Raw genomic sequence first — 287,156 nt, 5'->3', positions numbered from 1 at the left:
TAAGAGTAATATAGAAAAAAAATCAATTAATGCTTTCTTGATTTAGTAAGGCGGACAATTAATACATGACAATTATTTTTAGTATAATGATCAACTAATATGAGACGAAGGGATTATAAATTTAAAAAAACCTATGCTATGATTCAATTTTTGCACATTTGACTCTCAATTCTCTAACATGTGCAATTTATATGTTTATCACATAATGTTTCATGATTGCTTAACATATCATGCCTTCTCTCTAAAGTTTTTGTCGACACAATGCAACACGCTTTTAAGCTTTTATTATTTCTACTGTCTTTTTCTTTTCTTTTTTTCATTATTATGGTACATCGTTTCAATTCCACAGTCTAAATAGTCAAAACTCCACATTGAAGTGTCTTTTTATTTTGCATTTTGTGTAAATTTTAACTTCTATGTCCAACTATACACGATCTACAATAATAGGAAATATCTATATAATATAAATCGAATCAAATTCTGAATAAGAAGCAAAAGAGAACTCGTGAATCAAAAATCATCAATTTCTCTATCAGTCTAAGCTGACATTTAAGTATTTATATGCTACTCCCAAGTATTCAAGGATCCAGAACAAAACATCTCAAGGTCTAAAGCGCTTTCAAGTGGAAGATTAATTATTTGTACTGTGAAATTTAAATTTATAATTCATGGCACCATCCAAGTATTCATGGCGAAAAAGTTAAATTCAAATTCAAGACAAAACTATCCAAGCCCTTGGATAATTAATTTTCAACATTAATGTATATGATTATTGGAAAGAAATATCATAAAGATTGTAACACATGTTATTCTTGAAATTAAATACTACATCTTGAAGTAAATTACCCATTTTAATAAGTAAATTTACTCTGAAATTAGAACAAAAGTCAAAAGAACACACACACCAAAAAAAGGAAGAAGGAAAGAAGTTGCATTTAGCAGAAATCATCCATGTATTCACGGCGAATAATTCAAATTCAAATTCAAGACTAAATTATTCAGGTCCTTATATCAAAATCAACATATTATTGGAAAAAATCAAAGGAATATCATAAAGATTGTAACACTCATTATTCTTGTAATCAATTACTACATTATGTTATTAAAAAAGTGGTTAACCTAGAAGATGAAGTAATGACCCATCCTAACAAGTAAAAGTACACTGAAAATGTAAAAATAAAATAAAAAAATCCCAACTCGAATGTAGAAAAATTAGAACCAAGTGCAAAGGAATAGAAGGAAAAAAGAAAAGAAAAGGAAAGAAGTTGAATTTAGCAGAACAGATACAACAAATTAATTGTCAGCATTTAATCTATTTCCCCTGGCCTAAGAAATTTCAATTGTATCAATACATAAAACTTCAAAAGATTTTCATCTTACAAAAAGAATAATAATCCACAAAAATCTAAAAATAATTATATTTTTTTAAGTATTATGAGGACTATAATCATGTTCAATAGTTGGAACAGTCCTAGTACCTGCTGCAGTTGGAGCTCTAACATGTCCAACCATAGAAACTTGTAAAGCTTCTTCTTCATATGCCCTTCTTACCAATTCCTCCATCCTTGCTTTCTTCTTCACTTTGGCGAATAACGCGATAAGTAATAAACCTAAAAGGAATGCGCCCAATGCAGCTCCAATCGAGCTCCCTATAGCTAATTTCCACTTACTTTCACGTTTATTTTTCAAAGGTATCAAAGGCGATTCAATAACTAAACCAAAATGCCCCTGCTTTTTAGCAGAACAAACATTTTGTGATACTTGTTTTGTTAGTGTCACCTTTCCTTCGCGCTCAAAGCTAGCACATAATGGTATGATCCCGGGGGTAATAATAGTCGAATTTACTAGCCTTGTTGTATTGCTAAAATCTATTTTGATTGGAATTTTATCGGATTGGAATCCGAGTTCCAATGGGATGGATGAAGTGACAATGTCATCACCAGCATTGAATGCTAATAAGCCTAAAACAGGGGAAATAAGTTGATAACCTGATAATTCATAGTTGTCATAGTAAATAGAAGACCAATTGGATCCAAGATTTTGTCTAATAATTAGTACTCTTTCAGCACAATGTTGAATACTTACCCCAATTGGCAATTCGAATTCTTTTATTTTGGCACCATATCTTGCTAGACTACCACATCGATACCTTATTGAATCGACTTTGATCCCCGAGAGATTAGATGGTAAATGTATGGGGTACAGTTTCGCCGTTCTGAATTTCCTTGTGTTGTAGTATCGGAACGTGTTGTCTCGTAGGACTAGATCAAGAAGTCGCGCTGATTTTATGCCTTGTGCTTCACTTGAAAGAATCGCGGTGAATGCCAATGAAAGTAATGTCAAAGTAAGATAAAGAAGTGAGCCCATTTGAAGGAGGAGTTGCCTAATTGACTGTAGATTCTTGAATTCTTTCCAGCATTGATCATCAAAAGGCAAAATAAAGAGGCTATTGGAAATTGATAGGCTTAGGGATAGAAACGAAATTGGAGAAAAGAAGAAAGTACTACTTGAAATTTGCGTCATGTAACATGTTCTTTAGGCAATATAAGTCTATTGTAGTGTGTTTCTTTTTCCTTTCCCCCTTTCTTAGGGGTAGGCTACAGGGGGCCATAATCTTGAAATAAAGTTTCAATTTTTCAAAATGTATACTTTGTGGTGAAGTCTTGACCAACTTTAGTGAATCTCAAACTTTTTGAGGGAAAATGAGCTGTTACTTTAACATCTAAATTTGAAAGTAATGCAACTTTTAAATGGGGTCAAAATAAATTATGTTGCTTGGATCATGCAACAATCTACTCACACCTAATGAATTATTTAAGGATCCGGTAGAATTTGAGGTTTATGGGTTTGAGATTTTAAATTTTTAAAGTTATTGGTTCAAAACTAATCATATTCAATGAATTTCTTAATATACAAAAATAAGGTTTGAATTAAAGTTACCGAGATCAACAAAACCCGCAACCAATGAGCTAGCTCCGTCCCTCGATGAGCATAATAATATTTTTTGAAAAATTCAAGCAACATGGGATGAAGCTAAAATGTCATGTATTTATTTAAGGATCTGACATGAGTGCTACAATATTTTAGAAATCTAAGCAACATGGACAAAACTACAATATTAGATACAGTTTCGGGCAAGTTCAATAGTTTTTGCTTAGTCCCGTATTTGTATTAGGATTTTCATTAAATATGTATAAGTAAATTCGCAAATTGAATAATTATAAACTTCAAATCCTAACTCGGCGAACAATATAGAAAATAAATATAAGTGAGAAGTGTGTGGGGTGAGGGAGTAGAGTCGGTGACAAAGGCTGGAAGAATGATTGTGGAGGGGGTGGATATGATGATGGCAATTCATGTCAAAAAAGAAATAGGCGTGCTTAAGGCAAAAAAGGCTCTTTCTGTTACCTTATGCACTTAAAATATTCTAACTTTTGGTTTTCATTACATTTACATGTCTCCCACTCCAATAATAGATAATTCTTGATGGCAAGGAGCCATTCAACAAATTGAATATTTCCATTCTTAATTAAAAAAACAAAAAAAACTCACCGATTCGTTAAGACATGATAATTAAGTAAATAAAAATATGTCAACTTTATTTCTAATAACTTAAACTTTTAATTAGATGAGACGATCAACCCACAATTCAAACACTATCATTGTTTAACCTTCTCTTGTATCAATCACAAAGCTTTTGACTTAGTTATTTAGGGCCCGTTTGGACATATAATTGTTTTGCCTTTTTTCAACTTGTTTTTCCCAATATCTGTTTGTTCACTTCAACTTGAACTGAAAAAATATTTCCTCACGAATTTTTTCAAGTGAAATGCAAGTCCAAATACAAATTTTAATTTCTGAATATTCCATTTCAACGTAAATTCAAATGCTATTTTTTTTTTTTTTGCAAATATCACCAAATTCATGTCTAAATGCCTACTTTATCTCCAGTAAGTAATTTCGAGTTTAAAATAAAATATGATGCAATTATATTTTTCGCGACTAGTGCAAGTTTATGGTTTGATATTATATCGAGTTACTTTGTATGTAAGTACCTGTGTTACATAATATGATTAGATTCTCAAGTTAGTTTTGATGAATTAGATAATTAAGCTTAATTTTGTTTCTCAATTGTCATACATCTCGAGTATATTTAATAATTTTCTCTTGATAAGTTCTTATTGATTTCTTGATAAAAGAGTAGCCCCATGCTTATTATGATTAGAGGAGGGAAAAAAAATAATTCATTTTTTTTTGGTTCCATTATTAGTTGTTACATCATATTCCTTTTTGTACCTACTTATATATCTTCCAGTGATAATCAGAATATAATATTGATCCATTATTGCTCTAATTTGTTTGGTACAATTTTCGTTAATTAATTCGCTTAATCAATGTCTCCGTTGTCACTAATTGGAATTATGCATATGTAAGACTTGAGAAAAGAGATTATAGTGCGTAGTAACTATATATGATAAAATTATTGTTGATCTGTTCCTTTCAATAGTGAAAGACTAGGTACAAGATCACAAAATAAAATTATTTTTTTTTTTAAAAAATAAGAACAAGACATTTGGAGGGAAAAAAAAAGAAGAGATGGTAACACCACTCCTTGAAGGGCGCCCAGAAAAAAAAAAGTGAAGGCAAAAAATATTGCCTTTAGTTGAGGCTCGGAATTTCTAGTAGGCTCAGAAGAAAATATTCAAAATCTACTGATGATCCAAGTAATCCCTATGTTTTCGGCATTTGCATGACTAATGGAAGTTGACTTTGGCTTGGTAATTCATGCCTACACGCCAATTAGATGGTGCAACATTATAAGCTATAATTGTCTCATGAGATGTGTAGGAAGTGAGCTTGAATGAAAGAGTTTGGCCTGAAAGAGTTGCAAATGCTTGGTATGATGCTCCCCAATTGTGGCTCATGCTCATCCATCCTGTTTTACTTCCCTTCACCCACATGCTCGCCACGTCACCTCCTCCGGCGACGTTCATCACGTATACCAATAACCAGTAACCGTTTCCTTGGAGCGCGAATTGAATCCCACCTTTTTTAACGCAAGGTACCCTACAACCACACACATTATTTTAAAGGTAAGAAATGATGCAAAATTAACTCGAACTTTAAATTTTGTGACTCCAACTTCCAACATACTAGTCGATGGTAAAGCTACTTTACTATCAGAGCAAGTTCAATCGTCCTAAAAAATTATTCTATAATTAAATTCAAAAAAAAAATGAATAATTCATGCTTGTAAAAGAAGGCTTTAATTTTACATCATAAAACTAATAAAAGTTAATTATAATTAATTGAATTTCGAGATAGTTTCACAACATATATAAAATGTTAGATTTAACTTATATAATATATACTGACAATACATGCATGCATGCTGCTTAGTTTTTTAAATCACTTTTTCAGGTGATTTGATAGTGTAAAAATTTATGTTAAGTACCTGCGATATGAAACGGGAACAATGCCAGCCTTCCATTGAGCAATTTTCATGAAAGCAGGTTTAGACATGTCAAAATGTTGGCGTGGTGGGTTGCACCATCCACCATGGTTTGAATCTTGGGACCAATTGGGTGGGCAAAGGTTTGTGGCTGTAATTGTGGTGAACCCTTTGTAGCAAAATTTTGATTTCACACACATTATTTGGAAACATTGACCACATGAATATCCATTGCCAAATAACACTGTGCTCAATGCTGCTGTTGCTGTTCCATAACCTGAATTAAACAAGTTTCCATATCCACAAGCTCCACCTATAAAATCAACCAAAAAAAAAATTATTTATTATTTCGTTCTATTTTCAATTAAATTGGTACACTACCAGATCACCTAAAAGATTATTATTGTATGAAACGAGTGAGATCGATCAACTACTTGAAAAATGAGACAAATATATTACCTACTGCAACATGTTAAAATGCAATAATAATGTATAGATTCTTTAGATTATAAGCGTATAATCAACGAGTTCAATTGAATCCAATATTTTTTTTTGGAGAGTAGAGATATTTGTGTCATAAATTACTCAAATTCCGAAAAAAATATTTTATGATTTTTCAAAGACATAATTAAGTAATGTTTTGTGTAAATTCGTTCATTAGCATGCATAATGGATCAATCCCAAATCCTGATATAAGAAAAAAATTAAGTTGTGGTATAAGTTGATGCCTTGATGGCCACCCGTAAAAGTGTGACCAAACTATGAAATAAGGATTTATAGGGTCGATATCAACTAATTTTGAAATAAAGATATAATTATTGACTAACTAGTGTACGTAACGCACCCATTGTTTCAGAAGCAGACTCGTCTCCGTAAAATGTAGCAAAAGCTTGCTTCCAAGGCATGGCTTTAAACGTAGTGGGTCTAATGGTGGGGGTGGAATAGTAGGCTGCAGCCATAATTTGATGAAAAAATGCCATTGATCCAAGGATCAAGAAAATCAAACTCCATTTACAATTGAAAGATGCCATAGTTTTTTTTTTAGTTTTTTAGCTCTTTTCTTAAGGAATGAAAATGTTACACTTAAAAGACAATTTTGCTCTGATGAAATTGACATATAAATTTGGTCCTTTTATAGTTTGTGTCTAAGGAATTATAAGAGAAATATTAAATATTGTAACCTTCGTGCCCCCACGAACATGTTAAGGCTCTTAAGTCAATTGTTTTATAAAAATAAATAAATCATAAGTCAAATGTTTTGTTCTAAAAATTTATTTTATCTTAGTAACACGTAATCAAAACTACAAGGTTGGTTACATTTTTTTTTGGACAACGTGCAAGCAAGTTTTGTGGTGCTTGGTTCTTAGCCCGCCTTACTGTTTTCAAGATTGATTTTTTCTCAAGAATATACTCAATCGATCCGTTTTAATTTGTTTATTTGATATTGATTAGCACGTATTAAATTTTGTGATCTTAAATTAAAAAATTGTAAAATGTATCAAAATATTTTTTAATCTTATGGTCTTAAATATATTACGTGGAAAACTAAATTTTAAAATGAAGATTTTTTTTTTGAAAATTGACTAAAAAGGAAAATAAAATAAATAAAGAGAGAGTAATAGAAACTAGGCTAAAACATTGAACTTAGATTTGATTCTAAATTCTAAGAATTTTGTTATTGATTAGTTGCATGTCTTGCGTCTGCCTTTTGACAAATTAAATAAATTTTGAAGTCATTGAAGGAATAGTTGATTAAAAATAATAATTAAAGGAGGGTAGAGTTTGGTAATGCATGGATACGTATCAAGCAGAAGGGGAGGAAAATCAGTACAATTCCGTAGTTTAGTGCAACTGAATTGATTTTTAACAACCAAAGAAACAGGAAAAAAATGATGGAAAGTTCCTTTCTAATTGTGTGGAAAAAATAATAGAGACAAATCGATGGATATGAATTATATTACTATTTTTTCATTGCACCAAAAAATATCTGATGGCAATTTCCGCAGATATTTTGATTGAATCTAATGAGAAAAGAAAAAATATTTAGTTATTATTCCCAATATTTTATTGGAAGTTTGCTTCCATGCACTTTCCCAATGAGCTGGTTTGGTGGGAATTAGGTGGAAAAAAATCATTTTTATAGAATAAATTTCCTATTAATTCGTGGTGAAAAAACCCTCCGTTTCTAATAGTAAATTTTGATTTAGTTTGATTTTAACTAATCATTTAAAAATCGACTAAATTGATTTGATTTTGATTTTATCTCAAAATCGATCCAAACCAAGCCACGAACACCCCTAGCTGAGGCAAAAGAGATTCAAAAATTTCTTCAAGTCACTCAGTCAAATTCCCGTTATGACATTATTGTATTTTCACGAATCCTCTTATTTAAATTCCTAACCCCATCACTGAGGCATTCCACAAAACTTCGAGGAAAGCTGAAGATAGGATCCAACTGTTGGGGGGAGGAAGCACCACAACTAAAGTTTGATATGATGAAAATTATGAAAATAAATTGGACACGAGAATTTTACGTGGAAACCTCTCTAACTGATAGAAGGAAAAAACCACGGGGTAGAAGGATCTCACTATAAAAATATGGAGTACACAACTCTCAAATACAAGGAGAAAACAACAATTAACACTTCTCTCTTGTAAAAGGAACAACTACTAAAGAGGACACTCAAGACTAAAATATTTATCTTGGTGTATAACTCTCTTTGTATTCTTACTCTCTCTTTCTGGGATGGGATAAATGAGGGCAAGAGGTCTTCTATTTATAGGAAACTAGAAACGCGTAAAATCCGCGTATTGAACCTCCCTTTTTGACTACGCGTTCAAAACGCGTTTTGTTCCTTTTTTGACTACGCGTTCAAAACGCGTTTTGACTATCTTGCATTCTCCCACTTGAAGATTTAATTGAGAATCAATTAAGTCTTCACACCATCCTTTCTACCCAATTACTGCAATGTTACGTTTCTGCTAGGCCAATAGAAGATCGACACCATATGAACTTGTTACTGTTGATCGGCTTCATAAACATATCTGTCAGGTTGTCATTACTGTGAATTTTCTGAATATCCACACTACCTTCTTTCACCTTCTCACGAACAAAGTGATACTGAACTCGTATGTGCTTTGTTCTTGAATGAAATGCCGGATTCTTTGCAAGATGCAAAGCGCTCTGACTGTCACAAAACAGAGCAATCTTTTCTTGTTTGTGCTCGAGCTCCTCCAGTAACATCTGCATCCATATTGCCTCTTTGCTAGCTTGTGTAGCTGCTACATATTCTGCTTCCGTCGTAGATGTAGCCACGATAGATTGCAGTTTTGAAACCCAACTTACAGCTCCTCCAGCAAGAGTAAACACATAACCTGTGGTGGACTTACTTTTATCAAGATCACCTGCATAATCTGAATCAACATAACCTTTAACAGTAAAGTCTGATCCTCCATAACACATTGTAACATCTGAGGTACCCTTGATGTATCTTAGGATCCTCTTAACAGTATTCCAATGCTCTCTACCAGGATTAGCCATGTATCGACTAACCACTCCCACTGCTTGTGCAATGTCAAGTCTTGTACATACCATGGCGAACATTAAACTTCCCACTGCTGATGCATACGGTACTCGAGACATCTCCATCCTCTCTGCTTCATTGCTAGGACTCATACTTGAGGATAACTTGAAATTAATAGGAAGTGGGGTAGAAATTGACTTACAGTCTTGCATCTTGAAGCGTCTCAAGATTTTCTTCAAGTAGTTCTTTTGAGAAAGCCAAATCTTCCTATTATTTCTGTCTCGGTGAATTTGCATCCCTAGAATCTTGTTTGCTGGTCCCAAGTCCTTCATTTCAAACTCCCTAGCCAATTGTGCCTTTAAATTTGTGAGACGATCTTTGTTGGGGCCTTTTACCAACATATCGTCAACATACAACAACAAAATAACAAAATCTTCATCACCAAATCTCTTGTAATAAACACAAGGATCTGAACTATGTCTGTTGTATCCAAGGCTTATAATGAAGGAATCAAATCTCTTATACCAACATCTCGGCGCCTGTTTGAGACCGTATAGAGATTTTTTCAACCTGCAAACCAAGTTCTCTTTTCCTTGTTCTTCAAAACCTTCTGGTTGGAGCATATAAATTTCTTCTTCAAGTTCTCCATGAAGAAATGCAGTTTTGACATCTAACTGCTCCAAGTACAACTCAAATGTAGCACACATCGCCAGGACCACTCGAATTGTTGTGAGTCGAACCACTGGAGAAAATATCTCATTGAAGTCTATACCTTCTTTCTGAGCGAATCCTTTCACCACCAATCTTGCACGATACTTCTCCACTTGATCATTACCATTACGTTTGATCTTATAGATCCATTTATTTCCAATGGCCTTCCTTCCTTGTGGTAATTGAACAAGATCCCATGTTTTATTTTTATGGAGAGCTTCAATTTCTTCTTACATTGCTGTCACCCACAGAGATGATTCTTGGCCTTTCATAGCCTCGTGAAAAGTTGAAGGCTCTCCATCTTCTGTTAGTAGACAATATGTAATATTACTCTCCATAGAATAATCTGAGTGCCAAGCTGGTTCTCTTCTCTCCCTAGTTGACCATCGAACTTCTGGAATTTCGATCTCAGCTTGCTCTTGTTCTTCGTGCTGTGGTGCTGCTTCAGAAGAAACTGGAACTTCTTCTATTTCTTCAACTTCAACTGTAGTAGTCTCTGATTTTTCTTTTGAAGTGCTACCTTCTTTTGCTTGTATCTTGTTTTCAACAAATACAACATCCCTGCTTATTACCACCTTACGGGCTGTGGGATCCCACAAGCGATACCCCTTGACTCCATCAGCATACCCTAAGAAAATGCATTCCTTGGATTTTGGATCCAACTTCGATTTTTCTTGGGTGTTGTACATAACATAAGCAGGACTTCCGAATATATGTAAGCGAGAATAATCAGCTGGTTTTCCTGACCACATCTCCATTGGCGTTTTCAGATCAATTGCGGTTGATGGTGACCGATTGATCACATAACAGGCGGTTTTGACTGCTTCTGCCCAGAATGGTTTTTCCAACCCTGCAGTTGCCAACATAGCTCTTGTCCGTTCCAATAAGGTTCTGTTCATCCGCTCTTCTACTCCATTTTATTGTGGAGTATATGCCACCGTGAACTGTCGTTTAATACCTTCTTGTTTACAGAAGTTATTAAATTCATCACCAGTGTATTCTCCTCCATTATCTGTCCTTATACACTTGATCTTTTTCTCAAATTCAAGTTCCACCCGTGCTTTGAATTCTTTGAAAACTGAAAAAACATCTGCCTTCCTCTTGATTGGATACACCCAACTTCTCCTGGAGTAATTGTCGATAAATGACACGAAATATTTCGCTCCTCCTAGAGACTCCATCGGTGCTTGCCAAACATCAGAGTGAACCAGATCTAGTATTTCCTTGCTTTGAGCAGAGGAACTGCTAAACTTCAGTCTATTTTGCTTACTGGTAACACAATGCTCACAAAAGGGTAGTGAAACCTTTTTGAGCCCTGGAAGAAGTTTTTGCTCAGCAAGAATCTTCAAACCTCGTTCCGACATATGGCCAAGTTTACGATGCCACATCATCGTTGATTCTTCAAATGAACTTGCTGACGCGGTTGATGCTTCTCCTTCTTGGTGTGTTTCACCTTTAAGCACATATAGGTTTGCAGCAAGTTTTTCCGCTTTCATCACTACAAGCGCTCCTTTGGATATTCTCATGACTCCACCATGAGTCTTATACGAACATCCATTATCATCTAGTTGTCCTAAAGACAATAGATTCTTCTTCAAGTCTTTTACATGTCGTACCTCCTGGATAGTGCGAACCGTGCCATCATACATCTTTATTTTGATGGACCCAATACCAATAACATCCAAAGCATGATCGTTTCCCATGAACACAGACCCTCCTGAGATAGGATTATATTGATGGAACCATTCTCTCCTGGAAGTCATGTGCCATGTTGCTCCTGTGTCCATGATCCAGACATCAGCGAAATGTTTTCTGCCTTCATTATTTGATATTCCCTCACTACATAAAATATCGCCATCATCCGAGGTACATGCAACATTCCCTTGAGCATTTGATGGCTCAGGGTTTTCACTCTTCTTCTTGAACCGACAATCTTTCTTGAAGTGCCCTTTCTTGCCACAGTTGTAGCACTTGATATTCTTCTTACTTCTTAATTGAGATCTGCCATGATTGTGACTCCCACTAGGGCCACGTTCCGTTGGTCTTCCTCTCACCATCATCAAAGCTTCAGCTTGCTGCGAACTTGTTTGTCTGTCTTCCTTATTTTTGCGCCTATTTTCTTCTTCCAAGACAGCGGCTGCAATTTCATCGAAAACTAGACTGTCTGTATTGTTCGTCAGGTTGATGATGAGTTGATCATACGAGTCAGGCAGACTTTGAAGTAGAAGCTTCGCACGTTCAGTCCCCTCTATTTTGCAACCCATTGTTGTAAGTTGCGAAAACAGAGTATTCAAAGTATTGATGTGTTCAGTAACTGACATGGACTCTGCCATTCGAAGAGTATACAATCTTCTTTTTAAGAAGATTTTATTATGTAAAGACTTGGCCTCATACAACCCTGTAAGAGTATCCCATATTTCCTTCGCCGTCCGCTTTTCCGCTACATTAGATAACACTTGATCAGCTAGTTCCAAGTGTAGATCAGCAACTGCATTGCTGTCTATGTCATTCCACTTGCTGTCATCAACAAAGTCTGTGGGTCTGCCTTCAATTGCAGCTAAGCAATTGTCTTTTCTCAATATCGCTTTTATTTTCATTTTCCACAATGAGAAATTAGTCCCATTGAATTTTTCAACATCAAACTTTGTTGTACTCGACATTGTTATTTGCTTCACACCCTTCTAGATCGTTTCTGAATATTTTTGCGAACAATCGTGACAAACTGTACCGTCACCGAAATTTACTATTCACGTGAATAGTACTGTTCACCAAATTTACTATTCACAAATAGTACCTTTGCATAAAACAGACAGAATAACCGAGGGCTCTGATACCACTGTTGGGGGAAGGAAGCACCACAACTAAAATTTGATATGATGAAAATTATGAAAATAAATTGGACACGAGAATTTTACGTGGAAACCTCTCCAACTGATAGAAGGGAAAAACCACGGGGTAGAAGGATCTCACTATAAAAATATGGAGTACACAGCTCTCAAATACAAGGAGAAAACAACAATTAACACTTCTCTCTTGTAAAAGGAACAACTACTAAAGAGGACACTCAAGACTAAAATATTTATCTTGGTGTATAACTCTCTTTGTATTCTTACTCTCTCTTTCTGGGATGGGATAAATGAGGACAAGAGGTCTTCTATTTATAGGAAACTAGAAACGCGTAAAATCCGCGTATTGAACCTCCCTTTTTGACTACGCGTTTTGTTCCTTTTTTGACTACGCGTTCAAAACGCGTTTTGACTATCTTGCATCAACTCTATTCAGGATATTTGATTATCTGAATCAAAACATTCATGATCTCCCGCTCCATAAAATTTGTTAAATTTTTAGCCTATGGTATATACATACATTATTTTAACTACATATTGACACACTGCAAATTACAAAGTATCCACCATTTTAACATAAGAAATGGTTTTTAATTTTTACATATTGCTCTCATCATGTACATATTGATATGATCTCCCTCCCATGCAAATTGGTGTTAGTGCAATCTCTTTGCAGATGTCTCACACACATATCACCCTGCATTTACAAGTAAAGTTGTTAGTTACACAACAACAACAACTACCTTTATTGGGTTAGAGAGGCTATTCCTATAGGCCCTAGGATCAAAAGAAAGTCTCCACAAAAAAGCATCATTCTATACATGTAATAAAAGCCAATTTAGGCAAATGTTCCTTTTCAAGGCCACCATTTACATCTTTTTTCCTGTTTTTTTTTTTTTTTTTTAAAAAGTTGTGCAAATATAGTCCTTGAAAAACTACTCTTCCGGACAATGTTAGACTCACGTCTAATGCTTGCAATTGCTCCCCTTACAGATGAAACATTACACTTTCATAAACGTTTGCAATATTACAAGATGTAATGTTTTCTCATAAGATTTTCAGTTCTATAAGTTGCAAGAGAGATAAAAAGAGAGTCATTTACTAAAAATTGTCCGGAAAAGGGACAATGGGCGAAAATTTCACTAAAATAAGCATCTCTTCTTTATGTTGAGTTAGGTCCAAAGTTCATTTTCTTTACGTAAGTGTCTTTTGTTTCTTCCTTAAGCAACAATAAAATCGCATAGGTACCTAGATTTCATGCGCTACTTCCTTCCGGCAATGTGATTAAGCGTGTGGCTGAATCATAGACCATCTCCGTACCACAACTGAGAAAATTATATCAATGGTTAGCCTATGGAGAAAATCAACTAGAGAATGATGATAAAATAACCTTAGAAGACGTCGACATTTTTGGACTTACTTTGTGCATTTCACTTGGTTGGATTTACCTCCACTAGATATAGATAATATGGTACCAAAGAAAGAAGTGTTTTCTGTTCCACAATTCGGACAGGGGCCCTGAAATTTAAGTTTATCGAGCATCAATTTCAAATAGACAACCTTTACATCATCATACAGAAAGCTTATGAACTTTTATACCTTTAAGATAAGAAAATCTTTAATGATAACGTTTGTAATTGTAAAGGATAACCACAGTATGGAGGGCAAAGCGGCAAACCACACGAAAATGAAACTGAATGGCTCCGGAAGCTGCAAAAGAAACGATCATAGTGTATCTTTTAGTTTTTGAGAGAAAGGAAAATGATCACAGTTAGTTTTCCCAAAGAATCATTGAGCAGAAACATGTATAGACAGTGCATCAAGACGAGCAGAAACACAGATAAGGAACTAGTTGAGTTCTAATTTCCAAAATGTGCATATGAGTTTCTTGTCATAAAATAGGCTTGCCATGATATGATCTTATGGTTCACAAACACGTGATATCGAAACTGGCACCCTGTGTCACAAAGACAGGTATAAATTACATCGTTTTCCTTAGCATGCATATGCAACGGTGACTAAATTACGAAAATTGGTTAATGCAGAACAATGAAGATCACTTGTAGTCATATGGAAGAACCTAAGGTTAATCAACATTGACGCATTTGCAGATTTTGCATGGAAGTTTAGTAATTATTAACGCCTCTCATAAAGATTAGGTGTAATTACAAAAACCACTTGTACTTCAAATTCTTTTGAGAAACTAGTTTGAACTCCTAACATACCATATATTGCCTCGATTAAACTATTCAGAGACATTCTTCTATGTTATTTCAAATCCATCTGGAATCACCTCGCATGTTAGTATTGTTTCATGCATTGAGATCTTCAAACTTCTTGTCACTTTGCTAAAGCTAATGAACATTCCCAACTTTTTAACCAAGTTATTGCAGAATATTCTGCAATTAATCACTTTGACTAGGAACAAAAAGTGAAGAACCAGGAAAGAGAATAAGATATATTTACCTCCAAAAGATAGGTAATCTCAAATCCTGTCAAATCATCAAGGAAGAAAAACCTGTAATACAGCAGCCAAATAAACCGCATTAAAGAAAATTGGGGTTGTTGCTTTATGATCTAAGAACACAAAACAAATGGTGCTATTTTGTTGCCTTTCCATTTTTTACATGAAGCGTAAAGATGTCTGTGTTTCTTCTTTTCTTTCACTGTCTCAAGTTGTTATCCCGTTTCCAAAAATTAAAATTTCTATTTGATATTATAAACACAAAAGCAAGAAAGAACCGACCTTTACACTCTCTAATGTTGCTATAATTTTTAGAAATGGACCAAAATTTTGTGTTGTTTGAAATTATGCAAACAACGTGATTGTGAAGTCGAAGTATTGAGAGAAAAAGAAATGCTACTCACAATCCAAGCGCAACAACAGCGGCAGGAACATTTAGCAAAAACATCTTCAGGTAATCAACATAAAGGTCACTGTAAACCTGCAGCAAGTAACTTCTATCAAAGGCATATTAAGAAGATACACAATGGCAAAAATGTAGCATGTACTTATAGTGCAAATGGAAAAAGTGATGGGACAAACCTTTCTACTACGGAGACTGCATCGTGGACCCTCAACCACAATATCACTGCCATCCATCTAGAAATTAAGGGATACAAAAAAAAAAATTGAAAACAGCATAAGAATGAGATATTTTTAAAAAGAAAATGAATAAGAGAACAAAAAAGAATAGTGGCAACGAATATTTTGTATGTCCATTTTCACCAGGATGATAAATAGAAGAATAGCCTTTATTGTGACAATGGAAAAATCTCATATTAGTTGCTGGCCAAACTTAAAAACAACCCGATACCTAAAGAAAGTACCAGATAATTCTTGATATTCCGAAACCTGAGCTTATACAGTGTAATCAGTCACTTTAATTCATAATAAAAACTACTTTGCACTTGTTTTTCTGGTGTATTTGTTTTTGCAAGTAAAGTAAAGGGATATTTTATAATAACATTCAGTACCAAGCTAATACTTTTCTGTTGTATTATATATTAAAAACTACTATAAGAATATGATTGACCAATGGGCAAGCACCTTCAGCTTCAACTTCAGCTTGTCGAACTCTTGATCTGTCAAAATTGGATTCCCAGATACATAAGCCATAGAAGCTTCCAAAAATCTCTGTTCATCGCCACCTACATTGAGAGAAATTGACGTCAAGGGCCCATATTGAAGGCATACAAAGACTATATTGTAAGAGTTTATATGATTAAATGAAATTGTTCTATACTTAGCATGACAACGCTGCTCCCTTCCCACATTAGTTCTTCCTTGAGGTTATCAAATTCCTCATTCGACATTATGGCCTTTCCTTCATAGTAGAATGACTGTGGTACACAACCAAGACAAAGCCATTAGGTTCATTAGAAAGGGGAACCAAAATAAGCAATGAAGAAAAACAATCAAAAGTGGTAAGATAAACCCCATGCACAAGCCTCAATCATCATGAAAATAAAAAAAATCCAGGGAATGAATAGATAATATTTGCTTCATTACTTGTAGTGCTTGAAGAAACTCTTGTTCCATTTCCCCCATGGATTTCTTTTCTTTCCTGTCAAGACTACAATACTGCAAAATTTTGGTGTCCTCAGCCTCATCTTCTTTGACCTGACCTGAAAGCAAAAAAAATAAATGAAATATGAACATGATATGGTATGGGCAACCATGAAATGGGGAATTTGGATAAGATCCAAAAAATAATGAAAAAGGAAAAGAAACGTAGATAGAAGAATATTTCAGTTTCTATGATCAACCCTTCGTTAATAGTTGACATTGACCTCCTCTTTGTTAATCCCTTTCGTTGTCTCACCACTGTTCTGTTGTTTCTTTGTATTTAAAATGACATACTGAACCCAAGAAAAAGAGGAAGTGGTTGAAGACCCTGATGAATCTACAGTTGAAGGTGCAATAAAGGATTTTAGTTTTTGTGGCTATGAATATAGAAGAGATACTATGGCAAGATAAGTAGCAACACCTTCTTGAACATGTTTAGGTACTATCATAGAGTTCTTTTACTCCTGTTAGTAAGGTAGTTGACAGTGAATCACTTTTCTTTGCAGCAGCCTTGCCTCAACTCAGAAAAAGGTTACTTTTCTGAGGTGCAGCAGAAGCTTGTTAAATCTATTTGAGTAGTCTGGAAGACTAAACGGCATTAACTTTTGCAAGCTCCCTTACATTCTCTCAATTGACATAATCTTGCTACTAAAAAGTCTGGCTTTAATGCAATTGACCAGACTTACTCAACAGGGAGTTGAATCTGTTATTCTGCCTAATAACTGCCGTCTTTCTTGGCCTACATCATTTCATAAACGCTGGAATACCTAGACACCTTTCTAAAGTTATTAAGATTGGTGACTACAACAACTACTACTTCTCAGTCCAAAAAGAAGTTGGCATCAACTATATGAATCCTCACTGACCATTTCACTCAACTTAAACTCCTCACATCTAAGTGGCGATGTGATGGAACCCCTAGTCTGTTTTTAATATTCTATATTATCAAAATTCATCATAAATTGACTAGTTTTACACTGACTGGCTGCCTGTTGTAACCCTCTTCCTTTATTTGGTCTTAGGACCGGCAACGTAAGCAAGTTCACATGGTAGGTCATAGCTGTATATGCTTATTTGGTGACTCATTAATCCTGTTAGCATATATACTTTCCGTGTTAGCTATCTCAATAACCTAGAAACTGGTGATCAGGCATCCACTTCGAACCTGGTTAATGTTACTTGCATAGTGTTTCTGTTAGTAAACTGTATTGTAAATATTAAAACCAGTAACAACAAGTAAAGGTAATAAAATACAGAATCTGGAAAATTAATGCAGAAACAGAATCGAGCCCACTGAATGCACAGTGTGTCCTTAAGGAAATTATTCCCCTCAAAGTACCCGAGGTTTTGGAATGTTTCCTCCCAGGATAGAACGATTTACTCACTAAAGTAGAGGTACTGCAAATCTTTGATGACTGCGAACCACTTGAAGGATATATATCACACGATTTTAGGAAGTGCAGAAAGAAGAAGAAGAAAATGGTATGTTCAGAATTTCGTATAGAACATTCTGAGGATTAACAGATATATATAGACTGTTTATACCTTTTAAGAAAAGGCACCTGTTGGGAAAAGGTTTGCCTGTTGAGAAGGTTTGCAACTTTTCGGACAAGGTTGCAACCTTTCAAAAATCCGTTGGAAAAAACGGAGATTAATTAAAAATTTAAAGAAAATTTGGTCCAAAAAGATTATCAATTGACCAAATCCAAAGCCGAAGCCGAAGCCGAGCGAGCGAGCGACGACGACGATGGCGCGAGGGGAGACCCTCTTCTTGATCCTTTAGCAACATGAAGGAGTGCTTCTATTTTTAAATAGGAGACTTTTCATTTCCACCACCTATGTGGGACCAAAGCTTATTTAATAAAATAAGAGAGAACATATCATTAATTTTCTCCACTTCTTTTTCCCTCAATTTCCCATTCAACCTATCATCAATTAAACCCAACAGTTTCACTATGAAAGAGAGAACCAGAATTTCTCATCTTCGCCAATACTCCCTTGTACTGAAACAAAAATTGGCATGGAAGTAGATGTGTTGAAATTCTTCACTCTGAGAGAACATGTTAGAGTTAGTCTATTGAAATGCTCTTTTTCTGACGGCAAGTAAATAAAAGTAATTCTTGAGAAAAGTCTACTTTTAGTTATAATTACATCATCCCTTTTCTTTGCAATGCGATACATTTACTTCACATGCTAGGCTAATCCACACCTTACTGTGATTCTACGATAATAACAACGACTAAGCCTCAGTCCCAAATAAGTTGGGAATGTCTATATGAATCCCCTCTTCTTCCTTTAAGCTCATATCATATCATCATCATACAGGTGATTACAAGACTACCATCTATAAAAGCTAAAGTATTTTAACTTGTTTTGAATCCAAGATTCCCTAAACAATTCGAAACATCTACCAACTGAACAATCCTTCAAGACAATCATCAACTCAGAAGAAATAAAAGAAAGGGAGAAGGTCCAAACTTCCCCCATACTACATGAAATATCCTACTTTACCCTTCGTTATACTTGCGCGAACCATATCCTTGCTGTTAGAAAATAATCTTGTATTTGCACTTAGACTTAAACAAAGCTCCAAGATGAACTGAATGAATTTCACATTTCAAGATATTTCAGTAAAAAGGTCCAAAATTACCCCTTCACCTTTCACTATGGCTTAAAATTAATTTCTATTACACTTTAAGTTAGAGTTGAAGCTCCATTGAGATCAATGACAAATACAACCATTTACTAACAATTACCAAATTCTCAAAGGGTATGACTGAACCCCAAAGTATAATGGTGGATAAAAATCAAATCTTTTACCACCTTCCCTACAATAAACTAAAGAAACCCATCAAAATCATCCATAATTCACAATAAATAAAACCAAAGATGAAAACTTTAAATCCCTAACCTGGCTGGTCAGCAGTGGCCTTAGGGGAAAGAATCAACAACTTTCTTCTAATAGACAACTTTCTACTGGCACCAAAAGGGATCAATGGGAGCCTTGGTGAAGAACCAGCAGGTAAAGAAGCAGAAAAGATTGGTCTTTTAAAAGGGGCATGAAAAAGTCTAGAACTTGTTATACTGAAGCCAAGTTTGGAGGCCATTCGTAATAGAGGTGGCAGGAAATGTGAAGAAAATTAAAGGAAGTAAAAAGAAGAAAAATTGGATGCATTGTGGGAAAAATCTTGAATGTTAAGGTTATGGTGGAGAGGTGAGGGGAAAGAGTGGCAACAAATGAGAGGAATTCAAGATAAGGTTAATGTGTGGAGGGAAATAATTTTTTTCCGTACTTTAGTTAAACTTCGTCAATAATTTTTTTTTTTTCGGTCCATGTCCGATACCTTTATTAGAATTTGATTAATATTGATTTGCATTGCAAATGGCTCCATTTGTGTGGAAGCACTTTTTTAGTCTGATGTCCGATACCTTTATTAGAATTTGATTAATATTGATTCGCATTACAAATGACCCCATTCATGTGGAAGAGCTCGCTATTCAAAAAAAATCAATACTCGTGATTCGAACTTAAAAGCTATTAAAAAGGAAACAATCTTATTCATTCCACCTGATCCTATACGATAATAAAATCTTTTCTTTTCTCAGTGTAATTTGAGTTATTGATGTTATCTGCCACGTTAGTTTTCCTGTGGTTTAACACCAGAATTTTAGGATCCTACAGTTGCTTGACACATGGAGGTTTGGTCTGCTCATGTGTTTGTCACGTGCTATATCTTATTCTTTTTCTTATTTTTCTCGATCGATGGATTTATGATTTTGATCCCCCGCTCCTCGAGCTTATTCTCGTCTTTCGAATTAAGCGGTCAGGTTTCTTAGCTAAAGAATTGAGAATTAACGGGTTGATTCATTACAATTTTAAATTTTCCTAAGAGATTTAGCTTGACAATTTAATTTATTTTGCTTTAAATACAGGAATTGTTAATTTGAAAAAAAGAGCTAATTGTAGGGAAAACCTTTCAAGAAATTATATAGAAACATCTTGTTGGACATCTAATTTATATTTGTACTGATTTTTTATATGGAACCATGAAAGAACAAGAATTTCAATAAACATTTGGAACAATTCATTTCAAAACAGATTTGAGCTCCAATCATTTGTCACTTTTTGAGAGGATAAAAATAACAAAAAGCTTGGTTAAATTATTATCTTTCTTTAATTTGAGTTCTAGAATTTTATTAAATTTAAAGTTATTTTTATCGGGAGTGTTATCCTTCAATGTGTATTTTTCGATACTGAATGTAAAATTACTTTTATTATACGACTCTATCACTTTACAACATATCGTTTCCAAATATACTACATATTGTTTTCAAATAAAATTGTTATTTTCTTAAGAAAAGAGCGATAAACAAAATTCAAAATGGAAAAAGAGAAAGAGTAATAAACAAAATGGAACAAAGGATCTTATAAGATAAAATTACAAATTACCAGGATAAAATTTCACATTTCTTGTTGCTTATAGGATATATAGCTTAAACAAGAAGATGGCAATTAATGTTCCATTTAACTAGCAATCATTTTCAAATAAAGATATATATATATATTGACTCATCCTTCTAACGACGTTTATTATCCAACTATTGGTATTTCGTTAACAAGGCCTTTTTCATCGGGGCAAAGCCATACACGATTACAACATACGTCGAATATACGAATACAACCAGTATCCGCTAGCGGCACTGCAGTAACATTAGGATTGGTATTTTCTATTATGACTTTAGCTTTAGTGATCTCAACTCCTAGTAATTCTGGCCACTCATATGAGATTGTTTCTCCTGGTTTTCTGCAACGATTACCAGTGCAATCGCAATTTAGGCAAGGAGGATATTTCATTCTAACGGCCATAGATTGACAAAGAAAAAGAAAACCAAAAACAAAAAGAATTACTATTTTCTCCATTTTTGGTGATGACTCAAATGGTGACGGAGCTTCAGCCTTTATAGGGAGGCTACAATCTACTAACCACATATAGAATCCATACTTATTAAATATATGTTTACATCTCTTATTAATTTTATTTCCTTTGTTGAATTTTCAGATTTTGTGAATATATATGTTCACATTAGTCAAACTCTTATATTAATTTTACTATTATTCCTCCTTTTAAAAAAAATGTATTTTCAGATATATGTTCACATTGTCATACCTGTCACTTTAATTCATGCCTTTTCATTTTATGGAGTGTATTTTCAGATTTTGTGCATACTAAATTGTATTATAAAACGTCATTAATTTATATATTCTACTAAATTTTTTTTGTTTTTTTTGGTCTTGAATTTATTGTATTATTATTAATAAAATTATATTTTAATTTTGCTCATTGATTTCATCATAGAACGTCATTAGCTTATATACTCAATTATATTTCTCACTTTTTTTCATCTCAAAAAATGATATTTATTTTTCTATAGAAAATATGTTACATCAATTAAAAAAAGAAAGAAATGCCACTATTTTTTTTAAAAGGAAATATTTTCAGATTTTGTGCATATCAACTTGCATTATAATACATCATCATTAACTTGTATATACTCTACTAGTGTTTCTCACCTTTTTTACATCTCAAATTGGAGTTTTGATTATTATTAATATTTTATTATTATTTTGCTCATTTATTTTATTATAAAATATCATTAATTTATATACTTAACTAGTTTATGTCTCACTTTTTTTTAATCTCGAAAGTAATATTTATTTTTCTATAGAAAAGTTGTTACATCGGTTTAAAGAAACAAAAAATATCATAATTTAAAAGAAGAAAAAAGATGAAGGTTAGTAATATAAGGATAAAATTTGCATTTATAAAAGTAAATTTGAATAAAGAGGGGAGAGTTTATTACTCAAAGTTGAGGGAAGAATTTGATTTTTAAAACAAAATTAGAAAGTGTAAATGATTTTCATTTAGTAAAAAATAGTGACAATTATTAATTTAGATAATTGAGTCATAAAGCTATTTTTAACGATCTTCATAAAGTATCCTACCATTAGTTTCAAAGATGAGATGTTCTTTAAGTGCATCCAAAACAAAAATCCAAAGTTTCATTTATTTTTTAAAAAAATATTATCTTCTTTTAATATTTTTACTGAATCCAAATGGGGGTATTTTTTTATATTCATCTTTTAAATTTAATGAATGTTAGCTTTTAAAAGAAAAAACAAAATGGAACAATTTGATATTAATATAACATAATGTTTTTTAAAAAAATCTATCAAAGAAGTTGAATGCTATAATCTTCTCTACTAATCAACTTAGCTAACATTTTTATAATGTCACCCAAATTATACAAAGTCACATCTATTTTTTTGGATAATAGTTAATACTCCAACATAATTTTCCAAAAATAATAATAATAATCTAGTAACCATTATGCATTATATAATAGAAATGTTAGCTTTGATAGTTGGAATAAAGGTGGTTCTAAATTTCTAGCTACCAGTACAGGTACTAAAATAATAAATCTCAGTTATTTATTGAAGAATAAGTTATAGTTTTTAACTACTTTTATACAATCTAATCAAATGTTAAACCACTATTTTAGTCTTTCAAAAGTTTGGGTTTTAAGTTGTCAAAGACTTCCTCGTTAAAAAGGGAAACTTACGAAAATCTCACTAGTTTAGGAGCTAATTATTTAGATACACTCTAATTTGTAATATTATGAATCTTATCAGATTTTGGTACGTTTAGATACGTCCATATACATATATCTCGGGGTAAATGGGGTCAAAATTAGGTGTAATTTATTCTAGATACACTGTATCCAAGTGGATTCGCATGTATCTGGAATATATAAACAAATCTCGCTCCCCTCCCTCGCCCCCCCCTTCCCATCTCGCTCGCCACTCTCCTATGTATATAGTGTGATTCGCATGTATATGGGATACATGACTATTTCGCTCGCCTCTCTCCCTATTTTAGTGTATCTGGTAGCAAAATTACATGTATCTAGGTGTATCTTCCTCAATATATGGTAGAAAACTCTTAATTAGAAAATTTTAGATATATGTATACGGTAGAAAACTCTTAATTTGTATCTTCAAAATTACTAAAGATACGGAGGCAAGTTTAAATCAAGAAATAACTGCTGAGTTCCCATAAACTCAAAAACCATCTAGTTATCAACCCAAAATATGCGGAAGTAAACACATCCTAGGAACTGAAAGTCGTCCATACCAAAATTCTAACCAAAATCAATATAAGAAAGGGGAACACTCCCAAAATGAATTCATTAATGAAAATAACAGTGTCTAAACATCTGAGTCCTGGATGAAGGACTAAGACAAATAAGAAAGTTCACGGCAGCACGATAGAATAGCTCACCCTTGAACTTGAACAAGATTTCTACTCCTCTAGGCGAGGTCTCTCCGTAGTCGGCTGAATATGCCCCGTACTCAACAAAAAATAGAGCAAGTGTAGTATCAATATACAAGAACAACAGTGTAATGGTAGGATCACGCAGTTAGCCAGTAAGCGGATCATAAACAAGTAAAATTCAACATATACATATACAAAATAAGTCAACCAATCTCGTGTTCAACCATATTCAGCAAGACCACAACTCAGTATCTTCAACATTCTATAACTTCACACAAGGGTCCTCGTAATGGACCTACAAACAATCAACTTTGTGTTAGAATGTGACACCCGATCCAAATATATGTCGGAACGTGATACCCGATCAGTTTATGTGTCAAAATATGACACCCAATCCAAACATACGACAATCACAAATACATTTAGTATTTACAGCATCATAGCACCAAGAACAGGTTCATCATAAAACCAGGTTAGCAAGTGATGATTTCACACATAATCTAGCATGTCTCCCTATTCATATATGCATATGCATATCATAAAACAATTTAACAAGTATATGAAACACATACGGGAAACAAAACCATCACCTACCGCAAATCAAGCTTCAACAACCTTATAATGTAAGCGCTTTTCCTTTCTGAGTTCGTTCCCTCCGTTCTTGGTCTAGAAACAGTAAATACATACAAAGGATCAACACAATGGCCTAATTATCATGAAAAATAACATATAATCTAGCATGTCTCCCTATTCATATACACATATGCATATCCTGAAGCAATTTAATAAGTATATGAAACACATACTGGAAACAAGACCATCACCTACCTCAAATTCAAGCTTCAACAACCTTACAATACAAGAACTTTCCCTTTCTGGTTCGTTCTATTCGTTCTTAGTCTAGAAACAGTAAATACATACAAATGATAAACACAATGGTCTAATTATCATGAAAAATAACACAATTCTCACCCTAGGCCAAACCCATGATTCTAACCCCACCCTAGGGCTATTTTCCACCATTAGTTTTCAGTTCAAACCCCCCTCCAATGATTACCGATCATAGTTTTTAGGTTCTAGAATTTTTTTTAATTTTTTTCATCCGATATCTGATACCTTTATTAGAATTTGATTAATATTGATTCGCATTGCAAATGGCTCCATTCGTGTGGAAGCGCTTTTTTCGTCTGATGTCCGATACCTTTATTAGAATTTGATTAATATTGATTCGCATTACAAATGACCTCATTCATGTGGAAGAGCTCGCTATTCAAAAAAAATCGATACTCGTGATTCGAACCTGAAAGCTATTAAAAAGAAAATAATATTATAATTATTATAAATGTGAATCTCATGAATTAAGGTCTTTTGAAACTAAAAAATGGAAGAAGAACGGAATAATTTAAGAAAAACAGAAGGAATGAAAACAAAAAAGAGAAGAACTGCAACACTGTGCTTCGTCGCTGTCATGACAATAAGGAAGAAATTTGGATTACAGTGTAATTAGAATTCAAATTACTTTTAATGTTTTTCGACTTATAATTATAATTGTCTTTAAAAGGTGAAAATATTACTTGAAAAAATTATGATAATTATCTTTTAAGTTACCTGATGGTGTAGAAAATCTTGTACACTTACAGTGCACCAAAGTTAAAACTCTTCCCTAGAAACTAACACAGAGGCCTATAATTTTGGTGAACATCATTTATTGAAGAGCATTTAGATCCTAATTTTTTGCTCAATATGTTTATTTGTCTTTCAAAGTGCCTTTCCCGTGATGTATAACAAGTATTCCTCTTTTGAACATGAAACTTACACACACAAAAAATGTGGGAAATTTCTGTGAGATACATGCTGCCTCTACTATTACAAATATTGAATAATTTTAAAAACTTGAAATCGATAAATTATTTAGTGTTTTTGTCTGTACTGAAGTTTAAATCTAAATTCTCGTGATTTCTAACTTACTTCATTGATCACTCATCCACACGCTCCGAGGACCCAAATTCACCTTTACAATTCCACAATTAGTGGATTGTCTATTAAATGAGATGTCTAAGAACAGACAAAAGACAGTTTAGACAAAAACTCTTATGATTAAGATGGTTAATTAATTATCTTTTTTAAGGAATATAACCAAACTAAAACAAGTGGGTAGGTAAATGGAAAACAGCATAGGGGAGAAATTAAAATATGGAGCTCCAGTTCCCAGCCACCAGTCATTTGTTCCCACATATAACATCATAAAATTGTGTGCCAACCACCATTCCTATTTTTAGGTAAAACTAAAAACTGAAAACCGTAACATAATATAACCAAAAAAAGGTTAGCTATGAGTCACGTGCATGCATGGTTGTTGAAAGTTTAAGCTTTATCTTCCATTCAAAATAAGAGAACCTACCTATTTTGGCATCCACAATATAAACCTCAACTAGATCATCAATAAAGGGGAAGAAAGAAAAAAAAGCAAGTGAGGGAATTAATTTTTATTCTTATTGCTTGTACTTCTCTTTATTTTTCGAGATTGGATTGGTATTCAGTCTACCTCTAAATAAGTACTTTGCCTTACGGAGATGGTGAGTGAAGTGGTTTCAACTCCTTCAAGAGTTGAAACCTTGGCTAAAAGTGGAATTCAGGCCATTCCTAAAGAGTATGTGAGGCCACAAGAAGAGTTAAATGGAATAGGGAATATCTTTGAGGAAGAGAAGAAAGATGAAGGACCTCAAGTACCGACGATTAATCTGAAAGAAATCGATTCAGAGGACAAGGAAATTCGTGAAAAATGCCATCAAGAGCTGAAAAAAGCAGCCATGGAATGGGGTGTCATGCACCTCGTTAACCATGGCATATCGGATGAGCTAATTGATCGTGTCAAGGTTGCTGGAGGTACCTTCTTTGATCTACCTGTTGAAGAGAAGGAGAAGTATGCCAATGATCAAGCTTCTGGCAATGTCCAAGGCTATGGAAGCAAGCTAGCAAATAGTGCTTGTGGTCAACTTGAGTGGGAGGATTACTTCTTCCATTGTGTTTTCCCCGAGGACAAGCGCAACTTGGTCATCTGGCCTAAAACCCCTGCTGACTACATGTAAGCTTCTTGACATAATTTCATGATTGCAGAGTTTTCAATCTTCTCTTTTATGACAAGGGTGGTGTCCGGGCTTGCTTGCACGTTGCCTCGACTAATCCACCGATAGCCTACTAACTCCAGAAGCATAGGTACCAAATAACTTTTTCCACCTGGAATTTCAACTCATGGCCCTCCAAGGTGGGGAATCGAACCCTCACCAACAAGGTGAAGGTGAAGGTAGCCAACCAACTGAGCTACTAAGACTCCCCAACTTTTACCACTTCACTAACCGCTAAACATTTCTGATTTGCAGTCCAGCAACAAGTGAATATGCCAAGCAGATAAGAAACCTAGCAACAAAGATTTTTGCAGTGCTTTCGATTGGGTTGGGATTGGGAGAAGGAAGACTAGAGAAGGAAGTCGGAGGCATGGAAGACTTGCTGCTTCAAATGAAGATTAACTACTACCCCAAATGCCCCCAACCAGAACTAGCACTTGGTGTCGAAGCTCATACTGATGTGAGTGCACTGACTTTCATCCTCCACAATATGGTGCCTGGCTTGCAACTCTTCTATGAAGGAAAGTGGGTAACTGCAAAGTGTGTGCCCAATTCCATAATCATGCACATTGGGGATACCATTGAAATCCTAAGCAACGGAAAGTACAAGAGCATTCTTCACAGAGGGGTTGTGAACAAGGAAAAAGTAAGGATTTCATGGGCAATTTTCTGTGAGCCTCCAAAGGAGAAGATCATCCTTAAGCCCCTATCTGAGACTGTCACCGAGGCTGAGCCACCTCGATTCCCACCTCGCACCTTCGCACAGCATATGGCACAAAAACTCTTCAAGAAGGATCATCACGATGCTGCTGCTGAACACAAAGTACTCAAGAAGGATTATTGGGATATTGTTGCTGAGCACAAAGTCCTCAAGGAGGACGATCAGGATTCTGCTGCTGAACAGAAAGCCTCCAAAAAGGATGATCGGGATATTGTTGCTGAGCACAAAGTCCTCAAGGAGGATGAAAAGGATGTTGTTGCTGAGCACAAAGTCTTCAAGAAAGATGATCAGGATGTTGTTGCTGAGCATAAAGTCCTCAAGGATGTTCCTGCTGAAGAGTCTAAATAGTTTCTCTAGTTGTCATGTTCTGATGGTTTATTTTTGTTGATTTTGTGTCCTCTGCTATATCTTTCTTTAATAAGCATATCCACAAAATTTCAAGCAATCAAGCAATATTATGTTCTTTGTATAAGAGCAACACAACATCCCGTGGATGCTTTCATCAATAAAACAAAACACACATCATATCTTGTCATGTTCAATATTCTTCATTGGAGAGTAAAATGGTGCTCGACTTGGTGCAGAAACTTAATGAAGTTGATCACAGCAGCAAAAGCAAATGTATAGTTACATGTTGAGAAAAAAAATTCATCCTTCATATTCAATTTGTGCCCGCAAGGGTTTATTTAAAAAGAAAGCTTCTAAGTTGTAAGTGAATAGTTCTTCAAGTGCTTCAAAAGACTCTGGAGTTATAACAGCAACATGTGGAGACAGCACCACGTTATCCAACCCAAACAATTCTTGTGGCACATGAGGTTCATTTTCATAAACATCAAGACCAGCACCGCCAATCTCACCTCTCTTCAGAAGCTGAACCAATTCCTTCTCATCAATTAGTGCCCCTCGTCCAACATTTATGACAATACCTTCCTTCCCAAGGGCAGTCAGCACTTCTTTGCCAACTATGTGGTGTGTTTCTTTTGTTAAAGCACAACAAAGAATCAGAACATCACTGTTGATTGCAAGATCATGAATATTAGAATGGAAACGAAACGAAACATTAGGCTTCATCCTCTTTGAGGTGTATGCAATGCTGCAGCCAAAGGCCTCAAGTCTCTTACCGACCCTTGAACCAATGCTACCTAAACCTACAATGCCCACTCGTTTTCCACTAACCTGTGTAAAAAAAACATGTTAAGTACAATGTCATCGTGACAGTTCCCACAACTCCTTTACTAGCTTAAGCAGCACTTTGGTAAAATGACACAGAAACCATATACAAGAATGTCTTTTTTCTACTTAAAAGTTTACAATATCTTATTGAACTCAATTGTTTTAAAGTTGAACTAAACTTCTTATATATGTACTCCTCATTCTGCAGCTACTTGAGATTGGCCATTGGGGCGGGCTAAGGCAAGCCTTGACCCGCTAAGATTTCAATCCGCCCTGCCCCATTGTGCATTGTCCCAAAATGTTGCCCTGTCCCGCTAACCCCCCACCCTTCCTCATTTATGTTTGACATTTTTTTTGAATAAAGCTAATCTGAATTAAGACATTATGAAAATCAGAATGCAAATAATTATATTTGTATTTGGGCTATCGAAATAAATTCTAACAAAAAAGTGCTCAATTTTTTTTGGTTTTCCACCAGGTGTCCAGAGACCATGGAGCCCCAATTAAATCCGGATTGCGCACTGCAGGGCCCATTCAGGGGTGACGCTCGCAACAAGATTTTTTCCATACCCAAGGGTCGAACCCGAGACCTCTCGTTAAGGGTGAAGCAGTCCCACCACTACACCACAACCCATGATATAAATAGTGCTCATTACTACAGTGCATTACCAGAAATAATTTTTGTCCCCTCTGTATTTACTCTTTGTATGGACTCTTCCTAAACCACTTTTAACTATAATTGGTGGAGAAAAAATTTAAGATTGGTGCCAACAATTCACTGAGGAAAAAACAACTTGCTAAATTAAGAAGTGGGCAAAGTGAAGCAAAACATACCCAGTGAAATCCTAGAGGTAGAGTTTGGGGAAAGTAGAGTATACAAAGACCTTACTCTTACCCCGTGGAGGTAGATAGTTTGTTTTCGAAAAACCCTCAGCTCAATAGCAAAGTAGATTTAAAAGAAGAAAACATAAATAATGAAAACATTGCAAATGATAGGGGAAACATTTTAAAGCATACATAGAATAATTGACATTTTGCAAATATATTCTTTCTTTAGCTATTCAATGTGCCTAATCTTTTTATAAGAGAATGACACACAGTTCAATTGTTCCAAGTTTCTTCTTTTGGAAAGTTCCAATCTTCATCATTACAAATCAAGAAACTATTTATGATACATACTCCATCCATTTACTTTTACTTGTCACATTTCACTTCTTCAGAGTCAAATTGCATAGACTTTTAACCAACATATTAAGAATTATAATTTATAAAAAAACTAAATTAGTTTAAATCCAAAGATCAGTCAAATTGAATTGACTCTACTGAACGGTGAAGTGAAACCAGACAAGTAAAAGTGAACGTAACGAGGTGCATAAAAAATAAACTGAATCTAGTGATGATGAGCATGTTTTAGAACAAAATTGACCTTAGAACCGAGGGGGAATTCTCCTTTAACAGGCCAAGAGCCAGCACGAACAAACCGGTCAGCAGCAGAGACACGACGGAGGACGTCAATCAATAGGCCGATGGCAAAGTCAGCGACATTATCCGAGAACGAATCTCCGGCGCCGGTGACGCGGATGCCACGGCGGCGACACTCATCGAGGTCAAAATGGTCAAAGCCGGCGCTAGTACCCACGATGCACTCCAAGTTAGGGTACTTATCCAGGGTCTCCGAGCTGACCGGAGTAGGACCCATACAGAACATGACCTGAACCAAGCCAGAAAGAGGTAGAAATGATAGGTCGGATTCGTCAAGCGGGTCGAGAACCCGGTACCGGGTTTGGAGTTTGGACAAGAAGGAGTTTGCAAATCTCGGATAGCGATGGATGAGAAGTAGTCGGAGATTGGTGGTTTCCGGCGATTGATGCTGATCGGAAGAAGCCATGTTCTTCCAGTTCCAATTTAACGGATTTTCTTGGAGTGCGTATGCTGAGCATCCTACTTTTTGTTGTTGAAGTACTACACATATTTTTAGAGTAATTTTTTTTTTTGTTAAAATTATAATTGTGCCATGTAAATTAAAATAGAAAATAAATAATACTTATTTTCTTATCTTAATTTATGTAGCAGAATTTTAATTTTAAAAGTCAAATAATTTAATTTGGATATAATTTTTTTGAAAATTATATAAACAATACTAGAAATCACTTCTATCTATAATTTTTATTCTACCACCAAATATACTGACAGAGGTTGATAAGAAGTGTAGATCGATATGTACACTAAAATATGAATGGAGGACTTAATGTCAAGAGTTGTAAAATGTAGAACATGACAGTTGTGGGGAAGCTGGTTTGGCAACTTGCTTGCAAAGATGATATTCTTTGGATTAAATGGGTACATGGTATTTATATGATATATGGACTCATGTCCCTCCAGCAGATTGTAGCTGGTACTGGAGGAAATTGAACTCAATCAAACGAAGCATAATTGATTGGTATAGAGATGAAACGTACTGTTTAATTGAGAATGACACATATTCAGTAAGTAGAAGCTATCTCAACCCCTTGGAGTGAGTAAAGGAAGCTGATCTGGTATGGAGCTCTACTCTACTACCTAGACACAAATTCATACTCCGCTGGTAAATTAAGATATATTGACAAAGGAGAGAATGAACAAACTTCTTATCCCAGTAAATGATAGTACAAGAAGAGCTGGGGAGATGGTCAGAATGCAGAGCTCAGAGGAAGCAGGTGATGCCATGTTTAAGAAAGACATTGGCGACAATTTAGAAAAGAACTGGCAACAACAATTTTGGGGGCAAAGATCTACCACACATGAAAAACAAGAAATTCAAGGAAATAAATGTTGTTACACAGATTAAGAAGGAGATTATACAAAGAATAGAACGAAGTGTAGTAGTATAATTCATAAAATTTGTAACTAGCTGTTTTAACTGTTCCTGAGGCTCGGGGATGACTAACACTTTGGTTATGATTCCTATGAGTGCTCTTTACTTGTAAATATTGGTTGCCTATAGTAATCCAAAACAAATAAATATTACCATTCACAATAATTAATAATTTAATATATTCAAAAGATATATGAAAAATTACAATAAAATTTAAATTTCAAAATTTGAAAAATGTCACACAAATTGAGACGAATGAAATATTAAAGGCATAATACATAAATAAGACTTTAAACTTGACTTCAAATTTTAAGTTGGACCTTGAACTTTCATAGTGCACAAGTAGACACTTTAACTATCCCATGCTTAAACAAAAAAACATTCGACACCTGCAGCCTAAACGCGTGTAAGGCAAACGCTTTGACGTGAATTTATTAGTCATTCAGTGGCTGCCAACTAATTTACACATAGATTTTAAAATTTAAAAATAAAATAGAATTATATACAAGGGTAAGGTTAGGGTGAAAGACTTAGAAATATTTTCACATTTTCACTCACTATTTTCTCAAAATTGCAAACCCTAACTATAATTTCTTCGCAAATCAAAGAAAACAGTTCAAGATTTGTGCTTTCAATTGATATTTTTGGATGTTTGCCTTTTCTTCTTCATCAATTTAGTCCGGTTATAATTAATTTTTTCCTTTTGAAAGTTTATTATTGATAGATTGCAGAATCTTTTTGAGACCACGACTGTAAATTCGTTCCTTTTTATAGCTTTGGTCATATGGGTCATCTTCATTATAACTCTTTTTCCACAATGAGAAGAAAAATTAGAAGCTATTTCCATTTAAAATGATCGGAAATGGTGGGAAAAAAAGAGCAAAAAAAACTTGAGTATAAAATTAGAAAGAAGAGGAAGAAATGGGATTTTGATTTGAATAAATAAAGGATATATATAAAAGGGATTCATTAAGGGCAAAAGTGTCAATTCAACATTTTTTTTTACTGTTGTTGGCTTCGAATTTTACTTCGGATGCGTGCCTCCGAATTGAGTGCCTTACACACGTTTTGCCAGGTAGGACTTGAGTTTTTTTTTTTTGTTTAAGCGTGTGATAGTTAAAGTGTCTACTTGTGCACTATGAAAGTTCAAGGTCCAACTTAAACTTTGAACCCAAATTTAAAGTCTTATGTATTATGTCAATATTAAAGAAGGAAGCAAACAAAATATAGTATGAAAGATCATACGGATTTAGCACTCTCATTTGTTCTCTTTCTTCTAAAAGAAAAAAAAGACGAAGTAAAGCACTTTGGCAAAGAAACAGCTACACTAGTGGGACTGGCTCCTGGGGGAAAGGAAGAATCCGGAAAGCTTTATGGCTTTAAAGGATAGGGGAGACACTTTAGCTACTTACTTTATACATTGGATCGATTTTCATGAAAGGCATGCTCGCGTGCCTTGTATATTAACCCTTTGGCCGGCCTATCACCTTCTCTGAGCTCCCATGGTAGCTCTTTGCCAATTTCTGAAAGAATGAAAATCACAAGAAGCTTGGTGGAAGTATTATTCTTCTTTAATTCGAGGTCTTAAATTTTATTAAATGTAAAATTATTTTTACTAAAGCACTATCCCTCAATATGGTATCTTCTGGTACTAGATGTGAAGTTACTTTTATTAGAGAAGGTTTACCCCTTGATATAAGACTTTATGATACGAAATTTGATTTAGTTGATCCCAAATAGAGTCATTAAATGGAAAAGTAAAAAGGAAAGAGTGAACAAGAATTGAAAAAATATATTTCGAATAAAAAAGCCTACTAGTAAAGATGGATTGTAGAATTAATTACTTCTACTACTTTTTCGCAATATCAATCTAATTTTTAACTCTTAAGGTTAATTTTAATAATTAGGTGTAAACGTTTGATGCAATGAATAAGTATTTACCAAATATAAATGAGGAATAGTTCACAAACTAGAACATGAAGCCCCCCAATTCCACATAATAATTAGCGTGTACATTTTTATTTTATTTTTTGAAAAAAAATGTATATCAAGATTAATAATAATATGAGTGAATTCGAGAGTGCTTTGATTAAACTATGAATTACTAAAGATTAATAATGTGAAGAGACGGAGAAGGATACATTATTTTTGTTTTCCTAGAACTTTTTGCCCCTTGAGTTCCCTTATTTTTTACCTAATTAATTACCCAAGGAAAAAAAAAGTTATTTGAAGAATTACTTGCAACTCATTTATATTTCAACTTGTTGGATTTCAATATTTGCAAATATTACTCTTATTAAATACTGGATTTTAGTATCTGAATTTTAAAATGAAATGGAGGGAGTAGCTAAGAAAAATAAAAGTTTTTAATGTGTTCTTCAATATTGTTTCTGTAAATAATTATTGATAGAGTTTTCTTTCTTTTCAAAATGAGTTATACAAAATAGGGATCAGAAATGTGAACAATATCACGAAAAATAAAGAGTTGCCGTTTATATCCAAATAAAATTTGATGTTTTCATAAGGAGTTTCGATTGTTTTCAAATAATAACTAATTATTGTTTCTTAAAGATAGAACGATAAATAATATTAGAAGATCCTTATCCTTTTTTTTTCCGGAAAAAGGGTAGGATTCGAACAAAATTGACGAAACAAAAGAGGGACAAAGGGTGAGATAAAATTATCACATGACAAGAGTAAAATGTCACATTTATTCAAACAAAAATGATTGACTCATCCCTTCAACGTAATGAGATTTATTATCCAACTACTGGCTTTTCTCTAATAAGGCCCTTTTCATCTGGGCAAAGCCACACACGGTTACAACATAGGTTATGAATACGAATACAATTACTATCTAGAGGGACACCAGTAACATTAGGGTTGGTGTTTTCTACTATGGCCTTAGCTTGCTTGATCTCAACTCCGATCAACTCCGGCCATTCATATGGAGTTGGATCTCCTGGTTGTTTGCAACCATTGCCAGTACAATCGCAACCCTGATCACAAGGAGGGTATTTTAGAGCGGCCATAGATTGAGAAAGTAATAGAAAACCAAAAGAAAAAAGAATTATTATTTTCTCCATTTTTTGTTATGTTACTCGAATGGTGAAGGGAAATTCAGCTTTATAGGGATGCTATGATGTACCTACCTTAAATGGTCAAATCTTTTATTAATTTTATTTCATTTGTTGAATGTATTTTCAGATTTTGGAATATATATGTTCATTTCTATCACACTGTCACATTAATTTCATTACTAATTCTATATTGTTTGTTGAATATATTTTCAGATTTGCAATATATATGTTCATTATTTGTCACATATATCTCCATTGATTTTTTTTCCTTTGTTGTACATATTTTCAGATATTGTGCATTGTCTATCCCAAATTGCCCTTATGACTTTTGAAATGAAGAATAGGTAATTTCTATATATATATTTTTGCAAAGAAGTACTAAGTCTATTTCATATTAATTACTAAACCTTGTTGACCTGGCATATCCATTTAATTTTTTTTTAATTAAAGGTATATTTTATTAAATCAACTTTATTACTAATACTTTGAAATTTTAAATTTGATTATTATTACTTTATTTAATTATTTAATATTAAGGGTAGAAAGGAAAAAAAATAGAATAAAATTCTCTTGATTTCATAAGGTGGATAACTAAATTGAAATAACTATTTTTAGTATAGGGCCCGAGTAATATGAAATGGAGAGAGTACATATAATAAAATAAAAGATGAATGGTCTGTGAATCAACTGCTTAAGGTTTTTATGTTCATATATTTTGCTAGCAGTAATTTCAAATAATTTGCCAAAGCCGAGCTGAGCTAGCGACTATAACGAAGATGCGAGTGGAGATGCTCTTCTCAATTCTTTAAGAGCTACAAGGAGTGTTTCTATATAAGCACAAAAAATCTCCTATTCATTATCAATGAGGGAGAAGTGAGCTTTCTTCAACTTTTATTTTCCCTCCATCTTATTCCACTCTATTTCTCAATTCACATTACACTCCATCTTTTAAGGCTTACCCTTTGAAGAAATCCAACAATCCCAAAATGAATAGGGAATGACTATATTGTGAGAATATGCATGTAAAAACTACGTGATATACAAATAAGGACTATTCACATCTGAAAAAGTAGGCTTGTCTTTGAACTCTCCTGAACATACATCGAGTATACTTGATTAATCAACAGATTTGATATATTTAAATCGTCGAGCTTTGATATGTACTTAGAAAACAGATATTCCACGTTAAGTACTTAAGTATAAAATTGACTTGAGTACTCATCATGCATGTGCGGCAATTAAGTACTCAGCATGTATGCGTAGCACACAGATGAACATGCATCACAGAAGTTGCACGTATTGCGCATGAGAAGAACATTAGGCATACATGTTGAACACGAGATGCACATTAGGCGCATGAGATGCACGTTAGGTGCACTAAATGCACGTATTGTGCGCGAGATGCACATGTGATGCACGTAGTGTTAGAAGGATGATAGTCATGAAGTAGTAGGTGTCAGTATTAGTTCAAACAGAGCTATCAAAGTTTAATAACACTGATAAAGAGCTGTTTTAAACTTATTATGTAGGCTTTCCAAGACAATTCAAAATACAATGAAATAAAACATGTAGTGTGCGAGAAAAATATAAAGCCAAAGTGAACTTTTAATGACTCTTCTTGGAAAATTATTGTTCTCGGTCTTAAAGAAGATTAATTTGATAGATATTGGACTCCTAACAACATAATTTTTGAAATCCATGATCGAGATCATTCAACAAATATTCTAAAAATTTCACCCTTCGGGTGAAGGATATCATATATCTGGTTGATTCACCTTGGTGAAGACAAGCTCCATAGGCTGAACCACCATATGATCTTGTAATATTTCAGGGACACTAATAACACAAGTGGAATTTTCATCACCAACATTTGTAACTATCCTTGTATATTTTTTACTCTGCGCTCCAAATATAATACAAAAAGAAGGATAGTTCTACTCTGCCTCAGATATACTTGATATTTAAGAGCAGTCTTTGATGCACAATGAGCCCAAGTATTGAATGTAGTTCATGTGGTGGATATCATATGTTAGCTCCGGATTACTTGCTTTTGATGGATTCACGTGACCAACACCAATAGAAAACACATAGGCAGGAAGTTTTCTTTCATCAATAATGGGTTGACCCTCATGATTGGATCGATCTAGTAGTCATAATTGTAGATTGGATATATCTAGTAGTCATAATTGTAGATTTAGTTGCAACTAGAGACCAATTCGGGTGTGCAGTTTTGAGCAAAACCGCTTAGGTTGGAGCAAGATATTAAGGTGCCAAAGATGATGTTGAATGCAAAATTTTTGTCCTCTAATGAAAAAGCCCATACAACAAGAATATTCAATCCAGGGCTGATAATGTCAAACATTTGGGCCTCTGGACGAAAAAGCTGCTACAAAATGGTGCATCCTTAAAGCCCATCTTTATTCCTTAAAAATCAATACCCGTCTTGGCAGTGGAGGATGAGTTAATATAGGTCTTAATATTTTCCCCATTAGAAAAACCAAAAATAGTTGTTGGAAGGACGTGAACAATTTCAATAATGTTATCGTCAAAGACCTTTACCGCTTGGCCGTGATAATTTGGAGGTCTTTTAATTAGCAGTCTCTTGATTGTATACCAGTGGAAATAAGGTACGAGGGAAATCTTCAGGTTGGAATAGTGATTGGCCATCTCATGTTTACCCATTTCCTAGCACGGTTGTTGCTACTATCTTACTCTCATACGAACTAGCACCAACCGAGAGTCCAAGGTGTCTCATTAAACAACGTACCACTGCATGAACATTTGTTACTAGCATAGATGATCACAATAATACCCTTTCGCGTTGCAGCAAAAAACCAGTGGTGAATAAATCATCATAATTTTTTTGAGAAAGTACACCAAGGGAGATTGAGATAACGTTTACACCGTCATCAATCGCAACATCAATTGCAGCCAATATGGCATCTTTTGCACAACCAAACAGTAATATACACACCTTGTACATGGCAATATGGGCATGAAGGGACATGCTGACTGATGTGTCATTGTGCATTACCGAACACATTTGCATCATCAACAAAGTTTCTAACAACAGTGCTTCAAATATGTGTGCCATGGCCCGACTCATCAAATGGTAGATCAGTAGACCCACCCAAAATAAAGTACCTTGCACCGATGAGCTTCTTGTTACAAGTTACATTTCTAGTAAACTCACATTTTCCTTTTCATTTTGCCAACGGAGGAGGCATGTTGTTGTCGTGGAAAGAGGGATGGCCTGGTCTAATCCCAGAATCTAGAATCCTAATAATCACACCCATCCCATAATTAGGTTCTTCCCGAACACCAAAGTTTTGTTGCCACCCTAAGAAATTCGGAGTATGTATGGTGTGCAAGGCCAACATCTTTTGTGGCGTCGCTGAGATAAACCCATCATTTTTCTCCATTTCTTTAACTTCATCAGATGATAATCTGGCCGCAAAGACATAAACCACATGGTGATAGGAGTGAATAATTTGTGGTGACAGTTGATCATCCTCTCCCGGTAGGAAAGACCGGTAGTAGCTCTCGAGACGGATATCTTTGGCAACCAACAAACTTACATAAATGATGTAAGTTTGCAAATACTTTTGCTCCGCAACAGTATAAGGTGAAAACTAAACCAAACGAAAGTTGAATGTATTAAAAGGCAGCAGCCATTGTTGTTTGGTAAAGTGAAATTGAGAACTCTCAGAAATATAGTAGAAGAATCAGGTTCCTGGAAGTGCATATGTTGCAATAAGCAAAGAGAAGAAGTGGTGTGTGCATGTGTTGCGCATGAGACGCACGTTAGACACACTAGATGCACGTGTTGTGCACGAGATAAACAAGTTTTAATTTATTAAATATATACTTGTGTTTTGAGATAAGCAAAGGATGCATGACTAAATTAAATATTACTAACATAATATGTTTTATAATATTTTACATGCATTAAGCAGAATGCCATATAGGGAGTTTGCTAGAAAGGACCAAATATAGACATTAATATTGTAGCAGCACATATGTTGCTGAAAGCTAAATTGTGGAATGAGCTCACAAAATAGCTTTTTCCAGGCTAAAAAGTCTTCTATTACCTGAAAAATAAATTAAAGGATTTAACCAACATATGCAATGCTCAACATCGAAGAGGACAATCTACCTTTCTACAATGCAGTAGCAGGGGAAAATTTACAGTCTATATGACATAATGATTCTTTTGGACGACCCTTCAATACACAAATTGTGGAAAACGAAAACCAAAAAAGAGTAGTTCACCAGAAATATACAGCAACTCACACATACAATTGAAGAACACATTAAGAACTTATATTTTTGTGGGCTAGTATTAAAACATAAAAGTGATTAAAAAAAGTATTATAGGAAAAAAATGCACTGAAAAGAAGAAATATTTAAAAGAAAATTAATGTTTATAAATTAGCTCTAGCTCAAAATGATCAAGTCATAATTTTAACATTTCAGCGATATATGACTCATTCAAGGGGAAATGTTCTCCATCAAGATGTTTTTCAGTCTTAGGGCTAAATCCGAGATTTTTAATTAGTAACATACATATTAATTCATTAATTTAGTCTAATGCAACAAAACTTATACAATTATTCCTTGACAAACTCAATCAATAAACAACAATGGTGCAATAAAACAAGCAATTTCGTATCGTCTTTCATGCCTATATATTGTTTTAAAATTGGTCATTATTGTAGTTGCAGAAAATAAAATACCTTGTATATAGAAATTTCTATGTCAATCATTTTTCTTGTATCTCCTTCTGGGACTCTACTCTTGATCAATATTTTCTCCTCAGAATACCTGATAGGTTTTCCACCTAATGTCTCATATTTTAATCATATACTCTACTTTTAGATATTTGACTTTTTAAGCTAAATTTCCACACCCGCACCCGTATCGGACACCCGCATCTGAATCCAAGCAACTTTTAAGATAACAGGATGGCACATTATTCAAAATATTGTAGAATTCTTGATCTCCATTTTATTATTTTAAGATGATTAGGAAAGAGTAAAGTCTATGAAGAAATGCAAAGGATTTCATATCAAATATAGTAAAGTCTCACTAAATACAACAATTTTGTAGTTTTCAGCTATTCAGAATAGCTGCAACCTACTATTATTACATAAACAAACAAAAAAGATTGCTAGTGTGACAAATGACAATCAGAAGTCCACTTATTCCAATTTAATAGATATTGGACTTCTCACAACATACTTGTTAGAGATCCATGATATAGCTCCCTGAACAAAGCGGTCGGTGATTACACCTGTTTGGGTAAATGATACTGAATATGTTGCCTGTTGATTCACTTGGGTGAAGACAAGGGTGGCAGGCTCGACAACTACATCGACTCCTTGAATTTGAGTGATGTTAACGGCGTAAGTTGAACTTGCATCACCAACGTTTGTAACTGTTCTTGTATAATTCTGAGTCTCGGGTCCAAGTATAATGGAGAAAGAAGGATAGTTCAGTTCTGCCTCAGATATACTTGTTTGTAGTGCGCACTTGATAGTTTGTTGCACAAGGAGTTCAATATCTTTATCCTTGTAGCCTAGACCACATAGATATTGGATGTAGTTCTCAACTTTGATGTCATAAATAAGTCCGGGATCACTTGCTTTTGATGGATTTACATGGCCGGCACCAGTGGCAAAAATATCAGCCGGTAGATCCCTCTGATCGAGGATTGGCTGACCTTCGAGGTTGAATTGATCAGCTGTAGTCATTATCGCGGATTTAATAGCAGCTGGCGACCAATCAGGGTGTGCACTTTTAAGTAGAGCTACAATGCCACTAAGGTGAGGACATGACATTGAGGTTCCCGAGATGATGTTAAATGTCAAATCAGTACCAGTTTTGTTCTCCACCGAGACGGGCCATGCAGCAAGGATGTTCACTCCAGGACCGATAATGTCCGGTTTAACTATCCCTGGACTTGCCAAGTTAGGACCCCTGGAGGAAAAAGATGATACAGATGGTGCACTCTTAAAGCCAATGCCTGTGCCTTTGAAAAGGATTCCAGCCGAGGGTGTGGAGGTTGAGTTTATGTATGCTTTAATCATTTCTCCAGCGGTGTAACCTACATGTGTCGCAGGAAGAACATGAGGATCAGAGAATGTGCCATCTCCATCAATCTCTAGATTGACAAGAATAAAGGCAGCACCACCGGCATCCTTTACTGTCTGACTTTTTTCAAGTCTTGCTACACCGCCACCTCTGTCACACACGACAATCTTGCCTTTGACATCGGTGTTATTAAGGGATCCTGAAGAACAGAGTGCAGCCTCTTGATCGAACAGGCCAGGGTATATCAAGGGCAATAACGTATGAGGAAAATTTGAGGGCTGAAAAGCCGATTCACCTTCATATTCTTGTTCGTTTCCTAGCACAGCTGTTGCCACTATCTTCCTATCATGGGTGCTAGCACCAACAGTGAGAATCCAAGGGGCCTCATTAGATAATGTAGAATTTAACGGACCTTCATTACCAGCAGAAGCACTCACGAAGATACCCTTTTGGATTGCAGCAAAAGCCCCAGTGGCAATACTATCTTCATAAAAAGGATCGGAAAATCCACCGATGGAGAGAGACAGCACGTCAACACCGTCATCTATTGCAGCATCTAATGCAGCCAATATATCAACATCTGAACAACCGTCTGTACACACCTTGTACATGGCAATGTGAGCAAGAGGGGCCATACCGGCTGCTGTGCCATTGGCATTACCAAACAAACTTGCATCATTGACAAAGTTACCAGCTGCCGTACTTGACGTATGCGTGCCATGACCTTCCTCATCAAATGGTGGATCACTTGAACCACTCACCAAATTCCTCGCGCCAATGATCTTCTTGTTACATGTCACGTTTCCTGTGAACTCACATTTCCCTTTCCATTTTGCCGGTGGAGGTGGCATGTTCTCATCACTAAAAGATGGATGGCTCGGAGTAATCCCAGTGTCCAGAACCCCAATAATCACACCCTTACCATAATTTGATTCTTGCCAGAACCCCATATTTTGGTACAACCCCAAAAAGTTTGGAGTATGCGTTGTATGCAAAGCTAAAATCTTCTCAACCCTCGCGGACACAAAACCATCTTTTTTTCCCATTTCTTTTATCTCCTCAGCTGACAATTTGGCCGCAAAGCCAATAGCCACATGGTGATAGGAGTGAATAATGCGGGATGACTCCTCTGTACCAGCCAACTCTTCCGGTAAAAAGGAGTTATAGTAGCTTTCTAGATCAACCGAGTTGGCAAAAATTCGAGCGTCGGGCTTATTTACATGGACAAGGTAAGTATGCAATCCAGTTGAACGTTGCGCAATTGTCAAATGGAAACTCAACAAGAAAGCAACAGAGAAGATAAAAATGCAAGTCATTGTTGATCTTTGGTTATGGATGATCTAAAATTTAATTTAGGAACATGTTATATATACTATGAACAGAGGAAAATAGAATGTGATAAACTAATGTAGGAAAACAAAAACATAGGTAATTTCTAAGAGAGCCGGCTTAGGAACAAAGTTGTATTTTATGATTTAAGGGAGAAACATCATTAAGAAGATATGAAATAAATTACAACAATATTGGATTGTTTAGGAAACTATGATTGATATTGCCGCTAAAGGCGATAATTCTAGTGTTTATGTTAGAAATATAATATTGGAAAAGAATATTGGATATTTCTCAACATCAATTAATCCCGCAAGATTTTCTAATTGTTGTATTCATAGTAAGTCATGCATAGATTATGAATTAATTATTTCATTGGTTGATTATTATTATTATCAACTCAACTTAGTGTTACACCAACAACATATTCAGTGTAATCCCACGAGAAGATCTGAGCAGAGTAGAGTGTACACAAAACCTTACTCTACCTTGAAAAGGGCGTAAGAAAGAATAAATAAATAAATAGTAGTGTGAAATAAGTAATTAACGAATGAGTACTCATTAATTGAAGCCGTAAATTCCTTCAAAAGTACATGTAACTAATGGAAGTAGGTATTTGTTTTACTTTTTTCTAATCTATTTTTTTTCATTAAAGTATGAACTAAACCTCATGTTTATTCTACAGTAAAATACAATGACATGGGCTTAACTAACATATGAAAAACCAGCCTTGCTTCTTACAAGTCTCTCAGATGCAGAATCTAATTCTTGAACTTGAGTTTTTCAGAAGGATATATACTATCCACTCGACGCCCATTTTTTCCATGCCCATACGTGAAATTTCTGCCATGAAACTTCTTACTTTGAGTTCGTCTACTGTCAGCTTCACTGCTTTCCTGTTTGTTTCTCCTACGACTGTTATATGTAAATGGCACAAGAATTATGGTGTGATCAAATAGAGAAGATCAAGCAATAAATTGTTTATCAAAAGAAACGAAAGTTTAAAGAGTGCGCGAAATACAAACCTGAAATGCAGCAACAGATACAATACACCAACAAGTGCAGTGCCTCTAGCAACTGTTTTCAGCAATGGCCTCTGTCGACGTTTGCCTTTTAATTCACCAGCATCTGTTTCTTGACTTCCCTCTGAAGCATTTTGTTCCAACATATGTGAAACTTTATGTTTCCTGTCAACCTATTTAACAAAAAGAAATGAAAAAAATGCCAATGTGATTGAAAGGTGAATTCTTGAAATTCTAATGAAAAATGAGTCAAGTTCAAGAAGATTTACAATGAAGAATACTTACATCATCTCCTGAATGTGTTGGTTTACATACTTCACCTGCATCACCTGAACCGCAGACAGAGCAGGAACAGGGGTGCCCTTTTCTAAAATGTTCACAACAATTTGCAGAAATAACAGAATTCCGATCCATGATAACACCATTCAAAGTCACGGATGGTTCACATGTACTACTGACTACTACCTCAGAAACAAATTTCAGATACTGTGAATCAACATCACATCCTTCATTTCTGTCAACTAAAGACACATTCTTAAGATTATTACTACGTGCTGCAGTATCAAGACAAACCATATCTTTACTTCTTGCAGCCTCGATATCTTCATCTGGAACGAAGTAATTTGAGTTATTTCTGTGCAATGAAACAAATTTATCTGTAAGAGGCTGTGCGGAAGCAGATAGCAATTCATCTGAACCGGGATATGTGAGCTCACTGAGACTGGCAGAAATTTTAGGCTTTACTACAGAAGGTTCCTTATTATCATGAAAAACGAGTTCATTAGTTGCACCATTCCATGTTTTATGACTTTCAGATAAAACCTTATGCTGCCGATCAGCCTCATTTTCCAGCACGGAACCAGACGTTTCTTCTGTTAAACATTCATCCGCATCAAATTGGTCATCAAAATCCAAAGCATGCACCCGACCTAGTACAGAGCTCATGCTAGTGGTTGATGAAACTTCTGCGTCTTCATTATCAGAATATTTATGCTGATGTCCATTCTGGAAAGTCCCTTTACCGGAATTTGGTCTATGAGAATCAATTGCCATAAATAAGTTCAAAATATTATCTTCACCTTCCCGCAAAACAGGCGTACTACCATCAGTTCCACCAATAATTGAATCTGAGAATGATAAGTAGTTGGAAATACAACTACCTTCCATTTCGTTATCATACATAGAATCTCCAACAATTGACTCATCATTTTCCGCATTAAGGTCACTATAATCAAAGTGTATCCTATCATTGGGACTAATATATTTCCCTCCATTTCCCAGAGAAGTTCTGTTTTGCTCTCTTCCATTCTTCCTAACAGCTGAATATTTGCCAAAAGAATTGTCTGCATCTGAATTTGTGGCATTATCATCTTCAAGCTGATTCATAGATGAGCAACAAGACTCTTCTCCCACAAACTTGCTCTCAGCCTCGTCAGACTCTTCAGATAAAGAATCATAGTTTGCTTCAGATTCTGTGATCTTATTTCTCTGTAGCATACATAAGGATACATTAGCATCTCTAACTTAAGACTGTAAACATTTTTATTATAAGGAGAAAGAAAATAGTGTAATATTTCCAACTAATGGTACATATAACATACCCCCGTAAGTTTTGATCTTGTTTCTTTATATGAGTAATAACCAGAAGAACTTGAAAGGCTGCACTGTGATGTCTCCAAGCTTCTTCGAATGCCACCCACCATATTTTTTGGCATGACTACCGTAGAGGTCACCAAGTCGAAGTCAGGAACCTAAGGCGTACAAAGAGGTTTATAGCAGAAGTAAAGGAAGTACAAGAGTCCTCCAGCAACCCAGAGAACATAATAACCAGCCAAAGAAGCAGAAATTCTTCAGAAGTACGTGAACAGTGTTACTTGATTAAAAAAAAGGAGGTGAAAAATTTCTGCAAGAAGATTTTTACCTTCAATTGTTTGGAGCGGGCCTTATTTGAGAGTGCCCTTAAGCAAATGCAAACTTTCCGAATGTTCTTTTTCTCAACGACATCTGATGGGGAGAACAGATCAATACCATTTAATCCCAGTATTTTGCAGATCTGCCAAAACCAGGGATTACAAGGCTATCCCTTTTTGTTGGTCTCATTAAGGTTTTCTCCCCCTCATAAATAGCAGTATTGTTATTTTGCCATTGAAATAGAGCCAAATCAGAAGAACTTACCTTCAAAAATGAGTCAACATTAGAGTATGGCATATATCTTCCACTGCATCTCCGCGAACCAAGTGGTTCATATTTCATATGTCTTAGCTCTCCGCACTTTGCCAATAGCATATTCCATAATTCTTTGGCAACTTCAAACCTACACAGGTTATCTCTTCTAGACGTTAGAATACAAGGCCATATCCCTCTGGTAAACAACTGCAACATTCTTCAGAGAATAAAGTGATCTTACACTCCAGATTAGAAAAGATCAGAACATACATCCAACGAAGGTGCAAATAATGGACAAATAAGAGAAAGTAGTTTGAAATGGTTTGGTCATCTCCTACCTAAGTCTTCTAACGTACCAATCCATATATGTATGTGACATGATTGTCATTGAAGGTGCTAAAAGCGGCAAGTGGACCAAATAATTTATTGACAGAAGTTGTTCCAAAAGACATACGAGCTCTTTTAGTTTAAGCAGACTTGAACAATATTAAAACAATTTAAGTAAAATATCTATATATGGCAATAACAATAAGCCGGAATCAAGATTCAATCATTGTTGGTGCACTTAAAATTGGAGCTGGAGTTGTTGATAGTTATTTTAGTTTTAATTGGGATTTCTATGTTAGTGTAAGGATAAATGTGGGATTGAGAGAATTCCTAATTTAAGTACCTGTAGTTTGTCTTCAAGTTTTAGTGAAACAGGTCTAAAAATAGAGCGGAGATTAGATAAAGGATTCAATCCAACTACTTTGAGAGTGATTCCTGAATCTTTGCTGCATCACTGCAGCTTCGAGGGATCCTAAGTTTCCATACACTAAGAACCATTGATTCTTAGGTGAAGTAATACAACGGCTGGTTTGAAACAAGGGGCAAGGACTGGTACAGGTGTAAGGGTTGACTAAGCATGCATGGATTAACATTTCTCTACACCACATAGAATCTCAAATTTCCAGGAGCATACAACATGATGGAAGCGGAGCCCTCCCCATTGGGTAAAATGAAGAAACAAATGCTAATATTCCCTTTGCCGTGGAAGCGGAGCCCTCCCCATTGGGTAAAATGAAGAAACAAATGCTAATATTCCCTTTGCCGTTTTCCTAATATTAGCAGTTGAAGGTTTAAGAAGCAAGCAGATGCTTTAAAGCAACAAAGAGAATTTTAGGAATTTATTCCGGGTCATTTGTGTTTTTGAGGTAAGAAAAAATAACCATTAGTATAGATAGTAGGATAGGCTTGACAGAACATCAAGAATATCACACACTTCCAAGTGTACATACATGATATTAACACCAAATATAAGAATCAACAGATTGGTTTTTATTTATATATTGGTAGCTTAAAAAAGCTCGAAAAAAGTTCCAGTTTTGACTCCAAAACAAGAAAATGGAACAAAGTAGGCACAAAAGGAATACAAAGTCTCCATAATCAACGTGTTCGTTAGTTTAATCCACTAATCCTTATCAACACAGCATTGACGAGCCAAATTAGCAAACATCAAGCCAAAAAGCAAAAAAAGAAAAGAAAATGTAACAGTGTCAATGTGCGAGAACTAGAACAATTAGTCAAAGCATTACTAGCAATGGGGTAAACTGAAATCATCATTCTTTTACAATACAATACCAAAATAGCTGGAAAACCTCTATTTAGAAAGTTAAAAAAAAAAAATGAATATTAAGAAAAAAACCAAGAAAAGATAATGGGAAAAGGGGGAAAAACTTACAGAAGATCCCCATCAGCAAGCAAATCAGAAATATTTAAGTGTTCATCCAATCTCATTTTCAGAACTTCCCCAAGCCATATTCTTGTTTGAGTCTGTAAAAACAATAAAATTAACCACGAATTTCAAAAAGAAACAAAAGGGGGCAAAAATTTCCCAAAAAGGAAAAAAAAAGGGGAAGTGAGATTAACCTGCAAGAAGACATCATCAAGTTCTCGGAAGCTAGATTCAGCTGAAGATTTTGAAGAATCACCACTGTAGCCGCCCATTTTTGTTTTTGAATCAGTCAAAAAAAAAGTGAATAATTCAGTTCCGAAAGCATAATTTAAAATGAAAGCTTATGTATTTCACATTAATGGTGAAATTTAATGTGAGGATGGCGTAGCAGGCGTGCAATTAAATTTTAGGGCAGATAAATAGTGAGAGATCCTGTGGACTGTGTTTTACTTTTCTAGATTAGAGGAAAACAAAAAGAAAATTCAGTCACTTCTTTTGTTTTTCTCCCTTTTCCTAATTTCCTGGTATGTTTGAAAGTATGACAAAATTTAAAATAACATTTGTCTAGCTTTATGGGACCACAATTTTATTTTATTTTTTAGATAGGTGCCATGTGTAATGAGAAAATTTCGATGTAATTCAGTGAGAACAAGTGATAGGATTGTATTTAAACATAATATACGATCATGTTTTGGTTGTTCAATCATGTCATGAGCAATTAAAAAAAAATTAGTTTTGACCGCGTTTGAAATCATTTTTTTCGGGTTCATTATGGTATAACAAGCTATATAAGTTTAGTTATTTTTATGATTTTTCACTCGATGTTCGGAGTTCATAGAATTCGATTAAATTCGAATCATGCACTGTAAGATTCATTTGGAGGTGACATATCCAACAACAACAAAAATTTATACTCAGTGTGACGTCTGATTAAGGGTAAAATAATTGAGTTAAAAGAAAAAGAATTTTTTAAAGTAGAGGAAAATTCAAAAAAAATTCCATACATTCATAGACTTCGGCCGCCACTCCTTTATTTAAGGGGCAAAATATGCCAATTTAATCATCATCTTTTTAAAGCTCAATTTATTTAATTTATTTAAATTATTTAAAATGATCATCCGTTCCTATATTTTCCAAAAAAAAAATTATCGTGTTGTGTAGGGGTAGAAAATAATTGGATTGGATATAGATTGAGCTAATATGGATTGGATTATAATCCACTCATATAAAATATGGGTAAATATGAATTTAGTCAAATATAATTTGGGTAAAAATCATCTAACCAACTTTAATCTCCTAAAGCAAAAAAAAAAAATTAAATCAAAGTAAAATTGCCATTGCTCTAACCCCTACAACTCTCAATCCACCCCTAAATTATTATTTTTAAAATAATTAATTTTTCATACAACAACAAAATATAATTTTTCTTCTATTCCCATAACCCCCACCCCCACCTCTCACCCATCCACCCACGACCGGTAGGTCCTGGGTTCGAGTCACATTGGAGGAGAAGTGTGGAAACACTATAAATTCTCCCAAATGGGGGGTAAAAAAAAATAATAATATTTTTTAAAATAAAAAATAAAAAATTTGCCCACCCCAACCCCCTCCCGCCCACCCCCCATTCGAGGCCCCCTACCACCCCTACCACAATTTTTTTAAATTAAAATAATTTCAATAAAAATAATAAATTTTTTGACCCTCTCTTCACCCTACCCCTACCCCACCTAAAAAAAATTAAAAAAATATTATTTTTTTTGAATTTTAAAAAAATTATTTTTTAAAAAAAAATAAATTCCCTCCCCCCCCAATCACCCGGACCCCCTACCCCCACCCCACCCCAATTTTTTAAAAAAAAGATTCAAAAATTTAACAAAAAAAAATAAAATTGGCCCCCTCCCACGCACCCCCACATGGACTCCCTACCCAACTCCCCCCACCCCCTCCCCAAATTTATTTAAAATTTTTCTTAAAAATTTCAAAAATAATAAAAATATATGCTCCCGCCCCCCACCCACCCATCCACCCTACCCCCACCCACCCCAAATTTTCTTTAGATTTATTTTAGTGCAATTAGAAATTTTTTATTATAAGTGGGTGATCTAAGGGTCTATATGGATACCCACATTATACCCACTTTGTCAATATTTGTACGATCTTTTGAAATAAGTCAATCTATATTTACTCATTTAAAAAATATGAATGATCCATTTAAATAAATATGGGCTAAATGGATTCATTTTACTTAAACGGACTGAAATTGTCACCCTTAGTGCTGTGGCGTCTTCTTCTTCCTCCTTCGTCTTCTTCTTTATTCTTCTTCTACTGTTGCTTCATCCTTTTTCTTTATCATCTTCTTCTTCTTTAAAATTCAACATATCAAAAACGTGAATTGTTTTGAGCAAATTATATATCAAAAGACTCAAAATATCAAGAAGATTTCATATCTTAAATTTGGGACTGTTTAAAGGAAATTTTGAGTTGGTCGGAATTGAATAGTCAGTGTATACTTCAAGTATAGTTAAACTATATTCAACTTTTTGAGAGTATTATAATGTATAATCAGTGTATAACTCACGTGTATGTAAACTATATTCAACTTTTTAAGTGTATCATAATATATAATCAATGTATAACTCATGTGTATGTAAGCTATATTCAACTCTTTGAGTATATTATAATATATAATCAGTGTATATTTTTTATAACTTTTGACCTTTTTTTTTTTTTTTTTAAATGTAAATAGCACGGCTATTCAGACTGAAATCATCCCTTATTTAACTAGGATTGGACTAAAGTTTCACAACCCATTCTAAATTGATGCTCTCTTGGCTGCTAGTGTCAAAATGGGTTAGCCCAACCCAACCCAACCTCTCTTGGCCCAATTTTAATTAGCATTGGATTGGTTTGATTTGCTTACAATTTTAGAGCAAGATGGCCCCTTATTCCAATTTAACAGAGATTGGGCTTCTAACAACATAATTATTAGAGATCCATGATATAGCTCCTTGAACAAAATGGCCAGTGATACCACCTATTTGGGTAAAGGAAACTGAATAAGTTGCTTGTTGGTTCACCTTGGTGAAAACAAGTGTGGCTGGCTCGACAACTATGTGGACTCCTTGAATTTGAGTGATGTTAACGACGTAAGTTTTACTTGCATCACCAACATTTGTAACTGTTCTTGTGTAATTTTGCGACTGTAGTCAGAGTATAATAGAGAAAGAAAGGATAGTTTAGTTCTGCCTCAGGTATGCTTGATTGTAGTGAGCATTTGATAGTTCGTTTCATTATGAGTCCAATTTGTTTATGTCTGTAGCCAAGACCACATAGATACTGGATGTAGTTATTTGGCTGGATGTCATAAATAAGTCCTGGATCACTTGCTTTTGATGGATTTACATGGCCAGTACCAGTAGCAAAAATATCAGGAGGTAGATCCCTTTGATCAAGGATGGGCTGACCTTCAAGGTTGAATTGATCAGCTGTAGTCATTATCACGGATTTAATAGAAGCTGGTGACCAATCAGGGTGTGCACTTTTAAGAAAAGCCACAATGCAGGGTGTGCACTTTTAAGCAAAGCCACAATGCCACTAAGGTGAGGACATGAGATTGAGGTACCCGATACTATGTTAAATGCCAAATCAGTGCCAATTTTGTTCTCCACTGAAACGTGTGTTGCTGCAAGGATATTCACTCCAGGACCGATAATGTCTGGTTTGAGTATGCCTGGACTTGTCAAGCTAGGACCCCTAGAGGAAAAAGATGATATAGACGGTGCACTCTTAAAGCCTATGTTAGTACCTTTGAAAAGGATTCCTGCCAAAGGTGTGGAGGTTGAGTTTAGGTAGGCTTTAATCATTTCTCTGGCACTATAACCTACATTTGTCGTAGGGAGGATGTCTTTTTTTTTTTTTTTAAATGAAATTTTCCTTATTATATATAAAATAAAAGTACAAGTACAAGGAGGGGGACATGAGAACCTTACCTCCAAACTTAAGATGAATGATAACTTATGAGAGGACTCCTCTCGATACAATGTGACTAAGGAAAACGAAAATGAGGGAGACTGAAGAAGAACAAGTATACGAAACTTCCCATTCGCATGGATCGAGATCGTTCATGTCATCTTTGTCCTTCTTAATCTTTTCATACCGAGTTTGTCCATGAGTCGTGTGATCATCATGCAAAGGTAGTGCATGGTGCTGCTGATTTGGATATGTAGACAGTATACCTCATTGATGAAACTTTAGTCGGCTAACTTTTTCAGGGTCTCTCGACTAACGTTTCCAAGTATCCGTTCGAGCTGCAACTTCTTGGGTTTTGCAGATGCTGGTTCAAGAAATCCAAGATCAGCTGTAACTCCAATACAAGGCTCAAGGTAGCAGGACACCTGTACCAAGAGACACACATCAGTGAACAAAAATAGAAAACTAGTTTCATTTTTGATGGCTGTTGTGTGTGGCTCCAAGTATTGGATGTTGTGTTGCTGGTCTGGATTCTTGTTATTGTTGTTGTAGGGTTCATGGAATCTGCATAAGCTGGATGAAGGTGTTTTTGTTGGTGTTGCAGCTTGTTGGTGTTACCCTGCAGCTTCTTGTACCTAGCTGCAGCTTCAGTTTGGTTAACTTGTTGGTAAAAACAGCTCCTCTTGTTGTTGTTCTTGGCATCTGCACAGAGAAACAACCAGAGGCCATTCCACCTAGCTAACATTGCTTTAGAAAAGGGAAATTGCAAATATGGAGATTTCAGCAGCCTAGAGATAAAAGGAAGGGGAATAATAAACAGCGATAAGTTAAAACAGCTCCTCTTGTTGACAGCGATAAGTCAACATATGCTAATGTGCCATCTCCGTCAATCTCTAGATTGACAAGAATCATGGCAACACCACCTGCATCCCTTACTGTTTTCCCTTTCTCAAGTCTTGTTACACCACCGCCTTTGTCACACACGATAATTTTGCCTTTGGCATCAGTGATATTCAATGATCCTGATGAACATAGTGCAGCCTCCCGATTTAACAATCCAGGGTATACCAAAGGAAATAAGGTATGAGGACAGTCTGTGGGGTGAAAAATTGATTCACCGTCATATTCTTGGCCATTCCCTAGCACAACTGTTGGCACTATCTTCCTATCATGGGTGCTATCACCAACTGCGAGAATCCAAGGGGCCACATTTGATAGTGTAGCGCTGAGTGGACCATCATTACCAGCAGAAGCGCTCATGAAGATACCCTTTTGGATTGCAGCAAAAGCGCCAATGGCCATACCATCATCATAAAAAGGAGCAGTATATCTACCAATGGAGAGAGAAAGCACGTCAACACCATCGTCTATTGCAGCATCAATTGCAGCCAGTGTGTCAACATCAGAACAACAGAGTCTGAACACACCTTGTACATGGAAATGGGAGCAAGAGGGGCCATGCCGGCTGCTGTGCCATTGGGATTGCCTAACACATTTGCACCATCAACAAGGTTTCCAGCAGCTACACTTGATGTAAGCGTGCCATGGCCACCTTCTTCAAATGGTGGATTAGTTGAACCTCTCACAAAATTCCTCGCACCAATGAGCTTCTTGTTACACGTTATGTTCCCTGTGAATTCACATTTCCCTTTCCATTTTGCCGGTGGAGGTGACATGTTTTTATCACTAAAAGATGGATGACCTGGATTAATCCCAGTGTCAAGAAGTCCGATGATCACACCTTTACCATAATTTGACTCTTGCCAGAATCCCATATTTTGATACAACCCCAAGAAGTTTGGAGTATGTGTTGTATGCAAAGCCAAAATCTTCTCAACCCTCGTGCACACAAAACCATCTATCTTTTCCATTTCTTTTACCTCCTCAGCTGACAATATGGCTGCGAAGCCAATTGCCACATGGTGATATGAATGAATAATTCGCGATGGCTCCTCTGAACCAGCAACTGCCACTGGTAAAAAGGATTATAATAGCTTTCCAGATCAGCTGAATTAGCCACAACTTCTCCATCAGGCTTATTTACGTGAACAAGGTAAGTTTTCAAACCGGTCTGAGGTTGAGCAATTGCGAAATGAAAAATCAACCAGAAAGCAATAGAGATGATAAAAATGCAAGTCATGGTTAGTCTTTCTATCATTATATACAGCACCTAGTGAAGGAACAGGTTCTTTATACTATGAGTTGAGCAAAGAAGGATATGATAAACCAAGCTAGGAAAACAAAAACGGAGCTTTCTAATACAACTTGCTTACTGACAAAGTTGTTATTTTATTTTAGGATAAAGGGAGAAACATCATAAGAAGATAGGAAGTAAACCAGAATATTGGATTGTTTAGGAGACTAAAACTGTATTATTTATTTCATTGGCTGATTAAATTATTAGTTCAATCCTAATCATTTGAAAGCTTAGCTAAAATCCAACCAACAAATTCAAATATCAAACTTTAACACTACTGAAAATCCCAAATTAACTCATCATTCATGGGAACTTATAGCTACTTGTCGTTCTCGAAGATTATGATAGCAATTTGGACTCCTGAAAAAGTATGTGGAATAAATCCATTTAATATATATATATATATACTACCTGGTGTTAAGTGAAGCTGATCCGTGGGCGGCCAGACAATAGTGTTAAGTAAACGTCTTTGTCTTTGGGTATACTTGTATTACTTCATGTAATTTGCACCGGATAGATAGTGTCTTAATTGATCAATGACATGTATAAGTCGGGGATCAATTGCTGTTGACGAATTGACATGGCCTGCAAGCCTATGGGCAAATTAGTGGATATATCAATTGTGTTTGGTATGAGAAAATAAATCATTTTCTAGTGTTTGGTTGTCAGTTACCCAATCTTCTATTGCTGTATCAACCTCACGCGAAGAATCACTTTTGAAGCAATTGAATCCAGAAGATTGTTAATGGCATGATGAGAAACAGGGGCAATGTCCTTTTCATTTGCTACTTGAAAAAATTTAGCTATTATTAAGTAGGCACGACATAATGCTGAAGTTGGAGTAATTTCACGTATGATCACTGAATTTCACAAAAATACTGGAAAGTCAACTTTTAGATTCTGAATTGGTGTCCTTTCATTATATCCAATGGAGTTCCAAAGTGCCAACCATAAATCTAGAAGTCAACTTAGCTTTTGCAACATGGCCAACTAAATCTTCAATTTGAATTATTGCCTATATGTTTCTCCTTTTCAGCTTAAAGATATTTTATCCTCCTTACTAATTTGTTAGCCTTATCTTGACTAAGCACAATTCTCCTGATAGAAAATTCTTGAAAATATAAGTTGCTTAACATTTACTGGGGGGAAAATTGGTATATTATTTCATTTTTTTTTGTATTGTTGGGTAATAGAACATGAGTATGATTGTGTTGACAAGAGTGCAAAAAGAAATCATAATAGTATTTGATTTTATTGCAAATTAGATAAAAATTAAGAAGAAGATACATTTATATTGAAAATAGTTTTATTGCAAATGAAAAATCTTGATCAGTGTGTCACTGAGATCAGCTCCATTTGTTTCTTTAGAAAAATCGGACAGCGATTGGGCTACTAACAATATGTTTTTCGGAAATCCATCTGAAAGAACCCTGACTAAAAGTGGTATTTGGTATAGTAGCCAAAGGTGTAAATGTCACTTGATAGCTCAATTTTTGTTTCACCTCTGAAAAAACAAGTGTAGTTGGTTCAACTTTCACATCAATACCCGGCGGTGAACCAATTTCAACTCTGTATGTTGAGTAGGCTTGTCCTACATTCGTCACAGTTCTAGAATATACTTGAGCTGTTGAGTTGACTCTGACTTGGATCGAAAATGATGGATAATTTAGTTGACCTTCTAAGATGCTAGTAATTTCTGAACAATTAGCTTTGCGCTGCAAAAAGATCCCAACTTGTCTGTCCGTGTAATTTAAACCACATAGATAAGATACGTAATCGGATGGTTCTATGTCATACATCAGGCCGGGATCATTTGCTTTGGATGGATTAACGTGGCCTGCACCTGTGGCAAAGACATCAGCTGGAAGGTATGTCTCATCCTCAATTACGTTGGATCCGAGGTTTAAGACATCGGCTGTTGTCATAATTGCTGACTTAATTGCAGCTGGAGACCAATCAGGGTGAGCACTTTTTAGTAGTGCTGCAACGCCACTGAGGTGAGGACAAGACATTGAGGTGCCTGAGATCATGTTGAATGTTGAGTTGGTATTTGTGTTGTTTTCCAAGGAAATATGCCAAGCTGCTAGGATATTAACACCAGGACCAATAATGTCCGGTTTTAGAATTCCAGGACTAGCATAATTTGGACCCCTGGAAGAAAATCCAGCAACCACTGGAGCACGATCATCTCCGATTATTGTTCCCTTGAACACAATTGTCGCAGTGGGGGTTGTTGTTGAGTTTATGTACTCTTGGATTTTTAGACCATCAGCATAGGTAACGTGTGTCACTGGTAGGACATGTGCTTCAGCTAATGTTGTGTTAGCCCAGGATTCTCGATTCATAATAATCATGGCAGCACCACCAGCTGCCTTCACTGCTATTCCTTTATCAACTCGTGTCGTTATACCAACCTCACACAACACAATCTTTCCCATGACATTTGTGTTGTTCAGCGAAGCAGGGGTACAATATTTAGCATTAAAGTTACTTGCATTGGTTCCAGGATAGATAAGAGGCAACAGTGTTGGAGGAAAGTCACTAGGTTGAAAGGCTGATTCTCCGTCAAATTCTTGATTGTTTCCAAGCTCAGCAGTGGCCTGGATTTTCCTATCGATCGTGCTTGCACCAACTGTTAAAATCCAGGGCGCTTCATTAGACGTTGAAAAACTGGACGGTCCTGAATTTCCAGCAGCACAGCTGACAAAGATTCCCTTTTCCATAGCACTAAATGCACCAACAGCAATGTTGTCTTCATAGAAATTGTTAGTTAGTGTACCAAGGGAAAGAGAAAGCACGTCGACTCCATCATCAATAGCCATATCCATTGCAGCCAAAACATCGCTCTCAGAGCAAGTGAGAGCAGAACACACTTTGTACATGGCAACATGGGCAAGAGGTGCAACACCCACGGCTGTGCCATTAGCATTGCCAAAAATGTTAGCACCTGGCACAAAACGTCCAGCAGCGGTGCTAGCAGTATGTGTACCATGTCCACTTTCATCCCATGAGGTACTATTGCCCGAGGACTGGAAATACCTCGCACCAATGAGCTTGTTGTTACACTTTGTGACATTAAATTCACATTTACCCTTCCATTTAGCAGGGGGAGGTGGCATCCCATCATCACTAAACGAAGGGTGGTCCGGGAAAATTCCTGTGTCAATAACTCCAATAATCACACCTTTCCCATAGTTTGACTCATTCCAGAACCCCATATTCTGTTGCAACCCCAAGAAATTGACACTATGTGTGGTGTATAAATCAAGTAGCCTCTCGGGGCGTGCTGAGATAAATCCTTCCATTCTCTCCATTTCCTTTAGGTCATCCGGTGACAACTTGGCTGCAAAACCTGTTAGAACATTGCGATACGAATAAATCAAACGTGGTGCCTCACGAGAACTATCTGAGGTTGTTGCAGGTAAGAAAGAAAGATACCAGCTATCTAAATCTTGATATCTGGTACCTCTATCGCCATCGGGGAACTCACAATGAACAATATAGACTTGTGAATTGCTTTGTTCTTGATCTTCTTTAGGCCTTTGATAAACAGGATGTTCAGTTGCATTAGTGGTGAATAAAAAGAACACACAAATAAGCCCAATTATAGTGATAATTGATCTGAATTGAGCCATGACAACTTTAGAAAAATGAGTTTGGATTATATCTACCATGGAGAGATCAAGTTAGAAAAATGATGTATTTGTCTAAGGATTTTGGAATTTTTATTGAGGGTATATAATATATATAGTCATTGGAAGTATATATTTTTATTTGCTAGTCAGAAGCAATTGTAGATATGTGAAGTAGTCATGCCTGGAGATTCTTGGATTAAATACAAAATGGAAAGTGAAGTGGTCATCAACACGCTTAAACAATTTGATTATATTTTAAATTCTCTTTGATAATGAAATTGACAGAGAAACAGCATATAGACACGAAGAAGTCAATCTACGATATTCTTTTTTTTTTTTTTAATCTAAGTAATGTTCCAATCAATTTGGGTGCACCTTAACTAATACGCCAGACAACTTATTCAATTTGCAGCTTGAGCTGAAAATAAGTACTTAGTATGTTACAAAATGTCATTAGCTTTTGCTCCAAATTTCTAAAATTACACATACATTTAGAGGTGCACATGCCGAATTACAATACTGAAATCTAAATTTTCGGTGTCGGTATTATAATATTTGTTACAGTATTGATATTTGGTATTTACATAAAAATATTAAAATACTGAATACCGTATTAAAATACTTAATTAAATATACAATACATAGATGTGTATATTATTATTATACTGATAATAGTTACCTACAGAGTATTACTTAAACAAGTGTGTTGTTTCCGGCCAACACTAGACTATTTTCATTCATTTTAAGTATGAAGGAGTTCTCATCATTGTTGAAGTCATAATTCTTTATTGTACATAAGTCGAAGTCACACAAATCAACATTACTGACTTACTGTACTGGACAAATCAAAATTATATTTAAAATACGGAACCATATACCAAATTAATTCAGCATGGTGATAATAGAGTTTTAAAAAAATTAAAAATCAAAATTAGTGAACCGAATTTTTCAAAACTGTACCGTATGATGAACACCCCTATTTAATTATCCCTCTTAACCAATGGAGAGATACTGAAAGAGAACTACAATAATGTTATAAACTTGCACCTCCTCCAAATAAGAAAAAATATATAGATTTAAAGAATCCCAATAGGCCTGATGTTAATTACTTCCATAAATATATGCAAACTTCTTTGTTTATAAGTTTTGTGCTTTGTCAATATTGACAAAATCAAGCATTACCACTTAATTTGACATTTTGTTTTTCAATGAGAAAAAAAACAGTGGCGGATGTAGCCTTAGTATTATGGATTCAACCGACCCCATTATTTTTAACATAGAATACAGATACTTATGTGAACAACTATGAAATTTCAACCAGATATTAGAAATTGTCAAAATGAAGGTAGTGAGTTAGATGCTAAGAACAGGAATATGATTGTATTGACAATAACGGAAAAAGACAATATAATATTTGTTTTTATTGCAAAAAGCAACAACATACAGAGTGTAGTCCCACAAGTGTGTGAAGGGTGAGGGTGACAAGGCTGGATGGAACAGAAGAAGAGGATATATTTAAAATGTAAACACATGACTAAGCAGGTGGAATAACAAACCAAAGTTAACATCTTGAAGATGGTTTTATTGCAAATGAAAAACCTTGATCAATATATCACTGAGATCAGCTCCTTCATTTGTTTATTCACAAAAAATCGGAAAACCGAACAGCAATTGGGCTCCTAACAATATGTTTTTCAGAAATCCATCTCAGAGATCCCTGAGTATATGTGGTACTTGGTATAGCAAAAGGTGTAAACGTCACTTGATAACTCAATTTTTGTTTCACCTCTGAAAAAACAAGTGTAGTTGGTTCAACTTTAACATCAAGGCCCCGTGGTGAATCAATATCAACTCGGTATGTTGAGTTGGCTTGTCCTACATTTGTCACAGTTCTTGAATAAACTTGAGCTCCTGAGTTGCTTCTGACTTGAATTGAAAACGATGGATAATTTAGTTGACCTTCTAAGATGCTTGTAATCTCCGAACAATTAACTTTGCGCTGCACAATGACAGTAACTTGTCTGTTTGTGTAATTCAAACCACATAAATAAGGTAAGTAATCGAATGGCTCTATATCATATATCAGACCGGGATCATTTGCTTTTGATGGATTAACGTGGCCTGCACCTGTGGCAAAGACATCAGCTGGAAGGTTCGTTTCATCCTCGATTAAGTTGGATCCGAGGTTTAAGACATCGGCTGTTGTCATAATTGCTGACTTAATTGCAGCTGGAGACCAATCGGGGTGAACACTTTTTAGTAGCGCTGCAACGCCACTGAGGTGAGGACAAGACATTGAGGTGCCTGAGATCATGTTGAATGTCGAGTTGGTATTTGTGTTGTTCTCCAAGGAAATAGGCCAAGCTGCTAAAATGTTTACACCAGGACCAATAATGTCCGGTTTTAGAATTCTAGGACTTGCATAACTTGGACCCCGGGAAGAAAATCCAGCAACCACTGGAGCACGATCATCTCCGATTATTGTTCCCTTGAACACAATTGTCGCAGTGGGGGTTGTTGTTGAGTTTATGTACTCTTGGATTTTTAGACCATCAGCATAGGTAACGTGTGTCACCGGTAGGACATGTGCTTCAGCTAATGTTGTGTTAGCCCAGGATTTTTGATTCATAATAATCATGGCAGCACCACCAGCTGCCTTCACTGCTATTCCTTTATCAACTCCTGTCGTTATACCAACCTCACACAACACAATCTTTCCCATGACATTCGTATTGTTCAGCGAAGTAGGGTGACAATACTGAGCAAGAATGTCACTAGCATTGGTTCCAGGATAGATAAGAGGCAACAGTGTTGGAGGAAAGTCACTAGGTTGAAAGGCTGATTCTCCGTCGAATTCTTGATTGTTTCCAAGCACAGCAGTGGCCTTTATTTTCCTGTCGATAGTGCTTGCACCAACTGTGAGAATCCAGGGCGCTTCATTAGACGTTGAGAAACTATATGGTCCTGAGTTTCCAGCAGCACAGCTGACAAAGATTCCCTTTTCCATAGCACTAAATGCACCAAGTGCAATGTTGTCTTCATAGAATTCATTAAATCGAAAACCAAGGGAAATTGAAAGAACATCGACACCATCTTCAATAGCCATATCCATTGCAGCCAAAACGTCACTCCCAAAACAACCGAGAGCAGAGCATGCTTTATAAACGGCAACATGAGCAAGAGGTGCAACGCCCACAGTTGTGCCATTAGCATTGCCAAAAATGTTAGCACCTGGAACGAAACGTCCGGCAGCCGTGCTAGCAGTATGTGTACCATGTCCATTTTCATCCCATGGATCATTCTCCGTGTTGTGGAAGAAGCTCGCGCCAATGATCTTGTTGTTACACTTTGTGACATTAAATTCACACTTACCCTTCCATTTAGCAGGGGGAGGTGGCATCCCATCATCGCTAAACGAAGGGTGGTCCGGGAAAATTCCCGTGTCAATAATTCCAATGATCACACCTTTCCCATAATTAGAGTCATTCCAGAACCCCATGTTCTGGTTCAACCCCATGAAATTGACACTATGTGTGGTGTATAGATCAAGTAGCCCCTCGGGTCGTGCAGAGACAAACCCTTCCATTTTCTCCATTTCCTTTAAATCCTCTAGTGATAACTTAGCTGCAAAACCCGTTAGAACATTTCGATAGGAATATATCAAACGTGGTGCCTCACGGTCACTATCCGAGGTTGTTGCAGGCAAGAAAGAAAGATACCAGCTTTCTAAATCTTGATATCTGGATGACATTTCCCCATCAGGGAACTCACATTGAACAATATAGATTTGTGAATTGTTCTGTTCAGTTGCATTAGTGGTAAATGGAAAGAACACACAAATCAGCCCAATTATAGTGAGAATTGACCTGTATTGAGCCATGATAACTTTAGTGCTAGTGACAGAGATGTTATTTGGTGAGTGTTTTTGAATTTTGATGGAGGGTATATGTACTTATTGGAAGTATATTTTTTTATTTGCAAGTCAGAAGCTATTATAGAAATGTGAAATAGTCATGCCTGGAGACACACGCTAAAGCGATTTTATTCTATTTAACATCTCTGTGATAATGAACTTGGCATAGCAACATCATATACATGGTCATTAATCTACAATGTACCTTTTAAGTAGCGTTCCAGTCAACTTGGACACACCTTAACTAATACATGAGGTGACTTGTTCTCCTTGCAAGTACATGTTACCAAAGTAGTCGTGATCATAAAGGTTGGAGCAGACGGACCCACACACCTTGTGTCGTAACTGAATTCTTAACCTGAAATCTCCAGATAGTTACTCTTTTGGCTCGATCACTAGGCCATCTCCTTGGAAACCAAAATAAGTCTAGAAGTATACCTAAACATGAGGGCTGAAAACAATTGTAAATGTCAATAAAGTGAATTGACAACCGTGAGGTTTCAGGTTTAAATCTCAGTGGAGGCAAAAGTAAGTGTTTTCTTCTGAGTGGAGACAATAATGTTGCAAGTGTGCACCTCCCTCCAAATAGGCCTAATGTTAATTACTTCTATAATAAAAATATGCTAACTTCTAAGTTTTATAAGTTCTAAGATTTGTCAATATTGACAAAATCAAGCATTACAACTTAATTTGACATTTTGTTTTGAATTAGTTTCATGTTTGTTTTCTTTTCATTTTAAACTAAGTGCATTTCCAAGAAAAAATCAAACATGTCAACACCGGTGGATGCAGTCTTAGTAGCACGGCAAAGTGCAGATGTATATGAGAAAAATAATAAAATTTTAAATAAATATTGGATTACAAATCATAATTTTAAAAGTGTAATTAATTCAATGTTAAGAACTTCAGAAGATTGAATTTCATTAAGCTAAAATTTTGGTTCGCATTTTGGTGACAGCATCAACTATCTAGTGTACATTATTTATATTCTCAAAAAGCCATAACCTCATCTTCAACTGGATAACATGTTTTAAAAAAATTAATTTACTAAAAGTAAACTATAAATGTACTAATTATGAAAAAGAGACATTACACTTGATGACCTCTTCAAGATAGGATATCAAGATGAATATACTTAATTCCATATTATTTTTAAAATTACTATGGCTTATTCATTTTTTTAATAGCTACAAATCTATACCTTACTATCTATACTAATTTATCAACCTTCATGGACTATCTTTATTCAGATACCAAAAGACAGATAATTATTTTTAAAATATTCTCTTGAGTTTTGAAATGTTCAATGTGATTATGAGATATGGATTGCATTTTTCAATATTTTTAGTAGTTTAAATGTTATTTTTACTAAAATTACGGTGTTGTCACCAAATTGAATTAGACAAACTATTCGATTTTTCTCTTTAAACTATTTTTTTTCTTGAAACACACTAAAAAAGAAGAGTAAGTTAAGCTCCATACTAAAGAACATAACCAAAAAGTCATGACTACACACTTCTATATTGCACAAATTATTGATTTGAGGAACAAAGAAGTGTCTAACATGTAAAAATATGTGTTAATGATTTAGTGTAAAAATATTGCTTCTTTTTGTGTTCATAAAAAAAGAAAAAAAATGGTGCTTTTAGGTGGATTATGTGGTGGTGGTGGTGGTGGTGGTGGGGGGGGGGGGGGGAGGTGAGGTTGAGAAGAATTTAGGAAAGAGTTATTCGTACTAAAACTAGGGAAGTCATTCTCCTAAAATTTGAGAAAAAAAGTCCATTTCAAAAAAATAAATATTTAAGCCAACAGAATGAAAGTACTCTGCATGTATACCAAAATTACATTTTCTTACTGATTAACATTAACCATCACATCAAAAATCACAATTTTTCCAAAAGGTGAATCATTTCTAACAAATTTCTCCATGTTTTGAGAGAAGGTTGATTAATATATGAGCAATTCATTAAGACAAAAATACTTGAGTAAATTAACTTGAATTGATTAGATGAATGTAGTCATTTTTAGAGTTAATACGACAATAAGTAGTGTTGGAAGATGAAAGCAATTCCAAAGTATTGAAAATATATCATCCGTTTATCATTAGCTGATTCATTGTGAAATCTTCACATCTTTATTTGTATAATGTATTTATTGAAATGTGTACATAGAACATGGTTTTATGACAAAAGAAAAATCTTGATCAGTGTGGGACTGAGATCAGTTCCTTCATTTCTTTCTTCAAAAATGGAAAAACCGAACAGCGATTGGGCTCCTAACAATCTGTTTTTCAGAAATCCATCTGAGAGATCCCTGATTAAAAGTGGTATTTGGTGTAGTAGCCAAAGGCGTAAATGTCACTTGATAGCTCAATTCTTGTTTCACCACTGAAAAAACAAGTGTAGTTGGTTCAACTTTCACATCAAGACCCGGCGGTGAATCAATTTCAACTTTGTATATTGAGTTGGCTTGTCCAACATTCATCACAGTTCTTGAATATACTTGAGCTGTTGAGTTGACTCTGACTTGGATCGAAAACGATGGATAATTTAGTTGGCCATCTGATATACTAGTAATCTCCGAACAATTAACTTTGCGCTGAAAAAAGAACCCAACTTGTGTGTCTGTGTAATTTAGACCACATAAATAAGGTAAGTAAACGGATAAATCTATGTCATATATCAGGCCTGGATCATTTGCCTTTGATGGATTAACATGGCCTGCACCCGTGGCAAAAACATTGGCTGGAAGGTACGTTTCATCCTCGATTAAGTTGGATCCGAGATTTAAGACATCAGCTGTTGTCATAATTGCTGACTTAATTGCAGCTGGAGACCAATCGGGGTGAACACTTTTTAGCAGCGCTGCAACGCCACTGAGGTGAGGACAAGACATTGAGGTGCCTGAGACCATGTTGAATGTTGAGTTGGTATTTGTGTTGTTTTCCAAGGAAATAGGCCAAGCTGCTAGGATATTAACACCAGGACCAATAATGTCCGGTTTTAGAATTCCAGGACTAGCATAATTTGGACCCCTGGAAGAAAATCCAGCAACCACTGGAGCACGATCATCTCCGATTATTGTTCCCTTGAACACAATTGTCGCAGTGGAGGTTGTTGTTGAGTTTATGTACTCTTGGATTTTTAGACCATCAGCATAGGTAACGTGTGTCACCGGTAGGACATGTGCTTCGGCTAATGATGTGTTAGCCCAGGATTCTCGATTCATAATAATCATGGCAGCACCACCAGCTGCCTTCACTGCTATTCCTTTATCAACTCGTGTCGTTATACCAACCTCACACAACACAATCTTTCCCATGACATTTGTGTTGTTCAGGGAAGCAGGGGTACAATATTTAGCATCAGAATCACTAGCATTGCTTCCAGGATAGGTAAGAGGCAATAGTGTGGGAGGAAAGTCATTAGGTTGCAAAGCTGATTCTCCATCGAATTCTTGATTGTTACCAAGCACAACAGTGGCCTTTATTTTCCTATCGATAGTGCTTGCACCAACTGTGAGAATCCAGGGCGCTTCATTAGACATTGAAAAACTGTACGGTCCTGAATTTCCACCAGAACAGCTGACAAAGATTCCCTTTTTCATAGCACTAAAGGCACCGAGTGCAATGCTGTTTCTATAGAAAGCATTAGATAGACTACCAAGGGAAATTGAAAGAACATCGACACCATCTTCAATAGCCATATCCATTGCAGCCAAAACATCGCTACCTGTACAAAAGTTTCCAGAGCACGCTTTGTAAACGGCAACATGAGCAAGAGGTGCAACGCCCGTGGCAGTGCCGTTAGCATTGCCAAAAATGTTGGCACCTGGCACGAAACGTCCAGCAGCCGTGCTAGCAGTATGTGTACCGTGGCCATCTTCATCCCATGGATCAATCCCCGAGTTCGGGAAGTACCTGGCTCCAATGAGCTTGTTGTTACACTTTGTGACATTAAATTCACACTTACCCTTCCATTTAGCAGGGGGAGGTGGCATCCCATCATCACTAAACGAAGGGTGGTCCGGGAAAATTCCCCCGTCAATAACTCCAATAATCACACCTTTCCCATAATTCGAGTTATTCCAGAACCCCGTGTTCTGGTGCAACCTCATGAAATTGACACTATGTGTGGTGTGTAAATCAAGTATCTCCTCGGGCCGTGCAGAAACAAATCCTTCCCTTTTCTCCATTTCCTTTAGGTCATCCGGCGATAACTTTGCTGCAAAACCCGTTAGGACGTTTCGATAGGAATATATCAAACGTGGTGCCTCACGGTCACTATCCGAGGTTGTTGCAGGCAAGAAAGAGAGATACCAGCTTTTTAAATCTTGATATCTGGATGACATTTCCCCATCTGGGAACTCACAATGAACAATATAGATTTGTGAATTGTTCTGTTCAGTTGCATTAGTGGTAAATGGAAAGAACACACAAATCAGCCCAATTATAGTGAGAATTGACCTGTATTGAGCCATGATAACTTTAGTGCTAGTGAAAAAGATGTTATTTGGTGAGTGTTTTTGAATTTTGATTGAAGGAATATATACTTATTGGAAGTATATTTTTTTATTTGCAAGTCAGAAGCTATTTTAGAAATGTGAAATAGTCATGCCTGGAGATTCTTTTATTAAATGGAAAATAGAATGTGAATTGGTCATCTATACGGTATAACGAGTTTATTCTATTTAATTTCTCTTTGATAATGAACTTGGCATAGCAACATCATATTGATGAAGTCACATGTGGTAAATTTTTATAGATCCTTTTAGAAAAATAAAATTCTAATTTGAGCAAACTTCAATAAAATCATAAATGGATAATTTGAGCTCAAATAAAAAGAAAAGTTAATTAAATCTATTTGATGACTAATCATGTGCTTGAACTTTAACATAAAGTATAGCACATAATTCACCCTGAAATATTGCAAGAAGAATAAAGTAAATAATATTTTATTTTGTCGCTACCCTTCATGGTAATGAAATGAAAATAGTACAGTACTACAATATTGAATTTATTTTCTAGGAAAAAGGCTCAAATATGTTATCAAACTTTGAGAAAAATCTCATCTATGCCATCCGTTAATAGTTTGGCTCATTTATGTTATTTCCGTCTGAGAAAAGGCTCATCCATGCCATTATTTGTTAACTAAAAATATTTTTCATTTTGTAAAACTATTTTGTACACGTGGTCAATTATGATTTGGCCATCTTATTAACTAAATTATTATTTCAAATGAAAAAGGTTCAAATATGCCATTGAACTTTAACAAAATGCTCATTTATGCCATCCGTTAAAAGTTTGGCTCATCTATGCCATTTCAGTTAACAAATAATGACATGAATGAGCCTTTTTCTCAAACGAAAATTGCATAAATGAGCCTTTTCTCAAAGTTTGATGGCATATTTGAGCCTTTTCCCTATTTTCTATGTTGATGTAGTCCCGCTTGTTGATCTCCATAGCTGGAGTTCTTCTAGAAAAGAGAAGTAAGTTTGAGAGAGAGAGAGTGCGTGAGAGAAGAGAAGAGACTCTGAAAATATCTCAAAATACTTCATTGATCTTCTGTAGTATCTCATCAGAGATATTTATACACTTGAACAAAGTAACAACTTACTCCTCATACATGTGAGCTGTCACTATCCTTGCATAACTAACTTTTAACCACCTTCTAACAAACTTAGTTACAACTAACTACCTGTAGTTACATCATCTTGATCTCTTAACTTAACACTCCCCCTCAAGCTGATGGTGTGAATATATCTTTAAGTCCAAGTTTACTTAGCAAGTACTCATGTTGATGCCTTCTTAATCCTTTCATGAGCACATCTGCTAATTGTTCTTCAGTAGGCACATGATTAGTCCTGATAATTCCCTGACTGATTATTTCTCTCACAAAGTGACAATCAATGTCAATGTGTTTAGTTTTTTCATGGAATATGAGATTTACAACTACCTGAGTAGCAGCCTTGGTGTCACACATTAGCTCTATGGGTTGTTGAACTTGAACTCCCAACTCTTTGAATTGCCCTATCAACCATGTAAGTTCTGTTGTACAAGCTGTCATGCTTCTGAACTCAGCTTCTGCTGAGCTTCTAGACATATTCTTGCTTCTTAAACTTCCAAGATACTAAGGCTCCACCAAACTTCACTAGATAGTTAGTAATTGATCTTCTGGTTTTAATACAAGCACCCTAGCCTGAGTCACAGAATGCATATAGTTGATTGGTCCCTTTAGCTGGCATTAACAGTCCTAGTCCAGGAGTACCTTAATATATCTTACCACTCTAAGACCAGACTCTATATGAGATTTCTTAGGAGCATGCATGTATTGACTAAGAACTTGAACTACAAATGATATATCTGGTCTGGTCATTGTAAGATACAATAGCCTTCCCACTAATCTCTGATATGCTGCTGGATCCTCTAGAATATCATCATCAAATGTTCCTTTACTTGGTATGTGCTTGTCATATTCCATAGAGGTTAATTTCTGATTCACCTCAAGTAGAGTACTAGCTAGTTTTGCCCCACTCAGTCCAGCTTCTTCCACTAGTTCTAAAGCATACTTCTTTTGATATATTATTATTCCCTCCTGTGATCTGGCCACTTCAATTCCTAGAAAGAACTTAAGTTCTCCAAGATCTTTCATTTTGAATTTGTTCTTCAAATCTTCCCTTGCTTGAATGATCATGTCCTGATTATTTCCATTAATTAACAGATCATCAACATATACTAAGATGATCATCAGTTGTCCATCCGATCTTTTTGTGAATAGAGAGTAATCATAGTGACTCTGAGTGAACCCCATCTGAATGAGAGCATCAGTAAGTTTCTTATTCTACTGTCTCGGGGCTTGTTTGAGTCTACATAGAGATTTATGGAGTATGCAGACCTTCATAGACTCTCCCTGTCTAGCAAACCCTTCAGGAATTTGCATATACACTTCCTCTAATAGATCACCATTGAGAAAGGCATTATGCACATCCATTTGGAAGATATACCAACGATTAGAAGCCGCAAGAGCTATAAGTGATCTAACAGTGACCATCTTACCAACAGGAGAAAAAGTTTCAGAATAGTCTAATCCTTTTTTTTGACTATACCCCTTGGCCACAAGTCTTGTTTTATACCTTTCAACCTTTCCTGATGCATTGTATTTCACTTTATAGATCTATTTGCACCAATAGGTATTTTACCAGGAGTGAGATCCACAATAGAAAATGTGTGGTTTTCCTCCAAAGCAGCAATTTTTAGTTTCATTACATTGATCCAAGAAGGGTCTTTAGATGCCTGTTTAAATGAAGTAGGCTCAGAAATAGATGAATACACAGTAAGAGCATTTGGTAGGATGGAGATAGATTGGAGTGAGTGACATAAGAAGATAAGGGATAGGAACAGGACTTTGAGGAAGAGGAACTAGTGGTGACAAAACCAGTCATCCAGGCTAGTGAGTTTTTGACTCTAGTGGACTTTCTGAACTCAGGAGGGGCAGGAGGTAAAGGTAAAAGAATAGATGGTTGAGCAGGAGTAGGTGGTGGGACAGGAGAGATAGATGAAGGAGAGGACTCAGAAAGAGACTCCCTCTGGACTTGAGCAGGAGAGACAAGAAGAGAAGGAATAGAGTTGAGTTCAAAAAGGTCTATCACGGGAAAGAGTGGAGTGACAAAAGACTTAGCATGAAGAAAGGGAAATATAGGTTTCTGCAACACTATATTCCTACTAACAAACTGAGTTTTGGAGTGAAGATCATAGATAATGTACCCTTTCTGAGTTAAAGCATACCCCATAAAGACTTCTGGGACAGCTCTAGCTGTAAACTTATCTGAAGAGTTAGTTGTGGAGGCATAACACAGACAACCAAAGACTCTGAAGTGAGAAATAGATGGAGGATGACCATATAAGAGATCAAAGGGAGACTTGAAATGCAGTAGCTTAGAGGGTGTTCTGTTGAGAAGATACACAGCTGTAGTAAAACATTCACCCTAGAATGTTAAAGGAACACCAGCTTGAAATCTAAGAGATCTAGCTATGCCTAAAATAATTTTGTGCTTTCTTTTTACTACTCTATTCTGTTGGGGAGTATAGACACAAGAGATTTGATGTAAAATGCCAAGAGTAGACGTAAGAGATTGAAACTCATTGCTAAAGAACTCACAATCATTGTCAGTTCTTAATACTTTGATAGATTTAAAGAACAAATTCTTTATTCTTGTGAGAAAGTGCTTCATTACAACTAGAACTTCGGACTTGAACTAACTAGAAACAACCAAGTAAATCTAGTAAAATCATCTACCACTATGATGAAGAACCTCTTGCTATTGTGAGTAGGTACTCTATAGGGACCCCAGATATCATAATGTAACAGATCAAATGCAGATTTAGTGCTAGAATAACTAAGTTTAAAAGGTAGTTTAGTGTATTTTGCTAGAGGACACGCTGTAAATGTGTAAGACTGTCATGCTTCTTGATTATCTCCAGAGAAGCATGGCCTAACCTTCTACGACAGAGACTACTAGATTGATAAGGAACTTGTTCAACTGTGTTTGCATATTCAGTTAGTGAGCTATAGGGATTTTTACTCAAGGAGTTGCCACTGAGGATGTATAGTCCTTGATCCTCTCTACCAATCCCCTTCACCATGCCAGTGTAAAGATCCTGGAATATGCAAAAGTCAGGAAAGAATCCCACTAAACATTGCAATTCCTTAGTCAATTTGGAGACAGATAGCACGTTAAATTTAAAGTCCGGCAAAAATAGAACATTATATATGGTTTGATTTGCTAGAACACTAGAACTTCCCTTATGAGTTACAGGTACCACACTACTTGTGGGAAAATGAACTTTGTTCTTATTTGAGTCAGTGATTTCATGACATTTATACAACACCTTAGGATTAGAAGTCATATGATTTGTTGCACCTGAATCTACAATCCAATTGGCACTTATAGTAGTATTAGGCAGATCAGTCAGAATACCTGCATTAGCATATGGATTAAGGGCTTTCTCTTCATTTTCTTTGTTCAACATCAATAGAATTTGTTGATATTGTTCCTGAGTGAAATAAGGAGGAAGTTGTGAGTTGCATGGAGTTTTGTTTGACTGAGTAGAACGATTATCATAGTTGCCAAGTGGATCATAGTCATGATCTTCATAATTCATTGCCTGGTTTGCATATTGACTGGTTCTTTTCTTCCTAGATTTAGGCCAATCAGGTGGATACCAAATCAGCTTGTAGCAATTCTCCTTGGTGTGTCCATTGTAGCTACAAAACTCACAGACTAATAAACTCTTTTTCTGTGGTCTAATACCACTGTTAGAGGGCTGTCTACTAGAAAAGTTTGAGGAGCTACTTCCACTAGTCATACCTCCTTCACCATAGGTATTTCGAGATCCTATAACCACTCATTTCCCATTGTTTTCTCTGAAACTAGAGTTAGGAGGACCTCCTTTTTGACTGAAGAAGGTTGTTCCTTCTAAGGCTTCAACAACTTGACCTACCTGTGAAGAACTATCTAATGATCTCTGGCTTTCATGGTTTATGACTATAGAGTAGGCTTTGTTGAGTGTTGGAATAGGAGATATCATTAGAATTTGACTCCTACACTGAGCATATGTTTCATTTAGGCCCATTAGAAACTGCAGAAGCCTTTGGTATCCATAATGTTGAGAGTAATTGTGCGATTTAGGACAGCTACACCCTGGACAAGGCATGATTGCATCAAACTCATCCCACAAAGTTCTAAACCTCGAGAAATAATCAGAAACTGCCATAGTTCCTTGAAACAGAGTAACAATTTCTCTATGCAGATAAAACACTCTCGGTCTATTCACAGTAGCAAATCTTTCTTTTAGATCAAGCCATACTTTGTGAGCATTCAAAGCGTAGATGATGCTACTTAATACCTTCTTGCTAACAACATTCATGATCCACGATAACACCACAACATTTACCCTCTCCCATTGATCATGCAGTGATAATCAAACTTATCCTTAGTATGCCTACCATCAATAAATCCTAATTTACTTTTGCCTAGCAATCCTAGTGCTATAGATCTACTCCAAAGCGCATAGTTTTCAGAACCAGTGAGCTGTAGAGAGATAAGAAAGCTACCTAGAATATCGTTTGGATGCAAATACAGTGTATGATTTTGATCTATCTCAATTCTACTAGTGCTAACAGTCGTAGCTGAATTTGGAGCTACAAGGTTATCTTCTAACGCCATTGATGATTAATCTGGTTTCCTTTTCTCTACTTCTCATTGAGATTTTGTTGAATCAATGCTCGATCAACGATTACAACTTCTTAGACAGGGATGATGACTTCTGATCGATGCTCTGATACCATATTGATCTCCATAGTTGGAGATCTTCTAGATAAGAGAAGTAAGTTTCAGAGAGAGAGAGAGTTTGAGAGAAGAGAAGAGATTGTGAAAATATCTCAAAATACTTCATTGATCTTTTGTAGTATCTCATCAGAGATATTTATACACTTGAACAAAGTAACAACTTACTGCTCATACATGTGAGCTGTCACTATCCTTGCATTAGCTAACTTTTAACCACCTTCTAACAAACTTAGTTACAACTAACTACCTATAGTTACATCAGCTTGATCTCTTAATTCAACATCGCTTAAGAAGTTGTTGATTTTTCTGGGAATTGCGACAAGAAGAATACGGAGAACAGGATGGCGATAAAGCTCATATAGTTCTATGCCTTGGCTAGTGTTTCTTTACAAGACTCCTTGATGTTCATGATAAATATAGAAGGGTTATAAGCTCATAAGAACCACAAAACCACTTGCTTGATACTTGGAATAGCTTGTGTTTTTGAACCATCTAATGTCTATATCAAAATCATTGTGGGAAAGAAGTATTTGTCCAAAAATATGAAAAGTCACACGTTTTTAAAAAACATACTATGTGAGAATATATCATTTAAAGTTAGGATGCATGCATATGAATGCAAAGCAATTTTCTTTGTCAGTTTTTAAAATTTAAATAAATGCACCTTTATAGCTTTCATGGAAGAACTTGATATTTAATGATCACGTTGATTTTGAAATAGATTCTAGCAGATGTTAGTACTTACGTTGATACATGTAGGAAGCTAAAAGGTAAAAGTAAGTTAGATATGATCACATCATAAAATATACAAGTTGTAGAAAAGTTTCTATAGAGACTTTGAAGCTCATTAAGATTCATAAATAAATGACTTACGTTGATACATACATTCTTTAATACAATATATATTATATTGTATTTATATCTATTATACTATTATTTTTATTATATATATTATAAATTTAATTAATTAGATATTTTACAACATTTTAAATTAGAGTAGCGGTAAAATGGTAATCCAACTTTGCACTTTGGAGCTTCCATCTTTTAATAATATATGATGTTCGAGTCAACTTGAACACAACTTAAATAATACATGAAGTGACTTGTTCACCTCGCGAGTACCCCTCTGTCCCAAAATAAGTGTCACCTTTAAAAAGAAAAATTATCCCAAAATAAGTGTCACATAAGGAATTCAAGACAACAATTAATATATTTTATCAAATTAGTATATTCAAGACGTGATTTTTGCTAAGGTAACACTTATATTGGGATGGAGGAAGTACATGTTACCAAAGTAATTGTGCTCGTAACGGTTAGAGCGAACAAACTCGCACACCTAGTGTAGTAGCTGAACTTTTAACCTGAATCTCCAGATGGTTACTCCGATGGGTGATGGCTCGATCATTAGATCATTCCCTTGGGGACTGAAATAAGTCTAGAAATATACCTAATCACTTGAGAGCGTAAGACCGTGTGCAGCCTGAGCATTGTTGAGCTGGAGTTGACTAGACCTCAATTGGACATGCTACCTTCTCATACATTCGCATGCCACAATGGAATTTCGACCAAGTATTCTGATATTAATTGAGGTGCGACAAAAAGTACTATGTTACACCACACCACGATAATAATGTCATTAGCTTTTCCCCCAAAATTTTAAAATACATGTAGATTCCCCTGTTTTATCCCTCTTAACTAATTGTGAGAGCAGTGAAAGGAAATTACAACAAAGTTTAAAGAACGGAAAAGAGCCAAAAATACCTCTAAACTATTTGAAAAGATTTAAAGATACCCCCATCCATTTATTGAGCTAAAAATACCCCTCGGTCCATCTTCTTTTTGGTCCAGTTTTACCCCTAAGACTAACAACCTTTTATTTTTTAATTATTCTTATTTTTAAATATTGAGTGACATATTGGACAAATTTAAATTCAAACCCATCTTCTTTCTCCTCCTCGCCCCGACCCATATCCATACCCCATGCCCAAACCCAATTAAAAGACCCATTACAGATAGAAATAATTTCTCTCTCTCCCTTAACCCTAATATTACAGAAGATAGAACTCAGCTTTCCGGCTTTCTACTCTCTGAATCAAGAAGTAAATGAGAGACATAAAAAAGCTTGAAAACATTAGACCTATTGATTTTGGGAAAATTAATTTAATTTGGATTATCAAAATGTTACTACCCATCACTATTATTACTAGCATTTGCATCCTGCAATGAACGCACAAGTATTCCTAACCTAAATTTCGTTCTTCTTCTCAGAAACTTGTTCAGAAGTTATAATGGAACAAAAATTTCGTAAGTCATTAACTTGTCTTATAGGACACTAGATTCATCATGATAAACCGTTTCATGCCTTCTGACTCTCCCTTCCAATTTAATGCAGAGAACTTGGGAAATGCGTGTCAAGTTGTTCTAAGAGTAAGTTCATACCTTCTAGGCTTCTACTAAGCTATCATTGTCGATATAATATTTGAGGGGCCATAATACATAAATATGACATTTAACTTGGCTTCAGGTGGCAACTATGGCCTTTAACTTTACTAGTGTACAAATAGACACTTTAACTATCAAAAACTTGAACAAATAGACATATTCGTCTTGTGTGACATCCTACATGACAATTTTGTGACCTACGTGACATCGTACGTATATTGTGCCACATAGGACACGTGTGTCTACTTGTTTAATTTATACAAGTTTAAGTGCCTACTTGTGCACATCCAAAGTTAGAGGATATAAATATGAAATGATGCCAAGTTAAATGGCATATTTATGTATTATGACTATTTGGGTTAAGAGAGAATGAGAGATCAGTTATTTCTATCTGTAATGGGTCTTTTAATTGGGTTTGGGCATGGGGTATGGCTATGGATCGGGGAGGGTAGGAGAAAGAAGATGGGTTTGAATTTAAATTTGTCCAATAGAAAGATGTCACGTAATATTTAAAAATAAGAATAATTAAAAAATAAAAGATTGTTAGTTTTAGAGGTAAAAATGGACTAAAAAGGTGGATTGACGGATATTTTTAGCCCAATAAATGAATAATGAGTATATTTAAACCTTTTCGGATAGTCCAAAATATTTTTGGCCCTTTTCCGTTTAAAGAATCCCAATAGGCCTGTTGTTAATTACTTCTATAAACTTTTTTGTTTTATAATTTTTGAGCATTACCATCACTTAATTTGACTTTCTATATTTAATGAGAAAAAAACATGCGTGGTGCCTCCTTAACTCCAGATCATTAAATCCTTGAATTAGTTTCATGTTTCATTTTAAACTAAGTGCATTTCCAAGAAGAAGAAGAAAAACATGTCGGCAGTGGCGAAATACAGATATATATGTGAAAAATAATAAAATTTTAAAAGTCTAATGCATTCAACTCTAAAGATCGAACTCATTAAGTTAAAAAATAATGTATTCAAAGTAAACTATAAATTAACTAAGCATGAGAAAGAGACCTTACACCTGACTTCTTCAAGACAGTGTGATCAAGATGAAGACACTTCCAAATTATTTTTAAAATATCTATATAAATCATTCTTTTTCATTAATATATTCATGAATACTTAATTATTTTAGTGTCCACTAAGAATATTTACAATTAGAGGATCGAAGAAATATAATTATGTCATATCACACTATTATGAAGTCTTAAATTTACAACTGAAATTTCAGGACATTATCTTGGAATTTTTACCTATGGAATTTGAAAGTTAGTGACAACTAGGGCCCATAAACCGCACCAAACCGACAAACCGAACCAACCCAACTAGTGGTTTGGTTTGACTTGGTTTATTGTTTGGAAAAAAACCCTGACCATTATAGGGTTGGTTTGGTTTTAACTAAAAAAAGTCAAACCGAACCCAAACCGACCCGATTATAGATATACTACTTTTAAATTATGTTATACATAAAAATATTTATTAAAATGTAATTTATAAATATTTTTTAAATTTTTTTCATAATTTTTGTTTTCTTTCTTACATTTAGATTTGGATTTGAGAAGCCCATCTAAATAATATACAAAAAAAGCTCATCTTATAAAGTTATATTATAAAGTTAAAAGTTAAAACTTCAAACATTGTTCTGCCTCCATCTTATATGTTGATATTTTGTACTAGAACTCTTTTTAAGAAGCACTTCTCTGTGCTTTTTATTAGATACTATGAAAAATCTGAGAAACCCCAAAAAAACCGGAAAAACCCGAAAAACCCAAAAAAAAACGAAAAAAATTGATATAAAAAATCCGACTTTTATTGGTTTGGTTTGGTTTATAAATTTAATAACCCGACACAAATGGTTTGGTTTGGTTTGTAAAAAATCCGAACCAACCCGGTCCATGTACACCTCCAGACTGACAACAACTATTTTTCAAAAAACATGGTCGAAAATAGTCGGTGGATGCTATTTAGACCATGATGACAGTGCAAAATAATGTCTATCAAGACAAATTAAACGATATAAACATATGATTTCGAAGTATGTAACAAGTAATGAAACATATGAATGACACTGCAAAAAAGATTTTGGAGAATTGCTAATACAAATTAATATTGCTTCCTATATCAAAAAATGTTTGGTGCTTTTCCTTCTGAGAATCAAACACACTGGACTTTGCCTAATGTTTTCAGAGGCATATTTGATTTATTTTGACATTAAAAGAAGTTACCTTTTTGGGGGTTTAAATGAGTCGAATGTCTGAACGGTCACTCAACTTATGGTAATTGATCATCAAAATCACTCAACTAATATTTATTATCGCAAAAAAGGTTGAGGAGGAATGGTCACTAAATATAAATTAATGTGCATTTTTTGTGCTTAATCTTCATTGACTTCCAACTCCAATTAGGAGATCGGTTAAATAATTCGTAGTTTATTACACTTGAGTTACTGAATATGTCGTAAGAATGCTATCAGGTTTTTACAACTCTTATGCTAGCTTTGTAAACAAAATATATGATTGGAGATAATAGGCATTTTTGAACTCTCGTCTTAAAAAAATATGAAACATATAAAAAGTAAAAGAAATGAAGAAGGAAAAACTGACTTCTATCAAAGAGGATATACTTTTTTTATTCTTCATTCAGCTGTGAACATACATTGAAACAATACATTTAATAATGAAAAAGTAACATAAAGTATATAGTGAAATCAATCAAATGTTTGAGTACTTTATGCACTTAAATAGCCAATTTTTCACACGTTTAACACAACTGCAATTGGACTTCTCACAGAGTGCCTATTAGAGGTCCATTTCAAGAAACCCTCAACAATCTCTGGATTTATACTGGTGGTTGTCTTGGAAAATGTGACTTGGTATGTTAACTTCTGGTTCAACTGAGAGAAATTTAGCTCGGAGGGTTCAACTTCCACATTAACGCCTTTTGGTGAAGCTACCTCCACCTTGTAAGATGATGTAGCGTCACCAACATTGGCCACAGTTCTGGTATATGTCTGCGAAGTTGATCCAAGTCCGAATATGGAAAATGAAGGATAGTTTAATTGTGCTTCAGGGATCATTTTCACCTCCGAGCAATTCACCTTGCGTTGTAACAGGCTACCTACCTGTGGATTTGTGTAGTTCAAACCACATAAATAAGGTACATAATCCTCAAATGGGGTATCATAAACTAGTCCTGGATCATTTGCCCTCGATGGATTAACATGTCCTGCACCGATTGCATAGATGTCAGCAGGAAGGAGCCTTTCGTCTAGTATTGGACTATTGGCAAGGTTTAACGTGTCAGCGGTCGTCATCATTGCAGACTTAATAGCAGCAGGAGACCAATCAGGATGTGTGCTCTTCAGCAGAGCTGCTACGCCACTAAGGTGAGGACAAGACATCGAGGTGCCTGATATAATATTGAATGTGGATTTGGTGTTTTTGTTGTCATCCATAGAGGTAGGCCAAGCAGCAAGGATATTAACACCAGGACCGATTATGTCAGGTTTCAAGATGCCAGGACTAGCTCTACTTGGTCCGCGAGAAGAAAATGCAGCAACTATGGGAGCATTTGTATCTCCAATTATTGTTCCTTGGAACGTGATTGTAGCAACAGGGTTTACTATTGAGTTCGTATAAGCAAGAATTTTTAATCCATCTGCAGCTGAGACATCTATTGCTGGAAGAACATGAGCATCAGCTGATTTAGTGACACCATAAAATGAAGGGTTGATGATAATCATGCCAACACCTCCAGCATCCTTCACAGCTTGTCCTTTTTCAATATAGGAAACGACACCTGCCAAACATATGACTATCTTTCCTCTTATTGCAGGGTCAGTGAATGACCCTGGTTTGCAGTAAGGGGTGTCAGATTGATTAATCGCATTTTTTCCAGCATAAAAAAGAGTGAAGAATGTTGAGTTGGAAATCTTTGGACGATAAGAAGATTCCCCTTCAAATTCCTCTCTATTTCCAAGCTTAACAGTAGCTTTTATCTTTCTATCAAGTGTGCTGGCACCTACTGTAAGAATCCACGGGGCTGCATTTGCTACCGAGGCAATCGAAGGACCACTATTGCCTGCAGAGCAACTGACAAGAATGCCTCTTTCTGTTGCACTGTATGCCCCGAGGGCAATACTGTCTTCATAGAAAGGGCGTGGATTTCCACCAAGGGAGATTGATAGAATATCTACCCCATCATCTATAGCTGCATCCATGGCAGCTAAAATATCACTGTCCGAACAACTACCAGAATTGCATACTTTATATATGGCTATGTGTGCAAGAGGAGCAACACCAACTGCAGTGCCATTAGCATTCCCATATACACTGGCACCATTCACAAAGGCTCCTGCAGCTGTGCCCGCTGTGTGTGTACCATGTCCATTATCATCTATCGGGGAACCTTTGGCAAGTTGGTAAGACCTCGCTCCAATGAGCTTGTTGTTACACTTGGCCGCGAAATTGGATTCACAAACTCCTTTCCATTTAGCAGGGGGAGGTGGCATCCCATCATCGCTAAACGAAGGGTGGTCCGGGAAAATTCCCGTGTCAATAACTCCAATAATCACACCTTTCCCATAATTTGAGTCATTCCAGAACCCCATGTTCTGGTGCAACCCCATGAAATTGACACTATGTGTGGTGTGTAAAGTAAGTAGCTTCTCGGGTCGTGCAGAAACAAATCCTTTCATTTTTTCCATTTCCTGTAGGTCATCTGGTGACAACTTTGCTGCAAAACCTGTTAGGACATTTCGATAGGAATATATCAAACGTGGTGCCTCACGGTCACTATCCGAGGTCGTTGCAGGCAAGAAGGAAAGATACCAGCTTTCTAAATCTTGATATCTGGATGACATTTCCCCATCAGGGAACTCACAATGAACAATATAGATTTGTGAATTGTTCTGTTCAGTAGCATTAGTGGTAAATGGAAAGAGCATAGAAATCAGCCCAATTATAGTGAGAATTGACCTGTATTGAGTCATGACAACTTTAGTGCTAGTAAAAAAGATGTTATTTGGTGAGTGTTTTTGAACTTTGATTGAAGGAATATATACTTATTGGAAGTATATTTTTTTATTTGCAAGTCAGAAGCTATTTGATATAGTCATGCCTGGAGATTCTTGATTAAATAGAAAATAGAAAGTCAATTGGTCATCTATATCTATACGCTAAAACGATTTTATTCTATTTAACTTCTCTTGATAATTAACTTGGCGTAGCAACATCATATAGATGAAATCATCAATCTACAATATACTTTTTAAGTAATGTTCAAGTCAGCTTGAACACAAATTAACTAAGGTGATGACTTGTTCACCTCACAAGTACTTCCTTCGTCTCAAAATAAGTGTCACTTTATGAATTCAAGACAAAAATTAGTACTCCCAGTGTCCCATTTTAGTTGTCATGTTGCGCTTTTCGAAAGTCAATTTGACTAATTTTTAAAGTTAAATTATATTACTTTAACTCAATATTATAAAATAAAATATTAAATATTCAAAAACTATACGAAAAGTACTATAAGTTAATTTTTTTTTATATCAATATGATAAAAAAATATATCTTAAAATGTTAGTCAAAATTCATTTAATTTGACTTTCGAAAAACGCAAAATGACAACTAAAATGGAACGGAGGGAGTATGTTTTTTCAACTATACCTTTATATTTCATCTTCTTAATAGTGTTCAATTTTCAAGAGATGTTTATTTAACAAGAGTAGTTTAGACAACTATACATTATGTTTATTGATTTTTTAATGGACGCAATTTTTGCTAAGGTAACACTTATTTTAAGATGGAGGGAATACATATTATCAAAGTGATTGTGCTCGTAGGGGTTAGAGCAAACAGACTCACACACCTAGTGTAATAGCTGAATTCTTAACCTGAACTCTCCAGATGGTTAATGGCTCGATCATTACGTCATACCCTTGGGGAAAAGTTCTTAACCTGAATTCTTAATTAGGGTGTGAAAAGTTAACCCAGACACCAATATTTTTTTGGGGGAAATTTTAGTCTTTTACTAATATAATTCAACAACTATATATATAAAAGTTCTATGTTACTTAACAATGATGTCATTAGCTTTTGCCCCAAATTTGTAAAATACATGTACATTCCCCTATTTTATCCCTCTTATGTAATGGTGAGATAGTGACAGGGAATTACAATAAGTTTAAAGAATCCCAACAGGCTAGATGTTAATTACTTCTATAATAAAATATGCTAACTTTTAAGTTTTATAAGTTTTGTGTTTTGTCAATATTGTCACCCAATATAAATAGTAATTTGTTAAATCTTGTTCAGCAAAATCATCTGCAGAACATCGTACCATAATTCCCCATTCTGTACCGGAAAAATCACTTCTTACTAGAAAAAGAATCATGCCTCGCCATATTACTTACTGCAGCTAAGAGAAAAAAGAACAGAGGTATGACTGGCATAATATCTATATTAGTAACAAGAAGAGCCTCAAGCAATTTGCCAATGAATAAACTACGGGTCGAATTAAGACCGATACTGGTCAAACTAATTAAAGGTATTAAGCATAACAAACCTTTATGTTCTCGGAGATAATTGCATTTGATTAAGTTATTGATATAAGAAAAAGGAAATAAGTAAGGTAAAAAAACAAATGCCCCGTTAACTTGGAGGACCCGTGTTAGTTTAAAGACCATTGACTAATCAAAATAGCAGTAAAAATATGAAGAAGTAACATGAAGTATATAGCGAAAAAAAAATAGCTTCTTCACTATAATCAATTGTTTGATTGTTTGAGAGTAACTCCAGCAAAGGAATAGAGGGGACATGGAGGTTCAAAGTGTTAGATGTTTTGGTTTTTGGTTGTTTGTTTATTTTCTTCCTAGTCGATTGGGCCATTTAGGGAGGTGGTATAAGGTGGTGTTTATACTCATTACTTCATCAATAAAATACTAAAATTTAACCAAAAAAAATGTCTGATTACGTTATACACTTAAATAGCCAATACTAACACAGTTGCAATTGGACTTCTCACAGAGTGCATATTAGAAGCCCACTGTTATATTTGAGGTTTGATAATTTAACAAACTATGGATCTAGTAGAGGAACCTGATCCCACGAGCAACGTCTGCTAAGGACAAAATAGGGACCAGCTATAAAAGCTGTCACCACCTGTTGTGGTTGGTGTACATAGCAGAGAGCAATAGAGCTTTCAGCAAATAGGAGGACACTAGGTGTTTTTTTTTGGTTAAATTTTGGTATTTTATTGATGAAGTAATGAGTATAAAACACCACCTTACACCACATCGGGCAAAACTCATTCCCTCATGGCCCAACAACTAGGAAGAAAATAAACAAACTGCCAAAAACAAAACACATAACAATTTGAACCTCCCTGTCCCCTTTATCCCTTTGCTGAAGTTACTCTCAAATAGAGACATTTTAGTTTATCACTGTTAATGATCTTTTTTCTTACTACTTTCAAACTGCTGAAATTTTGAAAGTTGCACCCTCCTTTATCGATTGCAATATTTGCCAAATAGTCTGCTAGTTGATTTTCTTCCCTAAGAATGTGCTGGAATATATGTTGTTTGTCCTGTAAGGATGTTTTGATTTCTGTCACCATTTCTGTGATTATCCAGGGATATAACCATTTTTCTTCTAGAATCTTGTACAATAGCATATAGTATGTTTTAATGATTATATTATTGTGCTATTTTTGCCGGCTATGTTTACATGCTTCTAGAATAGTCTTCGCCTCTGCTATAGTGTTGGTGGTATTTTCAATAGTAGCTTCCTCTGCGTACAATAAATCCCCTCTTTCGTTCCTCAAACAAAATACATAGGAGCTTATACCTAGATTTTCCCTCAAAACCCCATCTGTATTGTATTTTAGCCAGCTTACTGATGGGAAATCCCACAATGCTCTTGTGACCTTCATCTTGGGACTGTAACCTTCCAATTCTTTAATCATATCTGGCCAATTACTAAGACATTTCATATTAGGTTTTCTCATTTGTATCATCATGAAAATGTTCCTGGTAATATTATGAATGACTCTCCGAATTGATGTCTTCATTCCCTCATGCTTCATTCTATTCCTCTTTTTCCACAATTCCCATATTATAAATCTAGGAATAGCTCTATAGTATGGTCTCATTCTTTTTTTAACATCTATCTCCCACCACAGCATTACCACTTCCCTCAAGTGCAGTCCTTCAATGTTAAAATCTGCAAAAGAACAAAAATAGGACCAAGTCTTGTTAGCTAAAAAAGATCTCAGGAACACATGAGCAAGTGTCTCCTAAGTAAATTTTTCACAACACCAGCACCTAAATGGACCTTCCAGTCCCTATCTTCTCACTCTGTCATCTACAAGTAGTTTAAATTTTCATAATCTCCACATTGTAAATGCCACTTTAAAAGGGGTGCCTTTTGTCCAGATCCACTTGTAAATTTTGTTTTCTCCTTTTTTGTTATGTCGGAAAAAGACGGTTTAAAATTAATTTCAATTTTTTAGAGAAAAAATCAATTTTAGAAAAGAGAGCCGCCACTTAATTTATAAAGAAAATCAAGAAACCTTAATTTTAAAGATCCTAACAGATTTAAGTTTTAAAATTAGAGAAAATGGGTAAGGATTCAAATTTCCACTTTGAGAAGGTATTAGCATTCAAAGTGTCCTCTAACATGCGGTTATCCGATGATTTGAAAACTATTTGACTAACTTTTGAAAATATTAATTTAAAAGGAAATAAAGATTTTAAAACTATTTTTTTGAAAAAATGATCAAGCTTATACATTGAAAATAATATGAAAAGAACGTAAAGTTTATCAAATTGGCTAAGTAAAGGTAGAAAATCATTTAAAGAATAAATTAACATAAATTGGGTTATCTTTAGGGGAATCTAATTAAATTAAAATTAATATTTAAGCAAGTATAAATAACATAAGTAAATAAATTATTACAATTTGAATCAATATAAATAAATAATAAATAACATATGAAAATATGATTCGAAACTTAGTTTATGTACGTCTGGACTAAACTATTGGGGCATCTGCGTTTTGGGTCTTAAGCACAATTTCACTGTATATCGCAGCTATATATACACTATATATCACACTGTATATACACTATTTACAGTGTATACAAAATTATTTCTTTATATCAAACTGTATACACACTGTATACCACTTGTTTTTTCCCTGTATCGACTGTATATCACTGTATATCATACTACATATTTACTGTATATCAATGTATACAATATTGTTTTCTTGCATATCAGACTGTATAGATACTGTATAGCAGTGTATACGACATTGTTTTCCACCAGTATTTCTTCTATACAACCCAATATCAATATTCAAACCATGAATATTAGCTTTTTTTTCATGTTTCAACTTTTCAGCAATTTGAGCAAGATGGTAGGAGACTCAAAATTCAACAATATGCAAGGATGAAGTTCAAAGATGGCCTCAAATCGATATCACATGCACCAAAATAAAATTACACAAGCATCTACTCATTTTAAACTAAACAAATGAATATATCATGATATGTTAAGGTATCAAATTGATGGGCATCCTAGAGGTGACTAACAAGAAATTTATATGTAGACAAAGAAAAGGAAAGAATAAATATATTCAAGTAACTAAAGGACACAGAATTAATATATACGCTATACTAACTCAAATTTTAAAGAAAGAATTAAATCAATTAGGCCATGAAAGTTCCAACTAAATAATAACTTAAGCATATTTTTATTATCTAAAACATGTTAAAAGAAGAAATTGAAAACATGAAAATCTATATTGTCAAAGAAAACTACTTGAAAAAATAATGAACAAAACTAAGTGCTTTCATGAAATAACCCTAACACATACTAACTATAAGAAATTTATATCAATAATCTAACTATTCTTAATACACGCTAAAAAAAACTACGAATCAATTAAATATAAAACATGAAATAATTAAATAAAATAAAGTTGAGAAAATATTTTACTTCTTTTCAGGCAACGAGACTAAAGACGGCGATTAGAATACGACTTCACCACCACCCAAGAGCTTGATGGAACTCCAATCCATAAAAAAAAGTGAAAATTTAGACTCGCGTAGGTTCGATGTCATAAGAACTCCGTTCTTAGCCTAAATTTTGACTTCAATCTCCTATTTTCCTCAAAGAAAAATATAGATTGAAAGCTAGAAATTTTCTCAACTTTTAAGCTGGGGATAAGAGTTCAAAATCCTAGTCAAATTAAGAAAATTTTTAATTTTGGGTGGCTAAAAAACCCTCACTTCTTCCTTCTTCTTAATGAGAATATGAGCATTTATATAGGCTCTAAAAACCCAAATCCCTCAAAGATTTTTGATGTGGGAGATTCGGATTATTATTTTTTTAGAAAAAAACTAAAAATTTCAAAAATACAAACTATAATTAAACTAACCTAACTAACATTGTATTTAGTTAAAAATAAAATCCTTTTGAGATGATTTTCAAATAACCATATAAATAGTAATCAAAGATATAGTTATATAGAAATATGTATATTATATTAAATTTATAAAAAGATTAAAATAATTAAGAATAACATGAAAATATCTTTGTTTTTATAAAAGCTAATTATTTAAAAAATGTTCAAAATTTAAAGAAACTCAATAGCTAATTTGCGTTGTGGAGGGTCAAAATTGGATGTCAACTTATGCCTTTATTGTCCATCATCCATACTGGCTTATCTGACTCACTGATTTATCTAGGAGGTTGAATATTATGACTAGGGCTGAACACGAAAAATCAAAAAACCGAACCAAACTGATAACCAAACCAAACCGGAAAAAAAACCTGACATTTATTTGGTTTGGTTTTTAAATTTAAAAACCGACTATATTTGGTTTGGTTTTGGTTTCAAGTCTAAAAAAAACCGAAAAAACCGAACCAAATCGACTTTATATATACATATTTTAAAAATTAAATTTGTATATATATATGTGTGTGTTTAAATTTTTTTATGAAAAAAATACAATTTATATTGAGTTTTTATATTTTTGATCTTGGGCCATTCTTTTGAATTATACTAAATAAAGTAAAAATAAATAAAATATAGACTTCATACGCAGAAAAGCTACTCACAATTACAAATAGTAAAACTTTAGGTGAGTCATTCTCTATTATTAAACATGTATGCGTCAATCTTGGCTAGTAGCTACTAGCTACAATGAAATTTATAATAAGAAAATACTTTTGAAATTTATTTTCTAATTATTCAAATAGTGACTACAAGGTATTTTAAAAACCGACAAAAACCGAAAAAACTGATAAAAACCGACAAAAACCGAATAGTAAAAACCGATATAGTTTGGTTTGGTTTGATTTGACAATTTGAAAAACCGACTTAATTGGTTTGGTTATTTTTTAAATAAAAACCGATCCAAACCGAACCGTGAGCACCCCTAATTATGACTGATATGCTCTACTAGCTCCTATGGCAATATATCATTCAAAACGTCTATGTCCCATTTCCCCCTCTTTACTAATTCATCAATCCTTTTGTAATTGTCTTCCCATTTATAGTATTCTCTTGTAATGGTGTGACACCCCGGAAAATTTTTCGCAAAGAATCAAACACTTCTTCACGTGTGGGTAGACTCGGGCCAGAGGACTTGTAATTCTACATGTGAGTTAGGATTAATTCCTAAGTATTTGAAGTGTGTTAGATGTGTTTAGGGGTCATAAGGGATCTCTAACACCAAGTCGAGTCCAAAGAACTCCAATCGATTAAGTTTTCAGACGAGTTAGTATAAGGGTCAACTTCAAATGACAATATCTCATAGTATATAAAGAACTGTGTGGACCACGACCTACCAAATTAAAGGTCTTTGAGTCTTCTTTCCAACGCCACCAAGATTGCAATTTTTGGAGTTCGGACTTAAAAGTTATGGCCATTTTACTACAGACTAGTACTGCAGAAATTTCAAGCCTGGGCGAAATTTGGGCTTGGCGCTCCAGTGGCGCCCCACGCCACTATAGCGCCAGAAAACAACCTCAGTAGTTTGGGGCTTGGCGCGATGCGCCACTATTAGATGTGCAGGGTTTTAAGCCTATTTTGGCTTGGCGCTGCAGTGGCGCGACGCGCCACTATAGCGCCAACAAGATTTTTTGCCCAATTTTCAGATTTTTAAAGAGGGGCAACTTGGACTTTTTCCAAATTATATATACACCATTCTTGGACGTTTTTGGACCATTTTTCAGTCCTCTCTCTCTCTCTAAAAAGCCCTAAATATTTTCCCTCTCTTCTTTTTCTTCTTCTCCAAATCCATCTCCAACAAAGGGTGCCTTCAAGAGTTTCAAGGATTCAAGTCTTCCATTGAAGACCTAACATCAAGTTCCTTCAAAGTCTTCAAACAAGGTATGTAAGGCTAACCTAAAATATGGATTTAGTTCTTCCATATGCCCATATATATGTGTGGGTAGAAGTTGTGAAAGAGTTGAACCTTCTTAGAAGGATTTCTTGAAAGTTTTTCTTAAACTATGGAATGTTTTAGATATAAATGGTTGATTGGTGATTTTAATGACTTGAGTTACTAAATAGTTATCTTTCATATTTTTGGCTACAAATGTATCTTTGTATATAGATTTATAGGTATTGACGATATTCTTGAGTTGAGTTTTGTTGAGAGTATGGGTTCATGTTTTATTCACATGAACTCAAGATGAGATTTCTTATCATAAATGTCTTGAGGTTGAGATGGATAGTTGTGTGTATATATATGTATTGATTGGAATGAAAAGAATGAATTGATTAGTTAAGAATGTCCCTTTGCTTCTATAAAATGAACATAGGACAAAAATAAGGATTTTTGGAGTAGGTGTTTGATGATTGATGTGATGATGATACTTGACAATGATGTGATGATAATGTTTGATGACGATGTAAATGATAATATATGATGATGATGTGATGATAATGTTTGATGACGATGTAAATGATAATATATGATGATGATGTAATGATGATGTTTTGGTGACGATGTGAGTGATGATGTGAATGGTGCTTATTTAATATATGTAGAATGGTTGACGAAGAGGTATATTGATGAAGATGTTATGTGATGAAGTGGATTGGAGTCTAATGTGATTTTGTGGTATGTGATGTGCATAATTTGAGTTGATTGGAGTCCTAGGAATATTTTGAGAATAAATGATCTTTTGAGGAGGAGCCTTAAATAAATTATTTATGAACCTCTTTGCATAAACTATTTATACACTACTTTGAGTCTAAAGAATTGTTAGTTTTATCTTTGATTTAGAAAAGAGTTTAAGTATGAGTTGAGTATGAGGAGCCTTTAAATGAGTTGAGTATTTTTTTACATTAAAGTATCTATTTTGAGTTTGAGTTGAGGAGTTGAAATTATATTTTAATGTACATAATATTTTCTACATTCATTGAGTCGAGATTGTATAAATTTTTAAAGAGAAGAGTTTGATGATTTGAGATGAGTCGATTTGAAAGAAGGTCCAATGAGACTTGTCATTATGAGTTAATTGAGTTGAAATGAGAACAGAGTTGATGAGGTGGCAATGTTCCACATGAAACTAGCTGTGAGGGCTTGTTTGAGATGATTGGAGGAGTTTTATGAGCATGGAGTCTTGGGAGGAGTATCGAGCACCGAATTGGGCAAGAGTATAGTCCATACTTGCACCCAATACCTATGTTGCCAAACGTAGGGGGGAATGAACCGTTAAAGTCGGATGCTTCCCCGAGAGCTTTTGTCCTGACATTATAGGACCTGGTTGGATTGGATCCATGAGTGTTCGTCGTTCATGCCCTGGCAAGGTATGAACGAGCGTGGCAACGACGTCGTTTCGTTGTACCTTTACTGGCTCATAAGTGTTGGTTGTCGGTTAAGAGAAACTCCCATTTAGGTCTTGATAGTACTCTGAGTCAGTTGAGTTGAGTGAGTTGCTATATGCTTATGAGTTAGTCCTGTCTACACTATTTCTTGTTAGACTTAGGACACTTGAGTGAGTTGTTACAGATTTATTGAGTTGAGTCCTTTGAGTTGAATTGTAAAACGTTGCATAATTTAATTTGCATATTTACTGAGTTGAGTCCTTTGAGCTGATTGTTGAGTTGAATGTTGAGTAGAATGTATACGATCGGATTGGAGTAGATGAATTGTGATTGGAATGAATGGAATGGTATGTGACTAGATTGGATTTGATTATTGAGTTAATTATTGAGTTGAGTGTATATAATCGGATTGTACATAATTGAAAGGGATCGAATTGTAAATGAGTTGGTTAAACGGTATTGTGTATGATTGGATTGGACTGTATGGTATATGATTGATCTTTGTCTAAAAATGTATTATTACTTTAGACTTATGACGCCTTGTTGAGTCTCTCTTATCTTTTCAATTTGAGATATTTGGACCGCAGCTATTCTTCCTTGAGGTATGTTTCATTCTACCATTTTACATACCAGTACATTCCACGTACTGACGCCATTTGGCCTGCATCGTTTTATGATGCAGAGACAGGTTTAAGAGATCGTCAATAGGAGCATCATTGGGATCTATTCGCACTCAGCGTATTGGTGAGTCCTCCCCTACATTCGGAGGACACCGTCTGTGTATTCTTGCATCGAGTTAGCCCTTTTTATTTTGATTTGAGGTAGCCATGAACATGTCATTGGCACCAATTAGATAGTAGTGATAGAGGCTTCATAGACTAGATAGTGATGAGCCGATTGAGTTATTCTTGTCAAACTATTTATAATGACAAATATTAGAGTTGAATTTGTTGGCCCATGGCATTTATTCTTTGAGTTAGACTGAGGTTTGAGTTGCCCACTGAATATTCTCTTTATTCTTTTATCTTCCGCTGATCGAATGAATGAACGGATGTGTGATCAGGCTATGTGGTTCGCTTGGGAGCCAGAAATGGTTTCTGAGTGCCGGTTACGTCTAGGGTACCCTCCCGGGGCGTGACAAATGGTGTACAAGTTCCCCATTTCCGTCCAATTATCATGCCACACTGATGTTGATCCCTTTTTTAGTAGCCAAAAAATTTGATGCTCAATAAGATCTCTGGCCCGTAGTATTTTCTTCCACACTTGTGATCCTTCATTTTCTATTCTCCATACCATTTCATTTGCATTCTCCTTTTGACAATACTTATTCATGATATACTCACTCCATAGTGGTGGCTTTGTTCGAAAAGTCCACCATAGTTTGTAAAATAGGGCCATTGATACATCTTCCATTAGTATGAATCTTAGTCCCCTTTCCTTCTCTGACAAGCATAAATTGCTCCACTTTATCCAATATCTTCCTCTCCCTCCAACACCACTGCTCCAAAAAATTTGTACCATCATTTTTTGAGCTTGATTCAATACATTCATGGGAGGATTCATGAGTGTCAGGCAATGAATGTGAGTGATTTGGAGCACATGTTTTATTAGAATAACTCTTCCTTTATAGGATAGTAATTTTCGTTTCCATGCTTGAATTTTTGAACCAATTCTTTGTAAAATTTGTTGATAATATACTTTCTGCTTCCTTTAATAGAATATAGGGTATCCCAAATAAATGAAAGGGAATTCTTTTCTTAGGATTCCTGTTGCTATCTCAGCTATCACTGCTTCTACTCCTGCTACAGAATGATGCATATAAATAACACTCTTCTCCTTGTTTATTTTTTGCCTAGAAGTAGCTTTATATCTCTTCAAAGTATCTGTAATCATATGCATTGCTCTTACTTCTGCCTTGCACATTATAGTCATATCATTTGTAAATGCTAAATGATTCACTTTGAGACTACCTCTTGGCATTCCAAACCTCTTAAAGTCCTTCTTCTCCATAAGAGCATTTAGGGATCTAGACATAACTTCAGCTGCCAATATAAACAGGGTTGGTGAGAGAGGATCACCCTGTTTAAGTCCTATAGATGATTTAAAGAATTCCTTTGATTGTCCATTTAGTAAAATCGAGTACCAGTTGTTACTGATTAGTCTGAACACCATATCAATAATCCTTTCCCCAAAACCTATTCTTCTTAATACCTTAGTCATGAATATCCATTCTACCTTGTCATAAGCTTTTATCATATCCAGTTTTATAACTAGATTTGGTGACTTTCCTCTCTTTCTGATTTCAGCAATGATTTCTTGCACTAGTAACACATTCTCTGCTATACTCCTTTCTTGCATAAATCCTATTTGTTCCGGAGAAATAATCTAAGTAATACCGCCTTAAGTCGTTCATAAATAATTCTTGAAAAGATTTTATTCACGAAATTACTTAAAGAAATAGGTCTAAGATCTGAGAAAGTATTCACATTAACTTTCTTAGTAATAAGCAGTAACTTTCTACTGAAGACATTCCTTGAAGTTGCTACTTTTCTTCCTTACTAATCATGACTGGTAGTGCGTTTAGCATTTCAAATTCATCCCTATCTGCTTATTTTGTAAACTGCTTTTTGTAGAACTCTTCAGCTGCCTTTGTAATGTCTTCTTGATCCTCTAACCATTCCTCATCATCATTCTGGATTTTGTTCATTCTAAGTCTGTTCCTTCTCCCCTTGACTATTATATGGAAGAACTTTGTGTTTCTCTCCCCATCCTTTAACCATTCCATCCCTGCTTTCTGTTTCCAGAATTTCTCCTCCCTAGGAAGTTGTTTTTTAAGCTCCGCTTAAGTTTTGTGAAGCTTTTCCCTATTGCCTTCTGATGGGTTTATCTCAAATTGAGTTTCCTGAACTTTAATGATATCCTCCAAAGTGATTATCTCCTGAAATATATTTTCAAAAGTATCTTTACTTTATTTGGTCAAAGTTTTCTTTAATCTTTTTAGCTTATGATGGAATAAGATAAAACGATCCCTTCAAAATCTGCTTTCTAGTGTTGCTTTACCACTTCCTTAAAAGAACTTTCTCTTAACTAGAAATTAAGAAATTTAAAAGGTCTCACTATTATCTCCTTAATGGTTTTGAAGATAATTAGAAGAGGTGTATAGTCTGATTCGTTTCTTACTAAGTACTCCACCTCCAGTATTGGGAAGAGATTTTGTAACTTGTCATTGCCCATCACCCTAACTAGCCTTTTAAAAGTACACTCTACATATGTTCTACCATCCAAGTATATTTACATCATTTAAGTCCCTTATCCTCCAGATTACACATATTAATACAATAATTAAGTCCCTGACTTCCCTTTTGAATACTGGTAGATCCCCTAGCTTTTCCGCTTCATTGTTTATTACATTAAAATCTCCCTTATCAGCTAAGGGGCATTTATACTAGTTGTCAACTCCTCCATGAATTTCCATAGCCTTTTTTTTTCACCTTGCGTAGATTTAGCATATACAATTAATACCATCACGTCTGTGCCCAACCCTTGATTTTGAAGTTTGAGTGTTAGCATTTGCTCTTCATCTCCTTCTATAGAGTATTCCAATTCTTCATCAATGAATGCCCAAATTTTTCCATTCACATTTGCCACTACATGTTTCATCCCTAGCTTCCTTCTGAAAACCTCTAGTTCTTGCTTCTCCTTAAACGGTTATGAAAGACCCACAAAGTAAAATTGATTTCTTTTATGAAGGTTAATAAGCCTAGTAAACTCCTTTTGAGTGTTTACTGATCTAATATTCCAAATTAGAGCTCTCATTGATATTTAGTATTTTTTATAATCGTTCTCTTAGACCTTGAAGAAGCTTGTGCCGCATTGAGTTCTCTTCCCCCTTGCTTCTTTGACTTGGAATGTGATCCTTTTAGTCTGCTTAACTGTTTAGGGGATAAATCCCCTTCTATAACTATCTTCTTTATGTTTTATGCTATATCTTTCTTTTCATTACTCAACCCTGTTGATTCAATACGTCTCTCCTGATTATCTTTCTGGATTGCTGTCATGCCTCGAGAGGGTACCCTAGGCGTGGCCGGCACTCGAAAGCCATTTTTGGCCTCCAAGCGAACCACCTGGTACAGTCACACATTCATTCAATCACATTCTCTCAGCGAAAGACTCAATCAATGAAATATTATTCATAAATTAGGGCCAAAGGCCAAATAACCATCAACTCAACAAACAGTTATAGAAGAACTACTCAAAAGAACAATCCAACATTTCTACACTCCGGTCTATGAAGCCTCTATCTACAATCTAGGAGGTGCCAATAACAAGCCCATGGCTACCAACAATCAAAATAAAGGAAATAACACCAAAACTATACAGGAAAGCTCAACATCCTCTAGAAACTAGGAGGACTCACCAACTAGCTGGGAGTGTGTGGATCTTCAATGGAGCGTCGGTTGATGATCTCTGGTACCTATCTCTGCATCATGAAATGATGCAGGCCAAATGGCGTCAGTACGTGGAATGTACGAGTATGTAAAATGGCCGAATGAAACGAACATCAAAGAAGCATCAAATCCACTCGGAAACTCAACTCAAGAGAAATAACAACTCAATCAAGTGTCCTAAGTCTAAACAAGAATATGGTTTAGACGAGACCAATCACATACTATTCAACTCAATTCGACTCAGAGTACTATCAAAACTTATGTGGGAGTTTCTCTTATCCAACAACCATCACTTATGAGCCAGTGACAGTACAACAAGCCGACGTTGTTGCCGCATCCGTTCATACTTTGCCAGGGTATGAACGAATCAATCAATCATGGATCCAATCCAACCAAGTCCTATAATGTAAAGACAATAATTTTGGGGAAGCATCCGACTTTAACGGTTCAATCCCCTCCTATGTTTGGCGACGTAGTTATTGGGTTCGAGTATGGACTTTACTCTTACCCAATTCGGTGCTCGATACTCCTTCCAAGACTCAATGCTCATAAAACTCTATCCAATCAACTCAATCAAATCATATCGACAAGTCTTATTTAGAACCTTGTCAACTCATCAATCCCAATCAAACATCTCCCAATCATATCTTTCAAGAGTAAATTTAAATGCACATTTATAGCAACATACAAACATAACCAATCATTTCCTCTATCCATTTAATCAATCTTTGAGATTCATTACAACTTCAAGACTTTAAATTAACAATTCAAGATAAGCAACATTTTAAAGAAAATAACATCCTTTATCATAATCCACATCGTTAAGAGAATCAATAAAGCATGTTTAACAACTCATCTTCATTAACTCATACTCACATGAAGGTTCTTTCTAGAAATTTCTTATCTCAACAACATCAACAAAACAAGAATCACATTAATGGATGACAAGACTCATTTGGACATATGCCTATCAAGAAACTACATTCTTATGGATATTTAACCTCAAAGAAAGAGTAGGGCACATGGGTGGACTCAACTCATGCTTTGAATAACCTTATATACCTTAGAATAGATTCTTGAAGGAACCTTGTTGTTGGGTCTTCGATGGGAACTTGAAGTCTTGAAGCTCTTGGAATAATTCCTTGTTGGAAGTGGAGAAGAAGAAGAAGAGAGGAAATTTTCTAGGGCTTTTTAGGGAGAGAGAGAGACGCTAAAAATATGGTCCAATATCGTTCAAGGGTGATACATATATAATTTGGGACAATTCCTAAATTTCTCTTTCTCCTAAATTCTGAAAAATAGGCTACAAACGCTCCTGGCGCGATAGTGGCACGTCGCGCCATTAAAGCGCCAGGTTGATTACACCTAAAACCTGCATATCTATTAGTGGCGCACCGCGCCAAGGACCAAACTACTGAGGCACATTCTTGGCGCGATAGTGGCGCGTCGCGCCCTTACAGCGCCAAGGCCATATTTTTTAGGTTCTGGAAATTAGACTTGAAAACCCTGCACATCTCGTAGTGGTGCACCGCGCCAGGGACCAAACTATTGAGGCATGTTCCTGGCACGATAGTGGCGCATCGCGCCACTGTGGCGCCAAGCCTAATTTCCCAGTAATTACAACCCAGACCTAAAATCCCTGCCGTGCTAGTTCGTCTTAGGAGCGTCATATCTTTTGACTTCGAACTTTAAAAATCACATTCTTGGTGGCATTGGAAATAAGACTCGACGACCTTTAATTTAATAGGTTGTGGGCCACCCATATTATCGTCTTTCAAAAGATAGGGCCGTTAGAAGTCGACCCTTTATACGAACTCATCATAAAACTTAGCCACGATGAATTTTTTAGACTTAGCTTGGTCCTAGGGGTGCCTTGTGACCCCACATCACCTCTAACATTCTTCAATTACTTAGGAACTCGTCCTAACTCACGCATATGCTTCACAATACTCGAGTTCGACCCTACCCGTATATAAGAAGGGCCCGAATCTTAGCAAAAACATTTAAGAGGTGTCACATTATCTCCCCATTGGGATCATTCATTCTCAAATGATGAGTAACCAGGAATGGACTCGGGGTACAAATCACAATCAAAATTTAGTCATTCAACCAATCAAATTCTCAAACAAATTACCAATCAAACTCAAAATGCACAATGAATTCAAGTCAAGAAAATGGACCTTACCTTAAACATTCCCATCGGTAGACACGAATAGATGTGGATATTTAGATTTCATGTCTTCCTCCACTTCCCATGTGGCTTTCTCAATAAATTGGTTTCTCCACAGGACTTTTATTGAGGTGATCTCTTTGTTCCTCAATTTGCAAATTTGGCGATCAAGAATTTGGAACGTAACCTCCTCATAAGACAGGCTATCCTTGATCCCAACGCTATCAATAGGGACTACCAATGAGGAATCACCCAAACACTTCTTCAACATCGAAATGTGGAATACCGAATGGATAGAGGCTAGCTCTGAGGGTAACTCTAACTCATAGGCAACACTCCCAATCCATTTTGAAATCCATCTTGAGGTTATGAGTTGGGTAATTTCTCTCGTGAACCTTAAGCTGTCTTGAAGCATAGGCTATCACCTTCCCCCTTTGCATCAACACACAACCCAAACCAACTCTAGATGCATCGCAATAGATCACAAAGCCCTCTGTTCCATCGGGCAAAGTCAGGATAGGGGCAGTGGTTAACTTGGCCTTCAGTTTCTGGAAACTCTTCTCACAAGCATTGGACCATTGGAACTTAACCTTATTTTGGGCCAGCTTAGTCAATGGTGATGATATGGTTGAGAATCCCTCTATAAACCTTCGATAATAGCCGACCAAACCCAAGAAGCTTTTTATCTCTCTCGAGAATGTGGTTCTGGGCCAATTCTTCAAAGCTTCAATCTTTTAAGCGTCAACCTGAGTACTATCTCCAGATACAATGTGGCCTAGAAAGGCCACTGATGCAAGCCAAAATTCATATTTGGAGAACTTTGCATATAATACCTAGTCTCTCAAAGTTTGTAAGACGACTCTAAGATGATGGGCGTGCTCCTCCTCATTCTTGGAGTATACCAAAATATCATCTATGAATACAATCACAAACATATCAAGATAAGGTTTAAATACTCAGTTCTTGAGATCCATAAAAGCTACGGGGGCATTAGTCAACCTAAAGGACATGACCAAAAATTCAAAGTGGCCATAACGAGTCCGAAAAATGGTATTTGGAATATCACATTCCCTCATCTTCAACTGATGGTAGCCGGATCTTAGGTCTATCTTTGAGAAATAAGTGGCACCCTGAAGTTGATCAAATAAGTCATCTATTCTAGGAAGAGGGTATTACTTCTTTATGGTGATCTTATTTAGCTGCCTGTAATCGATGCACATTCTAAGGTACCTATCTTTCTTTCGCACAAATAGGATGGGAGCACCCCATGGTGAGATACTCGGTCTAATGAATCCCTTATCTAACAAGTCCTTCAACTGATTCTTCAACTCTTTCAACTCAGCCGGAGCCATTCTATATGGAGGAATTGAGATAGGCTGGGTATCAGGAAGAACATCTATCCCAAAGTCAATCTCCCTATCAGGAGGGACTCCAGGCAGATCTTCGGGAAAGACGTTGGGAAACTCATTGACAATCGGGACCGACTCGAGAGATGGAGACTCAACATTGTCATGTTTCACTCAGACAATGTGATAAATACACCCTTTTGAGATTAGCTTCTTGGCCCTAAGGTAAGAAATAAACATACCCTTAGGCATAATAGGACTACCCTTCCACTTTATGACAGCTTTATTCGGGAATTAGAACTTAACAATTTGAGTTCTATAATCAATAGAGGCATAACAGACATAAAATCAGTCCATGCCAAGGATCACATCAAAATCGACCATGTCCAACTCAATTAAGTCAGCCAATGTATTCTTGTGATGGATTGACATAGTGCAATCTCTATAGAATTTCTCAGCTAAGACAGAATCACCAACAGAAGTAGCTACGCAAAAAGGCTCACGAAGATATTTAGGAACTTTATTGAATTTATTAGCCACGTAAGGAGTCACAAAATATAGGGTGGCACCCGAATCCATCAATATATAACAATCAAGAGAAGAGACTCGTATCATACCCGTCACGACGTTTGGAGAGTTCTTCTGATCTTGACGACTACCCATGGCATATAAACGGTTTATACCTCCACTCATACCTGAAGTAGTGCCCCTCTGATTACCTCTAGCTGACGGTGCAGTGGTAGAGAACTGGGTTCTGTCTCCCCATGCTGGACACTCTCTCTGAAAATGGTCTATTTGGCCACACTTATAACAACCAGCCCTCCCCGCTCTGCACTCCCCCAAGTGGAGCTTACCGCACTTGCCGCATGGTGGCTTCCCTTGCGAACCTTGACCCATGCTAGCCTGGGATTGAGAACCCTGGGGTCTGAGATTCTGGCGACTCTATCCCTACCGATCATACCTATTCTGAGGCATAGGTGCACTGGTGGTAGATGAGGCATAGTTGGAAGGCCTCTTCTGGAAGAAGAACATGTTGCCCTTGTTCTGCCTCTGTTCATTCTCATGGCCCGCTGATTTTACCTTCTTGCTCAGATGCTCCTCTCTGTCTTTTCTCTTCTCATCCTCCACCTGTTGAGCATACACCATTAATCTTGAAATATTCATATCCGAGATTAATAATGTTGCTTTGCACTCCTTCTTCACATGCCTCCCTAATCCGGAGACGAACTTCCTCATCTTTGACCTCATATCTGGGATCATTTCTGGAGCATACTTGGATAGCTGGATGAACTTTAGGCCATACTCCTTAACTGTCATACCCTTTTGTTTTAGATTCACAAATTCCTCCACTTTCGCTTCCCTCAATTCTCGGGGAAAGAAGTGGTCAAGAAAGTCTCCATCAAATTCATCCCACCTAGCAGGTTCAGCATCCCTACCCCTACCTTGTTCCCATTGGTTATACCAGATGTTTGCCACATCCTTGAGCTGATAAGACACCAACTCAACCCCCACAATTTCCGTAGCATGCATAGCTTTCAGAATTTTCCACATCTCATCAATAAAGTTTTGGGGGGTCTTCATTAACCTTAGAACCCGTGAATGCCAGCGGATTCATTCTCAGAAAGTCAAGAATTCTGGCGGCAGCAGACGGCTCTTGGGAACTAGAGCTAAGAGTTGGCGAACTCTAGTTACTATTTCGGGCAGCCACTAATTGAGTGAGCATTGCAATCGCCCCTTGAAATTCTGCCTCTGATGTGGGTGCGGGCGGAGTAGTAGGCGCTTGAGGCGCCTCCACATACCTCGCAGGTCGGCCTCTAGCCTTGCTGGACGTACCTCTGACTGGGGCATCTCTGCATTATCAATATTTCTCTGGTTAGCCGTCGTTTAGGAGGCATTATCTGTAAAGTATAAACGCACGAATTATAAAGGAGTTTTATAGAGTTTAACTCTACCGCACGAATTCAGAGCATGAAAGAGTGAAACAATTCTTAATGTCTTATAGCCTCTTGATTATAAGTGTGGTGCACAACACACCCATAAACAAGACTCTACTAGACACGGCTTCATAGACTCCCTAGGACTCTTGAACTCTAGGCTCTGATACCATATTTGTTACGCCTCGGAAGGGTACCCTAGGCGTGACCGACACTCGAAGGCTATTTCTGGCCTCCAAACGAACCACCTGGTCCAGTCACACATTCATTCAATCACATTCTCTCAGCGAAAGACTCAATCAATGAAATACTATTCATAAATTATGGCCAAAGGCCAAATAACCATCAACTCAACAAACAGTTATAGAAGAACTACTCAAAATAACAGTCCAATATTTCTACACTCCGGTCTATAAAGCCTCTATTTACAATCTAGGAGGTGCCAATGACAAGCCCATGGCTACCAATAATCAAAATAAAGGAAATAAAACCAAAACTATACAGGAAAGCTCAACATCCTCTGGAAACTAGAAAGACTCACCAACTAGCTAAGATTGTGTGTGGATCTTCAATGGAGCGCCGGTTGATGATCTCTGGTACCTATCTCTGCATCATGAAATGATGCAGGCCAAATGGCGTCAGTACGTGGAATGTACGAGTATGTAAAATGGCCGAATGAAACGAACATCAAGGAAGCATCAAATCCATTCGGAAACTCAACTCAAGAGAAATAACAACTCAATCAAGTGTCCTAAGTCTAAACAAGAATATGGTTTAGACGAGACCAATCACATACTATTCAACTCAATTCGACTCAGAGTACTATCAAAACTTATGTGGGAGTTTCTCTTATCCAACAACCATCACTTATGAGCCAGTGACAGTACAACAAGCCGACGTTGTTGCCGCATCCGTTCATACTTTGCCAGGGTATGAACGAATCAATCAATCATGGATCCAATCCAACCAAGTCCTATAATGTAAAGACAATAATTTTGGGGAAGCATCCGACTTTAACGGTTCAATCCCCTCCTATGTTTGGCGACGTAGTTATTGGGTTCGAGTATGGACTTTACTCTTACCCAATTCGGTGCTCGATACTCCTTCCAAGACTCAATGCTCATAAAACTCTATCCAATCAACTCAATCAAATCATATCGACAAGTCTTATTTAGAACCTTGTCAACTCATCAATCCCAATCAAACATCTCCCAATCATATCTTTCAAGAGTAAATTTAAATGCACATTTATAGCAACATACAAACATAACCAATCATTTCCTCTATCCATTTAATCAATCTTTGAGATTCATTACAACTTCAAGACTTTAAATTAACAATTCAAGATAAGCAACATTTTAAAGAAAATAACATCCTTTATCATAATCCACATCGTTAAGAGAATCAATAAAGCATGTTTAACAACTCATCTTCATTAACTCATACTCACATGAAGGTTCTTTCTAGAAATTTCTTATCTCAATAACATCAACAAAACAAGAATCACATTAATGGATGACAAGACTCATTTGGACATAGGCTTATCAAGAAACTCCATTCTTATGGATATTTAACCTCAAAGAAAGAGTAGGACACATGGGTGGACTCAACTCATGCTTTGAATAGCCTTACATACCTTAGAATAGATTCTTGAAGGAACCTTGTTGTTGGGTCTTCTATGGGAACTTGAAGTCTTGAAACTCTTGGAACAATTCCTTGTTGGAAGTGGAGAAGAAGAAGAAGAGAGGAAATTTTCTAGGGCTTTTTAGAGAGAGAGAGAAGGGCTGAAAATATGGTCTAAAATTGTTCAAGGGTAATACATATATAATTTGGGACAATTCCCAAATTGCCCTTTCTCCAAAATTCTGAAAAATAGGCTAAAAATGCTTCTGGCACAATAGTGGCGTGTCGCGTCATTGCAGCGCCAGGTTAATTACGTTTAAAACCTGCACATCTGTTAGTGGCGCGCCGTGCTAAGGACCAAACTACTGAGGCACATTCTTGGCGCGATAGTGGCGCGTCGCGCCCTTACAGCGCCAAGGCCATATTTTCTGGGTTTTAGAAATTAGGCTTGAAAACCCTGCACATCTCGTAGTGGCGCGCCACGCCAGGGACCAAACTACTGAGGCATATTCCTGGCGCGATAGTGGTGCGTCGTGCCACTGTGGCGCCAAGCCCAGTTTCCCAGCAATTGCAACCCATGCCTAAAATCCCTACCATGCTAGTTCATCTTAGGAGTGTCATATCTTTTGACTCCGAACTTCAAAAATCACATTCTTGGTGGCGTTGGAAATAAGACTCGACGACCTTTAATTTAATAGGTTGTGGGCCACCCATATTATCGTCTTTCAAAAGATAGGGCCGTTAGAAGTCGACCCTTTATACGAACTCATCATAAAACTTAGCCACGACGAATTTTTTGGACTTAGCTTGGTCCTAGGGGTGCCTTGTGACCCCACATCACCTCTAACATTCTTCAATTACTTAGGAACTCGTCCTAACTCACGCATATGCTTCACAATACTTGAGTTCGACCCTACCCGTATACAAGAAGGGCCCGAATCTTAGCGAAAAATTTTGAGGGGCCCGACCCTATGCATTGTTGAGGAAGATGAACTGATGCAATGTATAAATATAGTATAAGAGAGTGTATGGATGTATTTACATCTCTGATACATATTTATACATCATACATATATATATGATTATACACTATTTATACAATATCGATATATTAAATATACATGCGACCATTTTAGTTGAAATTTTTTTTGTCGTATGTATAGTTACATAAGAAGCCCCTTTTTTATGGTCATGAATAGGGTTGTACAGGGCAAACCGATAAACCGAATCAAACCGAAAAAAACCCAACTAGTGGTTTGGTTTGACTTGGTTTGGTGTTTGGAAAAAAAATCCGACCATTATAGGGTTGGTTTAGTTTTAACTAAAAAAAGTCAAACCGAACCCAAATCGACCCGATTATAGATATACTACTTTTAAATTATGTTATACATAAAAATATTTATTAAAATATAATTTATAAATATTTTTTTAAATTTTTTTATATTTTTTGTTTTTTTTCTTACATTTAGATTTGGACTTGAGAAACCCATCTAAATAATATACAAAAAAAAGCCCATCTTATAAAGTTAAAACTTCAAACAGTGTTCTGTCTCCATCTTATATGTTGATATTTTGCACTAGAACTCTTTTTAAGAAGCATTGCTCTGTACTTTTTATGAGATACTGTAAAAAACTCGAGAAACCCAAAAAAACTCGAAAAACCCAAAAAAAACGAGAAAAATTGATATCGAAAAACCCGACTTTTATTGATTTGGTTTGGTTTATAGATTTAATAACCCGACACAAATGATTTGGTTTGTAAAAAATCCGAACCACCCCGGTCCATGTACACCCTAATCATGAACAATGATCTCCTCATTAGCTATTTTGAGATTGAGTTAGACCCAAGAGAAGTTTTATTTTCTTATCATGGTATTAGAGTCATATTCATCTTAATTCTTGAGTCATTCAATGTTAGGCCATCGAATTATGTTATTCATGCTTCATTGAGCATGCAGAAAGGGGCTAATTAAGAAAAAAAATATCTGTTTATATAGACTTGAACAATCCTTACTTTTTTTTTTTTCATTGTTCATAAAAGTAAAATTATTAGCTCAAGACAGAAAAAATGATTCCAATAACATCAAAATTATCTAGGCATTCACCACAATAAAGTAGAATTATCATCTACACCTACTAGCTATTCTTCTCATAGAAACAAAAAACAAAATGGACAATTTTCCAAAGATTCAGAATGGCAAGCCTCACTGGTCACCAGGCATGCTCTTAATGATGTCAGAATCACCTGGATCGATGATGCTGAGGCAACAGACCCTGTAGTATTTACCACAAGCCGTCCCCAAATCTACATTGTTTCCGTTGTAGTGGTGAACTCCAACCTTTGCCAACATAGCATAATACTCTATCTCAGACTTCCTGAGAGGAGGGCAGTTGTTGGCAATGATAATAAGCTTTCCTTTGGAGTTTCTAAGAGTCTTAAGAACAGTCTTATAACCCAATGTGTATTTGCCGCTCTTCATAACTAGAGCCAGCCTATTGTTAATGCTTTCATGGGTCTTCTTGGTTTTCTTGGCGGCAACCATGGTGGCTCTGCTTTTGCAAATGCGTCAACGAGCGGCAAGTTCTGATTTTTTTTTTTTCTTTTTGCTGATGGAACAGACAATCCTTACTCTATTAACGAGTTTTAGCGTCAGTTAGGCCAAATTCATTTCTTATCATAATAATGTGCCAATACATAATGGGCCACACACAAATAGCAACAATGCTTTCCATAGTTCTTGTTTTTTTTGTTTTTTTTTTTAAAACTATAACAAAATTAAAGTTGGTCCTTTTCGATTGTAGAATTTGGACTTGGTCTTTTGACATGTATAGTTGGCTATTGATTTTTCTCTATTGGCCACATTATGTTAAAAAAATAAAAGGAGTTCATGCGAATTACTTACAACGTCATTTCCAGGAAATTCCTAGGAATGTCTCTATTATTTTTCTTGTCTTATTAATAAGTTTAGCATCAATGTACCAATTACTTTTTGAAGTCACCAAAGACTTAAGACTTTCTTTTTAGGAATAATAATGTTTTTAGAGCCCGTTTGGATGAGCTTAAAAAAGTGATTTTTATGTATGAAGCATTTTTAGAACTTTTAATGCTGAAAGTTATTTTTATAAATAAGCAGTGGAGTTTTCGGATAAAAGTGTTTATGTTGAAAATAAGTTGTTGATGTGTTTGGCAAATAAGTGTTGTTAAGCACTAATTTTCTGTCAAAATGACTGAAATACCTTTATTTCCATCACCTCTTCACCGGAAGTATCCCACCCTTCATCTCTTCCTCCCTTTCCTAATCCTCCTTCTCCTCCTCTCGTTTGCCTTCTCCACCTTTGCAATTCGCTTTGATTTGTTCTCCTTACCTCAACTGCCAACAACATTTGTCCCAAATCTACACGACACGACAATGTGTGTATCTGATAGTCTGTTTTTCCGACGTCATCGAAGGAAAATCATCCAGCCAAGGCTGGTGGGTGGAGCCGAGAAGTAGAGATCGATCTGGTTGGAAAAAGTAAAAAACAATAACAAAGCGTAAAGATCTGATGGTCACTAACTATTTTGGTAGTTTTTGGATATGTCAATATAAGGGATATAAAAGTAATTTTCATGGTCAACGAAAATGGTTTTAAGCCCTTCAAAAAAAATTAGGATTTCCAACTTTTCATTTTTGGTAACTTTAAAAACTTTATGGCTTAAATTTAATATTTTAAGTTGGTAGCCAAACACCACAATAAGCTAAAAAAAATTTATAAATTGGTTTGACCAACTTATAAGTCCATCCAAACGAGCAAATAGTCTCTCAATGATTACTAATAAAGTTTAATTTAGTTCGTATTATATTCGACAAAACATATTTAATATTTAATTAATTGAGATGTATGTTTTTGTTCCCTTTTGCAAGAAATACTTGTGTTATAGTTGGAATATTTTTAGAATTATATTAGTGACAAATATATAGTAATAGTACAAGCTTAACATAACACATAGGTAATTATGTGGTGGAACAATTTATAATCACACGTTTAACACAACTGCAATTGGACTTCTCACAGAGTGCCTATTAGAGGTCCATTTCAAGAATCCCTCAGCAATAATAACGTCTGAGTTGTTGGTTGTCTTGGAAAATGTGACTTGGTATGTTAACTTCTGGTTCAACTGGGAGAAATTTAGCTCGGAGGGTTCAACTTCCACATTAACGCCTTTTGGTGAAGCTACCTCCACCTTGTAAGATGATGTAGCGTCACCAACATTGACCACAGTTCTGGTATATGTCTGCGAAGTTGATCCAAGTCCGACTATGGAAAATGAAGGATAGTTTAATTGTGCTTCAGGGATACTTTTCACCTCCGAGCAATTCACCTTGCGTTGTAACAATATACCTACCTGTCGATTTGTGTAGTTCAAACCACAAAAGTAAGGTACGTAGTCCTCGAATGGTGTATCATAAACTAGTCCTGGATCATTTGCCCTCGATGGATTAACATGTCCTGCACCGATTGCAAAGATGTCAGCAGGAAGGAGAGTTTCGTCTAGTATTGGACTATTGGCAAGGTTTAATGTGTCAGCGGTTGTCATCATTGCTGACTTAATAGCAGCAGGAGACCAATCAGGATGTGTGCTCTTCAGCAGAGCTGCTACGCCACTAAGGTGAGGGCAAGACATTGAGGTGCCTGATATAATATTGAATGTGGATTTGGTGTTTTTTTCGTCATCCACGGAGGTAGGCCAAGCAGCAAGGATATTAACACCAGGACCGATTATGTCAGGTTTCAAGATGCCAGGACTGGCTTCACTTGGTCCACGAGAAGAAAATGAAGCAACTATGGGAGCATTTTTATCTCCAATTATTGTTCCTAGGAACGTGATTGTAGCAACAGGGTTCGATGTTGAGTTCATATAGGCAAGGACTTTTGTTCCATCTGCAGCTGAAACATCCAATGCTGGAAGAACATGAGCATCAGCTGATTTAGTGACACCATAAAATGAAGGGTTGATGATAATCATGCCAACACCTCCAGCATCCTTCACAGCTTTTCCTTTATCAACATTTTCAACGAGACCCCCTGCTAGACATAATACTATCTTTCCTCTTATAGCAGGGTCCGTGAGTGACCCTGGTTTGCAATAAGGGGTGAAAGATTGATTACTTGCATTTTTTCCAGCATCAAACAGAGTGAAGAATGTTGAGTTGGAAATCTTTGGACGATAAGCAGATTCCCCTTCAAATTCCTCTCTATTTCCAAGCTTAACAGTAGCTTTTAGCTTTCTATCGAGAGTGCTAGCGCCTACTGTAAGAATCCACGGGGCTGCATTTCCTACTGAGCCAAGGAAAGGACCACTATTGCCGGCAGAGCAACTTACAAGAATGCCTCTTTCGGTTGCACTATACGCCCCAAGAGCAATAGGGTTACTATGGAAAGCAATCGAACGACTTCTACCAAGGGATACTGAAAGAATATCTACACCATCATCTATAGCTGCATCCATGGCAGCTAAAATAGCACTTTCAGAACAACCGCCATAGGAATTGCATACCTTATATACGGCTATGTGTGCAAGAGGGGCAATACCAACAGCAGTGCCATTAGCATTCCCAAATACATTAGCACCTTTCACAAAGGCTCCTGCAGCTGTGCCTGCTGTGTGTGTACCATGTCCATTATCATCTATCGGGGAACCATTGCCAAGTTGGTAAGACCTCGCTCCAATGAGCTTATTGTTACACTTGTTAGTGAAATTGGACTCGCAAACTCCTTTCCACTTAGCAGGCGGGGGAGGCATCCCAACGTCGCTAAACGAAGGATGATCAGGAAGAATTCCAGTGTCTATAACTCCGATGATCACGCCTTTCCCATAGTTGGAATCCTTCCACAAGCCCATGTTCTTCTGCAAACCAAGAAAACTTGGAGTATGAGTAGTGTGCAAGGACAAAATCCTCTGTTTCTGTGCAGAGACAAAGCCCTGTTTCTTCTCCATTTCCTTCAGTTGTGATGCAGTTAATCTTGCTGCGAAGCCTTTCATCACATTGTGATAGGAATAGATCATGCTAGCAGCCTCTTCGTTTCCACTTGAGCTGATTGTTGGATGGTCAGGCAAAAAAGTACGATAATAGCTCCCATAATCCGTTAAAGATGATTGAGTGGAAATTTGGCTATCAGGAGATTCAACATGGACTATATAAGTCTCAAAATCACTCTGAAGAGTAGGCCATGGGAAAGAACAAAAGATGAAAACAAGAAGGATTTTCAAGAATCCCATGGCTGCAAATACAAGAACTGATGATGTATTTGGAAAGTGTATTTGATGAATTTCTCTGCTTTGAAGCAACTGTCTATTTATAGTGCTTTGTTCATGACTTTAGTTTAGCCAGAAAAATTATTATGCAAAAAAGAATTATGTGGACAAGAAAATTAAAAGTACTAACAAAAGAAAAGAAAAGAAAGGCCAGTAAGTGTGAATGAGACTAGCTAAATTGAACTATATTCTATGAAGTTGTTGATTTTTCAAAAGACCATCCACTATTCTCTAACAGTTTATGCAATGATGTCTTAGGACAAGTTTTTATAAATACAAACGTTTAACTGCTAAATCACTTTGTTATAAAAAGTTGCAAATATTCTGTCTATATGAAGTTGCAATGCATGTTCTCAAAAACATGTAGCTATTTAAGATCCTTCTTTGAAGAATTAATTTAAATAGTCGTATATCCAAGCACTTTAACAATATGAAGAGCTTCAAACTCAAATTATAAAATTTGACATGTCACAAATTTGAATCGTTTTGAGTTAACAATAAATTAAAAAACTTGAAATACTCAAGAAGAGCTCATATCTAAAATTTGGGGTGTTTTGAGTTTGTCTGAATTGAAAAAAAAATACATTGTTGAGGAAGATGAATTAGTGCAATGTATAAATATTGTACAAATAAAGTATATATATCTTTGATACATAGTTATACACCATATACACTATTTATACAATATCGATACATTACTTATACATGCAACCATTTTAGTTGATTTTTTTTTTTGCGGTTGTACAATTACGTAAGAAACCCCTCTTTTTATGATTTTGGGTAATTGTCTCCTCATGAGCTATTTTGCGGTTGAGTTAGGACCAAGGTAAGTTCATTTTCTTATCATGATATTAGAGACATGTTCATCCCAATTCTTGATTCATTCAATGTTAGACCCTCAAATTATATTATCCACACTTCATTAGGCGTGCAGAAAGTATTTCGTTCCCACATCAGCTATTTAAGGATGAGAAATATCTCTTTATATTGATTTGAACAATCCTTACTCTATTAACTAGTTTTTAGGGGATTAAGCATGCCAAATTCATTTCTTATCATATTAATAGCACCAATATATAATCGGGACACACTCAAATAGCAACAATGTTTTCCATAATTCTTTTTTTTGGTGAAAATTATAACAAACTAAAGTTGGTTATTTCTTTGCAAGACAAACGGGTACCATGAATGAGGTACATTGGTCCCCTTCTATTGTAAAAATTGGACTTGGTCTTTTGACGTGTATAACTGGCTATAGATTTCTCAATTGGCCACAATAGGTTTAAAAAAAAAGGTGTCCATGAGAATTAATTGCGTATTTCCCGGGAAATTCATAGGAATGTCTATTATTTTTCTTGACCTATTAATAAGTTTAGCATGAACGTCCCAATTACTTTTGGAAGTCACCAAAGAATTTCAGGAATAATAATATTTTTAGTCTCTCAATTATTAATAAATTCTAATTTAGTTTGTATGATACTCGACAAAACATATTAAATGCTTAATTAATTGAGATGTATGTTTTTGGTCCCTTTTGTAAGAAATAATTATGTTATAGTTGGAATATTTTTAGAATTATATTAGTGACAAATATATAGTAATAGTACAAGCTTAACATACAACAACAACAATTCAGTGAAATCTCACAATGTGGTCTGAGGAGGGTAGAGTGTACGTAGACCTTACTTCTACCAAGGTAGGACGGCTATTTCCGAGAGACCCTCGGGTAAAAAAAGCGTAAAAATGGGTCAGATGAGGTTAAGAAATGCAAAGAGATATAGAAAAATAAATGACGAAAACGTCGCAGATAAAATTGAGTAATCAAAGTACAGAAAGTAATAAATAATAACAGAAATACCAGAAATGATAGCACAAGAAATTGTAATGTGCTGATGCGCCTACAAATATGGAAGAATAATGAGACTATGTACTAGCCTTCTACCCTAATGTGGGTCCTCCACACCCTCTTATCTAAGGTCATGTCATCGGTAAGCTGTAACTGCGCCATGTCCTGTCTAATCACCTCTCCTCAATACTTCTTCGGCCTACCCCTACCTCTTCTGTAACCATCCATGGCCAACCTCTCACACCTCTTCACTGGGGCATCTGTGTCTCTCCTCTTCACATGCCCAAACAATCTCAGTCGCATTTTCCGCATCTTGTCTTCCACCGAGGCCACTCTCACCTTGTCCCGAATAGCCTCATTTCTAATCTTGTCGCTCCTGATGTGGCCACACATCCATCTCAACATTCTCATTTCGGCAATTTTCATCTTTTGAATGTGAAAGATCTTAACTGGCCAACACAAGTTTAACATAACATATAGATAATTATGTGGTGGAACAACTTGTAATCATGGTAAATTTGTGAATATTTATAAACAAAGGGATCAAAGGTGCGTGATTCAATCACTTGAAAGTTAAATGTACTTGGTAAAGTATCAGAATGTATCAATAATGGAGGGACCAAAAATAGTATTAACCTTTCTTTTTATATTTTGGCTTTGGTGATTAATGGCAAAACATGAATTTTCAGCGAGAATAGTCAAAAGATAAGAAAATAAATATATGAAAAAGTTGAAGAAATGTAATATAGATTTTATATTAAAACCACCTATCTACACCATACAATTTTCCGGTAAAGGGCTGTCAGGGTGGCTCCGCCGTCTTTGGTGATCCACTTCTTCTTAATGCAACTATATGCTGTTGTTTTTTTAATCTTTTTTGAGTTTCACAATCTAATATTTATAATCCACTGATCGGATTAATTTTATATTCACCACGTAAAATCTACTAAAGGTGAGTATTGAAATTTGGAACAACTACACGTATTGCTTTGTCCAAGGACTATTCACGTTAACTTAATTTTTTTTCCGGTAAACTTGCAAATTTAAATCAACATAGTTTAAGCATCCGTAGGAAGGGATTGTTAATAGTGGAAGAGTTAGCATTTTTCACTATTGAATGCAAATTACGAAGAATTAATATAAAAAACACGAAGAAGTTAAAAAAATTCAACTAGTAATACATAGAAGTGTCCATGTGAATTAATTATAACGCCTCTTCCGGGAAACTCATAGGAATGTCTCTATTATATTTCTTGTCCTATTAATAAGTTTAGCATCAACGTCCCAATTACTTTTTGATTAGCATCAACGTCCCAATTACTTTTTGAAGTCACAAAGAGGCAAAGACTTGGACTTTCTTTCTAGGAATAATAATATTTTTTGAAAATGATCAAAATGTTATTGAATTATGTGAAATTGAATAAAAATATCTTCCGTTAATAGTTTAATATAAAAATATCTTTATTTAGTTACTTAATGAGTCAAAAATATTATTTTCCTAATAAATATATTATATGTTTTTCTTTTTAAACATATTTTTTACCCCTCCCATCAGTAAACTTAACGGACACCCCTCAATTGGATGATTTCCCCCAAATCAACCAAAATTACTTGATTTCCTTTTTTAACCCGACCCCGACCCACTATTTTAAAATAAACTCATACCAAATTATATTTCCGAACCCATCTCTCCAATTTCTTCGTCTCCTTCCTCTATGAAATGGGTTCTAGTCTTCTAGCTGCTCATCAAGATCGATGTTTGCCTCTTAATTTTAGCGGGTCTAATTGGGAGCAATGAATTAGGATTTGGGTTATAAATCGGATAAAAATTAATGATCATAATTTAGTGGAAATCCTAGTTGGTAGTGCTTAGGTAGGTAGAGGGATTAATCTCACATGACTTGCCACATCATTAAAAATTTGGGTTGTTAACTCTTGAAGGTATTTATGATCTTTTGGGATAATAGCCTGAGCATTATTGATCGCAAAATGTAACAAAAGTTTTAAGTGGTCTATTTCGCATAGTTTTGGAAAAATTTTGACCCTTTTTCGATATAACAATGGTTAATGAAATTGTACATCTTCCAAATTTAATCTAATATCTAGGACTTTGAATTTCTAATTATTCCCTCAGTTCTATATTACTTGACTCATATTGACTTGACACAATCCTTAAAAAATATTTTATTAATGGTGAATTTTACTAAATTAACTCTAATAATGATCTTTTGAAACTCTAAATTTAACTATTACAATTTATTTAGTTCTTTAATACTAAGAGTAATATCGAAAAAAAGAAATAAAACTCTTTTGATTTTCAAAATTGACAATAAAAAGAAGAATCTATTTTTAGTATAGGAATCACGTAACGAAATATAGGAGTAACTAATAACAAAATATTACTAAATTAACTACATAATACATTTGGATGAGTCAGATTATTTCATCAGTAGAATCTAATATTTATGTGCACCAATAAATCAGTATCACATATTTAATTAAAATCATATATGTCATTTCACAATTTCATTAAAAAGAGGGACGATTTTTAACCATAAAGACAGATAATTATTTGTGAATATTCTCTTGAATTTTGAAATGTTCAATGTGGTTATGAGTTATCTATTACATTCTTCACTTTATCTTTTAATGCTACCCAATATCCGTTGCTTTTCCACTTCAGACTTGAGTCTCAGAATCATATTATTAAACAAAATGTCATGGTTTGAAAACTTACTTTAAAGTTGTTCGTTTCCTTTACAAAAAAAAGGCAAAAATAACAACAATGTATCTCTAAGAACATTTAAAACAAAATCATTCATATTTCTTAAATATTTGAAACTATTAAAATGGTGATTTCTAATATTCTTATATCAATTAGAATATGTAATATTTATTTTGAAAAAAATAGTAATCATTAATGGAAATTGGACTCTTTCCTATTAAATTAGTAACATCTTCTCACAACCTTGGTAGGGCTTTTCCCAATTTATTTGGTTGACCCGTTACGTCAAGCGTCAACATCCCATTTCTTAATTTTCATAGGTCATTAATTATGACTGATTTTATTATTCTACTAATATATTTTTTATGTTCACTTTTACTTGTCATTTATCAAAGTCAATTTGACTAATTTTCAAAGTTAAATTGAATTAGATTAATTTAATATTTTAGATATTCAAAAAATATTACAAAAAAGAACACTTGTACCCCAAAAAGTAAAACTATTTACAAGCGACTACCCTCTTATTTTCACGCTCCATGTTTTTAATTGTTAATTTACGTTTATTGCTTGATACCATCAACGTATATCTACATTTTGATGGTATCAAATGGGAAGAAGCATTGCTTCAGTGAAAACACTACTCAGTTACACTTTGATACCATCAAATTATATATATAATAGATAGTGTTTCAGTGAAAAGACTGTTCAATTACTGCTTGATACTATCATAGTATATAGATACCATCATAGTATATAGATACTCCGATGGTATTAAGGATGAAGAATGAGTGATTCAGTAAATAGAACAAGGGGCAATGGGGTAAATAATTTGGGTCGTGGGTCCAATCAGCGTAATTAGTTTGAGTTGAGTCTAATTTGGGTAAATAATTTGCCTAATGGGTCCAATTTGTGTAGTTTTCCCAAAATATTATAAGTTGCAATCATGCTCATACTAATATGATAAAAAAAATACATCTTAAAATGTTGGTCAAAATGCATATAGTTTGACTATCAAGAAATGACAAGTAAAAGTGAACGGAGAGTGTAAATATTTTATGTAACTTTACTATTAGAAATCCGTCAAATTTTCGATAGCTCATCCTGTCGGAAGCCCGTCGAATTTATGATTATTGAGTGTGCTCACACAAATTTTGAAAATTACAATCGCGATAAAAAATTAGCAATATTCTGATAGTGTTTTACAAGTTTCAAAAGCTTAAATTCGTATGACACCTAATTTAAAGTTTTAAACTATGATATGTTGTTTCTTTATTGAACTATATTCTCAATAGTAACTTAATATACTATTTTACTGCTGCTCATAGAATGTATGAGTCAAACTATTTGAATTTAAACTTCACGAAAATTAACAATTTTCTAGTAGTGTCCTAATTGCCTCTTGGTAAGTCGCCACCCTCTAACACTCCTCATTGCCCGCCTTCACCCTAGGGCCCCTCGCCCTCCATGCCTGACATCCCCCTCTCGCCCCGACCCCCACCAACCCCTGTGCCACTTTACCAAAATGGGAACTTTGGGCAATTGGCAATTACATACTCAATATCTATATTTGTCAAATTGATCCCTAAACACATTGCACTTGTTTGATAGATTTTGCATCATGTAAAAGAGAATTCTGCTGATCTGCTATAGAATAAAGTTTAATTATAAAATTTGTGATGTGTTACAAAGAAATTATACCAACTTTAGCTTTGTTATCATGAATTTATACAATATAGTTTAACTGGAGTTTTGTTCTACAAGTCTCTTTCATACACTACTGGCCTTTTTTTCTTCCTGACATATGTTGGTATTCCATTATGATGATACTCACCAAAAAAAGGGCCTACTTTTCATAAAGAATTAATGAGCCTTCAACTGCGAGTTCATCAAATTGATCTTTTGCAAGTTGAGCAAAATAAAGATATAATGTGAATAGCTCAAGAATAAAGCACTATATATATAGATAGCTCTAAATCTCAGAAGTTCATCAACTTCATTGCCAATTACTTCATAGCAGCCATGGGATTCTTGAAACTTCTTCTTATTTTCATATTGTGCTCTTTTCCATGGCCTAGTATTCAGAATGATCTCGAGACTTATATAGTCCATGTTGAATCCCAAGAAAACCAAATTTCCACTCAATCATCGTTAATGGATTTAGAGAGCTATTACCTGTCTTTTTTGCCTAAAAGTACTACCGCAATTAGCTCTGGTGAAAATGAAGAGGCTGCTAGCATGATCTACTCCTATCACAATGTGATGAAAGGCTTTGCAGCAAGATTAACTGTATCACAACTGAAGGAAATGGAGAAGAAACAGGGCTTTGTCTCTGCACAGAAACAGAGGATTTTGTCCTTGCACACTACTCATACTCCAAGCTTTCTTGGTTTGCAACAGAACATGGGCTTGTGGAAGGATTCCAACTATGGGGAAGGCGTGATTATCGGAGTCATAGACACTGGAATTCTTCCTGATCATCCTTCATTTAACGATGTTGGGATGCCTCCTCCGCCTGCTAAGTGGAAAGGAGTTTGCGAGTCCAATTTCACCACAAAGTGTAACAACAAGCTCATCGGAGCCAGGTCTTACCAACATGGAAATGGTTCCCCGATAGATGATAATGGACATGGTACACACACAGCGGGCACAGCTGCAGGAGCCTTTGTGAAAGATGCTAATGTATTTGGGAATGCTAATGGCACTGCTGTTGGTGTTGCCCCTCTTGCACACATAACCGTATATAAGGTATGCAATTCCGATGGCGGTTGTTCTGAAAGTGATATTTTAGCTGCCATGGATGCAGCTATAGATGATGGTGTAGATATTCTTTCAGTGTCCCTTGGTGGAAGTACAAAACCTTTCCATGATGACAATATTGCTCTTGGGGCGTATAGTGCAACGGAAAGAGGTATTTTTGTGAGTGCTGCTGCAGGCAATAGTGGTCCATCTCCTAGCACTGTTGCAAATGAAGCCCCATGGATTCTCACAGTTGGTGCCAGTACTCATGATAGAAAACTAAAGGCGACTGTTAAACTTGGAAATAACGAGGAATTTGAAGGTGAATCTGCTTATCATCCAAAGACTTCCAACTCAACATTCTTCACTCTATATGATGCTGGAAAGAATGAAAGTGATCAATTTGACGCGCCTTTCTGTAGTCCAGGCTCACTCACTGACCCGGCTATCAAAGGTAAGATAGTCGTGTGTTTGCGAAGTAGGAGTTATCGCAAGGTTGATCAAGGACAATCTGTAAAGGATGCTGGAGGTGTTGGCATGATTCTCATCAATGAACAACAAGAGGGTGTGACTAAATCAGCTGAAGCTCATGTCCTTCCTGCATTGGATGTTTCAAATGCAGATGGAAAGAAAATTCTTGCCTATATCAACTCAACTTCAAATCCGGTTGCTTTAATCACCTTCCATGGAACTGTAATTGGAGATAAAAATGCTCCTATAGTTGCTTCATTTTCCTCACGAGGACCAAGCGTAGCAAGTCCTGGCCTCTTAAAACCTGACATAATCGGTCCTGGTGTTAATGTCCTTGCTGCTTGGCCTACCTCTGTGGATGACAACAAAAACGCAAAATCTACATTCAATGTTATATCCGGAACCTCAATGTCTTGCCCTCACCTAAGTGGCATAGCAGCACTGCTGAAGAGTGCTCATCCTGATTGGTCTCCTGCAGCTATTAAATCCGCAATGATGACAACCGCTGACACATTAAACCTCGCTAATAGTCCAATACTAGACGAAAGGCTCATTTCTGCGGATCTCTTTGCAATTGGTGCAGGACATGTTAATCCATCGAGAGCAAGTGATCCAGGATTAATTTATGATACACCATTCGAGGACTACTTTCCTTATTTATGTGGTTTGAACTACACAAATCGGGAGGTAGGCAAAGTGTTACAACGCAAGGTGAATTGCTCGGAGGTGAAAAGTATCCCTGAAGCACAACTTAATTATCCTTCATTTTCCATCAGACTTGGATCAACTCCTCAAACATATACCAGAACAGTCACCAACGTTGGTGATTCGATATCATCTTACAAGGTGGAGATAGTTTCACCAAAAGGAGTTTCCGTGAAAGTTGAACCCTCCGCGCTAAATTTCTCCATGCTGAACCAGAGGTTGCCATATCAAGTGACATTTTCCAAGACAACCAATATCTCAACTACCACTGATGTTGAGGGATTCTTGAAGTGGAATTCTAATAGGAACTCTGTAAGAAGTCCAATTGCAGTTAGAGTGTTTGCTGAATGAAACTAAAATGTTTTCAATCTAAAATGTAAAATAAGTGCAGAAACTACGTACAATTAATTATAAGTGGATTGCTTCTTCTTTTCAGTACATGTTTTATGTTACATCTTTTAGTAAATGGTCGATTGATGGTTTATTACTTTTAAATGATTTAAATCATGTTTTAAGAAGACAAATATTAGTTTTCCAGGAAAGTATGATTGTATTTGGGCTCGATGAGAGTATGTTTGGTAGCAAATCTTTAAACATTGAGAATCAAATTATTTTTGTACCATGATTCTTTTTTTTTTCTTGGGTATATAATTATATTCTAAATTTATTGACATGATTAATTTGAATTCGCACGTAAAATTCATTTAAGAGGAATCAGAAATGTTGCTACCATATATTTTTCATACGCAAGGCTCAAACATGATAGATAAAATGACCAAAATGGTCTATGAGTAATGGTTCCATTTAGTCTTAATGCATTCCAAAAAGTGATTAATTTGGTCTTGAGCCATTTAAGTAAAGACAAACTGATCATATTTTGGAATACACTAAGGAATATTTTCATCATAGTTATATATTAAGGACCAAAAGGAACCAAAGACCATACATTAAAGACCATTTTGATCAATCTTTTATTTGTAGTTACGTGATTCTTTTAGATGTTCGTTAAAAATAATTTCCTAAATTACAAAATTATGATTTATATAAAAAAAAATTATACTTTACAGTGCCCCAATTTTTATTTCTGGAAATTGGACTTGGTCTTAACAATTGTTGGCGCTTGGCATATACCCTACTAGTACTTACTCCCCCCTTCCCAAATTACTCAAGAAAGTCAAAAAAGGAGGTGCACATGCACCGAGAAAATGCGTATTTTATGCGTTTCAAAAGTTATTGCCTCCTCTAATAATTTTTGATAAGAAAATGTGTATTTTACACGACAACGTATATTTTATGCGTTTTCAGTTTCCTAGAAATAGAGGCCTCTTGCCCTCATTTAGATCATCCAACAAAAATACAATCCAAAAGAGTAAGAACACAAAGAGAGTTATACACCAAGATAAATATTGTAGTCTTGATTATCCTCTTTAGTGAGTTATTCCTTTTACAAGAGAGAAATATTTATTGTTATTTTCTCCTTGTATTTGAGAGCAGTGTACTCTCATATTATCATAGTAAAATCCTTCTACCCTGTGGTTTTTCCCCTCTATCTGTTTGAGGGGTTTTCACGTAAAATTCTCGTGTCCAATTTATTTTCATTATTTATTATCATATCAAACTTTAGTTGTGGTGTTTCTTCGCCTTAACAATTACTTGTCATAATTTCTATTTTTTCAGAGAGTCAAACTATGTAAACTTTGATCAATATTTTAAATTATATTTTTTTCATATTGATATAAGAAGAATTGCATCTTATAGTACTATTCATTTGTTTTTTGGATGCTTTAACTTAATTTTAAAATAATAAATTAATCTAATGCGATTTAGCTTTGAAAATTAATCAAACTGACTTTAAGCAGAACGTGACAGAACGGAGGGAGTATAAAATACTTGTCTCAATAGGATTAACCAATGGGCAACATGTTATAAAGTATATATCCATCAAAATTAAATACATTCATGTTCCCATAACCTTGGTAAGGTTCCCCCTATTTATTTCTTTGATCCATCAATACGTCAAGCGTCAACGTCCTATTTATAAATTTATCTCTGGTCTTGATTTTGTCGGTCAACATAAAACTTGCTAATTCTTGATAAAATTAAGACGTAAATAGTTATTTTACATTTTCGCTCTCTCTCAAGTAACATGATACTCTGAAAATAGCGTAATTTAATTTTTTTATCTTTAATTATATAATTTTATAATAGCATATTAAGGCTACCCGTTATGTTGAATTAGAATTTTAAAAAAAGATAAGATATTTATTAAATGATAGGAGAAAGAATCGTTGGGAAAAAAAGAGATATAAAGAATCGTTGGGAAAAAAAGAGATATAACAGCAGCCACTGATTTGCCAGTATAGCCACGTCGTTATAAGAAGTTGAAGACTATTCTATACCAATTTAAGCGTCACATTTGGTTGGTAACAAATAATAAATGAAAATATGGATCTAAAATTTAAGATAAACTAATTATTTGATGTTACATTGCGGTAGGTACCCATAGGAAAGGAAGACAGGACCACCAAATTTAATAATGTCATGATATTTTTCTTCAAAGAGAAATATCTTAAGGTGACTATTGGTGAGTGATATTTGAATAATTTTTACAACTTAAAATACGCGATGAAAATTTACTATGGACATTGCTTTGGAAGTCTTATATTCCAAAAGGGTCTCCCTAGGAAATTCGTGTGTTTTTAATAGTGAAATTGAAAGTCTCGTACACAATAATGATACTAGTCAATATTAATAAGGGCCTCCTATTGAGAGACCAATTAATAAGTGTGATTCACAGTGAGTGTGAGTTGATCAAATTGATTTTGCAAGTGGAGCGAAATAAAATGAATTAGAAAAGTTCAAAGGTAAAAGTACTATAAATATTAGCTCCAAGATTAGAAAGTTCATCAAATTCACTTTCTTTAGCTCATTTGCAGCCATGGAATTCTTGAAAATCATTCTTATTTTCATATTTTGCTCTTTCCCATGGAGTAGTATTCAGAGTGATTTCGAGACTTATATAGTTCATGTTGAATCCCCAGAAAACCAAATTTCTACTCAATCATCGTTGATGGATTTAGAGAGCTATTACCTGTCTTTTTTGCCTAAAAATACTAGCGCAATTAGCTCTAGTGGAAACGAAGAGGCTGCTAGCATGATCTACTCCTATCACAATGTGATGAAAGGCTTTGCAGCAAGATTAACTGCATCACAACTGAAGGAAATGGAGAAGAAACAGGGCTTTATCTCTGCACAGAAACAGAGGATTTTGTCCTTGCACACTACTCATACTCCAAGTTTTCTTGGTTTGCTGCAGAACATGGGTGTATGGAAGGATTCCAACTATGGGAAAGGTGTGATCATCGGAGTTATAGACACTGGAATTTTTCCTGATCATCCTTCGTTCAGCGATTTTGGGATGCCTCCTCGGCCTGCTAAGTGGAAAGGTGTTTGTGAGTCCAATTTCACCAACAAGTGTAACGACAAGCTCATAGGAGCGAGGTCTTACAAACTTGCGAATGGTTCCCCGATAGACGATACAGGACATGGTACACACATAGCGGGCACAGCTGCAGGAGCCTTTGTGAAAGGTGCTAATGTATTTGGGAATGCTTATGGCACTGCTGTTGGTGTTGCCCCTCTTGCCCACATTGCCATATATAAGGTATGCAATTCAGATGGTTGTGCGGAAATTGATATCATAGCTGCTATGGATGCAGCTATAGATGATGGCGTAGATATTCTCTCTCTGTGTCTTGGTGGACGTAGAAAGCTTCCTTTCCATAGTGACAATATTGTTCTCGGGGCGTACAGTGCCACAGAAAGAGGTATTTTTGTAAGTTGTTCAGCTGGAAATGATGGTCCATTCAGTGGCTCAGTAGAAAACACAGCCCCTTGGATTCTTACGGTAGGCGCTAGCACTATTGATAGAAAGATAAAAGCTACTCTTAAGCTTGGAAATAGAGAGGAATTTGAAGGAGAATCTGCTTATCATGCAAAGATTTCCAACTCAACATTCTTCACTCTATTTGATACTGCAAAAAATGCAAGTGATGAATTTGAAACCCCTTATTGCAAACCAGGGTCACTCAATGACCCTGCCATAAGAGGAAAGATGGTCATATGTTTGGCAGGTGGTGGCGTTCCGAGAATTGATAAAGGAAAAGCTGTAAAGGATGCTGGAGGTGTTGGCATGATTATCATCAACAGTCCAGATGACGGTGTCACTAAATCAGCTGATGCTCATGTTCTTCCAGCAATAGATGTTTCAGCTGCAGATGGAACAAAAATTGTTGCATATATGAACTCAACATCAAATTCTGTTGCTACAATCACGTTCCAAGGAACAATAATTGGAGATAAAAATGGCCCAGTAGTTGCTTCATTTTCTTCTCGTGGACCAAGTGAAGCTAGTCCTGGCATCTTGAAACCTGACATAATCGGTCCTGGTGTTAATATCCTTGCTGCTTGGCCTACCTCCGTGGATGACAACAAAAACACAAAATAAATATTCAATATTATATCAGGCACTTCAATGTCTTGCTCTCACCTTAGTGGCGTAGCAGCTCTGCTGAAGAGTGCACATCCTGATTGGTCTCCTGCTGCTATTAAGTCTGCAATGATGACAACCGCTGACACATTAAACCTCGCCAAGAGTCCAATACTAGACGAAAGGCTCCTTCCTGCTGATATCTTTGCAATTGGTGCAGGACATGTTAATCCATCGAAAGCAAATGATCCAGGACTAATTTATGACACACCATTCGAGGACTATGTACCTTATTTATGTGGTTTGAAATACACAAGTCGAGAGGTAGGTAACCTGTTACAACGCAAGGTGAAATGCTCAGAGGTGAAAAGTATCCCTGAAGCACAACTAAATTATCCTTCATTTTCCATCAGACTTGGATCAACTCCTCAGACATATACCAGAACTGTGACCAACGTTGGTGACGCTACATCATCTTATAAGGTGGAAATAGCTTCGCCAAAAGGCGTTGTCGTGAAAGTTAAACCCTTCGTGCTAAATTTCTCAATGCTGAACCAGAAATTGACATACCAAGTGACATTTTCCAAGACAACCAACAGCTCAAACGATAATATTGTTGAGGGATTCTTGAAATGGACCTCTAATAGGCACTCTGTGAGAAGTCCAATTGCACTTGTGTTGATCTAGTGGAACTGCAACATTGACAATTCTAGTGCATAAAGTACTCATTTTGATTGGAGTTGAACGTTGTTACTCCCTCCGTCCCATGTTACGCGAAGATAATTTATTTGGAGAGTCAAATAATTTTCTTGTTTTTCTTGTTTCTCCTCCCTTGTTCTTCTCTCTTAAGCCGAGGGTCTTTCGGAAACAGTCGCCCTATCTTTCAAGGTAAGGGTTAGGCCTGCGTACACTTTACCCTCCTCAGACCCCACATGGTGGGACTATACTGGATTTGTTGTTGTTGTTGTTATAATTTTTTGTGGCTTTTCAAAATACTAGTTCTGAGAAGGTGCGTTGCACGTTTGTCCACTATAACTGTATTAAATTTGTATAGTGGGTGAAAGAGTAATGGTGTTTTTCAAACAGGAAAAACTCAAAACACAATAGTTAACTAAAATACATCTTCAAAAATCAATTCAAAAAAGATGAAAACACTCAATCAATATTAAGAAGAATTCTTCTTGCCTTTACATTACAGATCTTGAAATAAAAAATTATAAGTCATAATCATCATATAATATATATTATTAAAAGTGGAAAGCTCCAAAAATATAAAGTTGGATTACCATTTTACCCCTATACCAAATTAAATTGTTATAAAATGTCGCGACCCAAATACGGGTGTGATTAGGGTTGGGCATAAAATACCGAAAACCGAATTACCGAACCGAACCGGCTATTTCGGTATTTCGGTATTCGGTAATTCGGTATTTCGGTTCGGTATTCGTTACCGAAATTGATATTTCGGTATTTCGGTTTCGGTATTCGGAATTTCCCGAATACCGAACTTTTTAATTTTTTTTTTTTTTTTTTTTTACAAAAAAACTGGAAAAAAAATTACCAAAAAATAAGAGTATAGTAAGAGGAAACTATCTCATTTTTTCATTTCCCTTACCATTTTCATTTCAACTTTCCCACGTTTACCGTATATTATATCATTATATGCACACTTACACGTACATTATGGATAACTGCTAAAATTTAATTCATGTACATGTAAAAATTATAAATTCTAATTTCAAATTTATGCAATTGATTAAGAATTCTAATTTCACTTTGCATGATTTCCACGTTAGTTAGCTACATAAATTGTTTGGTAGTTACATTGAAAACGAAAGATTCCAACTCTTTCATATCTTTGCAGGACTAATTAATAATTAGTGGAGTGATGTAGAGTTTTTGGATAATTCAAAGAAAAACATATGTATAAAAATTAAGTATGATATATTAGAGATTTTTGTTTTCACTCTTTTTCATTATTTTTATTACATGGTAATATTTTTTTTATTCTGTATCGATTCATAAATTATTTTCTCTTTGTTTACGATGTATCATTTCTCCTCCGTAGAATGTGGCTTACGATCAATTTCGATTTCGATATTCGGCAAGTTAAAATGCATATATTACTTAATTATGGTGTAGTAATAAAAATGTAAGTTAAGATATGTATTCTTTAGGTTAATGTAAATATTAAATGCGGATAAATTTTTATTGTATATTAACTATTAAAAAAATATGGTATTACCGAATACCGTACCGAACCAAAATTTTATTTACCGATTACCGAATTACCGAACCGAAGTTTGAAAGTTCGGTATTTGGTATATACTTTGAATTACCGATTACCGAATTACCGAACCCGAACTTTGAAAATAACGAACCGAATACCGAACGCCCACCCCTAGGTGTGATGGCACTCATCTCTATCCACCGAGACAAGTCAACCTAATACCCAACGGAAAGTAGATGCGGAAGAAAAAGACATAAATCAAAATTTAACTTAACCGAAAATACCTAAAACAACCTCAAAATCCCCCAAGATTGGTTATCACGTGTACAAACCACTAATACATTACCGAAGTACAAAAAAAAATATAATCACAATGTCTTTGTCTCTAGAATAGGACTAAAACATAATAAAAGAGTAGGAGGTGTCCGCTAGATGAATGTAACAACTACCTCAACATTCGGAATGATAGTCTCGGATGTAGTGAAAACACTAGGAGATCAAGCAAGTCCGGGCTCACAACCTACACATGTGTAGAAGCAAGGGGTGAGTACCAAACAACACGGTACTCAGCAAGTGGACAATTAAAACTAAGCAAAGCTCAATAGATACAAGTACTCTTGTCCTCCCAACCGACCCTCCTTAACTACAACCTGCATAAAACCAGCCTAACTCTACACTCGTACAATAATAACAGTAATACAATCCACGAATACTCATCAATAGTCTCATCAATGAATCATATCAAGTCAAGTTCAGCATATACATAGCAATAAAGGGGTAAACACAAATTCACAAATATCAACAAAATGCGATGCAATGCAATATGATGATGCATGTCTGTCCTATCAGTACACATCCGCTGAATTACAGTCCGGAACCCATGGGGGACATTTCTATACATATAACCTGCCACGGAGCGTGTGGCCCGACCCCTCAATATATATGGGAAACTTACATAAATATACAATATTAAGAAAATATTTACCATTTATATCAATAAAAAAATAATTTCACTGAACACTTATAATACAGTATATATTACAGAGAACTATTTATAAAACATATATAATACAAGTTTTATAGATGGATAATACATTTATCACATATTTTAATAGACTTATAATACATTATGTTAGTTTCTTACTACACAAACATAATATATATTTTAAAATACTTATAATATATTTATATTGTATGCATAATTCACTTTTAATACAAGTGTAGATTTATCATAATATTACTATATATTGTTATAAATGGTAATAAATAAAAAATATCGCTAAAATCAGTAATTAATTTTTAAAAAGCACTCAATCAATTAATTTTTCCAATATATATTTTCTACCACAGAGCGTGTAGCTCGACCCCTTTGTTTCCATAATACCTGTCACGGAGTGTGTGACCCGACCTCTTTGTTTCATAATACCTACCACAGAACGTGTGACCTGACCCCTTTTGTTTCATATCATTTTCAGTCTCAACACAATATGTCAGAACCAATGCACTAATAACAAAAATTTAGGTCACCTCACTTAGTTTAGCAGAGAAAATGGGTCTGGCCTACGTCTAGACCCATTAGCACTATTATATTCTTAAGGTTTTTTTATTTATTTATTTTTTAAATTTATTCTCATGTATGGGAAAATAGTATAGGATGTTAAATAAATTAACACTTTAGCCCATCACTTAAATTAATTATTTAAAATCACCCATCAATTTATTAATTGAAGTTACCGAAAGGTCCAAAAGATTCAACTTAAATTTACGAAAAGGGTCTTCTCTGAAAGAAGGAGGACTGGTTTTTAAAATGACCTGACAGGTCATTACATTATCCACCACTAAAAACCATGTTCGTCCTCGAACATAAAGTAAGAGAAAGTACCTGAAGCTTCGAAAAGTTGAGGATATACTATTTCTTGCCTTTATACTATTTCTTGATAGGCATTTGCTTAGATTTCTTTTTATACATTAATTAAAATTAATATACATTCAATTATTCTATCCAACTTTTTAAATTCTCTTGAATTTTTGTATCTACAAAACGGCTAGCTATTAGTTAATTAATGTAGTAATTTATTTGTTTGTTTACTGAAAATGAATTGAATTGCTATACGCTTAGTAATTCTATCCAACTATTCAAATTCTTGCTATTTATTTATTGAAGGGTATCATCATCTCTCAACTTAATTTAGAAAATTATTTTGGTCATTTAAGTATAGGACTTTCTATTTATATAATTGTATAAAGAAATAGACATATTATTATTAGTATATAGATAGAGATTGAAATTGGTGATGTGAGAAAATCAAAAGCCTATCTTACTCTCGCACAAATATGGATACATATTTAAGAGCCAAAAAGAACAGTTTTATTTATATAAATCTAGATCTAGATACAAAATATATAATTCAAAATCATAATAAATTAGAGTACGGATGTGATTAATTCCATGATCAATTTTTCAAAAACAAAATTGGAGCAAAGGACGCCCTTGAATTTCATTATTTAAGGATGATATATTAACTATTTACTATTTAATTAATTAGATGTGTTATAACATTTTATATTTAGTGTAGGAATATTATTAGAACAATTTAATATTTAATTAATTAAATATTTTATAATACTTTGAGTTAGGGTAGGAATAAACTGATAATTCAACTTTGGATCTTAGAGCTTCCCACTTCTAATATAATATAATAATTATTTCAACTAATAAATACTACTTTAAATATGAAAAGAAGCCACATCTATTATTATTGAAAAAAATTGTAACTACTTTTTACAATCTCATACCTATCAAGAATTCGTTATTAAATTGAAATAGTATGTTGTCATTTTCAACTTCATTGTATAGCCTCGAAAGAAGTAGTAGTTGTTCGGTTTAAGTGAAGTGTAAATGAGAAATAAGAATTGGAAAATGTAAAGGAACCAAGTGAATGGAAAATGAAAAGTCATTTCTCTCTTATTGATAGAAGAAAGGAAAAAGTCTTGTCCCCTCGCGCCGTCGTCGTTTGGCTCGGCTTCGGCAAATGATTTGATTAATAATTTTTTAGATAAAATTTATTTATTAATCTCATTAATTAATTTCTTTTTCTTAATATTAATTCAGAATTATTGATTAAAAAATTCGTGAATTAATTAAATTAATTAAATTCGCGGAATTAAATAATTACCGAATTAACTAATAAATGGAATTTGAAATTCACGTATTCGGAAAGGACATGTTCCTTCCGAACAGATGTTTCCCTTCGCGGATTCGGAAAGGACATGTTCCTTTCAAATAGACACTTCCCTTCTCAAAAGAAACCATGCTTATTCTGAGCGGATGTGACTGTTCTAAATAGGTGAGTTTGTACCACTGTTGGCTATAAATAGAGAGGCCTCCTCTCAGTTTTTAACATCAAATTTTTGCATATATTTTCTTACAAATAAAGTTGTGTCTTTGTGTGATTACGTTGTTGTTTTTGAGTTCACTGAATTATCGAAGTTTGAGGTACCGCTACTTCTTTAATGTTCCATCTGTTTTATCCTGGGAGGAAATAATCTATAACCTCGAGTACAATGAGGAGATTAAATTCCTTAAGGATATACAGTGAATTATTAAGGATAAACACAGTGAATTTTGTGGACTCAAATACTGTTTATTTATTTCATCTTAAATGTTTCTGATTTGTTAACTTTAATATAGGATAATACAGGAAATAGCAGCAGTTACTTATAATGAGATGCTTAATATTTTTTGACATTAGAAAAGTTAATTTATGTATCTTGTGATATAAGAAGATGGTTAAGGAAGTTAGAATAGGTAGTTAGAAGCAGGAGCAGTTTAGTCCTTTTCCAGTTTTTAGTTAGAACTAACTAACTAACAATTAGTTAGATAGTTAGAAATTAATCAGCTATATATACAGCTGATAACTACACATTGTAAAGGTTTGGGGCATTTCAGCCCAATATTGAAAGCTACTGTACTCGCCATCTCTCTTCTTCATCTTCATCTCCTTCTTCTTCTTCACTTTTTCCTTTCTCTAAATAATCGATCTTTAGAAAAGAATATGGTATCAGAGCCCTCATTACAGTGATTACTATGAAAATTTGCTCGTAGTTGAGTCAAAGACTCAAAACCAAAGTCAAAGATTCGTCCAATCTCAAGCTGGTTCTGCAGATCTAAGCTCCATTGAAGCTGAAATCTGCAATCAACAGTTATTTCTGCAACAAAACTTTAGAAAAAAAGTTGAAGAAAATGGCAGGTGAAACCACAGCTCTGTTATATCGAAAAAAGACGGTTTAAGTGCAAAATTAATTTCATCTTTATAAGAAAAAATCAATTTTAGTAAAAAAGGAGTCGCCACTTAATTTTTTAAAAAAAATTAAGAAAACTTAATTTAAAAGACTCTAACAGATTTAAGTCTTAAAAATTTAGAGAAAAAGGGTACGAGGTTCATATTACTATTTTAAGAAGGTTTTAGCACTTAAAATAGCCGCTAACATGCGGTTATCCAACGATTTGAAATTTATTTGACTAACTTTAGGAAATATTAATTTAAAAGAAAACGAAGACTTTGAAATTATTTTTTAGAAAAAAAATAAAAAAATTGATATCTAAGCAATCATGAACGACATAAATAAAATAATTATTACAAACCGAATTAATAAAATAATAATAATAATAAAAAGTAATGAATATATAAAAATATGGCCCGACACTTAGTTTCTATACGCCTGGACTAAGCTGTTGGGCCACCTGCGCTTTGGATTTTTGGGCCAATTCTGATGTATATCACAACCGTATATACACTGTATATTGGTGCATACAACCAACAGTTTTCTTGTATATCAGATATACATAAAATTGCATATCAGTCAATTTTGCTCCAGCGCCTGTAGAAATACTTAGTAAACATGTTAATAATAAATAATATGAATAGTAATAAATAAAATAAAAATAATAACAATAATAATAATAATAATACAAAAATAAAAACCGTCTTATGAACATGGGAGGCCTTGGAAAGCAACGGTAATTTCTTCATTGGCCATTTCAACATGTAACATATAATATATAATGTAAACTAAAATTAAAATTTCCGTCTTTAAAATGGAGAGGCCTCGAAACCCGACGGAGAGATTTTTTTCATTGGCCAAAATAAAGTCTGTTACATAAGTAGTAGACATGTAATCATTCCTCCAAATAATATAAACTATTTTAAAACTTATTTGAAAGAAGTGGGTACTAACTTTATTTAAAGTAGTAGGGTAATAACTTTATTTAAAGTAGTAGGGTAATAACTTTATTTAAAGTAGTAGGGTAATAACTTTATTTAAAGTAGTGGTGAAATAACTTTATTTAAAGTAGTGGTGAAATAACTTTATTTAAAGTAGTGGGATAATAACTTTATTTAAAGTAGTAGGATAACAACTTTATTTAAAGTAGTGGGATAATAACTTTATTTAAAGTAGTAGGGTAACAACTTTATTTAAAGTAGTGGGTAATAACTTTATTTAAAGTAGTAGGGTAATAACTTTATTTAAAGTTGTGGGGTAATAACTTTATTTCAAATTTAATAAAGGGAGACAAGATTAATTGTGATAAATGCCAAAATAATTACTACATGCTAGCAAATTTTATAAAAAATATACTATAATTATTTCCTAACAGTCAAATATTTCAATCAACAAATTATGCTCGATTAACAAAATATTAAACATTTTCCAAATTTAAATCAAGAAAATAAAATATCGGTTATCAATTAGCTAATCAAATAGATACCCAAATTAAAAGATATGCATTTAGACAATAGCAAATAATAACAATCTCACCGTAAAAAAAAACTTAATTAAATACAAGAATTTAAACATGAACATAATTAAAATGTAAGAACATGAATATGAACATGAAACCTTAATTAAATACAAGAATATAAACATGAACATAATCAAAATGTAAGAACATGAATATGAACATGAATATGAACATAAACATGAACATAAACATGAACATAAACATGAACATAAACATGAACATGAACAACAACAAAAACAAAAATAACATAAATACGCTTTGCAATCTTAATCAATTATGAATGAACAAAAATCTTTGAATCTCGAGTTTATCAAATCATTTGGAGCAAAAATAAAGAACTAAAGTGGTGTAGTAACATGTGAACAATATGAATCTTATAAGCAAGAAAATAACAATAATGGTTAGAGTAATTAATCAGCCCAACATTTGTTATGAAAACAAAATCAGTAAAAGGAGTCTAACATGAGAAAGATCTAAATCTTCCAAGCAAAAAAACTTATCAAGAACACCAAACACAAGATGTAATCAACCCAACATATACACAATAATCATAAAAAAAGAATGAACTTCTAGATCTAAAAGAACACAACATATATAGTAAAATAAAGTTAAACGAAACTATACCAAGACGGATTTGTAAAGATCCATCTTAAACCTCTCGTCTTGTTAGTCTAGCGGCGGCTTGGTGGCTTTTTCTGCGTGGTTTGTCGGAGCTCTCGTCGGAGACGAGTGGGAGAGAAGTATTCGGTGGTATGTAAGAGGAGAGAGATTGAGAGATAAGGGGAGAGAATGGTGAGGAGGGTAACTTGTCTTGTTTTCTCTTTTTTTTTAAAAGATGAAGAGAGTGTAGAGAGAGAGATAGTGAAGAAGAGAGTTTTTGAGAGAGATAGTGAAAAAGAGAGTTTTTGAGAGAGATAGTGAAAAAGAGAGTTTTGAGAGAGGGATAGTTGTTTGATAATGGAAAGAGAAAAGAAGAGATTAGTTTTAGGATTTTTTTTATTATTTATTTATTTATTTATTTATTTTTATTATTATTATTATTTAGAAAAAATTAAAAATTTCAAAAATACAAACCATAATTGAACTAACCTAACTAAAATTGTATTTAGTAAAAAAATAAAAAAATTTGAGATAATTTTCGAATAATCACATAAATAGTAATCAAAGATATAGTTATATAGAAATATGTATGTTATAATAAAATTTATATAAAGATAAAAATAGTTAAGAATAATATATATATATATATATATATTTATTATTTTTATTTTTATAAAAGCTAATTATTTCAAAATATTCGAATTCAAAGAAACTCGATAGCTAATTTGCATTGTGGATGGTCAAAATTGGGTGTCAACAGGCTCCATATCTAGCTCAGAATCTCAATCAGACTCGCTTCAATGTTCAATGGGCTGGTATACCTATTTCTACAAGCTCTGCGAGTAGCAATGGGCAAGGTATTGATTATAATCATCCTCTATTTCTTAGCCTTACAGGTGTGAGTGGAATTAGTATTTTATCATTTCAGCTGCAAGGTGTGGAAAACTACACCTTATGAAATCGATCAATCAAACTAGCTCTGTTAGGAAAAAACAAATTAGGTTTTATGGATGGAACATGCAAGAAGGAAATATATATTGAAGAACTGTGGGGACAACGGGAAAGGGTGAATGCTATTGTGTTGTCATGGTTAATGAACTCAGTTTTGAAGAGCCTGCTTAGTGGAATTGCATTTTCTTCAAGTGCTTCAAATGTGTGGACTGACCTGCAAGAAAGGTTTGATAGAGTTGATAGATCAAGAACTTATAGTTTACACAAAGAAATTGCCACTTTAAAGCAAGGTACTACTTCTGTATCAGTGTATTTAGGGATGAACACGAAAAATCAAAAAACCGAACCAAATCGATAACCAAACCAAATCGGAAAAAAATCCCGACATTTATTTGGTTTGATTTGGTTTGGTTTTTAAATTTAAAAACCGACTATATTTGGTTTGGTTTTGGTTTCAAGTCTGAAAAAACTGAAAAAACTGAAAAAACCGAACCAAACCGACTTTATATATACATATTTTAAAAATTAAATTTGTATATATATGTGTGTATTTTAATTTTTTTATGAAAAAAATACAATTTATATTGAGTTTTTATATTTTTGATCTTGGGCCATTCTTTTGAATTATATTAAATAAAGTAAAAATAAATAAAATATAGACTTCATACGCAGAAAAGATACTCACAATTACAAATAGTAAAACTTTAGGTGAGTCATTCTCTATTATTAAACATGTATGCGTCAATCTTGGCTAGTAGCTACTGGCTACAATGAAATTTATAATAAGAAAATACTTTTGAAATTTATTTTCTATTTATTCAAATAGTGACTACAAGGTATTTTAAAAACCGACAAAACCCGAAAAAACCGATAAAAACCGACAAAAACCGAATAGTAAAAACCGATATAGTTTGGTTTGGTTTGGTTTGACAATTTGAAAAACCGACTCAATTGGTTTGGTAATTTTTTAAATAAAAATCGATCCAAACCGAACCGTGAGCACCCCTAAGTGTATTATATAAAGCTGAAAGCCTTATGGGATGAGTTTGAAGTGTTAGTACCATCACTCTATTGTAACTGTGAGAAATCCAGAGGATTTGTAGCTCACATGAATAGACAAAAGTTGTATCAATTTCTAATGGGATTAAATGACTCATACCATCAGGCTAGGAGTCAGATTATCATGATACATCTCCTACTAACTATCAATCAAGCATATGCTATGATAGTAGGAAATAAGAGCCAAAAATCTGTTGTTACAGACATCAATAATTTGGGACTATATTCATCCATTATAGATTCAGCTGCTATGTACTCTAGAGGTGGCAGTAGTTCAGGTGTCAGTAACAGATTCAAGAAAAATACACTTTTAATCTATGACTTTTGTAAGTGTAGAGGCCATACCAAAAAGTCTTACTATAAGATTGTTGGGTATCCTCCAGATTTCAAGTCCAAGAGGAAGATACAAAGTGCAAACACTGCTTATGCTGATACTACTGGCTTGGCTAGTCAACCACAACAATCAGTTAAGGCTAATTTTTCTTATGATTTGAACACAAATATAACTGGTGACTTAGTATGGGGTAGGAATATCACAGCACAGCACACTATAGACAAAGTTTCAGCTGAAGCTTCTACTTCCAATAAGACTATAAGTCAAGCTAAGAAAGATGCCAAGCAATTAAATCAGGGTTGCACATTCAAAAAAGATCAGTATGAACACATTCTCAAGATGATGAGTCAACAATCAGGCTCAAAAGTTACTACATCTGATTGCAATAAGGCAAACACTGCAAGTACAACCTTATTTGTAACTGAAAATAGTGATGTGTGGATTGTAGATACAGGTGCAACAAACCATATAGTTTCTAAGTTGGATATGCTACAAAAGGAATCTGTGCTAAAACTTAACACTCCTAAGGATATATGTTTATCAAATGGTGGTACCACACAAGTAACTCATATTGGTTCTTGTAGTTTGTCAGCTAGAAGTATAATTACTAATGTGTTCCATATACCAGAGTATAAGTATAACTTAATATCTGCCAGCAAAATAACAAAGGAATTAGGTTGCTCAGTCTCCTTCTTCCCTGATTTTTGTGTTTTCTAGGAGCTTTACACTGGAAAGATGAAGGAAGTTGGTAGAGAAGAAAGAGACCTATATCTGTTGTGGAGATAATTAACTCAAAGCAATGCAACTAATACTAAGGACTCTGCTCATGTTGTTGATACTGGTCATTCAACAGGCAAGGAGTCAGACACGGAGCTATGGCATCAAAGACTTGGACATGTATCTTCGGCTGTACTTGCTAAGATGTTCACTATGAATAAAGACAGTATGTGTAAGGTGTCTAATTGTTTAGTTTGTCCATTTGCAAAGCAAACCAGACCTGGTTTTTCTTCTAGCAATATCAAAAATAGTAGATGTTTTGACTTGATACATGTTGATCTTTAGGGACCCTATAATACAACTACTTTTGATGGCAATAAGTATTTTTTACAATAGTTGATGATTTTTCAAGAATGACCTGATTATTTTTACTTAAACAAAAGTCAGATGTATGTGTGTCTCTTAAAATATTCCTGTAGTATGCTAAGAATCAGTTTGGCAAAGTGGTCAAAGTCCTAAGATCAGACAATGGTACTGAGTTTGTTAACTCAGTATGTGATAGTATGTTTAAAGCACTGGGTATTATATATCAAAGATGTTGTCCTTATACTCCTCAACAAAATGGTGTGGCTAAGAGGAAACATAGACATTTTCTAGAAGTAACAAGAGCCTTAAGGTTTCAAGCTAAAATACCTATTAGGTTTTGGGGTCACTGTGTCCTAGCTGCAACTTATCTCATTAACAGAATCCCTAGTAGTGTGCTTGAGTTTCAAACTCCTTATGAAAGACTTTATGGTATAAAACCAGTGTTATCTCATTTGAGAATAATTGGTTGTCTAGCCCTTGCAAAGCATCTCACTGAACATGATAAATTAATGTCCAGATCAAAGTCAGTTGTTCACATGGGATACTCTGAAGTACATAAAGGGTATATTTTGTTTGATCTACACAAAAATCCTTCTTTATCAGTAGAGATGTTATCTTTAGGGAAGACATATTTCTTTTTGCCAAGGATGACATTTTTGCTCAACAGCAGCTATTTGTAGACATCTTGCAAGGGTTAGGTGAGACTGATCAAGAGCTACATCAACTAGCTTCTTTAATAATCCTAAGTAATGTTCCATCTGTCATATTAGAGGGGGGTAGAAACATGTTTTAATACAGGTGGTGAGCAATTCTGTGTGCAGCAGCCTAAAAAACAGCTACCTACTGATGCAAGTGGCTCTGAGGTATCACATACAGAAGGTCCTATTATTACTAGAAGATCTACAAGAGCTAAACAACCTCCTCTATGGCTGAAGGATTTTGTTTCCTTGAATGTCAAGCAGGATGTTCAGTATCCCTTGTCCAACTATGTGAGCTATTCTCATTTTTCACCCACTTATCAATGCTTTATTGCTGCTACTTCAACTGTGACAGAACCTAACAGCTATGTAGAAACAATCAAGGATCCAAGATGGGTAAAAGCTATACAGGCAGAAATCCAGGCTTTAGAAAGCAATCATACTTGGGAGATCACATCCTTACCTGCAGGGAAGAAGCCTATTGGTTGTAGATGAATCTATAAAGTTAAATACAAATCCACAAGTGAAATAAAGATGTTCAAAGCAAGATTAGTTACAAAGGGCTATAGTCAGCAAGAAGGAATTGATTACAAAGAAACCTTCTTTCTAGTTGTGAAGATGGTTACAGTAAGAGTTATTCTCTCGATTGCAGCTTCCCGGAAATGGATGTCTTCAATGCTTTTCTACATGGAGACCTGGAGGATGAAATCTATATACAACTTCCTCAAGGGTTTGTCAGTCAAGGAAAGAAAGTGTGTAGACTGACAAAGTCTCTCTATGGACTTAAGCAAGCTCCAAGGCAATGGAATCACAAACTTACTGAAGCTTTGATTTCTCTCAAGTTTAAACAAAGTCAATATGATTACTCCTTATTCATCAACAAATCAGCAGAAGGTATTGTAATTGTACTTGTATATGTAGATGATATGTTAATAACTGGTAGCAGCCTAAAGTTGATAGAAGAAACAAAGAAGGCTTTACAAAAGGCCTTCAAGATGAAAGACCTAGGGGAGCTCAAATACTTTCTGGGAATTGAGTTTACTAGATCCACAGAAGGGATACTTATACATCAGAGAAAGTACACTCTTGAACTTATAGCAGAGGTAGGAATGACAGCAGCTAAGCCAGCAGGAACACCTATAGATGTCAACATCAAACTAACATCAAGGCAGTATGATGACCATGTGAACAAGAATCAAGAAGCGTCACATGACCCTCTGATAGACCAAGCAACATATCAAAAACTCATAGGTAAGCTATTGTACCTCAATATGACACAGATATATCCTTTATTACTCATATATTAAGTCAGTTCCTAAATCAGCCAAAGAAATCTCACATGGATGCTGCACTAAGAGTAGTCAGGTATTTAAAAAGGCAACCTGGACAAGGTATACTACTGTCCAGCCACTCAAACAATCAAGTCATTGCATTTTGTGATGCAGACTGGTTGCTTGTCCACTCACCAGGAAGTCAGTCACAAGCTACATGATCAAGATGGAAAAGTCCTTGATATCATGGAAAGCCAAGAAACAGACCACAGTATCAAGAAGTTCAGCTGAAACTGAATATAGAAGCATGGCTTTCATTGTGTCAGAACTTGTATGGCTGCTAGGAATGTTGAAAGAAGTGGAGGCTGAAGTTGAGGTGCCAGTGCAAATGTATAGTGATAGCAAAACTGCAATTCAGATTGCAGCAAATCCAGTATATCACGAAAGAACAAAGCATATAGAAATAGATTGTCACTTCATTAGAGAAAGGTTGCAACAAGGCTTGATCAAAGTAAATTACCTACCAACTCAAGAACAACCTGCAAATATATCAACCAAAGGACTGTCTAGAGGTCAACATGAGCATCTTCTATCCAAGATAGAAGTCTTGAACATTTTTGCACCTCCTAGCTTGAAGGGGAGTGTTGTGATATACGAAAATGGTTAAGGAAGTTAGAATAGGTAGTTAGAAGCAGGGTCAGTTTAGTCCTTTTTCAGTTTTTAGTTAGAACTAACTAACTAACAATTAGTTAGATAGTTAGAAATTAATCATCTATATATATAGTTGATAACTACACACCGTAAAGGTTTAGGGCATTTCAGCCCAATGTTAAAAGTTACTGTACTCGCCATCTCTCTTCTTCATCTTCATCTCCTTCTTCTTCTTCACTTCTTCCTTTCTCTGAAACACTGATCCTTAGAAAAGAACAATGCAAGTAAATATATCATAATGGAGCGTACATAAATTCATCGTTGGGTTCAAAGTTAAGTCCTTTTATACGTAGATTTGACATAAGAATATTACTCTTTACAAAATATAGCATTAAGATCTTGTGTCAGATATTGGAGTTTTGATATTTTAATGTTTCATGAAAAATTAACCTTCTATTATATAAAGAAAGTAATATATTTTAATTACTTACCATAATTTTTAATAGTCAGAAAAGAAATTGGCAATCAAGAAGATGTATGAATAAAGAAAATTATTACAAAATGTCTAGGTGGTGTAACATCAAATTTAAAGAAAAAAGTACAAGTTCAAACTGGGAAAAAAATAAAGAAATGTCATGCATAATGAAATACATCACATTAAAATATACAAAAAAAATATTGTCATATTGATTGAATTACATTTTTTTAAAAGTCGACTTGATATAGACAAAATGTTTCGTATGTATAGAAACATAATTCTATTAAATGGATAAAAAATAAACAGAAAAGAGAGCATGAGTATATTAAAAATAATGATACACTATTTCTTGAACTATTTTAAAGGAACTGTATATAAAAAAATAACTACAAATTCTAATACAATAAAATCCAATGTAATGTTTAGCTAATGTACAGGAATTTTTTAGACATTAAAGATTACATATAGAAAGGAAAAAGAACAAACATGTTGTTTTAAAAAGATAAATGATTATCAAACAACGAAAAACACAGAAGTATAAATATTAACCAAAGACTTACTTTTTTATGGGCCTAATTGAAAAAATATCCTGCAGGATTCAAGATGCTTACCCTCAAAATAGTTAATTATAAATACAAATTGGGATTAACTTTATTATATTTATATTCTAAAGTGGAATAAATGAAGAATGCGAAAATATAATAATCAATTACAAAGTTATATTTGAAAATTAAAAAGATGGAAACACGAAAAATAAAAATTAATTTACAATTTCGTATCCGGAGAATTTTCATCTTGTAACTATGATAATTTACATATTTCTCAATAAAAAGAAGATGATTATGCATGAAATAATAAAGAATACAAATAAATGAATTAGCAAGGATTCTTACAATTACAAATTGGTAATAGAAATTTTACAAGTTATGCATACTAACCTAACGTAGAAGCAAGATGATTACAAATTTGGATGGAAAAAGGGAATATAAATAATGTTATTGGTGAGTGTCTTTGATAGACTCTTCATTACCTCCACTTATTACAAATTAAAATTGAAGGTTATCTTAGACTCTTCATTACCCACATTTAGTATATGAATACCATTATTGCATTAAGCTCTTGTTTGATGCATGAATTTAAATATAATTATTATTTAATATTTATTTAATTAATTAAATATTAATATTTAATTTAGTCTAGGGATAAAATAGGGGCAAAATGGTAATCCAATTTTAAGGTTAGGAGTTTTCCACTTTTAATAATAGATGATGATAATAAACTATTAGCTATGAGACTTGTAGTAGGAGCTTTAGTGCACCGGACTGCCTTTAATTTAAATAAACAAACAACTAATAAATTATTTTTTAAAAAGAGTGTTAAGTAATAAAGATCAAATAAAATAAAACCGAGGGAATAGTAGCAATGTTCTCTTTTATTCTCGTTCTTGTCAATAGTATTTCTTTAGATGTTGAAAATTGAACATTTTTTAGTTATAATTTATTCTGGATATTTGTAAAATATCTGAGCTATAAATATGACGGATTTTACTATTTTCAGATCGGTTGAAATATGTAAAACTTATTTTGCCAAAAATTAAGTAATCCTTAAATGAAATTGGACTTGTCTTCCAATTAAACACTTGGCTATAAATCACAAGTGGGCAAATATGTTAGAAGGTACTATCCATCTAACTTTATGTGATGTACTTTAAAGGAAAAATTACTAGAAAAATCACTTTTTAATAAATAATTACTGATTTTAGCGATATTTTTTATTTATTATCATTTATAGCAATATATAACAATATTATGATATATCTACTATGTATTAAAAGTGAATTATGCATGCAATATAAATGTATTATAAGTGTTTTAAAATATATTATACTTGTTTGGTAAGAAATTGACACAATGTATTATAAGTGTATTAAAGTATATGATAAATTAAGTATCCATGAATAAAACTTGTATTATATAAGTTTTATAAATTATTCTCGCTAATATGTATTAAAATTGTATTATAATTGTATTATAAGTGTTCTGTGAAAAAAAAATATTATTGCTATAAATAGTAAATATTTTCTTAATGTTGTACATTTATGTAAATTCCCCTACTTTAAATGCCACGAAATTAAGTATGTACATCTTTTGATAACTTTGGTAGGGTTTTTCCTATTTAATTTGTCGACCCATTAAATTGGCGCCAACGTCCTACTACTATATGTCATTAATGAGATTGATATTATTTTTTTAAGGCATAGTACATTTTTAATTTGACTTTAGCTGACTATTATGATCTCTAACTTAACTAGTGTACAAGTATGCACTTTAACTATCCAAAACTTGAATAAATAGATACATTCATCCTAAACAACAATTTTGTGTCATACATGGCGTCTTACATGTATTATGCCACGTAGAACACGTGTGACTGCTTGTTCAATTTTATACAAGTTTAAGTGTCTACTTGTGTACATCAAAAGTTGGAGGGCGTAGATGCCAGCTGCTGAAGACAAGTTAAAGGGAATATTTATGTAGTATGTATTTTTTTTATTGTTTGGATTTTGTTCCATTTTTTCATAGGCATAATAGAGAAATATGTTTTTTAATTTGGCTTCAACTTGCATTTATGTTCTCCAACTTTGAATGTACATAAATAGACACTTAAACTTGTAGAAAATTGAACATGTAGACACACACGTCCTATGTGGCATCCTATGTGGACAATTTGCGTCCAACGTGACGTTCTATGTGTATTATGCCACGTAGGATACATGTGCCAATTTATTCAATTTCATACAAGTTTAACTATCTACTTGTGCATATTCAAAGTTGAAGAGCGTAAATAAAAATTGAAACCAAGATAAAGAGCATATTTATGTATTATGCCTTTTTTTATTTAGCTCAGGGCATAAATGTTTGATGTGTTACAAAGAAATTGTACCAACTTTAGCTTTGTTATTATGGATTTATACAATATAGTTCAATTATAATTCTCTTTCACACTAGTGGCCTTTCTTTAGTAGTTTTTCCTCGTGACATATTTCGTAATCTACAATAATGATACTAACCAAATTAAGGGCTATTATTCATAAAAAACAAGGGAAAATGTCTTGATATACTTCTCAATTTTGTCATTTAGAATATCTCATATATACTTTTATCGCTTAATATACCTCCATTATTACAAAAATTGCTCACATATATTCCCCATCATTAAAAAAAAATTGCTCACATATATCATTTCATCTTTAAAAAGTGAAAAAAAATAATTTTTTGATTTTCAATTTTAAAAAAAATAATCATGTATGGGGTTTTTGTTTGTTTGTTTTGAGAAAGTAAAAAAATAATAAAAAATATATACACCCATACATGTGGATTTCTTTTTAGCCAATTTAGGGGTATATATAATGTTTTTCACGCATGAATTATATTTTGACTTCTTTGATTATCATGATTTGAGTTTTCAATTCTTATTTTATATTTATTTTTTCATTCTTTGGTGTAAATGGAAAAATGAGAAAAAAATTAAAACTATTTTTTGCAGCTATATTGTAATTTAAAACTAATTTGCTGCTTTATTATAATTTATTTTTGCATCTATAAAAAAAAATTGGGGCATGTATAATAAATTTTACAATAAAAGTAGTGAGAAAAATAAATTTTACCATCAAAATAATAAATTCAAATTAATCGTTGAATCAAAAAAGTCAAAAAAATAAATTATGTGTGAGAAGGATCAAATATACCCCTATATTTATTATTTTTTAAAATAAAAAAACTTTAAAAAATAAATTTTTTCACCAGAAAAGTTATATGTGAGCAATTTATTTAATAGTAAAGATATATATTAGCCACTTTTATAACCAACAACTTTAAATAATGACAAAGTTTAAGCTATAAAATGATGCAGTTCCCACTCAAGAGTTCATCAATTTTGATTTTGCAAGTGGAGCAAAATAAAATGAATGTGTATAGTTCAAGGACAAAGCACTATATATATAGATAGCTCCGAATATCAAAGGCTCATCAAAAACATAATTTAGTACTATTACTATACCATTTGCGGCCATGGGATTCTTGAAAATCCTTCCTATTTTCATCTTTTGCTCTTTCCCATGGAGTAGTATTCAGAGTGATTTCGAGACTTATATAGTCCATGTTGAATCCCCAGAAAATCAAATTTCTACCCAATCATCGTTGACGGATTTAGAGAGCTATTACCTGTCTTTTTTGCCTAAAAATACTAGCGCAATTAGCTCTAGTGGAAACGAAGAGGCTGCTAGCATGATCTACTCCTATCACAATGTGATGAAAGGCTTTGCAGCAAGATTAACTGCATCACAACTGAAGGAAATGGAGAAGAAACAGGGCTTTGTCTCTGCACAGAAACAGAGGATTTTATCCTTGCATACTACTCATACTCCAAGTTTTCTTGGTTTGCAGCAGAACAAGGGCTTGTGGAAAGATTCCAACTATGGGAAAGGCGTGATCATCGGAGTTATAGACACTGGAATTCTTCCTGATCATCCTTCGTTTAGCGACGTTGGGATGCCTCCCCCGCCTGCTAAGTGGAAAGGAGTTTGCGAGTCCAATTTCACTAACAAGTGTAACAATAAGCTCATTGGAGCGAGGTCTTACCAACTTGGCAGTGGTTCCCCGATAGATGATGATGGACATGGTACACACACAGCAGGCACAGCTGCAGGAGCCTTTGTGAAAGGTGCTAATGTATTTGGGAATGCTAATGGCACTGCTGTTGGTATTGCCCCTCTTGCACACATAGCCGTATATAAGGTATGCAATTCCGATGGCGGTTGTTCTGAAAGTGATATTTTAGCTGCCATGGATGCAGCTATAGATGATGGTGTAGATATTCTTTCAGTATCCCTTGGTAGAAGTCGTTCAAGTGCTTTCCATAGTAACCCTATTGCTCTTGGGGCATATGGTGCAACAGAAAGAGGTATCCTTGTAAGTTGCTCTGCCGGCAATAATGGTCCTTTCATTGGCTCAGTAGGAAATGCAGCCCCGTGGATTCTTACAGTAGGCGCTAGCACTCTCGATAGAAAGCTAAAAGCTACGGTTAAGCTTGGAAATGGAGAGGAATTTGAAGGAGAATCTGCTTATCAGCCAAAGATTTCCAACTCAACATTCTTCACTCTATTTGATGTTGCAAAAAATGCAAGTGATGAATTTGAAACCCCTTATTGCAGACCAGGGTCGCTTACTGACCCTGCTATAAGAGGAAAGTTAGTAATATGTTTGGCAGGTTGTGGCGTTCCGGGGGTTGATAAAGGACAAGCTGTAAAGGATGCTGGAGGTGTTGGCATGATTATCATCAACCCTTCATTTTATGGTGTCACTAAATCAGCAGATGCTCATGTTCTTCCAGCGTTGGTTGTTTCAGCTGCAGATGGAACAAAAATTCGTGCGTATATGAACTCAACATCGAACCCTGTTGCTACAATCACTTTCCAAGGAACAATAATTGGAGATAAAAATGCTCCCATAGTTGCTGCATTTTCTTCTCGTGGACCAAGTGAAGCTAGTCCTGGCATCTTGAAACCTGACATAATCGGTCCTGGTGTTAATATCCTTTCTGCTTGGCCTACCTCCGTAGATGACGACAAAAACACTAAATCCATATTCAATATTATATCAGGCACCTCAATGTCTTGCCCTCACCTTAGTGGCGTAGCAGCTCTGCTGAAGAGCACACATCCTGATTGGTCTCCTGCTGCTATTAAGTCTGCAATGATGACGACCGCTGACACGTTAAACCTTGCCAATAGTCCAATACTAGACGAAAGGCTCCTTCCTGCTGACATCTATGCAATCGGTGCAGGACATGTTAATCCATCGAGGGCAAATGATCCAGGACTAGTTTATGATACACCATTCGAGGACTACGTACCTTATTTATGTGGTTTGAACTACACAGATCGACAGGTAGGTAACCTGTTACAACGCAAGGTGAATTGCTCGGAGGTGAAAAGCATCCCTGAAGCACAATTAAACTATCCTTCAATTTCCATATTCGGACTTGGATCAACTCCTCAGACATATACCAGAACTGTGACCAACGTTGGTGACGCTACATCATCTTACAAAGTGGAGATAGCTTCACCAAAAGGCGTTGTCGTGGAAGTTGAACCTTCCGAGCTAAATTTCTCCCAGTTGAACCAGAAGTTAACATATCAGGTCATATTTTCCAAGACAACCAACAGTACAAAGCCTGGAATTGTTGAGGGTTTCTTGAAATGGACCTCTAATAGGCACTCTGTGAGAAGTCCAATTGCACTTATGTTGGTCTAGTGAAACAACAAGATTGACAATTCTAGTTTTTTTTTCGAGTCACAAATCATCATATATTACTACAATAATACCATTAATCATATATTATTATTATTATTATTATTATCATTATTATTATTTTGGAATTGGTGAACCTCGTGTACTTTCTATAGTTCTTTTATTCAATATATTTTATGGATTGATTATCATTTTCTTACCTCTTGAACTTTCTTTAATTTTTTTTCTCGAATTTATTTTGCTCTGATATATTTACTTTTTTTCCAACTGTATCTAACTCATTCTTATTTGTTTTTCTACATTTCAAATTTTATTTTGCAATTGTGCATCATTTACTTCTCAATCACAACATCAGGTACTAAATTTCTAAAAATTATTATTTTTAAAAAATATAATATAATTTGTAGGAATATGTATGAGATTTTTGAGAAAAGATATAAACTTTAGATACATACACGATTATTTGTCATTTGAGAAGGCTACAATTTCTTAAAGGCAAAAGCTAATCATCTGCAAACATAAATGTTTCTTATGTTCACATTAAAGCTATTTGTTGTTGAAATATCAACAGACAAAGAAAATGCCACCCTAAATATTTGATATATTAAAAAAATTACAAAAGAGTCAAACCAATTCAATTCATCGTATATAGCGACAAATTACTGTATTTTAAAATTATAATTAGTCATTAATTACATGTGTTAATATTATATGTATTATTTTTTAAGTTAATTTATATTAATCACGGGACAAATGTGTAATGCACGTTTGCAGAGACTAGTGTAAAATAAGTGCATATATTACTCATTTTGATTGTAGTTGAATGTTGTTACTCCCTCCGTCCTATTTTACATGAAGATAATTTATCTGGGAGTCAAATAATAATTTCTTTAACAATAATTTTTCTTCTCTTTTCAAAATATTTTAAATTATTAGCTACAAGACTTGTAGTTTTCTTTGAACTACAAGGTAATTTATAAGGATAATTTAGTAAAACAAACATCTAATAAATTATTTCTTTAAAAGAGTATCAAGTGGATCAAATAAATAAAATAAAATGGAGGGAGTAATAACAATGCTCTCCCTTATTCTAGTTCTTGTCAATAGTACATATTTAGATGTTGAAAATTGAACAATTTTTAACTATGATTTATTATAGATATTTGTTAAATAATTGAACTATAATATGAGGATTCTAACATTTTCTAATCGATTGAAATATGTAAAATCCAATTAAACACTTGTCTATAAATCACAAGTGGGCAAACACGTTAGAAGGTGTACTTTAAATGGCCACAAAATTCAAAAAAGATCAGAAAATTAACAATTTTAAATAAGTCGTATATATTTGAGTAACTATAAATCGTTATCTAATTAAGATGGAAAAAAATAGTTATATAAAAATATCATCTTTTTAGACCAAATTAAAATGAAAAGTCATAGGAGTAACATAAATTGGGATAAAGTACATCTTTACCGAAGTTAAATATATACATCTACAGAGAATCACAAGTGGGAAAACACGTTAGAAGGTAAGCTTTTCATGTGATGTACTTTAAATAGCCACGAAATTTAAGAAAGAACAGAAAAAAATTATAATTTAAATAAGTCATACATATTTGAGTAATTATAAATCATCTTCTAATTAAGAGAAAAAATAATAAATTTAGTTATGTAAAATATCAATTTTTTAGACCAAATTAAAATGAAAAGCCATAGGAGTAATATAAATTGGGACAAAGTACATACATACAACAATAACAACCCAGTGAAATTTCACAACGTGGGGTCTGGAGAGGGACTTTCACCCAGGGAGTACGAGGTCATGGTGCACAATTTCCTGGAAACAGAGCTAGGCTGAGAATACGATTTCCGACATTGAACTTCAAAAGAAAGGAGGATAACGTGTACGCAGACCTTATTCCTACCAAGGTACGATGACTGTTTTCGAAAGACCCTCGGACAAAGTACATCTTCATTGAAATTAAATACATACATCTATCAAGAACCTCAGTAGAGTTTTTCCCATTTAATTCGTTAACCCATTACATCAGCGTCATCGTCTTATTACTATAGGTGATTAATTATGACTTATATATTTTTTTGTTGGTTCACCAATTCTATTGATTTTTCAAACTATTTACTCTTAATGCGAATTATCAACTATTGCTAATTAATCGAGTAATTAATGCTTGTAGTATTCTTCCGAACTACTACTCACCTATTCAAAATAGATTGCCATCGATATTCCTATGGAATTAATCAATTCTTATGGTAGTTAATTGAACACAACAATTGGGTATATTTCTATCCTAGCTAGCTGCAAATACTTGCCCTAATTCTAGGGAATTAGATCATGCTCTCCTTAATTCTTCTCTAATCTAAGAACAATTTCTCCTGATCATGTACATTAGATAATCAATAGAACTTAATTATTGTGCTTCAACCAAGCAATTAAATGCAGAATTAACGAAACGATCGCAATTGATAATTCAAAGTAAAATGAAAATAATCGTCAAATATCGATACTCATGATTTACCACTACTCAGAATAAGGAAAATTAGTCGCTCATGTTCATAACAAAAGTCAAAAGAATGTTAAAAAGAATAATACAAACGACTAATAGTAGAAAAATTGAAGAAAGACTAGTGATTCGACCGTGTCGCAGTGACTATGGTGCCCAACACTTGGCTATAAATTACAAGTGGGCAAACATGTTAGAAGATACTTTTTTTATGTGATATACTTTAAATGTCCAGTTTATTTAAGAAAGAACAGAGAAAATTTAAAATAAGTTATATATATTTGAGTAACTATAAATCATCATCTAATTAAGAGAAAAAAAAATTAATTATATCAAAATATAAAAAGTATCCTTTTTTTAGACCAAATTAAAATGAAAATTATAGGAATAGCATAAATTGGGACAAAGTATATTTTTACCGAAATTAAATACATACATCTATCGAAAACCTTAGTAGGTTTTTTTTCATTTAATTCATTATCCCATTACATTAGGCGTCAATGTCCTATTTGTCACGATCCTAATCCGGGTGTGATGGCACTCATCTCAATCCACCGAGATAAGTCAGCCTAATACCCAACGAAAAGTAGATGCGGAAGAAAAAGAAAAGAATCAAATTTAACTTAAACAAAAACACGTAAAAGAAACTCAACATCCCTCAAGATTGGTTGTCACGTGTACAAGTCACTAATTTATTATCGAAGTACGAAAAGAAATACAGTCACAATGTCTTTGTCTCTAGAGTAGGATTAAAACATAATAAAAGAGTAAGAGGTGTCTGCTAGATGGATGTAACAGCTACCTCAACACTCGAAATTGATAACCTCAGCTGTAGTGGAAAACAGTATAAGATCAAGCAGGTCCGGGCTCACAACCTACACAAGTGTGGAAGCAAGGGGTGAGTACCAAACAACACGGTACTCAGCAAGTGGATAGCTAAAACTAAGCAAAGCTTAATAGATACAAGTACTCCTGTCCTCCCAACCGAACCTCCTTAACTACAACCTGCATAAAATCAGCCCAAATCTACACTTGTACAATAACAACAGTAATACAGTCCACAAATACTCATCAATAGTCTCGTCAATGAATCATACCAAGTTAAGTTCAGCACACAGAGCAATATGGGGGTAAACACAAAGTCACAAATATCAGAAAGGTACAATGCAGTGCAATGAAATGATGCATGTCTGTCCTATCGGTACACATCCGCTGAATCACAGTCCGGAACCCATGGGGGACATTTCTGTCCATGTAACCTGCCACGGAGCGTGTGGCACATCCCCTCAATACATATATCCTGCCACGGAGCGTGTGGCTCGACCCCTTTATTTCATAATACCTGTCATGGAGCGTGTGGCCCGATCCCTTTGTTTCATAATACCTGCCACGGAGCGTGCGGCCCGACCCCTTTTGTTTCATATCATTTTCAATCTCAACACAATATGTCAGAATCAATGCAATCAATTTATGTTCATATAATTCACGATAATAATATGACAACAACCATAATTTTTCCTATCTCACATCAACATAGTCATTTCACATGTCCAAAATAAATCCACAATCATAACATATCAATTTCACCAATACATGTCATTAGATCACCATTTTCTACCACTCATCTCCATTTTTTTAAGGTCAATCATATAGTCAATAATCTAGTCTAATTCTCATTACTTCTTAATACACATAACACAGAAATACAAGCATCTATAAGCTTAAACTAAGGTTTAAAAATTCACTTGCCTTAATTAATCAAGCAGTCACTCCGGGATTTGAGCCTTCCCTTTTCGTTGGGCCTCCAAATCAACGTAATCTAGTCAAATGAATAATCACAATAAGATTTTCGAAACTAACAACACCCTTATTACTATATGTCTAGCCTAGACCCAAAAACTCGCACAAATCTATAATCACGTTTCTAATCTTGATGCCACTTAAGATGTCAACTCCCATATTTTCTGAATTTCAAACCTAGGGTTAGATTCTAATTTGCCCAATATAATAAATTTAATGGAATTCATAAAATATAATATACCTAATATTTAATTATCTATCTCAATATATCAAAATTCGGAAACTAACTCATTCTATGTCATTGAAGTCAAATCTGAAATTTTCTTTTTGATTATGTTCACTCATGATAAAATAAACTCACATGTCAAATTTCAGCTAAAACGGATCGTTATTCGACCCTCAAATCAAGATTTTATGTGAAGAACCCTAGGGTTATATTTTCTTATTTCAACATTATTTCTCCACCAATATACCCTAAAAATATGTTCATAATCACATGAAAATTTAATGGAAAGGATGAGAATAATTACCTTGACGCTTTCGAATGAAAATTCCTATTTTTCTCTTCTCATTTTTTTTTTTTTCCCTTTCTTTTCTTTCTTCCTCCGTATTATTTTTTTTCTCCAGTGTTCGTCGCTCGTCGCTGTTCTTTCTTGATTGTTCCATCTGATGGCATTAAGCCATCAGATTATATGTATATAATTTATTTATTTTTCTCTTTTCTTTTTTTTTCCTTTTTCAAACTAATTATGTATTAAAATTTACAAATCCTACTAACCTATTTTAATAAATATAAGAAAAGTGGTATATGATATTAAATAAATTAACACTTTAGCCCATTAATTAAATTAATTCTCTAAAATTATCCCTCAACTAATTAACCAAAATTACCGAATAGTCTAAATAACCCATTAAAACTTTACGGGAAGGGTCTCGTATGAAAAGAGGAGGACTCATTCTCAAAATGACCTAATGGGTCATTACACTATTACTATAAGTCATTAATTAAGACTGATATTTTTTTTTAGTTGGTTCATGATTCTATCGAATTTTCAAACTATTTCCTCTTAATTCAGATTATTAATGATTTCTAATTAATGAGGTTATTAATGATCCTAGTATTCTTCCGAACTATGCTTGCCTATTCAAAATAGATTGTCATCTATATATATTTTTAATGTACGACAGTTAATTGAACAGGACAACGGGTATATATTCCTATCCTTGCTGCAAATACGTGTCCTAATTTTAGGGAATTAGATCATATCCTCCTTAATTCTTCTCTAATCTAAGAATAATCTCTTCCGAATATGTGCATTAGATAGTCGATATAACTTAATTATTGCGCTTTAATCAAACAATTAAACACAAAATTAAAGAAACAATCGCAATTGATAATTCAAACAAAGATGAAAATAATCATCGAAGGTTGGTATTATAGGAATGTGAAAAATCTTTAAAACGACTAATAATATAAAAATATAAGCCATTGGTCATCGCAACCAATCTCTAAATTTCTTGCTCGCGATAGGGGCCAATTTCGTTATCGAGCCATTTACTTTCTCAGATGGTCAATTTCCGTCCTCAAAGTACCTACATGCATCATTCAAATTCTAATTTAGTTCAATAGTTATAATTAGGATTGAACAAAATCGAACTGAAAATTACATCAAACCGCAAATTGAGAAAGAAAATCTGACTAGTGATTTGATTTGATTTAGTTTGTTATTGAAAAAAACCCGATTATATTTGGGTTGGGTTGGTTTAACCTTTAAAAGATCAACCCAAGACCAAACCAATCCAACATTATATATATAATTTTTTAAACTTATTTTATACATAAAAGTATTTACTTTGATATAATTTATAAATATTTCTTATACTTTTTCATAATTTTTATCTTTTAACATATTATTTCAAGTTTGACTCAGAATTTTGGATCCAATAAATGTTATACTCCATAGATATCAGTAACTTTAATAAAACTCCAATTAAAATCAAATCAATACTAATACTAACAAAAAAATAAAATCAATTGAACACTAAAATGACAATAAATCTTTCTTTAATGTTTAGTCTTGTAATTAATACTCATCAGACTTATTTTAGCATGATTTAGTACTTTTAAATTATGATCATTTTTCATTATGACTAATTTATTTGCAATATTTGTTTTATGTTATTTCATTATTATTTTTTGTTGAATATTTTAGTGTCTTCACTCATTTCATATTTTGTGTTATATATTTTCTTAATAAACACATCAATAGTTATATTTTGATAGGACTAAAGAAATATTTAAAGCAAAAGTTAATTATATGTTTGCAGCAATACTTTACCGGAAAACTCTGAAAAAATACGAAAACCCGAGAAATCCGGAAAAAAATCCAAGATTAAAAAACCCGAATTTTATTAATTTGATCTAGTTTATAAATTTAAAAACACAACACATACAATTTGGTTTGATACTTAAAAAAATCCAAAGCAACCGATTCATATACACCATACTTATAATCATCATAAGTAGAGCGTATTTAACGTGATATATCACTGAAAAGTGGTAGAAATGTAAATAAAATAATGTGAATACGCTTAACATCATACATCTTCCGAGAACCTTGGTAGGGTTTCACCTATTTAATTCGCTGACCAATTACATCATGCGTCAACGTCCTATTACTAAAGGTCATTAATTAATACTGATGATACTGATATAAAATAAATTAATTTAGCAAATTAAGGAAAAGAGATAGTAAGAGAAAGAGAAAAAGGAAAGAATTTAGAGAAATAAATGCATTTCTTTTCATTTTACACTATTTTATTTATAGACAGAAGATAATAATTGGAGAAACAACGATAAGAAAAAAGAAAAAAAGAAAAAGTAAAAGGGGAAAGGGACAGGAAAAAAAAGAAGAAAAAGTAAAAGGGGAAATGGACGTCCACAAAGTTTTGTGTGGACATCCACTTTCATAATAGATACTACTTTTTTTTTATTGTTTGGTTTTTATTCCATTATTCTTTTGATTTAGCTCTAGGTGTAATTGTTTGATATTTTCTACATCTTGTCTATAGAATATAGTTCAATTAGAATTCTATCCTAGTCTCTTTCACCCTAGTGGCCCTTCTTTAGTAGTTTTTCCTCACATAGTTCGTACTCCAAAATAATGATAATAACCAAATTAATCTCCAGTCTAAAGCACCATACCTCCTAATCTCGAAAGATCATCAAATTTTATTTTCCAATTGTTAAGTACTCTTACAATAATAGCATTTGCATCCATGGGATTCTTGAAAATTCTTCTTATTTTCTTCTTTTGCTCTTTCCCGTGGCCTATTATTCAGAGTGATTTCCAGACTTAAATAGTTCATGTTGAATCCCTTCAACGCTTAATTTCTACTCAATCTTCGTTAATGGATTTGGAGAGCTATTACCTTTCTTTTTTGTCCAAATTTTAGATATGAGCTCTTCTTGAATATTTCGAGTTTTTTAATTTATTGTTCACTCAAAACGATTCAAATTTGTGACATGTCAAATTTTATAATTTGAGTTTGAAGCTCTTCATATTGTTAAAGTGCTTGGATGGACGACTATTTAAATTAGTTCTTAAAAGAAGGATCTTAAATAGCTACATTATTTTGAGAACATGCATTGCAACTTCATATAGACAGAATATTTGCAACTTTTTATAACAAAGTGATTTAGCAGTTAAACGTTTCCATTTATAAAAACTTGTCCTAAGACATCATTGCATAAACTGTTAGAGAACAAAATTATAGTGGATGGTCTTTTGAAAAATCAACAACTTCATAGAATATAGTTCAATTTAGCTAGCCTCATTCACACTTACTGGCCTTTCTTTTCTTTTCTTTTGTTAGTACTTTTAATTTTCTTGTCCACATAATTCTTTTTTGCATAATAATTTTTCTAGCTAAACTAAAGTCATGAACAAAGCACTATAAATAGACAGTTGCTTCAAAGCAGAGAAATTCATCAGATACACTTTCCAAATACATCATCAGTTCTTGTATTTGCAGCCATGGGATTCTTGAAAATCCTTCTTGTTTTCATCTTTTGTTCTTTCCCATGGCCTACTCTTCAGAGTGATTTTGAGACTTATATAGTCCATGTTGAATCTCCAGATAGCCAAACTTCCACTCAATCATCTTTAACGGATTATGGGAGCTATTATCGTACTTTTTTGCCTGACCATCCAACAATCAGCTCAAGTGGAAACGAAGAGGCTGCTAGCATGATCTACTCCTATCACAATGTGATGAAAGGCTTTGCAGCAAGATTAACTGCATCACAACTGAAGGAAATGGAGAAGAAACAGGGCTTTGTCTCTGCACAGAAACAGAGGATTTTGTCCTTGCACACTACTCATACTCCAAGTTTTCTTGGTTTGCAGCAGAACATGGGCTTGTGGAAGGATACCAACTATGGGAAAGGCGTGATCATCGGAGTTATAGACACTGGAATTCTTCCTGATCATCCTTCGTTTAGCGACGTTGGGATGCCTCCCCCGCCTGCTAAGTGGAAAGGAGTTTGCGAAGTGTAACAATAAGCTCATTGGAGCGAGGTCTTACCAACTTGGCAATGGTTCCCCGATAGATGATAATGGACATGGTACACACACAGCAGGCACAGCTGCAGGAGCCTTTGTAAAGGGTGCCAATGTATATGGGAATGCTAATGGCACTGCAGTTGGTGTTGCTCCTCTTGCACACATAGCCATATATAAAGTATGCAATTCTGATGGTCGTTGTTCTGACAGTGATATTTTAGCTGCCATGGATGCAGCTATAGATGATGGTGTAGATATTCTTTCACTGTCCCTTGGTGGAAGTACAAAACCTTTCCATGATGACAGTATTGCTCTTGGGGCGTATAGTGCAACGGAAAGAGGCATTCTTGTAAGTTGCTCTGCTGGCAATAGTGGTCCATTCCCTGTCTCAGTAGCAAATGCAGCACCGTGGATTCTTACAGTAGGTGCCAGCTCACTTGATAGAAAGCTAAAAGCTACTGTTAAGCTTGGAAATACAAAGCAATTTGAAGGGGAATCTGCTTATCGTCCAAAGATTTCCAACTCAACATTCTTCACTCTGTTTGATGCTGGAAAAAATGCAAGTAATCAATCTTACACCCCTTATTGCAAACCAGGGTCACTCACGGACCCTGCTATAAGAGGAAAGTTAGTATTATGTCTAGCAGGGGGTCTCGTTGATAATGTTGATAAAGGAAAAGCTGTGAAGGATGCTGGAGGTGTTGGCATGATTATCATCAGCCCTTCATTTTATGGTGTCACTAAATCAGCAGATGCTCATGTTCTTCCAGCGTTGGTTGTTTCAGATGCAGATGGAACAAAAATCCGTGCGTATATGAACTCAACATTGAACCCTGTTGCTACAATCACCTTCCAAGGAACAATAATTGGAGATAAAAATGCTCCCATAGTTGCTGCATTTTCTTCTCGTGGACCAAGTGAAGCCAGTCCTGGCATCTTGAAACCTGACATAATCGGTCCTGGTGTTAATATCCTTGCTGCTTGGCCTACCTCCGTGGATGACGACAAAAACACCAAATCCACATTCAATATTATATCAGGCACCTCAATGTCTTGCCCTCACCTTAGTGGCGTAGCTGCTCTGCTGAAGAGCACACATCCTGATTGGTCTCCCGCTGCTATTAAGTCTGCAATGATGACAACCGCTGACACATTAAACCTTGCCAATAGTCCAATACTAGACGAAACTCTCCTTCCTGCTGACATCTTTGCAATCGGTGCAGGACATGTTAATCCATCGAGGGCAAATGATCCAGGACTAGTTTATGATACACCATTCGAGGACTACGTACCTTACTTTTGTGGTTTGAACTACACAAATCGACAGGTAGGTATATTGTCACAACGCAAGGTGAATTGCTCGGAGGTGAAAAGTATCCCTGAAGCACAATTAAACTATCCTTCATTTTCCATAGTCGGACTTGGATCAACTTCGCAGACATATACCAGAACTGTGGTCAATGTTGGTGACGCTACATCATCTTACAAGGTGGAGGTAGCTTCGCTAAAAGGCGTTAATGTGAAAGTTGAACCCTCCAAGCTAAGTTTCTCCCAGTTGAACCAGAAGTTAACATACCAGGTCATATTTTCCAAGACAACCAACAGTACAAAACCTGAGATTGTTGAGGGTTTCTTGAAATGGACCTCTAATAGGCACTCTGTGTGAGAAGTCCAATTGCAATTGTGTTGGTCTAGTGACAAATTGGCTATATAAGTGCATTAAGTACTCAAGCATTTTACTATAGTGAATAAATGCTGTTTGATTAAAGCATTCGCTTTATGTTGCTTTTTCATATTTATCGACCACTATTTTGATTAGTTAATGATCTTTAATATTTTATCATTATTAAATGTACTAGTTAAGTGTACGTATTTTCTATTTGTGTATCGCATTAATTACTAATAATATTTATAAAAGGAATAGATTATTTTGTGTACATTATATTATTAAGTACATAACTTCAAAACAATAATGTAAAGCTATTTTGGGAAAAAAACTATCTTTTTTAGCTTATGAAAAAGAAAAAAAAAACTTCTCCTATTCCTTGGAAATACTTGTTTTCTCCCAAACACTTGGCCAAACACTTCACTTTTTTTAAAAAGAAAATAATGTTGATTAGTATTTTATCAGATTGCTTCAATGTTTGTTCACAGCTGATTGAAGAATCTAAAAGCATAGTAGTCGGTTTTTCCTTGTATCATTTCTTTCACTTTTTTATGAGGGGCGTTAAGAATAGATTTAATTGATAAATCAAATTGAAAAAAATATTATTGATTTATCGATATTAGATTAAAGTTTCTAAATGATTTTGTAAATTTTTTTATTGAGTTATTGATTCGATTTTCGATGATTGTGATTAATGATTAAATCAATAACCCAATAAGATTACATTAAAATTATTATTTTATTCCTAATTATATAAGGGTGACTTCAACATTTTACTACCCCTATTTCCTTAATTTTAGTATAACTTTCGGCAGTAGGTATCTCAATTTTAGATTCGATTGTGATAAACACAGACAATTAATGTTATTTCCGTAATTTATTGCATTAGTCTTTAAAAGGAATTCGAATAGTCTTATCTTAAACAAAAGTGATTAATATAAAAATTTGTGTTGTATTTTTATTGTTGCTAGTTTATGAACATCATATATATGAGCAATTTCTTGTCAATTAAAATCGAAAACCGACTAATTGAAAATCCATAATTAATATATTTATCAATTTGACATACTTACAAATTATAAACAGAAAATCGATAATCAATAATACATAAAAATCGGATCGAATAATCCATGTTGGATCAAGCCCAATAAAACTTAAAACAGCCAAATTATGTGAATACAGGAAATAGATGATTCTAGAATCACTAGATTGCGTCAGGCGTCGACTTCTCCTCTGTGTGAAAACATTTTCTAATGACCAAAACTGTGAATATAAAAAGAGAGTGAAAAAATGGCATTTTTGAGGTCCATTGTGACTGCAAAAACAACCGCCATTGCTGCTTCTTTTGCTGTTTCTTGCATTTCTTCCTCTTCGCAATTCGAACGCCCATCGAAAAATCTAAAATTTGACTCAATTTCTAGTTCGAATCCGATTCTCCAATTAAGCCTCGCGAAGCATCTACAAAAAACGACTCCTCCTTCAGCTCTTCATATGGACGCGCCTTCTTCCAATCATCAAACTTCCTCCGAGGTAATAATTTATCCCTCACCTATTTTATTTTCCTTAATTTATTTTTTTGAATTTCTAGGCTGATTCAACATATAAGAAACTGGTGAATCTTAAGGACTCAATTGTTTGGCTATCACGTTATTGGCGAGGGTTTATGGAGGTCTTAATTGTATTGCAATTTCCCGTGCACTTGCTTCTTTAAATTTTAGATCTAATCTACCTTTCTTCTTAATCCACAATGGCAAACAAAAGATATTTAACTTTTTTATGTTTTGTTTTTTTGGTTTGTGGATTTGGCAATAAATGGATGCTATAGTTCTAATTAAATAATATGATTTTCTCCATTGCAGAATGGCGTGGTTTTGCCTGAATTGCTGGTATGTTCTTCCTTGGAATAATTTTCTATGTTATTTTTGTTAGGAGGGAAAATGAGAAAATTGTTGCATATCTGGAGCTGTACAATAAATAGGGATTCTTGTACTGGTAAAGAAGTCTAATTATGGTAAATTTAGTAACTTTGTACTTTGGATAGTACTACGAGTAGTACAACATTTGATACAAGGAAATGTACAATTAGAGTAGTACAATATCAATCTTTTCTCGCCTCTGCTTTAGGTTGATCAACTAATATCTTCTGTGAGAAGATAGGACAGAGCCCTTATATAATGCTGCTACAAACAATATTCATTTGTCAATAAAAATCTGTAGTTCTTCTTTTGAATTATATTGCCGATAATACGAGACTCGAGAGGGTTCTTTTTCTCTTGATTAATTGCTTAGGTAAATTACATTGTGCTGGCTGTAATGTCATTAGTTTGCCAAGGATGATGAGTTTTAATGGGGGGGGGGGGGTTCCCTTCAATTGGGGTATCTTTGAATCTTGATGGCTTAATGTATTCCCTTTTTGTTGATTATTGAAGCGTTTGGTTTTGGGGGTTAGCGTTTGTTTTTATTGGTTTCTTTGTGAATTGATACATTGTGTTGCATGATTGTTGTTGTTTTCCACGTTGAACTGATTGTATTGAAAAATTGGTGACAGACAGAGTTTATGGTGGACATGTCGTGTCAAGGCTGTGTTAATGCAGTCAAGAGCAAATTGCAGACTGTTGAAGGTAAGCTCTGGAAAAAAAATCATGCCTTGTCATGAGGCTTTTTGTTTAATTTATCAGTTAGATTTAGCTTGAGAGAGATCTTTTGTGTGGCTTTTAGGAGTTAAGAATGTGGATGTGGACCTTGATAATCAAGTGGTGAGAATACTTGGATCTTCACCTGTGAAGACCATGACTGAAGCCTTGGAGCAAACAGGTCGAAAAGCTCGTCTGATTGGACAAGGAGTACCGGATGGTATGTACCATTCTTATCTAATTGTATCTCTCATGTTTCCTCAGTTAGTATTATAGAAAATTTGTGAAGCATTATGTGTCATATCTCTGTTAACGGGATGAGCAGAATTAAGTATGCTTATGATTATAGTATATAATGACCTTCTCAGGTGCTGAAGTGAAAGAAGAGTGTAAAAAGATCTTATGCACTTCTCTCATGAGCTTCAGCTTTATCTGCTTTATTTCTGGTGCGATTCATCTAACTTTTATATATGTTGAACCCGACCATGTAGATTTCCTTATATCTGCTGCTGTTGCCGAATTCAAAGGACCAGATATTTTTGGTGTTGTTCGCTTGGCTCAAGTCAATATGGAATTAACTAGGATTGAAGCAAACTTCAGTGGCCTGTCACCTGGAAAGCATGCTTGGTCAATTAATGAATTTGGTGATTTGACAAGGGGGGCAGCTAGTACTGGGAAATTGTATAGCCCAGTAAGTAACACACAAAAGAATGTCTGATTGGTTTCCTAATGTATGTTGCACCAGACAGACTATTTAACTGTACTTCTTATGTATTTTTCAGCCACTCGGTGACCTGGGAACACTGGAAGTTGATGAGAAAGGTGAGGCATTTTATACCGGTCCTAAAGAGAAGCTAAGAGTTGCTGACCTGATTGGGAGAGCTATAGCTGTATATGCAACTGAAGATAAATCAGATCCAGGGCTTAAAGCAGCAGTGATAGCTAGAAGTGCAGGAGTTGGTGAGAACTACAAGAAGCTTTGCACTTGTGATGGTACAACTATTTGGGAAGCAACCAGCAACCTCTGAACAGTTAATCATCTTTAGAATATCATTTGATCATTGTATACTACGTCTGTATCATTTTCACAATCATGAAGCTTTTAAGCTGCCTGGAGCAAGCTAATGTATCAAAATAAATGTCATCATCTGTTCACTCGTCTCTTTGATTGGCCTCTTCAAACAAAGCATCAAGCTCAAATTTCAGTAACTCAATTCCTCTTTCCCCTCTTTTTTTAAAAAAAAATCCTCCTTCGAAATGATAGGATTGTGTTCTGTGCATAACAATTGTGTCTAATATACAAATTTTCGATGCAAAGCAACAACAGATGCAATTGCCAAGTGTTCACCTAGGAATGCTCATGTTGTAGAAGCACATATGCCAAAAATAGAGAATCGTCATCTTTTCAGCGAAGCAAACGATAATGTAAGTTGATATACAACCGAGGAGAAATTATTAACTCGTTGATCAAGGTAACAGCCCATCTCTTTTAGCCATCTCGTAGAGGGCAATGGCGGTCAGAGCTTTTGCATCAGCTGTGGCACGCCATAGTTTATGATATGGAACCACATGCACTTTAATCAGCTCACCATGGTCTCGTAGTCCAGTTTCTTTCCCTTGCAATTGTTGGATTTTCTCTTTGCTGACATTTCCTCTGTATAGAAACAAACTGAGCTCTTCATCACAACCACCCTAACATTGAAAGAACAACAAAATCACATATATATAGTGTCAGAGAAATATAACGGCAGAAGGCCTCATCTTTGAATTGAAAATAAATCCAATGTAAGGCTGCATACAAAAGATCCGATGTAGTCAGGCCTACTCCGAACCTCTCCCTCTCAAACAAAAAAAGTCGGGCCTAGTCCTACCCCATGCACAGTGCAAGGTTCACAAAATAAAGTACTAATTGCAAGTGAACATGGAGCAGTATCCAATGTCTTTACAGGTTCTAACAGTAGAGCAAGCAGTGCAATGAATCAAAACTACTGACCAACAGAAATATTAAACATAAACATTCTTTTAGCAGAAGGGGAGCCTTGGAGTAACTGGTAAAGTTGCTGCCATGTGACCAGGAGGTCACGGGTTCAAGCCTTGGAAACAGCCTCTGACAGAAATGCAAGGTAAGGCTGCGTACAATAGACCCTTGTGGTCGGGCCCTTCCCCGGACCCTGCGCATAGCGGGAGCTTAAGTGCACCGGGCTGCCCCCCAAACATTCTTTTAGCACTAGGCTAGAAGAAACTATTATAACATATACACTTTCATAAAAGAATAGCAGAAACTAGCTGTCTATGAAAATATTTCTACCTTTTTCTTTTCCCATAATACAAAATCCAAGAAAGCATGTGGTGAGAGTAGTCTGAGTCTTATAGAAAAGGGTAGAAGCTTACAGGAGAAGGAAAAACTCTGCCCCCAGTTGATCTGTTGAGAAAAGCCGTGAGGTCGACCATATCATGGACAGTCAGGTGTATTCCAGTTTCTTCCTCAACCTGAAACATATAGATCAAATACTTCAATTATGAGTTCGGCCAAATAGCAGTGTCAAACTCTCTGATTTTGCCATCCACAAGCTAAATCGATATAAGTATTCAAAAGCAATACTTGATTATACAGTACAGTGCAGCTAAGTTGTCAAATATGTAAAACAAATAGTTGCTTTTGAGGAAGTTATGATGTTCCTATAAGGATCAGTTGAGTCACGCATATACAAAACATTAGCAGATTTCTGGATTCAATTAAACTGCACAGAAAAGAAGGAACTTCCATTGATTTGTTGAAAAAGGACACAATAAGAGGAATCCAGTTCATCATGCAATAATAAACGAATATACTAGGGAAATAAACCACCAAAAAACAAGGGGACAGCTTGTCTCACGATAGAATTTTTTGAGAAGGAGATAATGATTTGATAGCAAGGGAGAGAGAGACCTCTCGAACTGCTGTTCCAGCAAAGTCCCCTTGGTCATCATCCAGCATTCCTGCTGGCAGTTCCAAAATTAGCCTCCCAACTGGGACCCTAACCTTTCAAACAATTTGAATGTATTTTAGAGTTTAAAAAGTAAAAGGGACAGAAAACTTTCATAAATTTCCTCATTTAATCCGTACTGTGAGATATTTTCAACGTTATACAAATGGAGTAGTCAACAGTTGGAACACCTACCTGTTCCGTAAGCACAGCATATGTCTCATCCTCAGAATCCAAAAGGATCAGCACTGCAACAGCTGGACCCCGTGCAAAGACAATACCAGGAACCTAGACACAAAAGAGGCCATAGTGACTGGAAAGAAATTACCCTTGTTGCAACCAAGGACAAGTTAGGAAAAAGGAATATAGAAGTAACACATCATTATTATGTTAGTACTGTTGAGCTATGTCAAAAGTACTGTGATGTCCGTTGCTCTGAGATACTAGGACAAAGACCAAATATAAACAAAATAAATTGAGGACCACAGCTTTAAGAGAAGCTATTCGTTATCCCGACTGAAGAATTACATATCCAATGGGATGGAGAGACTCTACTCAGATACCTTTTGACCTGTCTCCTTATCAATAATATCTGCTTTGAACTTTAGAAACCCCAAACGCATTCCAAACATATCTACTCCCTGCTCCAACACATAAAAAGGAAAATCAGCTGTAAAGCAAACTTAATGTTTGCAGTAGCAGGACCGAAAGCAGATTGAAATTCTATGGTAGTCACTATGTCTTGGACTCTTGTCGCTGACAGTGTGACTTAACATCATTCCATAAATCCTAAGATGTAACATGAAGAAGACTTCTTTTTTATCCCCTTTAGGAGAGAGCATGACTGAAAACTATGTTAGGGAAGCTTAGGAATCTTTAAGGAGCATTACGTGCACAATTAACCTAAATATTCATTCTTCTGATAAATGTTAATTGGACAAAACATACTCAATAAAGATAAAACTAAGAGCCTCAGCATCAGTCAAGATCAAAAGACAGACCATTTTCCTCCAATTGTCCAATTTGGAATAAAAGGGCTCAAGCAACTCAATTAGTGGCGGAGCTATCGCCATATTCTGATGTACTCATTAGCCAACAATGTAATTCATCGAAACTAGCGAACAAGTAAAAGTTACTACCTTCATATTTTAAAAGAACAACTTGAGATCGAAACCTGGATAAGAATTTGTTTTAAAGATAAAGCTCCATTAGCCAGCAGTCCTGTTTCAGTTTGTATGCTCTTTAACCACTGTTTGAACAATGAGGATTCAATAGCATTCCTACAAGAAAACAGACAATTCAGTCAATCCAACCCCATACTAAGAAAACTCTGATCCTTTGTCATAAAAATGCTTCCTTTTCTGAAAAGCATCCTCAAACCTGATTACAAATGCCATACTAAGAGAAAATTACATAACCACAAAAGAAAGAGGAGGTGGGAATAGGAGTAGAAATAGCAACAGGAGGGACTTCCAAACAGACATTTCAATCCAAAGCCATACCAAGAAAAATGTTTGACCTTTGAAATGAAAATGCTTCCATTTTCCTAAATTCCTGAAGAACTTACAAAATCCACACTACAAATGTCATATTGAGCATGAATAAGTTGAATACTAAGAAATTAAAATAATATAGCAACTGGAGGTAGAACCCCCTTCGGCGGAAAATTATACTATTTATACATGGCTGAAATAATTTTTTATGTATATAAAGTAGATATCGAACCCCCTTCGACTAGCTCGTGTATCTACTTATTTAGATTTTGAACCCTCTTATTTAAAATCTTGCCTCCGCCACTGCTTCCAAACACCTCACTCAAACTCGATACAAGCCATACTAAGAAAATGATTCATCTTCAACATATGGGGAAAAAGAAGCATATTGTATGCACAAGTACTCTCTCTCTCTAACATCTCTCTAAGGAAAAAGCTCTCTACTAGTCACACAAGTGCGCATTAAGTAGGTATGGGAGGGGAACCACCTCCCGACGTTGAAACATTTCGTTCGAAAGATAGGATCGTAGATCCTGTCGAGACGAACGTAATGCAAGTTACCACGTCCCGAAAGTCCAAACACAGCTCCTCCAATCCCCCAAAAACTCAGGTGATCACTGTGGACATTTTTGAGTAGGAGTTGAGAGAAGCACAAAGAATCATCGATTTGCAAAAGGATGGTTTGATTCGAGTAGTAAGAACAAGTGCATATGATTCCTCAGTTATTGGACTACATACAGTCCAAAAATTAGAACAAACTATATCACCAATTGTGCACACTGATTTTTCAAACTTGGAGCTGAAGAACACAGTCGCGCTGGAAAAACGAATTGATATTCGAACAACTTCCGGCGACATTCGAGACTTCGGACCCACTGGGGTTTGCTCTCCAAGTCAAGACGCATAAAATGGTATAAGTTTCACCGGTGTTGCCATCGCCGGCGAAAAGGTCGACGTCGGCGGTGAAGCTCCGGTAACTCTTTCTTACCAAAATCAATGCCAACATGCCAAGCTTGATGAGGAGAACCTCCCAGGTAATAAGAATCAGCTCGAATTTCTTCCAAAAGATTCGAATTTCATTTTGGTTACTGATCGCGATGAGGTCGCCGGAGCTCCGACGAACCAATTGATACAAGACCAATGCCAAACTGTTCAGCTGGACAAGGATTACCTCCCAGGTATCAACAATCAGCTCGAATATCAACTTGGAACTTCGAATTCCAATTCGAACACTAACCACAATGGGGTCGCCGGAGCTCCGGCGAACCAAATGACACGAGACTAATGCCAAAAGGTGCGTGACAGTGTGGGGATGACATCTAACTATATGGCATGTCTCGAATCACTATCAATTAGCTCAAATTTGAAAAGTCGTCAAGACGACAATCATGGTAGAGTCGTCGGAGCTCCGGCGAACCAATTGATGGAAGGTCAATGCCAAAATGTTCCCAATGATGTTGTGAAGCTTTCCCCACAAACCACTGACTTTGAATCACCTCCAAAAAGTTCAAATCCAAAAAGTCGTCAAGACACAAGTGGAGGAGATACCAACAGTTACAGGGCTTTACCAAATGAGGAGCTAACTTTGGCTCATGATCACTCTCAGAATAGTGGTAATGGCATCCAATCTCAATCTCATCAAACGAATTGCAATGATCAAACACAAAAGTGTTTAGATCACCACAACAGCAGCCTAAGCCAAGGAATTTCAGGTAAGTTTTCTTTCTCTCTTGCTAATAATGCACAGGATCAGCATATCATTTATCCTAAGGATGCTCAACTTCATTCTAATATAGAGCATCAAAATAATGTTATGCATTACTTGAAAAGTAGCCTGGAATCTGAGCCTGTGAATCACAATTCTCATATTGGTAAGGATAATGTAGCAGGATATTCTTCCAATTTGATTACTTCTGAATTGCAATTGTTGAAATCCAGTGGAGCAAATGAGCTTCCTAGTACCACTGCTAATATTAATGTGCAGGGCCCTAAACACATCATTGCCAACTCTGAGTCTAATCCTGCAATGAACCAGCACACCCACAAGCCTACTAGTATTCCTAATAACTTCCCTAAGATATCCTCCAACTTTGATAGAATTGGCCCCAATAACCAAGTCCCTAAACCTGTTAATAACCAGCCCCAACCAATAGAAAACACCACTAAAAATCCTCCAAGGAACCAGTTCCCTAATAGAAAGGAACAGGTCCCTCACCTAGCCCCATATACTGTTATACAAACCTTTGCCTCCAAACTAAGACTTAACCAAGCCAAAAATGATGTCCCTCTTAATCTATCTACTCCTATTTATACTACCAGACAAGGCTTACCAGCTGTGATCTATGATAAGGATGACTTCATGGTTAAGTTGGCTGAAACGTGTAAATATACTCTTGTTAGGAAATTCAGTATTACTATGCCTAAAGTGGAGCTTATAAGGAGAAGCTTCATCCTCCAAACACAATTGGTAGGAGGTGTTAAAATTGCCCACTTCAATGCTAGGCATGTATATATTGACCTGGACATTGAATTGGACTACACAACTGTGTGGACCAAGCAAAGAATGACTATTGAAGGTCAGATCATGAGAATACAAACATGGACTCCAACTTTCAGGCCAGAGGAGGAAACTCCAATTGTCCCAGTCTGGGTAGCTCTTCCTGAACTCCCATGGCATTGTTATGATAAAGAGTTCCTGACCACCCTCCTTGCTCCTGTTGGGAAAGTTCTCTTCATGGATGCAGCCTCTATTCAGAAGACTAGGGGAAGCACTGCTAAGGTGAGAGTGCAGGTCAATCTTACACAAGAAAGACCCCATCATGTATGGCTTGGGCATGACAAAAGTGATCCCACAATAGGGAGGTGGCAAGAACTCCTATATGAGAATGTACCTGAGTATTGCATGTATTGCAAGCATCAGGATCACATGGTGCATGTTTGTAACATCAAGATAAGAGATGAAGAACAAATGAAAAGGAGAGAATCTGAAATTGCAACAAAAAACAAGAGCCAAAATGAGGGAGAGAACAAAGAGCACAACCAATCTCAATCTGCCAACTTACAGTTGCACCACAATCCTTTAACATCCAGTACCCCACAACAACCACAAAACACTAAGGCTAGCAAGGATGACAATGTTTGGTAAACTCAAAGAAGAAAACAGAACAAAGGACACATCAATGGCCAGCTGAACCAAGAAAACAGACCTGCAGGAGCAATAGCCAAAGGTAAGTATGTTGCAATGCAGCAAAGCAAAGTAGGTCCAGATAAGACTTCTCCTCCTATCTCTACTCCCAATGTTCATGTTGATCTTGTTATGCAAGATCAACCCACTAACCAAGATGCAGGAGACACAAACATCCAGAAGAACTCTTTGGTGAAGAGTTCATCAACAATGAAGGCAAGCACTACAACTCAGAGACAAGGTATTGACTTATCTCTCCCACAAACCCTCTCCCCCCATATTGTATGCACAAGTACTATCTTAACAGGTACTACTCAAAGGACCAATGTTGCAGGAAATTCAAGTATTGACTTTATTCTCCCAATCCCCAGGATGCCCCCAATTATTAATGTTGTTGATGCTGAAGCTGTTGGGGGTCAGGATGGAAGTGAAAAGGAGACACACTCTAAACTGCAGGAAGGGGTAACCACAGAGGCAAGGGAATTGTCTCATGTTTTGCATGAGAACCAAAACACTGACCCTAGGAGTGACCTTAGAGCCCCTGCAACCACTGATCATACTGATATAAATGCTACAGCACAGCTTGCAACCACTGAAGAAAAGGATCTTGCAAAGGATCCTACCATGCCAACTCCCAAAGGTTCTATGGCTAAGGATTTGGGGTTTATTGCCAGCACTAATGTCCAACATTCTACTGCAAAACAGAACAATTTGAGTAAAAAAAGGAGGGATGCTATAAAGAATAAAATAGATGAAAAAAATCATGCTGAGAAATGTCAAATTCCTAAGCTTCTTGACAACATATCTTCTTGTTCTTTTTTGCAGTAGAATGTTGGACACTAGTGCTGGCAATAGACCTCAAATCCTTAGCCATAGAACCTTTAGGAGTTGGCATGGTAGGATCCTTTGCAAGATCCTTTTCTTCAGTGGTTGCAAGCTGGGCTGTAGCATTTATATCAGTATGATCAGTGGTTGCAGGGGCTCTAAGGTCACTCCTAGGGTCAGTGTTTTGGTTCTCATGCAAAACATGAGACAATTCCCTTGCCTCTGTGGTTACCCCTTCCTGCAGTTTAGAGTGTGTCTCCTTTTCACTTCCATCCTGACCCCCAACAGCTTCAGCATCAACAACATTAATAATTGGGGGCATCCTGGGGATTGGGAGAATAAAGTCAATACTTGAATTTCCTGCAACATTGGTCCTTTGAGTAGTACCTGTTAAGATAGTACTTGTGCATACAATATGGGGGGAGAGGGTTTGTGGGAGAGATAAGTCAATACCTTGTCTCTGAGTTGTAGTGCTTGCCTTCATTGTTGATGAACTCTTCACCAAAGAGTTCTTCTGGATGTCTGTGTCTCCTGCATCTTGGTTAGTGGGTTGATCTTGCATAACAAGATCAACATGAACATTGGGAGTAGAGATAGGAGGAGAAGTCTTATCTGGACCTACTTTGCTTTGCTGCATTGCAACATACTTACCTTTGGCTATTGCTCCTGCAGGTCTGTTTTCTTGGTTCAGCTGGCCATTGATGTGTCCTTTGTTCTGTTTTCTTCTTTGAGTTTACCAAACATTGTCATCCTTGCTAGCCTTAGTGTTTTGTGGTTGTTGTGGGGTACTGGATGTTAAAGGATTGTGGTGCAACTGTAAGTTGGCAGATTGAGATTGGTTGTGCTCTTTGTTCTCTCCCTCATTTTGGCTCTTGTTTTTTGTTGCAATTTCAGATTCTCTCCTTTTCATTTGTTCTTCATCTCTTATCTTGATGTTACAAACATGCACCATGTGATCCTGATGCTTGCAATACATGCAATACTCAGGTACATTCTCATATAGGAGTTCTTGCCACCTCCCTATTGTGGGATCACTTTTGTCATGCCCAAGCCATACATGATGGGGTCTTTCTTGTGTAAGATTGACCTGCACTCTCACCTTAGCAGTGCTTCCCCTAGTCTTCTGAATAGAGGCTGCATCCATGAAGAGAACTTTCCCAACAGGAGCAAGGAGGGTGGTCAGGAACTCTTTATCATAACAATGCCATGGGAGTTCAGGAAGAGCTACCCAGACTGGGACAATTGGAGTTTCCTCCTCTGGCCTGAAAGTTGGAGTCCATGTTTGTATTCTCATGATCTGACCTTCAATAGTCATTCTTTGCTTGGTCCACACAGTTGTGTAGTCCAATTCAATGTCCAGGTCAATATATACATGCCTAGCATTGAAGTGGGCAATTTTAACACCTCCTACCAATTGTGTTTGGAGGATGAAGCTTCTCCTTATAAGCTCCACTTTAGGCATAGTAATACTGAATTTCCTAACAAGAGTATATTTACACGTTTCAGCCAACTTAACTATGAAGTCATCCTTATCATAGATCACAGCTGGTAAGCCTTGTCTGGTAGTATAAATAGGAGTAGATAGATTAAGAGGGACATCATTTTTGGCTTGGTTAAGTCTTAGTTTGGAGGCAAAGGTTTGTATAACAGTATATGGGGCTAGGTGAGGGACCTGTTCCTTTCTATTAGGGAACTGGTTCCTTGGAGGATTTTTAGTGGTGTTTTCTATTGGTTGGGGCTGGTTATTAACAGGTTTAGGGACTTGGTTATTGGGGCCAATTCTATCAAAGTTGGAGGATATCTTAGGGAAGTTATTAGGAATACTAGTAGGCTTGTGGGTGTGCTGGTTCATTGCAGGATTAGACTCAGAGTTGGCAATGATGTGTTTAGGGCCCTGCACATTAATATTAGCAGTGGTACTAGGAAGCTCATTTGCTCCACTGGATTTCAACAATTGCAATTCAGAAGTAATCAAATTGGAAGAATATCCTGCTACATTATCCTTACCAATATGAGAATTGTGATTCACAGGCTCAGATTCCAGGCTACTTTTCAAGTAATGCATAACATTATTTTGATGTTCTATATTAGAATGAAGTTGAGCATCCTTAGGATAAATGATATGCTGATCCTGTGCATTATTAGCAAGAGAGAAAGAAAACTTACCTAAAATTCCTTGGCTTAGGCTGCTGTTGTGGTGATCTAAACACTTTTGTGTTTGATCATTGCAATTCGTTTGATGAGATTGAGATTGGATGCCATTACCACTATTCTGAGAGTGATCATGAGCCAAAGTTAGCTCCTCATTTGGTAAAGCCCTGTAACTGTTGGTATCTCCTCCACTTGTGTCTTGACGACTTTTTGGATTTGAACTTTTTGGAGGTGATTCGAAGTCAGTGGTTTGTGGGGAAAGCTTCACAGCATCATTGGGAACATTTTGGCATTGACCTTCCATCAATTGGTTCGCCGGAGCTCCGACGACTCTACCATGATTGTCGTCTTGACGACTTTTCAAATTTGAGCTAATTGATAGTGATTCGAGACATGCCATATAGTTAGATGTCATCCCCACACTGTCACGCACCTTTTGGCATTGGTCTCGTGTCATTTGGTTCGCCGGAGCTCCGGCGACCCCATTGTGGTTAGTGTTCGAATTGGAATTCAAAGTTCCAAGTTGATATTCGAGCTGATTGTTGATACCTGGGAGGTAATCCTTGTCCAGCTGAACAGTTTGGCATTGGTCTTGTATCAATTGGTTCGTCGGAGCTCCGGCGACCTCATCGCGATCAGTAACCAAAATGAAATTCGAATCTTTTGGAAGAAATTCGAGCTGATTCTTATTACCTGGGAGGTTCTCCTCATCAAGCTTGGCATGTTGGCATTGATTTTGGTAAGAAAGAGTTACCGGAGCTTCACCGCCGACGTCGACCTTTTCGCCGGCGATGGCAACACCGGTGAAACTTATACCATTTTATGCGTCTTGACTTGGAGAGCAAACCCCAGTGGGTCCGAAGTCTCGAATGTCGCCGGAAGTTGTTCGAATATCAATTCGTTTTTCCAGCGCGACTGTGTTCTTCAGCTCCAAGTTTGAAAAATCAGTGTGCACAATTGGTGATATAGTTTGTTCTAATTTTTGGACTGTATGTAGTCCAATAACTGAGGAATCATATGCACTTGTTCTTACTACTCGAATCAAACCATCCTTTTGCAAATCGATGATTCTTTGTGCTTCTCTCAACTCCTACTCAAAAATGTCCACAGTGATCACCTGAGTTTTGGGGGGATTGGAGGAGCTGTGTTTGGACTTTCGGGACGTGGTAACTTGCATTACGTTCGTCTCGACAGGATCTACGATCCTATCTTTCGAACGAAATGTTTCAACGTCGGGAGGTGGTTCCCCTCCCATACCTACTTAATGCGCACTTGTGTGACTAGTAGAGAGCTTTTTCCTTAGAGAGATGTTAGAGAGAGAGAGAGTACTTGTGCATACAATATGCTTCTTTTTCCCCATATTAGAAAACAGACCTGCAGGAGCAATAGCCAAAGGTAAGTATGTTGCAGTGCAGCAAAGCAAAGTAGGTTCAGGTAAGACTTCTCCTCCTATCTCTACTCCCAATGTTCATGTTGATCTTGTTATGCAAGATCAACCCACTAACCAAGATGCAGGAGACACAGACATCCAGAAGAACTCTTTGGTGAAGAGTTCATCAACAATGAAGGCAAGCACTACAACTCAGAGACAAGGTATTGACTTATCTCTCCCACAAACCCTCTCCCCCCATATTGTATGCACAAGTACTATCTTAACAGGTACTACTCAAAGGACCAATGTTGCAGGAAATTCAGGTATTGACTTTATTCTCCCAATCCCCAGGATGCCCCCAATTATTAATGTTGTTGATGCTGAAGCTGTTGGGGGTCAGGATGGAAGTGAAAAGGAGACACACTCTAAACTGCAGGAAGGGGTAACCACAGGGGCAAGGGAATTGTCTCATGTTTTGCATGAGAACCAAAACACTGACCCTAGGAGTGACCTTAGAGCCCCTGCAACCACTGATCATACTGATATAAATGCTACAGCCCAGCTTGCAACCACTGAAGAAAAGGATCTTGCAAAGGATCCTACCATGCCAACTCCCAAAGGTTCTATGGCTAAGGATTTGGGGTCTATTGCCAGCACTAATGTCCAACATTCTACTGCAAAAAAGAACAAGTTGAGTAAAAAAAGGAGGGATGCTATAAAGAATAAAATAGATGAAAAAAATCATGCTGAGAAATGTCAAATTCCTAAGCTTCTTGACAACATATCTTTACAGCATGTGGATCAGAGTTGTCAACAATTTGTGATTGATGATGATCAAGTGGGAATGGATATAACCCCTCTTCAGGCCCATTGTATCCTCACTTCTCCCCCCACTCAGCAGGTCTCATTCCTGAAGCAACTACTGCTCACCCCCAACTCAGCTGTACTCTCAACACCAACAATGAAGTTCCTCTTGAGGTTGATGAGTATGCTGTGTGTGCCTCTGAAGATGAAGAGGATAGTGATAATCAGCCTATGAATGAGTATGATGAGAATGATGTTGTGAGTGAACAATTGATCAAAGCTTTCAGCCCATCCAGGGATAATGTCTATGAAGATGAGATCCAACAGGTTACTAACTCTCAAGGATTATCTCCAAGAGGTACATACAGGACAAAGTTCAACTCCAAACCAAGTAACACTGTTAACTCTGCCACCAAGGGTAGACCAAAACTAGATCCTACACCTCCAAAATCTCCCAATGATTAGTACTCTCTGTTGGAATGTGAGGGGTATTAATACCTAGGGAGCCATGGAAAGACTTAAATCTCTCAAGAATATCTATCAGATTTCTCTTTTTGCAATTTTGGAGCCTTTCTCTAATAGCTCTCAGATTCATCATTTCAGAAATCAGCTCAATATGGATCATGCACTTAGCAATCCAAATGGTAAGATTTGGCTTTTTTGGACCAAGGATGTGGACTGCAGGATTCTGGATAATGGAGAGCAGGTGATCACTTGTGAAATTAACCATGTAATGAATCCAAATCAGTTCATTGTATCCTTTGTATATGCTAAGTGTAAAGACTACCTCAGAAGACCTCTTTGGGATAGTATGTTTCACCAGTCCAATACCTCCCTTCCTTGGTGCACCTTAGGTGATTTCAATGTGATTACAGATCCTGAAGAGAAACTAAGAGGAGCCATATACAATATGAGAAAGAGTTTGGAGCTTATTAGCATTATAGAAGCTTGTCCCCTTAGTTGAACAATGCTACCATGATATCAAGATTACCCATGTATGCTGGACCAAGCCTCCTGATCATTTGGTGAAGCTAAACACTGATGGTAGTGCTCTCAACAATCCTGGCAACATTGGTGGAGGAGGAATCCTTAGAAATGCATCTTGTGAGCTCATTTTTGCTTTTGCAATTCCTCTAGGTGCTAGAACTAACAATCAAGCAGAGATTAAAGCTGCAATCTTTGGTCTCTCTTGGTGCCTTCATCTTGGTTATTCACAGGTAGTGCTGGAGGTTGATTCTCAGCTGCTTATCAGATGGTTGCAGCATGAAGCAAAGCCTCCTTGGTCTATCAAGGAACTGCTGGACAAACTCAATAGCCTTATCATCCAATTCCAAGAGTTCAGCTGCAATCATACCTTCAGAGAAGCCAACTCCACAGCTGATAGTCTTTCCAAATACAGCCATAAATGCACAGCTCCTGAGCTCTACTTCACCAAGCAGGACCTCCCCAGGGAAGCTAGAGCTCACATGGAAATAGACATGCTGGGAATGGCAAATTTCAGAAGAAGAAGGCTCGAAAGGATCAAGAAACCCCCTTGACCTCCCCCAAACTGCTGTTCTAATTTGATCTTCAACTTGGATATCTCTATGTATAGTTATAGCTACTTTGAAGATCCTATAATTAGGACCATTGTAAAGGGGAGAGTCTCCTCTTCTTATTGCTTTCCTAAACTTAATATCTTGCCTCTTGAGGTAAGGAATAGACTATTCCATCTTTCTTCTCTTCTCTTGTTTGTCTGTGCAGGTAAATACAAACCTGCAACTCTTCATTCAGCTCTTGGGGGCACAGCCATAGGTACTTCCAGGTGCAGCAATAGCATGGTGCAACAGGGTACAAATGGGACCTTGCCTTCTTCCCTTTATGCAAGCCCTCTGTCGAACTGCTCTATGGGGTGCAGTATCCTGTGGCTTCTATGGAGCAGCACCCTCAGCTTGCCATCCACATCTTCCACCAACAATACCCTCCAGAAACAACCCCACCAACCTGCAGCACACAAGGAACAAATACAAGTTAATAGTACTAGTTACAGCAGCTTGCAGATTTGTTTGTTTGTGTGGTGCTTTGGTTTTGTTTGTCTGTGCAGGTACTCTAACAAGCATCTTACCACATCAGCTAGGGAGGCAACAAGGAGTTGGTTACTGCTGCAGGGGCACAGCTATACTGAAATACAGCCATGCACCAGCACAAACCAGCACTGCAGACCACTGCTGAGGGCACAATGGAAATACATCCAGCTTGAGGAAAAGGTCTCCAAATGTTGCAGGATTACAGAAAATACAGTAGTGGTTAAGCCCAAGAAGTTTCAGCTCAAACGGATAATTAGAGACGTTAGTCGAGCGACCTTGAAAAAGTCTGTTGTCTTGAATCTAAAGAGGGAGCAATATGTAATTTGGAAGCTCCAACTTGTGGAAAAGGCCTTCAAATGGTGCAGGACTACAGCATACTCAGTATTTGCAAAGCCCAAGAAGTTTCACCTCAAACGGATAATTGGAGACGTTAGTCGAGCGACCTTGAAAAAGCTAGCAGGCTCCAAAGCACCCTTTGAGGTCCTTTCCTTTCTGATAGCCTGTGCATGTCCTTGCTTGTTTTTGTTTGTTTTCTGTGTAGTTGCAGGTTGTTGGAGATATACCCCAACATGCATTAACAACAACTACATAGAGGACACCACAGATACAAGCCTCTCCATGATTGCTACAAAAGGATTCTGCAGAACTGGAAGTACCTCCTGTTTTTTGTGCTTGTTTGGTAGCTTGTCTTCCTTTAATTGTTCTTGTGTAGGTGCAACAACTACTGGGGAGCCACACACAAGGAAGGGCCTCCTTTCCTGTGTAGCTTGCCCCAACAAGCTTCTTAACTTCTCCTACTATGAAAGCAACAAGAAGCTGCACACAAACCTGCACCAGCTTATCCAATTCCCACACCTGTTTGCTTCTTTGCTACTTCCTTATGCAGGTTCAATGATTCTCAAACGAGGGGAGACAGCAGCTTGGCATACTTGGACCTCATCACCAAATCATCACTCCAGCTATACCAATCTCCATATCTCAACACCTGCAACTGCTCCTGCAGCAGCACTGTTGTACCCCAGCTGCAACTCCAACTATGAGAATGCTTTGATCCTCAATCCATCAGCAGCCAACATCATACAACCTCTGCTTCACCAATATGCAGCACACACTAAGCAGTTACAAGCCAATAGTACTTGGTACAGCAGATGGCAAGTTTGTTTGTTTGTGTGTTGTTCTGGTTGTGTTTGCCTGTGCAAGTGTCTCAAGGAGACAACTCTCACCACAATGAGGGGTCTACTCCTATGTATAACATGCAACAAAAAGCAGCTTATTCTTATCTGCAAACAAGGGGAGACTAAAGCATGGCATGCTAGGACCTCACCAACACCATCCATTACTCCTCATTACCTGCAGCAGCTCTATTACAGACAAGCTTCTTGGAGACCACCACCAGTTGACCTCCCTAACAGCAGCCCTATTCAGAGCTGCAGCATCTTCAAATTGCAGCATGCAACAAGTCAATTCAAGTCCTTCCTCAACAACATCTCCAAGGCTACTGGGCGTTACAATTCAATATACTTCCTCTCCTTTCATCCTCCTTAGCTAATATATACTTGATCTTGATGTGGATGCACCCCTCCATGGGGACTTACTTGGTATGACAAGACTAAAAAGGGCAAAGATGAAAAGAACCTTCTCATCCCATGCGAGATAGAAGTTCCGTATACTTGTTCTTCTTCAATTTAGCTATGTATGATACGTAGCATAGTTGAATAGGACTAATGTAGGTTACTTTCTTGTTTTCTCATGGAAGGGGAGAGTCTACCTCATTTATGCTTTCTTAGTCGATTTGTACCGGGAGGAGTCCTCTCATAGGTTTACTGCTTTCTAGTTATAGTTAGCCCTTTTTTGTACCGGAGATGAGTTAGCCGACCTTAGTAGGTTAGCCGACTTATGTACCAACATAGGATCGGAGGTAAGGTTTATGTCCCCCTCCTTGTATTTTTCTATTTTGTTATTTATGTTAAGGCTTGGGGGTGATGCTCAACCCCTGACTGTGCACGAGAGGTGGGAGCCTCGTGTAGGGTCTGTTCCCATAAAAAAAAAATAGCAAAAAGAAAGATATAATGAGTGGAGGGACATCCAAACAGCTCACTTAATCCAAAGCCATCCCAAGAAAAATGCTTAATCTTTAACATAAAAAGGTTTTCCTTTTTTCTAAAAATCTTAATTTATAGAACCTCACCTCAAATGGCATACTAATGAGTGTGAATTACGTAGTTGAAAGCTAAAACTTGAACCCCAAAAACAAAGATATAACAAGTTCAGGGACATCTTAACAGCTCACTGAATCCAAATCATGCCAAGAAAACTTCTTAGTCTTCAACATAAAAGAAACTTCCTCTTTCCAAAATCATGAAAAACTAATAAAAACCTCACAACAAATACTCTATTAAGTGTAAATTACGTAACTTGATAGCTAAAAGTAAAACCCCCAAAAAGGAAAAAAGATTTAATAAGTTGAGGGATATTCAAACGAACTCATGCCAAGAAAACTGCTTAATCATTATCATAAAGAGGCATCTTTTTTTTTCAAAAATCATGAAAAATTTATAAATCCCACACAACAAATGCCCTATTAAGTGAGAATTACGTAAGTTGATAGCTAAAACTAGAACCGCAAATGGAAAAGAAAACGAAATAATAAGTAGAGTGATTTGCCTGAAGTGGATATCGGAGACGCCGGGAGCAGCGACAACAGAAACGGGTTGGTCGAGTTGGGTGGGAAGATTGATGATGTGAGTGATTTGAGAAGGTGGGGTTGTCGACATTTTCGCAGAAAAGGTTCCAGAACAATTTTTAGGCCAAAGGGTTGAAGAGAAAGAGGAAAAGGGGAATTCATAGAGAGGTTTCAAGAATGGAAGTCCACAACGTGGCACTGATAGTCTCATGATATCCGGTAATAAAAATCGAAGAGACGAAAAGCAATGGTCTTTTGCATTTTTTTGCTTAAAAATATAATTTACTTCCCTGTACATATTTGTTGTCAATATTATTAAAAAAATCTGTCACAAAATACTTAGCTAGTGTTTGGCTTCAAGTTTCCAAATATTCTTGGCAATTAATTTTTTTTGGCTTCAAGTTTCACCATTCGTTTGGCCACAAATTTTTTCAAGAATATTTGACTGTTTCAAAAAATATTATTTCATACCCATAAATTCTAAAAATTCTTTAAAATATCATAAATTTGTATTATCATTTTATAATGAACATGTTCTGTTAAAAAAAAAACCTTATAACATACTCCCTCTATTCCATATTAACTGAATTTTTAGAGTTTTTTTTATTATTCATAATAGTTGAATTGTTCAAAATTTAAAAGAAGCGTTTGAAACTTTTTTCATTTTTACCCTTTCCATTAATGGAGTTTTGTAATTTCCTAGGAGTAAATTACACTACTTGCAAGGTTATATTCCAATAAAGAACTACTTGTATTTATGATTTCATATTTAATCATTTTTATGATGCTGATTAAACAAAAGGGTAACAGAGGAAAATAAGGTTTAAATTTTGTCCTTTAATGTTTTTCTTAATATGTGTGCATTACCTTAGAAATTCAACTAATATAGAATAGAGGGAGTAATTGATAACAATCAACAACAACAAAATAACAATATGGGCAAGAGCAATACATTAATCGAATTAAAAATAAATTATTTTTTTTCCAATCTTGACACTCAAACTATTCTTTTCCGAAGAAGGTAATAACAAATTATTCTTTTATAAAATCTTCCCACATTCTACAAACAATCTCTTCCCGACAATAAATGATGGGTGTTTTTTAAAATATAAAAATTTGGGGTAATGTTTAAATTTTTAAAACTTCCCAAGTTCAATTTTTTCTAAAACTTCGAAACTTGGGATATTTGCCAAATAATGACAAATTATATGACCAAACACTAATTCCCAATTTTTTTACAATTTTTTCCCAAAAACTATTTGGGCCAAACGGCACCGTGCTTTTATCTCTTTTGATCAGTTGTTAGATTTTGTTAGTTCCCTTGTTTTAGATCGACACTGAAAAGGGATTGATTAGTTCTTTTGTTAATGCATTTTAGTTTCCTTGTAACTATGCATCTACTTGATGCTCTTATCTTAACTTTATCAGAAGAAAAAAAATGAGTGAGCTGAGGGAAGAAAACTTCACAATGTTTCTTGGCCATTTCTGCAAACAAAATATTTGTAATTCAGTATAAACAAACATATAATTGTATAGTCAAGAAATCGTATGATGTCTATGTTACAACATTTTCAATCTTTTCCAGCATTTATTCGTTGGAGGAAGAGGCATCATGATCTGGTATAGGATGAGCAATGGCATAGTTGCTTCAGAATCCGGCATAAACACCAAGTTAAGAAGGAACAAGCTGAGAATAATGGAAGCCTGATAAAGTAAGCGAAAGCAAGATATGGCAGGCACAATTTCCTCAGTCAGAAGCTTGGCATAAAAAAAAAATGCAACTTCACTCGGCATCATACTTCCTCTTGCCTCGAACTGAATCTGATGAAGTTTGTGTCCATACCATCTCAAAGCACACCCAAGTCTTCATAAACAAATGGTAAATCTCAAAGGATGCAGCCACTAAGCCAACATATTTTACACCAAGACAGGTTTATGGCTATCCACAAAACAATTTTGGAGGCAGCACATGGAAGTGAGAACTCAACACTTGGCGTTGGATGTTGAATTTTGCCCTGGATTACTAGCAACAGATCCTGATAATTCTGTGAAGAAACTTCAAAATGGAATGGATCCAGAAATCATAGACACGGACACATGTGGGATATCACACCAGAAAGCCAGTTCATGATCCTCACTCCTGTGTAACATTAAATTGTAAGTACTTATCACATTACTTCTTGCTAAATAGAAGAAAAGTCTCAGAATTCTTCCCCAATTGCTCCGTGTGTAATACAGGTTAATATATAATCAACTATGAAATAAAACTTAATACTCCTTTATGCACAGAATTGCAAGTCAAATGCAGTCCAAACAATGGACATTTTCTCATCAGATTAAAGAAGCACTAATCTCAGCATTAACCTTATCTTAAACATTTCTGGTGTGCATGAATCCTGCATAATCATTGTCCACGATTGATTGTTTTATTCATGTGATGAAATTTCAAGGGACCAATGATTAATGGTGGACATGTATTCTTATTTTGGCAATATTACCAACTTCAATTAAATAAGCCAAAGCTAAATTATCTCAACTACAATACACCAAGGTGAAATTAACAATTTGAGTCGATGACTTCCACATATGTTTAAAGGTCTCTCCCTAAAAAGCCGGCTAAAAAAATTATCACTCGTGTATGAATGAAAAAGTCAAATACTCGGAAAATACTAGGTATACTTCCTTTATTTCAGACAAGGTAAAAAGTTTATTAGAAAAATGGGATATCTACCAGGTTGCACCCAGTACAAATATGTGGCTTGTAAGATTAGCAATTTCCTCAACAGATTTTATTTAGTCTATATAAAGTAGTAACTTTCTCAACAGATGTGATTTTCTCTTGCCCCAAAGCATTTTCATCACAGCCATAAGCCAAGGAAAGACGCATCTTAAAGGAGTATGAAAGCCCAATTAATGAGACTATGAGAGAGGGATATTGTATACCTCAACTTTCTATAGACGTGCACTGATTTTATTCATGCTTAATGAGTCTGTAGTTCCTGACATGGAATTATGTATTTCTTTTGCTGCCCCTTTTGATCCTTTCTTGCTAGTATTTTGATAACTAAGATAAGACAGTGACTGCAACCACGAAACTAACGTCGGTTTCCGTGTAACATCATCTGATTCTGCAACATGTTGATATAACTCATTGAGAATCATATCCTGGCCACTTGAAGGTAATTTAACGACCAACTGTGCCAGTGACTTCATCAAACTAGGCAGAACCTGAGAACCAAAAAAAGGGTAACTGTCTTATCAGCCACGTCAAGTGCATTGTATTGGCACAGTAGGGATTAATCTTGGCTAGGACACCTAAGTCAAATTAGCATTTTCAAGTTGAGACATCTATCCATTTTCCATTTTCCAAAGCTTTTATGTAAATTCAAGAAAGAGCTCCTACAAATTATGCCAACTACCCAAATTTTCGAGTGAATGAAGAAACAAGAAGTTAAAAAATTAAAGTAAAGTATCACTGATATTGAATATTTGATATTCATGAACGCACAAGCTCTCTTATGATTGAACTACTAACTGCGCAGCATGGGGTTTCCCAGTTAAATACAAACATTGTTACCACTTTACCTGTATATCAACAAGAGAAAGGAGACGAAAAAGTAAATCCAACATCTTGAAAGGCTCCAGCTCTCCATCCCAACTCTTCCACAAGTCGGTTTCTGGAGTAGTATTGACTGAACTACAAAGGCTATCAGTTTTTTCGATGAGACAGTGGATGCAATAAAATATAGATGGGCTTCCAGCAGGCAGATGTCTAACCAGTGCAACAACTCCAGAAGCCATTACCTCAAAAGGTGTAATCCCAGGGTATCCCTAAACTTTCAGTTAAATCAGAAAACAAGCTCAAGCATCAGAGAAATTAACTTTGGTAGTCTTTATTACCTCTAAAGATCTCTTGGCATAATAGAATACAAGTTGCTCCTTTAATGAATCTCTTTCATCTAGATCAGCATCCTTCCCAGAGGACATGAAAGCGACAAACACCGAGTGCGAGGCTTTAGCCAATTTCCCAGTTGGATGCCCCATGTATCTGGTTAAATGCATTAAGGAAATTTTTATATATTCAACCAGGTTTGACTTTCCTACTTGTTTCTAGATCTATCCATCTGATGCAGGATACAGGAACATGGTTGGAGCCAGCACCTTGCGGAATACAGAGGCTGGTATACATTCTACACAAGTCGGGATAACTCGCAGATAAAATAAGATCCGAGCAGTCTGCACTTCATCAGTAGTCCACGTATATTCCATTTTCTGAAAACTAGAAGGTACTGCAAGGAAAAAGATGATGTTTTGTGAAAGACTGTAATATAGCAAACATATTGACAATTAAAACATGTAGGAAAACGTCACAACCAGCTTGGTTTGTCAAATCATCATAAGATGGAATAGACTCCACGAATGAGACACAGGCATGTTCATTCTCCTGAACCCTTGTAACAACTGCTCTGATAGTATCCATATACTCTGGCAAACGCATTCTACGGAAATATTCCATACAAGAAAATGCAACCAATATTCTTACTGAAAGTCTCATTTGAATTTCTTGGGGAGCACTTAAACTTAACTTGTCCTTTGTTACTGCCAAGGCAAAGACCACAACCATGAGGAATGCAGATTCAGCAATTTTTTCCAGATTCCCTAACAGCGCTTCCTCCCTACCTCCAAGCATCAAAGCAACCTTCCGATGCCACATATAGACATCCGAGCAGTAATTCCATATGATATCCTCTACTGCACTTCGGTTTTCTTCATCAGCCATGACATACTGATTGCAAAAGACACCAGTTATGGCCCCTGCTTCCTTAAAAATAATGCTGTCTAGATGTTGCTGGACCTCATTGAGAACTAATCCCACCAAGTTTCCAGAAGGCGATTCTAGGATTTTAACATAAATGCATGGCAAGGGGAAGATTTCAGTCAACAAAGCTGTAGTGAGGCATAAAAACACATGAGGTTGGTAAGAAAATGGTCCACTTTTAGATAAAGCTAACGATATACACTGTAACAGAAAGGAGTTTCTTGGCTCCATCGTAGCATAATCAGCATCTCCAGCACTAGAAACTAAACCACATGCAATAATCTCAATTCGTTCCTCTGCAAAAATCTTTAGGTCAATAAGTGCTTTCTGTTCAGATCTATTGATAACTCTCAGTACTCCAGCAGCAGCCATGACTACAGCAAACAAAGCGAATGCTGGTCGTGTATTTTTCAATACCTCTCTACTGAAAAGATCAATCTTGTCTGCGGAGTGAGTATTGATAAAATTTGAAAAATTCCATTCCATCAGATGCAGTATCATGAGCCCATAAGACAAACTAGCAGAAGGGCCGTCACTTTTATCCCACAATTCCATTAAACAACTGAGAACTCTAACAAAATAAATGTTCACAGAAGAAGATAGAGCATAGCCAATTCCTGCAAGAACATTCGGGATTGTCCTTTCAGACAAATGGATCAATCTATAGTCTTCTTCAAGGAGCTGGCAGAGCAATTTCAAGCAAACCGTTTTAGATTTTTCAGATGCTGATGGTACAAAAGAAAGAGCACCAAGGAGAAGAACACCTTCAGAGAAGAAAGATAAGCTTTTGTTTGAATGAATATGTCCAGAGAAAAAGTGCAAGAGTACCTCAACTGCTGAATCAATGACCCCAGGAGAATGTCTAGATGATTTCCTAACCCAAATGTATAGAAGCCTAACAAATAAAGGATAAGACTCCTGCGGAAGGGAGACTTTTTGCGAGGACAAAATAGACAACAGAATCTTTGCTTGTGGATCAGCAACATAGAGAGAGAACTGAACATCGATGAGGGTCCTTAAGGATTGGAGGTGATTTGAGTGGAATGCCTGATTTTGAAGGGAGTCCCTAAGATCAGCCCAGGCTCGTATGATAGCTTGGGCTGATGCCGAAGAAGGATGTTTCAGCGTCACGTTCTCCTGGGTGCCACTACTTCTGCATAGCCATTCTTCAAGGAATACAGATTCAGGTTTCTTTGCCATCATGTAAATTATGCAACTGCAAGACCAAACATTGCAAGCAATACATAAAAAAAAGACTGCTACATGCACTAAAGCATAATGGACATAGCTAGGAGACCCCACTAATTTTCTACCGAAGTCTCACCAATGAAACTTAATCACCACAAAATTTGGTCCAAAATCAGGTACAAGATTTAGGTGACTCAAGCTGCCCACCACCTGAATGACATACATTTTTCACAACAGTGAACCTAGCTTCATGGAAACAGAAATAAATACTAATGTTTTGCTTTCAAAAGGATTATCCCTTTTATAAGCTGGGATAAAAGAGCGGGAGGGGGTTACCTATGTTCAGGTTTCTTGATAAAATTATTAAACAACGGAATATGTTACTCAATGAAAAATAGTGAGAGGAAAGTTATACACATCATTTTCGCTCCAATCTTCTGAACGGATCAAAGGGAAGACGTAAAAAAAGGACAGCGTACTCAAAAAAGTTGAATAAGGGAAGGATTCCTTCCTTAACAATTTCATATTCAATATGCAACAAACAATAGTGTCTTTGTGACAAGTAGGATGATTTCCTACATTTCTTTCCATTAAGTTGACATTTCGAAAGAAAGTACCACTGACTACCTAAGGCTTCTCTAATCAACAAGAAAATTAAGCTAAACGCATAAGGGAAATTTGAAATGGAATTTTACACTCAAGAGCAAAATTCCAAAATATTAGCTAGTGTTTGGTCATAGATTTTGAAAATTTATGTTCAAATAGCTATGAAATTTGATAAATATTTTCAAGTACCCAAAAACTAGACTTTGGGGTTTTTAGGACTTCCACTCACAAAACTCAACTTTCAAAATCTACGACCAAATGGAGTTTAGTTGCAATATAAAGGGAAAACCAAAAAAGAAAGAGTTGTAGTCCGGCAAATATTAGAGTCAGAGACGACTCAGAGAGCCAAAATATGTACTTTTTAACAACATTATCCTCTGTTAGGACTTTTGTCGAACAGTAAGCGTTCAGCAGATGAAACACTTCTATTTCAATATCTAACAGCAATTTTATAGAAAGAAAACAAGAAAAAATAGACCACAATAAGTAGAACATGGAAAATCACAAACACCCACATAGAAAAAATCGAAACTTTACCTCTTATACGAGCTGTCACTTGAGTGCCAAGCTTCCTGGGTTCGCAAGAAGCTTCCAAAACAGCAAGATTTAGAAGAAAAAAAAATTAATATAATTTTAGTTGAAAAGAATGGAGCTTTCAATTACAAGACAACAGAATTTGGGGCAATTATCGTCCAATTGACAGTTTTTGTGCAATTTCTGATAAAAGAAAATTCTGTAAAGTTGGATAGCTATGGTGACGCAAGGATTAACTACCTTTCGATTTATTTTTTCTAATTGACACAATTTTCAAGAAAATGTTTTTACAAAACACTTCGAGTAGTACTAAAGAATAACAAGAAATTTTATATTAGATCATGTCTTAAAATAGTTCTAATATAGTAATAGGTATGTAAGTAAAACTAAAACTAATTAGGAGTGAGCATAGTTTGGGCAAATCCGAAATTCAATTTCTTAATAATTTTGGTTTGCATTTTTTTTAATTACAAATTGATATTCAAAATTTTTGAATTTTGGATTAGATTTCAAATTTGTGACTTCAAATTATCAAATATCCAAGACTTGTATTCCTTATATGTGTTTTCTTTTTTTCATTCATCATTTTTGTTACATCATTCATCCTAATTTTTTAGCTGGCTAGTCATGAAATGAGAGGTTTAGGAACTAGATTGAAATGAAAATCGTATCAACTTTAAGCGTATGTGTTATATTTTACTCTAACTTATTTAGATTAATATTTCACAAGTTAAAAATTAAATAGAGAAAATGGATAATGCATAAGTACCTCTTAAACTATGACTAAAATGTCAGTGACATGCCTTAACTTAACTAGAATCCTATTATCTTCTTAAACTCTTTTTTTGTATTTTTTGTGCATCTTTTGTGCTGATGTGACATTTTTAACAAAGTAAGTTGGTTGCATTTGTACAACACTCGTGCGCCACATGTGTAAATATTTCTTCTAATATTTTTAACTTTTAAAATATTTTAAAGTAATTATTTTTAAAAAATAATTTTTTTAAATCTTCTTATTTTTTTATCTTGTATTTAAATTAAGTTAATACACATATTTTTTTAAAAAAATTGCCTTGTATTTAATTTTTTTCTATATTTTTTTACCTTCATTCATTATTTTTCCCTTTTTTCTATTTATTTTATTTATTTATTTATTTTCTTTGTCTTTCCTTTCGATTTTATTTCAAATTTAAATTTCAAATGTTTTGTATTTAAAATAAGTTAATTTCAGATGGATATCAAAATAAGTAATGAAGAAAATCGAATAAAACATTAAAAAAAAAAACATTAAAATTAAAGGACACTTTTTAATTATTTTTTTAAAAATCATTAAAAGCGATAAGAAATTAATAAAAGAGAAAAAAAATAAAAAGTTTAAAGTGAGAAAGAAATTAAAATAAATATTTTACAAAGAAAGAAATGAAAATAATTTTATATATATAAGTTTTAATATCAATAATTGTGTACTAACTAATTATAAAAATGACCAATTAAAAAAGAACTTGTGTCCAATTTTTTTGTTTATTATTTGTCTTTAAGAGAATGTGTACACTCTCTATGGCATGTCAGCTTTTAGGGTGTATTTATTCCATTTTAAAATAGTTTAAGAAGGTAATAAGACATTAGTTAAATTAAGATATGTCGCTGAAATCGCGCTCATAGTTTAGAAGTAACAAATTTGCATTATATTTTAGAATTCCACAATGTAAAATTTCTCATTTTATTGTTTTTGTTATCTTAAATACAAAGGTTAAGAGCTCCACAGATTGTGGTAGTATGGTTTGGATTTTATTTTTTTTAATCAGATTTTGAATTTAAGCTCTTGAAAATAAAAAAAAATCATGTTAAAAATATTATTCTTAAAAATAGACTCAGCAATTCACAAATTTAAATTCAATTAGACCACAATATGAATATTTGACATGAAAAAAAAATATGAGCCCCACCATTCAAAAATAAGAGCTGCCAAATTTTCTGACTATGTCAGAAGACTTGCTGTCTCTGCTAGTATTTCATTGTTTTTATCTGAATCTTATTTGCATTTCTGCACAACTCACAATATGAGCATCAGACAATTAGTAATACTATTAAAAAGAAACAAAACGTTTTGAGAAAAGAAAAAAATATCAAAAATCTCTCATCTGATGGAACTCAAAATCTCACCTCCCAAGAATATTGCTAGCAAAAAAGTCTGCTACAATGGTACCCCCCATTTTTTGTGTATGTTTTGTATATTTTAACTAGCTCATTATTCTTCTTGTTATTAATTTTGGATATTTGTGCAGAATCAAGTGGAGAAGAAAAATGTTCAATTGAACTTGGGCTAAATCTTGAGGTTGGGTACTCAAAATTTAGTACAAATGGATATGGATTTACATTTCTACAAAAGCAAGAATTAGAGCAACAATTTTTCATCTACAAGTATATAGAAGCAGGGCTACCTGTTCCCTCACATCTAATTATTCCTATATGCAAGTCTTTTACTTATTGCTTAAAAGGTATTCATGATGGTAACTATCCACATTACACCAATTGTAAGTTTCTACCTAACCCTTCTAGCATTTTTTTTCATGGTTCTTTGTTCCAGATAGATTGAGTATGGGGTAGAAGACTTGACGTAATGATAAAAGTTGTTAGTCGTATGATCAGAAGGTCATGAGGTTAATTAGGTTGTGAAAATAATCTTTTACATTAATGTATACAAAATGTGGTCCGGCCTTCTTCACATTTGCAAATAACTAAAGTTTAATGTATCGAGTTGCTTTCTTTAAGCTCGATAAATTCATGATAACATTCATAGTGAAGTTTTAAGTTAAAAATGTTATTTCCATGTTAGAATGTTGGAATGTCCAATGTTTTGGGGGGAGGTTGGGGGTGGGGTGGGGGGTTTATTATTTCATCTTATCATATGCATTTACCCTTAATTTTTTTGGGGGGAGGGGGGGGCTATTATTTCATCTTATCATATGCATTTACCCTTAATTTTAATACTTGAAAATTATTTTCACTATTATCCAAAGAATATCTACAATTAAGTATCCTTAAAATGTGAGAATTGTAATTTGAAAATAATGTAAATTTTTAATACAGATTACCTGCTATAACATCTCAATATGACTTGACAGTGTAATAAGTGGTAGAGCTAGAAATCTAAATAAGGGAATTAAAACAAATTCTTACGCCAAGAGGATTCAACTAACTTATATATACGCAAAAAAGGTTAATTTTTTCTCTATTACCTAGATGTATAATATTTCAATGAAAATGGTTACATTGAACCCTCTTACACCCGCTGACAATGCATATAACTTAAAATCTTTTTTTTTTAATAGTGTACAAGAATCTTTAAAGACATATAATAATATGGACCAAATACAGTACTAATTTTTTTCTGAATTTTTTGCAGTGATGGGGTATGGCCACTTGTTTTGGGAACTTAAAAGGAGCATGGAACCAGAACAAAGAAGATGTAGGAGGACTGATGGCAAGAAATGGAGATGTAGCAAAGGTGTTGTCCAAAATCAGAAATATTGTGAGAAGCATATGCACAGAGGCCGCCAGCGTTCAAGAAAGTGTGTGGAATTAACAACTTCATCAAACTTGCAATTGTCTAGTAATTCTACAATTAAAAATTAAAAGGAGCAGCACAAGCTCATCAGATCTATGTTGTTCGAATTCTTCAAAAATATTGTCACACTTGTGTCTGATTCTCCAAAAATGTGCTACTTTTAAAGTATCTGAAACGCACCCGTCGATATTTTTGAAAAATTCGAATAAGGTAGATCAGGACTCAGAACCAAACACAGCCAATTTCTCCATTGCTCTACCAGTAAATTAATTACTAGTAGAAGTTGTTCAATTGGAGATGTGTAATTCTTCTAGGGATTTTGCGTCAATCCAAATGATTTCTCTTCTTCTTTTATGTTATTTCTAGTTACGATTTAATTGAGGGATCAATTGATTTCGAAATATGATCTAATGGATCACTATACAGTGATTCTAGTCGTTTTTTAATCACGATGGTGATCATGTCAACTTTTGTATATCCTAACTATATTATCGAGTGTCTACTATTTCTCACAAGCCCGGAGAACATTTTTTATGAAAATCAAGAAAGAATTTCTTCTGCTTCATAAAAACATAAAGGCATGAATTGTGCAAAAAGTTCTTTCAGTTAAAACATCTTGCAACTCGAAGAACATGAGACTTCTTCGTCAAGCCAAAAAGATCATCGACTGAATGTTCCTACCCCGCCATGCCTGACCCTTTATCTTAATTTGAGTGGGAACAGAGTGTCACTCCCATAAACGAATGAATGAGACTCCTAGTCCTGATTGAACCAGAAATTCTAACAACCCGAGAAATTCAAAGAAAGATAACTACTTTCACTAATGAGTCATCTTGTTCAAAACAAGATTATCCCAGACTTATAATCTTGAGATTATAACCTGGATATCCAAATGCCCCTAAGGCTTAACCAAATGGAAAAAAGATACATTAGTATAATTTTCAAATTTATATCCATCATTCGGCCATACTATTAAATGCAACAATCTTGTTATAGAAGGCTTTAATGATTAATCTTTCCTTTCTTGTTTAGCAAATTGAAGGGCCAATTAAAATGATCTTCTTGATTGTGTCATTTGCTCTGTCAACCAACAATCTTGATTGCCAATCTATCTCTCAATCCATTTTGTATGACCAATATTTTGACTATAAGAAGCAAGTAACAATCTTGATTGCCAATTATTGAAGCATTGGTTGGAAAAAATACACAAAAATGTATATAAACATTACATCAAATTTCACTTAATATGCATTTACATCTTTGTATATTACTTGTCTCCAACATGAATGCAAAACTTCTATTGGCAAACAAAAAAGAATATCTTTGTCAATACAATGTATTTGACCAAAGTTGACTATTTTAACCACATATCTTATGAAATTTCAACAATAAATACAAATAAATCCCCCACTCCCCACCCCCTTAAAGTAGGATGAAATATAGGGGGAATGTTAGATAGACAATTCCTATTGGTCCACTATAACAGCTCACACGCTTAAACAGCACGTGCTACAGTGCATAAAGCTAAAGCACCCAATATGGTACCGACACTTTATTCACAGCTATAATCATCAATTTTTATTTGATTATTATTGTTATTATTCTAATCATTTTAATTCTCGTCAAACGGCCAAGATTACTTCCCTCATTTGAAATCTAAATCTTGACCCTTCAATGAGATCAAACCCCAAAATTTCCCACCAACCTACCCTATCTTCTTCACTACCCCAGATCTCAACCCCCATTTAGCCAAATACTCTTAACTTTAGCTCAGTAGCAACCCCATTATATTTTCTTGAAATTCTATTGGGTATTTAGTACACTAAGTAGTATCAAGATTCATAAAGATTGAATCTTTATAGTGTTCTAAGTGGCTAGAAGCATTGTAATGGTGGAGGCACAGTCATGGACAACAAGAAGGGGAAGCAATCCAAGATTGGAGTCACCCCAAGATCAAGTCTTGGATATGCCAGTAACCCCAACTGCTGAAATCAGGCAGCAACAGTATTCTAATGGTGGGATAAGTTCTTTGGTATCACCAAATGTACTTACTGCTCTTATAATTGCTTCTTGGTATTGTTCCAACATTGGGGTGTTGTTGCTCAACAAGTATCTTTTAAGTTTCTATGGTTATCGTTACCCAATATTCTTGACCATGTTGCATATGTTGTCATGTGCTACTTATAGTTTAGTTGCCATTAAGTGGCTGGAAGTTGTTCCTTTCCAGCAGATACATAGCAGGAAACAGTTCTTCAAGATTCTTGCTTTGAGTGCTATTTTTTGTTTTTCTGTGGTTTGTGGTAATACTTCATTGAGGTACCTTCCTGTATCATTTAATCAAGCAATTGGTGCTACTACCCCATTTTTTACTGCTATTTTTGCTTTTGTGATTACTTGTAAGAAAGAAACTGCTGAGGTTTATTTAGCTCTTGTCCCTGTGGTTCTTGGTATTGTTTTGGCTAGCAATAGTGAGCCATTGTTCCATTTGTTTGGGTTCTTGATGGCTTTAGGTTCAACTGCTGGGAGAGCCTTGAAATCTGTGGTTCAGGGGTTGTTGTTATCCTCTGATGCTGAGAAATTACACTCCATGAATCTGTTATTATACATGGCTCCAATGGCAGCAATGATTTTGCTTCCTTTTACACTATACATAGAGGGGAATGTAGCAGCAATTACAGTGGAGAAAGCAAAGGGAGATGGATTTATGGTTTTCTTGTTGGTTGGTAATGCCACAGTTGCTTATTTGGTGAACTTGACTAATTTCTTGGTTACTAAACATACAAGTGCCTTGACACTGCAAGTTTTGGGGAATGCCAAGGCTGCAGTGGCCGCAGTGGTGTCAGTATTGATATTCAGGAATCCAGTGAACATCATGGGCATAACAGGGTTTGCTGTGACAGTAATGGGTGTGGTGCTTTACAGTGAGGCAAGGAAGAGGTCTAAAGTAACAGCACACTGATGATGAACGATGATAGTTTGAAAGATTCAATCTTGATGATGCCACACAAAGGTACAATTTTTTTTTGGTCTAATTAGAATTCATTCTGGGCGGGGGTGGGGGTGGGGGTGGGGGAAGGTTAAGTGGTTGGATTGTATTCCACTGTATAGGAAGAAAGATGGGGTAAAGTGGAAAAAGGTTTATGTGTTATGCTTTTTTTCCTCTATATAATTGTTCTTGATTTGGGGTGGTTTAAAGAGAATAAAGTTGTCTCTTTTACTTTTCCCCTTTCTGTAATTTTATACTCCTTTGATGCAACTACAACAAAGAAAGAGTGATTCTTTAGGTATTGTTCTCTCTGTGTAATATTTTGGTGGAAGAATTGTCCTCCCAATATATTTTGTCCAAACTCAAGTTTATTTTCCTACCCTACAATGTTTTAATTGATTCTTCAGATAACATTTTTAGTTCCAATCCTTCAACATAAACATATCCAGTGTAATTCCACAAGTGGGGTCTGAGGCGGGTGGTGTGTACACAGTCTTACCTCTACCTGTTGTTTCAGATGGACCCTCAGCTCAATCCTTATTATAAAAGAAATGGCGATCTCGGGTTCTGCTAAAGGCCTAAGTAATCAATTAGTTGTATAGCAAATATTTCAATAATCAAAATGATGCAAGGTCATTTTGCTTTTAAATACTAGATCTGCCAGCCAAGAAACAGATTGAAATGTTGTATCTATTGAGGTCCCTGTTTGTTTTAGAAAATGACTACATGAATAATTGTGGTGCAAAATAGTCATGAGTTGCATTGATTGCTTGTATTATTTTGCAAGTCTTTTAATTGGATCTTAGTTCACAAATTGCTGTCACTATTGCCAAGTTTCTTTCATTGCCCCACCCTTATTTCCATGTAGATAGAATTACTTCAAGTCTTCAACCATTTGCAGCATGTTTGTAGCTTCCAAAACTTCCTATTTATTATGTCTGTTGCATATGATATGAGGAACTTGATAGGAAACGTACCTACTGGCTACTGCTTTTAAGCCTTAACTTCAAGAAAGTTGATGGGTAGTGTTCTTTCTACTTTCTGGTGAAGGAGGTTCATCTAGACTAATGTATATGTCACAATTCCCTTCATCTCAGATCAGATGAACCCCCTTCCGCCTCAGATGGAGCATATTAGGGACTTGATCAAGAATCTGCCTTGAAGGGAATTGTGATATATACATTAGTCTAATCTAACACGAATCTACTGTTATTAAGCTTCATGTCAAGATTCTTGGAAGAACAACTTAGAAAACAAACTCTTTCGGTATAGGAGAGCCATAGAAATAAACTTGTAGTATTTTGAACAGAGATTTTTGCTCGTTGCACAGCCATTGTAAAGAATTTTTATACTTTAAGTTGACCTACAACAACATGTAACTTTCTATATCGAGTGAGTGATTTTTGTAGAATAGCAGGGGAAGCTACTATTTATAGTAACATGTAGATTAGATGTGTTATTTTACTTTTGCTTTACTCTTTGTGTGGAATATATATAGTTAGTTAACTACATAAAGAAAAAATATTGGACAGTTGATAATGAAAATGCTTTAATACATTTGATAGTTGTTTTTCTTTATGATCATGTTAGGCATGCTACTTTTAGGATGACTTAAAAGCAGCTCTCAACCAAATAGATAAAAAGAATAAAATAATTCAAATTCTTTCCACCCACTTGCATTATATATTTTATTTATATTTTATTTTATATGGATTCTAATTTTATCTTAAAATGTTAATGATGTTAGGTTCGACTTTCACTAATGTTCTTTTTCTCAACTTTTTTTGGGTGTATGAGAAGCCTCTTTTGATCTTTGTTTGTGTTGGTCTGTACTGTATGTCCTTCGTAATAAATAACTTTTCTATGAGGCATAAATTTATATTTTTGTATTATAATATCTATAAGTTATGTCGGACATGACTTTAGGGCAAAAATTTGGGCAGTAGGGTTAATGAATAAGGGTATTTTAAAAAATCATCCAAGAAATACGATGGGATAAAGGTTAATTCAGAATTTAAAGTTTGTGAACTTTTACCATGAATCAATGACTTTTAAGTTTACATAACAATAGTTGGGTTCATAATGAAACGTTTTATCATATTTGGTAGATTTCTTAATATATATACAAAGATTAAGCAAAAGCTATTGGCTTATGATGAGATGAATGAAAGCTTTTCATTGTTAATAAGAAGTCTCAAGTTTGAGTCTGATGATATAAAAATTCTCGTAAGGAAGCACTTTCCTTTCAATGAGCCCAATTAATTAGTTAGACTGATAGATACATGAAATACCAAAAAAAGTAAATAATCACAAAGAAAAAAGAATAAAAGTGGCCCTCCACATACTAAAAGCCAAGATTTGAGAGAACATGGCCAATGCAGCAGCAACAGATGAATGCAATCAAACTAGGAAGGGGGCAGTGAATGTGAAAGGTATGAGGTATCTGATAGAAGAGCCACTTGGACAAGATGGTGCAATTGTAGAAAATATCCCATTTCAGACATCACATTTATGTCCAACTTCATCCCACTTGGAGATAGAGGGAGGGGCCATATAAATGAATGTATTAAATGGGTATAAATGCTGATGACAAAAAAGTAATTTTGGGGTCCTCTGAATCATGTGTTACTACAAAAAAAAAAAAAACTGCATAAACAACTCAGGTCAAAAAGTCAAGTCATCCCAAAGCTTTGGCCCAGTGGTAAGAAGGTACCATGTGTGAATTAGACGTACGTCGAGTTCGAATTGCTCTAGACAAAAGTCGTGGTGGATCCATTATCCAACATATTAGAACTTGACGAGTTCTAAACAAGAATTCAACTTAATGATATCATTGGGAAGTTGAACATGGAGAGATCTCGGCTTTTTGTCTGATTCCATTTTTATATTGTATAATTTTTCAGCGAAAGAAGTAGAATGAATACCCTTCTGTCCTCTAGTTTCGCCTTTAATTATAAGCATAATCAATACCATGAAGGAGGTAATGAAAGAAAAATAAAAAATGATTCTCCCTAACAACGATTTTATTATTTATTTGTTATCCACAAATACTCACTATGCTCCTATAATTTTTCGTGTATTTATATCACAAGTTGAGTGAGTTTTTTTGTCAGAAAAAATTATGTTGATAAAATGTTCTTACAATTATATCATAAGATGGGTGAAATTAACCCTCGAATGAATTACTACAAAACAATGCTAAAGTTGAAAAAGAAACAAAAAGATACCAAATACATACTATTCCATATTAAATGAATTTTTAGGTTTTCTTTTCATAGTTCAAAATAAGTGAATTATTCAAAGTTCAAGATAAATGTTTAAATTTTTTTCCTTTTTTGCCCTTCATTTACATTTTTTTAGGTGATAAGTTCAACAGAGTTAATTGCTCATATTTATGATTTTAGTTTGAATTATCTCTATTTTCAAGAATAGTTTGACGATAGTTAAAAAGGCAAAAGTGAAAAATGGTGTTCTATTTATGTGCTAAACTTTTTTTTTAATAGATATGCATTGTCTCACAAATTCACGTAAACTTAATAAACACACTGATTCAAATCTCGACCCAAAACGCAAGCAAATCCTTAAGTCATGATCATGAAAAACATGACAATTACAACAACCATTCAAATAACAAAACTAGTAAGAAGGTGAAGGAGCAGGGGATGTCAATTATGGTAAGAAATTGACGACAAATTTCATTCCATTTTCTTACCCATAATTCACCATTTAGTCCTTTGGTATACAACTATTGATTGCGGCATAGTGACGAAGTCAAAATTTTTACTAAAATGATTCAAAATATAAAAAACTAAACAAACAAGGAAATCAAAAGGATTCAACATATAGTTTATATACATAACATGATTTACCTATTTACACAATGTAATATTCGAGCGAAGTGATGTTAATTGACCCCCTTTGGACAACGATAGCTCCACCACTGCTTACTGGTTTATGTTACATATATTGAGTTATTGACGGTGTAAAGAATTTTCGCACAATAAGTTCAATTTATAGCAGGGCATATTCTCAAATCTTGTTACATTTTGAACTTACTAAATTTAGAACAAATAGACACGTGTTATTTTCGACTAGCAAAAAGTAACGAGCTAATGATTGTATAGTTAATAATTGTTCATCAAAAGTTGAGGAACCAGATACAACAATTCTATAAGAGGAGCAAAAGCTCAGATAGCTAGTTCCATAGATTCTATAGGACAACTATAAGATCAACATATTATATGATAGTGAATGTTAGATAGTTAAAGTACTCTAATATATCCATAAAATGATTGTTGTAGAGATATGTAGATGCTAAGATAGATGTGTGGTCATACAAGATTAGAGAAGATTAAAAATGATCATATTCACCAGAATGTGCAAGTAGCACATATTGAGGATAAAATGGGAGAAAGTCACTCTAGTCTTGAGATGATTTAGTCATATGTCCTATGTCGACCTGCAGATGCATCAGTCTGTAGGTGAAGTAAAACTATGGTGAATGAATGTGTAAAAAGAGACGGGGTAAACCTAAAATTACGGGAAGGAAGTTGACTAGAAAGATTTACAAATTCTTGAAATCAATACAGACTTAACTAATTAAAGACGGGAAAAATGAAAGAAAAGGATGCATATAGGTGATTTGTACTAGTTGAGAATAAGTTTTATTTCATTTGGTATTGATGATGATATGATTAAAGCTTAAATGAAGCAATGAGGATTCATATAGCTGCGACTCCAACTTATTTAGGATTGAAGCATAGTTATTGTTGTTTATCATACCACAAGAACCTACTTGGTACAAAGTCAAATTTAATCTTCAAGTCTATTAATAAGATAACACATTACACTGATGAATCTTGAAATCAGGTAGGATACAATTTTAATGAGGAAGTGAACATATCTAAATCTTGGATAAAACAACAAAGAAAGTAAAAGAAATAGTAACATAAATCCAGGAGCCTCAGACAGTACTCCTGACTGACTGCCTCAATTATTAAAATGTGAAAACAAATAACACAACAAATTGATATATGATCATCAGATCACCCCTCCATATGACACCAAAAATCTCGAACTAATTTGATCCTCAAGTCATTATCACAACGAACATTGCAAATGCAGCAACAATCATAGCAACAAATTTCGAATTAGGAGAAATCAAAGAAGCAGAAGAGGGAGAAGCAGGGCCACTTGGTGAAGGAGCAGGGGATCCAAATTCTGCTGGCAAAACATTGATGGCAAGTTTCATTCCCTTTTCACAATGTTTGCCTACTCCACAAATGTACCATTTTTTCCCTGGCGAAGTCAGGGAAATCTCATCATTTCCAGAAGTTAAGGGTGTAACATCACTACTTGGTGTGCAACTTTTGAAGGCTTCTTGATCTGCTTTATACACGTTGTGCGCGTCTTTCTTGTACTTGAATACTGCAAACACACAAAATTTTAGTTCAATCCAATATCTGATCCCGTAAAATAACTTTACATTGTTAGCGTACAGAAGTTAAACTCTTTGCCTTATTACTTTTTTGATACATAATTAATAGACCATACTAGGAACTGTATTTAGTAGCTACTAGTCCGGCATCATCATCACGTCCTTGATTAGCTAATAAAAAAATGAATCAGGTCCACTATAATTTAAAACATTTTAGGATTTTAGATGTGTCGATTACACAATTCAATAGTGATTATATTACCATAGGAAAGACCATAGGACCAAATAGTATGATAAATTAAAAGAACATACTGAGCTTATCTCCAACGTGGAATTGTTTCGTAGCAGCCCAAGATGTGTAATTAAATTCGAGTTTCCAACCTTGATCATCACCAACCCAATGATCAGTTGCCATTGCTGGACCAGCAACCATTGCAACAACAACAACAAATAGTGTAATCAATAAAGCTAATTTTGAGGCCATTGGAATTGATTTTTTCTTTTTAATTTTTTTGGAAAAAAAAATGGATTGTAGAATAATTGTAAATTGCTAATTGATGATTTGAAGGTGTTGAAACTAAGGACCTATTTATATGTTGTTAATTGCTTGTAAAATTAGTAAGCTAGCCGGCTAATAGCGGCATTGTTTTGTATTATACTAATATAAATACTTAAATCTTGTCAATTTGGACTTTGCCTAAAAAATGACACCTTCTCTAAGTAAAATTATAAATGGAATTTGATGTTGGTATGAACGTTAATTACAATGACTTGATCATTTTTCTTTATTATGCCAATTTCCTCCGCATGGCGAAAATATATTTGATTAAAAAATTGTCCAGAGAGAAGCGAAACATGATAATTATTTGTGATGGAGGGAGTACTTCCCAGAATAATATCAAAAATTGGACAATATGTCCCTTGCACAATGGATATATATATAGTGATATACTCATGTTTTTGGGAGTGGAGAAAATACCCTGAAAGAAACTATTGGAACCAAGCCATGTTATGATCGTAAAAAATACTCCGTCCATCTTAAAGTATTTATCGTGATTTCAAACATTAATTATCTCAAACTATTTGTCATTTTAAAAGCGACGAAACGTCCCTTGCTAGGTTCAGGACTAAATCTACAAAACTAATGATGAAAAAGAAGTAAACAATAAAGTAGTAAAGTTGGAGGCATTACTGGACTAGGCCTCATTAACTTGGGCCATATGATATTTCTGTGGGCCAGGGCTTTTCTTTTCAATTTATTTAGAAAAATTTACATAAATGTACAACATTAAGAAAATATTTACTATTTATAGCAATAATATTTTTTTTCACTGAACACTTATAATACAATTTTAATACATATTAGCAAGAATAATTCATAAAACTCATATAATACAAGTTTTATTCATGGATACTTAATTTATCATATACTTTAATACACTTATAATACATTGTGTCAATTTCTTACCAAACAAGTATAATATATTTTAAAACACTTATAATACATTTATATTGCATGCATAATTTACTTTTAATACATAGTAGATATATCATAATATTGTTATATATTGCTATAAATGGTAATAAATAAAAATATCGCTAAAATCAGTAATTATTTATTAAAAAGTAATTTTTCTAATAATTTTTTCATTTATTTATTAAAATGTGGGACCGGGTTCGGGGAAGAATGGCACAAGAAGTTTCTAGAATGGGACTCGAAATGCATGGTCCGAAGCTTAGGGATTTTAATTGAATCCCTTCCTTCAAAAATTGAGTAGTTTTTTTTATCAAAATCATTCTTAAACTATACTTCAATCTTAAAATATTATTCTTAGCAGAAACATCCTTCAAGAATTTAAAATTTAACAATTTTTATCCCTTTACTAGAATTTTTCATAAAACTAACAAAATATTATCGTGAACTTTTTGGGTAATTGAGTTTAGTATTATGCAAAATCTTTTAATTCACAGTTTTTTTCATTTATTTTTTATGTGATTTAATATTAAAAAATTATCAGTTGAAATATGTTTCTTCTCAACTGAATCTGCTTAAGTGGTGTTTGTAGAAGACTTCCATTTCTAATAATGAAGAATGAAACTCAAATGCGAGACATAATCAGAATTTTGATTAAAAACTAGAATGTGAAACATAAATAGAATTTTGATCACCTTAATATCATATATCACCAAAAAATTATTGATCTAACTATAATTTGACTTCAAAAAAAGGTGAAGATAATTAAGCTTCAGCTTCTTTCCGTTGGTAAAAGAGAAGAACATATCATGTATCCTCATACCTTCCTAACATTTTTTTATTTCATTAAGTAGTGGTGTCCACGATTTTTAATATTCATTTTTTTCAGGAGCTTTTTATAGAAGGTAACGAATTATTCAGAAAAACTTTTTGTTCACATGAATTGCACATGTTTTTGTAGGATCCCTTGATTTTTTGACAATATCTAACTGAAGAATGAAAATTGTTAACTTTCAAATACTTGAAGGATATTTTCTGTCAAAAAATATATTTTAAGAATGTAATTTAGGTTTGGGGTATAGTTTAAAAATGTTTTTGGCCAAAAACTCTTGAAAAATTACACAATGTAAAGAGGGTTAAAATCGACTTTTGGTTTTGGATGGCAAGTTTGAATCCCTGAGTCTAGCTTTCTTGCATTTTTCTTGAATTCCCTTATAAGAACTTTTGCCTCATTTCTAGTAATATTTGTCCAGACTCTATATATGTATTAAGAAATTTACTAAATATCTATAAGTACTAGAATGTGAAGTCAATTATTATTATATATTTAACTTGAGGTCGTCATTGAAACTCATAAATTTCAAATCTTAAATCCGCCTCTACATTCTAGATCACATATTGATCTGAAAAGTTTCTGATTGCTACAACTAGAATATGACTTTAGGTAGTCGTAAACCAAGATTCTACTACCACTTGAACCCACTTCATTATGGCCAAATGTCACAATTTAATATAAGCTTAGCCACCCCAGTTTTGAGGTAAGTCCATAACCAATGCCACTAATTCTTATTACACTTACCCTTCTTTTGGACTTAAGACCCGTGAAATGCAAGAAACTATGCCTCTCAAACACAAGCATCACTTCTTCCCACAAAGACACAAACCATAAAATTAGCAACATTTTCAAATTGAATACCTCAATCTAATGGTTTGGTCTCTCTAAACACCACAAATTACTTATGTTAAAGTCTTCCTCACGAGAAACCCCATCAAAGTTCCACTTTTTTTACTTTTTCTTTTGGGCATTCACTAGCTATAATTTCCACCTTAATCATCCAAGTTGATAACCACCACCTACACAAGTTCTTTTTTTTCACATTTCTCGTGATCCATCTCATGTTTGACAATCAATTAAAATACACGTTACAAAAAAAGAAGTTTATTATTATAGCGAATAATTATATTTCGTCCACTTATTGCTAACAACAGAAGGGGTGCAAAATGAATGTAGGATCAAATTCTGTAGGAAACCATTTAGTGGACATACATGAAGACTTACATGAAGAGGAAGAAGACAAGGAAGAAAACAGCAATATTTCGACGATTGCTGATAAACCGGACATGCGATTCAACAGGCCTACTAAAAATAGAGAAATAAAAAGGCCTCCTAGGAAATTCAGCAGGCAAGTTTCACTAGAGACAGGGTTCTCTGTACTGAATGAAGAGACATCTAAAGATAAAAATGAGCGAAAAATACTCAGAAGAAGTGGAAATAGTTTTGGAGGATTTGGTGTCAATGGGACAACTGGTATTGAAGCAAGAAATAAAGGGGATTTCAGCATGTTCAGGACTAAATCAACTATTGCTAGGCAATCTTCAAAGATACCACTTAGAAAAGAAAGTGGAATTGAACTTCAGAACAATAATGCTAAAGGAGGACTTGATGATCATGTCAAGAAAAGTGTTCCTGCTGGAAGATACTTTGATGCCCTTACAGGACCTGAACTTGATCAAGTCAAGGTAATTATCAGTACTCCCTCTCTTTCAATTTCTTTGTCCAGTTTTGACTTGACACGTAGTTTAAGAAAGTAAAGAAAACTTTTGAATCTTGTGGTTTTAAACTAAAGATACGTAGAATGTACTGAAACGTCTTGTTAATCTTCTGGTCTTAAACATGTCATGTGAAAAGTTGAGATTAAAAAATTGTCAACATTTCATTTCCAAAACTTCAATGATGTATGCATAAAACTGTTAATTTTTAAACTATCGGATATTTAAAATCTAACATGTTATAGTATATAACATATAGGGTGTGTTTGGTATGAAGGATTCCTGGAAACTAAGCGGGCTTCTGACTTATTTTATGGTGTTTGGTAAGTAAGCAAAAAATATTGTGCAAACACATTTGTATATAATCAATTCAAACAATATGTGGGTGGGAGTGAGGTGTGTTGGAGGATGGGAGGTGACAATCAATGTGGTGCTCCACCCAATGGAACTTGTTTTTTCCTACCTTCACCAGAGGAGTCATTTTCTTAATTTTTAAGGAACTTGATTTCCTAGAAAAAATGTTTTCAAAAATTTTGACCAACCAAACGATAGGAAAATTGGAAAACATCCTCCATACCAAATACACCAGTATCAGGTTACTAATCATATGAGTACCTTTTATGTGTCTGCCGTTATCTTTTAGATGATCTAATAGTGTAAGAAGTTCTTTTGTGTTGTCAGTGCATAGATGTTGCAAAACTCAGGTGTTAGTGTAACAATCTTTTCTGCAGGATTCTGAGGACATTCTTCTTCCAAAAGATGAAAAATGGCCATTCCTACTCAGGTTCCCAATTGGTTGCTTTGGTATCTGCCTAGGCCTTAGTAGTCAAGCCATCCTCTGGCGTTCTCTTGCTCTGAGTCCTGTCACCAAATTCCTCCATGTTCCACTTTTCATTAACTTCGCGGTTTGGCTGTTAGCCGTGGGGGTTCTAGTTGCAGTCTTCATAACTTACATGTTCAAATGTGCACTTTACTTTGAAGCTATTAAGAGAGAATACTTTCACCCAGTGAGGGTCAACTTCTTTTGTGCTCCATGGATTGTCTGCATGTTTTTAGCCATAGGTGCACCACCTAAAACCACACCAGAAACTCTTCACCCCGCCATCTGGTGTGTCTTCATGGCCCCAATCTTCTTCCTAAATCTCAAAATCTATGGCCAATGGCTTTCAGGAGGGAAACGACGTCTCTGTAAAGTAGCCAACCCATCCTCTCACCTCTCTGTAATTGGGAATTTCGTGGGAGCCATTTTGGCTGCCAAAGTGGGATGGAAGGAGCCTGGAAAGTTCTTGTGGTCGATTGGCTTTGCACATTATCTTGTGGTGTTTGTCACATTATATCAAAGATTGCCAACGAGTGAAGCGTTGCCCAAGGAACTGCACCCTGTTTATTCCATGTTCATTGCAACTCCAGCTGCAGCCAGTCTTGCTTGGGGTGCTATATATGATGAATTTGACGGCTTGGCAAGAACCTGCTACTTCATTTCATTATTTCTCTACTTATCGTTGGTTGTACGTCCCAACTTCTTCACAGGATTCAGGTCACTTTCTTGTCCTTGAAATAGAACAGCACAACAACAGAGTTCAAAATTTTGAGAAAACTTGTATTTGCCTTCATAATTAACGAATATCTTGACACTATCTGCAGATTTTCAGTTGCTTGGTGGTCATATACTTTTCCAATGACTACAGTTTCAATAGCAACCATAAAGTATGCAGAGGAGGTTCCTTCTTTCACAACCAAGGCTCTGGCTTTGGCTCTTTCGTTCATGTCAACAACAATGGTCTGCATACTATTCGTCTCAACCCTTCTGCATGCTTTTGTTTGGAAAACCTTGTTCCCCAATGATCTCGCCATTGCCATAACAAAGAAAAGATACAGCAAGGATAAGAAGCCTTTGATGAAGCGTTGGACAAAACATTCGCCTCTTTCATTTGTCACGTCAATAGGGAAACATAACTCAGGAGACAAGGAGTGCGCCTCTGATGAGGAGAAATGATCGTAAATCAATAATCATGATGCATAAATGTATAATATGGAAGTTGGCAGCTATATATAATCAAGCAATTAGTCCTGAAGGCAAGCTTGAGGAACAAAGTCTTGCAGCACTGAGGATGAGCAACTACAAATGCAGTGACCAGGAAAGAGCAAAAAATTATTTAAAGGTCTAAAGTAGCCTTCCCTACTCTGTAGCCATTATAGTCAGAATGTAATCCCAGTTATCTGAACCGCCATAAAAGAGATCCGATTAAATTTGTAATTTTTTCACATCTTCAATGTCTGATACATGTTTCATTTAATCTCTCAAGCATTTTCCGTCATCAAGAGTCGGGGACAATTTGGAGTAACCTGATTGTAGTATGCTCTCTCAGCCAATTATTTAACGTCATCAAGTATAAATGTCCTTCGAGAGCTCATACAAATTGCTCTAGCATGTAACATTCAATAGCTAGATCAATTCCCCTCTGGGAAATAACACATAAAGCAACATCAAAGCAAAATTAAAATGAATAAAACTGAACAGTTCCCACTAAACAAAAACTTGCTCATTTTTATTCACATGATGACATGGTGATTAACATTGCTGTTCGTATCTGATGGTTTACATCTGTAGAAACTGATTTTTACATAAGTTATAAAGCTTCTATCTATCTGAATGCACTTGACTATTTCAGACAATTGTAATGTATTGGCATTGCTACATCATCTCAGTCTGCCTTTTGAATCAAGCAAAAAGGTGTTCAGCGACGTCCAGAAATGTGCTGTGTTTTGTCCCTAATAAGCCCAAAACGCCTACAAGAATTCAAATATACCTATTGAGTTGGATCATATAAGAAGAAAAAGTAAAACTCCCCCAAGGTGTAAGATATGTGGGTTAGACGCATGTCACATCTTCAAACCCCCGGAGATTTCGCAATTATCAAGAAAAAGAAAAAATAAAGTAAAGCTTGTACCTGTCGATTGGGTTAGAGACTTGACAAACTTCAGTTATCCCACATCACTACCAAACTAAATTGGCTTTGCTTTTGAGATCAGCTAGTTTTCCAGTCTCCGTGTGTACTATCTTAAAAAGAAGAATTTTGTAAGCTGATTAAAGTTCATCCTAAATATAATGCGCTGAAATTTTGCTGGCTTGAAAAGCCTATTAGAAACATGAATGGAGATGGAAAAAGCAAGCAACCACGGAATAAACAGCGCTTACCTCATGGTTTTGTTGGAAATAAGCCCATCTATTTTCTTTAGAGCCCTTGTACCAAAAAGACGTACAAAATCAAAAATCCAGACAATGCTTTAACTGAATAAGATCAGAAAAAGAAAATGAAGAAATAAATGGAACCTTTGACAGAAGGCGGGATGGTCTTTGTGCTTTCGATTGCACTCCCCCAGCTTGTTGGGGCTCAGATGTAAGAGAGAGCTGATAAAAAAACAAGAAAGATTAATAACAATTAGATGAGCTACAACACAAGAACAGAAAAACTTTTAGTAATTGCTGCAATATTGTGTCCGAAAAGAAACACCAACCAACGTACACCATAGGAACATCAACATGAAGATGTAAAAATACAAACCTTGTTAAATAAATCAATTGGCGGATTATGATGAATCCTCTTTACAGTATGAAAATTGAACTCCTGTGGCAGAAGCAAAGCAATCCATGCCTCATTATGGGAATTTCAAAGATAACAATAACAACTGAAAAAAGTAGACATGTTTGGATTACCATTGGCACTGTGGTTTCCCTCTTGGTGTTTCGGAACACTCCAATATCTCCTTTACTTGATAGGATCTATATAACACAGAAAAGTTGTTAAGTTGCCACTTGAAAGAATTCCATATATCAAAACTTCCCCAATCTTTCCTAAAGTACCTTTTTATTAAGAGGAAGAGCTTTGAAGTTGTAGGTGGACACCGATTCTTCTTGCTTTGGAGCCTCTACATGATTGACTCTGATAACCAAAGTTCACGTTTCTTAGTCACCCACACCCTTAAAGTAAATTACATATACAAGCATTCACAACCAATATTTTAAACTGAAAAGAAAAATAAATTAAAAAATGTAATAAGAAGAACAGCATAGAATGTTATGCTAACAACAAAGGCTGCTGCTAAACACACGAGGATATCAAAATTCACCTTCTGAATTCTCTGTTTCCACATTCCATGGTTGAATTAGTACTGGCTTTCTGCAACACCTGCAACAAAATATTTTATCAATCAGCAATAATAATGCAAACAATTTGAATTCAAATAACCGAATTTCTTTATGAACTCTCTTAATTTTATCAACTCCCATAGAATAATCAAACTCAAATTTAGATTCAGATAGACTCCAAAAAAAAGGTTGGTACATTTCTTAGACTTTCACCAACAGTGCAATTTATGTAATATTTTAGGCTGGAAAAAACACATTGGAAGAAGCCTTTCCAAATCTGTGATGTTGATGCCACTAGTTATTTTCCAATTTCACTGGTTCAGTCTTTAAGCTAAATCGAGTAGAGTGTTTGTGCATAAGCACAAACTCCTTGTGATAAGAACTAATATGTAACCTTGTCGCTAGTAGAAGAAGAATTGGCAGCAGAAGTTGAAAAGGCTGAACGATGTTGCACGGCTCTCTCTGACGTTTTCAGGTGAAATTCCTGAAAACCAAAGTGTCAAGGTAGAAATTTTAGTTCACTTGTTTGTGAAATATGATTACAATCAATGTAATAAGTGAAAATTCATGGAATATAAGTGACTAGTTTTCATAGCCATAGGCCAGACACTATGATATGAATGGAGCTAGTAATCTTAGAACAGGAACAAGAAGCAAAGACACCAGCCTGAATCCTTACTTGAAACTGCGGAAGTTGTGGATTACTTCGTTTTGGAGGCAAAGAAGGACCTTCAAAGATCTGAGAGATAGAAAGCAGTCAATAACATGCAGATGAGGCAATTGCCTCAAAGAAACTACGCTACTAACCTTTCTATTTAGTGGAAGAGCTTTGAATCTACGTATAGCTGTTGGCGGCAAATTTTCTGCTTGTTCACTACCGTTTGGCCTGAAATTGAAACAACATGATAAAATGTTGACAACGAATCTCAAACAGGATAAGATAAATGAAACCAGTTAATGAGGCCGACCTTGCTCTTTGTGCTCTATGAGTTGTTTGAAGTGCAGGCTCTCTAGGAATAGTAATCCTGGGCTTCGCCAATGTGTTGTTGCCATCAACTTTTCCATCCTGCAAGATAGTTCACAAAATGTGTCAGAACTCCAGCAGAAAATCCAGTCATCACCAAAAGTTCTACATGGTTAAGGTTGATAAGCCCAGAGCTCTAAAGACTACGGATTATGCATAACTTTGTACTAGAGACATTATTCAGCCACTCAATAGTGGACCTGGCCAACGGTTGAATACTAAGGCAAACATTGCTACTGACATCTTTTAAGTAAAAATCATGGGAGCTCGCACTTTGAACTACTCAAATCAACAAAAAATGCCATAGGTATAGGGAAAATATAAAAGAACCAACATACTCAAATGTAACAGTAGAAGCAAGATACCGTCCATTTTTTGTATAAGGACATAGGGAAGGTCAACTCAACAAAAGATATCACAGGTGAAGGGAAATTATTAAGGACAGACATGACCAAAACAATGAAAACAGATAGCCACTTAAAGTCTTTAACTGTACAGGGAGGAAGACTCCTAACCTTTTTTCTGAGTAAATAGTTAATAGAATAGAGAGAAAACACTTACTCGCTTAGGTGCCTTGTGAACAAAACTAAATACAGGCTTCGCTTCGGCAACCTGTAATGCAGAAAAAATATTTTTCAAGAAAATTTGAGCAACATAACATCAGAGAGATCCCAAAAGTCCATAAACAAGGAAACAGAACTTGAGCACTAGAAGGAAGAGATGGAGCATTTGTGGTGTTATCGAGACTGCAAAGCTGGAAAAGAACCTTGGTCAAGTGATTAGATGTGAAGACAAAGTAATGTTTAAAATTTACCTTTTTGGCAAGGGTCATATTTTCCTTCCAGAGAGAACGAAAACCTTGTGAAATTTTTTTTAGTTTATTTCCAATACTTAGAAATGTAAGAATTCCAACATGTAATACTTCCCCCATCCCATGTAAATTCTTAACCTCTAAACTTTATTCAATTATTTGCAGCAGATTTATTCCACATATTCATAACGTCAATTCTTTTAAAAAAAAAATTGGTAACTTATTCATAAAGTTGATTCTGGTGATTTAAAAAGAAACGCTTAAGTGGAAGCAGCAATTAATAGTTACACAGACTCATTGTTGGTATGGCATAACGCAGACGAGAAGAAGCAAACCCATAGAGCAGAAAATACAAATAATACCTTCTGTAGATGACCACTCTCAAGCTTTTGTCTCTTGGCAGCTTGAGTCTCGATCACAGTTGAACTTGTTCCATTTTTCTCAACCAAGAATGTGAGTAACCTAGCATACAAGAGAAAGGTTTTCAAAGTGAGACCACAAACCAGTAAAGTATTTAGCAGTGCCCGTGATGAGCAGCTGTATGATCAAACAAGGTCATTCCCAACAAACTACATGCTAAGTTGCAAGAGCTTGCTTACCATTCACCAAAAGGTGGAATATGAAAAACAAACAAAACATATTTAGAAGACGTCCCACTGTTTAAAGATTAGCACGTCCTGGCTCTTGGAAAATTTTTAAAAAGATCACCAGAAAAACACTAAAAAAATTGGTCTGCACTTAAGCAGAGAATGGGAAGAAAATCAGGAATTCCAAGATGATGCATGCGTCAGAAGAAAGATACTAGCATGTTAGTACCAACCTCGATTCACCAATTGGACGAGGTAGATTTTGTTTAGCTAAGTGACTTGCAGTTGGTTTCATGAGGGTTGAGCTCCTGGGACAAGATGGCTTCCCTGCACACCTGGTTTTACCTCTTGTGGCACCTTTACCCATGTGATTGTAGAAACTCAACCCTGCCAATCGATGGCAAAAGATATAAATGTGTACCTATAAGAATTAAAAGACACCACGAGACCTAGTGTAACATGGATGCACGGAAAAACTGCTGTACTATCAGCAATGTCCATTCACAAATCACATACTTATCACACAATCGACCAACTGAGTCATGACAGGACAAAAACATATTCTCAATTTTACGAGTAGAATATTAATCATTTCGTAGATATTTCTGCAAACATAAAAAGTCAGACATTTACAATTGTCAAATTAGAAATTATAAGCACCTGAAGGTAGCTGCCTCAGTTGATTTAAAAGTTTCTCGGCATTGCTAATTTCTAAGTTAGCAGAAATGCCAGTATTGTTGCCCTCGCCTTCTGTAAAATAAGATCATAAAAAGAAAACTTGAGTATATCAGAATGAGACCTCTTTTTTAGTGCATGCAGGCATAAATAAAGGTGCCAGTATTCAATATATACTATTGAGGTAGGAGTGCCCCTCTTTATATGCACGTGGATGCCAATGAATCATGTTTTTCAACTTTCTTGTAACCTTGTTGATTACACACAAACAAAATAAAAAAGCTTTACGGATTTACATTAGCAGGTCGCTTTGGGCATAGGTTTATATATGTAAATAGAACTGGTGATGGAGGCATAATTACGGCAACACCAATTAAGTTCAGCATGAGGTACTATCCACATTTGTTTGCATCTTATTTAGTACATGAAAATTATTGTTTCAAGTCTTACCATTCATGCGTTTTTACCATTTTTTAGAGACAAATCCTTTTGAAACATCCAAAAAGCAAGTGAGTCATACCATGGGCCAAAGGGAGGAAACAATTACAAGTAGTATCAACATCAGTACAAGAAAGTTGTGGTGAATCATCAAAGCTTGCTTATAATTAAAGTAAACAAGTAGGAAAAACACTTGTTCTCTTTTAGGAAACAAAAAAACTACATAAAGCAGAAGGATCAGGTGTGATAAATAAACCAGTTTATCAGCACTAGGTGAAGGAACCAAATGTTCCCTTAGCATCTTGTAAGCTTTACCTTCTATTATATCAAGAGTCACAATCAATGTCAAGAAGAGTAGCTTGCATCTCAGTAAATTTTCAGTCAATAGGATACTTCCACATGAAAAAATATGAAAGATCCAAATTGATTATGAACTTCTAAAAGCAAATGTTACAACGCCAATGAAAGAAACATAAATCATTTCCTGTATAACAGAAGAGCACAAAATTCAAGTAAAAGATAAGAGGTATAACTTTTTAAGAGGCAAAATAAACACCTTCCATTACAGCAGGAACCTCTTGTTCGACCTCAATATCAGACAAACTCATATTCTCCTCAACTTTGGATTTCGGAGATACATTAATGTTTTCCAGCAAAACGTCCTCCTTCGAAATTAACCTAGTAACAAAAGCTTGAACAACAGAAAACAAATCTATTATCAGTCATAGTGTTCCATAAACAATGTGCTAGTGCGGAATTGATAATTCCAACACAAGTGGAGTGTACAATCCAAATTTCTATTTTAATAAAATGGAGTTTAACCTAAGGCATGTTAGGAAGGTCCTTTACCAAAAGGTGAGCAAACAACAGCCAGAAAGAAACCAGTGTCATTTAATGCTCAGTACATCAAAGAAATTAGTATAGATGAGATTCCAGCTCTTTTTACTAGAAGGTAGCTCCCATAGCAGAGAGTCAGAGACATAGTTCTAAACTAAAATTTTCCAAAAAAAAAAATGCAAATAAAAGGTGAGAAAACATAGAATTTTCCTATACACTAGCATAGCTATGTGACTAGGATATGGAAATGGCAGGGAAGGTTGCATACAATAGACACTCGTGGTCAGGCTATTGTCCAAACGCAGTACATGAGCTTAGCCATTTTACTACCTTAGTTAGAAAAACAAAAATATTTTTAAAAACAGATGAAGAGGAAAAGTATAAAATGCTGACGGAAAAAAGCAAAAAATACAAAATATATGACGTGAGAAATATAGCATTGGCATCATCGCAACAGCGGAAGATGATCCTAAAGTGACCTGTGAGTCACGGATTCTGAATTATACAAACAGCTTCGATGTAAAAATGAAGAGAACACAAAAAATGCAAGGTCTAATCAAATAGTTTTAACAATAGTTCCTTAAGAAATATAGCTAGAAATTGCAGGAAAACTAAATACAAATTCTGATAAATCAAATAAACAACAAAATTTAGCACCGGAAAAAATCAAAAACCGACGTACGAGAAGGCGGATAGCTTCCGGCAGATACAAACCAACTCTCAGCATGACGAGTCTCAAGCAAAGACTCTTCACAACCTAAATCAAAGTAACGAGGTGCATCAAACTCGTAATCGAGGTCAATCTCCACCGCTGTAAACGTATATTCAACCATATCCTCCATCTCTTCCTCCATTGCTCCCATCGCACAGTCTCCGATAACCGTCGATTTTGAAACACACTAAACGTGATTTCTCACACAGCGATTGTGATCTTGAGGAGCGAGATATGGAGAAAAAAACACTGGAATCGATGATAATGGAGAAGGAAAAAGCCCTAGGTCAGTGCATAGAAAAACGAGAAATAATTGGAAGAAGGAGAAGAAGAGAATAGACGTAACGATTCATGGAGATTTGGGAAGAGAAAAGGCAGAAAAAGGAGTACTATTTACCAGGAAGTTGAGACTTGCTGGTAGCGGCGACAGATTATGTTCAGAAGGATCCGAATTTTTGAAAAGATGGGTATGGGCGGGTCCGATTGGATTGGGCTATATATCGTTAGAAAACTTTTTCTGCTTTTACCACTATGCCCTTCTCTCTTTTTATGTTAACTCGAGTTAAATTTCTCAAGTAGTATTTTTTTTTATAGACCTAGTCTAGCAAATTTGTACGTAATTTGATTAATTTTTAAGGATATTTATCATATCTTATCAACAATAGCTATCGGATTAACTCTGTCTATCAAAGCAAAGATTTATAAAAGAAAATTACTTAGTATTCTGATCTTCACTTGAATTTGAACTTGAGACTTCGATTTAAATTTCTGAAGTCTTGTTTGAATGGAGAGATATGATCTTTTTTGTAATCAATGAAGGATGATGTTAAATGGCGAGAATGTTATATGAAGGTGGTTATCTCATATTCTTGAATTCTGAAGTTGTGTTGTTAGGTGCTTTGTTTTATTTTCTCGGTGAGGCTGAACCTAAACTTGTTTTCGAGAGATGAATGTTCATGACTTGATAAGAAATGTATTAATTCTCAAGAAGAGAAGAGTTGTGGTGGTACCCTTTGGACAATTCGGATTCGACGAGTAAATTGAAAGTTGAATCTCAATTAAATAGTCGCATCTATTTATTTGAGGAGGAGCTTGATTTCAAATTCTGGTTCAAACTTGAGATATTAATGTAATAATAAAGTATTTATTAAGGCTATAACGTAAATATACAACTTTGCTAACAATTGATAGCTAATAATAATACCATTAACTAAAAAAACATTAAATTTCAAAAGTGGAGAGCATCTAAAAAATCATTCTAAAATCATGTATAGCAGTGACAAGTAATTTTCAACAAAAAGTTCCAAATTATTATCATTTCGTGAGAGGAGAAGAAAATTCAGAAGAAACGGATCTAATAGTGTGAATTTTTGAAATTTAAAACTAGATAGGGATTGGATTGTCATTTCGGGGGGCAAATGGGATAATTTGTTTGTCTTTGGGCAGAAAAGCCAATTCCCCTTGGAGTTTGAGCTCTGTTTCGGGCGGCTCAAAACTGTCAAAACAAGTCTGAGAATTTTGACATGTGTTCACTTTTAACCCCTATTTTTCAATTTAATTGCGACTCTACCCCTTAACGGTTTGTTCGTTTGTCAGGTTTTCGAATGTGGGCCCCACCGGGGTTCTATATTCAAATGAAAAGTTTTTTTAAAATTATCAAAGATAGATCGCAAGTACTGTTATTTTATTTTATTGTAAAACATATCACAGTTTAAGTGAATATGAAAAATGGGATATCAATTTGACTTTTATGTTATATCGTGAAAGAATTATTAAAGTAATATTGTGGATGCAAAATCGCGAAATGACACCAAAAACACCAAAAATCGGCAGTTTAACGTGTAAAGTATTTCACGTTCAAGCAAAATTCGAAAAAAAAAGAGCAACTCAAAGACATTGACAATATTAGAGAAATTAAAATGAAATGTATAGGTAATAGACTAAAAATGAAATCGAAATAGTAAGATTTCATCCAACTAAAGTGTTCTTGAGTTATTTTAAAGTGCAATTTCAATATAGTGGTGCAGCAAGTGAATTTAGACAAGAGCTAAGTAGGGGCGGTGGAAGAATTTTCATCAAAAAGATTTTAATATCTATTATATATTCATAAAATTTTCCCGACAATCTTTTTCGTAAAATATTGCCCTTAACGAATGATTGTAGGGGCTTTATTTTCTTATTATTATTGTTGCATCCTACCTCAAAAGAAAGATAATGGTTAAAAATAATCTTAGCATTAGCCCTAAATATTGGGCATATGTTTTTTCTCCACTAATATCCCCCTAATAGAATGGATAGATCAAGAAGAGCACTTTTTCGGGCATGGATAGTGAGTCTTACCTAGTTTTTAGGACGTTTATTTGACTCAATTTTACTATATTATTCATATTTCAAGCGTATCCTTAACTATTGTTATCGCTCAATCTTTAACTTGAACTGGCAGTTTAAAATGCCTAGTTGATGATGCATCGAGCTCATTATATTTCCATACTTCATCAGTTCATCTTATGTTTGGGCAGATATATGCATACAGATTTTGGCTTCGAATGCTTAAACGTTATGAACTTTCAAATGAGAAATTTATTGTAGATGTTAATGGCCATGCAATTACACCTACTTGTGGGGAAAAGTCTAATACCTTTCAGATTATTCATTTATGTCTTGGCTCTAGAAGGTAAAGGCATTTACTAGGGTAGTACTTGTTTGGAAGTGAAATCAAATTCAGAAATCAGAATAATGGCTTTGGCAATTAATACTACGAAAATTATGATGTACTATGCTACCTTATAGTATAAAAATATACTAGTAAATATTGGCATTTATGTTTGGTTGGTAAAATTTCTCAGTGCAATTTCAAAAGAAACATTCATTTTTTTCTGGGCATATATTACAACAAAAACAACATATTAATTATACAAATGAGGTTTGAGGATGACAAATCGTGTGCAAAACTTAATCCTATTTTTATGGGGTAGGGAGACCCATCCGATAAATCTCGACTCAAAAAAGGAGTCTTCGAAATAGGATTGCAAAAAAAATATATGTCATAAATATTTTCATTTATTATTTGAGTATGACTTCGATGGAAGACAATATGTGAAAAGTGAGGTTAAGACGGTTTGGATATGTGATGAGGGAGATGCACGGATGCTTTAGTGCGAAGGTGTGAGAGATTGGCTATGGATGGATTTAGAAGAGACGGAGGTAAGTATTGAAGAGAGGTGAGATATGGTGTAGTTGCAGCTTATAGTAGACGACTAGACGTAGTTACTCTTGTAGGTTCTTGTTCTTCAATTTATGTCACTACTTGTGTTTTGTGTAGTTCAACTATAGATTATTATTGTAGTATTGTTCTGTTACTATTTGTTGTTTTTTGTTATTTTATATTGTTGTTTGTCCTTCCCTTACGTTTTTCTCTAAACTGTTTTTGTTATTGAGTTGAGAGAGTCTATTAAAAACAATCTTTCTATCCCACTTCTAAGATAAAAATAAAATTTGCATATAATACTTTATCCTCCCTAAATACCATTATGTGAGACTACACTAGATACGGTATGTTATTGTTATATATTGATAGAGAAATGCATTTATTTTCTCATTTAAGGTGCTTCTTATGGTTCTCTTATTTTCAAGTCAAAAAGTTACCCCACGGTTCTACCTTTGTACTCCATTTACTAGAGTTACACGGGTAATTTCAACGTATTGCTTTGTCTTTTTCTTTTTTGGTTTTTTTCCTCTCTACCAGTGTTGCACTTGTAACCATAAATCATAATCATCAAACCAAAAAAAATAATTAAATGCAATAGCTCCTTTCATTTAATTTTGATATCATTTTTTGATCCAGAAATAAAAATGGTAAATCTATATTGTTAGATAACAAATTTTCAAATAAAATAGCCCACACTACTAAACAGCACCACATAAATCATCTCACAGAGTCAAAACAAATTTTCAAATAAAAATGTAAAATCTCGATTTCAGAATAATTTGAGGACCATCTTATGTTTGGGCCAAATGCAATACAACAAACTAAACGTTGGGCCAAATGCAATACAACAAACTAAACGTTGGGCCAAAGTATCTAATTGTCAAATCACTTTTGTGCCTATTGGGATAATCGATGTTGATCGTAAGTAGTAGCGGTAATGGTGGCAACTCTTGATAATTTGTGGTGGATTTGTACTAGTGATAGTTAATGTTTAATGGTCACGATGAATGATGATGGTGGTTGACAGTATAATTATGTGACTATTAATATTGATAGTTGGCAGTGTTTGATAGTTATTATGGTAATGATGGTTGATGGTAATGATTGTAAATGATGATTAAGCGTGCTGATAACTATTATTTTGATTGACAATAATGTGATAATGATTTTGGATAGTGATAGTTGTTTATGGGGGTGAGTAGCAACGATAACGATAGTTGATAATAATGGTATTTCAACTAATCAAACAATACTCATATGCATTCATATATATATATATATAAATTGCCTACAGCCTCCTAATTGTTATCGTAGGATTCGTACAAATCTTATAGCATGGTTTCTTTGTTTTTATAATTAAAAATCATCTTTAAAAAGGGTTAACTACATTAAAACTACACTAAATACCTTTGTATTATAACTCAATATCAGATAAATTTCATGTATTTTATAATTAAATACTTACATCCCCTATATTATTAATATCCCCACTTACAACCCCTATAATTTCGTCCCTTTTCTAAAAAAAATTAAACCTTTTATATTATGAAAATTCTATACCAATGAAACTTCATCTAACTAAGTATATTTAAGATAATTTGAAACGAAAAAACAAATAAACAACTAAAACAAAAAGGAGAAATTTCTATTAAATAAATATTATATTTAAATAAAGTTACAAATAATTTTACATATTTAAAGTGCAAAAAAAAGTTATTACTAATAGTTAGTACATCTAATTAAATAATTTTTGTTCATTTTTCTGTTTATAATGTTCGAACGATAAATGTTCTTAAAATATTTATTTTTTTAATTAAAAGAATAAATAAATGTTTTAAAAATTCATAAAAGTAACGATGAAAAAACATCATATTTATAGTTTTAGTTTATATTTTAATATATTTAATTAAGGATATATACATATATTATAGGAGATGCTCATCAATGTGTACTCCTAGGCTATGTATACCTTTTGACTTAACTCTACTCTAGTAGTCACTAGTTCATTGGAAATTGAAGAGGGGAGAACGAGCAGACATCGAGGCCTGTGATGGACCCAGTCTACCCGAGAGGGTAGCTCCATAAGAACCATAAATAGAAATACCTGAAATATTAGAAATAGAGATTTTAGGCACAATAGAAAGGAATGTTGTAACCGGGGTGGGTGAACCTTCATAGATATCAGGTGCCCATCTTTCTGATCCGCTAGCTGGTGGTCCTCTCCTTAGAGTCAAGTGGCTTTCAGCTCCTCTCAAATTTCATTTAGAACAGGTCCGAATCAAATAGCAATAATTTGAAGCACTTCTTTTTACACTATTTCGAAAATCCAAGGACTCAATCGTATGAATATGTAAAATACAAGATTTTCAATCCTAGCAGGAAAGGGAGGAAAACGGATACTCAATTTAAAGTGAGTAAACAGAAGGGGATCAAAATATCCCATCAATAAAGTTCGGGCTTTCCATTTTTCCTCCCCCTTAAGTGTAGGATTTTCATAGTATAAGAGTGTAATTTAAAAAAAAATACAGGAAATCTTTCCATAACTGAATCGTAGTACTGTTTAGTATAGTACCAAAATAAATTAAAATTGTATTAAATATTTTTTTTTGAAGAAATTTAATAAAAATCTAGCCGCACATAAACAAAACTCTGGCAAAGGCAGAGTATATATAAGGAATAATAATAAAAAATTGATAATGACAAGTAGTTGGGCCTTAAAGATTGTGGATATTCTATATGGAGTATATAAAAAAGTTTAGACAAATGGCAGTTTTGGTAGAACTTTGAGAAAGACGATGTAGTCGATGTTTTGATCTCTTTGTGAATTTTTCAAGATGTTATGGAATTTTCAAGATGTCTCCAAAGAGTTCACTAAATTTCTTTTTACAATTTTTTGTATCGAATGAGACGCAAAATAAAATTTACGTATTTGAAGATTTTGTAATTTTTGTTATCCCAGTAAATTATATTGTTTTTGTGTCTCTTAAAGATTTATGGAGCTTAAATGAAATTTATTGAGAGAAAAAGAATGAACAATTCCTTTCACATAATCTTTTGTTAATCCAACAAATTATGAATTTTTTATGACTAAACACGAATTTTCGATAAATTATTTCAAAATATTTTTAATTTTTTTGACCAAATAATCAATGTGATTCAAACTCTTAGCTGATTTTATTTTCTAACTTTGGAGACGGGAAAAGAAAATCGTATAAGAAACAAGAAAAATCTTGATATTAGAACCTCGCACGGGGATCAACATAAAGTGTAATAGGATAATTGAGATTCCTTTATTCTCAATCATAGATTTTCTGGAAGCACCGTCCTCATAAATAAACCGTGCAACACACAAATTCATATTAATTGAATTCTAATATAAAAATAAATAATAAAAAAAAACTATACAAAAATAGCTACGACTTTAATCCGCGCACCCCTGCCTCGTATAATATTTTTGTTTGCGTCCCATCCCGCATAGGCCATATCAATATTTAATATTTTTAGTTTTCTCAAAATAAAACGAAGGATATTGAAAAAGAACATGGTAGCACGTGACAAATGAGGAGAGGCTTTACTTATAGATCCAAAAAGCATAACCACCGTTAATATTTGTGGCTCCAATGTATAGGACTTGAATATTCCTCTTATCTAATGGTCATATCACGCCATCGAAACACAATAACATAAAATACAAAATACATATGTAAAAATTATTAAAATATTATATTAGAAGTAATTTTCAAATTCATAACTTTAGTTATACAATATATAGTATATTTAATGCTAGAAATTTAAAGATTTAAAACATTGAATTTAAATAGTGTATCTATTTTTATAGTCAGGAACGAAACTAAAAATTCAAATAGAAATTCGATTAAATCTAATAATTTCTAGTAATGATTCTTTAAAGAAGAATAGTCTTTGGTTGGATTAGTGGTCTTTCTATTATTTCTAGATTTGTGGTTTACATTGGAGATTAGAAGATGACAAGAATAAGCTGGATCATTTTTTGTCTTTAAGCAGTAGTAGTGTTTAGCTATGAAATTAAACTTGTTGATCATGACCAAATGATGGCCACATTCTCGACTTTACTTTGGGGGGATCTTAACTCATTAAACAACATCGTATTCTACTTGTAGATTAGTACTATGTTGTCATCACACATAAAAGAAATGATAGCTCACTTTTTGGCCTGCTAACTCAAAAGGTTCTTTAATTCCAAAGAACTATTTCATCCATTCTTTAACAAAAATAAATAAATTGTTTTATCTACAAAAAATTGTCTAAAATAAGCATCTAGGAAATAAAAATCTTTAATTTTATTTTTAAATTTACTCTTATTTAAATCTATAATCTATATAATTTTCTTAAAGGTCCTTCAACACTTGTTACTCCTTCAAGACGGAGACTTGAGGGATAATTATGCTCATTTATTTGTACTTTATCTTAAATATTTAAATCTCTGTCATTAAATTTATTTATTTTTAAATTTTTAATCTTAATTATCTAGATCTTAACCATGGACATTATTTTTTTTCATTTTATGTTACAATCATTTAGTGAGTTTGAATATATTAAAAGACTAAACTATGTGATAAAGTATTAATTCATTAAAATATCTGTATAAAATTTTTTACAAAGATGTAGGTTCATTAATTCTATTAATCTTCTATTCATCTATCTCTATATATTATCATTGCTCACTGTTATAAATTATCACTATTTATCACCCATAACTATCATCCTCAACTTAATCACTATTGTTGTCATTTACTGCAATTAATTGTCATCACCATTAGCCACCATTTTACAATAATTACCATTAACCTCTATTATCAAAACTCGTAGTGGAATCAAAATTTTTAGTAAAGGAATACAAAATTTTAAAAAATAGACACGTAAAATAGTCGAAGCGGAATCGACATCTACTATATATATACATAAAAAATTATTTTAATTATGCATAAATAATATAATTTTTTATCAAAAAAAATTCGGATAAACCCTTATTGTAAGGTGACTCCGCCCCTAACCACAATAACCATCAATAACTACCAATAATTACCATTATCGATCACCACTACATATCGCCAACTACCGTCATCATTCACCATATCATTAGCTATTACTACTACCCATAACACCATCATTAGCCAACATCATCCTATTGAGTTTTATACCTATACGGTCACGGGTCACCCCCTTGGGTGCCACAAAACAAGCAAGACAAACCGCGAAAAATTAAAAAATTTCTTGAAAATTTCTCGTATAGAAAAAAATAGAGGAAATTAAAAAACTTTAGGCGGACAAAAAGATAATAATACGACCAACTATTTGCCACCATTTTCTCCAAATCTCTTCTCCATCACTCACCAGTCACCACCCTTCGTACTCTCCGTCCACCTCCGCCACCACTATGTCACAGTTATGACAAGGTCAAGAGACCGTTCACCAACCAGAACAACAACCATTTCAACTGGCGGCGGCGGCAGAGACGGAGGAGGAGCCACGACGGCGATGAGGGTGATAGTACCCTTACAAGGTGTAGTACAAGGTCGGGGTGGTCTTTTCTTGGGTTCAGTTATACCCTGTGCTCTTTTCTATTTCTGGCAACTCTACCTCAAACGAAATCGTTCCTCTGGCCGCGACAATAACGGTGATTCTACAGCTCCGGCGAGGTCGCCGTCGCCGACCCATTTGCCGGAGGTGTCTTCTGGGTCTGGTCTACAAAGGGTTCATTCACGTATATTACTGTCACCGAAGGGAACTACTGGGCAATCTCAGGTATCTGCCAGAGCTAATTCGATTATTTCCAATCAAATTGATGGTAGCCCTTACTATGTTGGATTGAAAAGAGCTTCTGAAGACCCTTATGACGAGTCAAGTAATCCAGATGGTGTTATTCAGCTAGGATTAGCAGAAAACAAGGTAATAATATGCAAAAATTGACATTTCTCTCCAATTTCTGGGATCATTTTCTATAGAAAGCATTTCCTTCATACCAAATGCAGTACATTTCTTGTTGGAAATTGAATTTTTTTCCTTTCTATGTATTTCTTTTGTTTGTTGTTTTGATCATTTTGAGTTTTGTTTTTGTTTGTATGTTTATAGTTGTCATTGGATTTAGTTCAAGAATGGCTAGCAGAAAATGTGTCAAGATGGATGATGATGACTCAAGATTCGAGTATAAGCGGAATAGCTACTTATCAGCCATTTGACGGGTTGTTGGAGTTGAAAGTGGTAAGGGTTTAATTTTTCCTTGCACACTACTAGTGACTTGTTTGTTGATATAATGTTGACATGTATTGGATATCCTTTGTTTTCATTAGGTATTCTTCTTCTTGAACTAATAAAGTACTAGTAGTTGTTTATATGGTTATAGTTTTTACAGGCTAGAGAAGGAAATTGAAACTTGAAAAAGTTAGTAAAACTTAAAGTTGCTAATTTGAGTTAGGACTTTATAGGAAAAAATCAATGAGAGACCTATTTGGGTGGTATTTGTTTATAGTTGTAACCAAGGATGAGCTCATGTCATGTCCATATAACTTCAAAAAATGTTATGTATGCTTGTACAACAGTTATTCCATATCAATTATCACCCATCTGCTAGTTCAGTGTGCTTTATATCTGGTTTAATTTGAAATGTGAACCCCGGGCTGCGGGATTGGTAATGGCATTTGACAATTCCAAAATTACCTATTGTATACAAGGGTATTGTATGTCCCGTCTTGAGATTTCTAAGTTTATAATGAACAACAAGCGTAAGGAAAAGCAGTGCATAAGCTTCACTATCTTTCTACAGTGCCAATTAACTTCTGAAAAGTTTGTCAAAGCTTTAACTTCTATGCTATTGACGCTAAGCACCACTTTGGAAAATGAACACGCCTCTGAATGTTTTGATTTCTCTCTTGAGCTTTTGGAGACCATGATTGTCTAACAAAGGAGGATAAAATACAAAAGAAGAGAAATGATTAGAAAATTTTGAAACCTGAAAATGTGTTTGACCGGACAAAGCATCCAAACCATATCCAGAGGGATGGAAGAAGTTTTTTGTATATTTTTGTTGGTATATGTCTTCTCCTACTCGAGCATTGCATTGGTAAAACTTGTGCTGGAAACTCATGATTATTGCTGATCTAGCTCAGTTATTTATGTTGTTTCAGCATATGATGATTTTCTGTGGTGATGTTTGTCCTGACCAGAACAATGGATCCCTTGCAGTGTGATATTATAAAAAATCTAGTTTCAATATTTCAGCACATAAGAGGATAGTTTAACCTGTTTTATTCTGCATGGTTTTCGTTGTAAGCAAGTTAATGATGAGTAATGGACTCAGTTGTTCTAAGAGGTGGAACTATTATTTCCTTGATAAATATTCACCTCAATACTCATCATTATGCAACCTGTCGAAGGATCTATTGCTAGTTTTGCAGTACCTGTTGAAGATGGAAGGCAATTTTGGCCTCTTTGAAACAGTGGCGTAGCCAGAAATTTCGTGAAGGGTGTCCAAACTTTGGATAGTAAATTCAAAAAAAATAACCCTATAGCGATTCAATCTTGCATGCCCTGCATACTTCTACACCCAATTGCCATCGAGCTATTGCTCACTTCACGTCAAAATTGTGCATTTTTTATATCTTACAGATTTTAAGTAGACTACAATAAAAAGAAAATGCACGGACACACGGATTCAAACCTGGGCATCATGTAAGTTTTGTGCAATTCATTGCCACTGCGCTACTGGAATCTATTGGTTGTAAGGGTGTCCAAATTAATATATGCACGAATATAAATTAAGATTTAATCTATATATAATGTAATTTTCCGACAAAGGGTGTCCAGAGCGTAGCTCCGCCCCTGCTTTGAAATATGAGTGGCTACCTTTGTTGTCAGGTATTCTATGGGTGGGAGATGATCTTATGGATTTACCTTTTAAAATTGTGGGTTCGAGAATTGTGTAACAACAATATATGAAATCATCCTTGAGCCACTATGAAGATCGATTCATAAAAACAATAAGTGTTTTGTGTGATTCTACATTATTTATGGTATCTCTTTGCATTGATTTTCATGACTTCTCACCTGTATGCAGGCTGTGGGAGAATTTATGTCTCAAGCTGTGGAGAAATCAGTGTCCTTCAGCCCCTCGCAAATGGTTCTTACCGGTGGTGCAACTCCTGCACTTGAGATACTGAGCTTCTGCCTAGCTGATCCTGGAAATGCTTTTCTTGTTCCCTCACCATATTATCCTGGGTGAGTTTATTCTCCTTTCCAACGAAATTTCAATCTTTTGGTCATTTTTACGCATTTATTGTAAATGAGCTCAACACAGTTGCAGTCTTGATAGGGATGTCAAATGGAGAACTGGAGTGGAGATTATACCTGTTCCTTGCCGCAGTGCGGACAACTTTAACTTAAGCATTGATGCTCTTGACCGAGCTTTTAACCAAGCTAAGAAACGTGGTCTTAAAGTACGAGGGGTTATCATTTCTAACCCCTCGAATCCTGTGGGCAATATTTTCTCTAGGGAGACACTTTATAACCTCTTAGACTTTGCAACTGAGAGGAACATCCATGTAATATCCAATGAAATCTTGGCAGGATCAACTTATGAAAGTGGAGAGTTTGTCAGCATAGCAGAGATAATTGATTCTGAGGATTTTGACCGGAACAGGGTACACATTGTGTATGGTCTCTCTAAGGACCTCTCTCTTCCTGGTTTTAGGGTTGGGGTCATCTATTCTTGCAATGAAAATGTTCTAGCTGCTGCGAAAAAATTGACAAGATTCTCATCCATTTCAGCGCCAACACAGCATTTACTCATCCAGATGCTATCAGATGCAAAGTTTATACAACAATTTATCAAAAAGAATAGAGAGAGGCTAAGAAGGATGTCTTCCCTATTTATCAGTGGATTGAAGCAGCTCGGAGTTGAGTGCACCAAAACTAGCGGGGGCTTCTATTGTTGGGCTGACATGAGCAGGTTAATTCGGTCGTATAATGAGAAGGGTGAGATTGAGCTTTGGGATAATCTACTAAATGTAGCTAAGATCAATGTAACTCCTGGTTCTTCCTGCCACTGTGTTGAACCTGGGTGGTTCAGGTTATGTTTTTCGACATTAAGTGAGAAAGACATTTCCACAGTTATGCAACGTATTCAGAAAGTTTTGGAGATACGTAAGTCCCTGAGTTAAGTTGCTAATGATACGATCCCTTTCATTAGTCAACAGTAACCAAAGGTCCAAAACTTCTGCAGAGATTTTACGGGTCGTGTGATATGTGATTTTAATGGATTCATTATTTATCAATGTTCGGATAATGAGATCAGGTGCAGCACTCTGAACTAAATGCAGAGAAAACAAAAAAAAAATTGCCAGATTGTATGCAGAAAATTCCTGAAGTGTGTTCTTGGTCCTCTCCTACTTTGTCATGTTCACAAATGCATTTCTCCTCCCAGTTTGTGGATTTTGAGGATAGGTGAATTAGCAGTCAAAGTTGATGCAAGGAAAAACATATAGCATGTAGAAATGGTTTCAATTGAAATTCATTTCCAAATTCTTTGTGCATAGTCAATAAGTAAGGTCTTTATATCTTATTTTCTTTTTATTCCTCATTGTTGTATAGTTACAGGTAGATGTATGGACTCATTATTTGTTCACATTCATTCTTATGGTAGCACTAGATAATGTTTTTCGAGAAATGAATTGATTTCTTTCATACATTTAAAGGTTGTTGATATATGCTTGTCAAAGAGGAAATTCTTATCCACTTAATGGTAACAGTAAAGGGACAGCAATATTGTAATGGTTATAAATTGTCAAGCTGTATATGAGACATCAAAAATGCATTGGCATCTTTCAGGAAAAGAATGGCTTTATTGTAAACTTACAATGATCAATTGATTAAAAGAATAACAAATCAAATACAAAAGAATCTTCTCTTTGTACCAAAAGCTGTCACCTCCTAATCACTCTTATTCCAAATTCAAGAATACCAAGGGCTCTACTGATTCTTTACTATGATCCCAAGCCATTCCTGATGGACTCAAGAACCTGCACTACCTCAGCCATGCTAGGTCTCCTTGAAGGTAGTTCAGAAGTACAAATCAAGCCTAACTTCATTACCTGAATCAGCTCATTTTCTGCAAAGCCCCTCAAACTTCTATCAAAACAGTCCGAAGCAGCACCCCTTTCTATCAATCCTCTAACATATTCACACAAGACCACCACTTCATTAGCTACTGGGCTCTCCACTGGTTTCCTCCCAGTAACCAACTCCAGCAGAATCACCCCGAAACTGTAAACGTCACATTTATCACTTAGTCTCAGACTTTGTGCCAACTCTGGCGCAACGTAACCAACTGCATTGTGAAACTTGGTTAGTCCATAGTTATCCAGCAGGGGAAGGAACCTACTCAGGCCATAATCAGTCAATTTGGCTTCATAGTTTGTGTCCAGGAGTATATTAGTGGACTTGACATTAAGATGAAGGACTGGAGGTTTGCAATCATGGTGAAGATATGCGAGCGCTCGAGCTGTTCCAACTGCTATCTGAAACCTTCTTGGCCAATTCAATTCTGGGTTACCAGCACCAGTGCTGGTTCCAGGATAACTAAGTCCATGTAAATTATCATATAGGTTTCCATTCGGAACAAACTCGGATAATATCAACTGCATGCTAGAGGACCAGTAGTACCCTTGTAAAGCCACAAGATTGGAGTGCTGAAGGGTCCCTAACCGGCCAATTTCATGCTCGAATTCATCTTGATTTCTGATTTGTCCCAATGTCTCGAGCTTTTTCACTGCAATTGATACACCACCTTCAAAGGAAGTTCTGTAAACTGATCCAATTGTCCCCCCACCAATCAAAGACTCCTTATCTAGCAAGGCTTTTGTGCCAGCCTCCCAGTCCTCATATTTTGAAGGCAAAGTCTTGCTGAAAAGAACCAACTTTCCTATAATGACATTTGAATCTGTTGAAGCCAGTGGCGTGCTCTCTACCACGAATGCTTCATCTTCTCTCCTCCTTCTCCGTCGAGACTTCATATTGATGATGGTTATCAAACAAACGCCAGTAAGGATTACTGCAGCAGCGACAATAGCAACAATAGCCGAGACACTCAATTTTGGTTTCCCTTTTGCAGGAGTAGTGCCATTGGCAGAGCATGAAACTTCTAAAGGATCACCACAAAGACCACTATTATGAAAAAAGGCAGAGGGTCCAAACTTCTTGATGCTCTCAATTGAGGGAATAGCACCGGATAGAAGGTTGTAAGATACATTAAAATGAGTTAAATTTTGCAAATCCCCAAGACCAACAGGGATTGACCCAGCCAGCAGATTTTGTGACAAATCCAAAAAGTGCAAGTTAGACAAATTTCCAATGGTTGATGGAATACTTTCATTCAGTTGGTTATGATGTAAGTCAAGATATACAAGGTTTGACAAGTTGTACAGGTTTTGTGGTATTTCTCCTACTAAAAGATTCCCAGATAGATCCCTGCAGCAAATATTAGACTTTTCAATTCCAGTTCAAAGCAATGATGAAATAAAACAAATTAAACTGAGATACTAATATACTCACAGTTGAAGAAGAAGTTTGCAGTTGCTTATCTCATATGGGATTTCACCAAATAGGGTGAGACTATGGAGGTCCAAAACTGCAAGCCATTCGATACTACCAAGTTCGGCTGGGATTGTCCCACCTAACAAATTATTACCCAATCGAATAACGGAAAGGCTTTTCAAATCTGCAAGCTCAGTAGGGATACTTCCATTAATTCTGTTATATGCCATGTCCAAGTACTTCAACGCGCTGCATTTCGCGATGCTCAAGGGAATTTCACCAAAAAAGTTATTCCTTGAAACATCCAACACTTCCAGTTTCTGACTACAAGTCCCAGAGTTAACAATCTCCCCTTCAAAACCATTACTTGAAACATTGAAATATGTAAGATTCACCAGCTCAAGAACCCCCAAAGGAGCCAAACCAGAGAACTTATTGCTACCAAGATCCAAAAGCTCCAATCTTTGACATGGAGAAACCTGATCTTGAACAAGTCCTGATAGTGCATTGCTCCTCACAGACAAGTACACTAATCCTGGAATGTCACAAATTTGTGAAGGTAAACTTCCACTAAGACCATTAAAGGACAAGTTTATCCCTTCAAGATTCTGACAGTTTCCAATTGATGCTGGAATTGGACCTGAAAGATTGTTATGGGACAAGGAAATGAACCTTGTTTTGTTACAATTCATAAACAAAGACACAGGAATTTCACCACTGTACACATTTCTTGACAAATCAAGGAACCTTATATTGGGTAAATCCCCAAGAAATTCAGGAATTGACCCTGAAAAAGCATTGGAGCTGAAGTTAATCTTCCACAATGAATCAATCTCTCCATACTCTGCAGGAATATTGCCAGTGAATTGGTTCCCAAACAAAGTGAGGATGCGTAGAGACTTAAGTTCTGCCAAAGCAGGGGAGAGAACCCCACCAAGACTAGTGTTCCATAACACAATCTTTTCCACATTTCCAGCAGAATTGCAGAAAACACCACTGAAGTCTACGCAAGGGGTTCTATTAGGATCCCAAGAAGCTAAACTATTAAAAGGGTCACTAGAAATGTTACCCTTGAATTGAAGCAGGATCTCCTTTTCAGTGATGGGAGAGACCAATTCCAATTCAAGCAAACAAAAACACCAAGCAAGAACAAGAGAATGAACAAATGTACCTAATTTTCTCATGTTCCCCAGCACAAACACTCAAGCATTATCATTGCTGGATCCAGTCTTGGAAGTTCTTGATCTCTACTTCTCCAGAAACCCTTTTGCCTTTTCTCAAATAGGGTTCAATTATCAAAAATACAAGATTTCGATCTTGACTAAACAGGAGCATTTTTATTGCTTAGTATCTGCTTAAAACAAGAAAGAAATTAAAGTGCATTTATGGGTATAGCTTAAAATTCTATGATTTGGTACTCTTTTCTTGGAGGAAACAATAAAGTTTGGAACTTTGGGTATTTTGTATATCTGGGTTGGTGTTAAGAGTTACTAACCCTAAATTCTATAATTTTGCAGAATTTCAAGAAAGATGAAGATTCCAAGAAAGTTGGCTTAAGAAGAGAGAACCCCAAGACAAAAAAAAATGAATTTTTGGAGCTGCTATTAGTCTGGCTGGCAATGACATGCAAAATAGAGTAGAAAGGGTAGTACTAAACTAGTGGAATGCAAGGAGAAAATGCCTGGCTTTGCTGGAAAAGTTTGCTGGTCTGCCAGTTTTTTAATAGAGAAACTGCTTAAATATTTTGACGGTTGTCTCCACATGGTCGTCTTCCTCCTTTTAACCGCACTCATGAACCAAGATTTTGGGTGAGTTTTACCGTTTTAACTGACTTTAATATTTTAAATTTTAAGTATATGTGTATATCAAAAAGTAAGACATATACATACAATAAGGTCATATGAATAGTGTCTTATGACTGTATACAAGATCACTCGAACTAACTGACTTTAAATTTTTAATTCACTTAGGTTTTTCCTCCAAAAATGTCCTCGATTTCGTGTGAGGTTCTTCACAAGTAAAGTATATGTATAAAAAGTCACACCAAATCGTGTCTTAAAATGTATACAAGATTACACAAATTGTTGACATGTAAATATCTAATCATTCAAAAGTAATATATTTTTAAAGGGTACAATACATGTGCAACAACATTTTTGAAGAGTTCGAATTATAATACCTAACATCACCTCAACTTACACTGTCACCACCCTCTCATGTTCTTTGATCATAATTTTGATGGATTAATTTAGGAAAGAAGTTAGTAGTATATACTTAATTGGTTTCTTTTTAGTGATAACAAACAAAAGGAGAAGCCAATTTGTAATGTGTCATGGTTTTGTGAGGTTTCACTATCATATGGTAGGGTCTGTTGCAAGAACAGAAGCATTTATTCTATTCACCAACCAAGGCACCATTACTATCACTACTCACCAGACACTCTCTTCTTATAGACAGATAGGTACCTAAAAGATCAATCAAACGAAAGAAAAAAATTTAGGTTGAATTGAATGAGTCTTTATAAAAGTTTTTTTCTTCTTTTACCCCTTTTTGCAGGGGGTGGGGTATTTGAAGTTACTGTGGTTAGTCAAGATTAATGCAATCTGTTCACCAAGATAGTTTTTTCCCTTTTTTGGTCATTATTTTGTGCTACTTTTATCACTTCCCTTTTTTATTTTATTTATAATGATATGATATTATAGTAAGTTTAGGCTCATCTCTATTATTTCATTATATACTTAACTAGCTTTTTATAGTAGATTTTGAAAATTTATCTTTAAATATTTATTTGATTATAAAATTTGATTAGATTTTAAAAATTTGATCGTCAGATATTTTCTAGTTCTCAAAGACTAGCTCATAGAGCTAGTTTTTGGGACTTCCACAATTCCACCTCCACTCACAGAACTTCAAGTTTCAAAAATCACAATTTCAAAAACTTAATTTTTTCAATTTTCAACTTCAAAATCTATAATTGTGTTTTAATCTATCTGACATAATTTAAATTAACACAAAATAAGAAAAAAATAAAAACTTTTAAAATTTGTGATTTAAATATAAAAATAATAATATTTATATACATATAAAACTTTCGAACTTTATAATCTTAAAAATGTTATTATATTTGTGCGATTATAAAAAAAATTAATTAAAACTAAAATAAAAATAATATAGAAGGTCAAAAGACATACAAAGCACTTGGACAAAATATAAAAAGTCAACTTCTAAAAGAAACAAATGCACAAAATCAAACACACACGACACACCCCACCCCCAACACACACAAGTGTGAAAATCCCCCTTATAAGAATCATTGACCCAATAATATTTCACCAAGGATGGGTTCTAACATTATTTCAGTTCAGACCTATGTGTACATATTCAAGAATCTGTTTTTAAAAATATAATGAGATTATATTTATTCTAAAATAATTTCCTATAATTTCTAGATTTGTCTCTTGATAGGACAAAAAGAATAATACAAATGATAAAAGCAAATGTTTTTTCATGCTCAACAATCAAGACCACATAGAGGAGAAAGATATATGAAGCAACCTCAAAGAAAGTTTGTATATTTAAACAATACTCCATCCGTCTCAAAATATTTATTATCTTTATTAAATATTTATTTTGACATCTCAATTCGGTACAAAAAATAAATATTTAATAAAAAAGAAACTATATCTTAATATATATATAAATAAGAATAAAATAATAAAACATTCTTTCTAATTAATTTTTTTTAAGGAGCATATAAATAAAAAAACACTACAAATATTTTGAAATAAACCATGATCATTTGGTTCTCTTGGATATAATTTTGATAATATAGGCTTTAAAAGGTCATGATAAAGTTCATTCCAAAAAAGAGAAAAGTTAATATTTTTGGGGACCAAAGTAGAGTTACTTCTCTTATAATTAGGTGAAGAGGCTTGTATTTTCTCTATTACTCATAAAGTTTTGTGAAAGAAATTAAAAGAGATGGTCCACTTTTGTTTTTTTCTTAAGTTCCTTTCATTTGTCATTTTTAAATGCAAAAATTGTTCCAAGAGTAGTTGTACTTATCATTAAACAATTAACGGTGGATGTAGCTGTGAGTGTAACTATACCAGAGAACAGAATGGACCAAAATGAATTTCCTTCCTATACTTTATGGATCACTGTGCCATTGAAAGGCAGTTTAATAAGCACAATAAAAGATCGCACCCCAAAAAAATATAATATAAATAGATAATTTTTAATAGAAATATTAATATTCATTTTTCAAAAACTATATATCTGAAGATAATCTTTAATTTACTTGAAAGTTTTCTCCTAACCCCTAATTATGCATTACAAACTCTACATTACTGATTCACACACTATAATTTATGTTTATCTTTTTTGAACATATAAATAAAATTATAGTAATAAAATACTATAACAATAATAATAACATATTCTATGAAGTTCGCGAAAAGTGAGATATAAGCGAACAACATTACCCCTATCTTCTGAGGGATAATGTTATTTTCAATAGATAAAAAAGATATTTGAAAAATAATAATATGGAATAATAGTAATAAAATATTGAATGTGTTAAATATATGAATATTCTTTTTTTTAATAAAAAGTTAGGTGATTGGTGCTTATAAATGAGTGCCAGTTGGAAATTGCTGAACACCATAGGGGGTAGATTTGCGGCCAATGATTTTTCTCCAATAATATTAATATTAATGTCACACATATTTTTTATATTAATAAATAAATAACATATTAAAAGATGTATATTCTAAATTGTCAATTTCTTTTGGCAATGAATGAGTTTGCAATAAATGTAAATAAAAGCATATAGAGACATATTAACAAACACTGCTCTAAAGGAATTTAAGTATTTAACAACAATAACTATCTATAGACCCATCAATTTTAAAGAAGATTAATTGGAGTCAATTCGATTTATTTATATTTTCATACGAAATGGACAACCATTATGTGGAAAGATCATGATTTAAATAGTAATTTTAATATATAAACTTCCTTTGGCCATGACTGGCCATTCAAAACTAGACTAATTTCATCGAATATCTGCTACCTCCCATCAATATAAATATCGAATAATTTTACCCTCTAGGCTTTAAATGAAGTTTCAACACCTAGTTATTTCTTCCATGAACACTATTTTAATATATGATTTTTTCTCTTTTAGGTCATGTAAAATCATGGTATAAAATATTTGACGTACGTATTTAGAATGAAAGAGTTTTGAAGCAATCAAGATTTTTTTTCTATGATAGGAAAAGAATTGACTACTCACCTACTATATATTACGTGAGCATTCACGTTTGCTTAAATATATATATATGGTAGGGTGAAATATAATTTGAAATAGTGTAATCTCTTATAAATATTTTCATTTTTAGTGGAGGATTATATGCACATAATGAAATTTTTACTACTATTACAGAGACCATAAGTAACGTAAAAACTTTTAAATCTAACACAATTAGTAAAGTGGTTTAAGTTACTCACGTATTAGGAAATTACAAATTTAAATAAAGTAATTTAGAATAATACGCAATTGGAAATAAATTTTATTTGCTCACATACTTATAAGAAAGTTGTTCCTTTCTCACACATTAGAACCCAAAAAATGGAACAACATCTTTGTTACGTTAAGTAGTACACAATAATTTGTGAAATTTAATAATCACTATTGTTTGGTAATAAAAAAAAGAATGGTCATTTATAGTTTTGGAGTTTTCTCTACATGCCCCTCCCCTCAAAGCTCTTTTAGTTTCTTGATTTTCATGGTTGGAATTGATGTTTGTAGTCTAACTCCTATATCAACACATTCATCTAAATTTAGACGTGTATGTTAGGATCAAAACTATTAGGTGTTATGCAAAATTTTGAATGACTTATGATCGATACAACTCTACACAAAATACATTTTTTAAAAACATGAAAGTAAGAATATTTAACACTTTCACTGCATGGGGAGGACCACACCCCTTTCATATTTCATTTTCATTCCATATAAGAATATCGGTAATAAAAGCCACAAGAGATATATAAATAAATTTAAATATAAGAGATTATATTTTTGTATGATTGATCATTTTCTTTTATAAAATAATATATATATATATATATACTCCATCTCAACGGCTTCATTTAGTATTAATGAACTAGTGCATGTGAATTGTACCAAGACCATTTGAAAAAGAAAATGATCATCATCTACCTAGAGTTCAGATGAATTCAATAATTTTTAATTAGTGGTTGATAATCCATTAAATTTGTAAATAGTTAATATCGAACCTAGCTTGTAATTAAAACACAAGATATGAATTCGATATACAATTCAAGAACACTAAATTATAAAATCTCAAATTTTGACTTTGCCTCTAACTCGAGCAAGATTCTTAAGAATAATCCCATCCACCTAAATACAGTGGCACGTGGATTTAAAGCTTTGTGTGTGTGTGTTGTGTGGGGGTACGGGGCATTCTTAAGAACCCAGTAACTTTTTGCGCAGATTGCATATTATATTGAGAAATCTATTAAATATATATAAAAAAATATGTTGGGAATATTCTAGTAATGAAACAACCTCTTGTCCAATGACAAAAATACAACCCACTTAAGCTTTAATGTCCTCCTTGATGGGTTTTTTATTTCTCTAAAGATTTATAAATTTTAAATTCTGAGTACTCTCTGTCTAAATAGCAGGACAATGAAACAGAAAAGTCAAGATAACAAGTGAACATTAATTGAGACGATAATCAAATTAATGTCACTTCAACACAAGAAAGAAGTCATTAAAATTACAAATAGTAATAATTAGCTTTGACTGATCATGATGTCCCAAAATCTTGGTACACATATTATGTAACATTATTATAAATATTCCAGCAGAAAGTGTTTCAGTGAAGAAGCTGCGTACAAAGCAGGGAACTTTTGGTCATCATCATCATTTTCAGAAGACAACAAGATTAGTTAATAAACACTTACAACCCCACCGCAATTTTGGTTTAAAAGTACCAGTAATCACATGGTTCCTTCATTTAGCTCTACATAATAGCCCTTGCTAGGCTTGGGAAATTTAACAATAACAAATATCCCATAGAACCTTAAAATATGTGCTGATAAAAAGCATTTTGATATTGGGAACCTTTTTCAGCGTCCACATTAAAGTATCTGTGACGAAAAAAAAAATTGCCATTTTGTCTAGTTGGTAGACGAGAAAAGTTGTTTTGATCGTTGAAATGACATCATATTATGGCCAGAGGTATAAAAACAAATGAAATCCCTCATAAAAGTTAGTAAAGCCTATATGTTAGGTACCCAAGTTCAGGAATGTTTTGTCATTGACCACGCTCTAACAATCTCCTTTTGATCAAATTAAAAATCTCATGAGAAAACGCGTTATACTATGATCTAAGATTTTATAAATGTTAGATGATAGTTTAAAATTTTATAAATGTTAGACGATCATCTAACATTTTGTGAGTCGTAAGAATATATTTGTATAATTTTTAAAAGGCATAATACATAAATATGTCTTTTAATTTGACCTCATTTTTACATTTATGTCCTTCAACTTTGGGAGTGCACAAATAGACACTTAAACTTGCACAAAATTGAACAAGTAGACACACGTGTCCTACGTGACATAATACACGTAGGACGCCACATAGGACACAAAATTGCCATATAGGATGTCATGTATGACGAATGTGTCTATTTATTCAAGTTTTGAATAGTTAAAGTTTCTGCACTAATAAAGTTTGAGGTAATATTTATGTAACAAAATTTAAATAATAGTCTAAAAAGGAATACATACTAAATGAGCCTCAATATTAAGCAACGAGGATGGGTAACAGAGAAGGCCTAGATTGTTATTCAGGCCCAGCAAAAAAAGGAGTTGTGATTACAAAAGATCATCAATCTAGTCCAATATTAAGCAAGTGCAAATTTTGATTATCTATGAAAGAAGGCTTATTGATTATACAAAGGCAGAATCTTGATTATCTATGAAAGAAGGCTTATTAATTTTACAAAGGCGGAATGACCTTGAGATTTTTGTATTTAATTTTATTTGTCAATTGAATTTTTATACTCACGACTTTACTAACTATACCATTAAAATTATTAAAACACAATATTTTAAACACTTCTGATCATTCATAGAACTTATATGGCATTAATATCGCTGAGTTAGAAAAATGTTTGAATGCACATGCTTTAAAGTGAGTGGGTATTTTTTTTATATTAAAAAATATTAAAAAAAATATTAAAACAAAAAAGAGAAAAATCAACCTTCAGCCCCACCCCTTCACCCGCAACTTTCTTCTTCCTTCGGCCTCCACCTCCACCCCCACCCTCTCTTTCTTCCTTGAAACAACCCGCCACCCACCCCACTCCCTTCTTCTTCTTCTTCATGCCCGCCCCCCACCCTTCACCTCAGCCAACCAAATCTTTTATCTCAAAATTCCATTTTAGTTTCTTTAATTTTGAAATTCAAATTCTTTTTGCATGAATCTTGGTCAATTTACACACTTATGAAATCTAGATTTTTGAATTTTATTGGTAAAAGAATGAAGTTTAGATAATCTTGAAATCTTGAGAGTCAAAAATAAAAAATATTTATAGGAATAGAAGGTGAAAATAAGGGATAAGATTGAAAAATTCACCTTCACCTCTTAGTTGTATGTAGTGTTTTTTCTCAAATAAAGTAAAATTTTTTAACTCAAACATTTCTTTTGTTCCAAACCAAGACCACCCACAGCCCTTCTGCCACACTCTCATCAATTTCATGAGTATTTTTTAAATCTTGTATGGGTTATTGTGAAGAGTAATGGTGTATATTGAAAAGTTAAAAAGCTTCACGAAGAAGCTCGAAGAACAACAAATGGGTTTTGTGAATTGATAAAATTAATTCAAAATTGTGATGAAAATTTATTGAGTTTGTGTTGGTGAACTTTTAGTCTAAGAAAATTCAAGTATAATAGGAAGAATTAGACCAATTTGACATGCATTTAGTGTTCAATTATGAGCAAATATGAAGAACATGATATTGAAAATTTCCAGAATGAGCAAACTTATTATTATTATTTTTTTAATATTGAATTTTCTATGTGGCATTAAAAATGACATGAAATTCTACAAAATTACATGAAATTCCATGTGTAAGTAGTTGTGCTACGCGCACATACATCGAATGAGAAAGAGGTTTAAAATATTGCATTTTAGTGAGCTTAAAGATTCAGTTGGTAAAATTGTGAGTCTTAGAGTCTAACTGACAAATGAAGCTAAGTATAAGAGTCTCTCAGGTCATTCCGGCTCATACAAATAGTAGAATTAAAATAACAAGTGTAATTTTTGAAATTCAATCAACTAAAATTGACTACTTTAGTTCAACCTGTTGAACATTAAAACTTCTACAGGACGACAAACTTAAAATAACAAAAAATAGTCATAAAAAATGTTTTAAAATGTAAATGCTAAAGTATTTTTTATTGCAACAACAAAAAAAAAATCCATTTTTCTATAGGCGGAGCATGGTTCAGATGCTTACGCTAGATGGAATACCCTTAATAGTTTTAACTTTTATAATATCCATAGTTGGGGTTTATCATTTTTTTTTGTGATCGTAAGTAGTAAGTCGTAACAATCACTTCAGTGGAAAGAACAGAAAATGTGCTTCAATTTTTGCAATTACATATTCAAAAAGTGGTCACCCAATGATATTTTTTCAGTGGGCCTTCATTATTGGTCCATCAAATGAAGCCCAAAAGAAAGCCTTCCCAACTTCTTTGGTCTTATTACAGGCGATCTGACCCGTCATCATATCTATTTGGTGTCTTTTTCCTCTCTCCACTCTTCATTCATAAATTTGCCGACATTAACCGGTGATCTCGGTGTAATTAATTACTACAATATTCTTTGTTGCAGATACTAATTGGTGATTTTGGTGTATATTTTTGTATAATTGTTTGATGCCAAAAATTCTCACTCCTAAAGAGTGTCTTTCTTTTGATTCTCTCTACAATGTAATCACCCCGTCAAGATCAATTTTGTTTAATCAAAAAATAAACAGAAAATAATCAACACAATGTATTTTTTGGGACAGTTTTCTAAGTTTTCATTGACCTGAATTAAAACTAAGTTGAAAACTATTACAGTCTAATAATGAAAATAGAAAATGGATAGAGACTAGTTAGGATTCCATTGATGTACTGCTAACCTGATAGAAAAAGAAAGAGAAGGGAGTTAGAGGAGGAACATAAGAAGAAACAGAAGGAGATGAAAAGAGAATTTGGACGAGAGGATATTTAGAAGAGGTGAGAAAAATACCATTTTTCACGTATCTGACTCTCTCATGTCATGGTGGTTATAACAGTGATAACTATCCTGATGTCGTGGTTGAATCCTTGCCCTTACTATTCATTAAACTGATTTCAATCTCAGCCGCTCAATTTAAAAGAAATGAAATTAACCCCTTTCTTTTTTAACTCGACTTCGACTCTCTACAACTACACTTATTTATTCTTTTATATTGGATTTCTCACATCATAAGAATCCAGTTCCCATGAAATTATCCTTAACCTCAAGGATCAACAATCAAACCTCGAAAACTTTACCTTAAGGAACTGGTAGTCCTCCCAAGTTGCATCTTCTGGAGTAAGATTAGACCATTGCACCAGTACCTTCACAACAACAACATTATTTCTCTTAACCTGTTGTCTCTGAAGAATAGCCACTGGCTTAACCTGAAATTGACCATCTTCTCCAGTAATAGGCAAAATAGTCTGAACTAATACTTTGTCACCCAACTTTTTCTTGAGAAGTGATACATGGAACACCGGGTGAATCTTAGAATTAGAAGGGAATTCCAACTTGTAAGCTATAGTACCAATCTTAGCAATCACTCTATAGGGTCCATAATACTTGGAGCTCAGTTTTAAATGTGTCCTCAAAGCAACAAAAGATTGTCGGTATGGTTGTATTTGAGATAGAATAAGTCATTCACCTGAAATTCTCTTTCTGATTTCTTCTTGTTTGCATAGAACTTCATCTTTTCCTGCGCTTTACTGAGGTTATCCTTCAATAGTTGAAGCCATTGTTGACACCTAAGGTGGAGAATAACCATATAAAGCTTCAAAAGGTGTACATTGTAGACTAGGGTGAAAATTCATGTTGTACCACTATTCAGTTGCAGGCAACAAGTGACTCCATTGAGTAGGTTTGTTGGCAGTCACACACCTCAAATATTTCTCCAAACATCTATTTACTCGCTTTGTTTGGCCATCACTTTGAGGGTGATATGTAGTACTATAGTGCAGTTGTGTACCCAACAGCTTAAACAAGGACTACCAAAAGTTGCTCAAAAAATTCTCTCTATCAGTAACAATAGACTCGAGAACTCCATGCAAGCAGTGTATCCTTTCCCAAAACACATCAGCTATAGTGACAGCAATATAAGGATGTAAAAGTGAAATGAAGTGAGCATACTTGGTCATCCTATTCACCACTACTAGTATGATCTCCTTATTTTTAGACTATAGTAACCCCTCAATGAAATCTATACTAATATAACTCCAAGCTTGATTAAGGATCAATAGAGGTTGTAAAAGCCCAAGGTAGGGCACATTCTCATCTTTGTTCCTCTGACACACATCAAAAGAAGCTACAAATTGTATCACCATGCTTTCATATTTGGCCAGTGAATACATGAGATAGTCTTTTTAAGGTTTCCAACTGACCTGAGTGGCATCCTAAAAGGGAATCATGAAATTTACTGATCAGTTAGGAGCCTGAGGTCCCCATTACCTCCTATATACACCTTTCTTTTAAAAAAATAAATAAAAATGCCATAGACTAGGACCTTGCTGTCCTACAGTAGTCTGAGCTAGCAAATCTCAAGTTTAACTATCACCCTCATAGCTATTGGTCACCTCTTGCATCCATATTGGAATGGTGGTACTGATTGTCACTAACTGACCAGTCTTTTGCATCAATATCATCTACACCCTCTTTTTGCCTAGAAAGGGCATCCGTAACCCTATTTTCAGCACCCCTTTTATATTGTACTTTATAGTCTAACCCTATTAATTTTGTTAGGGCCTTCTGTTGGATAGATGAAGCGACTCTTTGCTCCATAAGCTATTTTAAGCTATAATGGCCAGTTCTAACCACAAAATGCTTGAATTGGAGGTAATGTCTCCATTTATCTACTACATTCAAAAGGGCCATATACTCTTTCTCATAGATAGACTTTCCCATATGTTTAAGTGCTAAAACTTTAGTAAAGTAAGCTATAGTTCTGTCTTTTTGCACGAGAACAACACCAATACCCCCATAACTCGCATCAGTTTCAACAATAAATTCTTAAGTATAATCAGGTAAGGCTAACACTGAAGTAGATGACATTGCAGTTTTAAGAGCATTAAAAGCTGATTCTGGCTCTGTACTCCACTGGAATGCTTCCTTCTTAAGTAATCAGTTAGGGGTCTGTAGATAGTACCATAGTGAGCCACGTATTTTCAGTAATAACCTGTCAAACCCAAAAAACCTCTAAGAGCCTTGACTGAGCGTGGCCTAGGCCAGTCCACCATGGCCTGAATCTTGTTTGGGTCAGTAGCTACTCCTTCTTTGGTGATGATATGACCCAAGTACTCTATCGTTGACTGACCAAATGTGCATTTGGATCATTTTGCAAACAAGGAACGCTCACTCAATGTCTTAAAAACAGTTAACAAATGTTGCACATGATCTTCAAGTGAGAGACTGTAAATGAGAATATCATCAAAAAATACCAAGACAAACCTCTTGATATAAGGATGAGACACTTGGTTCATCAAAGCTTGAAATGTGACGGGCATTTGTCAACCCAAAGGGCATAACTCAAAAATCATATTTTCCCAAACGAGTCGTAAATCCAGTCTTATACACATCCTCAGTCTTCATCATAATTTGATGATATTCAGCTCTTAAATCATCCTTGGAAAACATCACATGCCTATGCAACTCATCTAGCAAATCTTCCATAATGGGAATTGGATACTTGTCTTTAATAGTGATATCATTCAATCCTCGATAATTGACACAAAATCTCCATGTTCCATTCTTTTTTTTACCAATAAGGCCGGGGAAGAGAAAGGGGACTGACTTGGCTTGATAATTTCATTATTTAACATCTCTTTGACTTGTCTTTCCAACTCATTTTTTTGGAAATATTTGTATCTATAAGGCCTTAAGCTTATTGGGCTGGACCCAGGCTTCAAATTAATCTTGTGATCTAAAGATCTGATAGGAGGTAAGGACTTAGGTTCAGAGAATACATCAATAAATTGGTCTAATACTTGTAGTATAACCTTCGGTTCTTGATCCTGATCTGCTGCATTGTTCATCATGAATGGATGGGCAAATAAAACATTTCCCTTAGGCGGAGGAACAGGCACAACTTGATGCATGGGTTGCCTGTAGTCCTGTACAGAAAATGTTAACAATCCACCACTCGGTTGTTGCTCAACAGGAGCCCTTTCCAATGTAGTAGGCCGATCTAATATTAGTTCAAGTGTACCTTGGATCCCAATCTAGGTGTTGCAAACATCCTGCTGATTAGTCAACAAATCAGTTAACTGCTCATCATGATCATGGGCGGAGCTACCCTTGACCAAAAGGTGTCAAGCGACACTTCTTCGTCGGAAAATTACATTATATATATAGGTCAAAATTTGGTTTAATAAATATATATATATATAAGTATTAACACCTCTTAACACAAATTGAAGGTTTAGTGTAGTGGTTACAGGGTTGCAAAAGTTACTTGAGGTTGTGTTGTACCCTGCTAGCAACATTTATTTTTTTACTTTATATTTTGACACCCCTTAATAAATTTTCTGGCTTCGCCACTGATCATGACGAGCAAGTTTCTCATCAAACAATTTCATACGACTACCCTCAGCCATTTTCAAGCCCATAGGTCGTAGGATCGAAGGCTCTAATACCAATTGTCAAGGTCATTCTTGTTTAATCACAAAATAAAAAGAATATAATCAACAAAATATATTTTTGGGATAGTTTTCTAAGTTTTCATTGAACTGAATTAAAACTAAGTTGAAAACTATTACAGTCTAATAATGAAAATAGAAAATGGATAGGGACTAGTCAGGATTCCATTGATGTACTGCTAACCTGATAGAAGAAGAAAGAGAAGGGAGTTAGAGGAGGAAGACAAGAACAAACAGTAGGAGATGAGAAGAGAATCTGAGCGAGAGAGAATTTAGAAGAGGTGAGAAAAATATCACTTTTCACGTATCCCACTCTCCTATGTCAGGGTGGTTATAACAGTGATAACTGCCCTGATGTCTGGTTTAATCCTCGCCCTTGCTATTCATTAAACTGATTTCAATCTCAACTGCTCAATTTACAAGAAACGAAATTAGCCTCTCTTCCTTAACTCGTCTTCGACTCTCTACAACTACGCTCATTTATTCTTCTATACTGGACTTCTTAGATCATAACACACTCTCAACCTTTTATTCAAAATTCTCTTTTTAATCTTATGGGCATTCTCAATATTCCATTTTTGCCTTATTTTCCCCAAATTAACAAAATCCATTATCAAAAAACTACAACTCCGCTAATCATTTCCTGCAATTCTAATAACCCCAGAACTGAGGAAGACAAGAAAGTTAGGATAAGCCAATTGGGGTTACTTAATCTTTCTGTTACACTCAGTGTAATATCAACTTTACTTGCACAACCCGCAAATGCAGCAAAAGTGTCTGAACAGAGGTGTTTGACGAAAAAAATTGAAGCTTCAACACCATAAGAGTTGAAAAAATGGCCACAAGGTCTTCCAACTGTGAGCAATAGGATACCTTATACAGAAATATTGGATTTGAGAAGTGGAGCGAAACTTAAGCATATAATTAAACCACCTAATGTTGGGTTAAAGCAAAGGCCAGAGGTAGTTTTAGCTTTTTTAGATGATTCTAAGCTTGTTAAAATTCTGTTACCTTCTGTTGAGAGTGATCCAAGATTTTGGGCTGAATGGGATGAGTTAAAAGTTGATGGATTTTGTGTGTGAGTCTCTTCACCACCATTGAAAAAACCTGAGCTTCCTTCGTCTTATTTGGGGTTCTTGTCAAAGATTCCAGCTTGATTTTTTTTTTGTGAAGGCCAAGCCATAGTCGAAAAAGGCCTTGGAGTTGAAGAGGGCGAGAGAAGAATTAAAAAGAAGGCAAAAGCAGGAGTTGGAGAAGATGCGAAACGAGAGAGAGGATGAAGAAGGCAATGAAAATGCAGAAGAAATTGAAAGAGAGGAAAAGAAAAGGAGAGTTAAAAAGAATGAGGTATGAGGAGTCCTTACGTTAAGCGAGTAGAAGTTCTCAGGATATGGCAAAAGTGTGGGAAAACTTAGCTAGTGATTCAAATGTTGCCACTGGTCTTGGTTTGATTTTCTTCTACATATTTTATAGAACTGTTGTATTTAGTTATAGGAGGCAGAAAAAGGATTATGAGGATAGGTTGAAGATAGAGAGAGCAGATGATGAGAAGAAAAGGAAGATGATGGAATTGGAGAGGGAAATGGAAGGGATTAAGGGTGTTGATCATGACGAAGAAGAAGGAAGGAAAGGGGAGGAAAATCCTTATATGAAGATGGCTATGCAATTTATAAAGTCAGGTGCTCGTGTTCACAAAGCACGCAATAAGAAACGTCCCCAGTATTTAGATAGAGGTGTCAATGTTTAGTTCTTTGATATTGCTGGTCTTGGAAAAATTAGGGAGAAGCTTGAGGAAAATTTCAAACTATTGCAGGGAGATGAATTGCAGGCGAAGAGTCAAAATATCAGGTTAGACATAAGCAGATATTTCAAACTTTAGTATTGAAAATCTGATGCAACAAGATATGATAGTGTATATGTAATGAAACTAAGAAGTGAAGGTATTTCAAATTTCTACTCATGTATTGCTTCATTGTCTATTGGTCTTACTTAACATATAAACAATTCAGAAAACGCGATCACCTCCTGCTTTTAAAGCCACTGCCACTCAGATGTCAAAGAAAACAATTATAGATTATAGGCATCTTTAACTTTTGACACTTCATTTTGATACAGCCGACAGTCACTATTGGATCACATCACTGTTCAACTAGCACCATGTGCTGCTGATGAGCTGTGGTACGGAGAGCACTAGGTAAGATATGCAGAAACTTTAAATTTTAGTTTTGCATCATTTGTCACCTAGAATTTAAGTAGCTTGAAAAAGATCCATGCTGCTTTTGTTGGAACCCTAAAGATTATTCTAATAGGTATCATGAAGTAAATCCATAGCCATTTGGACAGACACAAATCTCATGCCTAACATGGAATAGACATACAAACATAAATATGCACAAGACACATTGCATGTAGTTTTGGAATAAATTTATTGATAAATTATGTAATTGGCCCAATTAACTCGGAAGACAGATTTCATATGCTAATTTGTGACACTGATACATTATTATCATAGCCTGATTAAAGTATGATATGATTGGCTGTTCTTTTATTTTTCTGCTCTAATTCGAACACATCGGAGCATGTGTTTTAATCATGTTTACTAAGTATTTTAAACATGTCATCCAGAGGATTTTTACTCTTTGCATTTCAGCTTTGAAAGTCTCAGAGGATACTATATATGAAAAAGACCTCTGAACAGCTGCCAAATGTCTGTTACTAGTATCAGAGATGCGTGAGATTAACATATGAATTATTTGACCCGTCTATGTAAATGTGTGGGCAGGTGTTCCTTCGTGTGTACTTAATGTGTATAATGTTAACACATGACTTGCATACATCCTTTTATAAGTTTCCATGCATTAGTTATTTGGATCTCTATCCATACCCCCACTCTTATCCTTTCCTAGTCAAGTGTTACCATAATATCTTAATCTAGGACTTTGAATAATAGAAGCGAACACAATATTTGTATCAAACTGTAACGTAGAAAGTTAATATGCATTTTCATGACATAAGCTCCATTTGGATGATAATTCGTCACTAATACATATAAAATATTTCAGTTCAGTACAATATGGGCTGAGACTGCAGATAATGTGAGGTCGGCTGCTGTGACTTTTGTTCTTGGTGGTCTATCTTATTAACATTATGGTTTGGCTGACTTCTGGGTGACAGATAGGATAAATGTAAGATTTCTGTAGAAATCTATACCACCTAACGATTTTAAGAACCAGGTTCTTGAACGAGTAATACCAACGTAAACAGTAAACACAAGACACAAAATTTATTATGGAAAACCTCCTTGCTCAAGGGAAGAAAAACCACAATCTATACCTCGTAGGATTTCCACCAAACTTCACTAACCTTCAAAGAGCGGTTTTAGATTACAATTCAATAATCAAGGAACTAACTCAAGTAGCTAAACTCTAACGATTAACTATAATCGCAAATCAAACTCTCCAAGAAGTCAAACCCACTTCTTGTTACAATCCTCACTTTCTACCTTAGAAAATTATAACTCAATAATATTCCTAAGTAGAGTTCAAACACATGAATTAACTTTCAGAAAGAAAACCTAATTCTAGTTCTTCTTTCTTCGATGTTTTTGTTAGAATATATGGTAATATATTCTGACAGATTTGTAACAAATTGTATATATTTAGTTTCCATATATAGATAGTTAGTTTCCTTTTGTAAAGCATGATGCCAAAAGGGAGGAAGGGAAGCATGAGCTAATAAAGTACGAACAATGTTATTAATCGTACAGATTTGTCTTTCGGCTTTTCCATTTTGAGGGGACGTGTGAGGACAAGACAAACGAAACGACAGACCATTGATTTTACAGAAGTCCCAAAAAGGTCCATTATCAAATTCCTTGTCATTATCACATTGTATATTCTTAATATCCCGTTCAAAGTGAGTTCGAATAAATGTCTTGAAATTTAAAAATGTGGAAAAGGTTTGTGATTTGTGTGATAAAGGAAATGTCCACAAGAATTTAGAATAATCATCCATAAACAAGAAATTCGATTTTAAGATTTGCAAAGCCAAGAAATCCTTTGTGCGACCTTTTCGTTTTATAGCATTGGTTTTGGAAGACCTAGTTGAGTCCTACAAGGAAAGTACAACTTTAATTTTATTGTTTTTCCTTATAGGAGTCCTATTGTGTCGTCTTTCTTTATTTCTGCATTTTTTACTCGTATAAGGATTTGTCCAGTTTCACGCGTCTGCCTACTGCACCATTCAATAAGTGAACCTGGTTCTCGTAACCTGGTTCTCATTTGTCATTATCAAAACCTGCTTGAGTGTTGTTAACAATTTCACTATCTGCACACTTCACTTTTGTTATTTTACCATTTTTCCTTCTCCATTCATCAAGGTTTTTAAGGTATTTTTTAGCAAAAGTATATTTTTTCCCCTTCCAGAAGTACGAATACTTCATTTGGTATGCCACTGCTAGAGTTTCAAATATGCATCTAAAATTGAAAAATATATTTTGCGTGCCACCTGAATTCCAAAATATATTTTGCTTGTCAAGACATTGACTCCGAGGCACTTCGGATATTACATATGTGCTATGAACGTGCAAAAGAGGTATCAGTGGAACTCATTCCTCCTCTCTGCTCCATTATCTAAGTGGGAAAAAAAATGAAGATAGTATAGGTTTTCAGTAATGCAATGTTGAAATAACTGTTCAGATCCTTCATCAAAATCGGAACCTTGTGGATGCAGTCGTCTATATACTAGTTGAGATAAAAAGTCTTACTAAGGAGGAATTCTTTAAATTAGTTGTGCTCCATGGGTCCCTTCAATCAATGCCTCCCAGTGTAGTTGATCTCAGGTCTGCTAAACGCTTGGAAATCCACGATATGCAGAGGGAAACTGTTTCTCAAGGAAGAAATTGAGCAAGGTATTTAGGATTATGATATGATCATTACATAACCATAAGTTGCTGTGCTCTTTTAGTTTTCTCCTGGAAACATGCTCGAACTCAAAAAAACATTTACCCGTTTCCTCTGCAGCTTTTTGGCTACTGGGGCTCGAGTCTGCTTTGCAGGTTACGACTTCATTTGGTCTAATTTTGTCTTGAAGATCCTATTGAAGTGGTACACTTGTGGAGGGAGAATTCTGCGATACCTGAGATTGGATAGAGTAGAGAGTGCAAGAGCTCTCTGAATGGATTTTGAACCTTTCAAGCCCAAAGGAATATGTGGTTTAAACATGCAATAATATTTGTATAGGTATACAAATTTTGAACCTTGTAACCTTAAACATTTGTGCGATTATAAAAGTTTCTCATTAAAGGTAAAATGAGAAGGAGAAAGTTAATAGTTTCTAAATTTAGAAGTATCATTCTACTTAGAACATACTAACAACAAAGTGTGTCACATAAATCCAGAATGGATGGAGTAGTCATAACGTGCGCTATCGACCAGTTTTTTTATATATAATTATTAACGATGGGTATATTTTTCGAATATCATATATACACAGTTTTTATGCAAAATAAGGTATAAAAAATATCATTATATCAAGAAAACATAGTAGAACAAAGCTTAATTATTAGATTGCACAAGATTATGTAATGAATCATTTGGAACATAAACTTTACTCATTAAATTACAGAAGACTAGAAGTATACTAACAGTTGGTATTTTCTTCTGAATTGATTCTCCTGCACATTGTTGTGTCATAACAATACTTGTAGGCTGATGCTAATTCAGGAGTAAGAATAAACATTTTTTTTTACATATGTATACATAGTTCGAGTTGAAAGGAACGTGTTCAGTTGAACCAACCTACTGAACCTATCCTAGATCCGCCTCTGGCATAGTCATGAGTTGTACTCTGTAACAACTTGTGAAGTTTTAATTTCTCTCATCCTCTTCAGCGATTTCTTCAAGGTTACAAGAAAGTAGTTGTGCTTTCTTAGCTTCTTGAACCCAATCAATCCTAGCAATAAACACCAACAACAAGGACAAACAACAAGCTACACCAACCACAAACCCTGTCAACAATCCAGTTAAACCAAGATGAATCTTGAAAGCCAAAATCACACCTAATGGCAATGCCAAGAGATAAAATCCAAAAATATTTGCATATGTCCCTAGCCATGGCCTAGCTGTTCCTCGAACGATACCTCCACAAACTGCTAAAGGGAAATTAACCACTTCAAGTAATGCCATTATCAACATAATCTTCTTGACACCACTTATTATCTCTTTATCATGGCTAAACAATGGCCCCCAGATGCCCCTCGCCCCTGCCATAACAGAACCACCAAGAAAACCTGAGACAATACTCATAGCTAACGAAACATAGGCTGCACGATAAGCAGGGCCAGGACTGTCTGCACCAAGCTCATTAGACACACGAATAGATGCACACGTTGCTAACGAAAGCATAACAGAGAAAAGCAAATAATCAAAGTTCAACACAATGGCTATAATCCCAATTGCTTGTTTAGCATTTGGTAAATGTCCTGTTAACAAAACCAAGATTTCATAACACCACCATTCTAGGCAAGTAGTAAGACAACATGGACCACATAATTTGAGTAACCGTATCCAATCGCGATATCCTTGTTCCCACCATCCTCCTTCTTTCCATTTCCCACCCTTTCTATTCTCCGCGATCACAACATATATAGCCAACAAAATCATGATCAAGAAGTTTGTTATCCAATTTGACATTGAAACTCCTATAATCCCTTTAGTTCTTGAAAGTAACATAGTTATTGGTACATGACAAACAACTGCTAAAGTTGAGCTCAACATAATTGGGATTGTAACATTTTGTGTACTTAAATAAGCCTTTAAAGGGCATAAAAAAGAAGTGATAACCAAATCAGGGAGGAGATAAATTAGATAAGTTTTGGCTACACTTGAAATATCTTCTTGTTGGCCAAAGTGAATTAGGATCTTATCAACATTTAGCCACAAGAAAGAAATAGGCAAGCTCATTAATAGTAAAAACAAAGTAGTCATCACAAGTGTCTTGTGAAGAAGTTTATAATTTTTAGCCCCAAAAGCTTGTCCACAAATTGGCTCCATGGCACCACAAAGACCATTCAAGACCGAAAATCCGGTTACATTTGCAAACGTAAAACCAAGTGTACCTCCAGCTAAATAAAGATCTCCAAGCCTACCAAGAAATGCAGTTGTAATGGCTGTTTTTGCAAACCATGTGAAGTTCATAGCTATCAAAGGAAGTAATATTCCTCTTTGCAATTTTAGCTCTGAAAGTGCATTTTGCATTAATCTTGAATATACTGGCCATTTTTGTGTCACATTTTCTGGTGAAGGTGGCATATTTTTTTTGTGTGTGTATTCTCAGTTTCAGGTTCTTCTTATCTTATAGTAATAACAATTGATGGCTCAATTAGTAAAGAAGAATGATAATGTGCATGAGGGGCATGATTAGTATCGTGAAGTGTTTGTTTTTCTCTAAAAGATGACACAAATAAATGACCCTTTTTGTAACGGCCAATTAGGTAAAAAAGCCAATCGGTGAGGACTTTTAAGTTTTGTGAACTGTTTCTAAGTTAAATTATTTTTTATACCGTCACGTTAAGTTAACCTATAATAGGAGGAGATAACACTTCATCACAATAACAACATATAAAATATAATTTCACAAGTAAATCTGAGAAGGATTGTATGTACATAAATTTTATTCTTACCTTAACAAATAAAAAAGTTATTTTTGATAGACGTCATGGACTCAAGAAAATATCATGAGTGGGCAAAATACTAGACAAGACATGACAAAGCATATTCTGAAAAAAAAGAGATAGTAACTACAACAAAATAAGACGATAATGAAATACAAGGAACAATAAATAGTACTATAACAGAAATCGAAGAAACAAGAAATTACAAGAGTAATACTACGACTATTAGTATGGACGGTAAGTGAGACATCACTCAACTACCTGCTAACCTCCTATCATAAATTGTGTCTTTTATAATTTTTTATCTAAAATCATGTCCTCGATAAGCTGAAGTTGCATCATGTCCTATTTAATCATCTCTCCTCAGTACAAGTCTGATATAATAAACTAAAAGAATCGAGCAACTACCTATTATGGTTGGTTAATTTGCATTAATAATGTAAAAGCCACTTAATTATCAGTATATATAACTTAAATTCAGTAGAAAAAAGAATTTGGTAAATTCAGATTAATTTCATTCTGAGTATTTTTTTAATGTATTATATTGTAATACTCCACTGCTTATAGTGGGAGATGAGAATGCAAAAGCAAATCAATTATATGTTAGAAAGATGCTGATTGAAAGAAGATAAAACATAGCTTAAATATTTTTATGAAAAACTAATTGCGTTGCTAAAAGGACTTACGGATTCGACAAAATTCAGCAGTTTTGACGTTAATATAATCTTGTAAAATTACTTAATATATATAAAATAATTTATCAAAAACCTAATAAATTTAGAACGCATAGCTGAATATTACATATATTTAATCTTGATAAGTATGAAAATATGTAGTAATATATTCTATTGGTACACGTAAAATTACGCTTGTGCTTTAATTGTAGTGACCACTTTTTCATTGATTATTGAGATAAGCGTTAAAAGTAATTATCTACGTTTTTTGAATTTCATATCTAAATTATTAGAAGTGTGAATTTTATATCTAAATTATCATTTATTTGTTTGAAACACACACCTTAATACACTTTCTCTACTCTCTCAATTTTTTAAAAAAACCTTGTCACATGACATTCCATATGGATAAAATATTCCACTTTAAAAAAAATTAGATAAACTATTAATATTAGTTAAAAGTTAAAGATTAAAGTATTTTTATCCCTAAAAGAAGATTATTTTTTTAAAAAATAAATTTAAAATATTTTGCTCACACACTCCACCACCTCTCCCCTCTCCCCTCCCCCCTCCCCCCTCCACAATCCTCATCCTGTTATTTTTTTAAAATTTCTTTTATAAAATATTTTTAAAAAATTCATACTTGACCCCTTCCCATCACTCCTTCCTAAAAAATATTTTTATTTTTACTTTTAAAAAAATTAAATTATACTCACTTCATCTAACCCTCTGCTCTTAATTTATATTTTTTTATATATTTTTTCTCATTTTGTGTTAGATATGTACATATACATTTAGGAAAATATTTTTTCCTACTTGCGTACCGAATATAAAAGAAATAAAAAAATTTATTTTAAGAAAAGTATTGCGGCAAGTAAAAAATACTTTTCTAAAATCACAAATATATCTAACACAAAACGAGAAAAAAAAATTAAAGTGGAGAATTAGGTAGGGCGGGGTAGGATTTTTTAATAAATAAATAAATAAAATATCTAAATTATTATTTGAGGGGGCAAATGAAGTAAGAATTTTTTTCAAAAATTTTATAAAAGAAATTTAATAAATAAAAATAAAACTAAAAAATTGGGGGGGGGGGGGATATGGTTAGAGAAAGTGGTGGAGTGAGGTAAGAAAAATATTTATATTTTATTTTATAATTTTTTTTGGACGAGAGATAGGAATATTTTAATCTTAATTTTAACTAATTCTATTTTAATTTTTGTTAAGATGTAATGTTTTATCCATGTGGAGTGTAATGTGATAAAAAAATTTAAATAAAAGAGACATTGTAGTACACAGTACACACACCATGGGAGTGGAATAAAAGAGAGAGGTGCAAACTAATAAGTGATAATATAGGTATGAAACTCACACTTCCAGTAATTTAGATATAAAATTCAAAAAAGAAAAATAGTTCAATGTGTTTTTTACACTTATCTCTTGATTATTTAGTCCATTATTAAGAGATAAAGTTTTTTCCTACAAGCTTTGAATTCTATTCTCCACCATAAATTTTCTACAGGAAAAGAAAGAGATAAAACTTGGTAAAATAGTACACTCTTTTTGTCGAATTCAGAATTTAAGCGTTTGCTAATTTTTAGTACGGACACATAATAGAAATGGGAACATATGATAAGATATTAATTGTTCGAATAAGAATTAGCATATGATGCCAATAAATTCTTGGTTTTTCCCTCAATACTTGGAAACTTTGCCTCAATAAATTCTTGGTTTTTCCAAACAAGATTTTTTTTTTAAAAAAAAAAACAAACAAGTATAGAATACTTTAATGTGTTGGAATATGCCATTATATTCTAATGTAAATTTTCTAAAAGATTTTTATGTCCTGTGTGACTTATGATAATATGAAAAATAGCTATTACTGATTAAATTATATTCCTAATATAAAAGATTTTTTTACATTATCATGTATTGAAACTTTTTTGGAAATTATAGCAATTATGATAACATCCTCCCCTACCGAAAAGAAGAAAAAGAGAGAGAAAATTGACTAAAATGGATTGTGATGTAATGGTGAGACTGTTTCATTTTTAATTAGAGGTTTTGGGTTCAAGCCTTGAGTATGATTTTTTTTTTATTGGGAGCATCATCCCCGAATGAGACTCCAATATGGACTCCGAACACTCCAATAATGTTGTCTAAATTGTAATGTTCCTCCTTAATTTAGAGGGGAATTCACTTATTCATGTTATTTATTCTTTGATTATTTTTGAGTTCTTCAAAATTGGACCTTCAATCAAATTCTATAAAGGAAAACATAATTATTATGACGATTCTTTCTTTTAATGACCAATATATGTATATATATTTTTTCTAAATAAAAATAGCAGATATTGGTCCATAGAACCTATAAATCAACGACGCGTAGCTTGAATAAATGAGATAGATGCATTTCATTCATATAGCAAAATCTATATATATTGCACCATCAAGAAACATCACATCAAATAGTCAAGCTAAATGCTAAAAAAGAAATTAAACGTTTCATAAGCAAATTTTAAATAGTTGTGTAAATATAAATCAGATTCTGTCATTATTGGTCATCTTTTCAACATTAAAAACAAAAATATGCACTACAAAAGTTTTCTTGGGAAAAAAGAGGCTACTCAAAGAGCTAGCATCATAATCTTTAATTTCTTTGTTTGTTATTTTGTTATGACGATGGTTTAGGATGATTTATCTGCAGGTTTTCAATAATATTTGTTATGAATGTTTTGAATTATTTTTTTTATTGAGCTGAGAGTTTATCGAAAATAATTTCATGGGATTATATATATATATTGAGTATTTTGTTTATTTGTTCTTTCTTTGTTATGCTTATGTACTATGGCACTTTGCTTTCCACTTGTCCCCCCTTCATAATGCATGCATGTAATAAGGTTGATCTACTTAGGTCATAGTTTTTACTTTTTAATAATTTGATACTTTAGTGATTGATGTCTTGATGACAAAATAAACAATATAATGTTATTTTGTTCAATGTTCAAACACTTCCACTGAGTTCCACATCATCACGAAAGAGGTACAACGAATTAATCATTTTCAAAAAAAATAATTATATTGTATATAACGTGAAAAATATTTGTATGCATAAGATAAAGTAAACATTGAAATCTTTTTAATTCTTTAATCTTTGTTTAATTATCCTAGCTCTATCACTTTACATGTATGTAAATATGATAAATTGATAATCTCTCTCTTTACAAATAATTTATTCTTAAAATTTTTCAGTGTAGTTAATAATATTTACTTTCAAAAACTATTAATTATAAATGCAAAATGGAAAAAAAAAACTGAATATATCTTGTTTTGTAAGTTGATAAATATTTTGAGACGAATTTTTATAATAATAAATTAATGGCGATAGATGACAGCACTCAATAAATTAATCAATTCATTGAGTGGTATTTCCTAGTAAATTAACACGGTTGTCAAAAAGTTTAGAGATTCTTGTTAGTTCATTCATGCTTATCTTATCTGATATGCACTAGCTTAATCTTTATTATTTAATCAACTGGAACATAAGTTCCCACTAAATGGTTAATTTAGGCTTTTTGGATAAGAATACATTAAAGGACATATTATCTGGAAAAATGAGTGCGAACTTCTTTATCTCAAACTAAAATAAAGAATTTATGATAATAATTTCAAAGATTTTTAAATTAAATTATCCCTTATGAGGATCAGCATCAACAGAGGTGCTACCCCATAATAATAATAATAATAATAATAATAATAATAATAACATTTTTTTTAATAAAAAAAGTACCTATCTACTTCAAACAGATTGGGGCTAAAGTAGAGCGCTTCTTTGTGGACATAGCACAGATGGTCCTAAAATTAAAGTTAGTTCCCAATAACTAAAGTCGTTGCAAAAATATGATTTTTCTTTTTTCCAAATAGGACAACTTCACAAACAATTAAAGCTACACATACCGATTACTGTATTTTTATTTTACACTTAATGAAATAAATTTTAATCATAATTATTTTATTAGTTATTGATCACATTTAAATTTCATATTTAATTAAATATTTTTACATAAATTCAGATCGAGAGAGTATAAAACAGAAATTCCACCGCAATTCCACTAAGACAAAATAGGAAATTTGTGGGTGTGAGATTCTTTATTGTAGTGGAATCACATGTGGACCTCTCCTTCTATTGTCCCATCACTTTTGACAAGTAATTATTGCAGACTTAATTGATTGGACACAAAATCGTTATATGTGGTAACACGAAACTTAAGCTAACGTTTGGTTATAGTTTGTTTTAATTTTATTTAAAAGAAAATTAAATTAAAGTTTGAAATGTGTTTGGTCATAATTTTTTCAAAACATATTGCACCTTTTCTTTAAAAAAAAAAGAAAGAAAAAAATAGGAAACATAACATAAGTTTTAAAAATTATCAAAAATGTCCAACAGTTCCAAAAAAATATATTTACTAATTTCAAATTATATAGAATCTTCATCGATGACACTCATTATTGTCATCGCAAATCATAATCTTATTTATAAATAAGTTGGTCACAAACTTATCATTTTTGTATATAACGAATTAATTATTACATTGTCTTAAAATCATAATGTAGCATGATATTTAATAACAACTACTAATAACATAACTACTAGCTACTACAACAAATTACAATTAGTTACCATGCAAAAAAAAAACAAGAAAAAACGGAAGTAACTACAAAAGTTTGGGGAAAAATTCGTAAATAACCACTATGATAAATCTAATTAGTTTTTTTTTAGCTATAGTTTGCATATTTACGAGCTGTAGTTATAGTTTAAGCTAGGGGTGTACATGGACCGGGTTGGTTCGGATTTTTGATAAACCAAACCAAACCATTTGTGTCGGGTTATTAAATCTATAAACCAAACCAAAAAAAGTTGGGTTTTTCGGGTTTTTTCGGATTTCTCGGGTTTTTCATAGTATCTAATAAAAAACACAGAGCAGTGCTTCTTAAAAAGAGTTCTAGTACAAAATATCAAGGAAAAAATACTTGATTGAGTGCTTTTTAAAAATTAATTACTTTATGCATACAATATAAATGTAATATAAGTGTTTTAAAATATATATTATGTTTGTGTAGTAAGAAACTAACATAATATATTATAAATCTATTAAAGTATGTGATAAATGTATTATCCATTTATAAAACTTGTATTATATTATGTTTTATAAATAATTCTCTGCAATATCTATTAAAACTGTATTATAAATGTATTATAAGTGTTCAGTGATTTTTTTTTATTGCTATAGATGGTAAATATTTTCTTAATAGTGTATATTTATGTAAGTTTCCCAAATATCAACATATAAGATGTAGGCAGAACACTGTTTAAAGTTTTAACTTTATAATATAACTTTATAAGATGAGATTTTTTTGTATATTATTTAGATGGGCTTCTCAAGTCCAAATTTAAATGCAAGAAAGAAAACAAAAATTATTAAAAATTTTAAAAAAATATTTATAAATTATATTTTAATAAATATTTTTATGCATAACATAATTTTAAAGTAGTATATCTATAATCGGGTCGGTTTGGGTTCGGTTTCCCTTTTTTTAGTTAAAACCAAACCAACCCTATAACGGTCTTTTTTTTTTCAAACACCAAACCAAGTCAAACCAAACCACTAGTCGAATTTTTTTTCTGGTTTGGTTCGATTTGTCGGTTTGGTGCGGTTTATCGGTTTGCCCTGTACAACCCTAGTTTAAGCTGCCTCATTTGTATTAATTCACGAATTTATATAATTGATTTATTTTTTTATAAACTCAAAATAACAAATTTATACAAACACATAAATCTAAACTTTAAACAGTTATAAAATTATATCATATAAAAGTTATACAAATTATATCATATAAAAGTTATAGAAATTATATTATAAAGATTTTGAATAATACAAACTTGTGAATTATACAAACTCGAATCCTAATTAACGTTAAATTATAGTGGTTAATTATAAACTAGCTAAAATATAGTTATGTTAACTAATTAACTAGTATGTGTTTACTTATTCGCGTAATGTTCCTTTTTTAAAAAGAAAAGGGCCCTTCTTCTTTAGCCCAATGTTGATTCCAAACTCGTATCAATTCAAGGCCATATTCAAATAGGCCCAACCCAACTTTTTAAGGAAATTGGGCCAGCTAAGCCACAGGTCTTGGGTTCTTAAGGAGAGAATTATTCAAACAATAATAGCAAAAAAAATTCCAGACATATTATTAATTATGTAAAAATAAAAATATATTTTATAATTTTTTACCCTTCTCTGGATTTTGAATATCTAGTCAAATATGTTTTTTTTTACAAAATTTATATTAAATTTGAGATGACAAAACATATTGGTGCTTGACAAAGTGATCTTTTCACTCCAACACTCCCTTATTTTCCTTTCCGGAACCCTATTGATAAATAAAAATCTTAAATTATGTACATTGTCAGTATAAAAAAAAATACACCGCCAATTCACTCAAAGAGTATTTATCGATACAGTCCTTAAATGTTGTCCCCAATATGTTAAACTAGGGTATCTTTGGAGAAAGATCCTTCAAATTGGGATAGTATAACAAATACAGAATACAACACATGGATCTTGTTACTTAAAAATATATATTTTCTTAGATATGAGGATTTAATGATACTAAATAATATATGTCTTAAGAATATAGATCAGTAAACAAGTATATCTAGAGTGTATATATACCATTTGAGTATAAATTAATCTATAGAGAAGATCAAAGATTCTTGATCTTAATTTAAAATATATTATCGACTCAAGCACTAATATTGTATATAAGTGGTTTACTTGGACTTTATTTTTTGTATGAATTAATTTTATCTTGTTAGGCACGTAAAATCTACATGAGAGTCAATATATACTTCTAGCGGAAACAGGACCCCGACATAATGTAAGTATATACTATATAATATAATGATACTAGAAGAAATATATATAAATAAAAAAAAGATAGTAAAATGTCGTGAACAAACAAAAATCATCTTTTAGCAAATATATAGTACATATATAATTATTAATTAACAAATATTAAGACTTGGTTGTGTTAATTAAACAATTTAGCTCGTTGGGTGATTCATGATTTTATGTTATTAATAAATATACAAAAAATGCTACTATAAGCATTTCTTAGAGACAAAGACAGTCTCTTTCCACGTGGCAACATTGTGGCAAATGTTACTGCCAAGCTGTACAACTATTAATCGGAAAATATATTTAAGATGAAAGATAAGACAGGACTTTCATGGACAGCGATAGGTAAATGGTGGACAAATTTAAAACATACTCCTCCGTCCCATTTTAGTTGTAATATTATGTGTTTTTTGAAAGTCAATTTGATTAATTTTTTAAATTAAATTATATTATTTTAATTTAATATTATAAAATAAAAAATTAGACTTTCAAAAACTATATGAAAAGTACTATAAGTTTTAATTTTTTTATATCAATATAATAAAAGAATATATTTTAAAATATTAATCAAAATTCATATAGTTTGACTTATAAAAAAAATCATGACAATGAAAATGAAACTGGGGGAGTATTGAATACTACGTGGGGAAATTTGTACATTTCCCCTTATATGAATAATAATTGTTGTGAGACTTTTTTTCCGGAAGAATTCGAATAGATTTCAGTAAACTTTCTCAATATTAATATTGTCGGGATCGTAAAATATTATTATTTTTATAGGGATATTATTGAATTGATAAATTAATATTTGCTTCTTCTATTTCATATTAATTGAATTTTTGAGGGATTTTTCATTGTTCAAAATAATTGAATTGTTCAAAGTTCAAGATAGATGTGTGAAACTTTTTCCATATTTACCCTTTCATTTATTGAAGTTTTATATTTTCTAGGAGATAAATCACATTACTTGCAAATTTATATTTATGACTTTACAAAGGGCAATAGTGAAAAATATGATTCAAATTATGTTCTTAAATGTTTTTCTTAATATGTGTGCATTGCCTTACAAATTCAGTTAATATGGAATAGAGAGAGTATTAATTTAAAGAGTGTTGTTGAGATTCAATGAAAGTTAATTTTGATTACATCATTCTGAGATGAAGCCTCAAGGAATTTAAATGGACCCTCTTGTAAAAAGAATATTCACGAATTTGAAGTCATGATTAATAATGTCGGTTATCGCAATAAAATAAATGACAATAACGTGTTAAATTATTTAGATGAAAACAATACCCTATTTAAAAGTCTAAAGTTTAGAAGAAATCGTACCGATTCTCTATCTAGTAAAAAAAAAACCAGAGAATTCTAGGAGAATGTAATATTAACGTTTCATTTAATTTAGGGATCCAAATGTATCGATACTTAAACTGTACGCTACTATCTCAGAGCTATTGTGAAATTTGATGAAATGACCATAATGTTTATAGAAATTAATGAAGCATTAATCAGTCAAGAGGAAGTCATTAAATGCTAATTAAAGTGGCATCTTCTGTGTGACAGCGCGGACAATAATTTTATAATTTTCAGATAAGGTTGAACATTTTTGCTTTAATCAAACTAATTAATTAATTAAGCTATATTTGATAATTGCATTGATACCAAACAGATGGCCACCAGTCACATGCATTCAATTTTGTCGCTTTCTTCGTTTTAAACAATTGACATGTCATTACGAAGTCTTATCCCATATTAGTTGTCTATCTTATTATAAATAATCATCTCAAAATTAAGATTTCAAGAAACAATTGACATGTCATTACGAAGCCTTATCCCATATTAATTGTCCATCTTACTATAAATAATCATCTCAAAATTAAGATTTCAAGAAAGATGAGTTCATCACAAATCACAAATTAGAAAATTTTAGGTGTCTTTCACATGGACTTTGGGTCACTTTTGTTGTTCTTTCTTTACCAACTGGTCCAGCCAACCCATGCACTCTTCTCAAGCCCCCAAAAAGATGGAGAGTTTAAGTTTTATGTTCAGTGTAAAAATAGTACTCCTACAATTAGATCACATATAAAGCAATTATAAAATAAAATATTTTAATTTACCTTTAAACTTTATGATATGATTCAAATATGTTCTCCTTTAATATTAGAGGAAAATTAAAAGACTGATTATCGATCTCTTAAAGTTAGAAATTTGATTAGACTACATCCATGCTTATGAAAAGAAAAATCACGAAAAGTGATCCATATGATCAAAAGAATGGTTTAGTCTTAACAGTTTAATTTGCGTAATTCATGGCCATCGTTAGAGAAAAAAAATTATATTACAAGGATTCAAAATACCCTTATTGTTATAAAACTGATCCAAATATATATACCTTTATATACTAGTGACAAATACTTTTTCAACACATTATAAGACTATTTTTTGTATAAGCTAATTGTCATCAATTAAAGTAATTGGTAAACTGATAAATATGATAACCAACATACCATAATAAACTATATGGTCAACAGTGACAGAACCATCTTTTATCCGAGCATAAGTCAAATGATACCCCTTCATAAAAAAATTATACGGAATAAATAAGTCAATTTTTTAAATTTATATCTATTATATATTGAATTTTCTTGACTTGTTTTTTTTTTACTTTTTAATATTTTGAATCCCTAATTAGAAATCTTGGCGCATCATCACTGATATATTTTCTGTAAATACAACTTAAATACAAATTAATTAAATAAATAAAAAAGTTATTATTTGTGAAAGTATTTATTTGCTTATTATATTCCGATAACACATGGATCAATATCTCTACCTTCTTGAAAACCTCAAATTTGCATGTGCATGAGTTTTTTGTCTTATGGAAATATACTTGCATATGGAGACTTTAAGCTATATTGTATAGTAAAAATCGAATGTCAAATTTATGCCATTTCGATATGTTTTGTTTCAAAAATACAATACAAAAAATGATTACAAATGTTCAAAAGATTATCACTAGTTAATTAGGTTCTCTCGACATGTTAAAGATTATAGATTTCATAATTTACTCTCTCAACTCAAAATAATCACAATGTCTTAAACTCTAAATCCATCTACCTTTGGTGAATTGAGTTCAATTGAATCCAATTATATAAACTATTCAATAATTCACTTGGTATAACAAGTTTATATATTTAATTTCTTTACTCAAATTTCTGAATCCGTCACTTAGACATTAGACGTTGAGGGGTATATGGTGTGTGTAATGAATGAATCCAATTGACAAGTCATTAGTTGTCTTAAATATGAAGCATTGGATGATGGAACTATGTAAGTTTGACATGAGATTCATTCATTCATCAATATAAGCAACAAGATGTGAAGATGGGGACCAAAAATTACTATCTTTTTTTATTATAAGTTAGAATGGCAAGGAGAATGAGCCGACAAAGAGCATCTTTACTCAGTTTTTCGCCCAAAAAGAGATCATGCGAGGGAAAAAAAAAGAAGAAGAAGAAGCCTAATACCTACGGAGTATATTATTTTTCTTATTTTCTTTTTTTTGTCTGTTTCAAAAAAAATATTTCTTTTTTTTGACAAGTTTTTTATTTTAATTTTACTCGTGACATGTTTAAGTCTAAAAAATTAAAATACATGTGGTGTGAAAAGTTAGAATTAAAAAATTCCTAAAAGGAAAAAGTATTCCTTTTGAAACCGATTACATGATTGGGGACCATTAGATATATAGAAAGAATCCATTTTTTTTTAAAAAAAAATGAGTAGGGAAAGTGGAAAAAACAGTTAGTGTTGTCTTCAAGGCCAATCAAAGAGTGAAAGAGGATCGCTCGTGGCCTGGCAACGCCTTATTGTGTCAGCGGTACCTTCGCGTTTTTTGTTTCAACAATACTATGCACGCACGCTCTTTCATGTTTAACCGGTTGATTCAAGATTTAAATTTTATTTTTTTATTAAATTAATTTATATAAATATATTTAATTAAGTATAAAATTTGAGAATAACTTTTTAAAGAAAAATTGTGATCCAAAATAAGCTATTAATAATATTTGTATGGCTAAAAATCTTTTTATTAAAAAGAAGAAGAGAGAAATAAAAAGTTAAATTGTTACTCGTTCATATCAATTTATGTGACACTGTTTGATTTGATACAAAAAAAATCCTTAAAATTTTGTGGTCTAAAACACTCGTTGACCATTTGTGTGGCTATATATTAGTTTAAAGTTAAACTATTTATAATTATGACGAACTAAAAAAAGTGTATCACATAAATTGAGATAGAGGGAATACCAAGAGTAATAAATATTAAAAAATGTCATTTTTTGAAGATTGACTTATTAAAAAAGAAAAGAGTATTATTGGAGGTAAGTAGTTTTTTTTTTCTGTATATTGAACCTAACACATTTGAAATTCTGGTTGCTGAACCTCTAATATTTATTGCTCAAACTAAATTATGATGACCCTAAGGAGTCATTTCTATTTATAGTCTAATTATGTTAGAATTATAACACAGTCTAATTGGGAATATTATTATCTTGGCAATGAGTGGTGTCTTATGTATTGGTGATTATACTTGAAAATATAAGTCTGTGTTTCTTGTATGGAACTAATTATTAAGGTCCTTTTAAGTTGGCAAATTGAATTAATACTTTATGTTGAATTTATTTATTTTATATATGAACAATTGAACATCACGTCGTTTTAATTACAATATAATTATCAACCTAGAATTATCTATTGTGAAAGTATAATCATAATTAGCTGGCGAAGATGAGTGGAATTATCATGTAAAGTAATTAATTGTATTTATTAACCAGGTGATCCAAGCATCATACAGTATATATATAATTGGCCAGCTAGCATTATGTATTTGAGTTTTTTTTTCCTTTTCTATTCTTACTATATATAGCAACTGTATGCATGTTGGGAAAAAAAAATTGTGAACTCTTTCTGGTTTTATATATGCAACTTGATAGTGATCATAGATTATGTTGAAGCTCTTATATAAGCATGAAATAACACATAAAATTTACACACATATGCATATCATATCGTCAGTGGCGGAGCTATAATTTCAAATAAATGGGTTCAAAATCTGAATAAGTAGTCACATGAACTAGTCGAAGGAAATTCGATATCTATTTTATATATAAAAAAAATTATTTTAACCATATTTAAATAATATTATATAATTTTCTGTCGAATTAGATTCGGATGAACCACTTAACCACAAAGGTCTAATTAATAAAAGAATCCTCCATCTCTAAAGACGGATGCAGACTACCGATACTAACATTCATCGAATTAAAAGTATAACATATATTATAGATAAAAATTCATAAAAATTGATATGAACTTATCTTTGGTCCAATTTTTTTTACCTAACGTTGGTGTCCTAATTAAGAGGCAATCAGGACCCAAAGGGAGGAAAAGAGTTGGAGTTCAAAAATAGACGCATGAAATGCGGGGGAATTGACATGTGTCAGTCTTTTGTTGTGGAGCCCATTAAGGACACAAAAACTGAGAAAAATTAAAAGAGGTAATAAGAGATAAGAAAGGGTGCAGAAGATATGGTGCATGTGCTTCTTGAAAAAATTTAAAACTTCACCAGCCTACCATTAAATTTAACGGCCGATTAATAAATTAAATTAAATTAGAAAAAATATTATTAATTATTGTTATTGGATTAATAATTTTTTTAAAAAGTAACAAGTTATTGATTTTTAATATTGAATTATCAAATAAATCGATAGTCCATTAATACATATCTAATTAGTTTTTTTTAAGGGTTGTGACAAACCTTATCATGATAACTAAAAAGAAATGGAGGGAATAATATCAATACCTTATTGATTACTATGTTTGCCCTTTAGCCTTTAATTCATATTATTGTCTTAGTTGTTTTTATTTATGTTGCACTTGTATAGTTCTTTTCATGTTAGTTATTATTGAATCTATTTTATGAGTCGCCCATAAAGTTATGTTATTGTCTTGTAATTGTTTTGAGCATTTTTTTTATTGGTTAAACCAAAAATCGAACTCTTAAGGACTAAAATCGAGAAAAAAAATATCTTATTGATTTAATTATTAATTTAGCATATTTTAAAATCAAAAATTAATAAACCTGATCGATAATACGTAAAATCGAATCAAACCAATCAATGTATGCTACCAATATTAGTCATCCAAAATATATATATATATATATATATATATATATATATGCACACGTTCTTCAATCCAATTTAATTTTGACAGCTATTATTTGCCTTCTTCTTATCAACACTCACTTAATTATCTTCACTTCGCTGGCCTCAGTTTTTCAATCACTCTTGTCTCGATTTATATGATAGTGTTAATTAAATATTTTCTTTTATTTATTTTTATTTATTATATTTTTTTTGTTCATTTTTATTTATTATATTTTATTTCATGAGAGTCAGTTTAATTAATTTTTTAAAAAATTAAAGTGAACTAGAATAATTTTATATTTGAAATTTGAAATTTAGGTATTCAAAAATTATACGAAAAATACTATATAATTTACAATTTTTTTGATATTAATATAATGAAAATATACATCTTAAAATGTTGGCCAAAGTTCATATAATTTAACTTTTAAGAAACAAAACGTAATAAGTTCATATAAAAATACCCTTCTATTCATCTTTTAATCTAAAAATACATTTTCATTCATTTTTTTGGAAAGTGAGCTGAAAAGGAGAATGGCAATGTGTTTTTAGATTAAAAGATGAATAGAAGGGTATTTTTAGATCAAAAGGTAGATGAAGGGTATTTTAAAACCTTTTCCTATAGTTCGGGGGTATTTTTGACCCTTTTCCGTTTTTAATAATTTGACTGTTAGAGATAAGAGCAAAAAAGAATCCAAAGATTGACGTCGGGGGCATTTTAGGCCCGATAGGTAGACGAAGGGTATTTTTATACCAATTCGCATAGTTGAAGAGTATTTTTGACCATTTTCCAAATATTCAATTGTGAATAACAATTATTATTATAATATTAATTATAAAAATTCATAAACTTTAAATTTTAATTTCACTTTTATAAGGAAACGTGTCATTTGTTTTTAAATAAATTAAAAAGAAATTAAATTGTGTCACTTAATTAAGTAATTAAAAGAATCACTTCCACAGATCTCTGCTTTTATTCTTTGAGATTTTACTAATTATTGGAATAAAAAAAGAAACAAAGTATAAAGTGAATAAGGGACAAAAACAAATGGAAATCAGTTAGCAAACAACAGCTACGGAGAACACACTTCATGTGACGAATTTAGGACGAGTTTTATTATTTCATTATATAACGACCAATAAATTATATAGCTAAATAAATCAAATTCATCGTTAATTTTATATATTTAATGATAAATTTTTTTCTCTTTGATTAAAAAAATTATTATATTAATACTTAATATGCATCAGTATCCCCTCCCCTTCCAAACACTAATAGCAGTTCAGCACTTTCACTCTTTAAAAAATGATAAATTCTTTAAAATTTTTATTAGCTATGAATAATTTAAAAGGTCATAGTTAATTTCAATTTACTTTTAATAGTCGTGATATAATATTGTGCAAGAAGTTGTGGAACATGAAGTAATATAATATGCTAACGAAAAGAAAAATAAGAAAACCTTAACCAATCAAGTATGGGTGTGTATATATATATACGAGTGTGTGAAGAGAAGAAAATAGATTTCCTTTCCTTAATTTGTCTCTTTTTTTTTTTTTTTTTTCTTCTCCTTTTCATGGTCAAAGGAAAAGAAAGAGAAATTAATTGATTGAGACAGCCTAAACAAAATGACAAAAAAAAAGAGGTTGAAATATCAAATAGGCATGATGAGTTGGAGGGGTTCTTTCATATGTTATTTATAATATTTTAAAAAATAATCTCATTGATTCCCTTATAATAAACACCAACGAGAAGTAAGAGGAAAATAAAGAGGACCCATCCACCGCCAAAAACAAAAACAAAAAAAAAAAGAACCCATATATTTCTCCATTTGAATCTATTTCCCTAGCTATAAGTTTTTTTTAAGCTAACCCTACCTCAAATTTGATCCTACTATTATTAGAAACAAATATTTTTTTTATAAAACATGATATTTTCACTTATTTTCTATTGAATCAGTTTATTAAAAAAATGTTGGTGAAAAATAAATTTTCATTGAAATAGTGAAAATTTTAACACTAATTCAATCAAAATATATGTGCGAATAATTAGTCACTAAACGTTTTTCAGTGGGAAATTCATTGGGAAAATAGTTATAATCTTTTTCAAGATTATTTTTTTTTTAAAAAAAACTATCTTCAAAAACCAAGATTCACTTGTTGTAGCTCATATCCAAGAAGAAGATCATCATATATAGTATGATGATGAAGAGTTTTAATGAGATTAGTGAGAATTCTTGGTGGATGACACCTAAAACCCCACTTAAAATTCCATCTTCTTTATGATGAAGACTATAATTACCTTGATTCAATAAACAACACTTACCCCTTTCCTCAAAAAAAGCCACAAACCAAGAGAGAGAAAAACAAAAACAAAATAAGACCAACAACCCAAAGTCTACTCCCCCTTATTCCTTTTTTTAAGCTTCTCTCCTCCCCCACCATCTATTTTCGTTACAAACCCTTATTCCCCCTTTAGCTTAGGTTTGCTTGTGCTTCCATTTTTTTCTTAGCTTCAACCCAATTTCCATCTCAAGAGAAATAGTAGAATTGAAGTTAAAAAGAATTATCTCTATGGATCAAATGAACCATTCACTTCCTCCTCCTTTCCACGCTAGAGATTTCCACTTACATCAATTCCATCAAACCTCAGAAGATGAACAAAGTGGGACAAGTGGCCTCAACATGTCTGGTCAGAAGAGAGATCGCGATGACAACAACAACAACAATAATGAAAATTCAAACGGTGGAGAATCAAAAGACGGATTAGGTATAACAAGTGTTGAATTGTATGACTATCTCATCGGAAGGTTTTAAGTTGTTTATAGTTGTTAAAGAGAGTTTACATATACGTTTATTTACTTAATTATGTCTCATCTGAAAGTTTATGCTCATGTTATATAAGGAGAATTTAGTTATTTACTTAATTATATCTTCAAACGAACAGGAAATTCAGGAGAAGGAGAGATCACTAGAAGAGCTAGAGGAAGACCATCTGGATCCAAGAACAAACCTAAACCACCAATCATCATAACTAGAGATAGTGCAAATGCTCTTAGAACTCATGTTATGGAAATTGCTGATGGTTGTGATATTATGGAAAGCATATCAAATTTTGCAAGGAGAAGACAAAGAGGGGTTTGTATTATGAGTGGAACTGGTATTGTTACTAATGTTAATTTAAGACAACCAGCTTCATCGGGTGCTATTGTAACATTACATGGTAGATTTGAGATATTATCGTTAGCCGGATCGTTTTTACCACCACCAGCACCACCAGCAGCATCAGGGTTGACTATATATTTAGCGGGCGGACAAGGTCAAGTTGTTGGTGGTAGTGTTGTAGGTGCACTTATGGCATCTGGACCAGTTGTGATTATGTCAGCTTCATTTAGCAATGCTGCTTACGAAAGACTTCCTTTGGAAGAGGATGATCCTCTTCCCGTCGTTCCAGGAGGAGGATCACTGGGATCTCCTCCTGGAAATATCGGAGGACAACAACAACAACAAATGATGGCGGACCCATCTCTATTTCATGGGATGCCACCGAATCTTCTAAACTCCATTCAGTTGCCTTCTGAACCCTATTGGGCAACAGGAAGACCTCCATTCTAATATGCAAGCGGACATTTGATAAAATTGGAAAGATATAGAGAAAATTGACAATATGGCCCCTGTGCAAGAATGACATCCATCATAGAAGGGGTAATTGTTTTCTCTTGATTTAATTACTTGTTTAATTAGCTTATAATTTAACTCTCTTGAGGTCTTTTTCTCTCTTCTTTCTCATCAAGAACACTTAGCAATGATTTTTAGGAAAAGGGTTTTTCGATTTTCTTTCCTTTCAATTACTTTACATTTTTTGAGTTTAGTGTTTTTGCATTTTCAGTTAGGTTTTTTTAAAATTGGATTGTGATAATGAGTTTGATTATGATATGATCATGATGTGGTGGATGTAATTTGATCATCAAATGAAGTTAACTTTGTAAAATCACTTTTTTCTTGGTGATATCTATCTTATTTTCAGGATGATAATTAAATTCTTGGCATTCCCATAACTTCCAACGCTCTTTCCATGATTTTCTTGAAAACCTATGATTGTAATGAGATTCATTTGATTGGAACAGGACATCATTATTCCTTAATCATGAAAACATGATTGTGATAATAACAATGTTTTCTTGATAATAGTAGTAGTATTAAATATATATATTTTTTTATAGAAATACAGAATAAGACTACGTATAATTATAAATCCTTGTAGTTCGCTTAGTACACGTCTTGGTTCATTAATGAGGATTGGTAGCAAACCATTGATAGACAAAATTAGGAGAGGGTATGGGCCGCATTATATAATATACTCCGATGTGAAACTCTTCAACCTATTTTCTTCTATTTTTTCCAAAAAAAAATGGACTTTTTTTCTCCCCTCTCTTGTTGAAGAATAATTAGGGTTTTATGAAGTAGGAGACATGAATTACATGTGGAATGCACGTGCATCAGTTACTGAAGAAAGGTTCTTTTTCGAGGCAAAAACAAAGTATAACGTCTAGCCTTATGTTATACAGTCTGGTCTACTCTGGACTTAACCCACTCTTTGCTCTCTCTCTCTCTCATAATGCATTTAAGTTATTTAAGTGTAACGATTTTTTTATATTATCAGCGTATATATAAATATAGACTGAGGATTTAAAATTGGAAAAACTACATAATTACACATAATTCACAATTATTATTATCTATATTTTTAAAAGATTATGTATTTTACCACTAATTAATAGTTTCCTACCATATATTAATGAAGATACGCTTAGATAATATATTTTTGCTATCAGATACACTAAAATAGGAAGAGAGCCGAGCGAGATGGGGAAGGAGGAGAGTGAGATTCGTATGTTTCCCAGATATAGAATCACACTAGATACATGTATATATATGTATGTATCTGGCGTGATTTATATGTATCTGAGCTACTAGATACATGTGAGAGTGGCGAGTGAGATGGGAGAGAGGCGAACGAGATTTTTTATATATCTCAGATACATGTAAATTCAATTGGTTACAATGTATCTAGAACAAATTACACATAATTTTGACCCCATGTATCCAGAGATATATGTATCTGGACGTATCTGAATGTATCTGGACACACAAAAATATGGTAAGATACGTAATATTACAAATTAAAATGTTTCTAAGTAACTAGCTACTAAACTAGTGGAATTTATGTAAGTTCACTTTAAAATTTATAGTTTGGAATGCTACTATAATGACATTTTTCAAGTTACTAATTCAAGTCATTTTTATGAGAATGACATATAATTATTATCTTTTAGTGATTTGATTACGTAAAAAAAAAAGAAGTTAAGTTGTCAATATATGTATAGAAGTTAAACACATTTAGGAATGGGGAATGCAGGAAAAAGAGTTTAAATTTTATACATTAAAAATATATATAATTTAACCTTATTGTATACGATTATATTGAATATGTTTGTTGTTGTGTTGTTTTAAAGTTTGGAAGTGAAACAAAAAGCCGAGATTCTTTGCACCAAAGCAATACATGCATACATAAAAGTATAGCTCCCCACAACACACTCCCCTAGTCATTACATTGGTTGCTTTTAGTGCAACAACCCATGTAGCTATACTCATCATGTGGTGTTGTATTAAAAATATGCACCATCTTGAGATATTCAAAGCCTTATCCATTCCCTCTTCTCTCTCTAAAATTAAGAGACAATACTTAGACAAACACTCAAGGGCTTCTTCAACTTTTACTTTTTCTCAATGTGGATATATATGAATCATTCTCTCTCACACACACACAACCCCACCCGCAAAAGTAGCTTCAAGGTATAAGGTTCATTTGAATCCGTACCTTGGACGTGGGAGTTTAGATTTAACAAAAATTTACTTAAATTGTGGAGTAACAAATAATAGATATGAACCTATAAAATTTTAAGAGTTTAAATTTTGAATCAGACTAAGAAAAAAAAAAAAAACTCCTTTTCTCCTGTGTTGTGCTTGTAATGATTTAAAATATCAGAAGAAATAAATTTGCATTATTAATTAGAAGGATTTATCTTACATATATACATTAGAAATATAAAAAAATATTACATTACCAAGTACATTTTCTATACTATATTTTTTAGGTGATTATTAGTTTTACATTTTTATGGATGGTTTGCTGCAATTATACTTCCTTGTAGATGATCTTGAAAGAAAAGTCAAAAAGCGAGGTGAACATGTACCATCCAAGAAAAAAACGTGTATTTTTATGCGTTTTAAAAGTTGTTGCTTTCTTTAGCAATTTTTGATAAGAAAACACGTATTTTACACGAAAACGCATATTTTACGAGTTCCCAGTTTCCTATAAATAGAGGGCCTCTTGGCCTCATTTAGATCATCCCACAAAAATACATTCAAAAGAGTAAGAACAGAAAGAGAGTTATACACCAAGATAAATATTGTTGTTTTCTCCTTGAATTTGATAGCAGTATACTCCCATATTATTATAGTAAAATCCTTCTACTACGTGGTTTTTCCCCTAATTCTCGTGTCCAATTTATTTTCATTATTTATTATCATATCAAATTTTAGTTGTGGTGTTTCCCCCCCTAATAGATCTGATACTCTAAAAAAGATTTACTATCGACTAAGACAAAGTTAGAATTTAAATTTTATGGGTTCTGAATTCACGATCCAGTGGATTTTTTTTTTAATGTGGCTATGCTTTATGATGGCCCTATAGGAATTATCCAAAAAATATTATAAAAAATAATATATTGAAGCTGCAAATGTGGATTGCTAAATTGTGTACATTCGTTTAGGTCTGCAAATGATTGGATGTAAGCCTATGTTTCATTGCTTCCTATTTTGTACCCTTTTTATTCAAGTATGAATTGTGTGTTTCATGGAATTAAGGTATTATCCATCATATGTTTTTGGTTGGGTGAATGTACAAGAAAATGTATTATGACATTTTGGCGGGGAAGGATAGACACTATTGCTCTGGTATTGTGGTCCATCTTGAGACTTTTATCAACTACGGCTTAAAAAGCCCATACCCCCTAAATAAAATACAAACCCTTGATATCTATGTTGTTCAGAATGCATTTTTTAAATGATTCAACTTCACAAATGCAGTACTTTTATTGAAGAGACTGAACAACATGCATAGCTTAGTATAATACATTAAGGGATCGTTTGGTTTGAATACAAGTTAATTATGATGAAATTAGTTATGCTGTGATAAGTTATGCTAAGATTATTTTTTATTAATTATTTGATTTGTTATATTCAAAATAATATGCATTTCATAAATTTTAAGTACCTCCCAATTTACTAGTTCGACATCTTGCTCACGAAAAAGAAAATGGGATTAATCCTTATCACAAGTCCCTACCAATTTCTTGAAGTCCCTAAACAATTGAAAGTCAACGTGTTAAAAAGAAATTAAAAATGATTCTAGTGTTGCATCAGGTAAGGTCTATAAACTAAATGAGCTGTCTCTAGCTAAATTGGCTATTTTCTTTTTTTAAAAGTGTTAAGAGGCAAATTGTTCAACTTGTCTTCACCATAATGCTTGTGGGATATATATTGTTTCTCAATCAATTGGCTACTAGAGTCTATCGGAAAATAATTTCTCTAACTTTACAAGTCGCGTACACACCATCCTTCTCAAATCTCACTGATAATATTATACTGAATATGTTGTTGTAATCAATTGGCTTTCCTCTTGGATCAAAACGCTTTAGATTAATAGAATTGGAGTTATAGCCTAATGACTTGAAAAATATGTGCTAGGGCTCAACTACTTTAATTTCATGCAGTTGCTATGCCTTTTTTTGCGCTTAATCTTATTTGGTGAAGCAATCTTTTACACTAGGCCCTCACATTTCTGGCTCCACACCTACAAAAGAAATGGGAATCAGCTATTTACTTCGTGGTTAATCTGTCTGTCGCTAAATAACTCAAATTTTGTTATTTAGCTACAAAATTTATCCGTCTGTAAATCCTATCACGATGCAAAACTCATTTGTCACTATACGTCTTCTCCTTGATTCCTCTTTCCTCCATTCTCGGGCTCACACCTCTCCAAAAATATAATGAATAAAAATCACTCAGTGACTAAACGGTTCTTGTACAATGCATACAAGTCTTTTGCCAAATAGAGAACTAGGACAAATACTACCTCCAAACAGAACGTTTCAAATGCAAAAGGACACAATCAATAACTTAGAAGAATAAACAAAGAAATGACAGAAGATAAAACTTATAAAATATGAGCTTTAGGATTAGAACGTTGATACCACAAATACGCAGGCGTGTTTGCAGGACGTCATCGACCAACTGGGCTTCCAGCGACTAGGAACAACACCCTTGACAAACATAAAAGACAACGTCCTAAGCGTAACAACTAATAAAAAAATGACATCCCCATCAGATAGGTGTAGTATATAAAACCAATAAGGCTAAATACCTTACTTACCAGAATGCAACATTAAATGACATGTTACACGATTCAATTGATATATGAATAAAAATAATCAAAGCTTTACATTATAATGATCCCGCTCAGGTTATACCTACCTCCTAATTCAAGCAAATTTACAAGATTAATTGTTTCTGTTAGCTGCAAACTTGTTATCCTAACTAGCACTGCATCAACGAGAGTTTAAGAGAATTGGAAACCAGTGTCACCTCTAAAAGATAAAACAATCGTTTCTGTGGAAAAAAGAATCAGCTACCTATGTTAATAACTATATCTCCATAAACCATTTTGTCTCAATAACATATGTGATGTTCAACCGTAATCTATCCTCAGGCGTTTCAACTCCGCCTGAAAACTTGGGCTGGAGGTTAGCGTACGATATGCAAGAGTCCTTATATCATCTCGTGAACAATCTCTGGATATACGAACGAGCTCCCACAAGGCACCTCCCTTGATCATATCCTTTGCATTTATTTCTGTAATTAGCAGTTTCGAGCATCCATGAAAAAACTAAAATCAGAACCACTATCCACAGTTTCAAGCAAAATGGAAAAGCTAAATCAGAACCACTAGTTACCATGTTGTGCTACATGGCAGAGTGCCAGCTCAATATGACGCCTTATCGGCGACGCCTCATTATTAGCATTCTGTACAATCCATGGAAGGGTTCCATCTTCAATAAGGAGAGACTTTCCCGTCTTGCTTCCTGTCATAGTAGATCAGTGCCACGAAACTATAGTAGTGAGACTTCTCTCTTCACTAGAACATGCAATACAGCAGCCCAACTGTGTATATGTGGAGACTAGTGCAAAAACTATGATATACTGACTATATTATTGCTATCAGCACAGTGAAATCTATTGTGGAATTTCGTTAGTGGTGCAGGAAGTTAGGGAGGAGAGGCAGGAAAAAAGGAGCAGAGAGAAAGCAAGTGTGTACCACTAACCTTGAGTGTATGCTCTTGATTCACATTTTGCAAAATTGGCAATTCCACGAGCAACTTGAGCCAGAACATCAGGATGTCGGGATCCGACCATTCCTAGTAAAGCCTTAACTCCACCTTCCCCTCGTAGCTTTGGTTGTAACTTTTCTGTGAAAGGTTAAAAGATCCAATAGATGTTAACAGAAGGATCCAATTACCCATGACTAGATCGCATGTAGGGATACTTGATTAAGAATGTTTAGTGAAAGATTTTCTCATGGAACAAACGTTATTTCGTTTTTCTCGTAGGTTCATCCCTTTTAAACAAATTTAGAATGGTGAAATTTCACCACTTCGAGGGAAAACTAACATTCTTATTATTTCAGCTATGCATCAAATGAAACAATTTGGAAGTAGATATCAGAAAGATGAATGTTATCATATCTGTTGTTCTTACATTATCTTCTTCAATTACTTGAAATACAAAGAAATTTTCGCTTAGAATATTCAGTTTTTAAGGAAACAAATAATACCATTTCCACAGAGGTTAGCAATGGCCCCGGCAACCATGCGAAGGGTTTGAGGATCTTCAGCTTTTGCTGCTGTGACTGATAACAAACTGATGCCTCCTTGAGACATGATGAGCTCCTGATTTGTCTCTGTTCCATTTGAAAGAAGACTTCACTTAATAGAGAGTGACTTGTGTATGGAAAAAGGGACATTAACAGTAGAATTAAATATTACATTCATAATATCCATTAGTCTGTGAGGTGATGCAAAACTCACCATTCATAGCAAGATTTGCAATTGCACCAGCCGCAACTCTGTGAATTGTCTCATCATTTGAGCTTCTTAGAAGAGTTAACAGAGATTTTAGACCACCAGCTTTTACAATTCTCTCCTGGTTTGCCTCTGAAATAGATGGAATAAGGAAAAGTCACCACCATTCAAGAACTTGATACTACCTCTTTTGCATTTCTCAATTTTCAACTGTCATCTAACATCATTTCTGCTTGTTTTTAACTAATCTCTTTAATATTTGTACATTTGGTTGTCAGTAGTAATATGCTACTCTTTATAAGGTCTATGATGAAGGGTCTTAATGGACCGAATTGAGTGAACTTTTAAATTAAGTGAATTGGATTGACTGACATCCATTCTTGTCCTTCAGCCACTGGCTTGGAGGCCCTTTACAGCAAGAAATAAGGAGTAATCCTTCCACTTTGAATGGTGAGGTGTAATAAAACATTGAGGTTTGAGTAGTATGGTATGCATAACATTCTTTCTTAGGACAATGACACTGTTTTAGAGAAAGCTAAAAAACAGAAGATAGATGCTGAATTTCAGAAAAAGGGAGCACTATATTTTAGCTAATCCAAAACAGTTTCACGTGTTTTATCCAAAAAATTGAGATCCTTGCATATCTATTACTAGACTCATGTAAACAAAGTTGACAAGCTATCATTCATGTGACTTGTAACCACACCCCTCCTACAATTAGAAAACTAACAAAGTATAGCTATGTTAGATAGGGTTTACACATCTTAATCAAACAGATTGCATCTATGCTCAACAAACTACAGATTGCAAGTAGTAAGAGACATGAACTAAACATGTAACATTGAAAACAAAATAGCATAACACTACCTTCGGCCGCCAGGTTTGCTACAACTTTCACTGCATGAATCTGCACATCGGCATCTTCTGATTCAAGTAATGACAATATCTTTTGGAGACCCACTGGTGAAAGCAGTGTAAGTTGTATTAGGGAGTAGAAGAGTAAGAATAGATAATAATTCCTAGGATAAAGTCCACCTCTCACCTTGTTCAAACAGTTTTGCCATTGAGGCCTTCTCTCCATTTACTGAATCTCCTAGATGCTGATGCATAAATGGAGGAATTGGAGAATCGAGAGTGCCTGGCAGCTTTACAGTCTCTCCTCTATCAAGATTCCTCCTAGTCTAAGAAAAGAATACAGCATTTATTTAAGTTCAAGTTAACTGACAAATAAGCTCATTTAACCATATATCAAGACATGTTCACACCTTGAAGTCTGCAGGTTTACAGGTACTTGAAAAGCTTACTTTTCAAAGATGCATGTTTCTTTAAGCTATGTAAAGATATGGCACCTAGGCCTCACTCAACCCCAAAAGCTAACTCATGAGGGGAGGATTGCCCAAGTCCATATAAGCAAACTACCAGTCTATTCCCCAACCAATGTGGGACTTTTACCCACTCTAACAAGCTACAACATAAATTTCAGATTCTACTCTTCAACAAAACTAACTCATGTATAAGATTTATATAGCACACTAATCTCAGATGTAGCCCCTTTGTCCAGTTTTTCTTTACCCAAAAAGATGGTATAGAAGTTCTTTAATGCTAGTGTAGAAGAGGCAAACTAAAAGCATGAAACCCTTAAACACTTCTCACAGACAAAGGGCACAATAATGTGAACTGGTTACCACAGGGCCACAGTCCACAACTGTAAAGAGATTACATAGGAACCCTTAACATTAAATATTTCAATTTCCCTTCAATCAGGCCTCAAATGATGCCTATAACTAAGGACCGATTGGCCAAATTTCCAAAGGCAAAATCTGCTTATTTTGAGAAGCACTTGTCAGAATGGATCTACACAGAATACTTCGGGAGATTACCAATTTGTGATTAGCCAGTCCATTAGAGAAGCAGCTTTGTTTCACCAAGTTTTCTAAATAGTGCTTTATCAAATTACGACGAAAGAAATATAAAGATTCACTTTTGCATTAAACAGATCAAAGATTTTAAATATTCATTATGAAAGAATTAAAGAAAGTTTGTCAATTTTATTTAACTAAAATACAAAAGTAAGACAAAAAAGAACATTAACGCTATAATCAACAAACCTAGAATTAAATCAACGTAATAATATTGAACGAATTATATAGTTTCTTAATTTCTTTTTATGTATGCATGTAGACAAAGATTCTTTCCCTTTTAAGCAAATGAATGAAGTGGAACTGTATTAATTTTTCAGGTAAGACCAATCATAAGAGACTCAAGGTGGAACAATCAACAGAGGCATTTCCAGGATTTTATGAAGAGGTGCACTAGTATGGAGAAGTGGATTGAGGATTTATATTTGACGGGTTCAAGTTCAACCTCTAAGTTCTTACAATGAACTCATTACACTTTTTGGTGCAATTTTAGTAATTTTTTACATATGTATCTATAATCCGTATCAGAACATTGGGATTAATTGAACCTATTGACTATATGAACTCCGTTGACTGCTGCTAATTTAATGCATACATTCGGTTTGACTATACAAAATATAACTGTGATGACAAAATGAGAATATGAAATTCAATGTGACAAACTTGGGGATTTTAAAGAATAAACCAAACAAATAAAGAAAGAAAAAGATAAAAAGATTTAATTAAAATGCAAGAGAGGACACAAGACATGTCATCCCTCATCGGTGGACTCAATTCTAGTAAAACAAAGGAAAAAACAATAAGACGAACATGAGATTTGAACCTCCGGACAAAATTCTTTAAAAAAAAAAGACAAGATGGAAGTGAGATATGAAACCCCGACGTCATTAGTAAAGGTGCACCCAATAATCGTTGCACCATAGAACTATTTGAGATTGGGTGCACATATATATATATATATATTTAAGTGATTTTAAACAAACCGACTTCACTATAGCAATTCTGAGATAGAGGATACAGTCGAATATATAGAAGCTGCTCCAAGTTTTGAACTTCTCTTTCGTGTCTGGTGGTCAACCATGGCAAAAGTAAGGGCACACAAGTCCAATGATTTCTCCAACAATACTAAGTCAGTAACTTTGAGATAAATATTGCTCTTACCTCATCAGCTTCAAAACTTAATTGCAACAGCTGGCTTTGTAGTACTGCAATTTCTTCTTCAAGCTTTGCTTTCTGACATTTTTCATCTTCTAGCATTCTCCGCAGCTTTAAAATCTCAGAATTTCCAGCAACCTATGACATCACAAACATCAGCAGCAGCAATCTACAAACTGCAATTAAGATATACAGAATGGGAAAAGATTTCTCAGACAAATCATTACCTCTGACCTTTTCCATTGAGCTAGTTGATTTTTAAGATTGTCAATTTCCTCTTCAGCAGCTTTCCTTGAAATAGTTTCATTTTCAAACAATTTTTTAAGCTCGGCAATTTCCGTAGAAGCAGAGAGCATTGATGACTGCCAAATGAGAAAAATAAGCAGCAAAAGCAAAGTTATATTCATCATAGAACCAGAAATTGGAACTATTTCACTGTTACAGACAGTTGCTTAGGTATACGTAAAAGTTCAAAGAGAAGACAAGCATGTCTTACACACATGAACTGCAAGGAAGAGACATGAGATCATAATTTTAGTAACCCGTGTTTAAAGAAATTTCAATGGGATACTTACCCTCGGAAACACAATACAACCAATATAGTCTTTAGAATAAAATGTAGACTTCAACTACCTTCTTCTCCTAAGAGCACTAGTATCGCTTTCAAGACTAACCTTAAACACATTCACTATACCAAATTTTATAGCAGCAGTACTAGAAGCTAGAGTCAATTGACATATCCTTGTAGCACAATACCATATGACTTTGTGACCCCATAAAGGAATATTCATTTTTTACTGACCGTGGTGTCCGGGCCAGCTTTCACGCATAAAGAAGAAGAAATCCTATTATAAGTCCTTCAACTTTCACCTATTCAAATGAAATGAAGCTAAGAAAATATTATGCAACAACCTTTTCTGGGAATAGTCTTTTATATCATAGGCCGCCTTCATTTTTCTTTACCTTTTCTCTGTTATGCCAGGATATTAAGCTGACATAAGCAGGATTCACAATAAAGGACCACGAGTAGTTCCACTTTGACAAGTTAAACATCAGACTTGTTTCCGAAATAATGTAGCAGAGTTTATGCAATAAGGCATGAGGAAAAGGAGCATCTAGAAATACTACCACAAAATCTAAATTCATCACACTTGAGTGTTGTATGTCCGACCAGGAGAATCAAAAATGGAGTTCTGGCATATTATTTCTATCGGTGGCCTTAAGTTTTACGACTAAGTCGTTCAGAGAAGGAACCTCATATGTGAATAACAAATGTTTTATAGAGTTGTATACACTAAAAAAAATGTGTAAGTATATAACATCGAGACTGATGAATTAGAACTGCCCCAGCTTGTACTTCAACGATTTCAGAATTGGTGTTTTAGAAAATACAATATCAAGATGTTGGCTAACGAGTATCAGTTTTGTTCTCCCCAAGTCATTATTCCACCACTAATGCAAACTTGGTTCTGAGGGACACAGAAAAAGCAGCTATCCTGCACTAGTCACACCCACCCCCCGTTACATGGATAAACCTTGGTCACTCTTTATCAAAATCAAATCTTAAAAATTGGGCCATTGGCAACCTAAGGTTGATTGGTTCCTATCATTAAGCTAATTGGATATGCAACAGTTCACGATGCATAACTCATTAGCTGCACCTCTCCATCCATTAAATGTCTTATTAATGCTATATCTTCAGAACTCACCTTGGCCTTTTCATTTTCATGCTTTTGTTTATTTGCTGCCCATTGCTCCTCCAGCTTGCTTATTGCATCCATATAATCATTCTGGTACTGCAGCGTTTCCCTCTGCAGATGATGGAAGAAAGGGAACAAAAAGAGAAGACAATGACATTGAAAATACTGGTCATAGAGTAAAATATGGTGATGCAAAATTACACAATTCAAACAAAAAGATGATCATGGAAAATTAGCGTGGGATGAAATAGATGATGCATAACTTAACATAAAGAGAAAACGAATTGAACATGAAAGAGCATGTTATATAAGATTCGGCTGTTGATGCAAAATTTATGAAGCATGTACTTACCTCCAATGCTTCTGCATAACCTTTTTCAGCCTCAGTAATTCGAACCTGAGCTTCTTGGGCAATCCTCTCAATATCATCCTTAAATCCTTTCTGCTGCCTTTCGTGTTCTGCAATTTGTTTGTCTAGCTGCATTTCAAGCCTTCTGGACAAACTTTTGTAGTCAAACTCTTCCTTAATTTTCAACATATTCTCCACCTTCATAGCCTGTAAAATACGAGTAATTTACTCCAACTCCTAGCTTGTAAAAAGCAGAAAAAGGCAAGGAGAAGTTTGCTAATATTCTCTTATCCCCATGCATACAAGTTCTACTCGCATGATAATTCAAAGAGAAACCCAGAGAATAGATCACAACTTAATTAGAATTAGCCAGCCCGCGCTGCTTAAAGTATCAATACAAAGGACTAAACTAGTTATATCATTAAATTTACATTCCCGTGGGAGAAGAAATAGAGTTGAGGATTACCCTCTGTCCAAACATTATGGTGCTTGCCGTCTCGCCTCGATGACGTGGAGATGGACCTATTGTGATAACCAAAGAAGTTCTTGCTGTACCTGTGAGTATTCAACAATGTGATGACCACCTTTCTTAATGTCCCATGGCAATGTTCTCTTAAGTAATTAGCATCTCATGGTGATGGTTTATGATGAATGGTTAAGTAGGATACCAAAACAAGGATTATGCATCAAAGTTAATACAGTACTGAACAGATGACATGCTACTTTGTAAGTTTCACGGTCCGTATAAGGTTAAGCAATCTAGCTCTAGAGAAGGAACTACACTCCAAATGACAGCATATCAAGTAGGATATCAATCTTTTGGCCCAAAAAGATTTACTGGATTAGAATGTCGGCCAACCCAGCAACTCATTGCAGTATCTGGCAGAAACACTATAAAACTCCTGGTCTTAAAGGACATTAAGTTTTTCAGTAATTAATGCACTTTATTTTGACCGTGAACTTAATTGAGTCAACCAAGTCAAAAAAATTATAATGTCTTCAATAAGGATTTTGACCGTGAACTTAATTGAGTCAACCAAGTCAAAAAAATTATAATGTCTTCAATAAGGACATAACTAGGGATTTCTAATACGATTATCCTAAATTTATTTTAGAGATGATAGCTTTTTGGAACAAGACGATCTTTTAGATAATTTAATCCAAAACTTGTTGACTGACTTTACAGGTCATTTCCATAGCATGTTTGGCCAAGCTTCTGAAATCAGCTTCCTTTGAAAAGTGCTTTTCCAAAAGTGTTTCTCAAAAAAGCACTTTGGGTGAGAGGCAGTTTGTGTTTGACCAGTAAATTTAAAAAACACATTTGAGCAACAATTAGTGTTTGGCCAAACTTTTTAAAAGTGCTTCTCCGCGTATTTTTCTCAAAAGTGTTTTTGGGGAAAAGCTACCTTTTTTAGATTCTGAGAAACAACTTATGCTACTCCCCAAAAACACTTATTTTCTCCCAAAAGCTTGGTCAAACAGCTCATTTTTTCAAAATAAGCAGTTTTGACCTCTCAAAAGCTTGTTTGGGCCAAACAGGCTATTAATTTCACTACAAACCTCGCAGTACAGGAATTGAGTCTCTAACAAGGCAAGAACTACGCTCAACAAAGAAGTGTATGGCTTTCATAACTGAATATACTTAAAGATGTTCCCTGGCTTTCAAGTGCAGTGGTTAAAATTTTGGACCATGTTATGTTTGCTTAACCCAGAAAAGCTTCAAAATATTTATATTAAGTACCTTACCTCCAAATGAATCTCGAAGCAACCTTGTGAGCTTTGAGTCACGAACTGGAACATGAGCACTATTCTCTGCTAACGCATTGATACATTTTCCTAATGCACTCAAGGAGAGATTAATGGACTTAGCTTCTTCCAGCGTATGTGCTTCACTTCCTGTCAAATGCAATACAAAACGAAGAAACAATTCTTCCTTAACTTTATCCAGTTTTAAATCTCAACTAATTGCTCCAAAGAAATTTTAGAAACATCAGCATGGTGCCTTAGATAAGCCCAAACCAACAAGTCTGGGAAACCCAAAAATTGGTCACGGCTTTGCCTGCAGTGATCAGTTCCAAAGCAACACCTCAATTCACTTCCTAGTTGAAATCAGCCAGACGCCGAAAGAGGGTTAAAGGGTGAACAGACTCAGCGTCCTTGGAAGGGGGAATATCTGAAAAAGTGTTAGCGGGGAGCATATGCCTATTCAAATTAAGTGACTAGAGTGTAAAGGATTGGGAAGGAAAATATATATTGAAGCCTTCCCAAAGTAACAACTCAATTAACTCCTTGGAATTACTTAGCATCAATTGTGTCAAGTAACAGAATTGTTTCAACTGCAGTTACTGCCATTCAATCATGGTACGAACAATTTAAAAAATTCATATAAGCCTTGTATAAAACAACGTTTTCTGTAAGCAGAAACAAAATGTTCCAGTTATGGATACTTAATAAAAGCTAGAGAAGAGTACATTTTCCCATAAACCCTGATAGCATACCTGATTTGTCTATGCGCTCCGAACCAGCAAGATCCACAACAACTAGTTTGCTTTTCCTCACAACAGGTGGCTTGAATGCTTTAGCCGTGTGAGAAGTACTCCCATTTTCAGATGAAATAGCAGAATCTCTTCCCTTGACAGACCTTTCAACATGTACCTACAATAGAAAACAAAATTTCTGTAACATTGAACTTTGTTGATGTCCCTGTCCATTGGCATAATTGGGAAGAGGCTCAAGAACAGTGGCAAAGCCACTATCAGTACTTTCACAACCTAAAAGTTTAAAAAAAAAAAACTTTATAACCCACAACAGAGAGAATCGTCTAACCATCAGCATAGCATGGCTTCGTGAAGATTCTGTGTTTAATTTAGTGTTAGCAGCAAAACGATGAGCTTCACCCACACGAAGGAGTTCAAGGAAACTCTTCTGGTCTCTGATATCCACTATAGTAGCCCCAGGTAACGAAACATCTCCAGTTTTGGGATCTTCAACAATTGATATGTTGTCGTTCACTGGGTCTAGGAGATCCTGAATACTCTCCATATAAAGCTGCATTGACAGGTAACCAACCCAACTTTATACACCTTGAGTCAGAAACAAGCATGAAACAACCAATGATGCGAATGAAACTTGACATAGCTATTAACAGGTATGATAATAAAAGTGATTAAAAAGTTTTACAAAAAGAAGGAACTCTCAATTCTGTAGGAGGAAGAAAACCTGAAAATAAGAGACAGAGATAAAATCTTTCTCTGGTGTTATTTCAGAAAGAATATCCTCCATTGCACGAACCATTATCCCTCGATCAGCAGTGTCCTCTTCTCCAAGTCGTCCAAGAGTGTAAGTTTTTCCTGTCCCAGTCTGCCCGTATGCCATGACTGTTCCATTATAACCATCCAGAACACTCTGCAAGGAGAAAAATAATTCAAGAGAAACGTGAGCCACTTTATAATCAGAAGATATAAAGAATGAATACAACCATATGAAACTAGGTCAGTGTTAGAACAAAATGGTTCCTTATTACACACACAGAAACGATTAGATAACACCATGTCTACAAATTTAACCGGCAAGGAATTAATTAGAACTAACAAAAGTAATATTACTGAATCCAATAGACATTTCAACAGTAACAAATGTGGTAATGGTTGTTATGTTTGCTTTTCAAGAAAATATTACAAAAATATTTCAACTGAGATGGACTTCATTATTTGCCAGATAAATATCTTACATACTTTAGAAGAAAGCTACTCAGAGAAATTCTTTGTTGTATTTGGCATATAGGTGTTTTGAGATGTATTTTAAATGTATGAAGTATTTCCAGAAATGTTTAGCAAAAGTTGCCCACCTTGGCAGCGAGTCATTTGGGAAAAAAGAAACTTGGAGCTTTGTCTTTCAAAACATGCTTCTTATGGGATAAAGTGCCCAATCGATTAGAGTTAGAAATGGAAGAATTAATTGTAAAGGACAGGTATCTAAGCCATTCATTGATAATTTACATAATTTGGAGAAACATATTTTACACTCTTGTTACGTGCATCAAGGTGAAACAATATTTACGGCTCTGAAGTGAACTTTCCCAGTATAGTCAGATACTGCCTAGTCAGTAGCTAATTTCCTCTAGTTCTTTCAAGGTGTAAGCCAAAGCATGTGCAGAAGATAAACAGCTCATTCATAATTTATGTATTAAATAACAGAATAGGTAGGATTTTGCAAGCAACCTCAACGACAGGCTTGGCCACTACTTCATAAACACGCTTTTGTGAAGCAAATTCCGTAAGCACTTCATCAAATTCATACGTGTCTGAATCCCAGTTATTCCTTCGAAGTTTAAGCCTTTTGAGCTGGAAATGACAAAAGAAATGAATTAAAATCAACAGTGCTCATATTACTTTGACAAGAATGTTAGAGGTTTACTTGGAATACCTCAGGCTGCAACTCCACACAATCAGCAAAATCGGCATCAGACGCCATCTCCTCCGCATTTCGAGGACGAAGTCTTACTGCAACTCTCACACGTCCTGAAACTGTTACAGAGCAGCAAAATGAAACCTTCCATGATTAATCAATATTTACAGGACTTTGGATCATACATAATCAACACAGATTTCTCCGCTCAGCTTCAATTCAACAAAGGCTCCCATGGAACAAGATATAAAACACCTTCAATAAATATGATTTTTTAAAGTCAAAATGTATGATTTAACTCCGCCTATGTAAATTTTGCAAGACAAAAGCAGAAGGTTGCTCCAGGTTGCCAGTAGCATAAGAAATAATTTACTTCAATACATCCTCTAAATGCGACTCCCTGAATTAAATTGGGATACAGAGGATTTGCATCCTAATTACTTTTGGGATTGATGTGTAGTTGATTGATTCGCCAAATGTAAAATTCACGTGCAAATGAGAACTTACACTGATACGCAGTAAGAAAACTCAATCTTAAGAAGTTCTGTTATAGAAAATTAATAATAACACTTCATTTGAATGCTATCGATGTCCTGTCTAGGCATTACAATCCTGAACAGGTAATAGGCATTACTAGGATTCCAAATTCTTCAACAACAAAAAAATCAGTATTCCGACAACTAGTTCAGTAACCAACTCTATCATTTTTCAGAACCAAAAATATAGTTAAAAATATTTTAGCTTCGCAGTCACCATCATAAATGCTAGCATATTAAATCAGATGGCTGATTGTAAATAAATTAAATCACAACTACTAAGTGGAGAAAAATTCATTACTATTACAACTAATAAAACAAGGTCTTAATTTTCTTACTTATACAAGAAACAAACAACAACAATGACTTTACACAAGAGCAAGTTTGTATTATAGATTAACTAAAACCCTGAAGGAAATTAATACTCCATCATAAATATAACAGCTTTGTCTACCTAACTAAAACAAACTATCACACCTAACAACCCAAGCACTTAGTTTTCTTAAATTGGCAGGGAAAAAACTAAAAGGAAAAAAAAAGGAGCAACTTTTTTCCCAAATTAATTAAATTCTTTAAGGAGATTAATATACTTTAGCTTGGCAGTCACATGCTTCCATTGATTAGACTCATTCATAAATTCTACAATAAATCCAAACAACTGCATCTAACCAACTTAGGTCAAATCCACTACAATCAACAAAGCAATCGTTTAGTTATCTCGCATTATGCTTCTAAAAAGAAAAGGAAACGAGCAACTTTTTCCAGAATAATTAACTTCTTAAGGACATTAATACTGTACTACTTTAGCTTTGCACACATGTTTCCGTTGCTTAAACTCATCATAATTTCTAATTAATTAAGCAGCTGTATCTAACTAACAATCAAAGCTTTTGCCAAAAAAAATAAATCAGAAGAACAATTTTTGGAAAATTAATTAAATTCCTTTAAGGAAATGAGAGTTCACAACCGCTTATTTCTCTTACATTATCCGCCCAAAAGCAGAAAATTAAGTGAAATTATCAACGACGCATTTGTAGTCGACTCACCAGAGGTACCATCCTTAATGTTAGCAGCAGAATTACCAACGGAGCCAGTGCTTTTACGTCGAGGACCGTACACCGGAGTATGACCGGCGGTTTTGGATTTGAAAGAAGAAGAAGACTTTGTACTTGAATTCATAGAAAGAGGTCTATCTACCTTCAAAGCTCCTTTAGGAACTGTTCCGTTTCTGTAAGCCGTAGACATTCTCACATACCTTCCAAAATTCACCTTCTTCTGTGAGGATGAAGAAGAAAATTGAGTTGTGATTTATTTTTTTCTCAGTGTTGATGAAAATGTAGGAGTTCAAAAAGTCGTGGGGAGTCATGGAAATAGAGGATCGGGTCATGGAGTTTGTGGTGGTGGTCACTGGTGGGTCATGTTCTATTTTTTTCTTTCTTCACATTTAATTCTTGTATTTTTTTAAAATTGACTTAAATACCCTTTTAACTGATCTATATTTCATGTAATTAATAATTAACTACGTATTAGTATAATCTTATTGTAATCTCTGCTTCATCATTAGTAAAATATATTTGTGGAAGATTAACAGTCCTTTGATTTGAATTGCCGTTGGTTAAGTTTCTATAATTGCAGATTACCCTCATATATTTGTCTTTGTTCTTATTATAAATTAAATATCGGTGATCAAGTTAAAATTTACATAAAAGTGTCAACTGAGTCCTTAGAAGGGGAGTTTTAGTGAGTCAAGAAGTCACAGATTAGCCATGAATATAGCTTCAGACAGAAAGTTACTTGTTTTTACATCATCTAACATGTGAAGAAATTCAATTTAATTATAATAGTTATACAAATTGAATTATACACTCTTGACTATTTGATTATTTTCTTTAAAAAAATAGGAATACGTAGTCTAACAATTGTTTTATGCATATATGGTTTTTATTTAACAATTGCATTAGCAAAAAAAACAATCATTTTCAACACTTTGGAGTTGAGTTTCTAAGAGAGGAATGAACTCGAGAATTGATTTAATAAGAAAACATAAATTCATAATTTAAATTTTATGAAATTGACATTATTCAAAATCATTTCATGAATTGCTTGGAATCATCAACCCTTCATGATTAGAATCAAATGTCCATAAATAAATATAAATTCAAATTCACATGAAAAGTATAAAAAACAATTTAATATTTAATATATATATATATATATATATATATATATATATATAATATTTCTTCTCTTAAAAAGATACACAATGTTTTGATTCTTTTCTCATCGAACCAGCAAAAAAGTGAGGGGAAAAGTGGTTTTATCTAATTGAAGTGTACTGTTATTAGCACAAAGTTGAAACTTAAAAGCGCCAAAATTGCCACTATTTAACAGAAAGACAATTGATTTGATTTATCTGCGTACCAATAATTTCAAATTATAAGGCCCTTTAAATTAAAGCTAAGTCGAGGGCCACTACTTCCTTTCATTATTACTCCTATAAACTAATGTAAATATATTTTATTTTTCTTATTACAACAACATTTCTATTTCTATTGTAATTCTATAATCGGGTTTGAAAATGTAAGGTGTATATACATATATATATTGATTTTATTTTTATTTATATGGATAAAGAAATTATTTTTGATGAATTTTTAGCCTAAAAGAAATGTAATCAAATCTAGATTGAAAGGGAAATAACAATAAAAAAAAAATAGCTAGATAAATAAATCAAATGAAGCAATATAAAATACGACATACAGAAATACTAAATAATTAAGCTAGAGAAGAAGAAGAGGAAACTAGCTCCCGTCTCTTCCACATAAAAATAGACGGAATGACTTGGGAGACCCTTGTATTTGGTTCCGTTTATAAGCTGGACCCTTATATTTACGATTTTACCAACTGAATCCTTAAACTCACTAAAACACAATATTTTAAACCCTTTTTGGACAACTCAATGGTGCGTAAATTACAATCGATTACACATCAATTTTCACGGCATTTAAAACTGTCACATGAAAAAGTACATATTAAAAGTCACATAATTTTCTCACCCTAATTTTTGTCATTTTGCTCTCATGATATTGTCGATTGTTGATGGTATTTGAGTGTGATTTTCAGTCTCTCTTTGTATGTTTATTAACCTCGTCTTAATCTAGAATAATATCTGTTTGGTTCATTCTTATTTTGGTCTTTGATTTTTGTGCATGCCGAATTTTAGTCTTTAGGGATTTTATAAAAATTATCGTGGAATTTTTTGAAATTTTGCTTCTCTTTTTGGGGTGTTTGATGAAATCGGAGAAAGCTTTTTTGTGTGTGATAAAATTGAAGAAAGTAGAAATCTATTTTCTTGATATTTGATAAAAATGGAGTAAGATGAAAGATTAGTTTTTTTGTTTTTTTTATTGGTTGTTTGATGAAAATAATAAAAAAAAATCTTATGTGTGTTTGATAACTTGTAGAAAGAGAAATTTTTCTTTTCTTGGTGTTTGATGAAATTGGACAAAATTGTTATATTAAGGATATTTAAATTTGTGGATCTAATCAGAAGATTAAGGTGAAGGAGAAAGCTTTGTGAAGAGTGATTATTGAAGAGATATTTATATAGATGGTGGGATAGATAAATAAAACTAACCAGCTGAACAAGCATTAAAGATAAAATCAAAAAATTAAAGAAGAAGATCGACTGATAATGAAGGATCTACACAAGTAAACGGATCTGGAAAAAAAAAAGAATAATAGCATAAACAAAAAAAATTAATGAGGAAGAAATTTGGAAAGAAAAATTGAAGAAAATGCCAAATTGAGCTCAAATTTTGTTCAACAATGATGTTGGACTAATTGAGGAAGAAGATGCATGTTATAAAGGTCAAAAGTGATCAAAATTGACTTTTCAGGATGGCTCACGCATATAAAATATGTGCATCACATGCACATTAGACAAAAAATGTCACATAGGATGAAGGGTTTAAAATATTGTGTTTCAATGAGTTTATGGATTTAGTTGGCAAAGTCATAAGTATAAGGATTCAACTTACAAACGGAACTAAGTACAAGAATCTCTCAGGTCATTTCGCCCATAAAAATATGAAAATACTCGATTCTCTACTATGCTTCTACTATAATTTCTGATACATTTCCATTTAAAGTCACATTTTTAATAATTTTATGATGTGTCATGTCATGTTTAATCACCTCCCCTAATTTTTTTTCCGACCTACATCTAGTTCTCCTAAAACATGCGATAGCCAAGTCTATTTCTTTTTATTAAATATAAAAACGACCAAGTCTAATTCATATCTAATGATGATCTAATTCAAAAACTTATGAATTGACTTGAGCTTCTTTTTAAATATAGTATATATTTTCCCCTAATCATGGTAGTCCCAGGGACAATTAATAAAATTTAGGAAAGTATGTTCCCTTTGTATATAAATCAACTTATATAACCTCTAATCAAGAATTGCGTTTAAATAAATTAGGCCATGGGTGCACCCCCAAAACACCAACCGCAAGGTACAAATTAACTATTTTATGGTCCACCATAACAACATCTATCTGACATGGATAATTATAAAACATAGTTTATAAGTATATTTGTATAAGTTTCCTTAATAATAACAACGACAACAAGAGAATAATAATATGATTTTTCCATAAAAGTCTTTAGCTTATCAATAATAGGAGTTTTTTTGTAAGTATTTCGCAATTTCTGACAATTGTATTCCATAATTTTCTTTTATGTGCCATTATTACTTTTAATTTGGGTAATAAGACAATTCTGATTTTTAACTTTGAGTAATTTTGTCATAATAATTAGGAACAATATTACGTTTTGTATAGCATCTATATTTAACTAATTTTATGAGCATTTTTGATTTTGCGTTGAGATGAGACGTTTGGACTATCATTCGTTAAATATCAATATTCTTTTTTTGAGTGAAGAACTATAAAAGAATAATGTTTGAGTCACAACAAATACTATAAATTTTAATAGAAGTAGTCGGTACAAGCTCAATTTTAATCGAGGCAGTCCGTCGGTTTCCTTAAACCGACCCAACATATCCACTTCGTCGGTTTTAGTCAAATAAAAAAAATCAAAGTCGTCCATAAATTTTGACCCTCATTTTTGACATGTTTTATTAATAACTCCACAATTTTACGTGTTACCATAAAATAAATTGAAAATAAAAAAAAAACGTATAAATTCACGAACAAGAAATAAAACATTCCTCTAGACATGATCTTTTTTGTCTAGCACGGTACAAATATATTTCATGAACATGGTGGGTGATGATACAAAGATATATATATATAAGCACCATTTGTGTGAATTGATTTTTAAGGCAAAATGAGTTGTAAAAAAGGAACATTATTAATTATTTGTGTCAACAAATAGGTTAGAAGTTCTTTCAATCCTTATTACTTCCAACCTAATTAATCTATTCACATTATAGCTTCATTAAGTATGATAATAACTAAAACAATTTATTCCCTTTTTTCTAATCCAAGTGGTTGAATTTTACTTTTTTTTTTTGGTGGACCTACTTATGATGATAGACAAGTGTAACTTATTGAAGCAAGAAAATATAATGTGATGGTGATGCATTACTTTTATGGGGGGCTGTACCCTTCTTGCTTCTGCAGAGAAAAATTGCTACTCATATTAAAGGCTACTCCACTTCTTTCATATGAAGTGAAAGCAATAAATATTAAGTTGAAAAGTTGAGAAAGCTATTAAATTAATATATTTCTTTGAGTTATCAATTTTAAATTGTTAATTTGAATATACTAAATTATTTTTTTAAGACAAATATATGATCTGAATTGCGAAAGATTTATCAAAAATAATATTTCTACAAATGAGATAAAGAAAAAATGTGTGTAAACACAATCTTTTCCGTATTACTTCGTGAAATTATATTTAATATATTATTATTATAAACACAATATCTAAACTAAATTCACCAGGTTATATCGAATTGAACGACTCTGCATTCCTAGCTCCAATTATGTATGTAATAATAACCTTGTTATTTTTTGATAAATATTTATAATCTACAATAATATCTCTAATAGAATGACTTGCATATGCATTCTTCTTTAATAAGTTTGATAACAAGTAGATCATCTATTTCCACATATGTCTATTTCTTTCGCTATTAAAATATGTTATGGCAATCCTTTCAACTTGTGGTCCAATCTATGACATATATTTTAGCTAGGTTGTAGTGTCACGGACTTAGACTTCCACTAAGACTTTCGTGCGGCACTTGACAACTTACTCACGAATCTTTCACGATCTTGTAAGCTCAAGTAAGCCTTTAAGACTAGATCGCTAAGGAAATGCTAGATTGTAAGAAAGACAAAAGAGCTTTTATGAAGAAGGCTTTTGTATTGCTTGGAAGAATACTTGTTTGCTTGATGGTTTGCTACAAATGAATGCCCCCTCTATTTATACTACTCCTAAGGGGCCCAAGTGTAAATAAAAATTGCTATACAAGTCCCTCCATATTTACAAAGAAGTCCTTCTCTAGAATTCTCTACACACTCTAGAGAATTCTAAGTCTTTCAAGACTTCTCTACAAGTTTCTATAAGGATCTAGAGTCTTCCACTAACCTCTCCAAGACTCTAGATTTTTCTACCTTCTTCAAGATCAAGTGGCGGGTCATAACAGTAGGCTACTTCAAAGCACATAAATTCTCTGCTCCATCAAAAAGTAAATCCTTTATCATCTTTCTAATTTTTTCCAGTTGAAATATAAGTGCAAATTAAAGCTCTACGAAATCTAAAAAAAATCCACTTTAATTTGATTTTTCTATTTTTTTAATTTTATTTTTAGTATGTTTCAAAAAGAATTTTTTTTTTATATCTCTTTTTAGTAATTCTTTAGCTTTAATTTTACACTGTTACACATGATATGTGTAAGACCATAAAATTAAATAATATTTTGATATATCCTTAATTTAATATAAAATTATAAAAAATTCAAAAATGTATTTTACCTTCTTAAATTCCGTGTCACGTCAAAATAGGACAAATAAATTGAAACGGAAAGGATATTACTATTGCAACTCATCATCAGATCAGTGTCATCGTGCATGTGTGGAATCTCCAACTTGAGATAGAAAAAGGAGAAAAAAAGTGTTGTTAGTGACAATACCATATCAGGCCATGAGGGGCTATATCGTTAATTTTTCCTTATTTCTTACCATCTTCGATATGAAAGGAATAAATCAGAAGTTAACAGATGAGATCAAATGTCATTTTTTCAAGGCGCATTTATAACACTTACACAAAAATATTCCTTAATAAAATATGGAACAATTCGCTCCGAGCACAAAAGCAATGGAATTTAAAATTTTGACAAGTGAAAAATTCAGTACAATAAACTGAAGATCAAAAAGATTTCGTAAATTTAAATACAGGTCAAAAAATTTATAAAATTTTGAACTGCTATCGTTCGAATTATTACTCTATGAGTGAATGATTAGAACAGTGGAAGTTGTAAGGATAAAACTAGAATATTAGACAGTTGTAAAGACTTGCTTTATTGGAAGTGGAAATGAAACAAAATCTTTAAAAAGAAACTTTTGAACTCATTTGTGCCTATTGAAAGAATAATTACATAACCTCCTTTATTCCATTCAGATTCAAATTTTAAATTTTATTTTATAATATATTTAATATATGATGAATTCTTATTTGGGTATTTTACTTAAATCCCATAGTGAAAAAGTTCAATTACAATTTATTCCGACTTTTTTGATAATTACTCGAATTTTCTCTTTTTTCCAGATTTCTGATAAATACGAATGACGTTGATACATCGCGATTTGATACATAAGTCCTTTTCATGATACATCGCTAGTTGATACAAATCAAACATTGTAATATCAATACAACTTATGAATCAGCTTATAACACCTAATATATCATGAACACAACAAAAATAACATTAAAACTTATAAGTTTTACTGATACATTTTGTGTTTGGTTTGTATTAACTAGCAATGTATCATGAAAAAGGACTTATGTATCAAATCGCGATGTATCAGCATCATTCATATGTATCAGAAGAGAGATTTTTAAAATTTTTACAAATAATAAGAAATAATTGAAAATATAGAAATATAAGATGTGTAATTTAGTAATTTTTCTTTCTTATTTCATTAGAAATGAAGCCCAAGACTAGTTTAGACTACTCAATGGTCTGGCGGCCCATTCATCAACCTTGTGCACAAGCAATATAACAAACTTCAAGCAAAGTTTATTATTTTTAACGCTAAATTTTACAACTCTGATTGTGTATATTGAAACTTCACACGAAATCTAAAAATTTAGTTTATGATCCTCAAATGTGAAAAATGAAATATTGAATTCTTATGACCATAAATTGATATTGAATGGTATAATTATTGTAAAGTGAGAACTTTTTTAAAAGAAAAAGAAGAGAAAATGTGTATATTCACCATTCCTTTCAACACATTAATCTTCCTCCAATTATAATCAGACTCTTGAGGTGGTTGGTGAGTGCAAATTGAAATCACGCTACTCATTTTCTTTTAAGCTTAGAGTTGAATAAAGGTGTCAAATGGGAATAGGAAAAAGGATTGAATTAATTAATGAGTTGAGCTAAATTCAACTCAAAAACTACTATTAATTGCATTGAAATAAATTGAGTCAAAAAGGATTAAAAATGAGTTGGGTCATGACACCAACTTGACCCAATTTCCTTTTATAATAATCCACCTTCACCTCCACCCCATCCCAACCCCACGCTTTACTCAGCCCCACCCTCCCTTATCATCAATAGAGGCTCGAGTCTTGTAGTCCAACTCCTATACCTCTCGAAATCCAAGCTCCACCTGAGATCTGACCTCAATACGATACCCAATTTCAATCCGAGACTAGACCCTAACTCAAGACTTAAAACCCTATTCTTGCCAAAATAACTCAAAATTAAAAACTCAACCTAACCTAAGACTCAACCATGATCGACCTTGAATCAAGACATGACCTTAACTTGAAATCAAACCCAAAAGCAATCCAACCTCAAATTCAAACTTAAGATCCGAATCAAGATCCAACTCGGATTTGAGTTTTAACCCAATTGAAACTTAAAATCCTAACTCAATAGATGTACATTTTAGAAATGAACAAAAATTGAGCTAAATTAGAAATCACGTTAAAAGGATTATGTTGGATTTGGCTAATTCAAACCAATATGAAACTATTTGATGCCGAACCCAAAAGATATTTGAATTAGTGAAACTGCTCATAAATTTTTAGGCTATATTTGTGGGGTCCAGTCTCCACCTTTTTCAAAAGTGGTTGCTGGCCATTTTTTTTCTTTGTCAAACATTACTACAATTTGCTATTGCAAATTGCATCTTCTCCGAATTTTATCAAAAAGGGTGGGCACGATTGGTGAGGAAGAGTTCCTATAAAAGGAGCTCTTCAGTTCCTCATTTGGTACAACTAAGATAAGAGAGAGAAAATATTAGAGAGCAAAGTGAGGTATTTCATAGACTATAAGAAAATAGTCTGTGAAGAAAAATAGAGTGTGAGCGATATTTTTAGTAAGGTGTGAGATCAAAAAAGTGTTATTCCTTTTGAGTGTGTAGTAGTCATTTTTTGAGTATTGTACTTGGTACTATCCAGTGTAAAATTTCTTACTATAGTGATATCAGTTGCTCCTCTTGGCTCGTGATTTTTTTTCTTATTTAAAACGGTTTTCCCGTGAATTCTTGGTGTCATTATTTTTCATTTTATTTCATTATTTTGACCATATATATTTTTGCGTTAATTCATTTTTTTCTCAACAAACTGGTATCATAGCAAGGTTTTATCTGAGTCTGCTCTGTGGTTTCAACATAGTTTGAACTTCCACATCAGAAAAAATTTACTTTGATTTAATATATTTTTTTTGGAGGGGGGGGGGAAATGGAGGCCAACACTAGTAGAATTATTATTTTGAATGGTGTTAATTATGCCATTTGGAAGGGAAAATTAAAAACTTATTTTATGTCAAAAATTTTTATCAACTAATCTTTATCACTGTAAAGCCTGAAAAAAATAGATGAAGAGTGAAAGTTGTTGCACAGACAGGTGTGTGGATTTATTAGGCAAAAAATTAACGATAATGTGTTGAACCATATTTATGGAGAGACACATGCTCGTACCCTATGAGAGCATCTTGAAAGCTTGTATGCTCGAAAGACTAGGAACAATAAAATGTTCTTAATAAAGCAGATATTAAGTTTAAAATATCATGATGGCTCTCCGATGATAAATCACCTGAATAATTTTCAGGAAATCATGAACTAGTTGTCTGCTATGGCATTAAATTTGATGAAGAAATTCAAGGATTACTTCTACTTGGTTTCCCACCAGACTCTTGAAAAACATTTAGAACTTCATTGTCAAATTCTGCTCCGGATGGTGTGATTTTTATGGATTCCGCCAAGAGTAGTGTCTTGAACGAAGAGATGAGACGAAAATCTCAAGGTTCTTCTTCTTCATCGGATGTCCTGGTAATTGGCTCTAGGGAGAGAAATAAAAATCGTGGTTCTTAGAAGAGAAAACATAGCAGAGGCAAATTCAGAGGTAAACTTAGGGATATTGAGTGTTATCATTGTGGAATGAAAGGGCACAAAAAGAAGTTCTACCGGAAATTGAAGAGAGAGAACAAAAACAAAGAGAAAAATAAAAAAGATGGCAATGAAAATTACCTAGCCACTGTCTTCACCGAAGATCTTGCTATCGTCCTTGATGCAGATCTGATAAATATTGCTTGTGATGAGTCAAGTTGGGTTGTGGACACTGGTGCCGCATCTCATGTGACATCAAGGAAGGAATTTTTCTCTTTCTATACTCCTGGTGACTTTGAAACCTTGAGTATGGGTAATGAGACTGTATCCAGGGTGGTTGGTGTTGGTACAATTTATTTAGAAACTAGTATTGGAACTAAACTAGTTTTGAACAATGTAAAGCATGCACCTGATATTCGTCTGCATCTAATTTCTGTTGGTGTTTTAAATGATGAAGGATATGTTAGTACCAATGGCGGTGAAAAATAGAAACTTATTAAGGGTTAGTTGTGGCTCGTGGTAACAAACGTTGTGGTTTATACTAGACTACGGCTTCTACTTATGCCAATATGGTGAATGCAGTTGAGAGCGATAACTCCTCAACATTGTGGCACAAGAGGCTTAGCAACATCAGTGAGAAATGACTCAATGTTTTGGTCAAAAAGAAATTATTGTCTGATTTCCAAAGTGCTAAATTAGAAAAGTGTAAGCACTGCTTGGTGGAAAAACAAAACGGGGCCTCCTTTAAGTCTAACCCTCATTCAAGAAAGACAGAGTTGCTTGAGTTGGTGCACTCTGATTTATGCGGCCCAATGAAGACAAGAACTCTGGGTGGTGCACTCTACTTTGTCACTTTTATTGATGACTGCTCAAAAAAGCTTTTGGTCTATGTCTTGAAGCCTAAAAAGACCAAGTGTTGGGTGTCTTTAAGCAGTTTCAAGCTTCAGTTGAAAGAGAAACTGGAAAGAAACTGAAATATATTCGTACTGATAATGGTGGTGAATATTGTGGACCATTTGACGAATACTGCAACCATCAAGGTATTAGACACCAGAAGACTCCTCCTAAGACTTCTCAACTTAATGGGTTGGCTGAAAGGATGAACAGGACCTTGATAGAAAGAGTTAGATGTTTGTTTTTTGAAGCAAAATTGTCGAACTCCTTTTGGAGTTAAACCTTATTGACCGTTGCACATGTTACTAACTTATCTCTTGCTGTTGCTTTGCAAAGTGATGTACCAAATAGAGTTTGGTGTGACAAAGATGTTTCTTATGACCATTTGAGAGTATTTGGTTGCAAAGTTTTTGTACATGTGCCGAAAAATGAGAGGTCAAAGTTTTTTTTTTTTATCGAAATTTTCCTCATTATATAAAGCTGAACGAAATAACAAGTACAATGAGGGGGACATGAAAAGCCTTACCTCCAAAAATAAGATGGATGAGAAGTCGGCTTTAAGGTCGGCATTCTTATCCCTGGTACAAAGGTGCTATCTATGGGATCAGCCCAATTTTCTTCTTCAGATCATTGTGTATTTGTACAAAAAAATTTTGACAATGATTTTATCATCCTCTTGTTATATGTGGATGATATGTTGATTGTGTGCAAGAATACTTTCAAGATTGATGAGTTAAACAAAGAGTTGTGCAAGTCTTTTGCTATGAAAGACTTGGGTCATACCAAACAAATTTTGGGCATGAGAATTACTCGTCTCAAGGGTGAAAGAAAAATTATTTGTCACAAAAAAAGTACATTGAACGTGTATTAGAGCGCTTCAACATGAAGAATGCTAAGCCTGTTAGCACAACTCTTGCTAGTCATATGAAGTTGAGCAAAAAGATGTGTCCTACAGCTCGGGAGGAAAAAGAGAGCATGGCCAAAGTTTCATAGTCCTCTGTCGTCGGAAGTCTAATATATGCAATTGTATGCACTAGACCTGATATTGCTCATGCAGTTGATGTTGTCAGCAGGTTTCTCGATAATCCAGAAAAATCACATTGGAATGCTGTAAAGTGGATACTTAAGTATCTAAGAGGAAGCTCAGATAAATACTTGTGTTTTGGAGGATCAAATCCAATTTTGAAGGGCTATACAAATGCTGATATGGCAGGTGACCTTGATAACAGAAAATCCACTATCGGATATTTGTTTACTTTTTCAGAGGGAGCTATATCATGGCAGTCAAAGTTGCAGAAGTGTGTTGCATTGTCTACAACTGAAGATGAGTATATTACGGCTACTAAAGCTGGCAAGGAGATGATATGACGCAAGCAATTTCTTCAAGAGCTTGGCTTGCATCAAAAGGAGTATGTCGTCTAATGTGATAGTCAAAGTGCAATAGACTTGAGCAAGAACTCTATATACCATGCAAGGACAAAATACATAGACTTGAGATATCACTAGATTCGAGAAAAGATAAAAAACGAATCTATGCATGTTGAAAAGATTTTTACAAATGAGAGGCAGATATGCTGACCAAAGTGATAACAAGGGACAAGTTCGAATTGTGCAAAGAACTTGTTGGCATGAACTCTCTCTAAGAATATGATGATACCTCCTTCTAGTGAATGAAACTGGATGGAGAGATTTGTGGAGTCCATTACTGCAATTTGCAATTGCAAATTACATTTTTTCCGTGTTTTGTGGGCATAATTGGTGAGGAAGAGTTTTTATAAAAGGAGTTCTTTTGCTGAGATATTTCATAAACTATAAGAAATTAATATGCGAAAAAATAGAGTTTGAGTGATATTTTTCGTAAGGTGAAAAATTAAAAGAGTGTTATTTTTTTTGAGTGCGTGATAGTCATTTTTTTGTACTGGTACTATCCTGTAAAATTTCTTTGATATCAGCTGCTCTTGATGTCATTATCTAGATGTCATTATCTATCCCAGTTTCCTAACAATATTAATCCTCTCGAGTTATTTAGAAGGAAGCTACGCAGCTTATCTTTTTAAATTAGAGTTTTTTTGACCAACAATATTAACCCTCTCAAGTTATTTAGGAGGAAGCTACGCAGCCTATCTTTTGAAATTAGAGTATTTTTTAAGGATAATG

The 287,156-nt window shown here is 34.3% G+C and overlaps 32 protein-coding genes, 1 non-coding gene and 2 pseudogenes across 45 annotated transcripts; 15 read left to right on the top strand and 20 right to left on the bottom strand.

Annotated features, from left to right (window-relative positions):
• Positions 1–1,246: 1,246 nt before the first annotated feature.
• On the bottom strand, positions 1,247–2,761 carry LOC129888564 (uncharacterized). Its single transcript, XM_055963523.1, has one exon. The coding sequence runs from the start codon at positions 2,521–2,523 to the stop codon at positions 1,426–1,428; it is 1,098 nt and encodes a 365-aa protein (XP_055819498.1). The 5' UTR covers positions 2,524–2,761; the 3' UTR covers positions 1,247–1,425.
• Positions 2,762–4,589: 1,828 nt separating this feature from the next.
• On the bottom strand, positions 4,590–6,534 carry LOC129888563 (expansin-A18-like). Its single transcript, XM_055963522.1, has 3 exons — positions 6,297–6,534; positions 5,456–5,765; positions 4,590–5,067 (listed from the first exon to the last, which is right to left on the bottom strand). The coding sequence occupies exons 1-3, from the start codon at positions 6,481–6,483 to the stop codon at positions 4,755–4,757; spliced, it is 810 nt and encodes a 269-aa protein (XP_055819497.1). The 5' UTR covers positions 6,484–6,534; the 3' UTR covers positions 4,590–4,754.
• A 6,421-nt stretch (positions 6,535–12,955) lies between these two features.
• On the bottom strand, positions 12,956–19,797 carry LOC129889954 (PGR5-like protein 1A, chloroplastic). Its single transcript, XM_055965436.1, has 11 exons — positions 19,514–19,797; positions 16,546–16,661; positions 16,280–16,376; positions 16,084–16,184; positions 15,580–15,636; positions 15,402–15,478; positions 15,000–15,051; positions 14,133–14,243; positions 13,954–14,051; positions 13,782–13,858; positions 12,956–13,230 (listed from the first exon to the last, which is right to left on the bottom strand). The coding sequence occupies exons 1-10, from the start codon at positions 19,707–19,709 to the stop codon at positions 13,789–13,791; spliced, it is 975 nt and encodes a 324-aa protein (XP_055821411.1). The 5' UTR covers positions 19,710–19,797; the 3' UTR covers positions 12,956–13,230; positions 13,782–13,788.
• Positions 19,798–26,304: 6,507 nt separating this feature from the next.
• Positions 26,305–28,324, top strand: LOC129889951 (leucoanthocyanidin dioxygenase). The gene is made up of 2 exons (XM_055965434.1): positions 26,305–27,021; positions 27,317–28,324. The coding sequence occupies exons 1-2, from the start codon at positions 26,510–26,512 to the stop codon at positions 28,128–28,130; spliced, it is 1,326 nt and encodes a 441-aa protein (XP_055821409.1). The 5' UTR covers positions 26,305–26,509; the 3' UTR covers positions 28,131–28,324.
• Positions 28,325–28,333: 9 nt separating this feature from the next.
• LOC129889953 (glyoxylate/hydroxypyruvate reductase HPR3-like) lies at positions 28,334–30,909 on the bottom strand. The gene is made up of 2 exons (XM_055965435.1): positions 30,382–30,909; positions 28,334–28,958 (listed from the first exon to the last, which is right to left on the bottom strand). The coding sequence occupies exons 1-2, from the start codon at positions 30,841–30,843 to the stop codon at positions 28,431–28,433; spliced, it is 990 nt and encodes a 329-aa protein (XP_055821410.1). The 5' UTR covers positions 30,844–30,909; the 3' UTR covers positions 28,334–28,430.
• Positions 30,910–40,090: 9,181 nt separating this feature from the next.
• LOC129888562 (subtilisin-like protease) lies at positions 40,091–42,043 on the bottom strand. The gene has a single exon (XM_055963521.1). It carries the CDS (start codon positions 42,026–42,028, stop codon positions 40,091–40,093), a length of 1,938 nt encoding a protein of 645 aa, XP_055819496.1. The 5' UTR covers positions 42,029–42,043.
• Positions 42,044–42,849: 806 nt separating this feature from the next.
• Positions 42,850–47,740, bottom strand: LOC129889950 (uncharacterized). Of its 4 annotated transcripts, none has more exons than XM_055965430.1 (8): positions 47,408–47,740; positions 47,220–47,311; positions 45,509–45,716; positions 45,255–45,410; positions 44,935–45,084; positions 43,619–44,821; positions 43,337–43,506; positions 42,850–43,226 (listed from the first exon to the last, which is right to left on the bottom strand). In XM_055965430.1, exons 1-8 carry the CDS (start codon positions 47,483–47,485, stop codon positions 43,073–43,075), a joined length of 2,211 nt encoding a protein of 736 aa, XP_055821405.1. In that variant the 5' UTR covers positions 47,486–47,740; the 3' UTR covers positions 42,850–43,072. The 4 variants fall into 4 exon arrangements, with proteins under 4 accessions (XP_055821405.1, XP_055821406.1, XP_055821407.1 ...); XM_055965431.1 differs by having other exon boundaries at positions 45,255–45,386; XM_055965432.1 differs by having other exon boundaries at positions 45,509–45,647; positions 47,408–47,739.
• A 2,415-nt stretch (positions 47,741–50,155) lies between these two features.
• Positions 50,156–53,322, bottom strand: LOC129890782 (subtilisin-like protease; annotated as a pseudogene).
• A 1,421-nt stretch (positions 53,323–54,743) lies between these two features.
• LOC129890781 (subtilisin-like protease) lies at positions 54,744–57,077 on the bottom strand. The gene has a single exon (XM_055966263.1). The coding sequence runs from the start codon at positions 57,051–57,053 to the stop codon at positions 54,744–54,746; it is 2,310 nt and encodes a 769-aa protein (XP_055822238.1). The 5' UTR covers positions 57,054–57,077.
• A 1,318-nt stretch (positions 57,078–58,395) lies between these two features.
• Positions 58,396–60,780, bottom strand: LOC129888561 (subtilisin-like protease). The gene has a single exon (XM_055963520.1). It carries the CDS (start codon positions 60,763–60,765, stop codon positions 58,657–58,659), a length of 2,109 nt encoding a protein of 702 aa, XP_055819495.1. The 5' UTR covers positions 60,766–60,780; the 3' UTR covers positions 58,396–58,656.
• A 2,388-nt stretch (positions 60,781–63,168) lies between these two features.
• Positions 63,169–65,292, bottom strand: LOC129890780 (subtilisin-like protease). Its single transcript, XM_055966262.1, has one exon. It carries the CDS (start codon positions 65,275–65,277, stop codon positions 63,169–63,171), a length of 2,109 nt encoding a protein of 702 aa, XP_055822237.1. The 5' UTR covers positions 65,278–65,292.
• Positions 65,293–76,437: 11,145 nt separating this feature from the next.
• On the bottom strand, positions 76,438–78,738 carry LOC129888560 (subtilisin-like protease 4). The gene has a single exon (XM_055963519.1). It carries the CDS (start codon positions 78,715–78,717, stop codon positions 76,480–76,482), a length of 2,238 nt encoding a protein of 745 aa, XP_055819494.1. The 5' UTR covers positions 78,718–78,738; the 3' UTR covers positions 76,438–76,479.
• A 22,408-nt stretch (positions 78,739–101,146) lies between these two features.
• Positions 101,147–101,706, bottom strand: LOC129888559 (60S ribosomal protein L30). The gene has a single exon (XM_055963517.1). The coding sequence runs from the start codon at positions 101,633–101,635 to the stop codon at positions 101,297–101,299; it is 339 nt and encodes a 112-aa protein (XP_055819492.1). The 5' UTR covers positions 101,636–101,706; the 3' UTR covers positions 101,147–101,296.
• A 1,343-nt stretch (positions 101,707–103,049) lies between these two features.
• LOC129889949 (subtilisin-like protease 4) lies at positions 103,050–105,496 on the bottom strand. Its single transcript, XM_055965429.1, has one exon. It carries the CDS (start codon positions 105,352–105,354, stop codon positions 103,111–103,113), a length of 2,244 nt encoding a protein of 747 aa, XP_055821404.1. The 5' UTR covers positions 105,355–105,496; the 3' UTR covers positions 103,050–103,110.
• Positions 105,497–111,813: 6,317 nt separating this feature from the next.
• On the top strand, positions 111,814–114,323 carry LOC129889946 (subtilisin-like protease). Its single transcript, XM_055965425.1, has one exon. The coding sequence runs from the start codon at positions 111,981–111,983 to the stop codon at positions 114,222–114,224; it is 2,244 nt and encodes a 747-aa protein (XP_055821400.1). The 5' UTR covers positions 111,814–111,980; the 3' UTR covers positions 114,225–114,323.
• Positions 114,324–116,811: 2,488 nt separating this feature from the next.
• Positions 116,812–118,380, top strand: LOC129889948 (subtilisin-like protease). The gene has a single exon (XM_055965428.1). The coding sequence runs from the start codon at positions 116,812–116,814 to the stop codon at positions 118,378–118,380; it is 1,569 nt and encodes a 522-aa protein (XP_055821403.1).
• A 27-nt stretch (positions 118,381–118,407) lies between these two features.
• LOC129889947 (subtilisin-like protease 3) lies at positions 118,408–119,049 on the top strand. Its single transcript, XM_055965427.1, has one exon. The coding sequence runs from the start codon at positions 118,408–118,410 to the stop codon at positions 119,047–119,049; it is 642 nt and encodes a 213-aa protein (XP_055821402.1).
• An 8,952-nt stretch (positions 119,050–128,001) lies between these two features.
• Positions 128,002–131,615, top strand: LOC129890778 (uncharacterized). Its single transcript, XM_055966261.1, has 7 exons — positions 128,002–128,236; positions 129,245–129,900; positions 130,057–130,087; positions 130,193–130,293; positions 130,536–130,984; positions 131,026–131,120; positions 131,221–131,615. Exons 1-7 carry the CDS (start codon positions 128,002–128,004, stop codon positions 131,613–131,615), a joined length of 1,962 nt encoding a protein of 653 aa, XP_055822236.1.
• Positions 131,616–137,586: 5,971 nt separating this feature from the next.
• On the top strand, positions 137,587–139,872 carry LOC129889945 (subtilisin-like protease). The gene has a single exon (XM_055965424.1). It carries the CDS (start codon positions 137,591–137,593, stop codon positions 139,832–139,834), a length of 2,244 nt encoding a protein of 747 aa, XP_055821399.1. The 5' UTR covers positions 137,587–137,590; the 3' UTR covers positions 139,835–139,872.
• A 7,944-nt stretch (positions 139,873–147,816) lies between these two features.
• Positions 147,817–150,589, top strand: LOC129889944 (subtilisin-like protease 4; annotated as a pseudogene).
• A 1,004-nt stretch (positions 150,590–151,593) lies between these two features.
• LOC129889942 (copper chaperone for superoxide dismutase, chloroplastic/cytosolic) lies at positions 151,594–154,181 on the top strand. 2 transcript variants are annotated; one of them, XM_055965422.1, is made up of 6 exons: positions 151,594–151,917; positions 152,247–152,273; positions 152,936–153,008; positions 153,106–153,240; positions 153,512–153,711; positions 153,803–154,181. In XM_055965422.1, exons 1-6 carry the CDS (start codon positions 151,678–151,680, stop codon positions 154,046–154,048), a joined length of 921 nt encoding a protein of 306 aa, XP_055821397.1. In that variant the 5' UTR covers positions 151,594–151,677; the 3' UTR covers positions 154,049–154,181. The 2 variants fall into 2 exon arrangements, with proteins under 2 accessions (XP_055821397.1, XP_055821398.1); XM_055965423.1 differs by lacking the exons at positions 151,594–151,917; positions 152,247–152,273 and adding an exon at positions 152,519–152,676.
• A 28-nt stretch (positions 154,182–154,209) lies between these two features.
• On the bottom strand, positions 154,210–170,830 carry LOC129889941 (nudix hydrolase 14, chloroplastic). Its single transcript, XM_055965421.1, has 7 exons — positions 170,546–170,830; positions 157,161–157,266; positions 156,550–156,627; positions 156,182–156,274; positions 155,950–156,042; positions 155,412–155,510; positions 154,210–154,712 (listed from the first exon to the last, which is right to left on the bottom strand). The coding sequence occupies exons 1-7, from the start codon at positions 170,773–170,775 to the stop codon at positions 154,488–154,490; spliced, it is 924 nt and encodes a 307-aa protein (XP_055821396.1). The 5' UTR covers positions 170,776–170,830; the 3' UTR covers positions 154,210–154,487.
• A 1,196-nt stretch (positions 170,831–172,026) lies between these two features.
• LOC129889940 (uncharacterized) lies at positions 172,027–178,011 on the bottom strand. Of its 3 annotated transcripts, none has more exons than XM_055965418.1 (7): positions 177,715–178,011; positions 174,939–176,599; positions 174,703–174,853; positions 174,465–174,612; positions 174,150–174,395; positions 173,508–173,792; positions 172,027–172,704 (listed from the first exon to the last, which is right to left on the bottom strand). In XM_055965418.1, exons 2-6 carry the CDS (start codon positions 176,584–176,586, stop codon positions 173,517–173,519), a joined length of 2,469 nt encoding a protein of 822 aa, XP_055821393.1. In that variant the 5' UTR covers positions 176,587–176,599; positions 177,715–178,011; the 3' UTR covers positions 172,027–172,704; positions 173,508–173,516. The 3 variants fall into 3 exon arrangements, with proteins under 3 accessions (XP_055821393.1, XP_055821394.1, XP_055821395.1); XM_055965419.1 differs by having other exon boundaries at positions 174,939–176,000; positions 177,715–178,008; XM_055965420.1 differs by lacking the exon at positions 177,715–178,011 and having other exon boundaries at positions 174,939–176,000; positions 176,212–176,297.
• A 1,756-nt stretch (positions 178,012–179,767) lies between these two features.
• LOC129888558 (growth-regulating factor 10-like) lies at positions 179,768–181,446 on the top strand. Of its 2 annotated transcripts, none has more exons than XM_055963516.1 (3): positions 179,768–179,913; positions 179,997–180,209; positions 181,118–181,446. In XM_055963516.1, exons 1-3 carry the CDS (start codon positions 179,856–179,858, stop codon positions 181,345–181,347), a joined length of 501 nt encoding a protein of 166 aa, XP_055819491.1. In that variant the 5' UTR covers positions 179,768–179,855; the 3' UTR covers positions 181,348–181,446. The 2 variants fall into 2 exon arrangements, with proteins under 2 accessions (XP_055819491.1, XP_055819490.1); XM_055963515.1 differs by having other exon boundaries at positions 179,997–180,245.
• A 1,373-nt stretch (positions 181,447–182,819) lies between these two features.
• On the top strand, positions 182,820–185,740 carry LOC129889939 (probable sugar phosphate/phosphate translocator At1g12500). 2 transcript variants are annotated; one of them, XM_055965417.1, is made up of 2 exons: positions 182,820–184,289; positions 185,363–185,740. In XM_055965417.1, the coding sequence occupies exon 1, from the start codon at positions 183,168–183,170 to the stop codon at positions 184,236–184,238; it is 1,071 nt and encodes a 356-aa protein (XP_055821392.1). In that variant the 5' UTR covers positions 182,820–183,167; the 3' UTR covers positions 184,239–184,289; positions 185,363–185,740. The 2 variants fall into 2 exon arrangements, with proteins under 2 accessions (XP_055821392.1, XP_055821391.1); XM_055965416.1 differs by lacking the exon at positions 185,363–185,740 and adding an exon at positions 184,783–185,338.
• Positions 185,741–189,140: 3,400 nt separating this feature from the next.
• Positions 189,141–190,186, bottom strand: LOC129890777 (mavicyanin-like). Its single transcript, XM_055966260.1, has 2 exons — positions 190,015–190,186; positions 189,141–189,692 (listed from the first exon to the last, which is right to left on the bottom strand). Exons 1-2 carry the CDS (start codon positions 190,184–190,186, stop codon positions 189,355–189,357), a joined length of 510 nt encoding a protein of 169 aa, XP_055822235.1. The 3' UTR covers positions 189,141–189,354.
• A 2,889-nt stretch (positions 190,187–193,075) lies between these two features.
• LOC129889937 (guard cell S-type anion channel SLAC1) lies at positions 193,076–196,149 on the top strand. Its single transcript, XM_055965414.1, has 3 exons — positions 193,076–193,696; positions 194,458–195,263; positions 195,371–196,149. The coding sequence occupies exons 1-3, from the start codon at positions 193,178–193,180 to the stop codon at positions 195,720–195,722; spliced, it is 1,677 nt and encodes a 558-aa protein (XP_055821389.1). The 5' UTR covers positions 193,076–193,177; the 3' UTR covers positions 195,723–196,149.
• Positions 196,150–196,247: 98 nt separating this feature from the next.
• Positions 196,248–203,412, bottom strand: LOC129889938 (protein TPX2-like). Of its 4 annotated transcripts, XM_055965415.1 has the most exons (19): positions 203,358–203,412; positions 202,931–203,209; positions 201,968–202,102; positions 200,959–201,048; positions 200,532–200,685; positions 200,074–200,173; positions 199,462–199,512; positions 198,845–198,942; positions 198,684–198,762; positions 198,556–198,615; positions 198,271–198,360; positions 197,858–197,916; positions 197,592–197,670; positions 197,445–197,510; positions 197,293–197,355; positions 197,061–197,138; positions 196,926–196,970; positions 196,678–196,787; positions 196,248–196,516 (listed from the first exon to the last, which is right to left on the bottom strand). In XM_055965415.1, the coding sequence occupies exons 2-18, from the start codon at positions 203,109–203,111 to the stop codon at positions 196,725–196,727; spliced, it is 1,491 nt and encodes a 496-aa protein (XP_055821390.1). In that variant the 5' UTR covers positions 203,112–203,209; positions 203,358–203,412; the 3' UTR covers positions 196,248–196,516; positions 196,678–196,724. The 4 variants fall into 4 exon arrangements, 1 of the variants encoding a protein (XP_055821390.1); XR_008766971.1 differs by lacking the exon at positions 203,358–203,412 and having other exon boundaries at positions 196,678–196,783; positions 202,931–203,348; XR_008766973.1 differs by lacking the exon at positions 203,358–203,412 and having other exon boundaries at positions 196,926–196,960; positions 202,931–203,348.
• Positions 203,413–211,433: 8,021 nt separating this feature from the next.
• On the top strand, positions 211,434–215,723 carry LOC129889935 (probable aminotransferase ACS10). 2 transcript variants are annotated; one of them, XM_055965413.1, is made up of 4 exons: positions 211,434–212,096; positions 212,280–212,408; positions 214,261–214,421; positions 214,516–215,723. In XM_055965413.1, exons 1-4 carry the CDS (start codon positions 211,596–211,598, stop codon positions 215,360–215,362), a joined length of 1,638 nt encoding a protein of 545 aa, XP_055821388.1. In that variant the 5' UTR covers positions 211,434–211,595; the 3' UTR covers positions 215,363–215,723. The 2 variants fall into 2 exon arrangements, with proteins under 2 accessions (XP_055821388.1, XP_055821387.1); XM_055965412.1 differs by having other exon boundaries at positions 214,507–215,723.
• A 249-nt stretch (positions 215,724–215,972) lies between these two features.
• LOC129889934 (probable LRR receptor-like serine/threonine-protein kinase At1g12460) lies at positions 215,973–219,535 on the bottom strand. Its single transcript, XM_055965411.1, has 2 exons — positions 217,752–219,535; positions 215,973–217,667 (listed from the first exon to the last, which is right to left on the bottom strand). Exons 1-2 carry the CDS (start codon positions 218,915–218,917, stop codon positions 216,185–216,187), a joined length of 2,649 nt encoding a protein of 882 aa, XP_055821386.1. The 5' UTR covers positions 218,918–219,535; the 3' UTR covers positions 215,973–216,184.
• A 12,565-nt stretch (positions 219,536–232,100) lies between these two features.
• Positions 232,101–233,575, top strand: LOC129888556 (probable inactive ATP-dependent zinc metalloprotease FTSHI 2, chloroplastic). Its single transcript, XM_055963514.1, has one exon. It carries the CDS (start codon positions 233,124–233,126, stop codon positions 233,478–233,480), a length of 357 nt encoding a protein of 118 aa, XP_055819489.1. The 5' UTR covers positions 232,101–233,123; the 3' UTR covers positions 233,481–233,575.
• A 3,702-nt stretch (positions 233,576–237,277) lies between these two features.
• Positions 237,278–239,163, bottom strand: LOC129888555 (protein DETOXIFICATION 56-like). Its single transcript, XM_055963513.1, has one exon. The coding sequence runs from the start codon at positions 239,041–239,043 to the stop codon at positions 237,601–237,603; it is 1,443 nt and encodes a 480-aa protein (XP_055819488.1). The 5' UTR covers positions 239,044–239,163; the 3' UTR covers positions 237,278–237,600.
• Positions 239,164–255,562: 16,399 nt separating this feature from the next.
• On the top strand, positions 255,563–257,057 carry LOC129888554 (AT-hook motif nuclear-localized protein 22-like). The gene is made up of 2 exons (XM_055963512.1): positions 255,563–256,011; positions 256,189–257,057. The coding sequence occupies exons 1-2, from the start codon at positions 255,816–255,818 to the stop codon at positions 256,854–256,856; spliced, it is 864 nt and encodes a 287-aa protein (XP_055819487.1). The 5' UTR covers positions 255,563–255,815; the 3' UTR covers positions 256,857–257,057.
• On the top strand, positions 256,851–256,958 carry LOC129890888 (U6 spliceosomal RNA). The gene has a single exon (XR_008767076.1). It is a non-coding gene; the product is annotated as a U6 spliceosomal RNA (small nuclear RNA).
• A 4,677-nt stretch (positions 257,058–261,734) lies between the features above and the next one.
• LOC129889932 (kinesin-like protein KIN-UB) lies at positions 261,735–274,904 on the bottom strand. The gene is made up of 19 exons (XM_055965409.1): positions 274,556–274,904; positions 272,992–273,092; positions 272,787–272,909; positions 271,786–271,971; positions 271,393–271,614; positions 271,065–271,221; positions 270,313–270,462; positions 269,033–269,121; positions 268,570–268,773; positions 268,227–268,328; positions 266,745–266,879; positions 266,524–266,655; positions 264,486–264,624; positions 264,311–264,403; positions 263,450–263,575; positions 263,197–263,322; positions 262,688–262,831; positions 262,319–262,447; positions 261,735–262,217 (listed from the first exon to the last, which is right to left on the bottom strand). The coding sequence occupies exons 1-19, from the start codon at positions 274,752–274,754 to the stop codon at positions 262,054–262,056; spliced, it is 2,721 nt and encodes a 906-aa protein (XP_055821384.1). The 5' UTR covers positions 274,755–274,904; the 3' UTR covers positions 261,735–262,053.
• Between the last annotated feature and the right edge of the window lie 12,252 nt (positions 274,905–287,156).

This window comes from Solanum dulcamara, chromosome 5, assembly GCF_947179165.1.
Source record: "Solanum dulcamara chromosome 5, daSolDulc1.2, whole genome shotgun sequence".
Taxonomy (NCBI): Eukaryota; Viridiplantae; Streptophyta; class Magnoliopsida; order Solanales; family Solanaceae; genus Solanum; species Solanum dulcamara.
The sequence above is the reverse complement of the archived record's forward strand: the minus strand, read 5'-3'. Positions and strand labels throughout refer to the sequence as shown.

What these genes read in the sequence shown, in the direction of transcription:
- LOC129888555 (XM_055963513.1), bottom strand. Translation starts at nt 239,043, where the DNA reads ATGCCACCTTCACCAGAAAATGTGACACAAAAATGGCCAGTATATTCA.
- LOC129889934 (XM_055965411.1), bottom strand. Translation starts at nt 218,917, where the DNA reads ATGAGAAAATTAGGTACATTTGTTCATTCTCTTGTTCTTGCTTGGTGT. An exon ending in TGCAAACTTCTTCTTCAACT is followed by an intron (nt 217,668 to 217,751) that starts GTGAGTATATTA and finishes TATTTGCTGCAG; the next exon opens with GGATCTATCTGGGAATCTTT.
- LOC129889949 (XM_055965429.1), bottom strand. Translation starts at nt 105,354, where the DNA reads ATGGGATTCTTGAAAATCCTTCTTGTTTTCATCTTTTGTTCTTTCCCA.
- LOC129888561 (XM_055963520.1), bottom strand. Translation starts at nt 60,765, where the DNA reads ATGTCATCCAGATATCAAGATTTAGAAAGCTGGTATCTTTCTTTCTTG.
- LOC129889948 (XM_055965428.1), top strand. Translation starts at nt 116,812, where the DNA reads ATGGAATTCTTGAAAATCATTCTTATTTTCATATTTTGCTCTTTCCCA.
- LOC129890778 (XM_055966261.1), top strand. Translation starts at nt 128,002, where the DNA reads ATGGATGGAACATGCAAGAAGGAAATATATATTGAAGAACTGTGGGGA. An exon ending in AATTGCCACTTTAAAGCAAG is followed by an intron (nt 128,237 to 129,244) that starts GTACTACTTCTG and finishes CATCCATTATAG; the next exon opens with ATTCAGCTGCTATGTACTCT. An exon ending in AGACATCTTGCAAGGGTTAG is followed by an intron (nt 131,121 to 131,220) that starts GTGAGACTGATC and finishes GTTTTAATACAG; the next exon opens with GTGGTGAGCAATTCTGTGTG.
- LOC129890781 (XM_055966263.1), bottom strand. Translation starts at nt 57,053, where the DNA reads ATGGTAGATATAATCCAAACTCATTTTTCTAAAGTTGTCATGGCTCAA.
- LOC129889947 (XM_055965427.1), top strand. Translation starts at nt 118,408, where the DNA reads ATGTCTTGCTCTCACCTTAGTGGCGTAGCAGCTCTGCTGAAGAGTGCA.
- LOC129889946 (XM_055965425.1), top strand. Translation starts at nt 111,981, where the DNA reads ATGGGATTCTTGAAACTTCTTCTTATTTTCATATTGTGCTCTTTTCCA.
- LOC129889942 (XM_055965422.1), top strand. Translation starts at nt 151,678, where the DNA reads ATGGCATTTTTGAGGTCCATTGTGACTGCAAAAACAACCGCCATTGCT. An exon ending in CAAATTGCAGACTGTTGAAG is followed by an intron (nt 153,009 to 153,105) that starts GTAAGCTCTGGA and finishes TGTGGCTTTTAG; the next exon opens with GAGTTAAGAATGTGGATGTG. An exon ending in TGGACAAGGAGTACCGGATG is followed by an intron (nt 153,241 to 153,511) that starts GTATGTACCATT and finishes CCGACCATGTAG; the next exon opens with ATTTCCTTATATCTGCTGCT.
- LOC129889938 (XM_055965415.1), bottom strand. Translation starts at nt 203,111, where the DNA reads ATGGGAGCAATGGAGGAAGAGATGGAGGATATGGTTGAATATACGTTT. An exon ending in GGGAAACCACAGTGCCAATG is followed by an intron (nt 197,356 to 197,444) that starts GTAATCCAAACA and finishes CTTCTGCCACAG; the next exon opens with GAGTTCAATTTTCATACTGT. An exon ending in CATCCCGCCTTCTGTCAAAG is followed by an intron (nt 196,971 to 197,060) that starts GTTCCATTTATT and finishes TTTTGGTACAAG; the next exon opens with GGCTCTAAAGAAAATAGATG.
- LOC129888559 (XM_055963517.1), bottom strand. Translation starts at nt 101,635, where the DNA reads ATGGTTGCCGCCAAGAAAACCAAGAAGACCCATGAAAGCATTAACAAT.
- LOC129889940 (XM_055965418.1), bottom strand. Translation starts at nt 176,586, where the DNA reads ATGATGGCAAAGAAACCTGAATCTGTATTCCTTGAAGAATGGCTATGC. An exon ending in TGATTTGACAAACCAAGCTG is followed by an intron (nt 174,854 to 174,938) that starts GTTGTGACGTTT and finishes TTTTCCTTGCAG; the next exon opens with TACCTTCTAGTTTTCAGAAA. An exon ending in ATGCCAAGAGATCTTTAGAG is followed by an intron (nt 174,396 to 174,464) that starts GTAATAAAGACT and finishes CTGAAAGTTTAG; the next exon opens with GGATACCCTGGGATTACACC.
- LOC129889951 (XM_055965434.1), top strand. Translation starts at nt 26,510, where the DNA reads ATGGTGAGTGAAGTGGTTTCAACTCCTTCAAGAGTTGAAACCTTGGCT. An exon ending in AAAACCCCTGCTGACTACAT is followed by an intron (nt 27,022 to 27,316) that starts GTAAGCTTCTTG and finishes TCTGATTTGCAG; the next exon opens with TCCAGCAACAAGTGAATATG.
- LOC129889945 (XM_055965424.1), top strand. Translation starts at nt 137,591, where the DNA reads ATGGGATTCTTGAAAATCCTTCCTATTTTCATCTTTTGCTCTTTCCCA.
- LOC129889954 (XM_055965436.1), bottom strand. Translation starts at nt 19,709, where the DNA reads ATGGCCTCCAAACTTGGCTTCAGTATAACAAGTTCTAGACTTTTTCAT. An exon ending in GGCCACTGCTGACCAGCCAG is followed by an intron (nt 16,662 to 19,513) that starts GTTAGGGATTTA and finishes TTTTGCTTTCAG; the next exon opens with GTCAGGTCAAAGAAGATGAG. An exon ending in GAGCAGCGTTGTCATGCTAA is followed by an intron (nt 16,185 to 16,279) that starts GTATAGAACAAT and finishes CTCTCAATGTAG; the next exon opens with GTGGCGATGAACAGAGATTT.
- LOC129888556 (XM_055963514.1), top strand. Translation starts at nt 233,124, where the DNA reads ATGGCAAAAGTGTGGGAAAACTTAGCTAGTGATTCAAATGTTGCCACT.
- LOC129888563 (XM_055963522.1), bottom strand. Translation starts at nt 6,483, where the DNA reads ATGGCATCTTTCAATTGTAAATGGAGTTTGATTTTCTTGATCCTTGGA. An exon ending in GTCTGCTTCTGAAACAATGG is followed by an intron (nt 5,766 to 6,296) that starts GTGCGTTACGTA and finishes TTGATTTTATAG; the next exon opens with GTGGAGCTTGTGGATATGGA. An exon ending in GTTCCCGTTTCATATCGCAG is followed by an intron (nt 5,068 to 5,455) that starts GTACTTAACATA and finishes GTGTGGTTGTAG; the next exon opens with GGTACCTTGCGTTAAAAAAG.
- LOC129888564 (XM_055963523.1), bottom strand. Translation starts at nt 2,523, where the DNA reads ATGACGCAAATTTCAAGTAGTACTTTCTTCTTTTCTCCAATTTCGTTT.
- LOC129889953 (XM_055965435.1), bottom strand. Translation starts at nt 30,843, where the DNA reads ATGGCTTCTTCCGATCAGCATCAATCGCCGGAAACCACCAATCTCCGA. An exon ending in AATTCCCCCTCGGTTCTAAG is followed by an intron (nt 28,959 to 30,381) that starts GTCAATTTTGTT and finishes TTTTTTACACAG; the next exon opens with GTTAGTGGAAAACGAGTGGG.
- LOC129888562 (XM_055963521.1), bottom strand. Translation starts at nt 42,028, where the DNA reads ATGGGAAAAAAAGATGGTTTTGTGTCCGCGAGGGTTGAGAAGATTTTA.
- LOC129889935 (XM_055965412.1), top strand. Translation starts at nt 211,596, where the DNA reads ATGACAAGGTCAAGAGACCGTTCACCAACCAGAACAACAACCATTTCA. An exon ending in TAGGATTAGCAGAAAACAAG is followed by an intron (nt 212,097 to 212,279) that starts GTAATAATATGC and finishes GTATGTTTATAG; the next exon opens with TTGTCATTGGATTTAGTTCA. An exon ending in GGTTGTTGGAGTTGAAAGTG is followed by an intron (nt 212,409 to 214,260) that starts GTAAGGGTTTAA and finishes ACCTGTATGCAG; the next exon opens with GCTGTGGGAGAATTTATGTC.
- LOC129888560 (XM_055963519.1), bottom strand. Translation starts at nt 78,717, where the DNA reads ATGACTCAATACAGGTCAATTCTCACTATAATTGGGCTGATTTCTATG.
- LOC129888558 (XM_055963515.1), top strand. Translation starts at nt 179,856, where the DNA reads ATGGAACTCAAAATCTCACCTCCCAAGAATATTGCTAGCAAAAAAGTC. An exon ending in CAAAAAAGTCTGCTACAATG is followed by an intron (nt 179,914 to 179,996) that starts GTACCCCCCATT and finishes ATATTTGTGCAG; the next exon opens with AATCAAGTGGAGAAGAAAAA. An exon ending in CTATCCACATTACACCAATT is followed by an intron (nt 180,246 to 181,117) that starts GTAAGTTTCTAC and finishes AATTTTTTGCAG; the next exon opens with TGATGGGGTATGGCCACTTG.
- LOC129889941 (XM_055965421.1), bottom strand. Translation starts at nt 170,775, where the DNA reads ATGAGACTATCAGTGCCACGTTGTGGACTTCCATTCTTGAAACCTCTC. An exon ending in GTCTCCGATATCCACTTCAG is followed by an intron (nt 157,267 to 170,545) that starts GCAAATCACTCT and finishes GTTTTCTTGTAG; the next exon opens with GAATGCTATTGAATCCTCAT. An exon ending in CTGGAACAGCAGTTCGAGAG is followed by an intron (nt 155,511 to 155,949) that starts GTCTCTCTCTCC and finishes TATATGTTTCAG; the next exon opens with GTTGAGGAAGAAACTGGAAT.
- LOC129889937 (XM_055965414.1), top strand. Translation starts at nt 193,178, where the DNA reads ATGAATGTAGGATCAAATTCTGTAGGAAACCATTTAGTGGACATACAT. An exon ending in CTGAACTTGATCAAGTCAAG is followed by an intron (nt 193,697 to 194,457) that starts GTAATTATCAGT and finishes TCTTTTCTGCAG; the next exon opens with GATTCTGAGGACATTCTTCT. An exon ending in AACTTCTTCACAGGATTCAG is followed by an intron (nt 195,264 to 195,370) that starts GTCACTTTCTTG and finishes CACTATCTGCAG; the next exon opens with ATTTTCAGTTGCTTGGTGGT.
- LOC129889939 (XM_055965417.1), top strand. Translation starts at nt 183,168, where the DNA reads ATGGTGGAGGCACAGTCATGGACAACAAGAAGGGGAAGCAATCCAAGA.
- LOC129890780 (XM_055966262.1), bottom strand. Translation starts at nt 65,277, where the DNA reads ATGTCATCCAGATATCAAGATTTAAAAAGCTGGTATCTCTCTTTCTTG.
- LOC129889932 (XM_055965409.1), bottom strand. Translation starts at nt 274,754, where the DNA reads ATGTCTACGGCTTACAGAAACGGAACAGTTCCTAAAGGAGCTTTGAAG. An exon ending in ATGAAAATGAAAAGGCCAAG is followed by an intron (nt 266,880 to 268,226) that starts GTGAGTTCTGAA and finishes CTCATTTGGCAG; the next exon opens with TCATCAATGCTCTCTGCTTC. An exon ending in CTCAATGGAAAAGGTCAGAG is followed by an intron (nt 266,656 to 266,744) that starts GTAATGATTTGT and finishes GTGATGTCATAG; the next exon opens with GTTGCTGGAAATTCTGAGAT.
- LOC129890777 (XM_055966260.1), bottom strand. Translation starts at nt 190,186, where the DNA reads ATGGCCTCAAAATTAGCTTTATTGATTACACTATTTGTTGTTGTTGTT. An exon ending in CCACGTTGGAGATAAGCTCA is followed by an intron (nt 189,693 to 190,014) that starts GTATGTTCTTTT and finishes GTGTGTTTGCAG; the next exon opens with TATTCAAGTACAAGAAAGAC.
- LOC129889950 (XM_055965430.1), bottom strand. Translation starts at nt 47,485, where the DNA reads ATGGGCGGCTACAGTGGTGATTCTTCAAAATCTTCAGCTGAATCTAGC. An exon ending in ATGTTGACTCATTTTTGAAG is followed by an intron (nt 45,411 to 45,508) that starts GTAAGTTCTTCT and finishes AAAAAGGGATAG; the next exon opens with CCTTGTAATCCCTGGTTTTG. An exon ending in TATCTGTTGCTGCATTTCAG is followed by an intron (nt 43,227 to 43,336) that starts GTTTGTATTTCG and finishes TACATATAACAG; the next exon opens with TCGTAGGAGAAACAAACAGG.
- LOC129888554 (XM_055963512.1), top strand. Translation starts at nt 255,816, where the DNA reads ATGGATCAAATGAACCATTCACTTCCTCCTCCTTTCCACGCTAGAGAT. An exon ending in AGAATCAAAAGACGGATTAG is followed by an intron (nt 256,012 to 256,188) that starts GTATAACAAGTG and finishes TCAAACGAACAG; the next exon opens with GAAATTCAGGAGAAGGAGAG.